This window comes from Felis catus, chromosome E2, assembly GCF_018350175.1.
Source record: "Felis catus isolate Fca126 chromosome E2, F.catus_Fca126_mat1.0, whole genome shotgun sequence".
In the NCBI taxonomy this organism is placed as follows: domain Eukaryota; kingdom Metazoa; phylum Chordata; class Mammalia; order Carnivora; family Felidae; genus Felis; species Felis catus.
The window spans coordinates 10747977-10991769 of NC_058382.1; the positions used below are offsets into that span (position 1 = coordinate 10747977).

At 54.6% G+C, this 243793-nt stretch overlaps 14 protein-coding genes and 6 long non-coding RNA genes across 41 annotated transcripts; 12 read left to right on the forward strand and 8 right to left on the reverse strand.

The window, feature by feature from the left end:
* The first annotated feature begins 9756 nt into the window (after window positions 1–9756).
* On the forward strand, window positions 9757–35494 carry NOVA2 (NOVA alternative splicing regulator 2). Of its 2 annotated transcripts, XM_023244858.2 has the most exons (4): window positions 9761–9921; window positions 19039–19182; window positions 24686–24852; window positions 34060–35494. In XM_023244858.2, exons 1-4 carry the CDS (start codon window positions 9837–9839, stop codon window positions 35140–35142), a joined length of 1479 nt encoding a protein of 492 aa, XP_023100626.2. In that variant the 5' UTR covers window positions 9761–9836; the 3' UTR covers window positions 35143–35494. The 2 variants fall into 2 exon arrangements, with proteins under 2 accessions (XP_044901880.1, XP_023100626.2); XM_045045945.1 differs by lacking the exon at window positions 19039–19182 and having other exon boundaries at window positions 9757–9921.
* Window positions 35495–35617: 123 nt separating this feature from the next.
* LOC109494762 lies at window positions 35618–41180 on the reverse strand. Its single transcript, XR_002738374.2, has 2 exons — window positions 39408–41180; window positions 35618–36370 (listed from the first exon to the last, which is right to left on the reverse strand). It is a non-coding gene; the product is annotated as an uncharacterized LOC109494762 (long non-coding RNA).
* Window positions 41181–47588: 6408 nt separating this feature from the next.
* LOC123382243 lies at window positions 47589–51259 on the forward strand. The gene is made up of 2 exons (XR_006590320.1): window positions 47589–47713; window positions 48653–51259. It is a non-coding gene; the product is annotated as an uncharacterized LOC123382243 (long non-coding RNA).
* Window positions 51260–64281: 13022 nt separating this feature from the next.
* NANOS2 (nanos C2HC-type zinc finger 2) lies at window positions 64282–65888 on the forward strand. Its single transcript, XM_045046584.1, has one exon. The coding sequence runs from the start codon at window positions 64396–64398 to the stop codon at window positions 64765–64767; it is 372 nt and encodes a 123-aa protein (XP_044902519.1). The 5' UTR covers window positions 64282–64395; the 3' UTR covers window positions 64768–65888.
* Window positions 65889–75067: 9179 nt separating this feature from the next.
* On the forward strand, window positions 75068–82938 carry LOC101080927 (Myb related transcription factor, partner of profilin). The gene is made up of 3 exons (XM_023245198.2): window positions 75068–75142; window positions 75885–76436; window positions 81616–82938. The coding sequence occupies exons 2-3, from the start codon at window positions 75938–75940 to the stop codon at window positions 82323–82325; spliced, it is 1209 nt and encodes a 402-aa protein (XP_023100966.1). The 5' UTR covers window positions 75068–75142; window positions 75885–75937; the 3' UTR covers window positions 82326–82938.
* On the reverse strand, window positions 76430–79547 carry LOC123382278. The gene is made up of 3 exons (XR_006590406.1): window positions 79408–79547; window positions 79252–79327; window positions 76430–76738 (listed from the first exon to the last, which is right to left on the reverse strand). It is a non-coding gene; the product is annotated as an uncharacterized LOC123382278 (long non-coding RNA).
* Window positions 82939–86853: 3915 nt separating the features above from the next.
* Window positions 86854–89389, forward strand: IRF2BP1 (interferon regulatory factor 2 binding protein 1). Its single transcript, XM_003997630.5, has one exon. The coding sequence runs from the start codon at window positions 87239–87241 to the stop codon at window positions 88991–88993; it is 1755 nt and encodes a 584-aa protein (XP_003997679.1). The 5' UTR covers window positions 86854–87238; the 3' UTR covers window positions 88994–89389.
* An 8177-nt stretch (window positions 89390–97566) lies between these two features.
* Window positions 97567–105373, reverse strand: FOXA3 (forkhead box A3). The gene is made up of 2 exons (XM_023245573.2): window positions 105156–105373; window positions 97567–99242 (listed from the first exon to the last, which is right to left on the reverse strand). Exons 1-2 carry the CDS (start codon window positions 105222–105224, stop codon window positions 98259–98261), a joined length of 1053 nt encoding a protein of 350 aa, XP_023101341.1. The 5' UTR covers window positions 105225–105373; the 3' UTR covers window positions 97567–98258.
* A 775-nt stretch (window positions 105374–106148) lies between these two features.
* On the forward strand, window positions 106149–141526 carry SYMPK (symplekin scaffold protein). 5 transcript variants are annotated; one of them, XM_006941097.5, is made up of 28 exons: window positions 106165–106300; window positions 109983–110105; window positions 110333–110456; window positions 110601–110666; window positions 112140–112193; window positions 112285–112358; window positions 115173–115299; window positions 115990–116239; window positions 116802–116972; window positions 118199–118438; window positions 121744–121898; window positions 124290–124440; window positions 125819–126023; window positions 126895–127045; window positions 127886–128121; window positions 129135–129216; window positions 129434–129547; window positions 130572–130719; window positions 132024–132184; window positions 133678–133786; window positions 134037–134137; window positions 134772–134862; window positions 135494–135595; window positions 139094–139281; window positions 140152–140328; window positions 140505–140600; window positions 140853–141185; window positions 141355–141526. In XM_006941097.5, exons 3-28 carry the CDS (start codon window positions 110352–110354, stop codon window positions 141487–141489), a joined length of 3822 nt encoding a protein of 1273 aa, XP_006941159.1. In that variant the 5' UTR covers window positions 106165–106300; window positions 109983–110105; window positions 110333–110351; the 3' UTR covers window positions 141490–141526. The 5 variants fall into 5 exon arrangements, with proteins under 5 accessions (XP_003997680.2, XP_006941159.1, XP_019674877.1 ...); XM_003997631.6 differs by lacking the exon at window positions 109983–110105 and having other exon boundaries at window positions 106149–106300; XM_019819318.3 differs by lacking the exons at window positions 106165–106300; window positions 109983–110105 and adding an exon at window positions 106424–106945.
* Window positions 141527–141638: 112 nt separating this feature from the next.
* On the forward strand, window positions 141639–158663 carry RSPH6A (radial spoke head 6 homolog A). Of its 4 annotated transcripts, none has more exons than XM_003997672.5 (6): window positions 141639–142571; window positions 145880–146114; window positions 150773–151537; window positions 152806–152950; window positions 153680–153797; window positions 158249–158663. In XM_003997672.5, exons 1-6 carry the CDS (start codon window positions 141904–141906, stop codon window positions 158484–158486), a joined length of 2169 nt encoding a protein of 722 aa, XP_003997721.1. In that variant the 5' UTR covers window positions 141639–141903; the 3' UTR covers window positions 158487–158663. The 4 variants fall into 4 exon arrangements, with proteins under 4 accessions (XP_003997721.1, XP_044901517.1, XP_023101708.2 ...); XM_045045582.1 differs by lacking the exon at window positions 158249–158663 and adding an exon at window positions 158037–158196; XM_023245940.2 differs by lacking the exon at window positions 158249–158663 and adding an exon at window positions 156978–157161.
* Window positions 158664–160592: 1929 nt separating this feature from the next.
* On the forward strand, window positions 160593–167507 carry DMWD (DM1 locus, WD repeat containing). Of its 2 annotated transcripts, XM_023245914.2 has the most exons (5): window positions 160593–161099; window positions 162377–162559; window positions 164398–165678; window positions 166543–166617; window positions 166961–167507. In XM_023245914.2, exons 1-5 carry the CDS (start codon window positions 160659–160661, stop codon window positions 167006–167008), a joined length of 2028 nt encoding a protein of 675 aa, XP_023101682.2. In that variant the 5' UTR covers window positions 160593–160658; the 3' UTR covers window positions 167009–167507. The 2 variants fall into 2 exon arrangements, with proteins under 2 accessions (XP_023101682.2, XP_023101683.2); XM_023245915.2 differs by lacking the exon at window positions 166543–166617.
* A 1162-nt stretch (window positions 167508–168669) lies between these two features.
* Window positions 168670–179229, forward strand: DMPK (DM1 protein kinase). Of its 6 annotated transcripts, none has more exons than XM_023245911.2 (15): window positions 168670–169011; window positions 171267–171358; window positions 171661–171744; window positions 171834–171929; window positions 172485–172633; window positions 172998–173091; window positions 173381–173587; window positions 173672–173920; window positions 174655–174740; window positions 176292–176403; window positions 177057–177232; window positions 177328–177425; window positions 177589–177635; window positions 177928–178017; window positions 178361–179229. In XM_023245911.2, exons 1-15 carry the CDS (start codon window positions 168852–168854, stop codon window positions 178511–178513), a joined length of 1893 nt encoding a protein of 630 aa, XP_023101679.1. In that variant the 5' UTR covers window positions 168670–168851; the 3' UTR covers window positions 178514–179229. The 6 variants fall into 6 exon arrangements, with proteins under 6 accessions (XP_023101679.1, XP_023101678.1, XP_023101680.1 ...); XM_023245910.2 differs by having other exon boundaries at window positions 177932–178017; XM_023245909.2 differs by having other exon boundaries at window positions 168671–169011; window positions 173672–173935.
* Window positions 174326–180275, reverse strand: LOC111558105. Of its 4 annotated transcripts, none has more exons than XR_006590808.1 (3): window positions 180138–180275; window positions 176354–179875; window positions 174326–174972 (listed from the first exon to the last, which is right to left on the reverse strand). It is a non-coding gene; the product is annotated as an uncharacterized LOC111558105 (long non-coding RNA). The 4 variants fall into 4 exon arrangements; XR_006590806.1 differs by lacking the exon at window positions 174326–174972 and adding an exon at window positions 175311–175755; XR_006590807.1 differs by lacking the exon at window positions 174326–174972 and adding an exon at window positions 175311–175846.
* Window positions 180088–184162, forward strand: SIX5 (SIX homeobox 5). Its single transcript, XM_023245907.2, has 3 exons — window positions 180088–180926; window positions 181888–182702; window positions 182846–184162. The coding sequence occupies exons 1-3, from the start codon at window positions 180130–180132 to the stop codon at window positions 183463–183465; spliced, it is 2232 nt and encodes a 743-aa protein (XP_023101675.1). The 5' UTR covers window positions 180088–180129; the 3' UTR covers window positions 183466–184162.
* Window positions 184163–184453: 291 nt separating this feature from the next.
* On the reverse strand, window positions 184454–205109 carry MEIOSIN (meiosis initiator). 4 transcript variants are annotated; one of them, XM_045047175.1, is made up of 15 exons: window positions 204597–205106; window positions 203416–203486; window positions 202579–202669; window positions 197280–197370; window positions 194177–194288; window positions 192533–192667; window positions 190991–191236; window positions 190150–190258; window positions 189176–189276; window positions 188563–188718; window positions 187949–188022; window positions 186941–187105; window positions 186606–186865; window positions 185711–185800; window positions 184454–185120 (listed from the first exon to the last, which is right to left on the reverse strand). In XM_045047175.1, the coding sequence occupies exons 4-15, from the start codon at window positions 197313–197315 to the stop codon at window positions 184955–184957; spliced, it is 1650 nt and encodes a 549-aa protein (XP_044903110.1). In that variant the 5' UTR covers window positions 197316–197370; window positions 202579–202669; window positions 203416–203486; window positions 204597–205106; the 3' UTR covers window positions 184454–184954. The 4 variants fall into 4 exon arrangements, with proteins under 4 accessions (XP_044903110.1, XP_044903109.1, XP_019674888.1 ...); XM_045047174.1 differs by lacking the exon at window positions 202579–202669 and having other exon boundaries at window positions 204621–205107; XM_019819329.3 differs by lacking the exon at window positions 202579–202669.
* A 1473-nt stretch (window positions 205110–206582) lies between these two features.
* Window positions 206583–224241, forward strand: FBXO46 (F-box protein 46). Of its 2 annotated transcripts, XM_045047172.1 has the most exons (3): window positions 206583–206718; window positions 219309–221125; window positions 223269–224241. In XM_045047172.1, the coding sequence occupies exons 2-3, from the start codon at window positions 219391–219393 to the stop codon at window positions 223355–223357; spliced, it is 1824 nt and encodes a 607-aa protein (XP_044903107.1). In that variant the 5' UTR covers window positions 206583–206718; window positions 219309–219390; the 3' UTR covers window positions 223358–224241. The 2 variants fall into 2 exon arrangements, with proteins under 2 accessions (XP_044903107.1, XP_006941162.1); XM_006941100.5 differs by lacking the exon at window positions 223269–224241 and having other exon boundaries at window positions 219309–221836.
* LOC123382438 lies at window positions 215504–216926 on the reverse strand. The gene is made up of 2 exons (XR_006590809.1): window positions 216478–216926; window positions 215504–215911 (listed from the first exon to the last, which is right to left on the reverse strand). It is a non-coding gene; the product is annotated as an uncharacterized LOC123382438 (long non-coding RNA).
* LOC123382439 lies at window positions 218311–219309 on the reverse strand. Its single transcript, XR_006590810.1, has 2 exons — window positions 219175–219309; window positions 218311–218961 (listed from the first exon to the last, which is right to left on the reverse strand). It is a non-coding gene; the product is annotated as an uncharacterized LOC123382439 (long non-coding RNA).
* A 2276-nt stretch (window positions 224242–226517) lies between the features above and the next one.
* QPCTL (glutaminyl-peptide cyclotransferase like) lies at window positions 226518–236009 on the reverse strand. Its single transcript, XM_003997633.6, has 7 exons — window positions 235286–236009; window positions 234649–234792; window positions 233606–233887; window positions 231875–232027; window positions 231689–231788; window positions 231071–231187; window positions 226518–227251 (listed from the first exon to the last, which is right to left on the reverse strand). Exons 1-7 carry the CDS (start codon window positions 235787–235789, stop codon window positions 227106–227108), a joined length of 1446 nt encoding a protein of 481 aa, XP_003997682.4. The 5' UTR covers window positions 235790–236009; the 3' UTR covers window positions 226518–227105.
* Window positions 236010–236159: 150 nt separating this feature from the next.
* On the forward strand, window positions 236160–242866 carry SNRPD2 (small nuclear ribonucleoprotein D2 polypeptide). Its single transcript, XM_003997635.6, has 3 exons — window positions 236160–236305; window positions 238270–238449; window positions 242613–242866. Coding segments are annotated over exons 1-3 (357 nt in total). The 5' UTR covers window positions 236160–236303; the 3' UTR covers window positions 242788–242866.
* Window positions 242867–243793: the final 927 nt, after the last annotated feature.

A 243793-nucleotide genomic window follows, 5' to 3' on the forward strand; every position in this document is an offset into this window, starting at 1 on the left:
AGGAAGGAAATCATGAGTGTGGAGAGTCTTGAGAGCCAAGGGAAGAAGATAAACCTAGAAAGAGAGTGACTATCAGTGAGAGGGCTCTAGTGACATGAGGGCCGGTCACTGGACTATTGGATTGAGCCACATGGAGGTCACCAAGTAATCAACTCAAAAGTTGATTCGGCCAAGTGGTGAAGCCGAACCCTGGTTGGGTGATTCAAGAAGGACTGAGGAGGGTCGCCTGGGTGGCTCAGTCGGTGAAGCGTCCGACTTCAGCTCAGGTCACGATCTCGCGGTCCGTGAGTTCGAGCCCCGTGTCGGGCTCTGGGCTGATGGCTCGGAGCCTGGAGCCTGTTTCCGATTCTGTGTCTCCCTCTCTCTCTGCCCCTCCCCCGTTCATGCTCTGTCTCTCTCTGTCTCAAAAATAAATAAACGTTAAAAAAATTAAAAAAAAAAAGAAGGACTGAGGAAAGGAATAGAATAGGAGACATTAGTACAGATCCCTCCGTTTCTCTCTCCCTCTCTCTCTCCCTCTCTCTCTCTCTCTTCCTCTTTTTAGGGTTTGCCGTAAAACTGTAAAGAGCAGAGAACGTTGGATCTGTAGCTACAAAGCATATTTGTGTTAAGACATGTTTTATGACATCAAGAACGATCTAGAAGAGAGAGGAGTGCCTGACAGACAGGGGAGAATCGCTTGATTTATGTCCCTGAGTAGATGGAAGAGATGGGATCTAGTGCACACTAGCAGCGTTTCCATAGTTACCAGGAGGGAAGGCAGAGAATGGGGTCTCAGGTGCAGGTAGGACATAGATGTCCTGGGAGCCTTCCAATGGCTCCTCTTCTCTTCATGAGATTGGAGCCCGGTCAAGGGTGAGAATGGGGAGTGGGGCAAGGGGAGAGGTTCAAGGGGGAGGTGAATGGACATGAGGAAGGCATCCAGGCCACGATCAGCATGGAGCCTACCTCGGGGCTCCATCCCATGACCCTGGGATCATGACCTGAGCCGGAATCAAGAGTGGAACGCTCAACCGACTGAGCCACCCAGGTGCCCCTTAACATGATTTTTTTTTTTAACGTGAGGTTCTATAATTATTATGCTTATGATAAAGAGATAAATCCATTATCAGATTTGCTAAGGCCATCAGCAAACATACCCTAAGCCACCCCTGCATTGTCCCGTCAGGTGATTACGGCTGATTAATATAGAACAGTCATGAAGCCATGGCTGCTTCTGCTCTATGCCTCCTGAGAGGCGGCGAGGGGGTTCATGAACCTGTCGGCCTGGGTTTGAAGCCCAGCTCCGCTTCTTAAAGTCTATCTCTCCATGTCTCGGCTTTCTCATCTGTCAAATGGGGAAAAGAGCAGCTGTGCCTCATAGTGTTTTTTTGTTACATATGAAGCACCTACCACAGTGCCTGCCGTGGAAGGAAACAGAATAAACCATGGCCATTATCGTATCATCGAACCCTCCTAATCTAGGAGAGAGGTAGGTACTACAATGATCCCTTTTTTACTTAAAGTGACAGAAACTAAAGTTTTAAAGTGTTAGTATTCAAGGGGTGCCTGGGGGGGCGGTCGGTTTAAGCATCCAACTTGGGCTCAGGTCACGATCTCGCGGTTGGGAGTTCGAGCCCCACGTGGGGCTCTGTACTGACAGCTCGGAGCCCGGAGCCTGCTTCGGATTCTGGGTCTCCCTCTCTCTCTGCCCCTCCCCTGCTTGTGCTCTGTCTCTCTCTGTGTCTCAAAAATGAATAAACATTAAAAAAAAATAAAGTGTATTCAAAGCCTTACACACACACACACACACACACGAATGCACATGCGCCTGCACACACGCATACGGCTGTACGTGTTTGTAGTAATTCTAGGTGCAAATGAAGACTTAAGAAGCCCAGAGAAGCTACACTGATCTACATAAGTACGTAAAGCAATATTTTCACAGCCACTAGATTAGCCAAAATTAGGTGATCTGAGAACATCGAGTTCCAGAGAAGTATCTGGAAGAATGGGTCAGCTGGCATTGATGGTAGCAATATAAACAGGTGTGTGTGTCCTTTCTGGAGAGCAATCTGGAATACTCCGAGAAATTAAATACGAGGATGCCTGGCACCCTCCTCTCTCCACTCTCCGACAGGCCTGTGCATGAGGTCTGCAGGAGGATGCAAATTGCGTGTGGTGTAGAAGCAAAGAATTGGAGGGAAGTTTATGCCCATCACCGGGTCTTGAGAAGTGGAATGTGGAATGAGTAGTGAGGAACCCCCACAGCAATACAAAAGAGAGAGAAGCAATCATCATGCTGTGCTTAGTCAATGCCCGCTGCTAAATGCTTTAAGATGTCAGCTGGCAATGGCCCGGTGAGAAAGGTGCCCTTTTGGAACCACCCCCATTCTACCTGGAGAGGCTGTGGACCAGAGAGGTTAAGACACTTGCCCGAGGGCATCCAGCTAGTGAGCCGTCCGGGCCTGGGATTTTAAACTCAGGCGGCCTCTCCAGAATCCTCCTGTGACTCTCTCTTCAGGAGCTAGAAATCGACATAGCCACACAGAGAGCTCTCCAAAAGCACAATGAGAGAAAGAGAAGGAGGTTTGGGGCTAGCTGACATTTTTGCGAATTTAATTTTTTTTTTCAACATTTATTTATTTTTGGGACAGAGAGAGACAGAGCATGAACGGGGGAGGGGCAGAGAGAGAGGGAGACACAGAATCGGAAACAGGCTCCAGGCTCCGAGCCATCAGCCCAGAGCCCGACGCGGGGCTCGAACTCACGGACCGCGAGATCGTGACCTGGCTGAAGTCGGACGCTTAACCGACTGCGCCACCCAGGCGCCCCAACATTTTTGCGAATTTAAAACGCACACAAAGAAACTGACTGTAAGGATACACGCGAATCTGAATCAAAGAACAGAAGAGGGGCGCCTGGGGGGCGCAGTCGGTTAGTTAAGCGCCCGACTCCGGCTCAGGTCACGATCTCCTGGTTCAGGAGTTCCAGCCCCGCGTCGGGCTCTGTGCCGACAGTTCGGATGGGGTGGGGGCGGGGCAGGGAGGCAGAAGAAAGGGGGAAATGACTAATATGCAATTCAACCAAAGATGATGGCATAGAATCGGCTCACGTCTGTGCCCTTGTGGTTCCAAGGTAGGGAAGCATCGAGATTCCCCGGGAGGGGAGAATTCAGGGGAGGGGGGGGGGGGGTATGTACCCTGGAGAAAGTTGGTCGAGAGAAGAGGGGCAAGTGAGAAAGAGAAGCAAGGTGATAAAAGTTGGTAAGAGCAGCAAGGCTGTCAGGGTTCAAATTCCAACTCAACCCCAAGTGACTTGACCTCCCCGTGCCTTTGTTTCCTGTCTTTTTTTTTTTTAATGCCCCACATGGGGCTTGAACTGACGACCCCAAGGTCAAGAGTCACAAACTCTACGGACTGAGCCAACCAGGCACCCTTCTCTCCCTAATATTTGTAAAACCACACCCTTGGGAGAGAGAACATAGAAAGCCCCTTCATTCCCTACAAACCTAAGGCAAGAAATCTGTATCGCTCCTCGATGCTCTTACGGAAATGCCACTTGTCTTTCTCTTGGACACCACACGGTCTATAATCCGACTTGGCTTTTAAAAGGCCGGAAAGGGGGCCACGGTGAAAGCGGGGAGCCCAGGAAGAGGCTCCTATGGGAGTCCAGCGGGGAGCCCTTGGGGGGGGCCTGCACCTCGGGGGTGTTGACCTTGACAGACGTGGCGGGCGAGGTGGGGTCAGATTTAGAATCTTGGGTTTGCTGCTGGCTTGGATGTAGGTGTGAGGGACAGAGAGGGTGGCAAGGGCGAATGCAAGGTTTTTGGCCTGAGCAACAGGGAGAGTTTGGAATTTATCCCGGAGGCAGTCAAAATCATAGGAAGATGTTGAGGCTGGCGTGGGGGAGGGGACTGGGTCAGATGCCATGATCACCAAGGAAGCAGCCAGACTGGGAACACAGGCCTGGGAGACAGGCCACGGGGATGGATTGTAGCCCTGGCTCAGCCCCCAACTCACTGTGGGCTCCTGGGCAGGATAAAACTGTTCTCTGGACCTCCGTTTCTCCGTCCTACAAAGAGCCTGCTAGGAATAAAAGATCCCTAAAGGCCCCCCTCGGGGCAAGTAATTTTGGTCCAAGATTCTCTGACTCGAATATTCTCAGGATCAGATAAATACACAATCGTTAGTCAAGGTCAAACCTCTTCTTTTGAATCCTCCTTCCCAGAGCCCCACTGGACAGGACGCAGAATTTCTCGGGTCTGGGAACGAGGGGGATAATATCAGTGAGAACGGCGGGTGGTATTTGTTGAGCACACATTCTGTGCCAAGGGCTGTCCACGCTCCATCACACTGAGACCGGACAGCAGGAGTGAGAGGTGGGTGCTTTGCTGTCAGCCCCACGTGCCAATGGGGAAGCTGAGGCTCCGAAGAGGTGAAATGATTTGCCGGAAGCCACGCAGAAGCACCAGGATTCCAGCGATGTCTCCCCAACCTGCGTTACTGTCACCCCGGGGCCAGCCAGCCACCAACACCTCTCACCCAGATGTTCGCAATCACCTCCTCACGGGGCCACTTACCTCTACCCGCCCTCCGGCCCCCCCTCCCCCGGCCCCGACACCGACACCACGTTGCCAGAAGGATCTGTGGTAAAACCTGAGTCAGCCCGAGCCCTTCCTCTGCTCAAAACTCTCCCAGGATTGCCAGCGCACTCAGAGTCAAAGTTAAGTCTTGACGGTGGCCCTCAAGGCCCCACACGGGCTGCTTCCTGCCTAACTGGCCTCATTCCTCCCGTCCTCCCCTCCCCCTGCTCTGCTGTAGCTTCCCTGGGCTCCTCTTTCTTCCTCCAACAAGCCAGGTGCGCTCCTGCCTCAGGGCCTTTGCACCTGCTCTTCCCTCTGCCTGGACCTCTCTTCCCCCAGAGACCCATATGACTGACTCCCTCGCCTCCTCTTCCTTCAGGTCTCTGCTCAAGTGCCACCTCCTCAGTGAGGCTTTCCCTGCCCACTATTTTTAAGCCCAAAGCCCTACTCTCACCCCCCACCGCTTGCACCCCAACCCCTCATCCCCCTTGCCTGATGTATTTTTCCTCACAGCTCTTATCATCTAACATACTGTATGTTTTACTTCTTTGGCTCGTTTATCGTCTATCTCCCTAGAATGTGAGCTCATGGGATTTGTGTCTATTTTGTTCACTGCTGTATCTCCAGTGCCCAGGACGGTGCCCAACACACAGCACATGCTCAATAAGAATTTTGTCAAATGGATAAATAAGGATCCGTCTTCAAGGTTGACGCTAACTGTACACTGGGTACGTGTGGTTATGCCGGTATGGCCATAACCACCATGCGTTCGATACGTTGGGTTGACTCTTCGTGTCTTGGCTTCCGATCCCATCTCTCCGTCTCTCCCGTCCCTGCTGGGGTCCGGGCAAAGAGCCCCTCCTCCTTGGAGTCTGTTCTGGCTCCATGCCAGCCCCCGGGTTGGCCCCTTCTCCGTTGCCTCTTTGATGCCCATGTCACTCCCCTGGGGAAAATCCCCCAGCGATCCCAGGATTCCACCTCGTAACCGCCACGCTGGGGTTTTTCACACTGTTGGTCACGACCGGTTAGTGGACTGTGAAATCAACCGACATTTTTCAATAGAAAAGAACAGATCGGAGTCTGTGCCCATAGGGTAGACGTAATATACCCTAAGGTATAGGGGAAGTGTGAGTCTGTGAAACTTTTGTTTCGTGTTCTATGCATCGGGTGATGACCTAAGTGTATTTCTTACCCTGGGTCAAAACAGTTTGCCAAACCCTGCACCAAACAGTCCTGACTCGTAAATCCCATGTACAGACTGGATGGACAATATGAATATCAGCTCAGACTTCTCTCTTCACTGGCTGGGACCCATGCCAAGTGGTTTCACCTACTTCCGTTCTTGGACTCCTGGCCGCAGCCTGAGCACCGCTGTGATTCCCAGTTGACAGAAGATGAGACTGAGGCTCAGACTGGAGAAAGCCCATGCCTGAGAGCTGGGAAGAAGGCCCAACCTCCCTCCTCAGACTACCTGCTACCTGGTTTGCCCAGTCCCTCCCAATCTGCTCTGCACCTACGTGGAGCACTCAGGTTCGCCCGCCCATCCTCAACGCCCCAGGTTCAAGGTGCCTCATGGATCTTCCCAAACCTCAGCCGGCGGTACCGTTTGAACTCCCCCTTTGCAGGCTAGAAAACTGAGGCTAGCCAGCCTTCCCAGGAATCCGCCATCCCATCACCCTTCCCCAAACTTCTTTAGAAGCAGGAGAGAGAAAGGGCTGAGGCCACGTCTTTGACTGCCCGGGGTTCAAATCTCGCGCCTCAAAACTGTGTGATTTCAGGCAGCCTCTCTGAGCCTCAGTTTCCTTTCCTGCAAAACTGGAATAATAACAGTGCCTACCCATAAGGCCATGCTTAAGCCTTAAATAAGTTGGAACACATGCAAAGTTCTTAGATCAGCCGCCACACCCCTCTGTCGGGCATCTTCCCAACAGCCCTATGCAATTAGATTACTATTTGCCCCCCAACATTGTTGCAGAGAAGGGGAGGCCCTTGCCTGAGTTCATACGGCTAGGAAATGGGAGAGTAAGAATTCGGAGGCGGGTCTGGCTGGGCTGTGAGCCACGGAGTCACAACAGCCCTGGGGATAGTGGTTCGACAGCAACAGCAGGAACGGCATTTTCCAAATTAAGGAACGTGGTGGGACACGGAGAAGGTAAGGACACGCCCAAGTCACGCAGCGTGTAAATGTCAGAACCAAGATGCAAACCCAGGCTTGTGTGTGTTTCCGGGGGCAGGCTGACCTTTGCCCCAGGAGCCCCTCCATAACGTTCTGGCGGAGCGGAAGGAAAAAGTGCGGGGAGGGGTGCCCTCGCCTCAGCTCGGTCTAGAGGATTGTATGCTTAGCGCCAGCCCCTACCCACCCTAAGCTGGCTGCTCCCCCGAAGGCCCTGGCGTGGAGATACTGGGGTGGCATGGATGATGGCGGAGAGGGTGTAGCGGCCCCCTCCTCTGGCCTCAGATCGGGGCCCTGCAATCCCCCAGGATTTGGTGCTTGGAAAGCTGACGTTAGGTTGCTATGGCAATGGGTTTGGGGCGGTTGCCATAGCAGCAGAACTAGCCTGGGTTTAAAAATATCTAGGAGGAGGTTTGTGTTTGTGAGTGTGAGTGCGTGACCAACCGTGCTGTCGTGTGTGTCCAAATGGGAGGCCTTGGGGGGGGTGTGTGGAGCTGGGGCTGCAGGCATGACTTGGGGGGGGGGAGTGACCAGCACCCCAGATGCCGTGTGTGCTGTGCCTGTCACACTGAGTGACCTGTGAGGTCCTATGCATTTTGTGCGTTAGACGATGGGAGCCATGTATCTAAATGTGTGTGATTATCCAATTTGCATGGGAGACGGGATTAGGTCTGTTTGTCAGTCTGTGTATCACATGTCGCTAACATGTATGCCTTATGTAACATAGGCTGTTTAGGTCTTACGGCTTTGATCATGTACTTGTAACTTCTCAGGGTGTGTGTGGCCAAGTGTGGACTTATTTTGGCTTCGAATCTGTGCACCTGGGACATACTCGGATATCAGATGTGTGTCTATCTATTTTTGCATGAAACCCTGTGATGTATATGGTCCACATGACTGGATGTCCATTATGCATTATGGGTGTGTGTGTGTGTGTGTGTGTGTGTGTGTACCTATCCCCATGAGTCTTCTTCATACATCAGTGTCCCCGTGTGAAACCGTTGAGTATACACCTGTGTGTCTGCAGGAGCGCCTGTGTGACTGTGGGTGTCCTGGGGATGTGGAACTTCACGCCAGACTCCGTGGATGTTGGGATATGTACCTGTGCGGTGTGAGTATGTGTGCATCGAAGGGTCTAAGGTGTGGATCTTGGCCTGACCCCAGTGTCTCCCTGAATCTCTCTTGCCTCTTCCTTGTCTCCATAGCAACCAGCTCCTCAGCTCCCTCCCGGAAGATGGAGGGGGGAGGATCCAGACTGCAGTGGACCACAACCCCCTCGAATCCCCCTTGGCTCCAGGGACAATGGGGGGGGGAGGGGACAGATGGGAGGCCACTTCATCCTCCCCAGGCCATCTGCTACCCTCCCCATCCTGGGGACCTGAGAGCATGGCATGGCAGGGGCAGGAGTGGATGGAGCAGAGGGAGCCCCCCCCCGCTGCCATAATTACCCCCCCACCCAGACCCCCTCTGAGCCCAATCTTGCCTCTGACTGACCTGAGAAGAATCCTTGGAGACAAGGAATTCAGGGAGAAGAAAATTCAGAAAACTGAGTTTGTATCAGAGACCATTGAATATTAGCAATGATCCACTCCAAGGAAGGGTCCCCTACCTCTAACGCCTTCGGATTCTGAAATTAAGCTTGTCCTGCACTCAAATCCCAGTTTTCCCTCTGTCTGTCTACCTGTGTGTCCGTGGACTGAGTCACATTCCACGCTCCTGGGTCTCCACTTTGTTGTCTGAAAATCAGGTTTGCTTAAGGAAGTGAATAGTGGTGCTTACTCTACGAGGGCCAAGACTGTTTTGTTCCCTGTTGTATCCCAGGGTTTGGGACAGTGCCTGACACTTAGTAGGTGGTTCGTAAGTGCTGCTGATTGAACTGAGCACCAACTGATTGCAGCAAGCGCTACATGCTTAACACAGGTATTCATTGAACTCGATCTCCGCAGCCCTTGCAGAATCCTATGTTGATTCTTCAAGGGATGGATGAAAGATGTGAAGGGGAACGTCCCAGGTGTCAGAGGTGGGTGACACGCGAAGCGAGATTTCTTATCTGGACCAAGTGATGTCAAATCTCTTGGTCAGTTTCCTCCTCTGTAAAATGGGGATAATTGGAGTACCTGACTGAGTCGGTTGCTCTGGGGATCAAACGTAGTAAGGTTTGTGTAGCGCTCACTTAGAACCGGACCTGGCACACAGTAAGTGCTCAATAAACGTACATCACCCGTGACTGGTGGGGAAGGTGTGGCTGAGCCCAGGGTCCTCATTGTAGCCTGGGGGAGCCTGGTCCCTCTCCCAGCTGCGGAAAGGGGCGTGGTCACGCCCAGGGGGCGTGGCCCAGGCTTCAAGGACAGACCAATGGGGGCGCCGAAGGGCGCGGCCCTGACCGGCATGGGCGTGGCTTTGAGCGGGTGGGAGGGGCCAGGCCGCTGTGGGAGCCTCCGGGAAGAAGATGCTCGGGCCAGCAGCCACCGCCAGCCCTGCCGCCGCTGCCGCCCGCACCCGCCGCCCCCCGGGTCCCCACTAGCGGCTGCCTCCGCCTCCTACCTCCGGTCCCGCTCCTCCGGCCCCCCCGCCCCGAGTAGGGTCTGGGGGGCTCGGCCCTCCGGCCGGGGGAGCAAAGAGGGGGGTCCCGACCCCCCAGTGGCGCGGCCGGTCCCTGGCCCCGGTGATCTTGAGAGAGACCCCACCCCTCAGTTCTCTCTGGGCCCTATCGGGGACTCCCCCTTGCCCTCCCGTCCGGCTCACACCCGCTCTCCAGGCTCTGTCAGCCCCCCAGAACCAGCTCCCTCCCTTCTTCCCTCTCCGGGGTTCCCCCTCCCCCATCCCTCCGCCGCCGCCCCCTCCCCCTCCCACATCCCCTTCCCTCCCCCTCCCCCACCCCCGTCCCCCGCCCCCCCCCCCCCGACCATGAGGATGATGGCCGCCGGCGCGGTGCACGGCCTCTTCACGGCCTCCGCGGCCCCGCAGCCGCCGCCGCCCCCGCCGCCGCCGCCGCCGCAACCCCAGCCTCCCCAGCAGCCGTCGCCGCCGCCACAGCAGCCGCCGCCGCCGCCGCCGCAGCCGCCGCAGCAGCAGCAGCCGCCGCCCCAGGCCCCCCCCATGGAGCCCGAGGCCCCGGATTCCCGCAAGAGGCCCCTCGAAACGCCCCCCGAGGTGGTCTGCACCAAGCGCAGCAACACGGGAGGTGAGAAAGGGTTGCGGCTCGGTGTGGGGGAGCGGGCAGGGGGCCTCGTCTTTCTCCATCCTCCTCCCCCCTCCGTGGCAGGTGCAAGGGCTCTGGGGAGGGGAAGGGCGCCCCTCCCTAGCCCCGGGAGCTGAGAGGGGCGTTGGGGAGGGGGCCGGACCCCCTCCCCCTCTCGCCGCTGCCCCGGGCTGAGAGCTTTGTCTGCGATGAAAAGGGGTGGGGGGGGGAGGGGGTGGTAAGTGTCCTTGGGGGGCGCAAAGGATGGGGGGCGTGGGTCTCTCCGGGCGGGTGTCTCTGTGTCCTTGAGGGGTGTGTGATGTGACCCTTTCGGGGCAGGGGTGTTCCCGGGCTGGCGTGTCCTGGCAGGGGGGAGGGGAAGGAGTAGAGGAGGCCTGTGGACCCGGAGCTTCCCGGCCTCCCTCCCTGGGGATGTCCTGAGCAAGGGTTGTCCCAGAGGGAGGCATGAGTGGGCCATGGGTGGGATCGTGCGTGGGGACAAGCTGGGTGGGTGTGTTGGGTGAAATGGGGGAATGGGTGGGTGTGTAAACCCAGGTGGGAGAACGTGTGGCTGGGACAGGTGTGTGTGTGTTTGTGTGTAAGAGGCAGGGTGAGATGAGGGGCTGGGCTCTGTGTCTGAGGCTCTCAGAGGGGTAAGTGTGGCAAGGGAAAGTGTGTGCCTGTCACCCTGGAGGGGGCTGTGGCCTTGTGACACATGAGTGAGAGGGTGTGTGTGACATGCAAGGGGGCGTGTGGGGGAAGCTGAATGGGCCAGCTTTGGGTGTGAGCCACGAGAGGCCGTGTGGATCCAGGAAGGCAGTTCCTTGTGTGTGACACAGGCGTGTCTGGGGTGGGGTGGGACCAGGAGAAGCTGGTGAGGGTATGTGACAAGAAAAGGGTGTGGGCGTGACTCCAAAGAGGCTGGGGCTGGGTGTGACACATGGAGGTGTGCAACGGTGACATCAGAGGGGGCGTGTGCGACAAGGGAAGGTGGGCGTATGACGGGAGAGGTTGGGGCTCCGTGGGTGAACTGCACGAGGGTGTGTAACAAGGGGAGGGAAGGATGGGTGCCTGTGTGACAGGGAACAGGGAACGTGTATAGATGACACCCAAGGGCTATGCAAAGGGAAGGGGTATGTGCGCGTGTGCGTGTGTGTGTGTGTGTGTGTGTATGTAGCTGTCACAAAGGGCGGGTGTTTGTGTGAAATGGTTGAGTGTGTAACACCAGGAATGTGAGAGTGATCTGTGTGTGAGAGAGAGACAAGGGATTGTGTGTGTGTGTATGTGTGTGTGTGTGATGTCTGAGTGTTTGACAACACAGAAGGAGTGTGCGTGGAGGACAGACGGGAGGGCCCCTCACTGTGTGTGTGACCCGAGGAGGTAGGTGTACCAGAGAATAAAAGGCAAGCTGGTAACTCTAGGGGTGCGACTCTGTGGCCAGGGACTCAGGAAGGAGGTGGGGAGTCTCGGAGACCCCAGAGCCCAGCCTATTAGCTCCCTGGATGGAGGGAGACCCCAGAGCAGCCAAGCCCCTCCCCGCGGTCACCTTGGCCAAAATCTGCTTCCTCTGGCCTTTTCCTCCGGACGGGAGAGGGATGGCCTGGGGCAGAGTGCACTCCCCACCCCCCTCCACCCGGTGGGTGGGGTGGGGGCCTCCCGCCTCCTCCCCTCCGTTCTCTTCCCTCCCACTCCAGCCCCCTCCCACTCCCGTCGCGGTGGGACAGGAATCGGGGACCCCCTGGCTGCCTGTGGGGGGGGGGGGTGTCCGGCAGAAACCGAAGGAAAGGGAAGTTGGGGGAGGGGTGAGAGGGAATTTCCTGTCCTTCTTCCTGCTCCCCCACCCCCCAGCACACACATGAATGTGTCCCAGCCAACTTCCTTCCCTCCTTCCTGCCGCGGGCCATTCCCAGTCCCGGGGAGAGCCGGACCTGCAGCCCAGCCCTGCCCCTGCTTGAGAAAAGGGGTCTCGTCCTTCTCTGGAAGGGACTGAGGTCCTCCAAAGCTGCCTGACGGTGGTGACGCTGTGCCAAGGACGGTCAGGCCCAAGTACTCGGCACCTACTGCCAGTCGGGCTCTGAGATATGGGTTAATTTCCCAATACAGCCCTCTGGGGGAGACGACCGGAGCTGCTTTTTCACAAGAGGAAAACAGCCTCGGCGAAACGAAGCCACTTGCCCCAAGTCACACAGCTCAGGAGTTGGTGGCCCTGGGATCTATCCAGCGCTGGGCTGCCTGGCTCCAAAGCCCGCGTGCTTAACCACCGTGCACCCGGCCTCCCTCAGCAGCGGGGAGACTGGGAGGAGCCCTTAGGGACCCTCTCCTCCAGACTCTGCCACCTCCCCTCCCGTGGACCCGCGGGGAAACTGAGGCCCGGAGCTGCAGAGGGACGGTCCTCCGTTGACGCTCAGGGGGCAGCGTTGGGCAAGGATGCGGGACTCCCACCTCAACGTTGAGGGCTTCTTGCAATAATACTGTCCCGACGCGGGGCGGGGCGGGGGGGGGGGATGCCGGGTCACCCTCACGTCCCTTCTGAGCCTCAGGCTCACCATCTGGCAAGTGGGGAGATCCCAATAACCGCACCGATTAATAGTAATAACGACGACCGTTATCATTGCTTGCTGCTTCAGAGACAGCATTTCATGTAATTCTCCCAACACTCTGTGATGTAATAATTAATAATGCATTATAATAATGGCTAACATCTATGGTCTGCAGTGCGCCAGGAAGTATTATGGAAAATGCTTGGCACGGACCCGATCATTAATCCTTATAATTCTGTTATGTTACCCTTCTCACAGATGACAAACCGAGGCACAGAGAGGTTAAGTAATGTGCCCGAGGTCGGTCAGCTAACAAGAGGCAGAGTTGGGGTTTGAACCCGGGAGACGGGCTCCGTTCTGTGGCCAGACACGAGAGTGAACCCCGTTTTCAGGCGAGGAAGCCGAGGCTCAGAGGGGTGAGGGAGTTTTCTGGGGTGTCACAGCAGGTCGTGGCAGACGGGGTGGGGGGGGGGCAGATTGAGCTCCTGCCCGCAGCGCCAGGCGGCCCATTCTTGGGGGCTCCTAGGAGGGGTAGCGGCTGTTACCTTTGGTGTCTGTGCCCTGTGACTGACAGAGGCCACTGGGAGGGGGACAGGCTGTCCAAGCACAGGAGGACTTGGGTGAAGAGGCGGAATGGGAACTCCAGGGGGAACCCATCAGAGACACAAGGGACTGCAGTCTGGTGGGACAATAACAAAGAGTGTCACCTGCCTCCCCCCCCCCCCCAGGTGCAGATGGGACTCTTTATTTACTTGTTTTTAATGTTTATTTTATTTTATTTTTTGTGAGAGAGAGAGAGAGAGAGAGAGAGAGAGAGAGAGAGAGAGAAACGGAGCAGGAGTGGGGTAGGGGCAGAGAGAGAGAGAGAGAGAGACAGACTCCGAAGCAGGCTCCAGGCTCTGAGCTGTCAGCACAGAGCCCGAGGTGGGGCTTGAATCCGCTAACCGCGAGATCACGACCTGAGCCGAGGTCGGCCGCTTAACCCACTGAGCCACCCAGGCGCCCCCAGATGGGACCCTTAAAGTGCCATTAGAATAGCAGACTGCTGACTGTATTCCCATCTCTGTCACCCCCATACGTACAGAAACAGCCACTCTCCCCCACATGCAGGCGCGCGCGCTCACCCCAGACTAGCTTAAGGCAGCGGCGTGTTGCTCCCAGCATCCCTCACTGTGTAACATCAAGACAATGTCACCAAGGGTCAAGAGCGAGACCTTACCCCGGGGGGGGGGGGGGGGGGGGGCTCGTCGCCTCACTGCCACGTGCTTGGTGTGGGACCCTCAAGCAAGTTATTCCGCGCCTCCGGGTCTCAGTCTCCGCATCTGGAAAGTGGGGGCCGCGGAGATCTGCCCCTGTGCCCCTCCCGGGGCTGTCGGAGTAGGTTCAATGAGATTGTCTCCGTGAAGCACTCGGCAAAAGGCCTGGCAGATGGGAGGCCTGGCGTTGCTATTGCTATTAGGGTAGGGCCGCCGCAGCCTCCGCGACATCGCACCCAGCCACCCTTCTCTCACCCAGAGCCCGCATCGCCCCTTCGGCCTCTCGTCCCTTGGAAGCACGCGCCACGCCCCGGTTGGACTGCATTTCTCCCACGCACGGGCACCCCCGACGTCCACAGAGAGACTTCTTCATACGCCTGACGTCCCAGCCCTCCTGGGGGGGCGCCACTGTCCCCCCGCACCCCGCCATGGCTTGCCTTTCACCAACAACACCCCCCCACACACTCCCACGACAATACCAACCTCACACCCCAGCCACCTCGGAGCTCCGTGGGGCACACCGACCCTCCCCAAGGAGGTCCCCTCCCCAACCTCCCCACCCAGAGCAGGTACCCCGAGCGCCGACACCCCAACGGCCGGTCCTCCCCAGACGTGCTGTGTCTGAAAACACCTCTACAACATACACCCCTTCAGGTCTGCCTTTGTCATTAATGACCCCCCCTTTATTATTTTTTTTTAATTTTTTTTCAACGTTTATTTATTTTTTGGGACAGAGAGAGACAGAGCATGAACGGGGGAGGGGCAGAGAGAGAGGGAGACACAGATTCGGAAACAGGCTCCAGGCTCTGAGCCATCAGCCCAGAGCCTGATGCGGGGCTCGAACTCACGGACCGCGAGATCGTGACCTGGCTGAAGTCGGACGCTTAACCGACTGCGCCACTCAGGCGCCCCCCCCTTTATTATTTTTTAATGACACCCCCACCCTCCACGTAAAGCCACCTCTCAGGGTCAACTCTCTGACAATAAAAAGGGCCACCCTTACCACGGCACCCCCAATCTCTTGGGCAGGTAAACATTATGGAAGGGGAGAGGGGTATTCTTTGCCTTTTGGAAGACTCCAGAAGCATGTCTGAGGACGGTGGGCACCAAAGTTAGGGGGAGACTAGAAGGAGGAAGACAGCCCCTTCCCAAGGGGTGAGTGCTTGACATTGTGTAGTGGGAGGAAACCATCGGGAGAGGGGAAGTTGGCATCTCGACTGCTTCGGTCCCCATCGTGGCTAAAGGGAGCTTCCTGAGTCCCAAGGGAAGCGCCAAGAGGGGGGGGTGGAGGTAGGTGGGTGCAGAGTCTGGGGGTTCAGACTCTGCTTCGGTAGAAGGAAGAACTTTTCCACAGGAAGAGCCTTGGTTGTTCGGACTGGGTGGGAGCATGTGAAGTCTGGGGGCTCTGGGTTCAGCGGAGGGTCCGTGTCTCTCCTGGCTGCAAGGCAGGCCGGGAGATCGCGGCCTGGCTCTTTCCTGGGGGAGGCGGGGGTCACATGGGAGGGAGGGGTGCCCCCGAATGAGAGGGATGTGCAGAAGATTCCGAAGAGGAGCAGAGTGGTCTGTTGGCCACACTGGGGACTCCTGCCCTGAGTTCTGCAGGCGGGAGGTCCCAATGGTCACTCTCCACAGGAGACGGGCCTGAGGTCGGTCTGATACGGGCACCCCACCCCCCACCCCTGCCCAGAGCACCCATAAGATGGTTTCAGGCGGTCCACGGACCAACTTTTTTTTTTTTTTCCTTTTACCCTTGTATGTGTCTATGATATGCTTCGTGGGGGTGGGTGGGACGTAACCCGCCTTCAAACCCTGATTATGAGCAGTGATGTTCAAATGTCCTCTTGAAATAGATGCGTTTAAATGTTCAAAGGGAGCGGACTTGAGGGAAATGGACCGTGGGTCTTGTTCCGTGCTGTGTCACCAGCACCTAAAACGAGGCCTGGCACAGAGTGGGTGCCCAGGAAGGATTTGTTGGAGGAAGGGAGGGGAGGGGAAGGAGAGAAGGCAGTCGAGGGAGGGAGTCAGAGATGCTGGGCGGGAGAAGGGCCGCGGGGGGGGGGGTGGCGGGGGGGGGGGGCGGCTGGCTTCCATCAGTGAGAGCTCCTTCCTCCTCCAAGAAACAGAGAAAGGCCTGGGGCAGCCCCTACGGGGCACGTGATGAAGGAAGTGGGGTCTCCCCTTCCTCCGGTTGCCCCACAAAAACCTCAGACCTTAGGGGCTCATCTCCCCGTTTGGGCCAGACGCTGTGAGAACTCTACTTGTGTTCCTGACATCAGCATCGCTAGCGATCGGGATGGAGGTAATGACAGCTAAGGTTTCTCAAGGGCTCTACGTGCCCGAGACCATCCTAAGTGGCTTATGATTTATCATTTAACGAGTTGCCGTAGCCCTATGAGGTCGTGCTCTCATGTCCCCATCCTATCAGTGAGAAAACTGAGGCCCGGAGAGGTGAGGCGGCTCGCCCAAGGCCACGCGGCCTGTCAGTGGCAAAATTCACACTCTGTCTAGGGCTGTTTCTGCGGCTTCAAAGGGAGATTCCTGGGGAAGTGTGAGACAGAGGGAACAGAAAACGAGGTGTGTGTGTGGGGGGGGTAATCAGTTTTCTTCAGAACAGATGAATACCTTCCATCTTTAAGAGGGGAGTTTGCGGAGGGTGGGGGGCGCCTGGGTGGCTCAGTCAGGTAAGCGTCCGACTTCGGGCTCAGGTCGTGATCTCGCGGTTTGTGAGTTCGAGCCCCGCGTCGGGCTCTGTGCTGACGGCTCAGAGCCTGGAGCCTGCTTTGGCTCCTCCCGGGGGTGGAGAGCTGGCCCCCCCATCTCTGTGGCAGGTTTAGGGGCGGCGTCAGGCAAGGGGCCACCTCTGTGAGCCCAGAGAAGAAAGCGAATTCAGGAGGGGGGGGGGGTCAGGATGATCGATGGGAAGGCGCTCTGGGGGACTAATTACCTAATAGGTTTAATGGTCTGATGAGGCAAGTTTAAGAGGATTGCCTTGGGCTCAGGGCTACCCCTTCATTCTGGACCCTCTCGCCATGCCTGCAAAGCCACATCCAGCCCCTATACCCCCATCTTAACGCATCGGGGAGTTCAGAACCTTCCGTCTTAAGGGATCAAGCAGAGATGGGCAGGGCTCCCAGCCCCCCACCCTGCCCCCACTTTTTTACCAGAACAGTTTCTCTTTTCTACTCTGTGTGTTGGAGTTTCATGTGAGACATTGAAAATAGGTTTCCTTTGGTTAAAAGAAAAAAATTTAAAAACCACCGGAGGATGGTTTGAGACCTTAAGCTTTGGAAGCAGAATGGCCTGGGCCCTCCCTTCCTTTCCCCCGGGTTTATTGCATGCCTACTATGTGCCAGGCACCACATGAGTCCCTGGGACACGAGGGTGAGCTCCAGTGACATGACCCACAATGGACCTTCTGTGATACATTGCTCTGAAGGCATAAGACAGGGAGGAGGGATCCACTCGTCCTCTGGGTTCCAGGAAAGCTTCCAAGAAGAAGCAATATTTGAGTGAGGGCCTGAAGGACAAGAGGAATTCGCTGTGGAAGGGGAGTTCCAAGCAAAGCGAATGTGCAAAGGCCCTGAGGTAGGGTGGGGGGGGGCGGCGGAGGGAACGTTTGAGGAGCAAAGTTATGTCTGATGGTCTGATGCACATCGTGGAAGATGAGGACGTGATGCTAGAAAGAAATGCAGGGCCAAATCACAGAGGATCTTATACTGAGAAGTCTCCAGAATGCCCACCCTATGAGAACTTAGGGGCAACAGTTTGGTCAGAAGGTAGGAGAGGTTAGGCATGTGCCTTGAGTGCATTCACAAAGTGCCTTACACATGACCGAGAAGATTGGTCCATAAAAAAGAATGGCCACGGTCCCACAGTGGCCACTGGCACCACCTGTAGGTCTTGGAGACTGTCCTTGAGTGTGTCGGTCTTAGCTAGCAGGACCGGAAGGTGCTAAGCAAGTGAGGGCCAAGAAGGAAGCAGGATTGCGTTGGACCCTCAAGCCAGTGGCTGTCTTGGTGCCCTTGAGCAGCTGACCTTGGGCTGGTGCCTTCACTGTCTCTGTGCCTCAGTTTCCTCCTACGTAAAAATGGAGCTCATTACGCCCACCTCATTGGGAGTTGTAGGGAATGGTTGAGGTCAGGCTTGCGAAGCACAGTGCCGGGTCCCTATTGAGTGTTGAGAACATCTCTGGAGCCCAGCCCTCCTCCCCACACCCCTCAGTGGTTCCACCAGTCCGATCGCCATTACTCCTGCCTCATGAGCATCAGAGGGATCTTCTTGAAACTTAAGTCAGACCCCATCCCTCCTCTGCTCAGAGCCTTCCCATGCTTCCCATCTCACTGGGAGTAAAAACCAAAGACCTCACCGTGGTCCACAAAGTTCTACAGCCCACCACTACCACCACCCCTCCCGGCCCTCCCCTCCCTCCGTTCTCCCCCTCTCTTCCTCAGCCCCACCGACACCGGCTGCCTCGCTTTCCCTCGGACAACTCAGGCACGATCCCACCCCGGGGCCTTTGCACTTGCTCCCCCAGAGAGCCACATGGTTCCCTTCCCACCTCCACAGCCTGGAGGCAGCGTATCCCAATGGTCGCCAGGTTGGGTTCAGATCTCAGCACTGCCACCTACTAGCTATGTGATCTGGGGCCATCATGTTACCTTTGTTTCCTCGTCTGTAACATGGGCTTTCAAAAAGTACGTCTTTCCTGGCACCAGTGTGGAAATTCAAAGAACCGGTATGCGTACAGTAGTTGGAACAGAGTTTAGCATGTCCTGGGTTCTGCAGAAGGGTCTGTTAAACAGAGAATGCCACGTTCTTGGGGAGGGCTTTCCCGGCTACCGGATCTGACCCTGCAGTTCTCCCTGCAACCCCTATCTCCTTTTCCTGCCCCTTTTTGTCTCCTTGGTGCTTACCACCATCCAACATAAAACATACTGTCTGTCTCCCCCCCCCCCCCCCCTTCTAGAAGAATGTAGCTGTGTGAGCTCTTGGCTGAATCGCCCAAACTCTTTCGGTCTTATTTGCCTCATTGGCTTGCGAAATCAGGGAGTTTGCTTCCCTCAGGGCTGTTTGGCTAAAACAGTGCCAAGCGGGCGGTAACAGGTGCTCGGGAACTATTTGTGGGATGAATGAATGAGTGAGTGAGTGAGTGAATGAGTGAGTGAACATCATTATTTGTGTTATCTTCCCCACTGCTATTCTCATGATCATGGCCCCTGTGTGTTCCTGGGATGCCGGTGGTTTCCTGGGCCCACAACCATACCGGAGATGAAGACCCCTTCCCCTGACTCCCTCACTCCCCCCTCCTCCGTGTGCCCCTGCAGAGGAAGGCGAATACTTCCTGAAGGTGCTGATCCCCAGCTACGCAGCAGGCTCCATCATTGGCAAGGGCGGGCAGACCATCGTACAGCTGCAGAAGGAGACAGGAGCTACCATCAAGCTCTCTAAGTCCAAAGACTTCTATCCGGGTGAGCCCTGGCCCAGGACTCTGCCCTAGGCCTCCTGTCCTCCCACCTGGGTCCTGGATAAGCGGCAAGAGCTGCCCTTGGGGCAGTAAGAGTGATGGGGGGCCTCCCCCTCCTAAGGGGACAGAGCTGCTCTCAGCCCCAGGGGCCAGGCCTGAGCAGATGGGGGTGGGGGCAGGGCAAGACAATGGGCCTGCTGCATATTCATGAGCTCATTTGCATGGTGTGCTCGCAGATGTGCCCCTTCCCACACACCTGCCCCTTTGGGTCAGTTGGAGTTGCTGGAGGGGGGTGGGCAGGGAGGCAGGTGTCAGGGTGGCCCTTGGGGCGTGGCGGGGGGGCAGCCATCCGTGTTGCACACCCCCGCCGCTTCTTTGCCCCCACTCTCCCCCTGTGGATTTCTCTGTTACCCCATCTTGCCCAGTCCGGGCCGCCCTGGTTTTCTCTGTGTCATTCTTCCTATGTCCTGCTCATTCTGTTTCTGACTTTCCCAGTCTCTTGTTCCCTGAGTCTCCATCCCCATCCGCCCTCTGTCCGCCTCCTCCGGCTCTTCTTTCTGCTTCTATCTCTCTGATTCTGTTGGGCCCCCCCCACCTCTCGTTCCCATCGGTCGGTCAGTCTCTGCTCTTCCTCTTCTCTCCCTCCCTCCTCTTTCCCCCTCTTCCTGCCTTCCCACCCCTCTCCCCAACTTTTCCTTTCCCTCCACCTCTCGTGGTCTCACGTTTTTCTTTCTCTTGCTCCTTAACTCTCTCCGGCCAGCCGTGCACTCAACCAGTATTTCTTCGGTAGCACCCCTCAACGGGGTCACTGCCGGATTGCCCCTCGTTCCTCCCTGCCTCTGCTCACCCGTCTCTCCTTTTAGGTTTCCTTCTCAGTCTCAGCCCCCTTCATGGTTTTCCTTTCCTTTCTCCAAACCCAGCGTCTTTTCTGCCTGTCTTCCAGCTCGCTCTCTCCCACGACCATAACATTTTCAAGGCCCCTCCACTCCCTCTAATCCTCCTGCGTCTGTCGCCCCCCACATCTCTCCCTCCCAAGACCAATGCCTGAGCTTCGACATCCAGGAATCCAGGGAAGGCCCCCAGAATTGCATCTTTGGTCCAGAGCTGGCTCTAGTTCATCCTTAATCCCCTTGGATTTTTTAGGTCAAACACCAGAGCTGTAGCCCAGGGTCAGGGCACATTCATATTCTCTCTTTCTCTCTCTCTCTCTCTCTCTCTCTCTCTCTCTCTCTGTCTCTCCCTCCTCCCTCCTCCACCCGCCCTGCCTCCCATCTCACTAAGCAGCTTTGGCAAGAGGTTTAGAGAACAGTCCAGGGAACCAGGCACACACACACACACACACACGCACACACACACACACACTCGCCGCTTTCCTCTTCCACCCTGGCCCAGTTTCCCCTGCACCCCCCTAGGCCCACAAGATGCGGATAAGAACCTGTACTTGGGGCATTTATCCGAGGACACTTGGTTCCTTACTCCTGGATCACATTGTGTGACATGAGACACATCATCTCCTCCCATCTCAGTGACACAGCCCACAGGCCAGGCAGCTGAGATCCCCCAGAGGATGGGACGGTCGTTGGCTCTCTTGGACCAAATACCATTCACACAGGCAGCGTGAGCCAGCAACTCCCCCCAGCCCCAGGACATGCGGCCAGCGCACACACACACACACACACACACACACCCCATTCCTGACAGGGAACTTCTAGATCGCCTGGCACGTGCCGGCTCTTGACTCAGAGGTACAGGACACAGCCCTCTAATCCTAGTCCTGCCCCTAGGACTTCCCACGAACCACAGGAACACGAGAAATGAGAATGCTACTGCTTGAGACCATCAGCTTATTTCCCTCTGCTCCTGGCTAACCCCCTTTCATTAATTTATTCACCCCACATCTGCTGGACACCTACTGTATCGACAGCGATGAGGACACAGCAGTGACTGAGATGTCCCGCCCTTTCCCTCACAGATCTCACAGCATAGGGGGGAAGACAGGCGGAACACCTTCAATGACCCAGCATGGTCAGGGCTAAGACGGGGAAGGCCAGAGGGTGGTGGCAGCCCAGCCAGGGCACCTGACCCAGCCTAGAAAGGTCAGGGAGGGCTTCCTGGAGGAGGGGCCCAGGACAATAAGTAAGAGTGAGCTAGATAAAAGCAGGGAAGAGCACTCCAGGAAGATGAACTGGCATGTTCAAAGACCGGAGGGGTAGTTGGTTCATTGTGACTGAAGCATCCAGAACAGATGACAAATGACAATGGTAACATCCAAAGGGGCCTCTAGGCCTTATGGGTTCACACACGATCACACAGACAGATGGACACACACACACACACACAGACTGCACTTGTGTTTACTACGTGAAACAAAACCCCACCTTTAACCCCAGGGGAGGGGCAGAACACAAAGGGTGTCCCCTCCTTGGTACAGGAAACTCCAAGCCCCAGACTCCATCCTTCAGATCATATGTGGAGAAACTGAGACCCAGAAAGCAGGTGCCCGCCCAAAGCCACACAGACTTCTGTACATCCACTCAGACACCCTAGAGTGATTCTAAACTCCTTCTGATCTTGAGCATTTGCCCAAAACTCTGTCCCCAGAAAAAAAAGCACAGACACACACACTTTAAAAAAAATTATTGATTTATAAAATAGTTGCCTTAAAGTGCAAAATCTTAAGTACTTAGTAAATCCACACACATTCTTTTTTACTATGAAAAATACAAAAGCAAAAATGTAACCATTTTATGCCTTTCCCCCAACACACACACACACACACACACACACACACACTCTCCACACACTCCATATTTAGCACAGGGTGTCTCAGTGGTTAAAAGCCCAGTCTCTAAAGCCAGACACCTGCATTCAAAACCCTGAACTTCCACTACTGGCTGAGTGAACTTGGACAAATCCCAAACCTTCTCTGTGCCTCAGTGTCCTTAGCAGTAAATCAAGAATCATCGTGCTGCCTACCTCATCCTTTAAGTGCACGAATATATACCGAGTGCTCAGATCGGTGCCTAATACTTGGTATTTTGTAAGCACCAGCTGTCATTACTGGACGCTCTTTCAGGGGTTAACCGAACCCCTTCCCCCACAAAGCCCTTGCGGACCCCAGTTAAGAATGACAAAGAGCGGGAAGTCACAGACTCCTGAGCTGGAAGGGAGCCACGCAGAAATGGAGAGAGGAGCCACTTTAGCCAGGCTGTCCCTAGGGCCACCTCGCCCCCCTCCCCCCAGTTCCCACCCTGACCCACACCCTTTCCTATTTATACCCAGACGGAGGCAGCCTGCACGCTGACTCACCCTTGGCTCAGACCAATCCATTGTTCTGGGGTTGGGGGGAATAAGAGTGAGTAACGGCGGCCCAAAGGATATGGGGGATGTCAAGTACACAAGTGACCCAAGACAGTGATACCCAGATGCATGGAGAGACTGCCAGATGCCAGGCTGAGACATGGCAAGGGAGGGGTCAGAGTGGAAACACCATCGTGCTGCACTAGAACGCCCACAGGACGCCAGACACTCACCCCCCGATGTCCCAGACGCCCGGGCACACGAAGCCCGGCACACACTCAAGACCTTCTACAAACCCAGCGAGCTAATGGTCCTGCCGGCAGAGCCCCACCCCGGGAGAGAGACAGATACCGGTTCCACACACGAAACGTGCCTGGCTCCCCCGGGCACTCATACAATTGTCACACGGACCAGTCATTGTAGAGTCACCTTTGCCCAGTTGTAATGTCTACACCAAAACACATACTCAGACAGATCAGTCCTCTCCAGTCTCACATACTGACACTTGAGTCTGCCTGGCACTCTCCCTCTTTCTCTCTCTCGTATACACATTCACGTACACACCGGTCATAGTCCCGTCTGTCTGTCTCCCGTACGAAGGCTCATGCACACACACACACACACACACACACACACCACACAAATCATACAAATAGCCTTTTTTAAAAAATGTTTTATTTATTTTTGAAAGAGAGAGAGAAAGACAGCACAAGTGGGGAGGGGCAGAGGGAGAGGGAGACACAGAATCCGAAGCAGGCTCCAGGCTCCAAGCTGTCAGCACAGAGCCCGGTGCGGGACTCGAACCCACGGGCCTTGAGATCATGAGCTGAGCCACCCGGGTGCCCCTAGCCTTTGAACACCTAGAGGTTGTCTCTTTCTTGCCAACACTCCCACTGACATCCAGTCTCAAAGTGATACACACTCATCACACAGCCTCAATGCTGCTTCATGAGATTCTTTGTTTCTGTGTCTCAAACTCTCATGTTCTACCAGCCCGGTTCTCACCAATAGTATACATACCCTTGAACTTCACAGTGACATCCAAGTCTTTCCCCTGCATAACAGTGCACATATCTTTACTGGATTCACTATGTCACGCTGTCTCTCCCACTCTTTCTCTTACACACATACACAGATAAAGATAATTTAGCCAGTCCTGCCCAAGTATACACATGCATGTATGCGTGCGCACACACACACACACACACACACACACACACACACACCACTCACTCAAACAGCCTAACAGATATATTCACACTGGTTAGAGTATCACCCAGAGTCTCTGTCCCACACACATATATCCCAACACCACCCAGAGTTGGCTTCTCTTCTCCTAGCTGCCTCCCCACCTCTGATACACACACACACACACACACACACACACACACACACACGCACACACACAATAAGCATGCCTAGATTAGAACCACAGCCAATATCTAGGCGATCTCCAGCAAAGGCATCCACCCCACCCTCCTTTCTCCATCCCTGAGTTCCTGCCCTTCCACAAGTTGCCTCCTCTCTCCCCTGTCCACACCCTTGCCCTCCCCCACCCTTCAGCCCTCCATCTGGTGGGTCCAAGCAGGCACTCAGGCCTCTCTTCTGCCTCCCCCATCCCCCAGCCCTTCCCCATCCTCTCCAAAAGCCCAGAGGCCTTCGCTGCAGGCTTTCAGGGGTTGCCACGGCAACGGGGCTTCGTCCCTCGTCCCCCTGGGGGTGGGCTGAGGACCCGGCCAGCCAGACCGATAAGGGGGTTCCAGTTACTGTGGCAACCGTTGCAGGCCTGAGCTCTCTCCGCTTCTGGGGGGGGGGGTGGTTGGAGGGAGGGAGTGAATGGTTGCCAGAGCAACCGGGAGCCGGCAAGGACTGGGAAGAGGCAGCTGAGCCCTGTCTCCCCTGCCCAGGGCTGCTGTGGGCATCGCAAAGCACTTAAGCATCATCCTTCCATCCCCCTGGGGTTGTTTTGGGGGAGGGACACGAAGTACAGATTATGAAACAGGCATTCCACTCACTTTCCCAGCCACCCATCATGGCCTGAGAACCCTGGATGCCAGCTTCCCCGGGCTTACTTGCCATGTGATCTGGGCCCAGTCAGGTTCACTTTCTGGACCTAGGTTTTCTCTTTCCATTAAGTGGGACCTGTCTCCCAGGAATTTTCCTATTCCTGTCTGATGAGTGTGCCCTCTCTCTCCCTTGCTCAACAGGAACCACAGAGCGAGTATGCCTGGTACAGGGCACAGCAGAGGCCTTGAATGCTGTGCACAGCTTTATTGCTGAGAAGGTCCGAGAAATCCCACAAGCAATGACCAAGCCTGAGGTGGTCAACATCCTTCAGCCCCAAACCACGATGAACCCCGACAGAGCCAAGCAGGTCAGCAGGGGCAAAGGCTGGGTTTCTGTAAAACCGGTGAGGTTCGGAGAAGACACTTCTCCCATACCACTGGGTTACTGTGGAAGTTTAATGGGGTAACGCCGATAAGAGGTTTGTCAATCAAATGCATGGTAGTAGTTAGTTAGTCCTATTATTAGGGAATCAGCCTAGGGACTCCAAACCTCTTGGAGTGGGCTTGATTCAGAGAGAGAGTGAAAGTTTGGGAGAATTTGGCCCAGACAGCCCCCCCCCCTCCAACTTATCCCTCCTTCCTGGGATTCTCTAGACCCTCTCTTTCCTTCCACCTCATCCCATTGTCTCCCAGAGCAACCTGCCTCCCACTTCCTGTTCTCACCGGAAGTGGCTTCAGTGACAGCCCGTCCTCATCCAGAAGAGTTTAGAAATGACTTCATACTCCCTCTCTCCATGAATTCTTGTATGAGAGTAGCCACCATTTTGGAGAAGTGGTATTTCGCTAGCGAGAGAGAAGGCACGTCCCTCTCCTACACAGCGCTCTCTAGGAGGGATGAAAGGAGGAGGGCCGTTCCTCTTGGTTGCCTCAGTTACTGGGAAGCGGTGGCGTAGGGGCGTGGCAGCGAGGGGACCAATCACTCTCCCAGCCTCTCTGGTTGCCATGACCACGGCGCTCACCGGGCAGGTGGGCTTGTGGCAGGGGCCCTGGAAGCGTGGCCCCGAATGGGTAGGAGGCGGAGGGGAAGGGAACTGCGCGCACTCCTGCTTTTCTCTCCCTTTCCCCGCTCCCGTATACTTGCGCAGACGAGGCAAAGGGGAGAGAGTCCCTGGCAGGAAGACAGGCCACTTGTGAGGGTTCCTTAACGTCTGCCTAGAAGCAAAGACAAGAGACAGACCCTCGGTAAAGGAATCTGGAATTCTTGGGAATTCTTGTTGCCCTGAGATGGGAGAAACCACGGACCTGAGTTCCCCCAAGCTCCTGGGAAAACGGTGGGCGGAAAACCCTGGAAGAATGCTGCCTAGCGGATCGTTCCCAAAAAAGACTTCGGGCTTGGGGGTTTGGAGCGCGGCTGCTGTCCTTGGTGCTGAAGCGTCTCTGCCCGGTCTCTCCCGATTCCCTTCCCACGGGCAGGCCACAGTTTACACACAGTTTACGGGGTCGCAAGGATATTGCCTCTTCCCTCTGCCTTGGTGGCGGCCTCAAAGGGCTCCAAGTTCACGAAGAGTTTGCACATGTTGCAGAGAAATGGGGTCAGCACCATCTGCGCCTGATCCTTCCACCCCACCCCCTAATCCACAGGAATTCAGAGGTAGTGGAATCGAAAGGTTATAGAACCAGGATATTTCCTCCCCTTACTTAGTACTGGGGGGCTTCAAAGAATGAAAGAGTTGAGACTGAAGGCTCAGGCTCTGGAGTCAGATGTTGAGTTGAATCTTACTCTGATAATGTACTTCTTACCTGTGCGACCTTGAACAAGTGACTTGATTTCTCCATGCCTCAAATTTTCTCATCTGCAAAATGAGATTCACTAGGGTACCTACTGAAGGGCAGTGATTAGTGTTCCCTGGTTTTTAAAAAAGCACATAGCATGTATGCCTAATACATAGAAAGTTCTCAAAAAATGTTAGCTGCTGTTATTATGGGATTTTTAGGTCGGGAGATGGGTCTACTCTCTTTCCACATTGGACTTGCTGTGTTACTCTGGGTCCCTTTCCCTTCTGTAAGCCTCAGTTTCCTTTCTTTACAGTGTGGAAGCTGGGCCAAATCAGGGATTATAAATTGAAATGCCTCCAAGATTCAGCAAGGGAACATAAAGAATTGAGGACTCTGGCCTCATCAGAGAGATATAATGCCCTAAACGGGGCAGATGCTACTCAGCTCCACTTAATTCTTGCCTTTTGGGAATGTAGACAAAGTGTGGCCACATCTTCCACATTTTTCAAAAGAAGCCAGAAATATTTGAAATCGACTGATTTTTAAAGGTTGGCTCAGTCTTAAAAACACTATGTATGGGGCACCTGGGTGGCTCAGTCGGTTAAGCATCTGACTCTTGATCTCAGCTCAATTCTCGATCTCAGGGTCGCTGAGTTCAAGCCCCACACTGGGCTCCACACTGGGCATGGAGCCTACTTAAAAACAAAACAAAACAACTATGTGGCTGTGGGCTGCCTATGGCCCGAGGACCATCAGTTTGCCACCTCTGGACTACACCAGTGGTTCTCAGCCCTGGCTGATATCTTATCCTCTAGGTAGCATAGAATGCAGATTCCTGGGTCCCAGCCCAGAGCCACTGAATCAGAATTTCTGGGGTGAAGACTTGGGACTCTGAACACAGATTCTGGACTGGGATCAGATCCTGGCTCTATTACTTATTATCTGTGTGACCTCGAGCAAGTTATTTAACCTCTCTTGCCTCTGTTTTCCAATCCATAAAATGTGATAATAGTACCTAACCTATTCTTGTAGGATGGTTATAGAAATTAAGTAAATTACTATACAGAAGTGTTTACAGAAGTGTCTGGCCTATGGAAGCACTGTTAGCTCCTGCTATTATTATCATCATCATCATCATCATTATTATCATTATTACTATTTGAAAATTTCCACAGACTTGCAAATCATGGAGACAGATGGTCTTTCAGGTCTTTCTGGGCCTAAAACTCCTACAGTTCTATGGCTCTGTGATTTCAAGATTCTAGACATACATTATTCTAAAACTCTACTGTTCTAACATCCTGGCACTCCAGGAGTCTATGAAACTGCACCTTGCGATCTCTCTAAGATGCTATGGTTCTACCACCTGACCCTATCATGAAGACAGCTACCATTTTCTGAGGGCTTCCCATGTGGCTGGCATTCCCATCACTGAATATTCCCAATAGTCATACTATAGTAGCTATAGTAGCTGTGGTTGTGTCCGTGCTGGAGATAAGGAAACTGAGGCACAGAGAGGTGAAGGCATTTGCTCTTGCCATGTTTTGGTGAACAATTACGTCATCCTTTTGCCCTCTGAAGTGCTGTATCATACTAAATACCTCTTTACTCTTAGGTCTGGTTTTGTGCATTCTGTTCTATCTGCTTGACTTGTCTGACATTTTTCTGATGATATATATTTTTTTTAATAATGGCTGTGTTGAGATATAATTCGCATGCTGTAAAGTTCACATCTTAACGTATACAATTTATTGGTTGTTCAGTATACTCACAAAGCTGTGCGTCGATCACCTAATGTAATTCCAAAACGTCTTCACCACTCCAAAAAGAAGACTCATACCCCTTGGCAGTCACAGCCATTTCCTAGCCCCACTCCCTGTCCCTTCCAACCACTAACCTACTTTTGGTGTCTATGGATTTGCCTATTCTGGATGTTTTATATAAATTGAATGATATAATATGTGGCCTTTGGTGTCTGGCTTCTTTCCCGTAGCCTCATGTTTTCAAGATTAATCCGTATTGTAGGGGCGCCTGGGTGGCTCAGTCGGTTAAGCGTCCGACTTCGGCTCAGGTCATGATCTCACGGTCTGTGAGTTCGAGCCCCGTGTGGGGCTCTGTGCTGACAGCTCGGAGCCTGGAGCCTGCTTCCGGTTCTGTGTCTCCCTCTCTCTCTGACCCTCCCCTGTTCATGCTCTGTCTCTCTCTGTCTCAAAAATAAATAAATATTAAAAAAAATTTAAACAAAAAGATTAATCCGTATTGTAACATAGACCAAAACTTTCTTGTTTTTTATGGCCAAATAATACTTCACTCGATGGAGAGACCACATTTTGTTTGTCTATCAGTTGATAGTCCTTTGGGTTGTTTCTACTTTTCAGCTATCATGAATAATGCTGCTAGGAACATGTGTGGGCATAGTTTTCCGTTCTTTGGGGTATATACATATGAATGGAATTGGGTCAGATGATATGTTTAACTTTTTGAAGAACTGTTAGACCATTTTTAAAGTGACTGTACCACAGATGTGAGATGTAAATCCAGGTCTGCCCATGGGGGTAACAACCATTTCCTGAGTAGCTACTATGAGCACATATTAACTGGATGCTTCACATGGCACCTAACTTAGCACATAGCAGGTGCTCAGAAAATGCTGCTGGTTTGAAGAAACGGATGATGATATGCCCATAAGAGCCAAGCAGAAACATAACTAAGGGGCAGTAGTTCCTTACTCAAGCTCATCATCCCATGAATGATCTCAGGCCTCACACAAATTATGTGGAGGAGGAATGAATAGCCCCATTTTACAGACGAGAAAACGGAGTCTCAAAGAGGGTGTGTCCCTTGCCCAGCATTAGTGGTAGAGCCAGGATTTTGAACCCAAGATCACCAATCTATAAAAACTAGGGTGCTTCCCATTCTACAAATCAGAATTTCCAATTAATCTAGAAAACTCATATCAGGCTGAGTTTTCTCCCTCCCTGCCTACACACACACACCACCAGGTGAGATACACCTGGCCTCCTCCATCCAGTTCCATTGCTGCTTGGTCCCATGGACACATTATTGTTCCTTCTTCCATCCATCCATCCATCCACACACTTTTTGCTGTATGAGTACCAGGCATTCCCCGAGGCCCCAAGAACCCAGTAGTCAACAATCCAGACAAAAATCTCTACCCTTGTGGATCTTACATTCTTTCTTGGGGACACCAAAAACCAGAAAATGAATAAAATAAGCAGAGAGTGAAAAGTGCTATGAAGAAAAATAAAGCAGAAAAGAGGAGGAAAGAGCACTGGGGCATTTTTTTCTCCTTTTTATTTTGAAAATGTTTAAAAGTAACACAGTGAACTCTCTACACACTGCACTTACATTCACCAATTGTTAACATCTGCTTTACCTCTTCACACACACACACACACACACACACACACACACACACTGCTTGGTTTTATTTGTGTGTTTGTTGGGTTGTTTCTTTATTTTTGCTGATCCACTTGAGAATAAGTATAAACCTCATGACTCTTCACCCCTACATTCTTCAGCATGCGTCTCCCAAGACTAAGGGCGTGTCCTATATTGTTATGTTACTATTATCACACCTACAAAAGCTAACACCAATTCCATACTTTAAGTTAATAAAAAGTTTATATTCACATTGTCCCCAAATATCTTTTATATCTATAAAGTATTTTTCTTAAAAAAAAAATTTTTTTTAAGGTTTGTTTTTGAAAGAGAGAGAGAGATAGCGCCAGCAGGGGAGGGGCAGAGAGAGGGAGACACAGAATCCGAAGCAGGCTCCAGGCTCTGAGCTGTCAGCACAGGGCCCAATGCGGAGCTTGAACCCTTGAACCGAGAGATCATGACCTGAGCTGAAGTTGGACGCTTAACCGACTGAGCCACCCAGGCACCCCTATAAAGTGTTTTTCTATCCAAGAATATTCATGCATTGCATTGGGTTGTTATGCCTCATTACCCTCTTTTTAATCTAGAATAGCCTAATATATATTAGACTATATATTTTAGTCTATATATTATATAGACTATATACTTATAAATATAGTCTAATATATGTGACTATATATTTATATATTATGTAGTATATATAAATATATACTATATATAAATATATGCTATATATTTATATATAAATATATATATAGTGTGTATATATATGCACTATATACACTCAGTATATATAATATATATATAATATAAAGATTTTTAAAAGTAATCTCTACACCCAATGAGCGGCTCAAAATTGCAACCCTGAGATCAAGACTCACTGTCTACAGACTGAGCCAGCCAGACACCTCATCTACTATGTATTTTGAAGGTAGAGGCAACAGGATTGCTGATTGGGTGTTGAGTGGGAGAGAAAGAGAAGACTCCTAAGTCTTGAGCCTGAGAAGTGAAAGAGTGCAGTTTCCACATACTGACATGAGGAAGACCATGGTAGAAACACATTCGAGAAGATGAAGAGTTTCACTTCGGACTTCTAAGTCTGAGGTGTCCATTCTACATGATACTAGCGATGTGAGGTTAGCAGTTGGATACCAGTCTGGAGGTGTTTGTATAGGGACATAAAATAAGCAAAATAAACAAGCCTTGATAATTGGGGTGGTAAGGTCCCTCGAAGGAGGTGCATTTGTGCAAAAACCTGGATGATGAGAGAGGTGAGTCTTCTTTTCTGGGAAGGAACATCCTAAGTAAGGGAACAGCAGGTGCAAAGGCCCTGAGTCTGGACCAAGCTTGCAAGTTGGAGGAACAGCAGGGAGTCTAGTAGCCTGCGCAGGGGTCAGCAAGAGGGAGCGAGGGAAGAGTTGAAGTCAGATCCCACAGAGCAGAGCAAGGAGAGAAGAGGTTCTCAGTTTTGTCAAAGCCCACGCCCTCTTTCTCCTGCAAATATTTTTTCCCACCCCACTTAACTCTGAAGTTATATACACACACATACACACGCTCATTGTGACACATGAGAAAATGCATATAATGTCAATATATTACATATCCAAATCTGTAATATTTTTAACAGCTGTATTGAGATATTCATTCGCATCCGTACAGTTCACCCATGTAGAGTGCGCAGTTCGAAGTTTTTGGTATATGCAGAATTGTGCATCCGTGCCCACAATCAATTCTAGAACATTTCATTTCCTCAAAAAGAAATCTTGATCCCCTTAGCTATCACTCCTCAATCCCCACAGCTCAGCAGCACCACCACCCCCACTCCAGGCCTAAGCCACCACTAATCTACTTTCTGTCTCTATAGATTTCCCTGCTCTGAACATCCATATAAATGGAATCATACAATATGTGGTCTTTTGTGTCTGGCTTCGTTTCACACAGCGTGTTTTCTAGGTTCATCCATGTTGTAGCCTGGATCAGTACTTGGTCCATTTAAGTTGATTGCCAAAGAATATTCCATTGTACGGATGTACGTTTGCTTTATCCCATAAGACTTTTTTACATGAGAAATGAAAGGAAGGCGATTTGTTATAAAATGAGATGGATTTTAACATGTAAATGTTCAGCCAGGACCCCAGTAGAAGTAATGAAATAGTCACCTGCCCACACCTCACACAGCCTGAGCGAAAGAGACAGTGACAAACACAGGGATCCAGGGTGTAGCATCGGAGACGTAAATAATATATGTGGCGTTACTACTGTTGTCATGTTTTATTTTTAAATGACGAACGACTCTCGGTGAAATTCAGAACAAAACAAGGTACGATCTTCCCTTCATTTACTGATTGGTTGCATTCCTGGAAATTTCAGTAGATCTTAAAACCATTGGGGGGAAACAAAATTAGGTACTTACATGGATCATGGGGCTCAGGTTTGGGCTCTGAGATTTATAAACAGACTTTTTACCGAGATGAATGTCCGGGGAGGCATTTGATATCCATATAGGGGTCACCTGGGTGGCTCAGTCAAGTAAGCGTCCGACTTCGGCTCAGGTCATGATCTCACAGTTTGTGAGTTTGGGCCCCGCATCGGGCTCTGTGCTGATGGCTCAGAGCCTGGAGCCTGCTTCGGATTCTCTGTCCCGGTCTCTCTGCGCCCCTTCCCTCCTCATGCTCTGTCTCTCTCTCTCTCACACACAAAAATAAATAAACATTAAAAAATTTTTTTAAGAAAAATAAAAGCCACGGGGACCTGGACGGTTCATCCTTGTGAAGAACTGACTCTCACATTCTGGGGTGCAAATACCCAAGGCCCTGCCCACTGAATGCCTGTATCTGCTTCCAGTCACCATGACAACCAAAACCGCTCCCACAAATGTCCCAAACACCCCCCAGGGGCTGGCTCAGGGGCAGAGAGGAGACACAGGGGTGACAGCGTCAGGGGGTGGAACCCACAGGTCTGACAGGACACGGGGAAGACTGAGAAAGAGGAATTTAGGTGTGGAAATGCTCTCGGATATGTGAAAGGATAATTTGGGCATTGAAATCTCTCCGCTGGAATTCAGACTGATCGGATTTGCAGCGGCAAAGGACCGGCTGCTCTGCACCCCTGTGGGGGACCACTGTTATTTAAGCGATCGATTTTCTCCCTGCCTTCGCCGGTGTAAGGTCTTGTTATCTTCATTCTACACCTAGGACAACGGTATTAGACTGCTAGGGCTGCCCTGACAAAGCGCCACCGGGTGGTTTAAGCAACAGAAGAAATTCATTCGCTCCCAGTTCCCGAGACTGAAGTCTGCGATCTGGGGCAGTGTTGGTTTCTTCGGAGGCTTCTCTCCTTGGCCTGCCGGCGGTCGTCCTCTCTCTGTGTGTTCTCATGCGGTCTTCCCTCTGTGCTGTGCGTGCCTGTGTCCTAATCCCCTCTTCTTCTAAGGACGCCAGTCCTATTGAATCAGGACCCACCCCGGTAGCCTCACTTAACCTTAGTTGCTTCCTGAAAGACTCTGTCTCCAGGGGCACCTGGGTGGCTCAGTAGGTTGAGGTCGGAATTCGGCTCAGGTCATGATCTCACAGTTTGTGAGTTCCAGCCCTGCGTCAGGGCTGTGTGCCGACGGCTCAGAGCCTTGAACCTGCTTCAGATTCTGTGTCTCCTTCTCTCTCTAACCCCACCCCCACCCCCACCCTGCCCTCTCTCTCTCAAAAGTAAACATTAAAAAAAAATCAAAAATAAAAGACCCTCTCTCCAAATACAGCCCTATTCCGAGGCACTGGGGATCATGTGAATGGTGGGCACAACAATTTGGCTGGTAACAAAAAGAGGTTAAGGGAGGCGACCTTGACATAGGGCAGGAAACACCATGGAGCAGGAATCCGTGAGTCTGGATTTCAGCTCCTTTGCTATCTGGGTTACCTTGGGGCAAGTCCCTTGGTCTCTTAGGCCTCAAGTGGCTCATCTGTAAAATGAGACTTAATGAGTCCTTTTCTGGGGCTGGGAGTCAGAGTGTTCAATGAGCTAGAAGGCTAGGGCACCAATGCGAGTGGGGAACAGCGTCCTGGAGGGGGCCCACTGGGTCAGCCATTAGGCCTTTAAGGTGCGGGATGGAAGAGAGGTCCCAGGGGCCCCAGAGGCATGGGACAGGGTGGCTGAGCACCTACTGAGGGGACTTGAAGTATTGGCTCTTTTTATTTATTTATTTATTTTTTAAACCAACCTAGATGGAAGCATTTCACTTTTTAACCCATAGGACCCTGGGGTGCATTTCAAGGGGCACACCGGGCCTGGTTTGGGGCACTTGAGAGCAGGGGGCGAGAATGACTTAAGACGGCCAGCCCCAGACTGATTTACTGTTCAGTCTCCACCCACCATCCTAAAGACCCTCCCTCTCCCTCCACACGCAGGCCAAGCTGATCGTCCCCAACAGCACCGCGGGCCTGATCATCGGCAAGGGGGGCGCGACAGTGAAAGCCGTGATGGAACAGTCGGGTGCCTGGGTGCAGCTGTCCCAGAAGCCAGAGGGCATCAACCTTCAGGAGCGCGTGGTGACAGTCAGCGGCGAACCGGAGCAGGTGCACAAGGCCGTGAGCGCCATCGTGCAGAAGGTACAGGAAGACCCCCAGAGCAGCAGCTGCCTCAACATCAGCTACGCCAACGTGGCTGGCCCCGTGGCCAACTCCAACCCCACCGGCTCACCGTACGCCAGCCCCGCTGATGTGCTGCCCGCCGCCGCCGCCGCCTCGGCCGCCGCCGCCTCCGGCCTGCTGGGCCCCGCGGGGCTGGCGGGCGTGGGCGCCTTTCCGGCCGCCCTGCCCGCCTTCTCAGGCACCGACCTGCTGGCCATCAGCACGGCGCTAAACACGCTGGCCAGTTACGGCTACAACACCAACTCCCTCGGCCTGGGCCTCAACTCGGCCGCAGCCTCCGGGGTCCTGGCCGCCGTGGCCGCCGGTGCCAACCCCGCCGCCGCCGCCGCGGCCAACCTCCTGGCGTCCTACGCGGGGGAGGCCGGGGCCGGGCCGGCCGGAGGGGCCGCCCCGCCTCCACCCCCGCCCCCCGGAGCCCTGGGGTCCTTCGCCTTGGCCGCAGCCGCCAACGGCTACCTCGGGGCCGGGGCGGGCGGCGGGGCGGGCGGCGGGGGCGGCCCGCTGGTGGCCGCCGCAGCTGCGGCAGGGGCCGCCGGGGGCTTCCTGACGGCCGAGAAGTTGGCGGCCGAGAGTGCCAAGGAGCTGGTGGAGATTGCGGTGCCTGAGAACCTGGTGGGGGCCATCCTGGGCAAAGGGGGCAAGACGTTGGTGGAGTACCAGGAGCTGACGGGCGCCCGCATCCAGATCTCCAAGAAGGGGGAGTTCCTGCCAGGCACGCGGAACCGGCGGGTCACCATCACGGGCAGCCCTGCGGCCACGCAAGCCGCTCAATACCTCATCAGCCAGCGGGTCACCTACGAGCAGGGAGTGAGGGCCTCAAACCCCCAGAAAGTGGGATGAGGCCTGTGGTGTCTGCTCCCACCCTCCTTCCTGTCCCTTCTCCTCCTCTTCCTTCTCCTCCCCCTCCCCCACACCCCCAACTCCTGACCTCAGCTCGGTGTAGTCCTGCTCCTCCTGCTCCTCGTGGGATGGGGCTGGGGTAGGCCTGACTGCACCCCCCCCTTCTGGTAGTCATAGGCAGGATTGAGTGCTGGCTGGGGATGGGGCCCAGAAGCTCCCTCCCCAGCCCTGAACTGACCCCTCCTTCCCTCCCTATGCTTGACTGGGCCTGACCCTCCTCTCCCAGGGCCCAGGTCTGTGTGATATCTGTATATATTGCATTTTGTTGATTTTAATAGAAAACAAAGCGTTATTTTCTCTTTCTTTCCCTCCTTTTTTTTTTCTTTTTATTTTCCTTTTCTTCTACTTTTTTGTTTTGTTTTTTTTGTTTGTTTGTTTTGGTTTGTTTTGGTTTGGTTTTTTGGTAAGGATTTCCGCCCCCCCCCCCTCACCTTTAGAAGTTTTTGTTTCCATATGGGAGGAGGGGAGGGAGCCTCTGGGCCACCTAGAATGAGGGGCCTCCCCAAAACAACACCCCACCTCTCCTGCTTTCGGTTCCAGATCTGAAGGAAGGGATGGGAGTAGAGGTAGCCGAGGAATCTGAGCTGAAATGGGGTATTCGGAGCAGGGACCCCAGAGTTCCCAGATCTTCTCAGCGGCTCTACCCCTCTTGGAATTGCCCCTTCTAGGTGGGACTGTTCACTGTTCTGTTGTCAGGTTGTTATGGTGGGGGAACGGTGTGCAGTGCCTGCTGGGAATGAGGCCGGCTCTGGGATTGGTCCAGTCCTGTGGGCATGACTCTTGCGACGGGCTGGAACAACTTCCGGTGGCATCTTCGGTGGTTTTACTTAGAGTGATGGGAATGAAGGTCTCTGTTGGGATGTCACTGAGTCAAGTACTTTCTGGGGTGCTTCTGGCACTCCTTATGATGTCACGGGAAGCAGCTCCCCAGAGGTCACTTCCTGTGATGACAGAAGAGACAGGTACTTCCTATGATGTCTCAGTGAGCCGTCCTTGAAGGCTACTTCAGGGATATCATGGGGGCAAGTACTTCCTGTGGGATCTCCAGGGTATTTCCCGTGACGTCACTGGGATGGAGCATGCACTTCCTGTACTGGGCCATGGCCAGTCGCTGACACTCCTTCTCCACTCGCACCCCTCTTTGGTGGGTCGTGGCCCGGGGGTCTTCCTAGGAGGAGAATGAGGGGTGGGACTTGGATCTTATCTGGAGGACTCTAAGGAAAAAGACCCAGTATTGTCAGGGTCACCTCTATCCGAACACGCCAAGTCTGTGAACCCACCTGGCAGCGAGGGGTGGGAGATGGAGCTGGTGAAAACTGCTGTTAAAGACCCCCATTCCCACCCCGCCTCTTGTGTGCATGCTCGTGTCCGCGTGGCTTTGTTCCATTGAGTCTGGTGAGCCAAACGTGTGGTGGCTCTGTCGGGCCATCATGACCCCAGTGTAGAGTTCAGTGAGCCACGGCCGGGTCCCTTGAGCTGGAATGCTCCGTGTGGTCTGAGAGCTTAGATTGGCTTGTGGTTTCCAGCACGCTGGAGTGCTTTAGCAGTATCGGAGGGATCCGAGTGTCTTGGTGCTCTCTCACCACGGGCCCTGAGGCGCTAGAATGTTCTTTCTGATGGAGTCTGCCAAGCCAGGCAGCCCGGAGAGATGGTTTGGGAGTGGCTTCCCTGAGCACTGCGGCTGTGGTCTGCTCTAAGGCCTTGTTGGCGGGCTGAGATTTCAGGGCCTGACAACGCTATGGACTTAGAATAGCTGAGACCCACCTCTACCCTCGCCCATCTCCCCCTTTCCCTTGGAGACCACCTCCGCTCCCTCCAACCCAAAGCAGGGCCCCCAGTGCCCTGGTTCCATCATCAGCATCTCTGGGGGAGGGGCACCCATGCCCATCCTCTCCCCCATTTGTTCCCCTCCTAGGTCTTCCAGACCCTTCTCTGTCCCATGGCTTTGGGGGAATCAGGCCTCCTCGTCTCTCTCCCGCACGAGAGAAGAAAAGCCAGAGACAATTCCCACCCCTAAAGCCTGGGAGACCCCTGCCCCTCGCTAGAGAGCCACCCCCAAATCAAAATGTGAAAATCCCTAGAAAGCAATAGCCTTCAAGGTACCTTGCACTGAATTTCCCACCCCGCCCCTTCCACCTAATGGGAGGCTGTAGCTTGGGCACTAGGGTGACTTTTTTCCATGCCCTCTTCATCTCCAGGGTGGGGGGCAGGCCCCATTTCCCCATCCCCCACCTCCCATCGCTGCTGCCCCCACCCCTAGTCTCCAGACTGAACCCAGATGGAGATTCCAGTGCCAAACCAATTCTTGATGTAACTTTGTACATATCTTCTGCAGGGGGCGGGGGCGGGGGGGGGGGGCTCTTGGGGTTGGAGGTGGAGGTGGCCCTGTGGGCCACTGCTCCCCTCCACCTCTCAAAAGACCCTACAGTATTTCGCACTATCTCCACCCATAGTGGGTATTGCAGTGTCTAGCTGGAATATCCCCCTACGGCCCCCCAGGCCCCCATGAGGAGGGGAAGGAGCCAGGGAGAGGTAAAACTCGGTCTGGGAGTGGGGAGGTGGGATTTGAAAGCGCTAATTTGCATATCATTTGCATCCTCAGCTGCCCTGGTTTGTCAGATGCTTTCTATAGCCCCTTTCAAGGGGGTCCGGGTCCCAATCAGCAGGACCCAGTAGTCCTGTCACACAGACACGTCTCTGGAGGCTGGGCCTCCCGAAAAACGTCCCCCTGGGGTATGTGTGTGACAACCCTCTCCCTATTCACATTTCTCGGGGACCCCCCTACCCCACCAGCCAGGGGTATCTGAAAGGTAGTTTGCTAGCTCAGTGAGCTAGTTCACTCACCAGATTGGTGAGTGGAGAGCCACACACCTTTCTCCATTTTTACCCTAGGAAACCCCCTCCACCATCCTCCCCAACCCTTGAAAGTCTCTTTGCATTCTGACCTCAATCTTTCGTGCTGCAGTGTGTCCAGAGGGGACACAGATGTGGGGTCAGGGATGGGGATCATTGAAAAACCCACCGCCTCTTTTTTTTTCTCCTCTTCCCTGTCAGCCAATCAGATCTCAGAGACTCTGAGTGGCCTCCTTGCACCCTGCTCTTCAGCACCCAGTAGGTGCTTAATAAGTGTTTGCTGCATTAAACTGTCTCCCTGTAACTCCCCATTCGCCCTCCAGCTCCCAACATCCTCCCCCAGAACTTCCCTCTCTCTTTCTTGGGCTCCCTATGGCTTTCTACCTTTTTCTCCTTGTGGCTCCCATCACTACCTGTCCTGTCTCTATCTTTGTCTAAATCTGTCTTTTGCCCTCTTCTCAACCCTCTCAAATCTCTCCCCTCCCCCATTCCCCCAGCAATTTAAAAAAAAAAAAAAAAGTGCCAAACTTCCTTAGAACTGAGCCGCTCTGGGGGGAGGGAACCTCAGATAGAGAGGAGAGAAATGGAGCCATCTCACTTTGAGGAGGTCCCTAAGAGGCATTGAAAAAGTCTGTGGACACTTAGCTAAATTGGGTCCCCCTTCCTCACCCCTCCCACCCTGAGTTTTTCTTAGAATCTTTGTAAGAAAAAAAAAAAAAAAAAAAAAGAAAGAAAAAAAAAAAAAAACTCCCTCTCAGCTAACCCCTAACCTTTTGGATCCCCCAAATTCCACCAGCCGGGGAGAACCCCACTTTGCCTCCTTCAGGCAATTCTGTAGAAATTGGGGAGGAGGGGACAAGCTCAACCCCTCTTCTGTTGGCCTCGAGGGACGGGTGCCAGCTGGATTCCAGAGAAGGACCTCAAAGCACTTAACGAGAAGGGGTTCAACGTGCCAAATTCACCTCCTTCATCCCCCGTCTCAGGGGCCTCTGAGCCAACCTGCCCCAGCCACCTTCTTCCGCCCTGTCCCAACCATCTCTGCATGGGCAAGGAGGCTTCACTGCAATAATTATTAGGGGATCAGAAGGTGAAGATCGTGTGCCACCTTTATCTGCCCTAGCCTGCCCCGGACCTGTAGGTGGGAATTATGGGTATCCCAAGCGGAGTTTGGTAAGAGTCAGACTTAGAGACCGTTGGGGACCTAGACTTGGAAGAACATGGCACCACTTTTCGGAGTGGTATTTCTTCTCCCCTTCTTAACCCCCAAGTCCCGCACTCTCCCCTCTTTCCGTTTCTCTTGCCTACTTCTCCACCCCCCACCCTCCTTACTTCGTTTCTGATTGGTGGCCTACCGTTTGGAAAGTGAGGGGATTCCCCCGCATTGATGGTCGCTGTGGCAAGACCGGGACTCGAGGTCGTGATACGCGGAGCCGTGGGGAAAAAGTATTAACTAAGAGCGGCGACGAGGCTGGCTATTGGGGGCGTCCAGGCTGCTGATTGGGTGCCCACCTCTCGCGACAGCCCGGCAGGCCTTCGCTGTTGGCCACGCCCCTGCCCCGCGCCGACTTTGAAACTCCGAGGCCGGCTATCGCGAAAGCCTGAACCGGATGTCACGATGGGGAGGACGGGATCGCGATGCCCAAGTTGGGGCACCGAGGGCCGGGGACCCAAGTTTACGGCTCTCGTGGAGTCGCGACACCCAGCCCTGCTATCTGATCCCTCTACACTGCAGTCAGCTGTCTGGACGCCGTGGTGGAGGGGTTTCTCTCGGTGGCGCCGCGGCTGGTGTGTGTCAGGTCCGTCTCAGTGGCCCCTGCCAGTCGCGTTGGGGATTGCTGGGTGGCAGGGAGGGAGATGGGGTACATCTCTGGGGGGGGGGGGTTTGCTGTTTTTTAACCCCTTCTCAGCCAGTCCAGGACATTCTTGTCTCTCAGAGATAAGTGGGGGGACCGCCTAATCCCCCTCCCGCACACCTTTCCTCCTCCCTACCCCACCCCCCCAAAACCACCAACCTCTCATATTCTAAGTGACTCCATCACCACCGGCCACCGGGACCTGCGGCCTCATTGCTCCAGCCCGCCCCACTCGACCGTCAGACTCGCTCATCGAACTCTTTTTGATTAACCCTTTCTGTGTTCATCCCACGGAAAACTGTGTGTCCGGCGAGGGGGAGGGGGGAGGCGAGGGGCAGCAGCTACCTTTCCTCCATCTCCTCCCACCGCCCATGCCTCCCCACCCGCACCCCATCCCATGGCCTACCCCATCCCTCACCTTAGGGTCCTCCCCGCCCTGGGGAGAGTGACCCTTTATAAATATCTCTGCTGTTTGGCTTTGTCCCTTTCAAAGGCGGGGCCAGGGGCGTGGCCTCCTGCACGCGGAGCGCTGACTCCGGCCCCAGTCTTATCTGTGCCCTCCCCCCACACTCCCCACCCCTTCATTGTAAATAGTCACTTTTGTACTGGGTTTGAGCCAGGGGACGTGGGGAGTCATTTTTTTTCTTTGTGTTGACATCTCAGGCCCCTGGAGGCATGGCCCACATTCCGGTTACATTTGGGAGAATCCCAAGGTGGGTCCTCTCACCTGCCCCCAGTGCCGAGGATTTCAAGATATCAGTATTACTCCCAGAGGAATGCGGTGCACCGATCCCCTCCACGGGGAGGTGGGAGAGGCGTGGCAAAGGTGTAGTCTGACGGGATGTCTCGGTTGTCCCCATCTATGAAATGGGTTGGTCCTCCAGGTTCCCTGGGGAGCCTCGGTGAGATAATGGTGGAGTTAGCATCTCTCTTTGCCCCTTTCTCTGTTTGGGACAGACAGGGTAGGAGAGTGGAGGCGAGGGGATGACTGTCTATGGAGAACAGACCGCTAAATCCTTACTGGGGACCTTAAGCTAGCTTCTCCCACGCCTGTTCTCGCTCTTGGACAATGGGGGGATTGGAGGACCTGTGAGGTCCCTTGGGTATCCCCAATCCTTACATTAAAGGCCCAAGCCCAAAGCTGGCCGCTGCCTGCTGTCCCACATTCCCACATTCCATGTCTTGGGCCCAGACCATCCGCCATGTGGCCATGCCTCCAGTGCCTCCATTCAACCCCCTCTAACTGATTCCTTCCATCCTCTGCGACCAGAGAAGCCGCCCACCTCCCCACCTCCCCCCCCCCACCACCTCCAGAAGCTCCTGGCTGGGGCCCACTGCCCTCTCCCCTCCCCCTCCCCACATTGCCATGCCTGGGCCACGCCCACCCCCCCACCCACCACCCCCAGTGTCCGTCGTGTGACCTAGTGCACCATGTATTAGCTTCCATGGCCCCCACCCCGGCCCCCACCACACCCCTCCCCCCCTCCCTCGGCGACTTCACCTTTTTTTGCCGCGATAAACGCCATCTCAGCATCTGTGTCTAATGTTGTCTTTTTTGCTTGACATCACACACTCCTTCTTAACCCATCCCCTTCCCTCTCCCTCCTCCCCACACCTCCACCCTCATCCTAAATTCTTTCCCCCTTTCCCTCGAGGGCTCTGGGTATCCAGGGGAGGGGGTGGGGGGACCCCTGAGGATGGGCTCAGGAGGGGGAAAGAGGGGAGGGGTGGATTATTCTCTCTGGACTGGGCCAGCACCCAGAGCAAATGTGTCAGAGGGGAGCCAGCATCCAGGTTTAGGTTGGGGGGGGGGGCTCAGTGTCCAATCTGGAGGGTCGACGCCACTACCTGCACCACATATAGTCAGCAAGACGGCGACCAAAGACGCTCCTGGACCCAAGTCCACACGCACAGCATTGCAAACGCACAGCCCCGAGCAGAGTCAGGATAGCCTGGGGTTACGGTTTTGGAGTCAGGTAAGATCTGGATTCAGATCCCAGTGCTGCTATGTAACCCTGGGCCCTTGCCCCTCAGAACCTCCATCTCCCTATGTATGAAACGGAGACGTTTTTAATGTTATTTCTACGGTCGATACTAGGATTCAATACACCATCCGCTTAAAAAAAAAAAAAAATACTGAGCACGTACAATCTATAAGGCACCATTCTGGGTGCTGGAGATAAAGCGGTTAACAAAACAGACCCAGATAGCTCTGCCTTCATGGAGCATAGATTCTCCTGGAAATCTGGAGATTCTTCCTTAGCACAGAACCTGGCATGCGGGACTAACACCAATTCAGAGGTTGCAAACCATCGGCCAGCAGGCCTGTCTGGTGCACACGCAATCTCGTTGGGCCCGAACAGCGGTTTGTGTGAATTTGGTGCCAGCATTTAAACCTTGGCAGACTTCCGAAAATGTGGGTGGCAGGACCCTCCTGAGGCATCAGATGCGCCATCTCTGGTGATAGCCACGTGGCCAGAATTGGCTGGAGTGGGCCAGTCACTACCCCTCATCCAGGGCAGGCAGCATCCGCCCCTCCCCCACCCTACACTCTGTTTTTGTGTCCCCTGCCTGGCCCCTGGACACATTTGAGTTTGCAACCCCTGTGGTAAACGTTTAATACCAAGCCCCTTACATTTTGGAGGTGTCAGAGATGGCTGGGCAGGTGATGATGTGCCGAGCACGAGGAAGAATGGCATTGGAGTTGGAGAGACAGGTTTAGGGTGAGGCCAGACGGGCTGGTTCCGGTGTGACCGGGGCGCCTGGCTTCCTCTCTCTGGGTCTCAGTCTCCACGTATGGAAAATACCCTACAAAGGTGTACTTACCTTCTGGAATATTCCAGAAGGATTCCACGGGCGCATCACCCCATCAGTACCTGACACAGAAGAGATGCTCAGCACATGGTCGTCACTTGTAGAGACCCCTCCAACTGAAAAATAACAATAAAAGGATTCTAGGGAAGAACAGAAACCGAGAGAGGGGGGTAGGAGGAAGGAAACTGAGGCGAGGACAAAGTGAGAAAGCAAGTAGCAGACGTGGAGAAGAGTCCTCAGCTGCTCGGGGTGTGGTTTTTTTTTTTTTTTCATTCATTCAGTCAACCATCCATTCATTCATTTGTTCCGCAGACATTTATTGAGCACCTGCTATGTTCTCAGGCCTAGGGACATGGCAACGGCCCTGACAGGTCACTGTTCTCGTGTTGCCAGCCCCAAAGCCACATCCGCACCTCTTAGCACACAGTCGATGCTCAAAAGTCTACCATTCCTGGCCCCACAGGCACATCTGGTCCTGGTCTGTGGCCCACAAGTATTGCCTGGTATTCAGAAATATTGCCTAGCCAGGCCATTTTCTGGAAAAGTCGAGGACTTTTCCACCAGGAAGCTGGTAACTTCGAAGGGATTTGAGGGAGAGGGTGGAGTGTGGTCTCTAGTCTGCTGTGTGACTTTGGGAATCTCTCTGACCTCTCTGACCCAGGAGGTGGAAAGGAGAGGAGACGAGGTCAGGATGTAGGTGAGTAATGGGGGATTCCTGACTCCCTCAAAGCCTCCAAACCTTCTCCTCTGGAGGGGGGGGCGGATTTTAGGGGTGCAGGGTGGCCTCAATGAGAAGACAGATGAAGAAAAAAGAAGGAGTTTCCTGGAGGAGGGAGATGGCCCCTGAGGCAGGGCTGGCAGGGGAGGAAGGAGGGAAGAGCGGGGCCTGGGTCCGGGGATGGGGGTCTCCGGAGTGGCTCTGAGCGAGCACATCAGAGCAAGGTCATTTGGAGAGAACAGAGAAGGTAGAGGTGGACCGGCAGAGAGGGAGAGACAAGCAGAAACACGAAACAGACAAGAGACAGAAACAAGACAGGGATGGGGATACGGTTGCCAGATGTAGCATATAAAAATACAGTATGTCCGGTGACCTTTGAATTTCAGATTAAAAAAAAAAATTTCCGTAAGGATAAATATGTCCCGTGCAATGCTGGAGCTATACTTACACTAAATATTAGCTGTCGCTTATCTAAAATCCAAAGGCAGCTGGGCATCCTGGATTTTATCCGGCAACCTTAAAAGGAAGAGAACACAGAGGTCTGAGGGGCATCAGTGACGCCAGGACAACTAGTCAGAGGAGTCAGGTCGTCTGGGTCCAGTTTCTGGAATCCTAAAGCCGGTGTGCTTGGCTCAGCGCCCCCCTCTCTCCCCGGGTCCCCTTCTCTCTGCCCCTGGGGCTCCCTCTCTCTGCGTCAGTCTCCCCAGCTCTCTGCCTCTCAGACCCCTCTCTTTTCCCTCTCCTGCAGACAGTCTCTCTGTTCCCTCCATTCCTCTTCCCCCTCCAGTCTTGCTCTACCCTCAGGCATCTGCCTCAGACATCAAAGGTGATTGACCCACCAGGTCACCCTTCCCCAAGTTAAGTGGGCTTCGGGGCAAGTGACAGGCAGGTGGGGAGTGCATTCAGGGACGCTACTGTTTTCCTCAGTCAGGGCTGTTGACGCCTGGGGCTGGGAGGGGGAAGAGACAGTCTACTGGAAAAACTCTCCATCAGCAGGCCAGGCCTTGGGGAGTCTGGCAAGTACAGACCTCCCCAGGGTCCCCCTCCATCCTCCTATCCCCAACTGTGACTTAGTCTTTCTAAAGTGTCCTCTCCACCAAAACGCCCCGTTGCAGCATTCTGGAGAGAGCTCGGCCACATGGTTTCTGGCCCCCTTGCCCTTGCCTCTGTCTCTCTCTCTGCCTCAGTTTACCTTCAGTACCTCTCGGGTGTCTGTCTCATCACATCTGCCTCCTTCCATCGCTCTTTTTCTCCCCCCCCCCACCTCTTTTTTTTTTTTTTTTTTTTTTTTTTAACTTCATCTCCTTGTATCCCTCCAGGGCTCTGCCTCTCTGCTGGCTTCCGCTGGGGGCGGGGGGGGGGGGGATCTCTGCGTACCTCTCTGAATCACTTTCTGTTTCCGCCCGCCTCCGCATCTCCTCCCTGTGTACCCATTATCGCTGAGTGGCAGCGAACAGAATCCACTCCGGCCAGTGTAAACTTATTAGGGGACACAGAGCCTGTATGAAGAAACTCTCCAGGCTGAGCCTTCAAGGCACTTCCAAATCTACCCTCCAGAAATAGCCGCCCAGGAACTGCTGGTCCTCCTGCAAGATCAGGAAGCCAGCCGCTGGGCTCCGCAAGGGCACCAGCCCTGGGAGCCGGTGGAGGCAGGGGCGGCGGCCTCGCGGCTACCTCCCTCCCCGCAGACTTTAGTTAGAAATTCAAGCTTCCCGCGGAGGCATCTGATTGGTGGACCCTAAACCTACTTCCGGAACGGCCAACCACAAGGTATTCTGGGAAGTGTAGTTTTTGGGGTTTTTTTGGGCTTGCCAGTCTGCGGTCGCAGGAAAGCGCTGCGGAAGACTGGGACAGACGCTACGCGGAAGAGATGTTGGGGGGACCCGTTTTCTCCCCATTACCGCACGCCCTCTTTCTCTGTCCACCTCTCTTTCTATGTGCATGTGTTTCCCGCCTTCCGTCTTTCAGTTTGTCTCTATTTTCCTCTTTTTTGCCTCTTTTCCACCGGCCAGTCGTATTTCAGTCCTTCCACCTCTATGGCCTTCTCTGTCTTCTTTCTTCGCCACTGGCCGTGCCAAGCCCCACTGCGTTCCTGCCTCATCCCCACCTTTATCCCCAGTTCCAGCTCCAGTGTTGAGCAGTCTCCCTCCTGGCCCTCACCCCATTCTCAGCTGGACTGGAAGCTGAGAGTTCTAAAGCAGGGAATATATGGATGTCCCTGGTTCCAGGAACAAGCTAGGAAGAGAACCCAGGCTCTGACCTTACTCAGCTGCTCTCCCTGCAGGTGGGCAACGTGAACCACAAGTTGGGTGAGTTCCTGGCCAGGGCTGAAGTGGCCACAGAGGTTTAGGGACAGAGCTAGACCCTCTGTTGGCCAGATATAATTGAACACTCTTGGCAGCTGTGGCCACGGCCACCTGCTCCCATCTGCACTATTCTTTCTCTGACCCAGTCATCCCAGAACCACCGGGAAATGGAGCTGCATCTTTCTCAGGAAGCACATGGTCATTCAAAAGGTATTAAGTGTCTACTATATGCCAGGCACTGTTCTAGACATTGAGTAACAAAAAGAGACAATTCTTCCTATCCTGGGGACCTTATACATTATGGCGGGCGGGGGGGGGGGGGCGGAGATGGACAATAAACAAGATAAATAAGTAAATCACACAGTACACTAGGTGATAATACACATCATAAAGAAACATGAAGCAGAGAAGGGAAACTGAGAATTCTGGGAGAAAGAGGCATTGCAATTTTCAATAAGGTGAATGGTGAGACTTTACTGGAAATATGACATGTGAGTACATACCCGAAAGACGTGGCGGTGGGCATGTGGGTACCTGGGGAAACAGCATTCCAGGCAGAGAAAACAGCAAGTGCAAAGGGCCTAGGGTGGAATGTCCCTGGAGTATGTGTGGAATAGCAAGGAGGCCAGTGTGGCTGGAACAGAGTGAACAAGGAAAGGGTGGGAGGAAATGGGGTCAGAAAAGAGAGAAAAGGGGCCATATTATTTAGGATCTTGGGGGCTAGTGTAGGACTTCTACTTTTCCTCCCAGTGAGATAAAAGCCATGGGAGGTTTCTGAGCAGACTGATGTGAGCCGACTCAGGTTTTAACAAGATCCCTTTGGGGGGGGGGGGTGGCTGGAGAGTAAACAAGGAGCCTAGGGAGAGGGTGACTGAAGTGATCCAGGAAGAAGATGATGGTGACTGAACCAGATGGTGACTGTGGAGGCAGAAAGGAGTAGTCAAACACTGATAGAACATGAAGGTAGCACTGTTAGCATTGACTGGCAGACTGGATGTGGGGAGTGAAAGAGAAACAAAAGTCAGGGATGACTCCAACTTACATGAAACTCTTAGCGCCGGAGTTTGGTTCCAATTAAGATTAGAAATTCAGAATCAGGCTAAGGCTAAGCTTAAGGATCAGTAGCAATCAGTATTGGTGGAGTTTGGTTTGGGGTTGAAGACAGGGTTAAGATTCAGGGTACAGGATGGGGCACCTGGGTGGCTCAGTCGGTTGATTTGACTGACTCTTGATTTCAGCTTAAGTCAAGATCCCAGGGTCGTGGGATGAAGCCCTGAGTAGGGCTCTGTGCTGGGCATGAAGCCTGCTTAAGATTCTCTCTCTCTCTCTCTCTCTTCTCTCTCTCTCTCTCTCTCTCTCTCTCTCATTGAAAAAAAAAATTCAGGTAAAGGTGACAACCAGCCTAGTGTTTGGGTTATGGCTATGGTTGGGGTTAGGGCTGAGTACACAGGACCTGGGTAAAGACTGGGTATAGAGTTAAGACAGCTAGAATCAAAATCAAGGCTAGGATTGTAGCTAAAATCAGGGCTGGATCTGGATCTAGGGCTGGATTGGGACTGACACAGAGATCAAGGTCAGCGTGAATCTCTGCTTAGGACCAGGTTAAGGTTCAGACTTGTGATATAAGTGGGTCATAATCATCAGACTTACTTAAGAGTAGCATCAGGGCCAAGGTCATTAGAGAGAGAATTAGGCCAAGACAGTGTTGGGTTCAAGGACAGATTCAAGTTTGGTTTATACCAGAAACAGAGCTAGGGATTTACCTGAGGTCAGAGTCAGGTTAGGTCAAAGGTAGAATTGAGACTAAGATTGGGGTAAGATTACCTTTAAATGTTCACTCAGCTTTCGGCAGGATGTGAGTTGGGTCCTAATATGAGAAGACATTGTCCTACCATTGGAGATGGATATGTGAATTGAAGATTCAGGAATTTTAATGTTGGGGTCTTGTCAGCTTTCTGTATGAGAAGGTAGGTTGGGCATGGTAGGTAGTAAGGTAACTTTAGCTGCTGTAACAAATAAACCCTGACATCTCAATGGCTTAGGACAACAGCAGGTTAGCTCCTGCTCACACAACAGTACAATGTGGGCTCAAAGTAGATGTCCATTTATAGGCTCCACCATCACCAATGCGTGCTGCCCAAGGAAGGGGAAGGGGAAGGTGGAGAAGCCTTCCTAACTTCTTTCTGTCACCTCTGCTAATCTTCTGTCTGCGAACACTAATCACTTGCCCCTTACCAGTGATACAGAAGAGGACCCTGGGAGGAGTAGAGTGGGGAGATTGATGGGGAGAAATATGCATGGACAGTCTTCAGCCCTGGTGTTGGAGGGCTGAGAAGGGGCATGGCCAAAAATCCAGGTAGATGGCAGAGACTGAGAAGGCAGAGAAACTCAGTGTCGGAGAGAAACAGACAGAGACCCCAGAGAGGAGGGGAGAAGTCAGAGAGAGGGACAAGAGACGCAGAGAAAGGACAGAGACACACAAGAGAGGGAGAGCCAGAGAGATGGGGGATAGAAACCCAGAGAGAGCAGGACGGACGTATCATGAGGGGGTGAGTAGAGACCCAGAGAAAGAGAAAAAGAGAAGCGAAAATACAGAAATCCAGGGAAGGTGGCTGGGGGCAGACCCCAGAAGCCCCCTCCTCACCTTCCCTGGATCTACCTTTCACTCCTCTCTTCACTCAGCGATGAATGACCCCCCACTCTGGGTCCTTCCCAGTGATACCGATATGTAGTTCATTTGTTGATTTTAGTAAATGAACTGTCATTTCCCTTTCTTTCCTTTCCTTTCCTTTTTTTTTTTTTTTAAAGTTTTGCATCTTAGAGGCAGGAGGGAGTCTGCCCAATTCTGACCGCCCCCCTTTAAAAACAAAACAAAACAATCATAACGCTTTCCTCTCTTGCTATAGATTCCAGAGATTGGGTGGAACTTTGAGGATGAAGGTAGAAAACAAGCGGCCTTTGGTGAGGGGTATCCCCACATCACCCCAGGTGCCTTTGGCTCTATTCTCCCCACCGGAAGATTGATCCCTGGAGACGTTTTTCAAATACAGATCACTTGCGGACCAAGAGGGGGTGGGCAGAGGTCTCTGGGTCGGCTTCTGCCTACCCCGCGAGGCCCAGAGATTCATGTGTCCGTAGGGCAAGATGTACTTCGCCAACCTCCCATGGCAAGACCTTTTTGCGGGCAAATAAAGTCTCCAGGACCCACACCCTTCCACAATCTAGTGACTGCTCCAGGCCAGGTGCTAGAAGGGGGGCGGTGCTGGAGTCGGTGGGGGAGAAGGCGTGGCTAGAGCGGGAAGAGAGGGAGGCGTGGTGTGCTGTGGGAGGACTTCGGCACACCCAGCCGTGGAATTGACAGATGGGCGTGGCTTAACGGCCTCACGCCTGGGATTGGAGGGCTGAGGCGTGACCACATAATGTTGGGCGTGGCTAAGGAAAGCAGGCTTCCGGGAGAGGGAAGGTAGCTGTCGCTGTTTAGCCCTGGGATTGGAGGGCTGGGGAGAGGGCGTGGTTCCGGAACCCGGGCCTGCGCGGGCGTCTGAGAGTGGATGCCAGGGTTAACCTTGTAACTAGCCCTGGGGACAGAAGATGCGGAAAGTATCGACGCAGGTCCTCCAAGCGCTCAGGAGTACACGGGTTGGCAAACATAACACCCAGAGGAGGCACAGTGAAGTTGATGGAATGTCACCCAGCAGACACTGTGGAATGACGCACTAGATCGGATAGGCTGCCCTTGAGGAGCCCCTTGCCACGGGCTGGGTGACCCCCGACATGCTCCATCTCCTTGAATCCTCCCTCACAAAGCCTTATGAGGTGGAAGCTGTGATTGCCTCCATTCTACAGACAAGGAAAAGGAGACACAGAGACGCTAAGTAATTTGCCCGAAATAGTCCAGCTAGTGAGCCGTGAGCAAGAGTTGAAGCCATGCCACCTTCCCGAGCCTATGCTCTCATTTACTAAAGCTCAAATACTCCCACGGACCCCAGGAGCAGACACAAGGTAACAAGCAACAAACGCACACAACGCACACCCTGACTGGATCCTCTCCCCGTGCCCACCTTGCCAGCTGTGGAACTCCACAACCCAGCCTCCCCGCCTCCCAAGCCTGGGGTCCTCACCTGACCCAGCAATGACAATCCTTGCTTTATTTACCCAGCTTTCTTGGCGCGGCTGGGGTCCAATAACCAAAGTTGCTAGCCACTGAGCCTGAGACCCTTGGAAAGACCTAGCATGGATTTCAGAGTGTCTTTGCCCCCTAAGCTTGAGTTAACTTGGAGGGAGTCCTGGCCTAATAGCTAAGAAGAGACTCCGGGTTTGTCACCCTTCCTTTGTCATTGGCTACCTGTGGGATCATGGAAAAGGCAGCCCTCTCTCGTTCTCTCTTTCCCATCTATACCATGGGGGATCATCAAGGACCTTCCATCTTGGATTGTGGCAAAGACTGTGCTATCCGTTTATAAAGTACTTAGAACACAGCCTGACACAGACTAAGGGCTCTGTAGGTGCTAGTTATTAGATGTGAGTCTCCACTTCTCTGTCCAAGGGGTGCGACAAACCAGATAGTCTGAACCTGAGCATTCATTGAACCCCCGAAATTGCACACAAAATTGCATGTGTTTACATACAACTTTTATTAGGTTCCCCAGTGGGTCCCCAAAATGGTAAAAGAAGTCCACAGGAAGGCACAAAAAGATGTCTTTCTCTATAGCAAGGGACCCCCCATCACATCACCCTGTCCTGACACCAGGCTTCCCCTGTAAAATCCACACTACCCATCCCGGTCTGCAGCGTCCCACTCCACTGGCCAACCCATCAGCCTGACCTCGAGGGGACTCGGATTCAGCCTTGCTGGCTCTCCTTGCCACCCCACCCCCCACCCCCCATCCCTGGCCCTCTCTCTGCTCATCAAACACACCAAATTCTGTCTGGCCTCAGGGACTTTTTACATTTGCTTTTCCTCTTCTTTCCAACTCAGCTTCCTACCTAAAATAGCCACACAACTCACCTCACCCCTCCCCAGAGTCTCTCACGAATAGCCCCTTTTAGCGCCTAACGCTCTTCATTCATTGCTTCCAACATGACTTTATAAAGCGGACGTGTCAGGTGCTCTTTCAGGCAACAGACACAGCAGTAAACAAGACAAAGTCGCTGCCTTCGCGGGGGGGGGGCTGACCCTCTGAACCTCTTAACTGTTTATTTGCTGGTCTATTGTCTTCCTCCACCACCCCACCCCCAAATAAAATGTTTACTCCCTGAGAACCAGAAGCAATCCTGTCTCCTGCTCTCTAACACACTTTTTTTTAAATGTTAAAATGTATCCTAAACAGGATCTGCATACAGTCTCCACGTGTGTCCCAGACATTCCTTGGTAATTACAAAGGGGGGAAGGTATTTATACAGTGGTGAGATCATCCGTCTCATCTGACTCTGTACTGACACCGTGGGAACCTGCTTGGGAGTCTCTCTCTGCCCCCCCCCCCACTTGCATTCTCTCTCTTGCTCTCTCTCTCTCTCAAAAATAATAAACAGACTTTAAAAATATCTGTATACATATGCTTGAATTTCAAATTTGAACGTGCGAAGTTTGAACGCTTGAAATTTGAATGTTTGATAGTATTAAGAAATTATGATTAATATTTAGACATCCTATTGTGTGGCTGTACGTCAAAAACAATCGTATTTAGAGCCGCATACTCTAGTGTGAGTGGTCGAAATGATCTCATGGCTGGGATTTATTTGAAATAATCTAGCAGATGCAAGAACCATGTGGCAGTAACAGCGGAGCCTGGGTGACAGGTATGTGAGGCTTCAGTAAACCATTTGTGTACGTATGAACCTGCTCAGGCTGAGATAACAAAACTCCCTAGACTGGGTAGATTAGATCACATACATCTATTTTCTCCTAGTTCTGCAAGTCCAAGAACAGGGTTCTCGCCGGGTCCTCACACAGACTTCCCTTCGTGCTGGTGGAGAGGGAGAAAGAAACAGAGAGTGCGCGCTGGTGTTCCTTCCTCTCTAAGGACACCGCTTTCAACAGATTGGGGTCCCACTCTTATGTTCTCCCTTAACCGTAATCACCTCCCCCAAGACCCCATCTCCAAATACCATCCCCCTGATGGTTAGGGCTTCACCATATGAGCAGGACGGGAAGGGAACCACAGTTCAGTCCATAACAGCGTGTGTTTGAAATTTTCCATGATAAGTTCTTCAGGAGAATTCTCAAATGCCAGTGTGCATCAGAATCGCCCAGAGTGCTGGTTTAAAATGCGGCTACTTGGGGGGGGGGGGGGGGAGTGCCTGGCTAGCGCAGCTGGTAGAGCGTGTGTGTGACTCTTGATTTCAGGGTCGTGAGTTCCATCCCTATGTTGGGTGTGGAGCCTACTTAAAAACATAAAATGAAATCTAAAGTGCAGCTAGAGACTCCTCCTCAGAAACATCTGATTCTCTGGTGTGGGGCCCAGAGGCTGCACGTTTAACGAGCTCCCCAAGCTCTTCTGATGACCCTTGGACCATCATCACCCTACTACACTCCCAACCTTGGAAAAATAGTGCCAAGTACAGAAATCCAGGAGTTAGGGTGCAACGCAGTCCCTCTGAGTGCAAGGTCAGTGGACTCTGGGGAGTGAGTCCCAGCCATGCTTCATGTAAACCTCCACTGTTAATTCAAACACATTCCAGCCATCCTGTCATTTCATGCATATATTCCAGGAGGTATCTTTAAAAACAAGGGCTTTTTAGAGGCACCTGGCTGGTTCACTCAGAAGAGCATACGACTCTTGGTCTTGAGGTCATGAGTTCAAGGCCCACGTTGGGTGTAGAGATTACTGAAATAAATTAAAATATATATATATATATATATATATATATATATATATATATAAGGGCGTTTAAAAACATCACTAAAATACAATTATCACATCTATTTTTAAAATTTTTTAAAAATGTTTATTCTCTAGATAAAGAGACAGAGTGAGAGTGGGGGAGGGGCAGAGAGCGAGAGACAAAGAATCCCGAGCAGGCTCCAGACTGAGCTGTCAGCGCAGAACCTGACATGGGGCTCGAACTCACAAACCACAAGATCATGACCTGAGCCAAAGTCGGACGTTTCACTGACTGAACCACCCAGGCGCCCCACACCTAAATTTTTTTTTAGAATAATTCCTAACATCACTTAAAACTCCTATGTCACCCAGTGTGTTTGAACATATGAGAGGAGTTTTTACTCTTATGGTGAGGATTCCATGGTGGGAAATGAAGCCAACAACAACAGATGGCAATTATTCAATCTCATGAAAACAAAAAGTTATCAGAGAAAATAAATGTAATCATAGCACACTATAAGGCTCAGCTGGGGACAGGACTTTACTTAGTCATAATAATACAGACATGAATATTGATCTAATAATAAATCGCAAAGCGATTCTACAGTGAGAAAGGAGAAGGGAGGTGAAGTCAATAGATAATGTGAAATAGAAACATAAGAAGTAGAGATTTAAACATGTTATCCAGAATCCTGGAAGTAAAATACCAAAAGAAACAGTTACAAGATTTCAAAGTGGTGGGGCGCCTGGGTGGCTCAGTCAGTTAAGCTTCTGACTTAGGCTCGGGTCTTGATCTCTCGGTTTGTGACTTCGAGCCCTGCCTGGGGCTCTGTGCTGACCGCTCAGAGCCTGGAGCCTGCTTCGGATTCTGTGTCTCCCTCTCTCTCTGCCCCTCCCTTGCTCACACTCTGTCTCTCTCTCTCAAAAAAGGTTTCAAAGTGGTTTGATAAGAATAAAAATTAAATAAATTTTTTAAAAAAGAATTGACATTAAATGCACGAGGGGTCCTTATCATGCAGTGTCCATAGTCTCAGAAGGGTGGCGGTCCTTGGGCCATAGGGTTTTGTGTTTGTGTATGTTTTGTTCAAAGAAGTGGGGTGCTGGGGTGGTGCCTGGGTGGCTCAGTCAGTTAAACAACATACTCTTGGTTTCTGCTCAGATCATGATCTCATGGTAGTGAGATCAAGCCCTGAGTCAGGCTCCACACCCAGCCTGGGTCTGGAATCTGCTTGGGATTCTCTCTCTCCCTGTCTCTCTGTCCCTTCCCCCACCCCATGCACACACGCCTCTCTCTCTCTCTCTCTCTCTCTCTCTCTCTCTCTCTCTCAAAGATAAATAAACTTAAAAAAGAAAAAGAAGCAGGTGCTGGACTCTGGAGGTTCTCTGAGATGAGGCAGTGGGGGGGAAGGTGGAGGCAGAGCCACTAGGATTTATAAAGAGCCTAGCACAAGTTCAGGGAGCTCTCACCACCCCCCCACCCCCCCACCCCCACTGCCAAAGGAAACTCAGGACCCCCCAGGGAAAGCCAGACTATTGTCCCCAAAGGAAACAGAGGGCACGTTCCATTGGAGTTGTTTCAGCAGCTGAGGAGGCTATTTACAAAGGTATAGCCAACCCCCAAGAGGACGGTGCAATATCCTGGGTCAGGTAACCTTGGGGAGCCGTGACCACCCCAGGCTGGGAGCTGTGAGGAGGGGGAATGCGACCAGGACCCAGAGATAGGGAAGGGTCTTCGAGGGGCTCGGGCAAGAGCTGATGCCTTGACCTGTCTCTCCCTTCAATTCCTTCCTTGTCTTGGAGGGAGAGGGGAGGCAGGCATTGGCCGAACCCGACGGGAAGGGGAAGCGGGATCCCATTGATGCACCCGGATCAGAGGTGGGAGAAGAAGGGCAGAAGTGGATCCGACAGGGGCAAATGGAAATTGACCACAGCAGGGGACAGACCAGTGAGTCAGATTCTGCGCGCGACTGAAAGGGAGGATGGTGACAGCCAGGCCCTTGGCTACCGGGAACCTCCCCCCTGCCTCCCCTTACAGACGCCCGGATCTCTTCCCCGGTCCTCTCCAAGTGTTTCTCCTCACCACCCGCGTTCCTCCTCCTTCAGAAATGCTTCCCTGGTGAGGAAGGTGGTTCCTGGAAATAGCGAAGGAGCCACACTGGACCAGAGAATACAAATGAGTCATCAGCATGAGAAAAGACACTCACCTTAGGGACCTTGGACAAGGGAATGAAACCAGTAACGATCTTTAGAAAAGATTGCAACCTGGAGAAGTTGTGGTCTGGCCATCGTCTGAAAGCCAATATGTTGGAAAGTTTAGGTTTTTTTTTGCTTCCGGTAATGGCAGGTTGAGTTATTTGCCTCAAGGGAAACGCTGGCAAGTATAATGTTTAAATCTCAGAAGCCCCGAGGAGAAAACAGTTTAACACTTTGTTACAACACCAATCAGGCAATTACCACATGACCCAGCAAGTTACATTCTGGGCAGCTTCCCGGAGAAATGAAAATATACATTCCTACGGGCAACTGGTACATGAATGGTCATGCATGGCAGCTTTGTACAGATGGTCAAAAATCAAAACCGATTCAGATGCCTTTCAGTAGGCGAACAGTTTTGAAGGCACCGGGGTTCGCCCATGCCCCGGACCACAACTCAGCAACAAGACGGAACAAACCATTGGCACATTCAACAACGTGGATGAATTTCCAGAGAATTACGCTGTGTGAAAAAAGCCAATCTCTCGGGGCGCCTGGGTGGCTCAGTCGGTTAAGCGGCCGACTTTGGCTCAGGTCATGATCTCACGGTTCGTGGGTTCGAGCCCCGCGTCGGGCTCTGTGCTGACAGCTCGGAGCCTGGAGCCTGCTTCCGATCCTGTGTCTCCCTCTCTCTCTCTGCCCCTCCCTCGCTCGTGCTCTGTCTCTTTCTCTCTCAAAAAGAAAGAAAAACATTAAAAAAAAAACCTGCATAGAACTAAACGCTCACACACACACACAGATGAATTCAACGAAATGCAAACTCCAGATAAGATCAGCAGATTGTATAAACATCTACATCGCAGTTGTGGTATTACATTATGGCTTTGTAAAATATTATTAATCAGGCAAACTGAGTTAACAGCGTGAAGGATTTCTATTATTTCTTACGACTGAAGGTGACCCCACAGTTTATCTCAAAATAGAAAGTTTTATTAACAGCATTCACAAGATGAAAACACAGACGGGATATCAACCTACTAGAGTTTGCAGTAGAAACAGAAATGCGGGAAGAATTTACAGAAGGTGTTGTAACCTAAGGGTGTTTTCCTAGAGGACACAGTTGGGTTTCCTATCGTGGCCCCCCAGGGTCAAAGGCCCATTGCCTGGCCAAGACAGGAAGTAGACTGGAAGGCACCCCCACATTAACCTGAGACCCCAAAGTGCTTTTCCGAGTTAGGGCAAAAGCCAGATCTAAACCTGTCCCTGCCCCGACTCCAGGAGCAACCGCCTTGACACAGCAGAAGAGGAGAATGACATTTTCAAAAGTCCTTTACAGAGGTGCCTGGGTGGCTCCGTCAGCTAAGTGTCCGGATTGATCTCAGCTCAGGTCCTGATCTCAGGGTTCCTGGGATCAAGCCCCACATCGGGCGCTGGGCTGACAGCACAGAACCTACTTGGGGTTCTCTGTCTCCCTCTCTCCCTGCCCCCCCCACCCCGCTCAAAATCAATAAATATTTTAAAAACCTTTTAAGTTTATTTATTTATTTTGAGAGAGAGAAAGGGAGAAAGCACCAGCAGGGGAGGACCAGAGAGAGAAAGTGAGAATTCCAAGCAGTCTCCGTACTGCTCAGAGGCCAATACAGGGGCTCGAACCCACGAACGGAGAGATGGTGACCCGAGCTGAAGTCAGACGCTCAACGGACTGAGCCACCCAGGCGCCCCTCAAAATAAATAAGCAGTTTTTTAAAAATCCCTTAGAAGTTGTGACCTCAGAATGACTCAGGGACAGGGATGCCTGGCTGGCTCAGTTGGAAAAGCATGTGACTCTTGGTCTCAGGGTCATGAGTTTGAATCCCACGTGAGATAGAGAGACTAAATAAATACACCTTAAAAAAAAAATGACTCAGGAACAGATTGAAACCCCTGGGACAGAGATCTGGGTGAGCCAAGGAACATCAAGGCAGAACTGGGTCTAAGGTGGCTCTGATTGGAGGTGTTGCCCCAGAGCCCAGCCAAAGCAAACACAGCCTCCGGTGGTGGCACATCCGTGTTGGGACTAGGGGAAATCCCACAAATCAGTAATCATCAGTCAGAAATAATCAGGTCACAAGGAAATACTACAACATCAAGAGCCAAGAGAACAGAACAGGTGAACTCAGGCTACAGGTTCCAGAATGATTAGACACTGATTTTAAAAGTTATGCTTACCATGTTGGAATAAGGGCACGCACGCTTGAGAATATCTGCCAATAATTAGGAAACGATCGAAAGTGACACTGTTTTCTGAAAGAGAACCAAAAAACCAGAAATGAAAAAGAGGAGCAATGAAATTTAAAAACCAACAGGTGTGGGGCGCCTGGGTGGTTCAGTTGGTTGAGCATCTGACTTCAGCTCAGGTCATGATCTCACGGTCCGTGAGTTCGAGCCCCGCGTTGGGCTCTGTGCTGACAGCTCAGAGCCCGGAACCTGTTTCAGATTGTGTGTCTCCCTCTCCCTCTGCCCCTCCCCTCCCCTCCAAAATAAACATTAAAAAAAAATTTTTTTAATAAAATTAAATAAATAAAAATCAACAGGTGTGTGTCACAGCAGGATGGGTAAAGCAGAAGAGAAAGCAAACGAAATTATCCAAGACATAGCACCAAGAGAGGGGGAAAACAGAAAACACAGAGAAAGAGAGAGGTTGATAGATAATACAGGGAAAAGGTCTAACACGCACACTTACTTCCAATCCTAGGAGAGAAGAGGGAGGATAGGGCGGAAGTAGTGTCTGTAGAATAGTTGAAAATTGTCCAGAACTGATCAAAGACATCAGATCACAACTTGAAGAAGCCAGCGAATCCAAAACAAGACAAACACGAATACACACGTTGAAAACTCAGAGTAGAAAGTTAAAAGCTTCCGGGTCAGGGGGGTGGGGGGAGGGGCAGGCTGGGGTGGGGTGGGGGGCGTAGATTACTTTCAGCAGAAGGCTGTTAAACTAGACGTGACTCTTGGACAGCACCAGCGGAAGTCACCAGAACGTGACATGAAATCTCCAATGTGATAAAAGGCTATAACTTCAAATGTAAAATTTCACAACCTGCACAAGCAACTCCTAAAGGCTTAACATTTTAAATTTTGCACCCGTAAAAGGCACTCCTGGTTTTGGGGGCGTCTGGCTGGGTCAGTCAGAAGGGCACGCGACTCTTGATCTTGGGGTGGTGAGTTCAAGCCCTATGTTGGGTATCGCGACTATTTAAATTAATAAATAAAAACTTGAAAAAAAAGAGGGTAGGTTTTACTAGTTTTGTGGGGCCATCATGACAAAATACTACTGACTGAGGGACTTAACAGAAACTTATTTTGGAGGCCACAAGCCCAAAATTACGGTCTGCGGGTTTCCACACCTGAGGCTTCTCCCTGTGGCTTGCACATGGCCACCAGTGAGAACACAGTGTCCTCATATGGTCTCTCCTCTGTGTACCCATGTGTCTTGGGTCTCTTTTTTTTTCTAATCTTTTAAAAATTATTTATTTCTGAGACAGAGACGGAGCATGAGCGGGGGAGGGGCAGAGAGAGAGGGAGACACAGAATAGGAAGCAGACCCCAGGCTCCGAGCCGTCAGCACAGAGCCCGGCGCGGGGCTCAAACTCACGGACCGTGAGATCATGGCCTGAGCCGAAGTTGGACGCTCAACCGACTGAGCCACCCAGGCGCCCCTCTTGTGTCTCTTTCTATGTCCTCATCTCTTCTTCTTCTAGGACATCAGTCATATTGGGTTAAGGCCCATCCTAGCAACCTGATTTTCACTGGATCACCTCTTTAAAGGCCCTATCTCCTGATACAGTCACGTTCTGAAGTCACATAGTGAGAGTCAGACTCAGCGTCAGTCACATACTGAGAGTCAGGGCTTCAATATATGAATTTCGAGGGAACACAAATCCGTCCATAACCTAGGTAACCTAAAAAAGATTTTCAGACTACAAAATGAGTTCATGAGAGATGAGAGATGAGAGTTCATCACCACCAGACCATCATTAGGGAAAATTATGAAGGATATACTTTGGGCAGAATGCAACATCATCCCAGAGAGAAGGTCTGAGAATGTAAAAAAAATAAAAAAATAAAAAAAAAATAGTAATGTTGGGGTGCCTACTGGCTCAGTGAGTGGAGCATGATCTTGGGGTTGTGCGTTTGAGCCCCGTATTGGGTGGGGAGATTACTTAAAAACAGAATCTTAACTGAACTAAAAATAGCAGACAACAGTAATTCATACACTGGGAACAAATGAAGGCAAGGTAAAGTGTTCTCAGGTCCTTGTTTTATCCAGAAGCGGACGAAAGCGTAAATAGTGATTTCAATAGGTTAACTATGCATTTGTAATTTCCGGGATGCCCAGTGAAGGAACAGAAACGGGGCACCTGCGTGGCTCAGTTGCCTTCTGCTCAGAACCCCACCCTCCCACTCTCCCTCTCAATCCACCCAAACCATGATGTCCCTTGAATACCTCCGTCATGCCCTGACCTCAGGGCCTTTGCACCGGCTGCTCCCTCTGAGACATTCTTCCCCCACGTATCTCTAAGGCTCCCTCTCTCACCCCCTTTAAGTCTCTTCTCTAATGTTACCTCCTCCAAAAGATCTTCCCTGGCCGTTCTCCACCTGTATCCCACACCTTTTATTTTTTTTTTCTCTATAGCACATAGTCTTACCCAATACACTATCTATCATCTGTCTATCTTATTTGTTTGTTACCTATAGAAAATTCCAGCTCCATGAAGGCAGGGGATTTCTGGATATTTTGCTCATCGCTGTATCTTTAGCAACTAGAACCGTGCCAGACACACATCAAATGATCAGTAAATGTTTGTTGAATGAATGAGCAAATATTCTCCCCATCTCTCTGGGCCCCCACTGTCTACATGCCTCAGCATAGCACTCCTCAGTAAATCTTTAGTGAGAGAGATTAAGCATAATGGCCAAAGGTCACTATGTACCTGTGCTAATGACTTTACCTGCGTTCTCAGCTGTCATCCTCAAAAACAGCCCCAGGCGCCCCTGGGTGGCTCAGTCCGTTAAGCAATCGGCCAGCAAGCGATTTCGGTTCAGGTCATGATCTCACGGTTCGTGAGTTCGAGCCCCCACGTCAGGCTCTGTGCTGACAGTTCAGAGCTTAGAGCCTGCTTTGGATTCTGTGTCTCCCTCGCTCCCTGCCTCCTCACCACTCGTGCTCTCTGTCTCAAATGCAAATAAACATTAAAAACGTAAAAAAAAAAAAAAAAACCCAGTCCCATAGTAGGGGGTCTGCAATGGTCTCCCTTTTTGTTAAACAGGGGAGACAGAAGTCCAGAGAGGTGACATGACTCCCTCAAAAGCACACAGCTGTGAGTGGCAATGCCCAGATTTTACCCAGGCATTCTGGCTGCAGTGACCACACTCCCAATCACCAGGCGACATCACGTATTTTTCTTTTATACATATGTAAAAAAAAATTTTTTTTTAGCATTTATTTATTTTTGAGAGACAGAGAGACAAAGCATGAGCAGGGGAAGAGCAGAGAAAAAGGAAGACGAGAAAGAGGGAGACAGAGAATCGGAAGCAGGCTCCAGGCTCGGAGCTGTCAGCACAGAGCCCAACGCGGGGCTCAAACTCAGAACCGCGAGATCATGACCTGAGCCGAAGTCGGACGCTTAACTGACTGAGCCACGCAGGCATCCCCGTAGCATATTGTTCTTATGTTCTGTCTCCTGTCTCCATCTTTCTCTCCAAGAGTCTCTCTTTAACTTCCCTTGTGTTGGTCTCTGCACAAGTACACCCCTCGGGTCCCTCTGGGAATCCCTGCTGCCTCTCTCTGTGTGTCTCCCCCACTTTCTCGGGGTCCCCCTCCTCCTGACTCACGCGTGCCCCGCCCCGTCCTTCTCTGAACTTCCCAGGAGCTGTTTTCCCACCAGGCACCAGGTTGAGGGGGAAACTCACGAGTAAACAGGGCAGCCTTGGAGTCTGGTCCACTGAGAGTGGAGTGGCCATGGTGGGAGTGGAGGCTGGGATCGAGTAAACACCATGGCTGATGAATTTCTCATCAGTATCATCTCTGACATTCCCTCAATACACAGCTCTGACCACTCCCATGGAAGAAGGCTTGTCTGAAGAGGGATGTCCTTCAATTACTGATCCAGTAAAACACCACTGGGAGGGGGAGGCAGGGTAGCCATGTGCTAATAACAGTGTCCTAGAAAAAAAACGACCCTGGGGGCGGGGCGGGGCGGGAGGGGGGAATAATAAGGTAAAAAAAAAAAAAAAGACTCGAAAGCAAGGGAATCTGAGAGTCTCCAAATGGTAGGTGCTATTATTGAGGGGAGTTCATGGAACCTCCAAACCCCCACTTCTCCATAGTCAACCTCACACATGCAGCGGATACCATGGCTGCCGGGACTGGCACCGTGTCCCTACGTCTCCATCCTGCAACGCACAGGGACTCCTATACCTGCTGGCGCGAAAGCTCCCAGCTGTGACTTTGTGGAAAGCACTTAGCACAGAGACCCCCACACTCGTCCTGGTCCCTCCCTCCAGGAGCCTTGTTCTTCCACATGGCAGATTCTGGTCTCTTCCGCCTCAAGAGGGTCCATCGATGGCCGGCAGGTCTCTTGTGTTCTCCCTGTGAAAACCTATGTGGCTCAGCTACCCCCAACCTTCCCAGTTTTCCACCGCAGAATGCAGAATGTCCCTACACCCGGGAAGTCCCTTTTCTGCTCCTCTCCTAACCACTTTTGCAGACTTTCAGGGGAGTGGGTGGATGTCCTGAGTTCAGCTCCAGCCCCCACCCCATAGTATCCATATAACCTTGGACAAGCCCCTCGGCCCCTCTGAGCCTCCCACTGCTTATCTGTAAAATGGGGCTGCCTTATAGGGTCTGGGGAGGATTCAAGAACACACGTAGCCCATCATGCTGACCCAAAGGAGATGCTCCGTAAATGAGTGCCCTTAAAATCATTGCCTTCTCTGTGTCTTAATTATCCTAGCTAACGTTTTTGGTTGGTTGGTTGTTTTTTTAGAGAGTGAGAGACAGTGCGAGTGCTGGGGAGAGGGAGAGGGAGAATCGGAAGGAGGCTCCACACCCAGCGAGAAGCCCTCCGTGGAGCCAGACACGACAGGGGCAGGTGGCAGAACCATACGCGGAACCTGATGTGGGGCTCAATCTCACGAACAAGAGTCAGATGCCAACCTGACTCAGCCACCCAGGCAGCTCCCTAGCTAACATTTAATAAACATATCCAGGGGCGCCTGGGTGGCTCAGTCAGTTAAGCCTCCGACTCCGGCTCGGGTCGCGATCTCTTCAGGTCATGAGTTCGAGCCCCGCGTCGGGCTCTGTGTGGACAGCTCGCAGCCTGGAGCCGGCTTCAGATTCTATCTCCCTCTCTCTCTCTCTCTCTCTCTCTCTCTGCTCCTCCCCCCCCCCAGCCCTCTGACTGTCTCTCTCTTTCTCAAAAATAAAAATGAACATTTAAAAAATGGCATCTTTCGATAAATAAAGAAATAAAACCCATCTCATCAGGCGGATACTAGCATCTCTGTGTAGACGTCCATGAATGAGACAGGAATAAACTGTGTGTTGTCTGGACAGTTGCCACCATTAGGCTGGGTGGTGGGGCTTCTAGAAATAGTGAACAACTCTAGAAAACAATACACGCGGTAATTGCGTTCCAAGAAGAGTCAGTGTATCTGAAAATATCGTGAAAGTGCTGGCGTTTGTACGCAAAACACAGCTAGGTTCTAGGCTTAGATCATCATAAATGGCTTTTTCTACACATGTGGGTGTCCAATAACACACTGGACAGTTAAATGGGGCCCAAAACAGGTCTTGGTCATGTGGATTGTTGAGCTATCCGGCATTCTCTGCTCACTAATCCCAGTCACACTTCCTTTTTTTTTTTTTTTTTAACGTTTACTTATTTTTGAGAGAGAGAAAGAGACAGAGTACGAGCACGGGAGGGGCCGAGAGAGAGGGAGACACAGAATCCGAAGCAGGCTCCGGGCTCCGAGCTGTCAGCACAGAGCCCGACGCGGGGCTCGAACTCACAAACTTCGAGATCGTAGCCTGAGCCGAAGCCAGACGCCTAACCGACTGAGCCACCCAGGCGCCCCTCCAGTCACTCTTCCAATCGCTGTGACAAACCCAAAGAGCCCCCAACCATTTCCAAAACATCCCCTAAAAGCGATCCATAGTCCGATGGCTTCTAGCCACCTCTGCACGCTGGGCTGGCTTATCTTGGGATACTCGCTCTGTCCCTATCCCTCTTGCTGTCCCCAAATTTTAGGCTTCCATAGCTTGCGTTCCTCTTTCTGGAAGATTCTTCTCTGTGGTTTCAGCTTCTAGGTCACTTCCCTCAGCCCCGCCTCCCTTGGAGCACCCTCGCTATATGTAAGCGGGTATTTTGGGTCTACTGTTTTCTCATTTGCTGGCTGTCCCCCCAGTGGACTGGCAGCTCGTGAAACGGGCACTAGGTAGCCGTCACTGCTGAGTTTCCGGCATCCAAAACAAGGAGCCTCGGTGACTCTGCACTGAGTGGTCAAGGCAACAAATGGAGATGGTTAGTGGAGGAAGAATTCCCCGAGGTGACGTGGGCAGGAGGCAAAGGCTTTTCCTGGCCCCCAAGTTCAGGTAGGATTTGTGACAACGCACAGGGCCATGACGGGGCATTCTAAGTAAGGCTGTGCCATGCCAAGGTCCTCTGCCTGCTGCTTCTAAGATCAATTCCCAGTATTTCTAGAGTCACATGGGGCGTGAATTCTAGTTATGCCATTTCCCTACTGTGTGACCTTGAGTACCTCCCTTAACCTCTCTGAGCCCCCATCCTCCTCTATAAAATGCAAGTGACAACCACCTCCTTGAGTGGCTATGAGGCTCAAAACCTGTTTATAGATGTCACTTATAAAACACTGTGGTGTGCACTCAAAAAACATGTATTGAATATATGCTTCCCAGGTCCAGACGTGATGCAAAAATTAGCTTTTAACCCAAAAGAGCTAGGAGGAGTGCTTGCTTTGGGGTCCCGAAGACCTGGGTAAGAGCCCCAGCTCGGTCACTTGCAGGCTCTGTGACTCTGGGCCGGTGAGTTTCCCCCTCTGAGCTTCAGGTAACTCATCTATCACAGGGGGCCCATGACCGCAGTGAGAAGGAGATCAGATCGCGCAGGGAACTGTGCAGCATAGCGTGTGGTCCGTGGTAAGGGGCGGTTATTATAATCAGGAACGGGTCTGGAGTAAATGGAGGACCCCGGCCCGGGAGTAAAGGAGGAGGGGGGTGAGAGGGGCATTTGTGGACACGGAGCTTTATTGAATGGATAGAGAAACTGAGGCCAGGGGAAAGGAAGGGCCTTTCTGGAAGTCTCGAGGCACCCTGGAGGCAGAGCAAGGACCAGAGACCAGGGAAAGGGCCTCCTTCCTGATCTCTGTGGGGGATTACAGTCAGATGGAGTCGTGGGTAAGGAGTGGGCCCTTTAAATCCTAAGCTCCACCTTTGCTTAGAAGGGTCTTTGGGGGGAGTATAAAAGGGGGTGCAGTTCCTCTCTGCTCCGTAAAAGCACCTGCTGCTTCTTCCCCCTGGTCCCCGCGGCCCTGGCCTCTCTCTAGCCACGCGTCACCTCTGCCGGAGAGCCATGCAGCTGCCTCCCTTCGACATGTGGAAGGACTACTTCAACCTGAGCCAGGTGGTGTTGGCGCTGATCCAGAGTGGGGCGCAGAGGCCAGAGGCCCCAGGGACCGGGGAGCCGAGACCTGGGCCCCCGCTGGAGCAGCCTCAGGGTCCGGGAGGGCCCGGGGCCAGCGGAGGCCTGGCCACCTTGTGCAATTTCTGCAAGCACAATGGGGAATCGCGTCACGTCTACTCGTCACACCAGCTGAAGACCCCAGACGGTGTGGTGATGTGCCCCATCCTGCGGCATTACGTGTGTCCCCTGTGCGGGGCCACCGGCGGCCAGGCACACACGCTCAAGTACTGCCCACTCAACGGTGGCCAGCAGTCTCTCTAACCGCCGCAGCGGGCGCAACTCGGCCGGCCGCAAGGTCAAGCGCTGAGGACTATGAGGTGCCCGCCCCCCAACCCCTCCTGGTTCAGTTCCTGCCAAGTCCCTGGACCCTCCCCCTGACTCCCCCAGCCCTCTGGAACTCCTGGCCCCCCAGAAGGACATCCCTGCTGGATCCTGAAACAACAGAGGCTGTTAGGGGGCCAAGCCAGCCCTGCCCCTGGGACCTCTCGGCCACGGGGGTTCTGTCCTGGGGGTGTCTGTGGATTCTTGGTGCGGCAGGACCGCTGCCCCTTGGGACCGCACGGCCTCGTGGCCCTTTGTGCACCACAGTTCATGGATCTTTACTCCTCCTGGGGCTGCTGGTGACGCTAGCCCTGCCCCCCTCGACTTCTCAGCCCTCTGGTTCCATTCCTCGTGGGTTCTTGCATCCATGGACCTAGGGGACACCGTGTGCTCTCCCAGGCCAGCCCTCAGAATCTGGAGAGAGTGAACAAGACTGGTTTGGACACTCCCCCCCCCCCCGCAAGAACTTTCCAGATGGGATTCTGACTCGAGACCAGCCTTGTCCACCTTCTTCAGCCACCTGTAGAGCCACCGGTGCCTCATGGACCTCCCTGGACTGTTCCTTCCCTGGCCCAGCAGCCCATCCATCATCAGGAGCTGGGGGAGGGAGGGGACACAGGGGGGGCACCCTGTCTTCGAAGGCTTATCTGGGAGTGGAGAGCCTTGTGGTGTGCTGACACCTTTCACACCCCCCCCCACCTTCTTGTTCATTCCATTTCACAGCACTCAACCCCCACCTGCAAATCACCAATGGGTGTTTTCCCCCAGCCCGAGGGCGTCTCTCCACTGCCTCCCACCCTTCAAATCCTGCTAGTTTGCTAAATGTCTTTTTTTTTCTCCTGTTTTTTTTTCATCCTCCAACACTTAAGTCAACAAGCTCCCTGAGAAGCATGGGGTTTTAGTGCCCAGAAGGGAAAGGCAGGTGCCTAGATTTTATGTTAGGGGCGAAGTAAAGAAAGAGCCCAGGTCAGGTTTTTAAGTTGCGTGGTTTTTGGCTCCTGGCTGGGGCCCTGGGGGGTTGAGCTCTAGCGAATAAAGAGCGTTTCTGGTTGTCTTTGAAATCACTGTTTGTCTTCTCACTGGAGGCTGGGGGAGGGAACCACATCTGCCCCCAACGCAGGGAGGAAGAGCAGGAGGGGGTCCTGGGTTCCTCTCAGGAGACGTGTCCTCCCTCATGTCCTCTGACACAGGTCACCTATGGACTAGTCCCCACGTCCTGGCCTCCACCTTAACCCCAGATTCCCTTTCTTCGTCCTTCCTGGGGCTCTGTCCAGGGGTCCCTCTCCCGCCCCTCTAAACCACGGGTCTAAAAGGACCAACTTTGATGGTAGCTCTTAAACTTTGGGCTCCCAGACCCCCTTCGGAGAGGTGACAGAAAGTATGGTCCCTGCCCCTTAGAAAGGCACGTAGGCACAAAACATTGCCTGTAACATCAGGTCTCCTTTTATTCCACACGTTCACAGATATTTATTGATCACCTGCTTTGTGCCAGGCACCTTTCTAGGGGGTGTAGCAGTAACCAACGCAGACAACACTCCTGCCCTCATGCACCTGACTTTCTGGGGGGGGTGGTGCACTGACGATTAATCAACAAATATCTCATGAAATGTCGGGTGGATGATGAGCGCTCCGCTGGGAAAGAAGGCAGGGGAAGGGAGAGACTGTTTCCTACAGGGCGGTCAGGAAAGGCTTCTCTGTGAAAGTGACATTTGAGCAAAACCCAAATGAAGGGGCGCCTGGGGGGCTCCGCCGGTTAAGCGTCCGACTTCAGCTCAGGTCTGATCTCACGGTTCACAGGTTCGAGCCCCCGCTGCGCAGAGCCCTCTTCCGATCCTCTGTCCCCCTCTCTCTCCGCCCCTCCCCCGCTTGCATGCGCGCGCGCGCGCGCGCGCGCGCGCTCTCTCTCTCTCTCTCTCAAAAACAAACATTACCTGAGCTGAAGTCGGACCCTTCACCAACCGACCCACCCAGGCACCCCTGCCACTCCCCCCCCCCCCATTTGTATTCTGCATGTATCTGTGTCTGGACATAATCTACTCTAGTTCCATTGACGGCTGATTTCTTCCCTCATTGAACCTTCCCCATTTTTATATTGTTACATTGTCTTAGCTTAATTTTAGTTGGGTTTTCTCCTCCATGCATTTAAATGATTCCCAACCGGTTCCCAGACGTCGGCTATGATTCCGGGGAGTTACGCTGAAAACCGAAGGTGTTCCTTTCCACCCGGGGGCCCGGCAGAATGGCTCCCACAAAGAAGGGTAGCGAGAAGGGCCCTTCTGCCATCAAGGAGGTGGGGTCCAGAGAACACAGCAACATTCACAAGCGCATTCATGGAGTGGGTTTCAAGAAGGGAGCCCCTCTGGCACTCGAGGAGATCTGGACATTCGCCACGGGGGAGATGGAAACTCCAGATGACGCCAAGGCTCAACAAAGCTGTCTGGGCCAAAGGAAGAAGGAACGTTCCATCCTGTATCGGTGTGTGGCTGTCCAGAATACACAGCGAGGATGAAGATTCACCAGACCAGCTCTCTACGTTGGTTACCTATGCACCTGTCACCGCTCACAAAAAATCTCCAGACAGTTAATGTGGAGGAGAATTAGTCGCTGACTGTCAAATAAAGGTATAAAACTGAAAAAAAAATTAAAAATAACAATAAATTGAAAATAATAATAAAGAAAAGATATTTGGGTTTTTTTTTTAATTTTTTTAACGTTTTATTTATTTTTGAAACAGGGAGAAACAGCATGAACAGGAGAGGGTCAGAGAGAGGGAGACACAGAATCCAAAACAGGCTCCAGGCTCTGAGCTGTCAGCACAGAGCCCGACGCGGGGCTCGAACTCACGGACCGAGAGATCATGACCTGAGCCGAAGTCGGACGCTTAACCAACTGAGCCACCCAGGCGCCCCTAAAGAAAAGAGATTTGTAAAAAAAAAAAAAAAAAAAAAAAAAAAAGTCAAGGGAGCAATGTACCTTGACCTCCACCTTCCGGCACCTCACCCCGGTAGAGGGCCCCGTGCATCTCTGCGGGTACAGCCTTGTTGTGATCTCCACACCAGATTTAGACCCAGCTCCCCACTTAGCCCAGACTCTCAATGGGTCACGGCATCCTGGCTGCCTCCCCTAGATGCCCAGGGGAAGGGGACGGCTGGGTGACACGCGGGTGTCTGGGGCAAGTCCCGGTTGGAGGTAATGGGGTCCGTGAGGACATAATGAGTATAAGGTGCTCCAAGGGTGTTATGGGTTGAGTTTTGTCCCCCCACCACCCCCAAAAAAGATGTGTTGACATCCTAACCCTCAGCATTTCAGAATGTGACTTTCTCTGGAAACGCACGGTCGTCAGAGATGTAATGGGTTCAGATGAGGTCCTACTGGAGTAGGGTGGGGGGCCTTAATCCAACATGACCGGTGTCCTTATAAGAAGAGGAAAGAGGGGCGCCTGGCTGGCTCAGTCCGCAGGGCATGCAACTCTTGATCTCGGGGTTGTGAGTTCGAGCCCCAGGTTGGGTGTTAGAGATTGCTTAAAAGATCAAATAGAATTTTAGAAAGGAAAAGGAAAGAGAGGTGCACACAGGGAGGACAGAGGCGGAGATTGGAGTAGTCCTGCCACAAGCCAAGGAAGGACCCGGGGCTGCCGGAAGCTCCAAGAGGCGAGGAAGGATCCTCCCCAGTGACTGCGGCACTACCGACAGCGTGGCTTCAGGATTTCTTGCTCCCAGAACTTGGAGAATACATTTGTGTTGTTTTAGGCCACCCAGTTAGTGGTATTGTTATGGGTGCCCTCGAAAACTGAGGCGTCCCTAAGAAACGAATACACCGGGCATCCAGGGGAGGCATCCAGAATGTTCTTGGTGCCAGGGGAGTCTGGGTTGAGAGGGGAGCTGGGTCTAAATCAGCTCTCACGAGAAGGCTGGAGACAGGGAGCCATGGACAGCAGCGAGGCATACAGAGCTCTGCAGGTGTGGGTACATCGAGGCAGGCTCAAGAGGCCTGGCATCCCCCAGCACCTCCCCCATCCCCCACGAACACAGAGACAAGGCAGCTGGGCAGATGCACAAACACACAAGGCAGCCCCCTGGGCTCAGAGCAGGCAGACAAGGGGCAGGGTGGGCTGGGAGAGCATCTGGAAAGTTCTGCTCAGGGGCCTTGTGCGCCCACTCTGTGCCTGCTAGAGCACAGCAGAGGAGGAGACAAGAGGCTGCACTCCATGCAGAAGTGCAAATGCTTAGAAGTGACCCCCTCCCTCCAGCACCACGCTGGGCTTAGGAGGGGCGGTTCTACACCCACTTAGAGCCAGGGAAGGAAAGTCAGGTGCACCCAAGATGGTTCTAGAACCCCACAGAGTTCCCATTGCCCCCTGAAGCGTACGAGCCTCAGGCCGAATTCCCTGAACCTCAGTTTCCCGCTGTGCGCATGGGTGCCTACCATTTTGGGGGTCTCGGAAATTGAATTTGTGCCCCGGTGGGGGTCTAGGGGTCCCCCGGTGAGGTGTGACTATAGGTTAAAGCTGATTTTTTGTTTTGGGGGGTGGGCAGGAGAAGGAGAGAGAGAGGGAACGAGAGAGAATCCCAAGCAGGCTCTGCACGCCCAGCACAGAGCCTGACACGGGGCTCGAACTCACGATCCGTGAGATCGTGACCTGAGCCGAAGTCAGATGCTCAACCGACTGAGCCACCCCGGTGCCCTCCTTCCTGTTTTTTTTTTTTTTTTTTAAGGTCCTCACTGTTCCTTGAATGCTCTAGGAACTCTCATGCCTCAGGGCCTTTGCACTTACCCTTCCCCCTACTTGGATTGCCCTTGCTCCAGATAGCCACACATTTTGTTCCTTGCCTCCTGCAGTCCTTGGCTCGTACATCACCTCCTCTGTGAGGTCTTCTCACCCTCTCACTCCTGATGTTTCTTTTTTTTTTTTTTTTAAGTTTATTTAGTTTGAGAGAGAGAGAGAGAAAGAGAGAGCATGAGCAGGGGAGGGGAAGAGAGAGAGAGAGGGAGAGAGAGAGAATCCCAAGCAGGCTCCATGCTCAGTGTGGAGCCCAGTGAGGGGCTCGAACTCACAAATCGTGAGATCATGACCTGAGCCGAGATCGAGTCGGGCGCTTAACTGACCGAGCCACCCAGGGGCCCCGCTCCTGATCTTTCTTACCCTGTTCTATTCCTCTTTCCTCCTCAACACCGACCAGCATCTAACAGGGTTTACCACTTACTTATTGATGACGTCTGTGGTTAAGATGGTCAGTTTGATGTATCCCCTTGATGAGGCTATAGTCCCCAGTTATTGAAACGCTAATCCTGATGTTGCCACAGAAGGCATTTTGTAGATGCGATTAAAGTCTATATTTAGTTCACTTTAAGTAAGGAAGATTATCCTGGATAATCGGGGTGGGCCTGATCCAATTAGTTGAAAGGTTTAGAGAGCAGAAACTTCCTCTCTCGAATTCAGTGCCTTTCACTTTTTTACTACAAACCACAATGAGAAATTCATTTCACGTCTTTTTTTTTTTCAATGTTTATTTATTTTTGAGACAGAGAGAGACAGAGCATGAACGGGGGAGGGGCAGAGAGAGAGGGAGACACAGAACCTGAAACAGGCTCCAGGCTCTGAGCTGTCAGCACAGGGTCCGACGCGAGGCTCGAATCCACAGACCACGAGATCATGACCTGAGTCATCCAGGCGCCCCCTGAGATGTGTCTTAAGAACATCTGAAAATACCTAACAAACCAGAGTTCCTCCAAGCAATACTTACCCCACACAGCACATTCGGATATTTGGTTTCTCCAATGCTTGTGGCAACCCATTAAATATTTTTCAGGATCCACAGTTTAGAAAACATGCCTTAGAAAGGCTTCCCTGGGGTGCCTGGGTGGCTCAGTCAGTTGAGCGGCCGACTACTGGTTTGGGCTCAGGTCATGATCTCGCAGTTTGTGAGTTCGAGCCCCGAATCGAACTCCACGCTCACAGCTTGGAGCCTGCTTTGGAACTTCTGTCTCCTTCTCTCTGTCCCTCCCCGACTCGTGCTCCTGCGCTCTCTCTCTCTCTCTCAAAAATAAAGAAATGTTTAAGAAGGAAAGAAAGAGAGAGGAAGGAAGGAAGGAAGGAAGGAAGGAAGGAAGGAAGGAAGGAAGGAGGGAGGGAGGGAGGGAGGGAGGGAGGGAGGGAGGAAGGAAGGAAGGAAGGAAGGAAGAAGGGAGGGAGGGAGGGAGGGAGGGAGGAAGGAAGGAAGGAAGGAAGGAAGGAAGGAAGGAAGGAAGGAAGGAAGGAAGGAAGGAAGGAAGGAAGGTAAAGAAAAGCTTCTCTGTTCAACCAGCATCCCAGGGCCCTGGCTCTCTGACCTCCTACACCCACACCTACAGACCTCTATCCGCCTCACCTCTGCCCATGGTTCCTTGTCTCCGGCCTTCTCATGAGCTCCAGACCTGATGTGGATCCACAGCCCCCCCAACCCACTCTTCTCTGGTTCCACCAGCATCCTGGATGCCTCCTCTCGATGCCCGGCGTGTTAGCTTTCCTAGCACTTCCATAACAAAGTACCACGAACCAGTGACTTAAAACAAAAGGTATTCTCCTAGTTCCGGAAGCTGGAGACCCGAAATCGAGCTGGTGGCAGTGCCGCAGTCCCTCCGAAGACGCTAGGGGAGGATCCTTTCTCGCCTCTTCCTCCGGCCTCCCTGCTTCCTTCCTTGCCTCTTGGAGTTTCTGGAAGCCCCTGGCCTGCCTTGGCTTGTGGTAGGATCACTCCCATCTCTGCCTCTGTCTTCCCTCCGTGTGTCTCTTTCCTCTTCGTATAAGGACACCGGTCATGTTGGATTAAGGGTCCCTCCTACTCAAGCATGGCCTTATCTCAACTAATTACATCTCCAATGACCCTATTTCCAAAGAAGGTCTCATTCTGAAGTCATGGGGCGGTTAGGACTTTCTAGGGGGACAAAGTGGAGTGCCTTACAACCACCTTGTCCTAACTGACTCCACACCCCCGACAGGAACCTGGAGCAGAGGACCGGCTGTCACCTAGAGGGCTCCCTTCCCCTCCCCAGACTGACAGTCACACCCCCTGTACATGCTGCCTCTCAAATGTCTCCCAATTCATTTCTACCCTTCCCACCGTCCCCTGCCTAGTCTCCTCCACCTCTTTTCCTAGCTGCCTCCTGCCCCTGCCCCAGATTTCTCTGTTGAGTCTAGCCAATAGTCTTCCTCCTTCCCATAAGAGCAGGGGAGAGGGGTGTCTTTCTAAAGCACAAATCAGACCCTGTCCTTTCTTGCTCAGAGCCTGCACTGAAGTTCCTTAATGTTGCCCACAAGGCCTGGTGTGGGCTGGCCCTGAGCTCTGGACCTGATGGGGCCCATGGCGGGACCTCATATAAACCCAGCCCTGGCGAAAGTCAACGTGTTACTCACTGTGCACCTGCACCCGCCCAGAGAAGTGCGACCCGAGAAAAATTCATCTCACTTCAACCTCATAGCCGATAACCTCCAAAGATTGGGTCTATTTGTACACATTTCCCCGGCCACTCACTCACTATTTCAATGCTTTTCTCCTTTGTTGTCCCTAACCTCGGAGCCTCCCTCTCACCTCAGACCCTGCTTCCTACTCTACTGAGACAACCGAAGGAACAGAAGAGAAAATTCACATGGCCCTGACATCACCTCCTGCCTCCTGCCTGCCTCTGTGCCCTCCCCCTCCCACTGTTTTCTGTAGATGACCAACTCGCGCCCCTTGGACCACTCTCTACTTGCGCCCGCCCTGCCTAGTCAAGGCTCCAGCCACTCTCCCCTCTCTCCTCTGCACCATTAATCTCCCCTCTTGTGATTCCTCCTGAATTGGGACACACCATACTTTTACAACTCCCGTCTTAAATAAACCTCTGGAGATCCCATGCCCCCTTCCAGATATACCCCCTTTGCTGTGCTAGAAAGGATCATCTACACCGGTTCTCCCCAAACCCTCTCAACACACACATAAGCAAACCCTCTCTTGAACCCTTCCAATCAGACCACTGCCCCCACCGCATCACCAAAGTTGCCCTCTTCGAGATTACTAATGACTTCCAGATTGCTGGTCCCAATGGTCAGCTCTCAGGCTTATGGGCCTTGGGCTCTAGGCAGCACTTGGCATTGATTCCTTCCTTTGTCTTTGATTGACGCCCTTCGCTTGGCCTCCCGGACAGCAGACAGCCCTGGGTCTCCTCTCACTTTACTGATTCTTCAACCTCCTTTGCTGATGTCAGCCCCCCACCGCTGGAGTACCCCCACCTCCAGTGGAGGGACTTCCGTCTACAGCTGTTCCCTCTCTAACCTCTCCCATTCTTGGGGATTTCGATTCATGTAGTCACTGACAACGCCTAAATTTATATCTCATGACCCAACCGCTCCCCTGACGTCCAGTCTCAAACATTCCAACTGCCTACCCCACATCTGTACTCGGTTGGGTAAAGGCCACCTCAAGTTTGGGGAAACTTGAACTCTTGATCCACTTGAATCCCTGCCCATCTTCCCTTCTGGTAGCTCCAGACTTCCTGATGCGCAGACCTCAACTCCCCTCTTTCTCTCGCTTCCTGTACCCAGTTCTACTGCCCCCACCCTCCCCGCCTACCCCTCTGGCGGGAACCCCCACCCCCTCTCTCCTGAACCACCTGTCTCCTCAATTCACTGGGCACCCAGCTTCCATTCTTGCTTCTAAACTCCATTCCTCCCCGCCGCGGAGGAATCCTATTAACACCAGAGCCAGACCATGTCCTCTTCCTCTGCTCGGGGCCCTTCTGTGACTCTCACTTGGGTCAAGGCCGAAGGAAGTCCCTTACAGGGCTCGGTAAAGCCTGCACGTTCCTGGAACACGGCAGGGCACAGCCGTACTTCTGGCTGTACCCGCTCCCTCACCTCCTTCGCGTGTCTACTCAAATGTCCCCTTCTCAGGTAGGTCTCCCTTGCCAACTTAAAGTCACAGACACATACAGGCACCATACTCCCCAACCCTGTTCCGACGTCTGTGTTTTCCCCATAATATTCATCACCTCCTCACGTATGTATCATATTTGCATACTGTGTCTCCCAACTAAAATGTGATTTTAGCATTTTTTTTTACGTTTATTTATTTTTTTGTGAGACAGACAGCGAGCGGGGGAGGAGCAGAGAGAGAGGGAGACACAGAATCTGAAGCAGGCTCTGGGCTCTGAGCTGTCAGCACAGACCCGGACGCGGGGCTCCAGCCCACGAACCATGAGATCATGCATGACCTGCTTAACCGACTGAGCCACCCTGGTGCTCAGATTTTTTGTCTTTTGTATTCGCTGCACTTGGAACCGCGTAGGTGCTCAATAACTATTTGTTGAATAGATGAACGAAACGCTGTTGAATGACCTTGAGGACTCCTGCAAAGATGCAAATCAAATTTCTCAGCCCGACTTAACTCCATCACCCTTTCTTCCAGCTCATCCAACCCGTGTTCTAGATTAATTGCTGCCTCCGCGCATTTGCTTGAAGCCGTACCTGCGCCAGGATCACCCTCCCTAGGCGCCGAACTCTCCCTCTAAATTCTCGCTCCCCGCGCCATGACGTCACTGTGTGGACAGGGGCCCCCAGGCACCGTTGGAAGGTTGACGGGTTGCCATGGTTACTGCACCGCCTGGGGTGGAATATCCCCAGGGTGCCCCGCCCCCGTGGGTACGAGTCGGCTGGCAGATCCAGGGCAGCCCCGCGCCGGGGCAGGTACGAGTGGGCGGCAATCCGGTTCCCTTACGCCCCCACCCCGCCCACACCGTTGTCATGGAAACGCAGCGCATCCCTGTAGCGCCGTCTCCCTCCCCTTTCTCCTAGAGAAGGGGACCCCAGCACAGCAAGAAGGCTGGGTTCGGCTGGAAGACTGGCCGAAAAGCGAGGACGCAGCTTGTTCTCAGCGCTCTCTCTCTCCATCATTTCTCCCACTTCCTCCGAGGATTGCCACGCCTGCGCAGGGACGCAGCCCCGGGATACCAAAGCTACCTAGGAGCGAGGGGCACGCATGCGTGGACAGAGTTCCGCGCGAATGCTCTTGTGGCCTCAAGAAGCTAGGGGAACGGACGCAGCGCTAATGTTGCGCCTGCGCAGCTAAGCCCCCACGCGAGGAGGGCGGTGGAAGGCAATTCTGCGCTTGCGCCGTGGGAGGGGCGTGAAACTCTAGCGGTAAGGGCGTTGGGGGCTGACTGGCGCTAGGTGCGCCTGCGCCATGGCTCTTGGGGCGGACGGGGGCGGGGCCCAGAGGGGGACGAGAGAGGAGGGGGGAGGGAAGAGGCCGCAGAAGCCCGAGCCTTGACCGACGGGCAGGCGGGGGCTGCGGCGGCGCCGGTGAGTGACCCGCGGCCCGACTCGGTCCCCACCCTCCACGACCCTCACTCTTCATGGAGTCCCCCATCGCCTCCGTTGTCCCCTCTTACTCCTGGACCCCTTTGCCCCCAGAGATCCTCTTAATTCCTGGCAATCCCCAGAGCCCCCACAATCCCCGCAGACCCTAATCCCTAGTATTTGATAGTCCCAGCTCCTCTACTGTCCCAGGAGCCCCCAACTCCCCATTCTACCTGGACATCCCTTCTGAGGACCCCATCTCGTACCGTTCTTACAGACGTCCTATTGCCCCGGAGCCCCCAGAGCGCTCCTCTGCTCCAGATCCCCCCTTCTTGCTGCGTCTCTCCTTCAGCATCTCCTTACCCCCATGCTCCTTCGACCCCGAGACACCCCCATTCTCCCTCCATTTCGCTTTCTCCCATGCCCCCATTCTCCTCTAACTCCTGCAGGCACCCCCTCTTCTTTCGCCTTTCCTCATTTCTCTCCACCCCTCCAGACCCTCCCCCAATTTCCATCAACTCCTCGGCGTGGCACTTTGCGCCGTGCGAGGCACAAGAGGAGCGCTCAGCGGGTGTCAGCTATTATTAGGCGCTCTGAATGTCCCCCGTGGCCCGTCGCCCCCGGCCACTCTCCGCCCCAACCCCTGGCCCGGGGGGCATTGGAGGCGGTGTCTGGGCGGCCGGGGTGGGGCTGGCGGCGCGCGGACGCCGAGCCCCCGCCAGCGCCGTGCGCCCTGTGCCCGCAGCGCCGGCGCCCCCCCATGCGCCAGGCGGCCGGACGGCGGCGTCGGGGGGCGCCATGGCCTCGGCGGCGGCGGGCGAAGCGGAAGAGACCACCCGGCTGCGCAAGCCGCGCTTTTCCTTTGAGGAGAACCAGATCCTGATCCGTGAGGTGCGCGCCCACTACCCACAGCTCTACGGCGCGCAGAGCCGTCGGGTGAGCGTGGCCGAGCGGCGGCGTGTGTGGGACGGCATCGCCGCCAAGATCAACGGCATCACCAGCTGGAAGCGCACTGGCCAAGAGGTGCAGAAGCGCTGGAATGACTTCAAGCGCCGCACCAAGGAGAAGCTGGCCCGCGTGCCGCACTCCACGCAGGGCGCCGGGCCTGCCGCCGAGGACGCCTTCTCCGCGGAGGAGGAGACCATTTTTGCCATCCTGGGGCCGGGAGTGGCGGCACCGGGAGCTGGTGCGGGAGCCGAGCAGCCCTCGGTGGCCGCTTCCTCGCAGCCGTCAGCCGCAAGTGCGGGCACCCAACGCTACGTCTTGTCCGAGGACCGCAGGGAAGACCGACGGGCAGGTGAGTTGCTTCGGTGTCACCTTAGCCAGAGCAAGCCAGTCGCGAACTCAGCTGTTTGCTCGGCACGGTTCCCCAGCTCTTTACGTGGCTTGCCCAAAGTCCCGCAGCCCATGACTGTCAGCGTCATGAACGGAACCTAGAAGGCCTGGCTCCAGAGTCCACACCTGGGATTATCAGCACAGGCAGGATTTCATTAAACGTAATGTAGGGTAGTGACCAATGGAGGCTGACCGGGCTCCAGTCGTGACTTTGTCACTCAGCTGTGTCATTCTGGGTCCGTTATCGCAGGTCAGTTTCCACATCTGTAAAATGGGGATTTAAAAAAAAAAAAAAAAAGCCCCCACCTCAAAAGCATGCTGTGAAGATTGAACGAGTTAATATGCGTGAATTGCTGAGTACAGCGCTTCCTGAACCTTCCTCGTTCGCTCTTGATAGGATTACCAATGCTGCGAGGTATGAACTATTTTGCCATTTTATGTGTCAAAGCCTTGGAGAGGTTTGGTAACTTTCCCAAGGTCATGCCATGCATAGAGGAAGTGTGGAGAGCAGAGTACAAAGACATCCCACTTGGCCTTGACTCTGGCTTCGTATTTCTTCTACAGCTATTTCCCCAGCACCTCCCCTGTACTGGGCAGTGTTGGGGACACTGCGGTGAGGGAGACATCTCCAGCCCTGCCCTCCTGGGCCTGAGTTTGGGAGTCCCGAGGGGGCACCAAACCCAGGCTGGAGGTCAAGGAAGGCTTCCTGGAGGAGGAGACATCAGAAAAGCAGAGTGAGAATGAAGAGGAGCTGAGGAAGTGTTGCTGGTAGAAGAAACAGCATGTAGAGTGGCTTTGAGACAAGAAAGCTTAGCCAGTTTAGGAACTGAGAAGTTTCCAAGTTAGAGGAAGGGGAAAGTAGAAAGATTGAAGAAATTTTTTTTTTTCAACGTTTTTTTTTTTTTTTTTTTTTTTTGGGACAGAGAGAGACAGAGCATGAACGGGGGAGGGGCAGAGAGAGAGGGAGACACAGAATCAGAAACAGGCTCCAGGTTCTGAGCCATCAGCCCAGAGCCTGACGCGGGGCTCGAACTCACGGACCGCGAGACCGTGACCTGGCTGAAGTCGGATGCTTAACCGACTGCGCCACCCAGGCGCCCCTGAAGAAATGTTTTGAGATGAGGTCAGAGAGGTCAGCAGAGGCCAGACAGTGAAGAATTTTATCCAGAAGGCCATACGGAGTCACTGAAGGGTGTTTTGAGAAAGGGACGGAGGTGGATATGATCAAACAAGTTCAGGATCGTGTGGTTCAGAGAGTTTCATTCATCCACCCAAGGTCACCCAGAAACTAAGTAGTAGAATTGGGACTCAAATGCAGGTTGTGTCCAACTCACAATGCATGCACTTAACCACTGGGCTAGATTGTCTGGCAATAACAACAACAATTAATATTGACTGAGAGTTAATGGGTATGCCGGAATTAGATCACACGCAGTTTGTAAGTGAAGGTCAGAGCTTTGGACTTTATCCTCAGGGCATTTGGGAGGCGTGAAAGTGTCTTAAGCAGGGGAGAGAGAGACGCGATCACGTGGGACCCCTGTTCTCCACATGAATCTCAAACCTCATTGTTTCTGTCTGTGAAACGGCCACACTGAACCAGAGCAGAGACGGCAAACATTTTTTCGAGAGTCGTACAACTGTGTTCTTCCTGCATTAATTCAACAAATATTTATCGAGCACCTATTCTGAGGGAGGCGCTATGGCAGATGCGGGGAATGCTGTGGAGAAAAAGCCACCTTCCCTTTTCTTACGGAGCCAGCATTCCAGTTATTGGAGAAAGACACGAACAAACAACCCCAAAACAGGTCACATACCAGGAGGTGATAAGAACTAAGAAGAAAAATAAAGCATGTTAAAAGGATAGGGAGTTGGGGTGCCTGGGTGGCTCGGTCCGGTTAAGCGTCCAAATCTTGATTTCCGTTCAGGTCATGATCTCACGGTTCGCAGGTTCGGGCCCCAGGCTGGCCTCCCCGCTGACAGTGCAAAACCCTACTTGCAAGTCTGTGTCTCCCTCATTCCCTGCCCCTCCCCCCCCCAGCCCTCTCTCCCTCAAAAATAAATAAACATTAAACACACGAAAGAGGACAGTAAGTGATGGAAGGGGGTTGCTCTAGATCCTGTAGTCAAGGAGGGCTTCTCTGAGAAGGTGGAATTTGAGCAGAGACCTGAATAGAGAAGTTGCGGCAAGTAGATAATCTGAGAGAACAGCACTTGAGCCAGAGGAAGCAGTATATGCAAAGGCCCGGAGGCAGGAATGTGCTTAAAGCATCCTTGATTAGAACCTCACGCAAATTACCCACCCACTGCTTAAAATTCATAAAAGACGAACAGGCTTTGATTGAAAGACTGGAATGGGGCCTGGGGCAGCCTGAAGTGTCTGTGTTGACACTAGAGGAGAGCTCAGGATAATTTATCTCTGACCTAATATTTGAAAACAAAAAAACAAACAGTCACAGCATTGAAGATGCACTGTGCCTGGGGTGATGCAGTTAATCCCTGTGATGGCCCTCAGGGAGAGGTTCTGTTATTGGGTCACTTGGTCCTTTGCCTGCTTACACGCGTGCGCGCCCACACACACACATACACACACCTATTTTACAGGTGGGGAAATGGAGGCCCAAAGGTTGCAAATAAATGATTTTACCTGTGGCAGTGGCCCTTCCGTGACCCCTGTGGGCACGAAGTGTGGGCCATTTTCTATTCTGTTGTTCAGTAGGCTAGGAGAACAGTATCCCAGAGTGGCAACAATCCTCACACCCCTCATGAGGGAGACTTACCACTCTTGAGCCCTCAAATGCCTCTTCTCGCATTCACCAGCACGGTGATGTCTCTCTGGGCCTCAGGGCTCTGCATCTGCAAAATGGGATGATAGTGGCAGCACGTACCCCTTCCCCTCCACCCCCGCCCCCAGGAGAATGGCTGAGAGGACTCACTGAGATAACGTAGGAGGGAAGCATAGCCGCTTCGCCCAGGGCCTGGCCAGGAAAGTGTCCAACAAGCGTTAGCTCTGGTTATCATCTCTCTCCGTGCCTCCCCCACCTCCTCTGCCTGCCTGGTCCAGGGAGGCTGGACCCCCAGCATTGAAGGCTGGCGGGGATTGGCTGTTTCTGCAACAGGAGAGCAGGGAGATCCGATCTGGCCTAGGAGCAGGAAGCAGGCTTCTCTGAGGAAGGACTATCTGAACTGGCCAAGAGGCCATGCAAGGGGGATACTCTTAATAGAGGGAACCTCACGCACACTCTCCCCGAGGCAAGGAAGAGGGACCGAAAGGGGTAAGGGCTAGGGCTTTGTAGCCTTAGGGGCTGGACTGTCCCCTGTGGGTGCTGGGGAGCTGTGGGAGGGTTGCAGCAAGGACCTGGGGCCTGGGGCCCCAATCCGTGCTGACTCCTTGGAAGCCACAGTTCTTTTTTCATTAAAGAAAACATTTTGTGCTGGACATTGTTCTAGGCGCTGGGTAAACAGCAGTGAACAAAACAAAGCCCTGCCTGATGGAGCTGACATCAGGAGGAGGAGACAGACAACACACAGAGCGACCCCATGCCAGGTGGACATAAGTGCTAATAAAAGAAATCAGGTAGGGTTAGGAGAGAGAAGAGGACAGAGACGGGAAATGCTGTCCACAGAAGGTCAAGGAAGATCTTCCCAAGGAGGCCGCATTTGAGCGGAGGAGCTGAGACAGAGGGAGCCAGGCAGGTGTCTGGGGAAAGATCTTTCCAGGCCAAGGAACAGCAAATGCAAAGGCCCCGAGGCAGGAGCAGGCGTATTGTGTGTGTGGACCGACAAGAAGGCCAGTGTGGCTGGAGCCTAGTGAGTGAGATAGAGAAGGGAAGGGGTAGAGATGAGGTCAGGGAGGCACTGGAGCAAATTGTGCGGAGCCTCGAGAGCCTCAGGGACTTTGCTTTTAGTCTGAGACGTGAGAGCCCCAGGAAGCTTTTGAGCGGAGAAAGACAACATCTGACTTGTATTTGTTAAACACCTCTGTCGAGATACAATTCCCATACCGTCCCGCCACCCCTTTAAAGAGGACGGTGCGGTAGCTTTTAGCATCCTCGTGGAGTTGTGCAACCATCGCCACGATCAATCTTAGGACATTTTCGTCACCCGAAAAAGAAACCCCGCATCTCTCAGCCATCACCCCCACCTGGCCCCCCCAGCTCCGCCCAGCCCCAGGCAACCACTAATCTACTTTCTGTCTCTGGTAGATTCGCCTGTTTGGACATTTCCTATACATGGATCCTCCGATGTGTGGTCCTCTGTGGGTAGCGTAACTGACACGTATATTGTTTGGACCTCTGAGACTTTGTCGAGGAAGCAGTTGCAAAAGTCCCAAGCGGGAAATGCGGGTGGTTGGACTGGGAGGGGCTTGTGGAGGTGGATGGAAGCGGGACGTTGAAAGAGTTTGAAGGCAGAGCCAGTGACCATTGTACATGGACAGTGTCTTGGGCGAGAAACAGAGTGAACGTTGTGGCCCCCCCTCCCCCCCCCTCCGCCAGCGGCTGGAAGGATGGGGCTGTCGTCGTCAGCAGCGATGGGGGGTGGAGGAGCCGGGAGCGGGATGCGAGAGGGTCAGGAGCTCAGCTCCAGGCAGGAGAGTGTGAGGCAATACTAGACCATCGAGGGGCTGTGTGGCCGGTACAGAAACGGAGCAGAGGTTTCAGGCAGGGCCCGGAAATCTGAAAGCCTCTGTATGCAGACTCTGTCCAAGTTCATGAGCGTGAGTGAAGTCTCAGGTGACAGGAGACGCGTTCGGAAACCCAACAGGCTTGGGGTTGAGGGTTGAACTGGTACAGACCACAGCTGAGGGAGAAATCCCACCACCCGGCCAGGCCAGAGAGAGCCCGCGGAGGCGTGTGGTGGGGGGAGCGTCCAGATAGTTGGAGGAGCCTTCTAGAATGTTGGTTCTGCCTGGCTCCAGCAGGGGACCTCCAGGACCCTGTTTCCACCAAGGCTGGCGTCAGCCACCAGGTGGTCATTCGCTATATTGTTTTTCTCCCCTGTGTTCTCCTCCAAGGCACGATCCGACTTGGGTTTTGAAAACATGGCTCTGGGGCCAGGGTGGGTGGGAGGTGAAAAGGGGAAATCGAGGCACATGGTGGGGGGAGGGGGGTCACGTCACCTTACCTACATCTCTCTCTCCACAGATACACCAGCCCACAGCAAGGGGGGCTCCAGCAGCCCCGAGCAGTGGGCCCGGCCCTCCTGCAGCCCCCAGGAAGGGGGCTGCCCGCCACCCAAGGAGCGTGAGTCCCCGCCCCCTCCGGCCCTGCAGACCGTGCAGCTGCCGCGCCTGGCCTTGTCTCCTCCGCCCCCGGCCCCTCCACCGCCACCACCCCAGCCGCCTCAGCAGGTCCACGTGGCACCCTCGTCCCCCAGCCCACCACCTCCTCCACTGCCACCACCCACGCCCTCGGCCCCCGACCCCTCCCTGGACTTCCTGCGGGCCCAGCAGGAGACGGCCAACGCCATCCGGGAGCTGGCTGGCACCCTTCAGCAGGGACTGGCCAAACTGAGCGAGGCCCTCAGCGCCCTACTGCCCCTTCTGCCCGGAACCGCCGTCGACAGGCTGCCCCCGCCTCTGCCCCCGCCCCCGCCCCCGCCCCCACCCCCCAGGCCCCTCTTGCCCCCGCCTACCCCGAAAGCGGAGATCACCCCAGAGCCCGTGTCCGTGGTGGCTGCTGTGGTGGACGGAGCGGTGGTAGCAGCCAGGGGGGTGATCATCGCCCCTAGGAGCGAGGAGGCGGGGGCCCCCCGGCCTCCCCCGGCTCCCCTTCCTCCCCACGACTCACCCCCACACAAGAGGAGGAAAGGTTTCCCTACACGGAAGAGGCGGGGGCGTTGGAAATCTCCCTGAAATCTGCCGTTGGGTTCGAGCTCCTTCTGCCTGTACCTCCTCCCCACCCCCACCCCCAGCTTAGCCCAGTGGAGGAGGGCGACGCACCTTCCCCATCTCGGCTGCACCCTGGCTCCCTGCTGCGGGGGGCGCGAGCACCCCACTCCCTATACTAGTTAGTGCCTGATTCTCAGGGGGGCTTGTTGATGGGTCCCCCACCCCTTTCTCCAGTACAGCGCTGCCTGCCTGGCTGCTTCCCTGAACCCTAACTTCTAAGCCATCAATTTCACGTTATTTATTATTGCCCTTTGTGGGTTGCGGAGAGAACCTCTCGGGTCTGCACATGCGCCCCCCTTCCCTAACAGCTCCTGGTCTTGACTTGAAGAGAATTGACCCGTAGGGGCCTCCTCACCTCCCCAGTCCAGACTTTGGAGGAGGTGGGAGTCGCAAGACAAATCAGAATATGGATGACAAAGGATATAGCAGTCTGTACCCTAGGGAGAGGGGGGCAGAGTTCTCACTGGGGAGATACAGGTTGGGCCCTCTGCCTCCCACCGTCTCTGACTTCCAGAGCTCAACCCCCTCATTTCTCCCCAGTGGTGACAAGATATGAATAAACTTATTTTTAATACAATTACTTCGGGCTCTGAGACAGGCCTGGGGTTTCAGCACCTACACCTGTCCCCCTCACCACCCTCCCTCCCCCGACCCTGCCCCCATGGACCAGTGGCATCCCTTTGAAGTTGGGAGGCTGGTGATTTTTCAGCTTTTCTCTCTTTCTTTCCCTCTTTCTCTTTTTCTTTCTTTCTTTCTTTCTTTCTTTCTTTCTTTCTTTCTTTCTTTCTTTCTTTCTTTCTCTTTCTCTTTTTCTTTTCTTCCTCTTTTCTTTTTTTCTTTCTTTCTCTTTTTCTTTTCTTTCTTCCTTTCTTTTTCTTTCTTTCTTTTCTTTCTTTCTTTTCTTTCTTTTTCTTCCTCTTTTCTTTCTTTTTCTTTCTTTCTCTTTTTCTTTTCTTTCTTTCTTCCTTTCTTTTTCTTTCTTTTCTTTCTTTCTTTTTCTTTCTTTCTTTCCTTTCTCTTTTTCTTTTCTTCCTCTTTTCTTTCTTTCTTTCTTTTCTTTCTTTCTCTTTCTTTCTTTCTTTCTTTCTTTCTCTTTTTCTTCTTTCTTTCTTTTCTTTCTTTCTTTCTTCCCTTCCTTCCTTCCTTCCTTCCTTCCTTCCTTCCTTCCTTCCTTCCTTCCTTAAAGCCATCAGATCCTGTGTTCAAATCTTATTCCAACTTACTCATCCTTCCCATACCAGCCTAAGTGTCCTCTCCTCCAGGAGAGCTTTCTGGATTTCCTCCTCCAGGCCAGGATGGGTCTGCTCAGATTATCTTCCAGTGTCCTCTGTTCTCTAAATGAATACATGCGTTTCTCTGTTTCAAGCTGCCCCCCCCACACACACACCCCCACCCCCTTTTCATGAAGGCAAGAGCTGGTTTTCTTTTTTACTCCCGAACCTGCTGGAAAGCAACGTAGCCAATAACCACCACCCTGAAATCAGTCACACCCGGCTCCGTCCCTGGTGCTGCCCTGGCCAGCTGTGTGGGTCTCCCTTTTCCTCGTCTGTAAAATGGGCATAAAAATGGAGGCGTCTACATCTACATCCTATGTTCATCCTTCAGGTCTCAGCTCAAATATCGCTGCCTCAGGAAAGTCTTTTCTGGTACTCCCTCTCCCCTAGCAGTCGGGGGGGGGGGGGTAGGGAGGTGGGGAGAATGCAGTTAAATAATCATTTGAGTAAATTTAAGTGGAATGTCTGCCTCCATCACCAGGATGAGCCTTGTCAGGGCAAGGCCTGAACGTATCTCAGTCACTGCTGTGTCCTCAGCCTTGCCCAACACAGAAGAGGGTTGCATCTTTGAATTAATGAGCAGCTTAAAAAACAGTTTCCATTTATGTGTATGCTGTTCCTTTTCTGGGCCAGGCACCATGCTAAACGTTTATATGCGGGTTTTCATTTTAACTTGGAGCTATCCAATGAAGAGCAACTTCTACAGCGTCTCTGTCCTGAGAAGCGTAGGGACTTGCCCTAAACTTGCCAGGGGACAATCCCAATTCAGCCCACCTGAACTCTGGCCAGAACTCTTGACCCCCCCAGGGGTGTTTACTGAAGAATGGCTTAAACGCAATTTTAGGTGATCCCTGAATGGCCTCTTTAGTGGTTCCATACATAGTGTTAACTTACTTGATGAAAATGTAGCTAGTACATAAAAAAAACCTAGGACTGTGCCCATAATACAGACATACCTCGTTTTATTGCGCTTCGCAGATACTGCATTTTTTTTTTTAAGTTTATTTATTCGTTTTGAGAGAGAGAAAAGGAGAGAGAACACAAGCAGGGAGGACCAGATAGAAAATCCCAAGCAGGCTCCGCACTGTCCACGAAAAGCCTGATGCAGGGCTCAGACTCACCAACCATGAGGTCATGACCTGAGCTGAAATCAAGTGGGACGCTTAACTGACTGAGCCCCCCCACCCCCCGGGCGCCCCAGATACTGCATTTTTTTAGAAGTTGAAGGTTTGTGGCAACCCCGCCACAAGCAAGTGTATCAGTATCCCTTTCCCAACAGCCGCTCACTTGTATCTGTGTCACATTTTGGTAATTCTTTGACTATTTCAAATTTTCTCATTATTATTACATTTGTTACGGTGCTGTGTGATCAGGGACAAAATCTGAAAGCTCAGACGATGGTGACCATCTTTTTTGGCAATAAAGTATTTTTTAGAAGGTTTTTTTTTTTTTTTTTTTTTTTTTTTAACGTTTGTTTTTGAGAGAGTTAGAGCGTGAGCAGGGGAGGGGCAGAGATAGAGGGAGAGAAAGAATCCGAAGCAGGCTCTAAGCTGGCTGGAGCTCACCAACTGTGAGATCGTGACCCGAGTGGAAGTGGGACACTTAACCGACAGAGCCACCTAGACGCCCTAGCAATAAACGTATTTTTAAATTAAGGTATGTACCTTGTTTCTTTGGACATAATGCTGTTGCACACTTAATACGTTACAGCCTAAACTTAACTTTTAGATGCACAGGAAAAACCGGAAAGTTTGTTTGACTTGCTCTATTGTGCTACTTGCTTCGTCGCCAAGATTTGTTGTATCGTGGTAGTCTGGAGGGAGAATGCAATATTTCCGAGGTATGCCTGTATTGCTCAGGACGAGGCAAAAGTAGATGGCCTTTCTTCCCATGGGAGTCCATATAAAGAAAAGAATACAGGTGGTGAGTGAAATTGCAAAGCTGAGGCTGATGTTTGGAGAACAAAATCACAGCGGCTGTGATTGCAGCGGGCTGGGGGAGAGGAAGCAGACAGTCCGATTAGTTTGAAAACCAGTAACGAATGCAACTCTGGCCAAGTCACGTAAATACTTTTGAGCGCTTATCACGGACCCAGGCTTAGCGGACAGAAAGAGGGTGATGGGGGGTTAGGACCCGAAGACTTGCCTCTCCCTCCCCTCCCTACTCTTCCAGTCTGACTCCCACTGTTCCAGATGTTGAGAAGAAAAACCTGGGCGGGGGGGGAGTCCCCAAAGCCCGGTTGGGCCGATCAGGGAATGAGCGCTCAAGGCTGGAGAAAGGTGGTTTCCCCGGAAACAAACCCCACAACTCTTAACTCGCCATCTCTGGCCTCCGTCCCTTCCCCCAAATTAGGGAGCAGTAGAGGGTGAGGATTTCCTCAACCCAGTGCTCCGAAAAAACGTAAAGCCACCCCAAAATTGAGCCGGGGGTGGAAGACAGCGGGAATCGGGAAGGCCTGCCCCCACCTCCCATTCAGCGGAAGTGCGTCGTTTGTCCTCGCTGCAGAGCATTTTGGGAATTGTAGTGAGTGGTTGATGGGGCTGGCAGGGAGAGATACAATGTAACCCTTTGTAGACCAGAGCGCGCCGGCAGACCTGGAAGAGAGTTCGAGGGCGCTCGACCACTCTCTTTAATGGATGAGGCAACTGAGGCAGAGGCCTTGACCGAGAGGCCTTCGTTCTTCCCCTTTCTCCCGCTGTTGCCAGCCCATTCCGAGAATGGTATACAAGAGTTGAGGAAAACGAACTGCCATGCAGAACCCTCCCTCCCCCAGTTGCCAGCTTCCCGTCCCCCTACCCCGAAACCGTCCAATCAGAGCCCCTCCGCCCCGCCCCAGGAGATGCTGCCTTCCTAACCAGTCATTGGCCCACCTCTGATGGGCGGGGAACTGAGCCTCAGAAAGAGCAAGACTTTTGCCTAAAGCTGCACAGCAAGTCGGAACAGAAATTATGCGCGCGGAACCCTGTCCACTTCCTACCGTTTCTGAACCCGTGGCAGCTCTGGCCATTCATATCTCCTTTCCGCCCCCAAACCCTGTGCCGGAGCTCCGCGAAGCGCGCCGAACTCCCTGCCCCGCCGTGATGAGTGGTCGGGTTTGCGCGTCGGAGAGGCGGCGAGCCCACTCCCTCTGCCGCCGGCTGTCCCCTTTAAGAATCAGCCCCGGCGGGACTACGTTTCCCAGAAGGCTTTGCCGGCGCGTTATGTAACTTTCCCTGCGAAGCGGCCTCTGGGGCAGAAGGAGGTGGAGGCGGCGACGGCCGTTGCAACGGCGGCGGCGTCGGCGGCGGGAGCGGCGGGAGCCCGAGGCGGCGGCGCCCGCGGCCCATCGCGGGGCCCGAGCTGTGCGCCTCGGCCGGGAGCCCGGACCGGGCGGGGGCGCCGACGTGCCTCTAACAAGCTTTTCAAGGAGGCGGGAGTGAGGAAAAAGGCTTAGGGCCCAGGGGGCGGGGAAGGGGGGCCGGGCCTGGATCGGCGGGGAGGCCGAGCCGGAGGCCTGACTGTGGCTCGCGCGGTCCGGGGGACACGAATCAAACGTCGGCGGCGCGGATCGTACGTCGGCGGCGGGTGGAACGCCGGGGCTCGGCGGCGCGCGCGCGGGGGGTCATGGCGTCGGTGCAGGCGTCCCGCCGCCAGTGGTGCTACCTGTGCGACCTGCCCAAGATGCCGTGGGCCATGGTGTGGGACTTCAGCGAGGCTGTGTGTCGCGGCTGCGTGAACTTCGAGGGTGCGGATCGCATCGAGCTGCTCATCGACGCTGCCCGCCAACTCAAACGCAGCCACGTGCTCCCCGAGGGCCGCTCTCCCGGGCCCCCCGCCCTCAAGCACCCGACCACTAAGGACCTGGCTGCGGCCGCTGCACAGGGGTCCCAGTTACCGCCTCCGCAGGCCCAGCCCCAGCCGTCAGGAACAGGCGGCGGCATCTCTGGCCAGGACCGCTATGACAGGGCCACCTCGTCGGGCCGCCTCCCCCTACCCTCGCCCGCCCTGGAGTACACCCTGGGGTCCCGCTTGGCTAATGGGCTGGGCCGCGAGGAGGCCGTGGCGGAGGGGGCGCGAAGGGCCTTGCTTGGCTCTATGCCCAGCTTGGTGCCCCCCGGGCTGCTGGCAGCTGCGGTGTCTGGCCTGGGAAGCCGAGGCCTGACGCTGGCACCCGGCTTGAGTCCTGCCCGTCCAGCTTTTGGCTCCGATTTCGAGAAGGAGAAGCAGCAGAGGAATGCGGACTGTCTGGCCGAACTGAACGAGGCCATGCGTGGCCGGGCAGAGGAGTGGCACGGGCGCCCCAAAGCGGTGCGGGAACAGCTGCTGGCGCTGTCAGCCTGTGCCCCCTTCAACGTCCGCTTCAAGAAGGATCACGGGCTGGTGGGGCGGGTGTTCGCTTTTGATGCCACTGCCCGCCCGCCCGGCTACGAGTTCGAGCTGAAGCTTTTTACCGAATACCCCTGTGGTTCTGGCAACGTGTATGCGGGAGTCCTGGCCGTGGCGCGCCAGATGTTTCACGATGCTCTGCGGGAGCCGGGCAAGGCTCTAGCCTCCTCAGGCTTCAAGTACCTCGAATATGAACGGAGGCACGGCTCCGGGGAATGGCGCCAGCTGGGGGAGCTGCTGACCGACGGTGTCCGCAGCTTCCGAGAGCCAGCTCCTGCCGAGGCCCTGCCCCAGCAGTACCCAGAGGCAGCCCCTGCAGCTCTATGTGGCCCACCGCCGCGAGCCCCGTCCCGGAACCTGGCGCCCACGCCACGCCGTCGCAAGGCATCCCCTGAGCCCGAGGGTGAGGCGGCTGGGAAGATGACCACCGAGGAGCAGCAGCAGCGGCACTGGGTAGCACCCGGTGGCCCGTTCTCCGCCGACACCCCTGGTGTGCCCTCACCCATCGCCGCCCTGAAGAATGTGGCCGAGGCCCTGGGCCACTCCCCCAAGGACCCTGGCGGGGGCGGGGGCCCCGTGCGCGCTGGGGGCGCCAGCCCCGCAGCTTCCTCCGCAGCCCAGCCTGCGACCCAGCATCGTCTAGTGGCCCGCAATGGTGAAGCCGAAGTCAGCCCCACAGCTGGGGCAGAAGCGGTCAGCGGGGGTGGTAGCGGCACGGGGGCGACCCCCGGGGCACCCCTGTGCTGTACCCTGTGCCGGGAGCGGCTGGAAGACACCCACTTCGTCCAGTGCCCCTCAGTGCCCGGACACAAGTTCTGCTTTCCCTGCTCAAGGGAGTTCATCAAGGCACAGGGCCCTGCTGGGGAGGTGTACTGCCCCAGTGGGGACAAGTGTCCCCTGGTGGGCTCCTCTGTCCCCTGGGCCTTCATGCAGGGCGAGATCGCCACTATCCTTGCTGGAGACATCAAGGTTAAGAAAGAACGGGACCCCTAGGCCACCACTGCCACCAGTCTACTGCGTCCTACCCCCTTGCCACCCACCGCTGCTGCGGATAAATTATTCCCTCCCCGACCCAACCCAGTGCTACCCCCACCTGTGTACATACCCCTTCCTCATCCCGGATGGTTCCCTGGGGTAGATGCATTGAGGGTGGGGGGAGAAAGCTTGTGGCTTCTGCCCAAGGGGGTGTTTGGGGTCCCTTGGCCCCTCCAATTTCCCTCTCCCCTCCTTGGCTTGGCTTTGCTGCTGCTTATAGTCGGGGGAGAGGTGTCCCCCTCCTCCTCGAGAAGGGGCCTCCTGAAATCTCGCTCTTTATAAACAAAGCAAAAGCATTTTATTGCCCCCCCCCTCCCGCCCCCTTTTCCTCCTTCAATAAACCGAAAGATGGTTTTTTTTTTTTTTTTTTCCTTCTTGGTCCCTTAGTTGTGTGAGACGCTGCGCCCCCTTTGGGACCGAACTGATCCTGCAGGGAAAGGACGATGCGTGGTAGCCTCCAGGTGGCGCCCTCCACTCAGGCGGGCCCCTTGGCGCTTTTCAGAAGTGCTGGCCACTGGTCAAGCGTTCTAGCCATCTGCCCGTTTTCCAGATGACAGAACTGAGGCTTAGAGAGCACGGGAAGCTCCTTGCATGGGAACCAGAGCCATGCTCGGGAATTAGGTTTCTCTTCTGGTCCCGCCCCTGTATCTACCCAAGGTGTGGGGGACTAGCGCCCGCGAGGGGAGGGGGAAAGGAGAGAGGCATTGGGAGGCTTCCTAGAAGGGATGGGCAGTGAGTTCTTGCTCAGCAGGCAGAGAATTATGTTACATTGCTTAGAGGGACTGCCCTAGGAAAGAGGAAAATTACCTCCATGGGGTACACTAACAGGATCCCTGGAAACAAGGTGACTGCATCCCACCTCTGGTGGTGCCCTGAGCTGCGTTGCTCGCACCCATCTTGGGAGACCAGTCTCAACGGTGGCCATCCTAGGACACCGTGACTGGCAGGGTGAAAGGCACTCCCCCCCCCGCGGCAGCCTCTGATGTGCGCGGCCTTGTCCCGCACCTGTCCCGACGGGCTGATCATTAACCAGGACTTCCTGCTGTCTGGCGTCAAGGGGCGGGGCCTGAGCAGGCTGCGGCAAAGCAAGGGTTAAGGGGAGGGGGCTGCCCCAAGAGCCCAGCCTAGACCCCCGCGGTGTCTCTGCGACCCTGAAGTGGAGACTGCGGGAAGGGGGAATGCGGGGCGCCAAGGCCAGTGGATGGACAGAAAGATGGGGGGGGGAATTGTAGTGTGTCCTTTGACCGCACAGCACTGTCCTACAGCCCTGAAACCCCAGGTTGCCCCGGATCTCAGGAACACGGGTGTTCCACCGCCGAAATCTGGAAGACCTTAAAGTCTGGACCCATCTGCTTGGTTATCCACGTGTCCAACGCACACATCTTGCAGAGTCACATGGCCCAAATCCCAAACATTAAGGACCCTGGGACTTTGTCCTCCGCATCTGGAGGACGCTCAACTCTTAAACCGCCAGCCCTTGGGCTGAGGGGTCCCCTCCCCTCCCCCAGCCATCAGGTCTCAGGTGTTCTGTCACCCCCGGTACTGCCAGCCTGGGCCCTGGGCAGGGCTGGGAAAACCACCCCTGATTAAATATACAGGCGATAAGCCTGGGGCAAGGGAGACGCTGGATGGAGCTCCAGGCCTGGGCACCCATCCCTGGCAATCTTGTGGCCTCCCCTGCCCCAGCTCTGTAGACCCAAGCACTGGGTAGTTCCCCCTCCCCCATCCCCAGGGCAAGAGGCCTCCAGACGCCAAGGTCCCCAGTGAGGGCTAAAGAGCTATGGAGGACACCTGGTCCTTTAAGAACAGCTGGTAGGGGGGTGGGCAGGGGAGTCACCCCCAGCCTGGCTGGTGTGTGTATTCTAGATAGAGGTTGAGTTAACCATTAACGGAGCAGACGGCCTGACCTGTGTGGGTGTGGGGGGCTGAATCAGTCCCCCTTCCCCCAGTGCCAGGGTGGGGCCAGAGCGGAGGGATTCTGGATGTATTGGGGGGATCCGTGAGTAGGTGAAGAGACTTCCAGAAAGGAGGCACAGACAGACCCAGGGAAAGATGGGAGACAACAGAGGTGGAAAGGTATAGAAAAACCAGCTCACTGGAAGAGGACAGACCCAGAGGGGGACAAGAGAGCTCAAAGACCCTCTTGAGATGGAGGAAACGAGGTAAAAACAGAGGGACAGACAGACGTTCGGAAGAGAGAAATACCCAGATAGGTGCAGAGAGCCTGAGATACACAGATGAGACACCAAGAATAGAGACCTAGAAGGAGGGAGAGAGCATTTGAAAGCAGAAGAAAGGGGAGACTGTGAAATCAAGGAAAGGTTCGGGTTTAAACTAGAGAGTTAAGACATCTTGAAACTCAAGTTCTGCAAAGACAGATCGATTCTCGGCCTTCTGGCTAAGATCAAGTGAAGTTCTACGAGGCAGAGGGAGAGAACGGAGATCTGTGAAGACGAGCGAGGCTGGGTCTGTCTCGATCAGTTGGTCCCCACGACAAGGCCTGGCTCACTCCTACTCATCCCTCAGGTCTCTGCTCAGCTACCACCTCCTCCAGGAAGCCCTCCTTGGCCCCCAAGCTGTGTCAAGTACTGGCCTCTCACAGACCCTGCACTCCCCTACCCGGCCCTGCACATTCTGGATCGTCATTGGGAAATCGACTGTGGGCCCCATGAGGACAGGGTTAAAGCCGTCTCAGTCACCACTATGAACCCAGCATTGCCTAGCACAGGGCTAGTTTAAAGGACGGATCGGGAACAGCAGGGAACAGAATGCAGCCCCTACTCTCATGGAGCTGACGTTCATGTAAGAGGTACAGACAGACCCATAAAATGTGACAGCCATGGAGCAGTGAGTCCTAAGAAGAAAAAAGAAACCAGGGGAAGGGGATAGAGAGTGATGGAGGTTGCTGCCATAAAGGAGGAGGTAGAGAAGGGCTCACTGAGGAGATGACACTAAATTGAAGGAAGCGGGGGAGCAAGCCGCGGGAAATCTAGGGGGATAGCACATGCAAAGGTCCTGAGGCAGAGTCTGCTTGGTTTGTTCCAGAAGCAGCCAGGTGGCCAGGGCAGCCATGGCAAAGGGGAGAGGTAGGAGAATGAGGTCAGAGTGGGGCGCATGACTGGCTCAGTCAGTAGAGCATGTGACTCTTGATCTCGGGGTTGTAAGTTTGAGGCCCCACGTTGGGCGTAGAGATTACTTAAAAACAAGATCTTAACGGGGTGCCTGGGTGGCTCAGTTGGTTAAGCATCCAGCTGGGGCTCAGGTCATGATCTCGAGGTCTGTGAGTTCGATCCCTGTGTCGGGCTCTGTGCTGACGGCTCAGAGCCTGGAGCCTGTTTCCAATTCTGTGTCTCCATCTTGCTCTGCCCCTCCCCCACTCGTGCTCTGTCTCTCTTGCTCTCAAAAATAAATAAAACGTCAAAAAATTTTTTAATTAAAAAAATAAGATCTTAGCCAAGAAACAGAAAAAGAATGGGGTCACAGGGATAGCAGGGAAGCATCGGCCACGGTAAGGACTTTGGGTTATATTTTCATGGGAAGGGAAAGAGCGCTGAGTGAAGAGATAGCAACCGTGAGACAGTAATTGCAAAGAGTCAGCTGGGATGGACGGCATCTCATTTATCTGTGTCTGGGGCTCAACAGAGGGCCTAGTACATGTGCCCAACAACAGCGTGTGCACGAGCGAATACGCCCCAAACCAGCAGAGAAAAAGTCAGAATGACATTAGATGGATGGACAGACTCCCAGGGAGAAGCCAGGTGAGGACCCGGGGGACACCCAGGGACAACAGACACAGACAGACAGCAGCCGGCTGAGAAGTCCCATTCCTTCCCCACCCGGAAAACTTCCCTGCAGCTGGAAAAGTCCCCAGGCCCCCCTGCCCGCCTCGCCCGTGGCGTGCCCACTCACACCTCAGGCAGAGGAAGCTGGCAGGCCCCACAGGAACCTTTCTGTGCGGGAAGGGGGCGGGGGGAGTGGAGGCAGGCGGGTAGCAGGGACGAAGGGAGAGGAGTGGCGGGCGGGCAGGCAGCGGGCAGTGGCTACACAAAGGCCCCAGTGTCTGCCCCTCCTGCCCCCGGGTACAGATATAAATAATATGTACATATACCTTTATATATATACCAGCGGGCTGGGGGCGGGAGGCTGGGGGCCACGCACTTTCCCAAGGGCCCCAGGGTGACAGAAGCTGGCTCCTGTGGGGGTTGGGGGCTCAGAGACACACACAGAGAGTGGCCAAGAGCGAGAGACATGGGCTGAGAAGGACACAGTGACAGGAGGAGAGAGAAAAACGTCTCAAGTATGAAAGAGCAACAGAAGGACCGGCAGAGAGAGATACAGAGTCAGCGACCCGAGGGGCAGGGAGAGAAGGCAGACCCCAACGGAGACAGACCAGGAAAAGGGAGAAATCGACCTTCACCGAGAAAGAACAGAGAAAGATGGAGTAGAGGAAACAGTGGCAGGATGAAGACAAAGGTCATTCCAGAGAAAGGCAGAGCCACAGAGAAAGGGACAAGCCAGAGAGAGACAGACGGAGAGAGAAGACAGAGAGACAGGGCTGGGCCGAGGCTGGGGGCTTGGGAGGCTGGTGACCGTGGGTGAGGGGAGGGTCAGGGCAAGTCTCCAGTTTGGGGACAGCGCCCGTGGGGCTCTGGCGCAGCCCGGTCCGGGGCAGGCTGAGGGACAGGGAGCAGAGGTGAGGGAGGTGGCCCTTGGGTTCCGGATCTTGGTGTTTACCTGTGGCCGGGCATTGCAAACAGGCACCCAGCCTGGCCCACAGCAGGCGAGGGTGGGATGGGCTGGGCCCCAGCCCTGGCACCAGTGGGCCCGACACGCCCACCTGTGGCCTGGGTGGTGAGTAACGCGGTGACACCTGGGTAGATGGTGACACATAGGGGAACAGACATGGTGACAAACAGGGACAGATATAGGCAGACCCAGAGTGTCGGAGACATAAACAGACCCATAGGACCCAGTCACAGAGGCACACTGTTAACAGACGCAGTGACAGACACACACAGTAATGGACATCGGGATACGAGGAGGGGCAAGCACACTGTTGGGCGCGGAGGGACGATGACAAAACACAAGCAGTGACAGAGACGACAGTGACAGACAGGCACATACAACACACACTGATACGCTGACCGGAGAGACATGTCATGGGGAACACATAAGCCTGTCATGTAATGACCCTGACATGTTCACACCAAGATAGAGATGGGACACTTTACACACACACACACACACACACACACACACACACACACTTGCAATGCACCCCGACTGCTGGCTTCTGGGCATGCTTCCCTCCTCCTGGTGCAGGTTGTGGTAGGGAATGGTGGTGGTGGGGGGACTCTGAGGGACAGGTTGGGACCCCAAGTCCCCCCCCACCTTGCTGTCACCCCTCTTGTGCTCTAGGACAGCACAGCGGTGGAGGGCACTGACTCTGGGCCCGACTGCCTGGGTTCAAGGCCTAGCTCCCCCCCTACACTAACCGTGTGACCTTGGGCAGGTAGCTTCACCTCTTCCGGCCTCCGTTTCCACAAGAATAAAATGGGGGTGGGGTGGTGGGAAGGATGAGGCCATTCCATTCTGTAAGGTGCTCACACAATACCTGACCGGTGATAAGCCCCTAGGAGCCATTGTCAGGATTACTCCCTCCGTCATGGTTATCACACGCCTCCCGCCTCCCGATACAATTGGACCTCTGCCTGCAGCTGGGACCCTGCCCTGGCCCTCTTTTTCCCCAGCCGTGGGCCCCTCCCTTGGACCATGTCACCTCAGGCCTATAGGCTCTGTCCAGTTTCACCTGTCCCAGCCCAGGCTTCTCTGTGTCCCCACGGCTGTCCCTCCATCCCCAATCGCTGGCATCATCATGTCTGTCCATGCGTCCCACGTCTGACCGTGGTACTTTTCCACGCTGGACATCAGCCGGCTGTCCCTGGGGTGGGGGTCACACCTGCCCACGCCAGCCCGAGCTGGTGGCCACCAGACACCCTGACGGATGGCCCCACCCTCCCCCCCAGGACCCTACAACAACACCCGCCCCTCCGGCCACCTGAGGTCCCTACTGGGGCGGCCTGAGGCCCAAGCCTGGGGACAGGAAGCCCCAGGCCTGGCCGCCCTGAAAGCCTCTTTCAGCCTGGGCCTCCTCCCGCCACCACTGACTCCTCCTGCGGAATAATATTTGGGCTGTTGGCCGGGGGGCGGGGGCCAGATCCGGAGGCCGCCTGGGAGAAGCCAGAAACCGCAGGGCTTCCTGCCTCGGGCCGGCCGACTCCGGGAGAGACCCCCAGGCCCGAGGGAGGGGGGCAGGCGCCCGGGGAGACTGAGGGCCTTTCTCTCGGCCCCAGTTGTTTTTTCCAGGAACCAGGAGGAATTCCCCGGCCTGCCCAGGACAGCGAGGCCGGTGGGACGGCTGACTCGAGCCAGCACGGCAGGGGGCGGGGGGGGGGGGTGACACACAGCCGTGGCGGCAGGGCGGGCACCGCGACAGAAATAGAGGGCCTGGCCTGCGAGGTGGCAGGTAGGGGCAGAAACTCAGGGAGAAGGAGGAGGGAGGCCAGAGATCCAAAGGCGGGAAAGGGAAGGCCGACCCCAGAAAGGAGTCACAGTCCCCAAGAGAACGAGGGAGAGACCCAGAGCTCAGAGAGAGCAAGGGACAGAGTCAAAGCAACGGAGAGAATGAGAGAGAAAGCACAAGGCAGACCACAGAAGAGGAAGGCATCCCGAGGATGAGTAAAATTTTCAAAACAGCCAAGAGACAAAGTCCAGGGACAGGGCTAGGGACACCACGCCACAGAAAGATGACACTAAGAGACAGAAAGATGGGGGCGCCTGGGTGACTCAGTCGGTTGAGCAGTCCGACTTCGGCCCAGGTCATGATCTCGCGGTTCGTGGGTTCGAGCCCCGCGTCGGGCTCTGCGCTGACAGCTCAGAGCCTGGAGCCTGTTTCGGATTCTGGGTCTCCCTCTCTCTCTCTGCCCCTCCCCACCGCCTCTCAACAATAAATAAACGTTAAAAAAAATTTTTTTTTTAAGAGACCGAAAGATGAACACAGAGAAACCGGGGGAGACATCACACAACACATAAACAGACAGCCTTTGGTCTCTGAACGAATGCTAACGAACAAATGAATGAATGACCGGGCAAGCAAGAACCAAGAAAGGCAAACCCCAAATAAGGAAAGGACAAAAAAAAAAAAAAAAAAAAAAAAAAAACCCGAGAGCAGGCCTGGCCACCTGCTCTAGCCCGGCTGAACCATGTTGGCCCGGGGCCTTTCCTTCTGAACCTCCACTTCTCCTCCGTGAAATGAGATCCGTGCGCTCGGGACATCTGAGCGACTGACACCAGACGCAGAGCCTAGGGAAGAGACCTGGAGGAACAGAGACACCCAGAGACCCACAGCTCCCGAAGGCAGACTGAGCTCCTTCCCCCCACACGCCTGCGGCCAGAAGTGACAGGCGCGCTGCGCAAACCCAGGCGGGCGCTTGTCAACACGCAGGCAGATGCCGACTCGCAGAGGTACACGTAAGACACATAGCGACAGGCAGGCCCGCGACACGGATAGAGCCACACACAGATTCCTCGGGGCCGCGGGTTTGCACACAAACTGAGACACAGACCCGCACCTGATAAGTGTGAGACCCAGAAGGCCCCAGGGGTAGGTGTACGAAGAGAACAACACACACACAAAACGGTAAGAAATCCCAGGCCAGTGGCGCCTGGGGGTCTCAGTCGGTTTGAGCGCCCCACTCTTGATTGCGGCTCGGGTCATGATCTCACGGTTTGTGGGTTTGAGCCCCGCGTCGAGCTCTGCGCTGACAGTGTGGAGCCTGCTTGGGATTCTCTCTCTTTCTCTCTCTCTCTCTCTCTCTGTCTCCATGCCCCTCCCCCTGCCCCCCCCTCCTGTTCCCGCCTGCACTCTCTCTCAAAATAAATAAATAAACATTAAAAAAATTTAAAAAAACCCCACAAAATCAGGACACCTACAGTTAGCACCCAGGGTAAGAACAGACATGCAAACCCACACAATCGAGGGATATGAACAATACGTAACAATCAGAGGTAACAATAGGCAGACCAGAGACCTCAGTGGGCACAGTGATATCCTAGGACCAACAGAGGCCCCCCCCCTGCCCCCCCCACACGGATAAGCCCCACACACCGTGTCCTTCAATTAACGCTTTGTTTGTCCCTTCCCTTCCTCCCCAGCTTAACCCAAAATTGAGCAGCCCCCTGGGCTCCTTGGGCCCCAGAGCGAGAGGTGTGTGTCTGGGGAGTGGGGGTGGGGAGATGGCCTTGGTCACTGCAGAGCCACCTCCCCCTTCTGCCCTGGCCCCACTGCTGCGGGGGCTGCTATCTATGAGCAAACTGTCCTTGGGGTCAGGGACAGCAAAGAGCCAAAGGTCAGGTCGATGCCTCCCCCAGCCCCTCCCCCAGAGGCAGCCAGCTCCTGGGGGACAGGGAAACGACAATTCAGGTGTTCAAGCCCCACGGGGCCCGCCGGCCAAGGAAACGAGACATTCAACGAGAGGCAGAAACAGTGCCTTTAATGGTCAAACACAGCCAGTATCCCGCTTTCCAGGCAAGAACCAGATTTCAGTAGAAATTTCCCACACCCTAGCCAGTCCTTTCTGGATTCTCCTGGACCAGAGAGGGGGAATAGGCTCCCGAAAAAAAAAAAAACCAAGGAATATTCTCACCTCCATTCCTCACTCAACTCGCACCAAAGAGATGGTGATGACACGGCCAACACAGGGGCTGTGATGGCCGTCATGGTGCACGAGGGTGCACTGGTAATGTCAGCCAACCAAGATAGTGGCCATCATAGCACCCAACGGGCCAAAGAAGTTGTCATTGCAATGGTATCACCATCACATGCAAAGGGTCAGTCAAGAGGACGTCCATCACCATGTCCAAAGGGCCAACTAAAATGTCATCCAAGATGGCAGCCATCAGAGCACCCAATGGATCAACTTATAACATCGATCAATACGGCAGTCTTTGTAACACCCAGCGGGCCCACCATCATGTCGATGGCAGTCATCACAGTACCCAAAGGATAGACATGATGCCCACAGAGACAGCAGTCACCACAGTAACAGACCAGCCAAGATGTTAACTGACGGGACAAGCAAAGTGTCACCAGGTGGGTCAGGCCCCAAGGGCCAGATGGTGGGAGCTACAGCCATACCCCACCCACCACGCTCCCACGCCCCTGCTAGGATGCGTTAAGCAGAGAGCGGGAATAGACACCCTGGTAGTACACCCCAGGCTCCCCACCCTCTGCCCCATAGCCCCCAAACCCCACGTCCAGTTTAGGAGGTGCTGGTGTCTGTTCCGACATCAGGTTGTTGATGGAGAAGGGGTGGTTGAAATTGTAGGGTGCATCCAGCTTCAGCTCCCCTGGGAGCTCCAGGCCAGCGAAGTAGGGGGTGGACGAAGGGGGAGAGCCACAGTCCAGAGCCCCCACGTCTTCCCCACCCTGGGCCTCGGGCTCAGGCGGTGGAGGCTGGGGCTGGGGGGGAGAGGTGACCGTGGCAGCAGGCGTGGTGGCCGGGGCAGCCGACCCTGCACTGTTCCTGGAGGTGGACGTCCCCCCAGCCCCCTTCTTCACCTTCTCCTCCAACTTGAAGCGCTTCTGGCGGCGCAGGTAGCAGCCATTCTCAAACATGTTACCTGAGCTGGGGTGCAGGGCCCAGTAGGAGCCCTTGCCTGGCTTGTCTGGGGAGCGCGCCACCTTGACAAAGCAGTCGTTGAAAGACAGGGAGTGGCGGATGGAGTTCTGCCAGCGCTGCTGGTTCTCCCGGTAGTAAGGGAAGAGGTCCATGATCCACTGGTAGATCTCACTCAGGGTCAGCATTTTGCCCGGCGCCTGCTGGATGGCCATGGTGATGAGCGAGATGTAGGAATATGGCGGCTTGGCATGGGCCAGTGGCCTCCGGTAGCCTTTTGGCATCTCCTTCCCGTGCACCAGCCCCGGGCCCGGGCCCCCATACCCTGAGCTGCTGCCTCCACCAGTGCTGGCACCCAGGCCCGGGAAGGTGGGCCCCAGGGGTGCCGCGGGGGCTGGGGGCGCCAGGGGTCCTGAGGGCAGCGGAGAGGCAGGGAGCCCCCCGGGGGGGTAGGGAGAGCTCAGAGGGTTCAGGGTCATGTAGGAGTTGAGGGGGGCCATGGTGGGCACTGGGGTCACCGGTGAGTAGACCTGCAAGGAAAGAAGGACACAAGGGGAGAGGTCAGTGAGTTTCTACTCTGCTGGTCAGCAAAGGATCACTGGCCCCCTCTGTGCATCTATCCGTCTGTCTGCCTTGCCTTTTCTACAAAGTCCCTCCCATCCTTACCTCTCTCTGTGGATGGCTGTCTCTTGAAGTCTCTCTCTCTTCTCCGTCCTCATGCACCCCATCCCTGACCTCATCCTCCACCCACCCCCCCAGGCCCCCCCGTATACTGAAGCTCACCCTTTAAGTGGTTCTCAAAGCGTGGCCCAGGACACCCTGGAGAGTCTCCAAGACCCTTTTAGGGTGTCCATGAGGTCAAAACTATTTGCGTATAATGCTAAGATATTACTAGCCCTTTTCACTTTCTCTCATGAGTATACAGTGGAGTTTTCCAGAGGCCACGGGGCAGGGGATATCGCAACAGACCAAATGTAGGAGCAGCCACAAGAATCCAGCTGTCTCCTATTGAACCAGACGCTGAAGAGATTTGCCAAAAATATAACAGTGCCACTCCCCTCACTAAATGTTTTGAAATATAGTTACTTTATTTTATCCTCTCCTCTCCTCTCCTCTCCTCTCCTCTCCTCTCCTCTCCTCTCCTCTCCTCTCCTATTCTATTCTATTTTTTTTTTATTTTTGGGACAGAGAGAGACAGAGCATGAACGGGGGAGGGGCAGAGAGAGAGAGGGAGACACAGAATCGGAAACAGGCTCCAGGCTCTGAGCCATCATCAGCCCAGAGCCCGACGCGGGGCTCGAACTCCCGGACCGCGAGATCGTGACCTGGCTGAAGTCGGACGCTTAATCGACTGCGCCACCCAGGCGCCCCATCTATTATTTTTTTTAAGTAGGCTCCATGCCCAATGTGGGGCTTGAACTGACAATCCTAAGACTGGCCAACTGAGCCAGCCGGGTACCCCGAAATATAGTCATTCATTCATTCGTTTTGAGAGAGAGAGAGAGAGAGAGGCAAAGTGAAAGAGAGAGAGAATCTTAAGCAGGTTCCGCAATGAGCATGGAGCCCAACTCGGGGCTTGATCCCATGATCCTGGGGTCAGGACCTGCGCCAACATCAACAGTCAGAAGCTTGCCCGACCAAACCACCCAGGCACCCCCAAAGTATAGTTATTTTAACAAAAAACACAGTATGTATACTAAAAAAATATTTTATTTTTTTATTAAAAATATTTGTAATGTTTATTTTTGAAATGGAGACAGAGCGCAAGCGGGGGAGGGGCAGAAAGAGAGAGGGAGACACAGAATCCGAAGCAGGCTGCAGGCTCTGAGCTGTCAGCACAGAGCCCGATGCGGGGCTCGAACCCACGAACCGCGAGATCACGACCTGAGCTGAAGCAGACGCTTCACCGACTGAGCCACCCAGGTCCCCCTAAACAATTATTATTTTTAAACTAATTAATCCATATCTTAAAATTTTTTTCAGTTGTAATCTCAAATGCAGTAAATTTTTTTTTAGTGCAGTAACTCCTGATAGACATAATCCACATGAATGAAAACTGTTTGGGGTCCTCAATAACTTTTTAAGCGTGTAAAGAGGTCTTGAAACTGAAAAAATTGGAAACTGCTGATTTCTCCAACCATCTCACCTACCTGGGTACTCTCTATCAATCTTTTAGGTTATAGAATTACAGTGGTTATAGGTCAAAAATGTTTCAGTATCCAAAATGATAGATTTCAATCTAATGTGTGTGTGTGTGTGTGTGTGTGTGTAAAATTTGTATTTATTTTGAGAGAGATAGAGCGCCAGCAGGGACAGGGCAGAGAAAGAGGGAGAAAGGGAGAATTTCAAGCAGGCTCACTGCTGTCAGTGCAGAGCCCAACTTGGGGCTTGAACTCACAAACCGTGAGATCATGACCTGAGCCAAAATCAAGAACTGAATGCTCAACCAACTGAGCCACCCAGGCGCCCCCCCCCAACCTAATATATATTATGTAGTTACAATATATCGTCGAATCTAAGACATCCTCATTGGTAAGATGCAGCGTTGTTTCAAGTAGCAATAAAAATGGGGGAAGAAAACACGGTCAATCCCTCGACGCTACCGACTAGAAGACCCATTCCAGACTGTAAAACATTTCAGAAACGTTCAAATGGGGAAAAACACGCATCTGCACTCAATGGAATGCGGTAGACGTTGCTATGTCTCTCTAAATAACCCTCTATTCTTTCATCCATTGAACAAATATCTATTGGCCACCTACTTTGTGCCGGGCACAGCTCCAGACACTTCACGGGGAAAGGTCTCTTTTTCAACCTTTACAAAGGTACTATGGGGGAGGTGCTATTATGACACCCATCGCATAGCTGGGCAAGCTGAGGCCCAGAGAGGCAGTCCAGGGTCACACAGTAAGAAGGGGGCAGAACTGGGATTCTGCATTTAGGCAGTCTGGCTCCAGACCACCACTCGGGATCGTGCTATAGAAGCAGTGACCAAGACAGATGGCAGTGCCTCCCTTCGCAGACCTGACAGTCTAGCAGGAAGTGAACAAGATAAACAAGGAAAATGTAAAGCGGAGATTTCTCCCTTCTGGTGTGCATGTACCCTCCCATCCACCGGCTACCGTCCTCTCTCCCTCACAGCGCCGTCTGCCCTGCTCCCTCCCCACGCTGGGGTCTCCTGCGGCTCTATTTGGCTCTATTTCCTATTTCCGGGAGGAGCCACCTTTGCGGTGAGTCAGTGGGTCCTGTCTTAGACCCTGTCACTGCAAGGTCTGCAGGTCCCAAAGTCCTGAGAGAAAAGGGAATTGCCAGGGTCACTCAGAGAGTCAGAGACAGGTGGGAACCAACCCTAGTCTGAGGGCAGGTAGAGACACTCTCTCTCTCTCTCTCATGAGCTTTCAGGTAGCTCTTTTGTCTCCTGTCTCTGAATCTCCCAGCTGGCTCCATATGTATCTGTCCATCTCTTTCCCTGTCTCAGAACCTCCGTGCTCCTCCCCTCTCTCACTCCGCGTCTCCCTCCGTCTCTACTCCCCCATCTCTTCTAGCCCTGTCCCTCCCCATCTCTTTCTCGCCCCTCTCTGTTCACCTCCTTCTCCAGTCTCTCCCTCTCGCTCATCTCTCCCCAACCCCCCTGCCTTTCCCTCCTCCTAACTCTTTCCAACCCCATCTCTCTCTCCCCCACCCTCTCTCTCCCTGTCTCTCTCTATCCCGGTCCCCTGCCAGGTCTCTTGCCCTCTCCAGCACATCTTTGTATCTCTGTTCCCTCCATTCAGCATCGCCGTCTCCCCAGAAGCCTCGCAATGAAACTGGGAGTCACAGCTACCCCTCTTCCCTGCACCGGTCTCCCCACCACCACCTTGGCTGCGTCTGCCTTCTCCCCAGAATGAGGGAAGCGGGTCCTTGGGAGCTGAAGGGAGGCAGTGGACTCAGGGGCATCCACAGAGAGTTGGTAAATCCCTCTGCAACCTCCACTCCAATTCTCCAACTCCATCGGACTCCTTTGTATCATAGAGGAAGACTGACCAGGACCCCAGGGCCCTCCTTTTCTGGTCCCCACCCACCCGGAAGTCCTCCTTCGCATCTGACCTCAAGCTCTCCTGCTGCCCTAATCCACCCTGGGCTTTCCCACGCCCTAGGGCTGGGATGAACCCCCAGTGTCCGGGTGTGAGCCTGTGAACCGGATCTCCCCAGCCAGGGCGGGGCTGAGACTGGGGGGAAGCCTTCAGGGGACCTGCACCCCCATCCCAGGAGGCTGGAATTTCTTTCCTTTCATTTCCTTATTGTCTCTGAGGAAGGGTGTGACAGCGGGCAGAGGAAGGCGGTGTGAAACCAGAAGCCTAGTTTTTGGTCCCAGCCCCAGTCCAGATCCTCAAGCCGCCCCCCGACACTCGGAGAGGCTTCAGAGTTCCCATCTCTAACAGGGGGGAGCCCTCGGACCAGCCGATCTGTAAAACTGGAGTCCAGGGGGGACACCCCAGGGTGCTAACTTTCCAATTTCCTTCCAGATGGGGAGCCTGATCCGGGGTGTCAATCACCCCAGCAGGAGGGTGCTGTGCGCAAGAAGCAGTTTGGGGACCCTCTTAGTTCTTAAGACGCTGAGTGAGTGCAGATGTTTCTCTATTGTTCAGACCCAAGGGGGAGGAGGTGGCTTTGCTGGTGGCTGATCCAAAGGCTGGGGGTACCATCATCGTACCTTCCATCGTATTTCCATTTCCAGCCCCCAACATGCTAACTCTTCCAAAATATGCCCCCCAATGCTAATCCTCTCTAGACTCTCTAGACTGTCCTTGGATTTCTGACAGATTCCATACAAATTCTTAAACTTCAGACTGTGCCCCAAATGGCAACTCCTCCGTCCTTAGACCCCGCAGGGCTTACATCTTCAAGATGTGCCCCCCCCCCAACACAGATCGGCAGTTGGTTCTCTTAAATCATGTCCCCAGGCTGAACTCTCTAGGGGTTCAGCTGGGATCCCTCACTCCCTGGGAGCCTCCACGTCGGACCTGGTCTGTGCCTTCCCCACTGCACAACTGATATCTCCAGTAGGTCCCAGCTCCGTCTCTCAGCACCCCCAATCCCTTCCCTGGTCGGCCCGCCCCACCCCACGTGCACCTCACACCTCCACAGCCCCAGGACTGGCCCCTCCCGGGCACCCTGCCAAGCCCCGCAGGCCTGGGGAACCAGGAGTCCCACCCTAAGCTTCAAACCCCAGACCCAGAACTCAGGCACGGTGGGGCCCCTGGAACCTCCAGATCTCAGAATCTTTGGAGCTCTCAGCCATTCCAGCCCCACTCCGACCTGAAGCCCAAAGCCTCCTTCCAGGCTAGGAACCCAAGTGTCTGGACCCCCATAACCCTCCTACCAGGACCCCTCCCCCGTCACTTCACAATCTTGACTCTCTAGAAAGAATGAGCTAAGGGGGAGCCCTTGCAGCAACTGGAATGGGAGTTAGACTTGGGTAAGGACTTTCGGTCAGCTGAGGTGCGGGAATTAAGATACACCCCGCCCCCTACTCCAAGGGCGGCCTTGTCGAAGGTGGGACAGTAAGGACGTTGGCAATTACTGGAGATAACTGGAAGGGGGGTGGTGGTGTGAAATCTGAAACCCTCCAGCCTCCAATTAGGAGTATCCCTGCTGAGGGTCTCTGAAAACAATTAAACCACTGAAGTTCAGTCGGGAGGGGTAAGGATCAGGAATAGGGATGGAGGGTGGAGGCTGACCCCTCTCCAGCCAATGCCGTGGCTCACATCTGCTCTCAGGTTCCCAACTCTGACCCCATCTGGGCCCCCATCTATCTGAGCCCCAGCTCTCACCCACCTGTTATTACAGACTCCCCCAAACCATGTCTCGCCTCTTAACTTTGAGCACCAATCCCTATTTTCTGATTCTTAGACCGCCACCCCCATGTTTATCTCCCAGCCCCCAATTCTGACTTCTACCCCAGACCCCCCATCTTTAACTATATTCTAACCTTGAGTTCCCGCCTCAGGCTTTCCTTCATGGTGACCCCTTTCTCTCATCTCTTCGTTCCGGTCTTCCTCCCCCCACCCCACCCCCCATTCTGAACCCCATTTCCCAATCCCCCAGCTGGGTCCCCTATCCTGGACCTCGGATTCCCATCTTTGGTTTTTAAAATTTCAGTCCCTTGGATTTGGGGGTCCCCGAGCCCCAGTCTTCACGCGTAAGCTATGACCTGACCCTTGCCTAAATTTTTCTGACTCCCATTTAAGCCCTGGCTCCGGTCAGCCTAAACCGCACTCCCGTGCTTCCCCCCCCCCCCGCCCCCCCCATCCCTGACTCTTACACCTGGTCTCGGTGTCTCCAGTTCCTCCGCCCCTCAACCGCGGTTGGGGCCCCCATTTAATCCCCATCCTTGTCCTCGATTACACCCGCACCCTGATTCCTGCCCCCCGCTTCCCGCTCCGCCATCCCCGAGGACACACCTCGCCCGCCTCCGGGTAGTAGCTCCACTCGGCCAGGTCATGGGCCTCCATCTTCACAGAGCCCAGCATCCCCCGGGCCCGCGCCCCCTCCCGCCCCCGCTCCGGCCCGGGGTGGGGGGGGAAACCGAGCGCTTCAGATCTCTCAGCCGGCACGGCCCGAGTTCCGACCGGTGCCCGCCCGTCCGACCGCCCGGGGTCCCAGCCGTCCTGGGCGCCGCGGGAGGCGGCCACGCTTTATAGCTGGGACACCCCCCCCCCCCCCCCCGCTCTCGCCCGCCCCGGGCTCCCCTCCCGCCTCCCCGAGGGCCGGCGCGCTCGGGCTGGGGCGCCCCCTGCGGGATTGCGAGGAGATAGACCTCAGGCGCCGGGAGCCGCAGCCCGTGGCTGCGAAAGCTGGAGGTGGCCGAAGAGGGACGGAGCTGCAGGTGGGAGACGCTGCGGATGCTAAAGCCAAGGGCAGAACTCTGGGGCTTTTCTACTCCAGTGGGTTTCATCATCTCGACAGGAGAGGGCGAATAGCCAGAGCCCAGTATGACGGCGGCGGAGGGAAGGGGGCTCAGAGCGCAGTGGATTGCAGAGGTCCTTATGCTGCTATAAGGACCGTAAGAGGCCCTCGAACCCACATTCCCACTGGACAGACTGGATGATTGAAGCTTCCGACAGCTGGAAGTGCTCCAGCCTGTGTAAATGGTCAGGACCAACGGTGGAGGGGATCGGAGCCTCTGCTTGGGTTCCACTGGGGCGACAGACCATCTCCAGGACCTAAGAGCTTCGTCGCCCGGACTGTCCACTCGCTCTAACGCCGGCCGTCCAGGGACTCGGAACCACCGAGAACTCCATTTCCCAAAAGCCTCTACCTTCCTTTCCGTCCAGGGCCTCTGCCAAGGGACTACATTTCCCTTAAGGCACCGCGCTCAAAGGCCGGAAACGAAGGGCGCCCCAGCGTGGTCTGGCTGAGGGCGGAAGGCCGCTCGCGCAGCCGGAGGTAGGGGCGGGTTCGGGCCGCACCGTGGACTCCATTTCCCGGCGGCCCCGCGCGCGCGGCGCGTGCGCAGTGTCCCGGCGGCGAACGGAAGATGGCGACGGCGGCGTCTGCGAAGAGGCGCTGCTGAGGGGGCGCGAGGGGGACGGAGGCCGGCGCCGCGGTGAGCGGGGGGCGGCGTGGGGGCCCGGGAACGAAGGGAGGAGGGACCCCCAAGCGGCAGGGGCGCTGGCTGGGGGGTTGGGGCGCTGCGAGGAAAGGGGAGCAGTGACGTTCGGGACCCCGGTTTCTTCTCCTGCTCAGGACCCTCCCGTGGCTCCCCAGTGCCCTCAGGGCAAAGTTCCAACGTGGCCCCCAAGGCGCGTCGGCCCCGCCGGCCTCGGCTCGGCCTCTCTGCCCGCTCCTCACTTCGCACAGCTGCCCCGGCCTTCCGGTTCCTCAAACTCGCCACGGGCCTTCCCGCCTCGGGCTTTTTGCACATGCTGTCCCCCCTCTGCCCGCAACATCCTTTTACCCATTCTGCCTGGCTAACTCCCATTCATCTTTCGGGTCTCGGCACCAACGTCACTTCCTATGCGAAGCCCTCCTTTCCCGCCCTCCGTCCCGAAATCCGCCTGCTAAACGCTCTCATAGGTCCCTCTTCCTTTCCTTCATGTCACACGTGGTCTGATTTACCATTGGACCTTTATTTGTGAGGCTTTTTGATTAGGTCCTTGACCGTGAGCTCCACGGGGACGGGGAGGGACTGAGTATGTGTTGGGCATCGCCGAATTCCCAGCACGGCGCTGGTCGCACTGAAGACACCCGGGTACTGTTCGTTGAATGAATGAATGAATGCAAGATAGTCCTGGGGTTACTGCGTAAATGAGGGGAGTCGTCGTACTCCCGGGTGGGGGTATACCGGGAGGGAAAGGGGGACAATGAGCGTTGGCAGTAGCCAAAAGACTGCAAACACCCCCAGATGTTCTTTACTAGGCAGAAAGGGCTGGCAGAAAAAAAAGCTGGTTAACATCCACATAATGAAATGCTATGCAACCGTAAAAAGGAATGAGGGGCTGGGGGGGGGGGGGGGGAAGGGAAGGAAGAAGATGCCTGTACACGGATACAGAGAGGGGGCTCCAGAATATCTTAAGTGAAAACGGGTGAAATGGAAGGCAGGGCTTATTATATGCGCCCCCCCCCTTTTTTTTTTTTTTTTTACAAGAGAAAGGGAAATGTGTTTATGCCCCACGACAGCAAAGGATAAACCAAAAAGTAGAAGAGGAAGAAGGCAGGGCAAATAAGAAAAAAAAAAATAAATAGTAAATAAATAAAAAAGTGGGAGATGTCAACGCATTATTATCGCAGACAGAGTGGAAAGGTTCATCATGAAAAAGGTGTATTGTGATCTGGTAAGAGACAGCAGTCTGCTGGCTGTCAGGTGACCATGCCCCTTGTGTTGGATGAACAGACCTGGACGGGAGCAGGTGTTCCATTCAGAGAGGCAGCCCCGCGTGGTGGGGAGGAGGACAGACCCTGCGGTCCTGCCGCTGGGTCTGCCTGGGTCTGCGTTTTAGAAGCTGTGAGCCTTCGGTCAAGTGACTTTCCCTCCCTTGCCTTCCAATTTCCTCCTCTGTGAAATGGAGATTAAAAGTAATACCTGCCTCAGGGCACCTGGCTGACTCTGTCAGTGGGGCATGCAATTCTTGATCTCAGGGTGGTGAGTTCAAATCCCGCGTTGGGTGTGAAACCTGCTTTAAAAAATAAAAATAAAGGGGCGCCTGGGTGGCGTAGTCGGTTAAGCGTCCGACTTCAGCTCAGGTCACGATCTCGCGGTCCGTGAGTTCGAGCCCCGCGTCGGGCTCTGGGCCGATGGCTCAGAGCCTGGAGCCTGTTTCACATTCTGTGTCTCCCTCTCTCTCTGCCCCTCCCCCGTTCATGCTCTGTCTCTCTCTGTCTCAAAAATAACGTTGAAAAAAAATTTTTTTAAAAATAAAAATAAAAATAGTACCTGCCTCAACGAGTTGGTGCCGTGAGGTTTAAATAAGTGAATACATGTATTAGAACCGTGCCTGGCACGTGTTATTAAACGTTAGCTATTACTTTTCAGACCTTCTAGAACCAAAGGGCACGGATACTAAGTCCAGTGGTTGCTGAAGCCCTTTGGCATTCCCTCAGATGTTTACCGAGCACTTAATAGGTGCCGAGCCCTGTTCCGTGCTGAAGATCTAGAAAGTGAACGTGCACACACACACACACGTGTGCACCCCGGCTTTCATGGAGCTCATGAATATATAGTATGTTGGTGGTAATAAATGCTGTGTAGAAAAAGAGTAACACAGTTGGAGAAGGAGACGGAATTGACATGTAGATATAGGGAAGACCTGGGGCACGGAGACTAGAGGAAAGCGAGGACGGAGGTGGAAGCAGCCACTCAGAGGAGGTCTTGTAGTGAGGATGATGGCTTTGACTCTAAGCAAGATGTGGGTGTGACAGATGGCAGGGAGACAGGAAGGAGGTCTTTGGATACTCATTCATTCAGCAGACGTCTGGTGAATTACACTCCTCTTAGAAAGTGCATCTTCTTTTTGCCTTCAAAGGATCATTAACAGTCTGTGCAACATCCTCCAGGTCTTTTCAGGTGTACATAAAAATAGTAGCTATACTTATCACATGTGTTATGTTTCCTAAGTTATCTAGTCCTCAAAATGGTCCTGGGAGGGTAAACATTGTTACCACCCCTGTTCTATAGAAAAGGAAACAGACCCGGTTCGTTCTGTGTGTCCACACACAAACTTGACAAAAAGGAATCGCTCTATTCTGTGGTCTGTGGGCTGACGCAGGCATGTCGTTTTTTGATAATACGTTGAGATCCACCAGATTTATTTTACTGTTTTCTCCCACTTCCGCTTTTTGGTTTATCTTTTCAGTCTTTTTAAAGTATGTATGCGTACGTATGTTTTTCCCTTTTGTAAAAAGGGAGCAGGGGCGCCTGGGTGGCTCAGTCGGTTAAGTATCCGACTTCGGCTCAGGTCACAATCTCGCGGTCTGTGAGTTCGAGCCCCGCGTCGGGCTCTGTGCTGACAGCTCAGAGCCTGGAGCCTGCTTCAGGTTCTGTGTCTCCCTCTCTCTTTGCCCCTCCCCCACTCATGTTCTGTCTCTCTCAAAAATCAATATTAAAAAAAGGGCGGGCAGAGCATACAGTAAACATTTGCTTCCACTTTGCTTGTTTTCACTTAACATACACTGGAATCCACTGTTTATCAATGCGGAGAGATTTTCCTCACTTCCTTATACAGTTTCCTCCTTTCTTTATACAGTTGCCTAGTATTTTATTATGCGAATTTATCATGGTTTTTCAGCCACTCTCCCTGTTGGAGAATCCTTGGGATGCTAACAGTCTTTTGCTGTTGGGAATAATGCTGTAATTGATCCTTATTTCATAGTTCTGCCAAGTGTGACTTTGGGACAGATGCGCAAGTCTCGCCTCCCCCCCCCCCCCACCTTTTTAAATATAAAATGTTCATTTTGAGGAGAGGGAAAGAGCGTGAACAGGGGAGAGGCGGGCGGGGGGACAGTAGAGCCAGAGCCAGCTCTGTGCTGGCAGCAGAGAGCTGGACATGGGGTTCGAACTCAGGACCACGGTGAGATCATGACCTGAGCTGAAGTCAGATGCGTCACTGACTGAGCCACCCAGGCACCCCTTCTCCTCCCCTTTAAACAAACAAACCAAAACCCTCCAGAGTATTCCAGAAAATGGTTGAAACATTTCTTTAGGCCTTTTCTGATGTGAATACTTAGCATGTAGGACTCTGTGACTGGTGCTCCTCAGAGCTATGTTTTAGAAGACCTGCTCTCACTTCTAGTCCAGAGTACAGCCCAGATGGCAAGACGGGGCACGGAAACCAGCGAGGTGGCTGCTGTGTGTCCATTTGTTCAGTCATTCAGCAGACGTTTGTGGTCAGCCTGCTGTGTGTAAAGTGCTGGAGGTGAGGCTTGGTACTCCACAAGGTACTGCCTCTGACCTGGGAGGCATCAGTTTCTCCCAGATTGTAACCCCCAAGTCTGAGACAGACCCTGGATCGGGGAGGGACTTCAGAAGACCCAACAGGGACGAGGCAGAATGGAAAGGGGGGTTGAGCCCCTTGTGGAGTGGGGGTGAAGGTCCAGCCCATCCGCAGGGCCCTGGAGCTTGATCTCTCCTCTCCTTTTCCAGGAGATACGGGACAGCAGGCATGGCAGGCAGCAGCGGAGATAGTATCACTCGCCGGAGCGTGGCATCCCAGTTTTTCACACAAGAGGAGGGGCCGGGCATCGATGGCATGACCACCTCAGAGAGAGTGAGCACAGAGAGAAGGGCTTGGAATGGGGAGCCACAGCCCCTGTCTCGGGGCAGTCCACCCCCAGGTGACGGGGCCCAGGGGGTGCCAACGGGGCTGGGCTGGCCAGGCTGGCACCGTCACCTGCCTCTCCCCTCCGTCCAGGTGGTGGATCTCCTGAACCAGGCGGCACTGATCACCAATGACTCGAAGATCACAGTACTCAAACAGGTGAGGGGGTAGGGGGATGCTGGACGGAGCAGCGCGAGGGTAGGGGGTGGTGGGAACGTGCGCAAAACAAGATGCTGGCGTACCACCGGCGTCCACGTTTAAGCATTTAGAATGTGCTTGCTGGGGTGCTCAGTGCTTAATTCTCACAAAAGCTGAGAGGCAGGGTACTCTGGTCCCCAGTTTCTACAGAAGGCAGCAGAGTCTCAGGACTTAAAAAAAAAATGAGCCTCGGGTCAGTCTGCTGGAGCTGGCTGAACCGGGACTTGAATGCTGGGCTCCACCTCCAAACCCGCTGCTCTTCATGCTTATATTTCCTCACTGCCGGGTTTCTGTCCAGTGGGGAAGACGTGCAGGTCATCAGACAGTGGGAGCAGAGTGGGCAGGGCTGGGATGGAGGAGCCCAGCCTGCTGACCTGGCCTAGGGGTGGGGAGTCAGGGAGGGCTTTCTGGAAGAGGGGACATCAGAGCTGAGACCCGGAGGACAAGGAGAGAAGCAGGCTAAGTGAGGGAGGGAGAGTGTCTCCAGCAGAGGGCACCGTCGGTTATGCAGAGGCAAAAGAAGGCGTGAAGAATTAGATGGGAGTGGGGGCTGGATGTGGTTCAGACCGGGAGGCAGGTGAAGTTCGGGAGCCGGGGGTTTGGGTTGGCCGAATGAGAACCCTCGTTCTGCTACTTGCTCGGCGTGTGGCCTTGGGTAGCTGACTCCTCAGCAGTGGGAGCCAGGCCTGTGCTGGCCCTGGGCCTAGATGAGAGTGTCTGTGGGCAGGGCTAATTCCAAAGAGCCTGCAAGTCCAAGAGCATCAGGAGACGGGTTCTCACTGTCATAACTGGCAGTGTGAATGGGGAATAGAAACACGCAGAGTGGAGAGAATTGATGGATGGGCCTCAGGAAGGAATTCGGGCAGCACTTTCCTCTTGTCTTTAGCCCCCTTGTGTATCATGTGCTCGCTACCCACCAGGACCCTGTGCCCTGTATGATCTTCTTACTTTTTTTTTTTAATTTTTTTTTAACGTTTATTTATTATTGGGAGACAGAGAGAGAGAGAGAGACCGTGAGCAGGGAAGGGGCAGAGAGAGAGGGAGACACAGAATCTGAGGCAGGCTCCAGGCTCTGAGCTTGTCGGCACAGAGCCCTGACACGGGGCTCGAACTCACAAGCCAAGAGATCATGACCTGAGCCGAAGTCGGACGCTTACCCGACTGAGCCACCCACGCGCCCCCTGTATGATCTTCTTATTCAAGCCTCACAGGAGCCCTGTGAGTTGGCATTTCAGATCCCCGTTTTATAGAAGAGCAGACAGACTCAGGGGAAGCCAACCTGCCTGGGCTGTGGTTGGGAGTGGCAGAGCCAGGATTTGAACTGAGTTTATCTGCTGCCTCCCTCCATGCTGTGTTCTACACAATCCTATCTGTACTGACTGGCCCCTGGTTTTATACGTATGGCCCTCCTCCTCATCCCCAGTCTCCTTCCAGGTCCAGGAACTGATCATCAACAAAGATCCCACACTACTGGACAACTTCCTGGACGTGAGTGACCAACGGGAGAGAAAAGGTGTGGGTGTAGGGGGAAGGGGAAGGATCCTGGTGCAACCCCGACCCACCTTCCTGATGTTGGCAGGAGATCATCGCTTTCCAGGCGGACAAGTCCATTGAAGTGCGCAAATTTGTCATCGGCTTCATCGAGGAGGCATGGTACGGGGTGGCGCAGGGAGCCCCCGGGAGCACCCCTGGTGGAGACCGCCTCTTCAGCTCCCTGCCTGGCCCTACCCTCTGCTTCTCAGACCCATTTTCCCTCCCACGTGCACTGATTCCTCAGCAAATATTTAATAAGGTCAAAATCTTGGAGTCATTCAGGATTCCTGTACTTCTCCCACACTTCACATCTACATCATCAGTAAGGACTCTTGGCTCTACCTTCAGAATTTAAACAGTATCTAACCATTTTTCAACCACTTCCTGGGCCATTAGGCTGCTCTAAGCCACCATTACTTCCTCCCTAGATGACTTCAGGGAGGGGCCTTTCTGGTTGCCCTGCTTCCACTTTCTCTCCTGTTTAATTGAACTGAAATTCACATGACATAAAATTGACTACTTAAAAAAAATTTTTTTTGGGGGCGCCTGGGTGGCGCAGTCGGTTAAGCGTCCGACTTCAGCCAGGTCACGATTTCGCGGTCCGTGAGTTTGAGCCCCGCGTCGGGCTCTGGGCTGATGGCTCAGAGCCTGGAGCCTGTTTCTGATTCTGTGTCTCCCTCTCTCTCTGCCCCTCCCCCGTTCATGCTCTGTCTCTCTCTGTCCCAAAAATAAATAAACGTTGAAAAAAAAAAAAAACAAAACAAAACTGTTTAAAAAAAAAATTTTTTTTTAACGTTTACTTCTTTTTGAGAGAGAGAGACAGAGCGTGATCGGGAGAGGGGCAGAGAAAGAGAGAGAGGGAGACACAGACACCAAAGCGGGCTCCAGGCTCCGAGCTGTCAGCACAGAGCCCCATGCGGGAGTTGAACTCACAAACCGTGAGATCAGGACCTGAGCCGAAGTCGGACGGTTAACCGACTGAGCCGCCCAGGTGCCCCCAAATTAACTATTTTTCAGTGAACAGTTCAGTGACATTTATAGTACATTTCACCCATCTGGTTCAAACATTTTTATCCTTCCCAGAGGAAATACCATAACCATTCCCTGCTTCCTTCTTACAGCAGCCAGAGTCATCCTGTTAAAATGTCAATCAGATCTTGGCAGTCCCCTGCTGTCAGACCTCCACTGGCCCACTGTCTCACCTAGATTGAAACCCAGACTCTTCCCCCTCACGTCATCTGCTCCTGGTGGCCTCTCTGATCTTCACTCACATCCTCCAGCCCCCTCCCCCCGTTGTTCCTTAAAAAACTCTGTTCTCTCAGCTTGCTGTACCTGCAAAGGATGCTCACCTCCCCCCCCAGGCCCCGCCCCGGGAGCCACCTGGCTCGCTCCTTCACTTCCCTCTGGTCTTCCTCAGTAAGCCTTTCCTGGCCACGCCAGTCCACTGCCACACCTCTGGCATCCCCACCTGCACTGTTTTTTTATAGTGTTTTTACTAGTTGGAAATACCTTGACGCTTTTGCTTTCAAAAATGTCCACCCTGTGAGGACAGGCCTTCTCTGTGTTGTGGACCACTCTATCCCAGGGCCTGGAACAGTGTTGGCACGTAGGAGGAACTGAATACATACTGGTTGAAGAGAAATTTCACCGCAGTGGTGACCACATGGCATGCTTACTCTGCCCTGCCCTGTGTGAAAACCTCTCCTCTGTTTTCACCTGTCATCTTCGCAGCAGCCTTGGCTCTGTTATCCTCCTTTTAAGGGAACGGAAACGGAGGCTCAAAATGATAAAGTGATTTGTTCAAGCTGAGTCATTTGTTCATTCAGCATTTACTTGGTGCTTTGTGACGCAGGAAATAAAATAGCCCCTATTTAGTGACTGTTTTCTGTTTGTCAGGCACCATACTGAACGCCTTACCTAGTTACCTGCTTTGATTCTCAAAACAACACCATGGATTAGTTATTTGGCCCATTTATCTCAAGACAAAACCGTGACTCAGAGAGGTGAAGTAAGTTTCCTAAGATCACACGGCCAGTGTGTGGCGGGGCTGGGATTTTAACCCATATCTGTAATGCCATTGCCCAGATTCGTAATCGCCACCTTTTACTGGGAGAATATGTGGTAAATTTCCAGAGTTTGCAGAAAAACCGAATGTTCAGCAGGTACGTGCCAGGCATTTGTGTGAGGCTGTAGGAATACAACAGTGAGTAAGTAGAGATACTGTTTCTGCCTTGATGTAGCTGGCAGTTGAGTTTCACGTTTTTTTTTTTAAGACCGATGAGCTTAATATTTGACTTCACGTTGTAGAATGTCGTGAAAATTACATTCACGACCTGAGCTCTAGGTGTGGCCTTCCTGAAGTTTTTAGTTCATCAAACAAATAACGTATTTCATTCTCAACAGAAAATGGGGCTCCACTAGGACTGACTTTGAAAGGGTCCCCTGCTTTCAGAGGCCCCACATTGAGGTAAACAAGTTAGTAAAGAAGACCAGTGATTGCATAAAGCCAAGTGCTTCCTGGTAACGCCAGCCCGTATTTACAGATGCTTTCTCTCCTGTTCTAAGTACTTTACAAGTATTGTTGCAGTGTTCACAGCAAGCTGTGAGGTAAGTACTATCCTAGATGAGACAGTTGGCTTGGCCAGATTGACACCGTTGTCTGGCGATGCCGTGCCTTACGTGAACAGCAGAGTCCTAACAGTGAAAGAGTGGGGTTTGCAGCACTAACGTAGAGAGAAGGTTCATGGGTAGCTAAGTCTGAAGGTGCCAAGCATTGTTTGCTGACAGACAGGGCAGGTGCAGTCCCTCGCTTTGCCCCGCCTCTACTCCAGTCTCCTGACATGGATCCCAATTTCCCTTTCCTCATGGACCCCAGGCTCCCATCACATGCCCAAAGAACCAGCTTGCCCTTGCTATTTTTTCTCCATCCCCCAGCAAACGAGACATTGAGCTACTCCTGAAACTGATCGCAAACCTCAACATGCTCTTGAGGGATGAGAATGTGAATGTGGTGAAGAAGGCCATCCTCACCATGACCCAGCTCTACAAGGTGGCCCTGCAGGTAAGCGCTCCCTCCCACCGGGGGGCGTCCCGATCTGACAGGTCTCATTTATAGCCTCCTTGGTTAGACAGGGACAGCTGTGTTAAACCAGGGACGGGTCAAATTCTTTATGGGCAAGATGTGCCGTTGCTTTTTGGGAACAGACAACAAAGGGGTCTCATGTCCTAATGGTCAGGGACTCCCCATTCATCCATCCATCCATGCATTTAACAAACATTCCCTGAGGACTTCCTCTGTGACTCACAGGGGCCTCAGTGGTGCTTATGGCCTAGTGAGAGAGACCGACTTGTGTCAAAAGCATCACAGAAATTTTAATTTTAGATCTAGTAAGTTCTATAAGGAAAAGAACACACTGTGATGTGGTATTCTTTAGCGTGAACGAAATAAATGAATCCATTTGATTTCCGCTGCCATGTCGTGAGGTCAGCGTTGTTATCCCTTTGTCGTAAGATTTGAGCCTCTTCACTCCGGGTTGTTAACCGTGCGTGAACCTCATGATGGCGGAACCAGACCTGTCGTGGTCATCACTGGGCCTTGTCCCCACCATCACCTAGCACAGGGTCTGGGGCAGAGGTGTAGCTCAGTAAATGTTTTCCAGATGAATGTATGCGTCATCATTTATGGACCTCTGAGTAGTGATGGAGTTGGCGATGTCTTGTCCCCGTCCCTCTGTCCCTGTCCCTCTCGCAGTGGATGGTGAAGTCACGAGTCATCAGTGAGCTCCAGGAGGCCTGCTGGGACATGGTGTCCGCCATGGCTGGTGACATCATTCTGCTGCTGGATTCTGATAATGACGGCATCCGCACCCACGCCATCAAGTTTGTGGAGGGCCTCATTGTCACCCTGTCACCCCGCATGGCAGACTCGGAGGTGCCCCGCCGCCAGGAGCATGATATCAGCCTGGACCGCATCCCTCGTGACCACCCCTACATCCAGTACAGTGAGTGCCACCCATCAGCCCGTCCCATTTGTCAGTCACTCTACACCAACTACTTTCCTCCCCTTCCTCCGCCCCTGTTTTCTCTCTTAGTTTTTCATTTCTGGAGACAGTATAAGACGTTGGTTAAGAGCCCAGATGCTAGGGTCAAATCCTAGCTTCAACACTTATTGTATGAACTTGGGCGAGTTACTTCTCTCTGCACTTCATTTCCTTTTCCACGGGTTTGTAGTGAGGTCCCATGAGGAGGTGAGCACTTAGTAAATGCTGGCTGGTTTTAAGAGTTTTCTTAAAAGTAGGCTCCATACCCAGTGTGGGGTTTGAATTCATTACCCTGAGATGAAGAGTGGAATGCTCTACCAACTGAACCAGCCAGGCGCCCCTAAGTTTTTATGCTCATTAATAGTCCATCTCCTAGGACTCATCAGCCACTAAATTTTCTGGTCTTTTCCAGCCATTCTGAGCCATGTGTAAGGGTCTCTCCCCTTTTGGCCCCGAAGGCTGCTTTCTCCACAGGCCAGGGAGAAAGGCCCCTGCTCACTGGTTCTTTTCTCTCCCTCATTAGATGTGCTGTGGGAAGAGGGCAAGGCAGCTTTGGAGCAGTTGCTCAAGTTCATGGTGCATCCCGCCATCTCCTCCATCAACCTGACCACAGCTCTGGGCTCCCTTGCCAACATCGCCCGCCAGAGGCCCATGTTCATGTCAGAGGTGATCCAGGCCTACGAAACCCTGCATGGTAGGTTGGGCCACTGCCCTCCCACTCTCCACTGGCCAGTCTGCTCCTTCCTGAGAAAATGTGAGCCCGGTAGTGGGTCCCTGAGGGATTCATCATTCTGGTAGGTCCGGACACAGGAAGCATTCTTTAGACAGGAATCTTTGGTTGCATATGACAGAGACCTGGTTCAAAGCTGGCTTTAATATTAAGATATGTGTGGGTGAAATCACATGATGTCTGCTAAATCCTTTAAAATATTCCAGACTCTCCCGCCCCCACCAAAAAAAAAAAAAAGAAAGAAAAAAAGGGCAGGGTAGATGTCTTGGTTATTTGTTATACTCTTTTCTCTACTTTTGTGCATGTATGAAAACTGAAGTGTCTGGGGTTGAGGCGTGAATATGTACAGATCATGGATCTGTCTCCATTTCTTGGCTCTTATTTTCTCCTCGTTGGCTTTGTTCTGTGTCACTTTCCTTGGGGTAGCAAAGATGGCCCCCAATACCTCCAGGCCTCCCTTCTGTCCACTTGGCAACCCCAGGGGACAGAGTGTTTCCTTCCCAGTCATTCCATCAGAAGTCCAAGGGCTGATGCCCATTGTGCCTGATTGGCTGAGAAGACCCTGGTAACCTGTCTCTGAACCAATCACAATGCCCGAGGGATTTACATTGTTCTTACTGGCTCTGAGTCTTTTGCCCACTTGGACTGAGAATGGAGCCGGGGTGGTTCCCTCAAAGGAAAACGGGAGCACTGTTGGCTGATGAAGGAGGGAAGGATGCTGAGCAAGCAGAATTACAGGCATCCTCTTTCTCTCTAGAACAGGGAAGGTTTGCTCATGAAGGTGACTGTTAGACATTAGAGTATCATTCTGGTGGCAGGGACCGACAAGGCACTGTTGACGGCAGTTCAGTTGGGACATTGTGGAGGTGAAGTTGGTGATGATAGCCTTCCCCGGGGGAGGCATATTGGAATTTCCAGACCAGAGATGGAAGGAGATGAGACTTTATGTTTAATAGGAGAGAGGGTGAGCTTTCTTTTTGTTTTAAGGTTGACTAATCCCGATGGAGACCTCTTGAGGGTTTTAAGCATCAGCTCGTGCAGGGGGACGGCTGCACATGAGATCTGAGAGCGCAGGAACCTTCCTAGGGGGCGCCTGCAACCACTGCCCAAGCTGGGGACTCAGGAACTGAGCTTTGCAGGGCCCCATCAGCTCCGTCCACAGGACAGAGCTCCTGCTTCTTCCCTCACAGCCAACCTGCCCCCTACGCTGGCCAAATCCCAGGTGAGCAGCGTGCGCAAGAACCTCAAGCTGCACCTGCTGAGTGTCCTGAAGCACCCGGCCTCCTTGGAGTTTCAGGCCCAGATTACCACCCTGCTGGTGGACCTAGGCACACCTCAGGCTGAGATTGCCCGCAATATGCCCAGCGGCAAGGATGCCCGCAAGCGGCCCCGGGACGACTCGGATTCCACGCTCAAGAAGATGAAGTTAGGTGAGCCGAGGAGCTGAGCCAGGCCTGGCGAGAGGTGGGGGCAGGGACTGGCCACGTTTGTAGTATTCAGTTACTTACGTTCAACTGTCAGCTTTATTTATGTTGGTTAATATTACATTGTAAATTATAGCATTTAGATATGACCTAGCAAATGATATCAAAATAGAATTATTAAAGTAATTACGGGGGCGCCTGGGTGGCTCAGTCGGTTAAGCGTCCGACTTCGGCTCAGGTCATGATCTCACGGTCCGTGAGTTCGAGCCCCGCGTCGGGCTCTGTGCTGACAGCTCAGAGCCTGGAGCCTGTTTCCGATTCTGTGTCTCCCTCTCTCTGACCCTCCCCCGTTCATGCTCTGTCTCTCTCTGTCTCAAAAATAAATAAACATTAAAAAAAAAATTAATAAAAAAAAAAAAAGTACGAATTGCTTAAATCATGCAGAAGGTGAATAAACTGAAAAGTCTCCCTCTTGGTCCTCTCCCCAAAAGTAACTACTCCCTAAGTATTAACACTTAGGTTTTCTTTCAGAAATACCTCTGAGTTCTTCTTTCCTTTGTTTCCTTTATAATTGGATTTGTTTTCTGAAGTAATTTTTTTTTTTCTAAATTTTTTTTTAACATTTATTTATTATCGAGAGACAGAGAGAAATGGAGCGTGAGCAGGAGAGGGGCAGAGAGACACAGGGAGACACAGAATCTGAAGCAGGTTCCAGGATCTGAGCTGTCAGCACAGAGCCTGACATGGGGCTCGAACTCACAAACCGTGAGATCATGACCTGAGCCGAAGTCGGACGCTTAGCCGACTGAGCCACCCAGGCGCCCCTGAAGTAATTTTTTAATGGTTGTATTATTTTGTCAATGGTGTGAACCATGGCAGACTTTCTTACTATAAAACTTTTCTTTTTAAATCACCGATGTTCAGTTCTAGAACATTTATGAAAGAATTAGATTTTCTTTTTTAAAGAGGCTCCACGCCCAACATGGGATTTGAACAAGAATCAGATGCTTTACTGACTAGAGCCACCCAGGCGCCCCAAATTCCAAGCAGGCTTCACACTGTCAGCGTGCAGCCCAGTACAGAGCTTGAACTCACAAACCGTGAGATCATGACCTGAGCTGAAACCAAGAATCAGATGCATGACTGAGCCACCCAGGCGCCCCTTTTCCCCGTTGGAAATACTAAGTTGAGGGAGGTACTTGTACTGTGTACAATACATGTTCCCCTTCAAATTTTGACCCAGTGGCTTTAACATCTGTTGATGATTATTGCCTGCATCTGTTATTGCTATAATGGTTATGAGAAGATTTCCTTCTGCATTTACTAGTTGGCATTCTGTAAGGAAGAGTTTTCTTCTTCCAGCTCAGGTCATGATCTTACGGTTCGTGAGTTTGAGCCCCACGTCGGGCTCTGTGCTGACAGTATGGAGCTTGGAGCTTGCTTCGGATTCTGGGTCTCCCTCTCTCTCTACCCCTCCCTCACTCACTGTCTGTCTGTGTGTCTGTCTCTCTCTCTCTCTCTCTCTCTCTCTTTCTCTCTCTCCCAAAAATACATAACATTAACGTATCCCATACTTTTTTTGAGCATTTTTTACTTTCTGGCATAACAAGATGTTACTTACCCCAGCTTTGGAATCAGCCTTTTCTCTAAGGAGCTCTGGATTCTTTTAAGTAGGGAGTAGTTTCAGAAACTAGGATTCGAGCCCTGGGTGTGCCCATTGCTACTGGGCGCGTGGAAATTCTTGATAGCCACTGCCAGACTGTTTTCCAAAACAACTGCACCACGTACAAAACCCCCGCAGCCTGTGAATGGCAGTCACTACAGTCTTACAGCCCTGAATGTTCTATAAACCGCCTGGGTATAAACAGTATCCTGGGCTTAGATTTGCTTTCTTGCACGTGTTGGAGTCAGGCTGAGAGTCCTTTTACATTTCTTAGCCATTCGTTGGCTGTTTGCTGGTCTGTGACGTGCCTATTCTGTTTGACATTTTGTAACTGAATCGTATATACCCTTGCTGTTGGTTAACAGCAGAGTATCGGCTTTCGTTAACATGTGTTGCAAACTTTTTTAAAAGGCTGCATAACAGCGGTGCCTGGCAGTCTCAGTCAGTAGAGCTCAGTAGATGCTTGATCATAGGGTTGCCCAAGTGGGCATGGAGCCTACTTTACAAAAAAAAAAAAAAAAAAAATTGTGTGACGTGGCATCCTATTTTTGCCATAATCTACTTAAATCATTACCCCGTTAAACGTTCCAGCTTTTCCGTTTTTTATAAATACAGTTTCCAGGAACATGTTTGTACCTAAAGCTTTTTCTCTGAGACTCAAAGTACTAGTTTTGGTCCTTGAGCTGGAACCACTGTACTTGGATGAGCCAGCCTGTTCCTGATGGAGAGTGCGTGCCATTTGTCATTGTATAGTCAGTGGCGAAGTGAATTCCCTGTACGTTTTCCCTTCAGTCTGCCCGTGACCTATGTGCTTAGGGTCAATACTTAGAAGTAGGTTTGCTGGGTCGGAAAGGTGTGTACATGGCAAATTTTGGCCTTCAGTCAAATTGCCCTTCCGAAAGGCCTTACCAGTTTACCTTTCCACAGTCCACACCCCTCCTAACAACGGTCACTACCAGCCTTATTTATTTATTTATTTATTTATTTATTTATTTAGTCAGTCATATAGGCAAAAAGGCTATCTCACTAGGTGGCTTTTACATTTTCCTGATTCTTGGTGAGGTTGAGCAATATTCCAAAGACAGAGGATTTTTATGTTTTTTGTTTCTCATGTTTTTTTTTTTTTTTTTTTTTTTTTTTTTTTAACGTTTGTTTATTTTTGGGAGAGAGAGAAAGCACGAGCAGGGGAGGGGCAGAGAGAGACAGACACAGAATCCGAAGCAGGCTCCAGGCTCTGAGCTGTCAGTCAGCACAGAGCCTGACGTGGGGCTCGAACTCACAGACTTCGAGATCATGACCTGAGCCGAAGTCAGACGCCCCACTAACTGAGCCACCCGGGCATCCCCAAAGATAGAGGTTTTTCTAAACAAGCTCGGTGAAATTATTAGTTAACCTTTTCATCTTCTTGGAGTTTGGTGTGATCGGCCAGGCTGGTGTGGCTTATTCCCCTTTTTCCAGATGAGGAGAATGAGGCCTAAAGAGAGGCAGGTCATTCTGCAGGGTCCCGTGGTGCTTTGAGGTCTGTGTTCACCGCACGGCTCCTACTTGCCGAGGCTGCCTGGAGGCAGGGACCCCCGGGGCCCCCTGGGAGGAGGGAGGGCCCAGTGCTCACTCTAGCACCATCACCTCCTCTCCTTCCCTCTCCCAGAGCCCAACCTGGGGGAAGATGATGAGGACAAGGACTTGGAGCCGGGCCCATCGGGAACCTCCAAGGCCTCAGCCCAGATCTCAGGCCAGTCAGATACAGACATCACCGCCGAGTTCCTGCAGCCTTTGCTGACACCTGACAACGTGGCCAATCTGGTGAGGATGGACGGGAGCCATTTCCCACGGGGCAGGGAAGAAGGCCTTCTAGTCTTTCCCTACCCTTCCTCTCCACACTGCCCCCTCTCCCAGATGGCATGAGTCCCAGAACACCTCTGTTCTCCGTTGGGAGGGTGTGATCCCGTGGGCCCTCCCAACCTTGGATGGACCTTTCCTCTTGTCTTTACTCCTTTAGGAGGTCCCTTGTCACCACTCCCAGCAGTCCCTCTTTGGGTAGTCCGAGTCCCCATCCAAACTCATCCCCTCTCGCTCTCTCCTCTCCTTTGAACGGAGGTTGTATTAACTGGGGAGTGAACACCATGACCTGTTTGCTACGTGGCGTGGGACTGGCATTGGTGGGGCGGGATGGCCAGTGTTTTCCTTAGATTCTCGAAGATACCCTGCTGTGCACTGAAAGAACCGCTGGTTTGAGTTGCTGGGGGCGGGGTGTGTGTCTCACCTCAGTCCTCAGGCTGTAGTGGCACTGAGACCTGTCCATCGGGTGCTCCTGGACAGCACCTCTTCCCCTGCAGTCTTCCCTGCTCTCTGCCTAGAGGCTCCAGGGGGCTTAGTTGTTGGGTGCATGGAATGGAATTTTTGTCACCAGGGTAGCAAGAAGGAGTTTTCTCTCGTGCTCAGATCTCTTTGGTGAGCTCCAGGCCTGGAGACGTGTCTACGTCATGCATCGTTCTCCCCTCAGATGTTCCACAGGCCCCGCAGACTCATTATGTCAGAAGTGAACTTGCAGAATTTCTCCCTATGTTGTTCTCCAGGCCCACAGCCCTCTCTGTGTTCTTGGCCCACCAGCCTCCCAGTTCCCAACCCACAAACCTGGGAGTTAAGCTCTTTGCCTTTCCTCCAGTCCTTCCCCTTGTTCTCTCCATCCCCCAACCCCCGCCACGGGCCCCTGCATGGCCCAGGCACCACCCGCCTGCTCCCTGGCTCTGGCTCCCACTCTCCCTGTGGCAGCCAGAGACATCTTCCCGAAGTACCGGGCCTGCCGTTCCCCTGGCTCCCCTGCTCCAACCCCTGCCGTGGCTCTCCATTTCCTTCCAGATAAAATCTGAATGCAGCTTGCCTCAGGCCCTGCCTGATTATGCTTCCGTTCAGTCGGTGTACCTCATCTGTCCTCTTCACATCCTGGGAAATTTGTCCTTTTAAAATTATTGGCTGAAAGCTCTTCACAAGATTCTTTTACTTTTGTAATAACTGCCGTTTGTTAGTAATGTGCAGCGTTTTGGTTTCTAATATTGTCTTACTCTTCTTTGTATCATTCAGTCTTGCCATAGGTTTGCCTTTCAAAGAACTGGCTCTGAAGTTTTGTTTATACTCTTGTGTAACCTTTTCTGTTTTATTTCTGTTGTCTTTATTTCTTTCCTTGAATATCTTATCCCCCAGAGTTTTAAGTTAAATGCTTGGCTTATAAGTTTTCAACTGTCTTACCCCCGGCCAGCCCTCCCTGCCCCCTCCCTCCCTCCCTGCCCCCCCCCCCCCCGCCCCCACCATAAGCATTTAAGGATTTGATTTTCCAAGTACCATTTTAGCTGCATCCCACACATTTTGATTTGTAGTTGTTTTAGTATCTCTCTGTTCTAATTATTTGATTATTTCAGGTATATATTTAAACCTCTAAGCATGTAGGGATTTTCAAATTACTTTCTGTCACCAGCCCCTGACCAAAATAGACAAGCTCTCCTTAGGATATGGATTTCTTTTTAAGCCATTTTTTCACATTTGTTTTTGAGAGAGAGAGAGAGGGAGAGATCATGCGTACATGGGTGATGGGCAGAGAGAGAGGGAGATGGAGAATCCCAAGCAGGTTCTGTGCTGTCAGCGGAGAGCCTGATGTGGGGCTGGACCTCACACACCATGAGATCATGACCTGAGCTGAAATCTAGAGTGGGATGTTTAATCATCTGAGCCACCCAGGCTCCCCAATGGATTTTTGTAAAGTCCATTTCTGGTTCACAGGACACTCTTCACAGAACTTCCAGGCTCTTGGCAGGATTCTGCTGCTCCTTAGCGACCCCATGCTGTTCCTATACCCGGAATACGCACCCCCTCCCACTGTGAGATGTCACAGTATACCAGTCTGAAGCTTGCCCTCCTCTCAGATCTCAGTCTAGGTGCCACTTCCCCGGGGAGCCAAAGCTGCCCCTGGCCCTCCTGAGCACCTGGCACCCTCTTCTTGCCCCTCTCGGGCACCATGCTGCAGCATTGCTCATTTTCTGTCTGACTTACCCAGGAGTCTGAGCCCCGTGAGACCCGGCCCGGGACTGTCTTAGTCACCATCCTTTGCCCAGCCTGGGCCTGGGCCTGGGCCTGGGCCTGGAACAGGTGTTTGTCGAGTCAGTGAGTAAGGAAGGACTCCTCTCCCTGGGCATCCTGCAGGTCCTCATCAGCATGGTGTACCTGCCCGAGGCCATGCCCGCCTCCTTCCAAGCCATCTATACCCCCGTGGAGTCAGCAGGCACCGAAGCCCAGATCAAGCACCTGGCTCGGCTCATGGCCACACAGATGACGGCTGCGGGACTGGGGCCAGGTGAGTGTCACGTGGAGCTGACCTGGACAGGGCTTGGCCCCGTGGCCGCTGGCTTCTGCTTACTGGAGGAGCACCTCTTCCTGGTGGTACAAATGACGCTCATGGGAGATGTTAGGGGTAAATAATTACAAGTCCCCTAGATGCCTTGAGTGCTTGATATTTTCAGTCCCTGGGCTTTGAATCCAACAGACCTTGGTGTGAGGTCTGTGTTGAACCAGACTGCCTCAGCCACTTAATAGCTGTATGACTTTGGTCAAGTTACTTAACCTCTCTGGGATTCAGGTGTTTTCCATTTACAGTACTTTTGAGCTATAAATTATGTAGAGAGACACAACTCTGAACTGTACATCTTAGTGAATTTTCGTAAAGAGAGCACAGCAACGTAGTCACCATCCAGATAGAGATATAGACCATTTCCACCACTCTAGAACATTCCTTCTTGCTCCTACCAGTCGCACTCACGGCATCCCACTTCCTGAGATGATCACCATTTTTTTTTTTTTTAAGTTTATTTATTTGAGAGCACAAGCAGGGGAGGGGCAGAGAGAGAGGGAGAGACAGAATCCCAAGCAGGCTCCGCGCTGTCAGTGCAGAGCCTGATGTGGGGCTCGAACTCCCGACTCATGAGATCATGACCTGAGCCAAGATCAAGAGTCGGACGCTCGACCGGCTGTGCCACCCGGGTGCCCCAGATGACCACTCTTCTGATTCCTGTCTCCATAGATTAATTTTTCCTAGTCCTGAATTTCATATAAAATGGGATCATAGAGAGTCTGGGTCCTGCTCGACATAAGTTTTTGAGATGTGCCCGTGTTTTCATGTGACCCAGTGGTTTATTTGTATCGCTCAATAGTATTTGCTTCTGTGACTAGGCCATCATTTGTTTATGGGCCTGTGGCTTGTGTCCAGTTTTTGACCGCTGCAAGTGAAGCTGTACAAATGTGTGCGAGTGTTTTGGGCCGGTTGGTTGGGTTTGCGGGGGTGGTTGGGTCTTTTTTGTGTGCTTGAGTGTAGTTGGTGTGTGTAAGTGTTTTGGTATACACAGGCCCTCATTTTCCTTGAGTATATACACTAAGGGGTGGGATTCCTGGGTCATAGGTTAGGGTATGTTCGGTGTTATTAGACGGTGCCCATCAGTGTTCCACAGGGGCTGTGCCATTTGATACTCTCACCAGCAGTAAATGGCGTTTCTACTTTGAGCCTTGGTTGTATTGCCGAACGGGGATGAAAAGCATGCCTGTTCCAGAATGGCGTTTTGCAGATTCACACGACTTTCGTGTATACAAGGCTTAAAATAGAGCCCAGCACATGGGAGGTCCTTGGATGGGAGCAGGTGGGCGTGACAGTCCTGGAGCCCGTTTGCTTACCTCCCTCGCAGGTGTGGAGCAGACCAAACAGTGCAAGGAGGAGCCCAAGGAGGAAAAGGTGGTGAAGCCAGAGAGTGTCCTGATTAAGCGACGCCTGTCGGCCCAGGGCCAGGCCATCTCAGTGGTGGGCTCCCTGAGCTCCATGTCTACTCTGGAGGAGGAGGCGCCCCAGGCCAAGAGGAGGCCAGAGCCCATCATCCCTGTCACACAGCCCCGGTGAGTGCCCTGGTAGGTGCAGGTGCAGGACTGAGGGCCTGGTTCTTGGTGCGCGCGTGCACCTGTGTGTGTGCACGTGTTAGAGACAGAGACAGGTAAACTGGTGGGGCTGGAGGAGGATCTGTCTGATCCCAGAGTCAATGCCATGGCCACCAAGCCTTACCTGTCACTTTCTTTCATGTAAAAATGCCCCCTTACTTAGGTCTGAAGTTGGGATGGTAGTATCTCTCTCTGAGGATCAAGGGAGAATTAGGTGGGTTCACAGTGGTAGTTTGATCATTAAATGAGGTGACTCTTGAGGTTGGAAGTGAATTTGATAAAAAGTATTTAGCCTGATTCCTAACAGGTAGTTAAGTGCTGCTGGTGGTGGTTCTCCTCCTCATTGTTATCCCCCTTACAGACCACAAAATCCAACCAGTCCCTGCCCATCCCCAACCATGATTTGCTTCCTGGTCCTCCCTCCCAGCCCTCCCTTCCCCTCACTCCCTCCTGCAGTCACACCTGCCTCTTGAACAGCCAGGCAGGTAGGTCCCCACTGGAAGCTTCCAGCCTTGGTGCTTTCTGTTCTCTCTACCTAGAAAGCTCATCCTCCAGGTATTTGTGCGTCCTGTCCCCTTGTCTCGTTCAGATCTGCACTCCCACCTTGCCTCCTCCTATAAGCATTCCCTTTACACGCTTTACAAAGAGGAAATGGCACCCTCCTCCTTTCTCCTTCCCCTGCGCCCTGCCGTGGCTGAGTCACGGGAGAGTTAGAGGGGCGGCGCGGTGGGGGCTGGGACGGGGAGGGTGGTCTCCGTATGGCCCCTGGTGGGCCTCTGCTCCAGAAAGGCTATTTGAGTCACCGTGTCCCTGTCCCTGCTCCCCCATGTAGGCTGGCGGGCGCTGGTGGGCGCAAGAAAATCTTCCGTCTGAGCGATGTGCTCAAGCCCCTGACCGACGCCCAGGTTGAGGCTATGAAGCTGGGCGCCGTGAAGCGGATCCTCCGGGCAGAGAAGGCCGTGGCCTGCAGCGGGGCGGCCCAGGTGTGCCCCGGTCCCCCCAGCCCATTCTTCCCGGCCCTCCCCCCACCAGCTCGCCTCATATCCCGAGAAAGACACAGCCTTAGACCCAAACCTCCCTGGCTCCGGGTCCCACCTGTGCTGCCCGCCAGCCCTCCGTGCCTCGCTTCTGTCCCCCTCCTTAAGGTGGAGGTGGCGGCAGCAGCCGCACCAGTGAGGAGGAAGAAACGCACGGACGCGCACGGCTCTCGCCCAGCACAGGGTGGCTGCGCGGAGAGCCCTGCAAGTGAGGGCTGCCGCCGTGTGCTTTCTTCCTGGTGGTTAATAGTGTTGTTCCTCTCAGGTTCAGACGGACCTGGTCTAAGTGCTGATTCTGCCACTTGCTGGCGTTGTAACCTCAGCCAGGCGACTTTTTTCCCATTTCTTTAAGTTTAATTTTAAATAACCAAGAAGTATGTAAGAGTACTTTCTCTGTTAAAAACAAAAAATTTCCGGGCCATAGAGGTACCATGTCAGTCTTCCCTGGCTCCCCGACCTGCCTCCAGTCTCCCGTCCTCAGAGGTGACCATGTACAAATTAAGGGAAGCCTTTAGGATCTCTCTCTGTTTTCTTAAGTATGTAGATACTACTTTTACAAACTCAGTTTTATTCTATGATGATTGATCCCCCCACCCCCACCCCTGCCTTGTTTTTCCTCCCGCACAAATGAGACCTATGGGGGTATGAGGTTCTTCAGCTGGCCTTCCTCACTTAACACTGGGTCTGCACCGGGCATCCCTGAGCAGGAAGAATCACAAGACACGATCACAAGGTATCTGGGATCGCCCACCCGCACGCCAACACATACACCCGCTCTCCTGTCAGGTGCGCATAAAGATCCTGGCCAGTCTGGTGACACAGTTTGACTCGGGCCTGAAGGCCGAGGTCTTGTCCTTCATCCTGGAGGATGTGCGGGCCCGCCTGGACTTGGCCTTCGCTTGGCTCTACCAGGAGTACAATGCCTACCTGGCAGCTGGTGCCTCGGGCACCCTGGACAAGTACGAGGACTGCCTTATCCGCCTGCTCTCCGGCCTGCAGGAGAAGCCAGACCAGAAGGATGGGTGAGGGAGACAGCCCTGCGCTCTCCTGTGTCCTGCCTTTTCTGGTTTCTGATCACCTCCCTCTTTACCACCCAAGTCCGTGTGTCCATCCCGAGACTCCCTTGTCTCCTTACCTTCTGGAGGCACATACGAGGCAGATGCAGTGTGGGCTCTGGGGCACACTCCCCGGGCTTGTTCCCGGCTCGGCTGCTTGCCCTCTAAGTGATCGGTGTCACTCCCCCTCTGGGCCTCCATTTTCATAAATAACAGCGCCTGCCTCGTGGGCTTGTATCGCAGGTTGACCTCTCCAGCCCCGTCTCTCGCCTGAATTGCTTCTGTAGCTTCCTCCTTGTCCTCGACCTCCTGCTTATCTATCCATTCTCCACACAGCGGCCTGGGTGACATTTTATAATGTAAATACTATCTTGTTATTTACCCACTAAAACCCTCCATGATTCTCCGTTGTTCTTGGGATAAAATGCAGCCTTTTTTCTATGCCCTATGAGACCTGCGTAATCCCGTTCCTACCAACCTCTTTACCTTCTTTTTCTGCCCTCTTCCTCACGGCCCCCAAACCTTAGCTACACTGGCCTTCTGTTTCTGATCTTTGAACATGCCAAGTGCAGGGCTTAGCAGTTCCTGCTTCTGTACCTGGAATGCTATCCCCCAAGTCTTGGCATGGCTGGCTCTTTCTCCCCACCCCCACCCCCAGTGTCAAATCAGGGTCACTTCAAAGCAGCCACTTTTGGCCACCACATCTGAAAGGCAGTACCCCTCCCCACTCCCCATCATTCCCTTCCATTACTGTAGTAAATGGGTAACGTTAGAAATCCTTGTTTGACAGAGGGGAGAAACTGAGTTTCAGAGAGGTAAGTCGCCCAGCCGGCAGCTTTTGAATCCTGCTCCGTTTACCTCCAAAACTCTGTAACCAGGGGGTTGAACGAGCTGTATGTGAGGAGCAGCCCTGCCGGCTCAGCTCCAGCAGGACTGGGAAGCTTGTCTGCAGCCACTCCCCCTCCCTTCCTCTCTGGCAGGATCTTCACCAAGGTTGTGCTAGAGGCACCGCTGATCACTGAGAGCGCCCTGGAGGTGATTCGCAAGTACTGCGAGGATGAGGTGAGGACAGGCGGCAGATCTCCCTCAGCCCCTAGCACCTAGATAGATGCATGCAGGAACCCTGCGGAGGGACGGGGACCTGAAGAGAGGAGGCACATGGCCTAGACCTAGTGTCAGGGGATGCTGTGAGGGGGCAGGTCCTTTCTTGCCCAGTATTAGATCTGGAGGGAGGCAAGGGAGAAATCCCCCTTGCCGGTTTCCCTCCTTCCTGCCACAGAGTCGCACTTACCTGGGCATGTCTACTCTTCGAGACCTGATCTTCAAGCGCCCGTCCCGCCAGTTCCAGTACCTGCATGTTCTGCTAGACCTCAGCTCCCACGAGAAGGACAAGGTGATCCCCGCCACCCTGAGCTGGGCTACACTCAGCCTTTCCCGTGTCCTGAGGAACTTGCCCAGCCTCTTCCACATTCCCCCTGGAAGTCCCGTCTGGGCCTGTTGCCCTTCCTGCAGTAGTGTGTCAGTGGTGCTTAGTTTTTGATTTTTGGTGGCACGAAACCGCGTAGATACATACACGTATATACACACCCTCCCAGGAGGGGTCCATTCTCCCTCCTCACGCCACCTGTGTTGGGGAGCCCCTTTTAAGGCCTGCTGCTGTGCTGGGACCTGGTTGGGGAGCTGACAGGAGAGGAGCCGTGTGGCCTGTCAGCACGCAGGGAGGACACAGAGAGCTCTTGGAGTCGAGTGGCATTAGAGCAGCAAATGCAGCTGTGGGAGCCCTGGGGCGGGGCCTGGCCTACCTGATGGGGGACAGGCAGGGGCAGGGGCCAAGGCTTCTGGAGGAGGCAGCGGGTAAGCCAAGACCTGGAATCTAAGTAGATGGGTGTAACTGAACAGAGGAGACAAGGTGCGTGCATGCATGTGATTGAGAGGGCTCTTGACTCATCCCTGCTCTATCTAGTGTTTTCCAATTCCTTTCCTGGTGTCGTGTGTCCATTCACTCAGCAGACCCTCACTGTAGACTCTGGCTTGGCCTTTCAGTACTGCTGGGCACAGAGCAGGGCCCAAGAAGAGTCCCTGTCCTCCGGGCATTCTGGGCAGCAGGGACCTTTAGTGCCAAGTCTCAAAGCCGGGGAGAATGCTGTCACTTTTGAGGAACTAAGGAAAGCTCATTCTGGTTGGAATGTAGCAAGCAAGGCAAGAAATGGTAAAAGAGGGGGCGGGCAGGGAGATGGAGAGGTGATACAGGGCCCTGACCGGGCCAGGAAACCTCTCTCGCAAGCCGGTGAGCAGCCCGGGGCACAGGCGACTCAGGGAGCTGAGGCCTCTCTCGGTCTTGGGCTGGTTTCCCACCGGTACTTCGAGGCTCGGTACAGCGGTCTCCCCCCTCCACCGTCTTGCCCCCACTGTCTCAGGTGCGTTCCCAGGCCCTGCTGTTCATCAAGCGCATGTACGAAAAGGAGCAGCTGCGAGAGTATGTGGAGAAATTTGCCCTCAACTACCTGCAACTCCTGGTCCACCCCAACCCACCGTCTGTGCTGTTTGGAGCCGACAAGGACACAGGTTTGCCGCAGCTCATCAGACGCGTGTTGAGATCCTGCCGAACCCCAGGCTTCAGGCTGGGCCCTGGGAATAGAACCGGGTGGAAACTGAGCGCTGTCCAGCCTGCTAGGGAAGAGAGCCAGACAATAAGAGCCAGAACGAGCAGGCCCAGGGGCTGCGGGAAGAGGGGCGTCTGACCCCAGCCAGGGGTCAGGGAGAGCATCCCGGAGCAGGGAGTGGTTGGGCTGAGAGTCGGAGGACAAGGAGAGCTAGCCTGTGATGGTGCTCTGGGAAGGGCCAGACAGGTCATCACAGGCCTGTGCCTTCAGCAAAGCCCTGGGTCCCCCAGAATTACAGATGGGGAGACCCAGGCCCTTGGACCATTAAACTGGAAGGGTCAGGGGTGCCTGGGTGGATCAGTCAGTGGAGCATGAGACTCTTGATCTAGGAGTTGTGAGTTTAAGCCCCATGATGGGCGTAGAGCTTACTTAAAATTAAAAAAAAAAAAAAAAATTAAGTTTGTTTATTTTGAGAGCACAAGCATAAGTGGGGGGGGGGGCGGCGGGCAGAGAGAGGGGGAGAGAGTCCCAAGGAGGCTCTGCACTGTCTGTGCAGAGCCCGATGTGGGGCTCAATCTCATGAACCATGACATCATGATCTGAGCTGAAACCAAGAGTCAGATGCTTAACCGACTGAGCCACCCAGGTGCCCATACTTAAATTTAAAAAGTGGAAGGTTCAGGTTGTGACAGGAAGCACAGGACCTTCTGGGAGAATAGGGGCCCTGGCACAGCCCAGGTGCCCTGAGGACTTACTAGCAGAGACACTGTTGCTTGAGGCTCAGCGCATGAGATAGACAGAGGAGGTGGACAGCAGAGTTACACGCAAAGGAGTGATGTGTGCAAAGTGACTTGGGGCCCTGAGGGACTGTCAGAAGTAGGATATGGCCAGAGCCCAGGGGCAGGGGCTGCCCCAAACAGCATCCTGCGGGTAGAGCAAGGTGAGGCGCTGGGGACTTGTCCTGGGAGCGCTGAGCAGGAGGACAGGGTCGGAACTTCACTTTGGAAAGATCCCTCTGGCTCCCCGGTGGGTTGATGGTCAGAGACGAGGTGGGACTTCCGGTGCAGAGGTTTCTCAAAGGGGAGCAGTCCTGGTCCCACCCCATTTCCCTGATGATTGACTTCCTGCCCTAGAACAGTTTGCTTCCCAGGCCCACCTCCCTTCTGTGCCTGCCGCCCCCTCCCCCGCCAAGCAGGGACAGACACTGAGGGCGGGAGGTAGTTGGGAGGAGAATGGTCCCTGATCCCCGCCCCCCTGCCCTATCAGAGGTGGCAGCGCCCTGGACCGAGGAGACAGTAAAGCAGTGTCTGTACCTCTACCTGGCTCTCCTGCCTCAGAACCACAAGCTGATCCACGAACTGGCCGCCGTGTACACTGAGGCCATCGCTGACATCAAGCGGACGGTGCTGAGGGTCATCGAACAGCCGGTGAGGCCCCTGAGCTCACCAGGCTCTGCCCACTCATGGGCAGGGCCCAGCCCCACGCCCAGCCCTTCCCTTGGTATCTCCACCTCGGCGTGTGCCGGGCACTAGTGGTCGCCACTCCGGGCCGAGTGGCCCTGTAGCTTGGGGGTGGCCCACGTGCGCCAGCTGCCAGTGAAAGGACAACAGGGTAGCCCCGCAGTTACCGGCCTGGAGTTTGACAGACCTGGATTCACGTTCTGCCTCTCACTTTCCCCCTGAACAGGCTGACACCTCTTCAGTAAAATTAGCGAGGATAATTCAGTCCCCCAGGTTTGCTGCTGCAGGGATTCCGTGACCTCATGCACGCAGACATCTGTGGCACTGTTATCATTTATGAACTGGCCTTCCCCTGCCTTGCCTACGGCAGTCTTTAGTTGTCGTTACACAGTCCCCCCTGCTCCTCTCTTCCAAGCCACTCGGCCACCCACCCAAGAAGCAATTCAGAGCGTCTGTCCTTCCAATTTGCCGCTGGATTTGAAACCACTTTTTTGTATATGTCTGTCCCTGATGGGGTTTTTTTTTATTATTATGGAAAATTTCTAACATAAACAAAAGGAGGGAGTACAGTAATGCTAATTCCCAAATAGCTGCCGCTCAGATTGAGCGGTGTCCTCACCTGTAGCATGGGGATAATAGTGGTTTGCTCGGAAGAAGCGGATCCTTCTCCCTGTTTTCACGGTGAGCCCACCAGACTGTGAGCTCCTGGAGGGCAAAGACTGCTGGTTCCCGGATGATTATGAACATTTATTGGCAGAGGAAGGCGTGAGCCCTTGAAGCCGGGCCCCGCGTTCTCTGCATTCGTTGCTTCTGGAGTGGGGCGGGCTGCAGACGGAGCCCCGATCTGAGCCAGCCGCCGCGCCCGGGCACTGGCAGTCACCGATGCCTTTAAAAGCCTGCAAAGTCTTCACCAAGGAACCAGAGGGCGGGTTGGGCATTAGAGGGCGGGTTAGGTCAGAGGCGACGGGGAGAAAGGGCCGGGCCTGCTGACTAGGCAGCGGGCACTGGTGAAGGCGTGGGGGCTGCGGCAAGTCTGTGCCCTGTGAGATGGGGGTAGACGCAGCCCGGATGCTGCCGCCCTGCCCCCTCCCCACCTTCCCCACATTCTCCCCAGTTCTTCAAGGCTTCTTTTCCCCGCCAGGTTCACTGAGGTAAAATTGACGCAGAGCATTGTGTTAGCCTGAGGTATAAAATGGTGCTTTGGTGTGTTGCAAAATCTTTTTGTGTGTTGCAAAGTGATGATTACCACAGTTCAGTTAACATCAGCTCATACAGTTTTTTCTCTGGTGATGAGAACTTTTCAGATCTCTCTGTCCCCAGTTCTTGCCCCAGAGTCCTGTCGTCCCCCCAGCCACCCTGCCTCTGACGCCTGGGTCTGCCCTGAGCTCTCCTGGGCCCCCTCGCCCTCCCCACATCACCCAGCTCCTTCCCCAGCCTGCTCTCCCTCTCTCTCCCTGTAGATCCGAGGAATGGGCATGAACTCACCAGAGCTGCTCCTGCTGGTAGAAAACTGTCCCAAGGGGGCAGAGACACTGGTCACACGATGTCTGCACAGCCTCACGGACAAAGGTGCCCCCAGGACCCCCACCTTTCATCCTTTTCCTCCGTGCCCTAGACCCTCCCTACTTCCCCTTCCCAAGACCTGAGGATCAGAGCTGTGGGGTATATTGCCAAATGCATTTGAAAAACCGAGGGCCAAAGATTCCCGCTCTGAAACGTAGTTGGCCCTCCCCTCCCCTCGCACACAGCCGCCGTCATTTCACCTTCCCCTCGGTGCTCACCCCCACCCCGTCTGTGCTCCTGCTTCTTTTGCCCACAGTCCCGCCCTCCCCGGAGCTGGTGAAGCGGGTCCGGGATCTCTACCACAAGCGATTGCCAGATGTCCGCTTCCTCATCCCTGTGCTCAATGGACTGGAGAAGGTACGGAGCAGGGTGTCCCCGGATGCCCCACAGATGAAGACACGGCAGGGCAGGGATGGTGGGGAGGCAGGCACCACCAGTCAGATGCTTGTGGGCCCATCCCAGGGCTCATCAGACTAGGGGTCAGTCTCTGCTTCATCCTCTGTGACCTTTAGCAAGCCACCCCTTTCTCTGCACTTTGGTTTCCTCCTGTCAGGTGAGGATCGCAGTGACACACACACACACACACACACACACACACACACACACACACACACACACAGACTGTCTCCAGGCCTAAATGAAACTGCAGACACAGCACGTATGTGCTTCCCCTGCTTGGGTCTTACTCCTGACAGGCTGTGAGGCCCTAGCAAGCCTCAGTCGTCTCGTGTGTAAAGAGATGATGACCACACTGTCCGCTTGCAGGGGGCCTCAGGGCATGTGACACAAGGAGGGCTCAGATGGGGAGCGATGAACTGGGGCTGAGTCAGGCCCAGTGACTTGGAGACAAAGCTCAGCTCCAGGCGAGAGAGGGAGCAAGAGGAGGGAAGCGTCGGGGCATGATGAGGCCAGAGCATCTCCTCACTTCCCCAGAGTGAGCATTTGGGATGGGGGTACAATCTGACCTGCCTCCCCTGCCCTCCGCCTGCAGAAAGAAGTGATCCAGGCCCTGCCAAAGCTCATCAAACTCAACCCCATTGTGGTGAAAGAGGTCTTCAACCGCCTGCTGGGCACCCAGCACGGTAGGTGACGTCGTGGACGTGGTCAGAAAGCAATGAAGTAGAACCCCAAGATAGAGAAGCTACCCGGTGTTGAAGGATGACCTCCTCTCCCCTCACCCCCGTGGCCGGCGTGGAGGCTGTCTGGTGCACACATAACACGGAGATTTAAAACCCACACGCAAGAGCACCTGGGACCCTCAGCACGGCACTGGCAGAGTGCCGTCTGCCCTGGCGCCTCCCCACAGCGCCGTCTCGGAGCTCTGTTAGCAAGCCCACTGCCCGGCCCGGCTCGGCCTGTCCAGTGAATGCCCACGTCTGTGCTGTGCTGGGGTCCTGCCCTGCTGCGTGCACAGCCCAGGGAGGAGGGAGAGAAACTGCTGGACCACATCAGATGTTGTCTTAAGGAGGGAAGGAACCCGTCAAGGGGAGGAGAGCAAGATAAAGGCCTCCGGCTGTGAAGGAGGGCTTCCCAGAAGGGGTGGCATTTAGTCCTTCTTTCTTCCCCTGCTCCAGCCCTCTGTCCTCCCAGTCCCATCGAAGAAGAGGGCGCCTCATCCTCATTCGCCACTACCCTGGTCTGGGGAGCACAGACACAGCTCTTCACTTGGCTTCCGCGCTGTCTCCTTCCCCTTCCCGCCCCCGCCCGCTGCAGGTGAAGGGAACTCGGCCTTGTCCCCGCTGAACCCTGGAGAGCTGCTTATTGCGTTGCACAACATTGACTCGGTGAAGTGTGACATGAAGTCCATCATCAAAGGTGAGGCGCTCCCCCCATCCCCCCCCAAGTGGCCTGGCTGCTGTGGACCCAGGGAAGAACCTCAGTCACCCACATGTCCCCGCTGGAATCTGCCAAGTTGGAGATTGTGCCACCTGCAACCCCATCTCAGCTCTGGATACCCACCCTCCTCCCTTTTCCTCCCTCCTCCTGTCCTTCCTCCCTCCCTCCCTCCATCCAAGGAACTGGCTTATCTACTATGCGCTGGCACAGAGTAGCCCTCAAGAAAGGTGGGGAGCCCCTCCCTCCCCAGGCCTGGCCTGAGGAATGAAGGAAGCTGAGCCCTCGGCCGAGCAGGGGCAGAGGTGTGGCCAGCAGAGCAGATGGAGCGCACCGGGGCACTTGTTGGACGAGGAGTAGGTGCAGAGTCCGGTCTGGGCTCCTGGGCTCCGGTTGAGGCAGGAGAATGTGCCTCCAGGGCAGGGGCTTGGGGACAAGCTGGCCGGCTCACCACAATCAGCAGTTTCATAACGGCTGCTGTCACCGTTTAGTGAGCACTTACACTGAGCCCGGGCGTCCTCTGTGCCCTACGGGCCTGCCTGCCCCTGCGCACCGCCCCTTACCTGGTGAGTATGCCGACGTCCGTGTTATAGACGAGGAAATGGAGGTTCCGGAGAGATTGAGTAACTTGCTCAGGGCCACACACAGCTAAGTGGTGTAGTAGAACGTAACAGGAGCTGACGTCCAGTAGACCCGAGCTGGAATCCGGCTCTGCCAGTTCCACCTGTGCGTGCACCCTGGGTCTCGGGCCGCCTCCCTAGGAAGCCTTCTGTCCCTCAGCCCTCCTCAGCACTACCCCCGCTCCTCCCCGAGGGAGGTTTCTGGTCCACAAGCCGTGCTTTCCCACGGAGGTGGGAGCCCTTACTGTCGCCTGCTGTCCTCAGAAGACCCCTTTGACCCTTCTCCTTTAAGAACAAGGAGGGGGGTCTTCCCCTCGCCACTTAGTTTCACGTGTGGCCTAAAGTAGCTTTGTTTCCTAGCCTTCCTCAGCAAGTTCAGTCAGAATCTTTTAGATCAAGAGAGGAGCTAACGGAAATTTAAAACCCGCACCACAACTGAGGAGACACTAAGGCCTCTCGCGAAAAGGGTCTCGAAGCTGAGCATCCAGAAGTGGCCTTCTTATTTTTTTTTTTAAGTTTGTTTATTTATTTACTTACTTAAGTAATCTCCACACCCAGCGTGATGCTCAAACTCAGAACCCAGAGATGAAGAGTCGCATGCTCCTGCGACCGAGCCAGCCAGGCACCCCTAGGAGTGGCCTTTTTACACACTGTCACCCCTTTGATGTCAGGGAAGCTCTGGGCCCACTCCCAAGGACGGTACCTCACACAGTTTTGCGTACAATTTGAGGGGATTCACAGACCCCACCACCCCCATAACCCCATTCACAGACCCAGATGTAGTCCCTGGGGGAACACCTGGCTGCAGGTTGCTCCAGTGAACAGTGGCCAGGTCCCTGGAGAGATCCTCAAGGCCTAGCCTTTTTAAATTTATTTGTCTCTTTTTAAATGCTTATTTTTGAGAGAGAGAGACAGAGACCACGAGCAAGGGAGGGGTAGAGAGGGGTGGGGGACAGAGGTTCCGAAGCGGGGCCTATGCTGACAGCAGAGAGCCCGACGTGGGGCTCGAACTCACAAGCCGTGAGATCATGAACCTGAGCTGAAGTCGGTCACTTAATCAACTGAGCCCCCCAGGATAAGCATTCTTTCATGGCATTCACACCCCTTTTAAACCACCCTCTTTCTGTGGTGAGTTTTTCTATAGCTGGACCTGCCCCCGGTGGCCTGGTGCAGCAATTAAGAAAACTCACTGAGCACCTCTGCTCAGCCCTTGGCTGGGCGGTGCTGGGATGGAGACAGCCTTGGTCCTCCCTCAGGGACTCACAGTCTATCCCTGGACAATAACAACCCACAGTGAGCAGGGCTGAGACGGGGGAGCCCCAAGGGGACACCAAAACTGAAACCACAGAAGGAGGAGTAGGAGTGAGGTAGCTGAGGAGATGATGATCCCAGAGAAAGCAAGACTATTTGCAGAGGCCAAGAGATGTGCTGGCATGGTGTGGTTCTGGAACTGCAGACATGAAGCTGATTAGATCTTGTGGTTTAGGGGAAGGGGCCCGGTCAAGAGAGGTCAGACTGGAAGCATTAAGAAAACCATGCCTGGGCCCCATCCACAGAGTGTCTCATAGGCCCACAGTAGGAGATTGGGCTTGATTTCTGGGAGGCATGGGGTTCAGAGTAAGCTTTTTAAAAACCCCTTAGGCTGCTATGGAGGGTGGATTAGAGGGCTGGGTGGGAGGCCCAGGAGGAGACTGGAGCAGAGGGGGAGGGGAGGACAGGGGGTTGGTTGTGGACCCTTTCAGGCAGAGCAGGCAGGAGCCAGCCACTGCCTGGAAGGGAGGAGGAGGCGCTTTCTTGGTTTCTGGTAGGTTCACTCTGGCTTCTACACTGTCCTTCCCTTCTACACTCTCCTCTGGCCCAGATACCTGCCCTGTCCCCATCCAGTCTCCTTCCTGCCTGCATTCCTGTAATGCCTCCGTCCTCCCCCTGTTCCTTATAGGAGCCCCCTCATTCCTTATAGGCACCCACCCCTGTTCTCCATTAGCCTCTCAAGGATTGGGGGCCTCTCTTCTGGCTCAATAAAGACTTCCTGGTTGACAGACTCACATGGCAAGTGGTGTTTGGGGAAGAAGGGGTTCGGAGGCAGTTCCTGGGGTCTCCCCCTTAGCACAACGGATCAGAGCACTGCCAATCCTGATTTTGGGGTGCCACAACCCACTCCTGAGGGAACAGACCCCAAAGCCTGCCTGCCTTCATGGATGCCCATACTGTGCCCACCCTCCTTGAGCCCTTCCCCACACTGGGTCTGGAGCTGGAGAGCTCTTCGAATGCCCAGGCTTCCTCCTCTTGCTCCTTCCTCCCTTCTTCTGTGGACCGTGCCTCCCACGTGGCCCCAGGCCTGGTATCCCTCCAGCACCAGCACAAACCCTTACGCCCTGGTCAGGATGGGGAGTGGGCAGCCCCGAGGCCAGCCTGCTGGTGGAGAGCATCTCTCCTATGAGGGGGCTTATGGAAGTCAAGGCTGCCTTCCCACTCTGGTGGGGGTGGGGAGGGCAAGCCAGAATGGGCCCCCAGGCTTTGGCAACCTGTCTTTCCTGCCTCAGCCTTCCCATGGGTTGTCCCTGGAGAAAAAGGGCCAAGGTCTGCCCGCTCCGCCCACCGTGGGGCTCCCAGGAGCTGGGCATGTCTTTAACCTTGGACCAAGACCACAGGCTTTCCAAGGACCAGGCCACAGTACATCCCCTCAGGGACCTGCTGGGCGAGGAAGTCCCTCTCGCCTGGAGCTTCAGGAAGTGAAGGCTAGGTCTCCACTCAACATGGGCAGATAACGGGGCTCTGTCAGGGCGGGGGCGGGGGGGGCTCCCACCTCCCAGGGGGCAGGCGGGCAAAGAGGACAGGCCCACTTTCCGCCTCCTCGCAGCCACCAACCTGTGCTTTGCGGAGCGGAACGTGTACACGTCGGAGGTGCTGGCCGTGGTGATGCAGCAGCTGATGGAGCAGAGCCCCCTGCCCATGCTGCTCATGAGGACCGTCATCCAGTCTCTGACCATGTACCCCCGCCTGGGGGGGTTCGTCATGAACATCCTGTCCCGCCTCATCATGAAGCAGGTAACCCGCCCCTGACCACCCCAGTCCCGCAGGCAGGACACCACAGCAGGACACGCTGGAGACAGATTGGGGGCAGAACCCCAGGCTTTCCCGGCCAGCTTGCCTGCAGCCCCCCAGAGGGAGCCGGGAGGAGAGCACGCTCCAGGAGGCCCGCCAGCCCCTTTGCCCTCCCTGGCCTGGGCCAAGACGAGACAGCCCAACAGGGGGCGCTCACTCAGCTCCAGGATGGCCACTGGGTGGCAGGAGAAGTTGGCAGGCTTCACGGGGCCCGCGTCCCAGGAGAGGCGCAGTGCCCCTTGCCACTAGCTCCGCACCCGGCCAGGAGGCACACTAGAGCTGAGAGATGGGCCCGTTTTTCAAGAGAAGCTTGAAATCTGGGTGTTTAGAAATACCAAGAGGAAGTAAGGAACAAACCCCACTCATAAGCTCTCAGACGAGATCCAGCCCACAGGTTGCCACTTTGCAACATCTGGCTCACAGGTAAAATGCAGACTCAGACGACCCTGGGTTCAAATCTCGGCTCTGCCCCCTCGGTACCCACGGTACCCTGTGCCTCCGCCTCCCTGGGCCTCATCTGCCTAGCAGGGCCGGTGTTGCCCCTCAGGGCTGCTGTGGAAGTGAAATGAGATGGTGCTTGCCTGATAGGGCCACTCCCGTTTCCCTCTCCTCTTTTCCTAAGTGGCCCTCATGAGCCGCTTGGGATCAGAGAGTCACAAGGCCTTCTGGAGGGCCAGAGGTCACGGGGCGTGTAGCCCAGAGCAGTCTGTTGCCTGGTAGGGATTTGGGCCCCGTCTTGGTCAGGTCTCTCCTGGTTCGGGGGGTGGCTACCTGCACGCCCCCTCAGGACCGCTCCCTCCCTGCCCCGTCCAGGTGTGGAAGTATCCCAAGGTGTGGGAGGGCTTCATCAAGTGCTGTCAACGCACCAAGCCCCAGAGCTTCCAGGTCATCCTGCAGTTGCCACCCCAGCAGCTGGGTGCCGTCTTTGACAAGTGCCCAGAGCTCCGGGAGCCCCTGCTGGCCCACGTCCGATCCTTCACCCCCCACCAGGTACCCCAGGGTGTGGGATGGGTGGCCCCGTGGGTTCAGTCCTGGAGGAGTGGATGGGGGTGGGGAGAGGGGAGCCCTGCACTGCCACAGAGGGTCAGGGATCAGGGATCTGGGGTGTCCACTTGGGGTCTCGAGTCCGAGCACTCCGTAGAGCCCCCAACCTGCTCTTCCCCTAGCAAGCACACATCCCCAACTCCATCATGACCATCCTGGAGGCCAGTGGCAAGCAGGAGCCAGAGGCCAAGGAAGTGCCCGCGGGGCCCCTGGAAGAGGTGAGGGCCCACAGCCCCCCACTCCCCAAGCCATCAGGGCCCACCCTGTTCTCCTCACCCCAGACACCTGTCTGGGAGAGGCTCCTGCCGAAAGGGATGGGAGGTGGGGGAACAGTTGCCCCGTACTTACTCCTTGTGCCCACCCTGCCGTCTGCCTCAGGGCGCCTTCTGGCTCTTTGCCACCATCCCCTGACAGTCTGTGACCTGCCGCCCCCCTCCCCTGAGCTTCTCTTTGCCCTTCCCGACCCCCAGGACGACCTGGAGCCCCTGGCCCTGGCCCCAGCCCCAGCCCCCCGGCCCCCTCAGGACCTCATCGGCCTTCGGCTGGCCCAGGAGAAAGCCTTAAAGCGGCAGCTGGAGGAGGAACAGAAGCTGAAGCCGGGAGGAGTGGGAGCCCCCTCGTCCTCCTCCTCGTCCTCCTCTTCCTCCACCCGGCCAGGCCCTCCCCAGCCCGAGGAAACCATAGATTTCCGGGAGGAGGGGCCTGAGTGTGAGACCCCCGCCATCTTCATCAGCATGGATGACGACTCGGGGCTGACCGAGGCGGCACTCCTGGACTCTAGTCTCGAGGGGCCCCTACCGAAGGTAGGGATGACAACTTCAAGGCAGCAAGGGAAGAAAACAATCAGGGCCCCGGGGTGAAGGGTGTGTGCCAAGTGCCCAAGGTTGGGGTGGGGAGGGGAGGGTACAGCCCGAAGGAAGGCTCGGAGGTAGGATCACACTGTCCTTGACCCACTCCCCCTTCTGTCACCAGGAGGCAACAGGCGGGTTGACCTCAAAGGAGGAGCGCAGCCCCCAGACCCTCACCCCTGCCGGAGACGATACCGTGAAGACCCCCAGCCCCGCCGCCGAGGAATCCGGGGAACCCGAGACCAAGGGGAACAGCTGACGGGGCTCGGTGGGGAAGGGGAGTGGGGCAGAGAGCTCGGGGAGGGCAGGGCGGGGCCTAGCCGGCGGGGCTTTGCCTTTAAAATTAAAAAGATCGCGGGTCTGGGGCGTGGATGCTGTCTCTGGTCTCTACCTGCGTGTCAGCTGTGGGACTGCGCGGTAGCTAGTGAACGCGCCCAGCCGCTGGCTGGAGGACAGGCAGCCCCTCGCTCGTGGGGCTGCGCCTGCGCGGAAACCGGCTCCTTGGCCCCGGCGTCCCCGCGCGCCCTCCCCTGGTAACGGCCCGCCCCCTCCCTCCTTAGAAACCCGGGCGGCTGGCATAGAGGCTAGCCGGCCTGTGGCGGCAGGCGGGCGACCGGTCTAGCCTGCCTGTCTGCAAGCCTTCCTCATGGAAGTCGGCGATCCCTTTTGAACTATGGGGGACCCACCAACCGACCCTGAGCCCCCTTCCCAGCCGCCTTCAAGTCGGAGGAGTTCCCAGGTTTCCCAGCGGCGCGGTCTGGAACTCTCTCGGCCCCAGCCCGCCTTCCCCGAGGAGGCGGAGCAGATACCACTTGATCCCTCCATCCTGCAGAGCAATCGGGGGATTCTGGCCAGCCAGGCCAACCTCCAGGGCTGGTCGCTAGGGGCCAGCCCGACCCAGCAGGAGAACTTGACGATGTTCCAGGCTGAGGAGGCCCAGCTGGGTGGGGTGGAGTACCCGTCCCCGAATATGGGCTTTCCCTCCGAGCTACAGCCCCAGCTTTATCTGGAAGAAGGTGGGATCCAGGCCACCCAAAACGCCGGCCTGATGCTGCAGCAACTACGGCGGGGCCAAAGCAACCTCTTCCAGCAACTGGAGTCTGCCTACCTGGAGACCCAGCCGGACTTATTGGGCCAGTTCAACATGTACCAGAGAGATGACCTGCAATTCAGCCAGCATGAACCCTACTTGAGGGATGAGCCCACCCTCCAGTTCTCACCCTCCGAGCCGGGCTTCACGCCCTTCACTCTGGAGGTGCCCGAGCGGGAGCCTCTGGAGCTGGCCGTGCAGAACGCCAAGGCCTACCTGCTGCAGACCAGCGTCAGTTGCAGCCTCAGCCTGTGAGAAGGGGCTCCTAAGTGGGGGGGGGGGGGGGGGGGTCCTAGCAGGGAGAGGACCCAGCCAAGGCTCTGCCTCAGGCTCCCAGGTCCCTTCAGCAGACCGGGGATCACCCCTCATGGGTAACCAGGGACTGTTCCAGGGACATCTAACTCAGGCTAGGAGTCAGGGGATGGAAACGCTAACAACAGCTAGCATTTACTTACCAGGCTGCCACCATTCATACATTAACATCTAGTTCTCACAGCTGAGATTAGCACATCTACTGTCCCCGTTTTACAGAGGACGAAGCCAAGACAGAAAAATTCGGTCCCATATCCAAAGTGATAACAGCTAGGATGTGGCAGAGTACGTGTGATTTGGCTCCTGAGGCCCTATTAGCCACTAACTTGCCAAAGCCTCTTAGCTGTAGTTAGAATACACTTCTCAGTCCCCATTACGTCATCATGGAACTTACATTTTGGTGGGAGAATGGGCAATAAATATAATAAATGATAGGTAATGATGGGAGCTAAGGTGGAAAATAAGGCACGGCGAGGGGAGTTAGGGAGTGCATGTGAAATAGCATGAGGTCAAGGAAGGCCTCTGGGGAGGTGACATTTGATCAGGGACCTGAAGGAGAAGAGGGAGAGCACCTTGCAGGTGACAGAGGAAGCACATTTAAAGGCTTCAAGGCTTGCTGTGTTTGAGGAACAGCAAGGAGGCTGGTACAACTGGAACCAAGGGAGAAAGAGGGAGAGCAGGAAAGGGCCAGGTTGGAGAAGCAACAGTTCTTGCTAAAGCACAAAACTGACCCCATCTCTCCCAGACACAGGGCTTGCCACGACTCAGGAGTAAGTGCTTCCTCCTCACAAGAGCCATTCAGCCCCTGCCGCTCTCCAAACTTCATCTCTAGTCAGCTCCTGGCCTCAGATCCTAGAGTCTAGCCAGAATTAACCTCTAGCTTTTCCCAACAGTTCCCACCCTTGGAATCTTTAAGGTCCTTTATTCAAAAGACCTCTCCTTACCCTTCCCAGTTCAGTGATGGCTCTCCAGCACACCCAAGACAACTGCCAAAGGGTTTCCACCCTGCAGACAGTTAGACATACATGTTTTCTTGGAGAGAGAGACAGAGAGAAAGCACGCTCAAACATGACAGCATGGGAGAGGGGTTGAGAGGGAGAATTCCAAGCAGGCTCCACACCTAGCCTGGAGCCTGATGCGGGGCTCGATCCTCTAACACTGGGATCATGACCTGAGCTGAAATCGAGAGTCAGACGCTCAGCCAACTGAGCCACCCGGGCGCATCACAGACACACATGCTTTGAAATCAGACCAACCTGGTTTCAAATCGTGACTGTGCTACCACTGTGTGATCTCATGGCCTCAACTTTTTGGAGCCTCAGTTTCCTCACCTGGAGAGTAGGGATTGTAATTGTTCCTCAGATGTACAATTGTGGTGAGAATCCGACACTGCTCTCAAGTGCTCAGCATCGTCCCCGGCTCAGGTAGATGGAAGCCATTACAATACTGTTATCACAGTATTGTCTCACTGTGTATCAGGCGGTGTCACTGCCTCCTCTCCTCCCCTGATCCCTCCCTCTCCTTCCACTCCAGCCAACATGCCAGGCACACCCTCCACTCAAGGCCTCTGCACATCACCCCCAACCATACCACCTGCAAACCATGGCAGTTTTCCTTCTTCCTTTCCGATCCTTTTTGCCTTTCCTTTTTCATGTCATATTGCATTAGCCACGACCTCCAGTGTAGTCGTGAAAGCAGGCATCCTCGTCCCCAATCTCATAAGGAAAAAATGTTCAGTCCTTCACCATTATGTGCCATAGGTTCTCCTTTATGTGATTGTAAAAAATTACCTTCTGGGGTGCCTGGGTGGTTCAGTCAGTCCGACTCTTGATTTCAGCTCAGGTCATGATTTCACGGTTCGTGAGATCAAGTCCCTCATCAGGCTCTGTGCAGACAGCCAGAGCCTGCTTAATATTCTCTCTGTCCCTTCCCCACTCTCACTCACATGTGAGCACGTGCGCTCGCTCTCTCTCTCTCTCTCTCTCTCTCTCTCTCTCTCTGTAAATAAATAAACTTTTTTTTAAAATTACCTTCTAGGGGCATCTGGGTGGCTCAGTCAGTTAAGCACCTAACTTCAGCTCAAGTCACGACCTCATGGTTCGTGAGTTCAAGCCCTGGGTCGGGCTCTGTGCTGACAGCTCAGAGCCTGGAGCCTGCTTCACATTCTGTGTTTCCCTCTCTTTCTGCCCCTCCCCTGCTCACTCTCTGTCTCTCTCTCTCTCAAAACATAAATAAACATGAAAAAAATTAAAAATAAAATAAAATTACCTTCTGTTCCTAGTTTGGTAGGGTTTTTAAAAATCATAAACGGGTGTTGAATGTTATCAAACAACTTCTCTGCACCTACTGAGGTTATCTTACATATATTTTGAACATATTAACATGATGAGTTAATTTTTTTTTCTGTTTTTCTAATATCTTCCCAGGCTTGCATTCCTGTTATTAGCCCAGTTTAATCATGATGCATCATTTGTTGAGAGCATCTTTTTGCTGGATTGTCATTTGCTAATATTTTGCTTAGGGTTTCAGCATCTATATTTCTAAGCAAGATTGGCATGGAATTTTCCTTTCTCCTAGTTTCCTTCAGTTTTTTTTTTAATCTTTTTTTTTTAAGTTTATTTATTTTGAGAGAGAGACAGTGCACATGAGTGGAGGGAGAGACAGAGAGAGAGAGGGAGAGAGAGAGAGAGAGAGAGAGAATCCCAAGCAGGCTCTGCACCCTAAGTGGGGCTCCATCTGATGAGCCCATGAGATTGTGACCTGAGCCAAAATCGAGAATCAGACACTTAACTGAGCCACCCAGGCGCCCCTTCCTTGAGTTTTGTTGTCAAGATCATGTAAGACTCACGAGATGTCTCAGGGCCTATGCACCTGCTGTTCCCTCTGACTGAAATACTTCTCCACCCCCCCACCCCCACCCCCAGTATCTGTATGGTTTGCCTCCTCACGTCTTTCAGATCTCAGCTTAAATGTCACCTTGGTGTGACCTTCCCTGGCCTTCCTATTTAAACTTACAAGCCATCTCCTCTCCCTGCTTTGTCTCCATAGAAATTACCACCTCCTGACACACTGTATGTTTTGCACATTTGGTTCATTTCTGTCTCCATCATCAGAATGTCAGCCCCACCAGGGCAGGGACCTTTTCTGTACTGTGTCCCCAGCGCCAGGCACGGGGGCCAGGTACGCTGAGCTCACTGAGCTGAGCGAGTGATGTCTCCCACCTCCCACTCCCTCCCACGGGAGGCAGGTATGAGCACCTAGCGAACCTGCTGACCAAGATCCTGGACCAGCGGCCCGAGGACCCTTTGTCCATCCTGGAGTCGCTGAACCGCACCACGCAACGGGAGTGGTGCCACCCCAAGCTGGACACCCTGCGGGACGACCCAGAGATGCAGCCCACCTACGAGATGGCAGACAGACAGAAGGCGCTGTTCCTGCGGAGCGGCGGAGGCGAGGGCCAACAGGAAATGGAAGAGGAGGTGGTGAGAGAGGCGATGGGGAGGGGCGCGTGGCAGGAGGGGCAGTGACCTAGGCTTAGGCACAGCCGGTGCTAAGGTCCAGGGGCGAGGGGCTGCACAGTAGGACCCAGAAACCGCAAACAATTTCAGGTCAGTGTGCGAGGTGGGCCACGGGGGGTGGGGAGGGGGGGGGGCGGGAGGACCAGGTCACAGAGGGCTTTGAATGCCAGACCAAGGAGATTGGGCTTTCTCCTGAGGCCACTGGAGCACCATGGAAGGGTTTGAAGCAGAGGAAAGGCTCGTGGGCTTTGCTTTTTAGAAGACTGACTCCAGGGGCCCCTGGGTGGCTCAGTCGGTTTAAGCTGCAGACTCTTGATTTCGGCTCAGGTCACGATCTCACAGTTGTGAGATCGAGCCCCTCATCAGGCTCTGCGCTGGGTGTGGAGCCTACTTAAAATTCTCTCCCTCTCCCTCAGCTCCTCCCCCACTCGCTCTCTCCCTCTCTCTCTCAAAAAAACAAAAAACAAAAAACAAAACAAAACAAAAAAAAACCCAAAAAACAAAAAACTGACTCCGGCGGCTAAGTGGAGGTGGAGGCTGGTCTCCCTCTTGCCGTCCTTTACTCCTCCCTCCCCCAAATAATTCTGCTTTGCAGGCGTTTTCTGTGAAACTCATTGCCTCCTGGAGTCTCTCAACACTGAAGTGCCCCTTATCCCCAGACTCAGTTTCCCCTTTTCTAAGTCGACCCCTTGCTAAGAGCTCTTCAACTCCTGGCCCAGTAACATTTCACTAGCCTCAGAATATTTAATTCCACAATTCTGTTTCCAGGCTTGGACAACGGCATAAAATTCAGGTGAAGGACTCTTCCACTCGTTCAAGAAACATTTGCTGGGGACTCTATTTATGATGATTCCGACGCCTCCTAGGCCCCCGCTAAGAGCCTTGAGAGCCTTGTCTCGGCTCATCCCCCGAAACAACCCTGCAAAGCAAGCGCTACTTAATTTCTATTTGTAGAGGAAAGACTTCAGCTCGGAGGGCGGGAAGCTAGGACGTACCGGAGACAGAACCAGGAAGGCAGGACCGTGACCTCCAAGCCCGTGCTATACAGAACCTTTGCCCCATCTGCGGATGCGATTGCTCTGTGCTCACGTCCATGCTTCTGAGAGTCTGGGATTCTGGCGACGGTGGGGTGGGATGGTGAGAGACCACGGGAGCGACAGTCTGACAAAGGAATGAGCCCTTGGGTGAGCAAAGCGCAGGTGGAAATACCAATCCTCGCGCCAAGTTTTACCTGGGAATATGGTTTTAAATTTCAGATGCAGTTTCTCCTCGGGAGGCCCCACCCACTTGGAAATACACCCTTCCTTTCCACCTCCAGGTCTTACCCACGTCTAACGCAAGGCCCCGAAGGCTCCGCCTCCTTAGAACGCTTGGCTCCCAGAGGCTCCGCCCCCTTGGAGCATGAAGGCGCTTGAGGCTCCGCCCCGTTGAAATACCAACCCCCGGAGACTCCGCCCCCTGACGGGCCTGTCCCTGAAGGCCCCACCCACTTAGAATTTGGAGCTGGAATTCTTTCTGGGAGGTCTGCAAACTCGTGGCAAAATTGTGGGCGTTTGTAACCTGTGCATGTTCCTAGGAAGAGACTCAAAGAAATCAGTGATTCATCACTTTTTATATATTTCCCTGACAGGAGGTAGGGCTCTCATTCCTTTTTTTCTATTTCTCCCAAGTCGCTAGCCACGATCCCCAACAGCCACGGTGGAATAATGCATTCTTTCCCCCCATCCTCTGAAATGCCATCTCTGATTTATTTACACCTCTACGGACTCGACCTGTTTGTGGATTCTCTATCCTTCTCCTTCGCCCTGTAGATGGCTTTCTGCCCCGGAACTCACTGCGCCTCTGTTTCATAAAGCTCCTGACTACTCTCCAAGTTATAATTTCAGACTAACTTCAGTATTATTGCATCACATTCCAAAAGCTGACACTTTACTTATTTGACAACATAGACCGTGTGAGGGCAGGAAACAGACGATGTTGCAGAAGTGGAGACAAGTGACGTAAACAAGACAGAAGTTTCTCCTCACACCCAATGGTCAGGTGCAAGCAAACTAGAGATGGCAGGAGGATGCCACATGTACGTTCTCTCCCCCCAGACACGCGTTACTGGTGATAGCAGAGGATGGGGAGAGAAGCAGAGTCTGACCTGACCTTGGGGGGCAGTTTCCCACTCTTGCTGAAATTAACAGTGAGCGGGGTGGAGTGATATCACTTAAACATGGTTGGTGAGGCCACTCCATTGCCATGTGGATGGAGGGTGGGGATTCCCAGAAGGAGGGTGATGGCCATTGGCTCATGGGCCAGGCAAACACTCATCCCTTTTTTTAAAATAAAAATTTTAAGATGTTTTATTTATTTTTCAGAGAGAGAGAGAGAGAGAGAGCAGGGGAGGGGCAGAGAGAGAGGGGGGCAGAGGATCCGAAGCAGGCTCTGCGCTGACAGCACAGAGCCTGATCTGGGGCTTGAACTCCCGAATCTGAATCCGAGATCACCGAGCCACCCGGGCACCGCTCTACCCTCCTCCCTTTGTCTTCCTCCCCATCAGCGAGGTGTCTTGGAATTAAGCTTGACTCCGCTCCCCCTGAGTGGCTGGTGTCACCACCAATCAGGAAAAACAGCTTTTGCATTGCGTTTATGATGGGAAGAAAGCGCCAGAACCACTTTCAAAAGAACGATTCTCCTACTATTGAGCATTAGGGTGTGCTACATCTCGAGCTGAGGTAAAAACAAACAAACACACAAACAAAACCCCAGAATCCGAAGCAGGCGCCAGGCTCCGAGCTGTCAGCACAGAGCCCGACGCGGGGCTCGAACCCACAGACTGTGAGATCATGACCTGAGCCGAAGTCGGACGCTCAACTGACTGAGCCACCCAGGCGCCCCCTTATGAAGTATTCTTATGAAGGGTGATGTATCCCTCACCCAGACCCTTCAGAATGTGACCTTATTTGGAAGGAGGGTCATTGCCGATGTAATGAGTTATAATGAGGTCCTTCTGGAATAGGGTGAAGCCCTCGTCCATTATGCCTAGTGTCCTTACAAAAGGTGAAGTTTGGACACAAAGTCTCAGTCATCCAGCATGTGGCTCCCACACTTGCCTGTCTCACTTGCCGCCACACGCACAGAGTGGACCCGTCTTAGTCTCTTATGGCTGCTGTAACAAACTTAGTGGCTTAAGACCACATAATGTTTTACCTTATAGCTCTGGAGGTCAGAAGTCCACTTCGGATTGGGCTTTACCAGGCTGAGGTCAGGGTTGGCAGGGTTGCCCTACTGATGGAGACTCTTGAAGAGAAACCACTTCCTAGCCTTTTCCAGCTTCCAGAAGCAGCACACATTCCTTCCTCCTGGGCCCTCCTCCTCCGGAACCTTCCAGTCTCTGACTCTGATTTCTGCTTTCATCACATCTTCTCTGACCCTCCTGCCTTCCCCACTTTCACTTAGCAAGACCCTTGTGTTGACTTGGGGCCCACCCGGACCATCCAGGATGATCTCCCTGTCTCAGGATCCTTAATTTAATCACACCTGTAAGTCGCTTTTGCCGTGTCAGGTAGTCACAGGCCCAGGAATCGGGACATGGACATCTTTTGGGGGGATCATTACTCTACCTTCTATACCTCCTCTCTCTCCCTTCCGCTTTCAAATTCTGGCAAGAGAGCATGTGGTCTCCCCGATTTGGGCAATGTGTTTCCCTGGGCCAGTCATGTTGGCCAAGGGTGGGTCATGCCAGTCTCCTGAGGAAGGACCTCGTGTGTTTTGGTCTCTGCTATATCTCAATGCCTGCCTAGCCTGGGACTGGCACCCACTGGGTCTTTAATAAAGATTTCTGGACTGACTGAAAAGTATTGGGGTCAGCCTGTGGCCATGTGGCTATGGGAGTGGCTGCCTCGGTCCAAACCTCACTGTATTCTAGTCTCAGCCCTCAAATTGCTTGTTCTCACTCCCTTTCTGCCCCCACTTCTCCGTCTCTCTGCCTCTCCCCCTCTGTCTCCCTGAACCAAGTAGATGAACCAAGTAGATGAAGGAGGAGGCGGTGGGGGCAACAGTTATCACCACCATCCTCCAGCATCACTGATTCCTGGGCTCAAGGCCTGCATCTTCCCTTAATTTGTTATATGATTTGGGGTATCTGTTAGGGGTGCATTTGGCTGCAAGTAACGGAAAACATGACTAAAAGTGGCTTCTTTGCCCCATACGACAAGAAGGGAGGTAAGGTGGCTCAGTGATGCCACCAGGCACCTGGCAGTTTCCACCTTTCAACTCTACCATCATTAAGGTATGGGTACACACCATCCCATGCATTGCCTCATGGTCCCAAAATAGCTGCTGTGCCTCCAGATATCACATCCCATTGCAGGCAGAAAGAAGGGGGAAGGATGAAGGAGCAAAGGATTTTCTCCTGGTGATTTTCCTTTTCCTTTCTTTCTCCCCCCACCCCACCCCCCCTTTTCTTTTCCTTAAGGGACCTCCTCCCCAAGGACTTGCCCCTACATCCCACTGGCCTGCAGCGGTCGCATGAGCAGCTGGGTCACAGAGCAGTTTAGCTCTCCGGATTTCACAAGTCAGGCTAGGGAGCAGGGCTTCAGCCTTCTTTCCTCTGCCCTCCACCCGCCCCTCTGCAGGCTGAGACGGCGGTGCCCAACGTCATGGAGACGGCCTTCTACTTGGAACAGGCTGGCGTGGGCCTGAGCTCGGACGAGAGTTTCCGCATCTTCCTGGCCCTGAAGCAGCTGGTGGAGCAGCAGCCCATCCACACCTGCCGCTTCTGGGGCAAGATCCTGGGGCTCAGCCGCAGCTACCTGGTGGCCGAGGTGTCCTTCCGGGAGGGCGAGGAGGAGGAAGGGGAGGAGGAGGCGGAGGAGATGATGGAGGGCGGCGAGGGCATGGACGCGCCCGACGAGGAGGAGGGCGAGGAGGACGAGGAGAAGGACACGGACATTATCCCCAAGCCCATGTGGAAGCCACCGCCCGTCATCCCCAGGGAGGAGAGCCGCTCGGGCACCAACAAGTACCTGTATTTCGTGTGTACCGAGCCGGGCCGGCCGTGGACGCGGCTGCCGCACGTCACGCCCGTGCAGATCGTGCAGGCCCGCAAGATCAAGAAATTCTTCACCGGCTTCCTGGACGCGCCAGTCGTCAGCTACCCGCCCTTCCCGGGCAACGAGGCCAACTACCTGCGGGCCCAGATCGCCCGCATCTCGGCCGCCACGCACATCAGCCCGCTCGGCTTCTACCAGTTTGGGGAGGAGGAGGGCGATGAAGAGGAGGAGGGCGGCGCGGGGCGCGACTCCTACGAGGAGAACCCCGACTTTGAGGGCATCCCGGTGCTCGAGCTGGTGGACTCCACGGCCAACTGGGTGCATCACGCCCAGCACATCCTGCCGCAGGTGAGGACAGGGGACTCACCGGGGTGGGGGGGGGGGGGGAGGGGGGCGGGGAAGGGGGGCTCCAGGCAACGCTCTCAAGCGCTGGCTCTCTGCTGGACGTGCTGCGTAATATTCACTCCTCCGTTGGTTCGTTCACGCGGCAGATATGGGTTGACGATGCCCTGTAAGACACTGTTGGGGCCGGATGCATCCTGGAGTCCCGAGCTTTTCAGATTTCAGAAAGGTGACAGGGCACACATACCAGAATATTACGCAACAGCTCAGCTCAAGGAGGGGCTGGGGCACCAGCCGGTGCTCAAAGATTTCATTATTTCTTTTTTCTTTTTGTAAAAAGTTTTTTTTTTTTTTTAACGTTTATTTATTTTTGAGAGAGAGACAGAGCACGAGCAGGGGAAGGGCAGAGAGAGAGGGAGACACAGAATCCGAAGCAGGCTCCAGGCTCTGAGCTGTCAGCACAGAGCCCGATGCAGGGCTCAAACTCACTGACCGCGAGATCGTGACCTGAGCCGAAGTCGGACGCTCAACCGACTGAGCCACCCGGGCGCCCCAAGGCCTGCCTTTTCTGACCGCCTGATGTGTTGAACTCTATATTCGTGCATTCACTGGTTCAAGGAAGCCCCTGCTGTGTGCTAGGAGCTTTTATTCATTCAGTCCACAAACTTTTATTGACTCTGCCACGCCTTCTTGAATCCAAACAACTTCTTTTGGGAGTGTTGCACGACTATCATCCCCACTGCCTCGCTGAGGCAGGTGAGTCTGCTCTGTGCTGTGCACTTAGGTGCGTTCACTTAACAGACACATATCAGCTCTTCAGGGCCTCGTGTAGCCCGTCAGCAATCCAACGAGAGAACCCCTATGCTACCCCTATTTCACCGATGAGCAGAAGATCATATGGGAGGCTGAATATCAGCTCCCCGGGGCAAAAATTGGGGGCGGGGTGTCTCTCCTCTCAAGGATGTTTCCCCAGCACCTATCTGTATGTAGTAGATGCTCATTAAATATCTGACAAATGAATGAATGAATGCCCAGATGGGGGGCCACACAGCCAGCAGGTGGCAGGAGTCTCCATCTCACAACTATAGCTCTCTCTCCCCCCACCCGTGTGACTAGCCCTGCCCGTCCCCCCCCCCGCCCCGCCCATACTTGCGTCCCTGAGGACAGGGCCAGGCCCCGATGTCCTTCCTGGCCCCTCACCACCTCCCAGGGTGCAGGCGGGTTGCTGTCCCCCTGGGGGATGTGGTCTGACCTCCCCACCCACCCACCTCCAGGGCCGCTGCACTTGGGTGAACCCTTTGCAGAAGATAGAGGAGGAAGAGGAGTTAGGGGAGGAGGAAGAGAAGGCAGACGAGGGGATGGAAGGCGTGGAGCAGGAGGTCGGGCCCCCGCTGCTGACGCCGCTCTCCGAAGACGCAGGTAACAGTCCTCTTGGCCTCACGCACGCCAGCCCACCGGCCCAGGTGGGGACTGGGGAGAAAGCGGGGTTGGGGGGGGCATCTCTCTCAGCCTCAGTTGCTCCCTCATCTATAACACGGGCCTAGTGATCGTGCCTCCCTCCTGGGGTTGCAGGAACACGTCCATCTTGTGAGCCGTGTCTGGCATACGGCAGTGTTCTGGGTGGTGGGATATGATCTTTCCAGTCCCGTGTGGGTTTGGGGCAAGAGACAGAATTAGACAGGCCTTCCCCAAGAAGGCAGGACCCGAGCTGGAATTTGGAAGACTGGATGGGGATTTCCCGAGGTCAGGGTCTCAGGAGGAAGGAGAGGCCGAGAGCCGGTGAACGGGCAGAGCCCGAATTTGAACCCGGATTTCCGGGACCACAGGGCCTGTGCCGTGCCCTCTGACCCCGGTCCAAAGCCATGGCTGACCTGGAAGGGTGACCACCGAGCACGGCAGCACCTGCAAGGGAGGTGAGGCAAGTATACCCACTTCTTGGATGCGGTCACTGAGGCTCAGACTGGCGAGGTGGCTTCCTGGGGCCACACGGTGAGAAAGTGATCTGGAGCCAGCCACACTCCCTTCACGAAGCCCCTCCCTGTCTTCCTTCTTTGCGCCCTCCCCTCTTTCTCTCAGTCTCCCCTCCAGGGGGCTGCGCAGGGCTGTGGGGAGCTCTGACCTCCCCTGGTGCTCTCCACTCCCCTGCAGAAATCATGCACATGTCACCGTGGACCACCCGCCTGTCCTGCAGCCTTTGCCCACAGTACTCCGTGGCTGTCGTGCGCTCCAATCTTTGGCCAGGGGCCTATGCCTACGCCAGTGGCAAGTAGGTCTTCTCCTAGTCCCTTCCAGAAGAGGAAGCCCCTATAACCTCTTCTGAGCCAGGCTGAGGGTGGACGGGGGCAGAGAGTGGAAGGAGCCCCTTTCAAGAAGCCCCCTGGGCTGACCCCCTCACTCAGCTCCAGGACTTCCAACCAGGGCTAAAATGAGAAATCCCGGACAAAAAGTGAGAGCCCCTCAGATAAGAGAACGGAGGATCAGAGAGGGTAAGGAACTGACCCAGGGTCACACAGCGTGTGCGGGATTCAAACCTGGATCTCTGGCCCAGGCTTCTCAGCTCTATGAGTCACAGAGCCAGACAGGACTCAGGAGTCCACTTTGATGTGGCCCTGCCAGGGGCACCGTCTTCTTTCCGGGGGACCTAACTTCTTCCCTGGGCCCCCTGGCAGTTCTTCCAATTTGAAGGGTCTTGGGTCCATGGGGCAGAAGTCTTCCCTGCCAGGATCCCCCACAAGTTGCTCCCCAAAGATTTGTCACTGCTGCATATTCCCACCCACGCACACTCACCACACACTCGCCGGGCACCGAGAGGCCCTCAGTCTCTCCCACTGGGCGCGACGGAGCCTTTCTGCTTTGCCGCTTAGGGAGCGCCCTCGGCAGCCCCGCGCTGGGCGCACTTACCAACTCCGTCCACCAGATGGCAGGATAAGTTTTCCTAGATTTTTCCCTTTCCAGCTCCGTGCCCAAGGTGCACCGTTCCATCCTGTGATGAGATTTCGTGTCATCTGGCTACTTTCACCACATTCTTGGCGATTTTTTCGCCTCCAGAAACAGGGAAGAGTCTCCTTGGCTTGCTTTCGCTAGCCCCTTCTTCTGGCCGCACCCTAATTTGCCAGCAGCTTTCTTTTCTTTTTAAAGATTTTATTTATTTATTTTTTAAGTTAATTTATTTATCTTGAGAGAGACAGAGACAGCGTGAGTCAGGGAAGGGCAGAGAGAGAGAGAGAGTGGGAGAGAGAGAATCCCAAGCAAGCTCCGCACTGCCAGCACAGAGCCCCATGCAGGCGTCGAACCCATGAACCCCAAAATCATGACCTGAGCCGAAACCAAGAGTCAGATGCTTAACTCACTGAGCCGCCAGGCTCCCCTTAAAGATTTTATTTTTAAGTAATCTCAACCCCCCCAACACAGGGGTCAAACGCACAACCCCGAGATCAAGAGTCACACGCTCCACTGACTGAGCCAGGCAGGCGCCCTGCCAACATCTTTCTGAAAGCAAAAGATAGATCCAAATTGGGAACTCAACTCACCCATCCGTCCACCACTCGATCATGCATCCCTCCCACCATCCATTTGTTTTTTCTTTATAAAACCCTCTTGGGTGTCACTGTTTGCCAGATGTATGCTAGGTCCCAAGCCCTTTATTGAAAAGGCGATATGGATCCTGCCTCTGAGAGCAGGCAGAGGAAGCACAGAAATTAATAATATAGCGCCCCCCCCCCAGCCAAATAAATACCCTGTTACAAACTAAGTACCACTAGGGACAGTGCGGGGACCAATTAAAGCTCATACCTGTTGGGGCGCCTGGGTGGCTCAGTCGGTTAAGTGTCCGACTTCGGCTCAGGTCATGATCTCACGGTCTGTGAGTTCGAGCCCCACATCGGGCTCTGTGCTGACAGCTCGGAGCCTGGAGCCTGCTTCAGATTCTGTGTCTCCCTCTCTCTCTGACCCTCCCCCATTCATGCTCTCTCTCTGTCTCAAAAATAAATAAACATTAAAAAAAAAAAAGCTCATACCTGTCATCTTAAGGGGATCAAAGTGGGATTCCTGGGAAGAGCAACCTTGAGGTGAAATCTCTGGGGAAAGAGAGAAGTAAGGAGGGGGGGAGGGGGAAGCAGGTAGACCAGAGCTTCCCAGACTGTGAGTGTACACGACCCCAGGGATCTGATTCAACGTTTATTTATTTTTGGGACAGAGAGAGACAGAGCATGAACGGGGGAGGGGCAGAGAGAGAGGGAGACACAGAATCGGAAACAGGCTCCAGGCTCCGAGCCATCAGCCCAGAGCCCGACGCGGGGCTCGAACTCACGGACCGCGAGATCGTGACCTGGCTGAAGTCGGACGCTTAACCGACTGCGCCACCCAGGCGCCCCCCCAGGGATCTGATTCAAGTGAAGGTTCTGGTGACACAGGAGTGGGGTTGGGGCCTGAAGGTCTATCTTTTTATTTTTTTTAATGTTTCTATTTATTTTCGAGACAGAGAGAGAGCATGAGCAGGGGAGGGGCAGAAAGAGGGGGAAGACACAGAATCCAAAGCAGGCTCCAGGCTCTGAGCTGTCAGCACAGAGCCCGACATGGGGCTCGAACTCACGGAGTGTGAGATCATGACCTGACCTGAGCTAAAGTCAGACGCTTAACCAACTGAGCCACCCAGGCGCCCCTCTGAAGGTCTGTCTTTCTAGAGAAGCTCAACCTCCCTGGTGACGCTTCCAAGGAAGCAGTGTTTTCGAAGGTTCTAGGAAGACCTGGAGGAAAGCAAAGGTCTCAAGAACAGCAAGGCTGTGAAAATAAGGGTGAAGCCAAACAGCCTGCGGGGCAAATTCTCCATCCCTCTCTCCCCCCCCACACCCCCTGCCCCTCACTGCCTCTCTCCCTATCTCCCAGTCCCCTCTTTTTCCTCCCATTTCCTCCTCTAGTTAAAATTCTGGGAACAGGTGGGCTGGCAGGCTTGGCCCCAACCCCTTCTGTTCTTGTTTATTATCAGTCTCCTCCTTCTAGAATGCAGGCACCACAGCAGGGATTTTTGTCTAATGTGTTCACTGCTGGGTCGCCACACCCAGACCAGCACTGTCCAACGTAAAGAAAATGCGGGCCACCTGCATTACTCTACATTTTCTAGAGGAGCGCCCAGGTGGCTCAGCCAGTTAAGCATCTGACTCTTGATCTCAGCTCAGGTCTTGATCTCAGGGTCATGAGTTCAAGCTCCACATTGGACTCCGCGCTGGATGTGCGGCCTACTTAAAACAAGTAAGTAAGTAAGTAAATAAATAAATAAAATGTCCTAGAACTAGCCATGTTCAAGAGTAAAAACAGGCAAGGTTCCTTCTAATAGTTTATTTTACCCTATTATATTTTAAATGTTGTCATCGCTATGTGAAATCGGTAATGCAAAACTTAACGAGCTGTTTTACATTCTTTTTTTAAACTCTTCATACTCTGTCTTCAGAATCTGGTGTGAAGTTCACACTCACAGCACATTCCATCTGGATGCTATGTTCTCATCAGAAGTACTTGACCTTGGATTCGGGTTTCACCACATTTACAGCTGAGAAAATAGATTCAGGGACCCAAGTTGCCCCAGGCACACTTCGACATTCTCCCGTTATCCAATAACAGAACTGAATATCGGTTTTATTGTTTGCATCTGAATTCATTAAAATGAAGTAAAATCCACCCAGACGACAGCAGAACACACATTCTTTTCTTTTCTTTTTTAGCATTTATTTATTTTTGAGACACAGAGCACGAGTGGGGGAGGGGCAGAGGGAGAAGGAGACACAGAATCTGAAGCAGGCTCCAGGCTCTGAGCTGCCGGCACCCCGACGGGCTCGAACTCATGAACCATGAGGTCATGACCTGAGCCTGTCAGACACTTAACCGACTGATCCACCCAGGTGCCCCAGAACACACATTCTTTTCAAGTGCCCATGGAACTGTCTCTAGGATTAGACCATATGCTAGGCCAGGAAACAAGTGTCGATAAATTTAACCGGATTGATTATACAAAATATGTTCTCTGGCCACACTGGAGCGAAATTAGAAATCAATAACAAAGGAATTTGGGGGACTTTCGCGGATATGTAGAAATTAAACAACACACCCCCTAAGTGACCAGGGGGCCGAAGGAGAAAGCACGGGTGAACTTAGAACATCAAATACAATTAGAAACTCAGGCTTTTGGGGCGCCTGGGTGGCTCAGTCGGTTAAGCATCCAACTGCGGCTCAGGTCATGATCTCGCAGTTCACAAGTTCGAGCCCCGAGGCAGGCTCTGTGCTGACAGCTCAGAGCCTGGAGCCTGCTTCGGATCTTCCGTCCCCCTCCCTCTCTGCCCCTCCCCGGCTCCCTCTCTCTCTCTCTCTCTCTCTCTCTCTCTCTCTCTCTCTCTCTCTCTCAAAAATAAATAAAACACTAAAAAAAAAAAAAAAAAAAAAAAGGAAAGAAACTCAGGTTTTTGGTCCCACCGGCCACGTTTCAAGTGCTCAGCAGTGACATGCATTGTTGCAGGGTACAGCTCTAGACAGCCCGGCACTTAGGAGACAGATGCTCAGTAAACACTCAAGAGCACGTGAACGGAGAGACCTGGTAGGCACAGCACATTCCAGCCCACCACCCACACCTGTGCAGCCAGGCCAAGCCCTCGTGGGGTCCCACCTTCAGTGGAAGTCCAGGCTGGGGCCTTGGAGGGAGGATCTCTCAGTATCTCCCTGCCTTTCCAGGAAGTTTGAGAACATCTACATTGGCTGGGGCCACAAGTACAGTCCCGAGAACTTCAACCCACCCCTGCCGGCCCCCGTTCAGCAGGAGTACCCCAACAGCCCCGAGATCTTGGAGATGAGTGACCCCACGGTGGAGGAAGAGCAGGCCCTCAAGGCAGCCCAGGAGCAGGCCCTGGCGGCCGCAGAGGAAGAGGAAGAAGATGAGGAGGAAGACGAGGAGGAGGATCTGGATGACTGAAGGGCCCCCCCCCCAAGCCCCTTCCGCAAGCAGGTAGATAGTAGGTTTTCCCTTATACATAGTTGGTGATGGGGTGTTGTTTTTTCCCCCCACTGTCGGTTTGCTTTCTGCCCCTGGAGGGCAGGAGTAGAAGAGGGAGGTAGCTGCTCTAAAATAAAATTTCCCCATGGCACTATGGCCTAGTTTCTCATTTGTGTGTTGCATTTTCTCACTGCAGTTGTTGACATGGCCCCCAAGTCAGGGCTGTTGGGAACAGACATTGCTGCATAGGCCCTCCCATCTGTTTTGTTCATTCATCTGGCCACCAAACAACTGTTTTTTTCAATGTTTCTTTATTTATGTTGAGAGAGGGGGAAGGGCGGAGAGAGAGAAGCCCAAGCAGGCTCCACGATGTCAGCGCAGAGCCTAACGCAGGGCATGAACTCACGAACCGTGAGATCATGACCTGAGCCAAAATCAAGAGTCAGATGCTTAACTGACTGAGCCATCCAGGTGCCCCCAAACAACTATTGAAGTGCCTTCTGTCAGCCCAGCCCTGTGCTGGGGACACAGGGGGGGGGGCAAGCAGCTCCAGCTCTGCTTTCCCGGGGGCTCACTGTCTACAGGAGAGGCAGTCACATCTCTCGGCAGTGACAACCTGGATGGGGGAGCCCAGAGAACTGACCGAGCTCCTCAGCTGGCTCTCAAAGGGTCAACAACAGGGTGGGGAAGAGCATTCCAAGCAGAGGGAACAACATGTGCAAAGACCAAGGGCAAGAGAGAGTTCTATGTTGAGGTAGTTTCCCGAATCTCCATGTTTGGGACGTGGGGTGAGGAGTTAGTTGTAAGAGATGAGGTTGGAAAGAGAGGTTGGCAGGAGCAGATCACTCAGGGCTTTATTTTGCCCCAAGAACACTAGGGAGCCACAGGTGGTCTTGGAGCAAGGGAGGGCCCCAGTCATACTCATGTTTAGAAAGACCTCTCTAGATGCCAAGTGGAGTGTTGGGATGGGAGTCTGGGAGAGCAGAGACCAGGCTGCTGGGAGGGCAGGACTGGAGTGGAGGGCTTTGGACCAGGGCGATGCAGAGAAAGGGACTAGAAAAGAGGAATTCAGGTAACAGAATGCAAAAGAATTGGGGGCTAGAAGCAGGGGGGTGAAGGAAGATGATACAGATCTAGGGAGACACTGAGGTCTGCAGACTGGGTGAGTGGGGGGATGGCAGTGTGAACTCTAAGATGGGGACACAGGAGAGGAGCAGGATTTGGAGGAAGATTTCAATTTCATTGTAGGTCTTCCTGAGTGTGAGATGCCTCTGGGACATTTTGATGAGAAATCTGAGAGACCACTGAGAATGGGTCTAGGAAGATCTGTGATGGGGTCAGGGTGGCTTCAGCAGAAGTGAAGGGCACTGGCAATCAGTGGGGCGTCATGGATTACTAGTGGGTCATCGGGACACTGCGGGCATTGCGGGGATCGATGAAATTTTGGCATCAGAAGAGGGTGTTGGAGAACCAAGTGAGATTGTTAAAGATAGTGAAGTCATGGAGACATATATCGGAGGTTGGAGGGAAATGTGGAAATGTTTGGGGTTAACGTTAATCAGTAGTGGGTGGGTGTAGCCCTAGGAGTTTTATGGAGACACTGGAGATCAGCAGGATTTGGGACATCATCCAGGGTGGGGTGGAATGACTGGAGATGCTGTCGTCAGTCAGGGATTTTAAGATGTCAGTGGGAAACACTGGAGATCAGAAAGGTGTATGTTGCGAGTCTAAGAAGGCACTAGAACCACCTGGGGTCGTCTGTGAAGCGATGGGAAGGCCAGTTATGAAGGAGGCCTCCTCTTGAGGGTCCCTCCGTTGCTAGGCAAACGGTTCCCTGGGCGCCGTTGCTAGGGATTTGAGCTTTTCCACGACCCCGCCCATCTCCCGCTGGGCCCCGCCCCGCAGCCAACCACAAGTCGGCCGCTGGCACAAAGGCCACGCCCCATCTTGCGCCCCGCCCCCAGTCCCTGAACCGTTACCGGAGCGACGGCCCGAGCTCATCCCGCCTCCCGATCCTGTTGCCAATCGAAGAGGCGTCGCCCGGGTGACCACCCCACCCCTTCCGGCGCGAGCCCGCGGCTTCCGGCAGGGGCCCGGCGGCGGGCGGCGGTCCGGCAGCGGCGGGGCCCGGGCGGGAGGGGGGCGCCCAAGATGGCGGCGGGCGGCGCGGAGGGCGGCTCGGGCCCCGGCGCCGCCATGGGGGACTGCGCGGAAATCAAGTCGCAGTTCCGCACCCGCGAGGGCTTCTACAAGCTGCTCCCCGGCGATGGCGCCGCTCGCAGGTCGGGTCCGGCTTCCGCCCAGACCCCGGCGCCGCCCCAGCCGCCGCAGCCCCCGCCCGGCCCTGCCTCCTCCTCCGGCCCCGGCGCCGCGGGCTCCGCGCCGTCCCCGCCGCCCGCAGGCCCGGGGCCAGGGCCCGCGCTGCCCGCCGTGCGCCTCAGCCTCGTGCGCCTCGGGGAGCCCGACGGCGCCGGGGCCGGGGAACCGCCCGCCACGCCCGCGGGGCTGGGTGCCGGAGGAGACCGCGTCTGCTTCAACTTGGGCCGCGAGCTGTATTTCTACCCCGGCTGCTGCCGCCGCGGGAGCCAACGGGTGAGCGGCCTGCATCGTGGTGGCCTCGGTGCTGGCAGAGAGGATAGGGCCCCCTGAGGTGATCCCGAAGTGATGGGAGGGCCTCTGATTGATGTGGGGTTTGGAAATGGCATCCTAGATGTGACGGATGTCCTAGGATGCAAAGGTGCCTGGAGGTTATGCAGAATTCTAAAAGGTGGTGGCCTCTTAGCCCTTTAGCACCCTCCGAGGTGCTGGCCATCCTAGAGGTGATGGAGAATCGTGAGGTCATGTGGGATCTCCGAGTTATGCGTGGGGGGTTCTGTGCTGGTATTTTGGAGAGATTCCCAGATGGCATGGGACCCTGTGTGGTTCTGGGTGGCAGGGATCTGCAGGTGATAGGGATTCCTGAGGTGATGCAGGCTGGAAGGTGATGGAGAACCCAGGGGTATTGCAAGTCTGCAGCCATTGTGGGGGGGGGGGGGAGTCTTGAGACTTTGGGAGCCCAGAGGTGAGGATGATTGCGGAACTGATGGGGCTCTGAGAGGTCATAGGGATCCTGCAGGTGAATGGGATCTTAGGGAACACAGGTTCTGGAGACACAGGGTCCTGGAGGGAGTGAGAATCTCTGAACTGATGGAGAGCTGGGGGTGATAAGAGCCCAAGAGAACATCCTCAGGTGTGATGGTTGTCTCTAGAGAGATGTAGGTCCCAGAGGGGGATGAGGCCCGTGGAGGTTATGGTGGTCCCCAGACGTGATGGAGATCCTGGGAGCCCAGAGGTGATGAAGGACCAAAAATGTGGGGGACCATGAGGTTTAATGCGTCTGTGAACTGTGATGGAGGTCCCGAGATTTAGGGACTCCAAAGGAAACAGAATCCTGGGATGTTGGGCATTAGAGTCCTGGGGATGTGGGCGGCCCTGAGTTTGGGGAAGCTTGGATATTGAGGTGCTAAGATCCAGGAGAGTTGCTGAGGCCGTGGGGCAGGACTGGAAAGGAATGGGACTGTGGGGGTCTGCATGCTTTGATACTACGGGCAAGGGTGTCCCCTAAAGTTAGGGGGCCCAACTTTGGGGGTAAGCACCGTGGTCTCATGTGGGGTGGAGGGGGGGGGAACCTTCCTGTCTGTGTTTTTCCTTTACTGGGTCTGTGATTTGGGTCCCCCTTCCTGTCTGTGGTTGCCCACTCACCCATCCACCTACCCACTTCCCTCAGGGATTTAACCCTGCTTCCTCTTAGTGGTTTCCCCCAACCTCAACACCCTCTTCCTTCCTCTCAGTAGTAGAAGCTATTAACTGCTTTTCTCCCACTGCTCAAGTCCATTGATCTCAACAAGCCAATTGACAAGCGGATCTATAAGGGCACCCAGCCCACCTGCCATGACTTCAACCAGTTCACTGCTGCCACAGAGACCATCTCCCTGCTGGTGGGGTTCTCGGCCGGCCAGGTGCAGTACCTTGATCTCATCAAGAAGGACACCAGCAAGCTATTCAATGAAGAGGTGATTATGGGCCCCCGGGGCCTAGAGCGGCTCCCCCCTTCCCATTCACCCACCCGTACACTGTGGCCACGAGACTGCAGCTGCCTGGGAGCTGTGTAGACCTGGTGGGGTGGGGGTGGGGGGGCGGTGCAGGATATGAGAGAGAGGGGATGGGCTGACGGGTGTGTGGGCCGAGGTGACAGCTAGCGTGATAAGGACCAATAACGACAGCTGCGCCTGCTGTGCCCAAGTCCTGTGCTGCTGGGTTAGGGCTCGTGGTGCCCGTGTTGCGGAGAAGACAGCTGAGCCTAGTCAGCTGTTGGGACTCGTTTGACATCAGAATTTGGTCTCCAAATTCAAGTCCTTGCCGCACCGTTTCCTCACTGTGTGGTTTCGGGAAGGTGACACCTCCCCCCCGCCCCCCGAGCCTCAGTTTTACTCCATGGGCAGGGGCTGCTCTTGTCTTTTTTTTTTTTTTTTTTTTTTAATGTTTGTTTATTTTTGAGACCGTGCAGGCAGGGGAGGGGCAGAACGATAGGGAGAGAGAGGATCCAAAGCAGGCTCTGCGCCGACAGCAGCGAGTCCGATGTGGGGCTCGAACTCATGAACCGCCCGAGATCGTGACCTGAGCCAAAGTCAGACGCTCAACGGACTGAGCCACCCAGGCGCCCCGTCCTCTGTCTTTTTCTCTCTGTTCAGAGGAGGTGTTCCAAGTACACAGAGTGCCTGAATGGCAGAAGGGCGCGGAACGGTGAATGGATTAAAAACGCACTAGCTCGTCCATTCACAAAATAGGAGAGGCCTCCTTGCAGGGGGCAGGGGGAGGGGACGTTGAAATAAAGACCTGGAGGAGGCCGGAGAGTTATCAGGGGAAGTGTGGGAGGAGGACAGCAGAAAGGCTGAGTGGCCACAGCAGTTCTTGAGGGGAGGGTGGCGGATGGGTTCTGAGAAAGACCTGGTAGGGACCAGCCCGTGTAGGGTCTGGAGGGCCGTGGAAAAGAGAAGAGTTCGGCTGTTAGAGCCTTTCTTGACTAGGGTTCATCTCAGCCGGAGAACAAAGAAGTGATTTGATGGTTTCCGAATCTTTCCCGACAACGAGGAGCCACCTCGCTGCCTGGGGAGGAAGTTACTTCGTTGTGTAGTGCGGGTGCCCAGGGCTTCGTTCTCTCTGGAACCCTGCTTGAGCGAGGCCGCCGTGGTGTTTGGGGCTGGACGGTGCCTAGTGCTGACTTCCATTTTAACAGCCTCCGTCTGGCAACCGAGCGGCGGTGGCAGCCTGGGTGGCCAGTTAGGCCAGCGCAGGGTCGATGGCGACTGGGACCTGCGTGGTTGGAGTGGGGGTGGGGCGAGAAGAGGGCAGGTCCCGGGTGTTCTGGAAGGCCTGGATGTGGGCTGGAAGGCAGACGGGAGCAGAGGCGCGTGTGTGGCTGGCGGGCTGGTGCCGCCCCTCGCGTGTCTAGGAGATGTTGTGTGCACAGCGCTGTGCTCTGGGGCTAGGCCAGCGAACCACACAGATCGAGAGCCCTTCTTTGGGGGCTGACGTTCTGTGACTCGATCTCTTGCCTTAAGCCTGACGTGGTGAGGACTGTGGAGAGGGTTAGACAGAGGAGGATGGTTCTCTGAAAGGCAGGACCATCCCCTTGCAGAAGATGGGGCATCGTGGCTCCGTGGAGCTCCCCGTGGCTGCCTCGCAGGCCACCCTTCTTCCCCTGCGTTCCCGTGGCCTGGCGTCCATCCCTCACCCTCGGTGTGGGAGGCCACGTCCGAGGGCCTTTTCGGGGGAACCACGTTGGGGAGGAGGTCTGCCGGGAGCCGGGAGCGGATTGCCTTCTCCCAACCCCCACGGTTTCTCCTGGCAGCGGCTGATCGACAAGACCAAGGTGACCTACCTGAAGTGGCTGCCCGAATCGGAGAGCCTGTTCCTGGCCTCACACGCCAGCGGCCACCTGTACCTGTACGACGTCGGCCACCCCTGCGCCTCGGCCCCGCCGCAGTACAGCCTGCTGAAGCAGGGCGAGGGCTTCGCCGTCTATGCCGCCAAGAGCAAGGCGCCCCGCAACCCGCTGGCCAAGTGGGCGGTGGGCGAGGGCCCCCTCAACGAGTTCGCCTTCTCGCCGGATGGCCGGCACCTGGCCTGCGTCAGCCAGGACGGCTGCCTGCGCGTCTTCCACTTCGACTCCATGCTCCTGCGGGGGCTCATGAAGAGCTACTTCGGGGGCCTGCTCTGCGTGTGCTGGAGCCCGGACGGGCGCTACGTCGTGACGGGTGGCGAAGACGACCTGGTCACCGTGTGGTCCTTCGCCGAGGGCCGTGTGGTGGCCCGGGGCCACGGCCACAAGTCCTGGGTCAATGCTGTGGCCTTCGACCCCTACACCACGAGGGCCGAGGAGGCAGCCGCGGCCGGCGGTGACGGGGAGCGGAGCGGCGAGGAGGAGGAGGAGCCTGAGGCCGGGGGCCCGGGCTCGGGCGGGGGAGCCCCCCTCTCCCCGCCGCCCAAAGCCGGCCCCATCACCTACCGCTTCGGCTCGGCCGGCCAGGACACGCAGTTCTGCCTGTGGGACCTCACCGAAGACGTGCTTTACCCCCACCCGCCCCTGGCCCGCACCCGCACCCTCCCCGGCACGCCCGGCGCCACGCCGCCCGCCGCCGGCAGCTCTCGGGGCGCCGAGCCGGGCCCCGGCCCCCTGCCTCGCTCGCTGTCCCGCTCCAACAGCCTTCCGCACCCGGCGGGCAGCGGCAAGGCGGGCGGCCCGGGCGCGACCGCCGAGCCGGGCACGCCGTTCAGCATCGGCCGCTTTGCCACGCTCACGCTGCAGGAGCGGAGGGACCGGGGGTCAGAGAAAGAGCACAAGCGCTACCACAGCCTGGGCAACATCAGCCGGGGCGGCGGCGGGGGCGGCGGCGGCGGCGGCGGCGGCGGGGACAAGCCCAGCGGCCCGGCCCCGCGCAGCCGGCTGGACCCGGCCAAGGTGCTGGGCACGGCGCTGTGCCCGCGCATCCACGAGGTGCCGCTGCTCGAGCCCCTGGTGTGCAAGAAGATCGCCCAGGAGCGGCTCACGGTCCTCCTCTTCCTGGAGGACTGCATCATCACCGCCTGCCAGGAGGGCCTCATCTGTACCTGGGCCCGGCCGGGCAAGGCGGTGAGTCGCCCCACGCCAGCCTCCCCAGGGCCCAGGAAGAGGCGGGCATCGGCGGAGGGGTTGGCCACCGCCACAGCCTTTAGCCCTGTGGGATGAGGGGGAGCCAGGGAACTCTTAGTGTCCCAGAGTGAGACCCCTCAGGTCCCAGGGTGCCGGGCTTCTAGAACTCTTGGTGACGACCGAGAGAGGGTTGGGGATAAGACAGCTGGGAGTAGTGGGGACCGTGGCCAGCTATCTGAAGCGGGGAGCCAGTGGGCCCGGCATGGCCCCATCTGATCACATGTCACTCGAAGCCAGATCTCTGTTTCTACGGGACATGTGATTTGCCAGTTGTGAAACCTGGTGAATGATGCTGGTCAAATTCTCTGGGCGACCCTGAGCCCGTGGGCCCGGCTTCCGGCCTGGGTCTCAGACTCTGGACCTGAGCCCACCGCTGGAGTCACGGCCTGGGGAGTCCCAGCGTGGGTTCTGGCGCTGCTCCCTGTGACCTCGGGCAGGTCACTGCTCGTTGACCTCCATCACCTCTTAGGGAGCCTTGAAGGTGGGTGGTGGGCGGATGTGTCCACCTCCCACTGTAGCTGTGGGGTTCGGCGAGGTCCCGGTCGGGAAGGTCCCAGTAGGGGAAGCACAGACCTGGCGCCTTGTCTCTTTGGAGCTCTTGTCTCGTGGCTCAGCTTCTCGGGGATGTGGGCACAGTGCCCAGGATGCCAGGTCTGAGGGCCGAGGCTGGGTTCCCTCGAAGAGCGGTTTTAGGGTTGTGTAGGGTCTTGAATCCTTAGAACGTAATAGCACAGTCTCAGAGGCAGGGTCGTTGGGATCTGGGGAGTCCGGCAAGTCCTAAAAGAGACCCCTCTATCTCCCTAGTTCACAGACGAGGAGGCCGAGGCCCAGACAGGGGAAGGAAGTTGGCCCAGGTCACCCAGCAAGTCAGTGGTAGAGGTAGGATTGTCCCTGAGTTCTCTATCCCCCACACCCCCCAGTCAGAAAGGGCCCCATCCTCTCCCCATCCTCTCCACCCCTACCCCATCCTCTCTGCTCGGGATCACCCCGAGGACTTTAATTATTGTCTAAGAGTGCCGCCTGCCGGGACAGGGAAGCTAGCTGAGATGTAAGTTCCTGACCTAGAGCAGCGGCCTCTGTCCGGGCGGGGTCTGGGGCGGACTGAAGGGCAAGGTCAGGGCGGCAGCCGCCTTGGGGACTCTGGGCTGGCTCCCTCCCCATGGGACTGACGGGAGCCCCAGGCAGCCTCTAACCCTCCTGTCTCCCCTCTCGTCTTCCCCAGGGCCTCTCCTCCCAGCCCAGCAACTCCCCGAGCGGCACAGTGGTGTGAAACCATGGATGTCGGGGTCCCCCCTCTGTTCCCCGCCTCCTAGCCATAACCCCCCCGCCGACCTCACGGATCAACGTATGATTAACAAGACTAACCATGACGGATGGACTGCTCCAGTCCCTTGCCCTGCACAGATTAGGGGATCAGAGGGTCCCCCAGACCGGCCCAGCACTCGGGGGGACGTATTGGCCCGTGTGGCCTCAGCCCTGTCCCCACCCACTGCCAAGTACAACGACCCCTCCCTCTGAAACATCAGTGTTCGCCTCGTCCCTGTCCCCAGCATGTGACTGGTCACTCCCGGGGGAGACCCCCCCCCCACAAGCTCTGCAATGTGCCCCTCGGCCTGTGGGCAGGGCAGGGGTGGCCTACCCCTCCCCTGGCCCGCACCCTGCCCGTGCTGTTGTTTGTGCTTTTGAAGAGTGTTAAATTATGGAAGCCCCTCGGGGGCCCTCCCTGTCCCCCCGGGACCTCTTATTTATACTAAAGTTCCCTGTTTTCACGGCGTCTCTGTTCCCTTCCGGGAGGTGTGGAGGGAGTGCGTGCGCACTTTTGCTGCAGTCCTAGAATCCAGTTGCTTCGACCAAAAGGAAGAGCTAGGCCCTCCCTGCCTCTCCCCCACCCAGTCCTCTCCCTGCTCCCTTCTAATAGCCCGGAACACTGAAGGGCGGAGGGGGGCTCACTCAGTGGGGGCCACCCAGCCGGTCCAGCCCCAGGCAGGGCCCTTGGGACGGAGGAGGACGTTGCTCTGGCTCCCAAACTCTAGAAGAAAGTCCGTCCAGGACCCCCCTCAGAGCCGTTCGAGAGGGCCCAAACCGGCCCAAGTCGGATATTCCGGGGGGGCCTGTCCGGATGGGTCCTCCGGGCCGCTCCTGAGGTGCCCGGAGTGCGCATGTCTGGGCCTCCCGCCGCCTCGGGCCGGCTCACGCGGCCCAGGCGCCCAGAGCCAGCTAGAGACCGCGGTTTCCTCCGGGAGAGCTGTCCAGCCCTCCCGAGAACAGCGAGAGTCCGTCCGGCTGCTGCAGGGAGTGGTGTCTTCCCGCTCTGCCCTCCACCCCCCGAAATGTTTCTGTTTCTAATCCTAGCCCGGGCAGGAATGTGGCTGCGGGGCCAGGGTCCAAGGAGCTATTTTGGGGGCTCCTTTTTCTCCCCCAGGCTTTGGCCAGCGGGTCACCCCTGGTCCTGGCTCCTGAGGGCCTCCCTTCCCAATTCTCTCACCACCCCTTCCCCACCTCCTGCCAAAAAAAAAAAAAAAGTCAGTGTAAAGCAGAGGTCCTGAGGGCTAAATTTAAACCATCCCAAAGTCTGACTCCGTGGCTGAGTCACCCGCGAAGCTGGCCTCCTACCCCCCCCTTCCCAGGCCTCACCCCTTTCTCACCCCACCCCGATTCCTGAGCTTGAGAAGGGGGCGTTACCCGATCATTCTGAACCTCAATTGGCCCCCTCGGAATGGAATGGGACGGCTCATCTTTGGCATCTGCCACACCTGTAGCTTCCTCTGTGCTCCGCCTTTTTTTGGGGGGGGTGCATGGTGGGAGAGTTGAAATTCTTCACCCCCCCCATCTCACTCCGAAGTGTTCTGAGGGGCCCCGGGAGGAGGGAGTTGGGGGGCCTGGCTCATGAGGGGTTAAGGCTGGGAGGCGGGAGGGGGCTGGACCGAGGGGTGGGGAGAAGGGGAGGAGGCCTCAGCAGCAGAGAGAAGTGGCCAGAGAGGCCCAGGGGACAGCCAGGGACAGGCAGACATGCAGCCAGAGCCCCGAGGCCTGGACAGGGGCTGCCAGGCCCCGTGACGGGAGGACCCCGAGCCCCCGGCCCGGGGAGGGGGCCATGGTGCTGCCTGCCCGACATGTCAGCCGAGGTGCGGCTGAGGCGGCTCGAGCAGCTGGTGCTGGACCCCGGCTTCCTGGGGCTGGAGCCCCTGCTCGACCTTCTCCTGGGCGTCCACCAGGAGCTGGGCGCCTCCGACCTGGCCCAGGACAAGTATGTGGCCGACTTCTTGCAGTGGGGTGAGTGCCCGCCTGCATGGACGCCCCCGGATTGGGGGGCGGTGGGGGCAGGGCAGAGGCAGGAGATGGGGCTGGGCACGGGGGGCTGGTGGTTGGGGGCAGGATGGACGTGGGAGAGCCTCCCATTCAGGAGCCCGGAACTCGGTGCCAGGTCCCAGGGTGACCTGCCCCGTCCCCCGTGCCACCCTGGCAGGGCAGGCTGGGGTCAGCAGAGGCCGGGACAGCCAGGACTCACAACCAGGACTTGGGAGGCTGGGCTGGGCACAGCTTCCCGTGGTCCCTCTGTACCCCCTCCACAAAGTCTAGGCCTAAGGACACGCCGGGAGCCCCGTGTTTTAGGGTGCCCCCACTGAAACGGGCCCCATGGCCTTCCACCCTGGTTTCCCAGAGCGCAGGGACAGGCAGAAAGGACAGCACGGGGCAGCTGCCAGGGGCGCGGCCAACGGGCAGGTGTTTGGCTCCAGCCTCTCCAGCTGCCCCGACAGGTGCCCAGGCACTGGGAGGGTGCGGTGACTCAGGCGGGCCCCGGGGGAGAGCCAGCTCTGAGACCGGCGCCACTCAGCGCCCTTCACCCCCTGGACGGAGGAGGAACAACTTAAGGTTCTTCTGGGTGTACCCCCCCAGCCCCGTTTCACTGTGGTCTGCATGGGGAGCCCTGACTCCCCTCTAGCTACCCCCCTCCCATCACTCATTCTCCTAGCTCATGACCTCCGACCTCCCGGCTCTCCCACAAAGTCCCTTCTTGCCAGGTCTTTCCCCGGAGACAGGTCTGGAGGGAAGATGTGCCCGCCTCAGCTTCTGGCCTTGTCTGCCCGGCCCTTCCTCCACCCCAGGGCCCGGGCTCCTTGGGTTTTCTGTCTCTCTGACCCCCTGCCACTTGGTCCCCACACTGGGTTGCCCCTCCAGCGGCCTGCTCTTGGTCCGTGGGCTCCGTGTGTCTCTCTCTGCCTTCTCCCTCTTGCTCCTTTCTTGCGACCATCTCCTTCTGACCCAGGCCCCCACTCCTGTCCCTCCCATTTCACAGATAGGAAGGTGGAGACCAAAGGCCAGGCCGCTCAGCCCCTGTAGGAACTTTCTCTCCGCCTCCCCCAACCCTTAGTACCTCTGTCAGCCCTGACTTCGCAGAGCGTGAAGTGGGGCTAGCAGGGTAAACTGAGCCCTGAGCTGGGGGCAGGGGTCTGGCTCTCCCGTAAGGAGCGCTCCTTTTGTGGCCCGAGCAGCATCCTGCGGCCCCTCCCCTGCCGGGCCGCCCGGGCGGGGGAGGGGGCCTGGGTTCCTGCTGCCTTAAAAGGGCTCAACGTCTTGGCTCTCTCCTCCCTCCCCCGTTCTGGGCCCTGGCTGGTGGTTCCCTGCCTGCGGCCCACTCTCCCCGAACCTCATGGGGGGCTCCTCTCTCCCTTCCATAACGCACCCCGTCTCCCCTTATTCCCACTTGCACACGTCCCTCTCTCTGTCCTGCCTCTCAAGTCCCCAGCGTCTGCTACTTCCCGCCCTCCCTCTCCCTGTCCCAGTCTCCCCCTCCCAACCTGCCCCCTTTAACTCCTAGCTGTGGGGCCTTGGGAAGACCGCTTCACCCGCCTGGGCCCTGACTCCCCACCTGTAAGTGAGGGGTACTGAAGAAGCCCTCTTTGTGGAGTTGAGGGCAGAGAGAATACACTAGAGCCTGGGATTTGGGGGTCCACGCTGGCTTTGTGTTTCTTGCTCCTTCTCCCAGCCCCAGCCCCAGCCCCAAATCCAGTGTCTCCCAAAGTGTGGTCCAAAGCCACCTGCATCATAAACCTGGAGGTACTGGATTAAACCGAATGTTCCAGAGACAGGTGACCAGAGACAGACTGAGAATGCTGGGGTGGGCCTGTTGGGCACTCCCTCCACCAGCCCGAGTGGGGGTGGGGCCTGAAGCTCAGGGGGCCCTAAGGCCTGGGTCTCATATCTTCCCCGTCGGTCCTGCAGAGCCCGCGCTCTCCACCTGCAGCCACTAGGGCCCTCCGGCCCAATGGCCTTCCCCAAAAGGGGTTCCCAGGCATCCCACCTTTTCTGTAGGAGGGCAGTTTGGGGTGTCCCCAACCCTCACAGTGTTTTGGTGGGGAAGCCCTTGGGAGACTGACAGTCCTAGGAGAGAGAGAGAAGAGAGAACAAGGGACAGAGGAGACCGAGGATGGAGAGAGGGGCAGACTGAGGGGCAGAGGGTGGGACTTCCTCCTGTCTGGGGTGTCAGTCCCAGTTAGCCTCGGTTCTCACCTCCCCTCGCCCCCCAGTGGAGCCCATCGCCGAGAGGCTTAAGGAGGCCCGACTGCAGAGGGATGACTTCGAGATTCTGAAGGTGATCGGACGCGGGGCGTTCAGCGAGGTGAGCCGTGAGCTGTCACTGCAGCTCGGCGGAGCGGGAGACGCGACTGCTCACGCAGTGGGCGGGACGCAGGGGTTCGGGGCGGGTCCTTAGAAATTGATGAATGACTGAGTTTAGAAAAACTACACCAGAGGGGCGGGGGGCGGGACTTTGGGTCGATGGGCGTGGCGTTGGCGGTGGGGCGGGGCCACGACTGGGTTGTATCGGGGGTGGAGTCCGATCGGAGCGAGCCCGGGTGTTTCCGCCCCCCTCCCCCCCCCCCCGCGCCACCTCAGCCCCAGTCACCCCGTTTCGGCCTTCAGGTGGCGGTGGTGAAGATGAAGCAGACGGGCCAGGTGTACGCCATGAAGATCATGAATAAATGGGACATGCTGAAGAGAGGCGAGGTGAGGGCCGGGGCTGGACGTGCGGGACGCGAGGATTACCCACCCCAACTCCCGCCCTGCCCGCTTCAGCGCCCGCGGGTGCCCCGCAGGTGTCGTGCTTCCGCGAGGAGAGGGATGTGTTGGTGAACGGGGACCGGCGCTGGATCACGGAGCTGCACTTCGCTTTCCAGGACGAGAACTACCTGGTGAGCCCCGGGCCGGGGCGACTAGAGAGCTGGACCCCGACCCCGAGGCTGGCAGTTAACGAGACGGGGTCAGGCAGAGGAAGGGCTAGGCTTGGGGAGCTGCCTCTGGGTGTGGTAGGAACTGGTCTTCCTTGCCCGGGAGGGGAGATGTCACTTACGGCTCTTTTCCCGGGCGGATTCTAGTGGACTCTGCAAAAGATGCCGCCGTCGGGGGTGGGGGTGGGGCGGGGATCTCTCACCGGGACTGGGATAGCTCTCTAGTCGGTGTAGGGGCCACTGGGCAGGGGGTATCTGGGCACTGGGTGCGGGGGGGGTTCTCTGAGTTCTCTTTTTCCCTCCTTGTGTCCGGTGACATCCCGGGGGAAATTAGGGTTTTTTTTGGGGGGGGGGGAGTGTCTCTGATTTGGCCTCGGAGATCTCTTGGGCTCTCTTGGGGCTGGGGCTGCGGGGTCTCTCCCCAGGGATGGGGCATCTGTGGGAGTCTTTGTCCCGGGCTATCGGCGATCGGTGCCGAGGGGTGCTACTGACCCCCCCCCATGACACGCCCCCTGCTAGTACCTGGTCATGGAGTACTACGTGGGCGGGGACCTGCTAACGCTGCTGAGCAAGTTTGGGGAGCGGATCCCAGCCGAAATGGCGCGCTTCTACCTGGCCGAGATTGTCATGGCCATAGACTCAGTGCACCGGCTGGGCTATGTACACAGGTGGGCGCAGCAGGGGCTGAGGGGCGGGGGGCTGAGGGCGGGGCCCAGAGAGGGAAAGCAAAGTTGCACCTGGGCACGGTACCGCAAAGGTGGGGACCCAGAGGGGGCGGGCCCTGCAGAGGGACCTCCTTGGTTGGGGCCACTGGGGACAGGGCCAGAGGAGTGGGGTTCAGAATTGCAGAGTCCCCTAAGGGGCGGAAGCCGAGGAAATGGGTTCTGAGGGGGTAGGGAGTGGAGGGGCCCGGAGCTGGAGAGCATGGTCCCTAAGAGGGTGGGACCCGAGGCCGCGCTGCCTGGAGGGGTGGAACCTGCCGAGATGGATGGAGGGAGGCTCACATCCACCCCCACCCTTCCGTTTGCCCAGGGACATCAAACCCGACAACATCCTGCTGGACCGCTGTGGCCACATCCGCTTGGCCGACTTCGGGTCCTGCCTCAAGTTGAGGGCGGACGGAACGGTGCGTGGGGCGCCGCTTCGGGCACTGCGGCCACCACTGAGGAGTGGGGGCAGGTGGGGGGACAGAAGCGCAGAGTGTGGGGGCGGGGCTGAGGCGCCCAGGTAGAGGTGGGGGCCCGACCAGATTTAGAGGGGTTACAGGGAGGGGACCCACGCCTAAGTGTGTGAGCCGCTCCGGGTTAGAACAGAAAAGGGGAGGGACTAAAGCCCTCGGGGCGTGGTTAGGAGGAGGGGAGGAGCCAGAGCTGGGAGGGGCGGGGCCGAGCCCAGCTCTGGACCTTTTGGCTCAGGTGCGGTCGCTGGTGGCGGTGGGCACCCCGGACTACTTGTCCCCTGAGATCCTGCAGGCTGTGGGCGGCGGGCCCGGGCTGGGCAGCTATGGGCCCGAGTGTGACTGGTGGGCACTGGGAGTGTTCGCCTATGAAATGTTCTACGGGCAGACGCCCTTCTACGCCGACTCCACGGCTGAGACCTACGGCAAGATCGTGCACTACAAGGTGAGCACGGCCAGAGGAACCCCTCATCTCCCTTGGCACGTAACGCCAGGCCAGCATCCCCTGCCCTCCCTCTCCCTCGTGCAGGAGCACCTGTCTCTACCGCTTGCCGACGCAGGGGTCCCTGAGGAGGCCCGAGACCTCATCCAGCGGCTGCTGTGTCCTCCTGAGACGCGGCTGGGCCGGGACGGAGCAGGTGATTTCCAGAATCATCCTTTTTTCTTTGGCCTTGACTGGGACAGTCTCCGAGACAGCGTGCCCCCATTTACACCGGATTTCGAGGGTGCCACTGACACGTGCAACTTCGATGTGGTGGAAGACGGGCTCACTGCCATGGTGAGCGGGGGCGGGGTAGGTACCTGCGACCCCTGCTGGGCAGAGGGTATTCCCCCCACCCACGCCCCACCCCCATCCCTCATCCAGAGAGCTGGGGTTAGAATAGTACCCATCTCCTGGGGTCTTGAAATCATTCCTCCCCCAGAGCGCCTGCTCTGTGCCCACCCAGCGCCGGGAACCCAGCGGTGATCTGGATTCGCAGTCCAGTGGGGAACATAGACTTGTCCCCAGACAGTGATGCCCCAGAGGGAGAGTTCAAGGGTGAGACAAGGGAGGGGGGGTGTGCGGAGGGGGGCGCGGGCTCCCCACCCAGCCTGGAAAGTTTTGGAGGGTTTCCTGGAGGAGGAAGCCTCGGCTATCTGAGCTGAGACCTGGAAGGATAAGAAGTGAGGCAGGAAAACACCGTTGAGGAATCTCTCCTAGGCCATCTCTCTCTCAACTGTTGTACAAGCCACCCCAGTGCTGGGCACTGCTGGGGACCCACAGGGACCAGGCCAGCCCTGGGTCCCCGCCCTCGTCCACGTGCAGTCGGGAGAAGTATAGAATGACACTGTGGAGAGCGCCCTGAGGGAAGCAGCCGGATACAATGAAAGAAGATGAGGGAGGGGCCACTTTAGACGAGGCCCCAAGCTGGGGTGGGGTGGGGAGCTGGCATTTAAGCCAAGACTGGGAAGGGGTGAGGCACCAGCCCTGAGGAGCACAGGTCACTCCACATCTGGATTTCTCTGGTACAGGAGACGCTGTCCGACATGCGGGAAGGCATGCCCCTGGGGGTCCACCTGCCATTTGTGGGCTACTCCTACTCCTGCATGGCCCTCAGGTAAGCGCTGTTCAGGGGCTCCCAGTAGGGTTGCAAGATCAGGCTCAGAAGCGTAGCGTCTTGGGACCAAGGACTGTTAGGAGTCCGGAGTTGTAGGACCTTACGAGGTCAGACCGTAAGTACCGTGAAGTTTTAGATTCCCTTGCAAAACCTCGGAGCCACAGACTTGGGCTTCCAGAATCTTCCAGGCGTCCACTTTTAGATTGCTAGTCCAGTCACGGGACCTCAGAATCTTAGAAAATAAGAAACATAGAATTTTAAAATCAGTCTTAAAGGAATACAAACTTTTTTGAATCGCTCATATAACCATAAAGCTACTTCTTTGTTTATTTATTTTTAATTTTTTTTAAACGTTTATTTATTTTTGAGACAGAGAGAGACACACAGCATGAACGGGGGAGGGGCAGAGAGAGAGGGAGACACAGAATCGGAAGCAGGCTCCAGGCTCTGAGCCATCAGCCCAGAGCCCAACACGGGGCTCGAACTCGCAGACCGCGAGATCGTGACCTGAGCTGAAGTCGGACGCCCAACCGACTGAGCCACCCAGGCGCCCCTTGTTTGTTTATTTAAAGGAGGCTCCACACCCAATGTGGGGCTTGAACTCACGACCCCTGAGATCAAGCGTCAGATGCTCTATTGACTGAGCCAGCCAGGCGCCCCTAACCATAAAGCCTTTTAAAAACATTAATTATACAAACAATACGTCGTTTGTCACTGGTAAATTAGAAAATTCTGGCAAGGGAAAGGAGCTCCCTGGCTCACGCATGCGCACACACAAACTGGACAACTGTGAGAACATGCTGTGATCCAATCTAGTCTTGCCGAACAATGTATCAAAATGTCCCTTCTTGTCCTGAACGAAGGCCAAACATGAGCCACTGTGCGGTACTCTCCTTTCTGGGGGGAGGGGGGGGGACAGGACTCCGTTAACCCGTCTTCTCTGTTATAACCCAGATTGGATGGACAGCTGCAGCGTGGTCTCGGGGGGTGCCCAGGATCCTGGGGTCCTTGAGACCTGTTTCCAGAGAGGGAGTGCTGGGTGCGAGGGGCCATCCACTTTTATTGCAATTTCATATTCCTGGGGAGGAGGGGTCTCCCTCCAGCAGCTGGGGATGGCAGGGGGCGGGGTGCAGAGAACTAGAATCAGTCCTGGGATCCCACACCCAGTCTTGACACTGTATCTTTGGAGGTGGCCAGAGCTGGGTGGGGTCCCCCTCATTGTCCTGAAGTCCTAAGGAGAGGGGTCTGCAAAGGTCACGTGGACAGGGAGATGAGTGACCCCGCATATGGGTGTCTCGACCCCAGGTTCCCACAGAAGGTGCAGAGAGGCCAGCTCCCAGGGGCCTGAGGCCATGTGAAGGGCGGGCCTTTACTAACAAGAAGGGGACCCGTCCCATCAACCTGTCCCGCCCCCTCCTCACTCTAGGGGCCCTTCGGGGCCTGGCTGTCCCACGCCCACAGAAGAGGGAGTCCTGGCTCTAAACCCAGGGGGGTGGACAACCTCTTGAGGGGGCCTGGCTCTCCCTCCCCTCGCCCTCTTCCTCTCCCCAGGGACGAGGAGGTCCCAGGCCCCACGGCCATGGAACTGGAGGCCGAGCCATTGCCTGAGCCACCTGTGCGGGCGCCCAGCCCGGAGCCCACGGTGCTGCCACCAGAGGAAACAGTGAGTCTCTGGAGGAGAAGGTCGGTCAGGGAGAATCCGAGAAAGGCAGGGGCTTCCGGGGTCTTGTGTGCTGCCGGCCTGAAGCCCTCTGGGAGTTGGCTTGATAGAGAGAGAGAATGCAAAGTAGAGACAAAGTTACTTCAGTCAGAAATCATCCCTCTGAAGAAATAAAGGCCTTTGTGTGTGGGAGGAGGGGGCCGGCCCTTGGTCAGCAGACAGAAGCTCAAGGCAAAGGTTTATTCTTGAACCGGAAAGGAGGGTAGTTAGGGTGAATTGTTCCCGGAAGAGGGGGCTGGTGAATGAGGGGGGGGGAGACAGAGACAAACCAAACAGGGCCTTTTGGTGAGGCAGGCCTTCTCCTGAGGACGCCCAGGGACTGGAGAAGAGGGGAGGGCCATGGTCAAGTTGGGTAAGAGTTGTAGGAATAGCCCTTTGGTTCCTGTGTGGAAGGTGGGTGGGAAGGGCCCAGACTGGAGGCCGGAGACCAAGGCAGGGGCTGGGGTTAGTTAGGGAAGGAGGAGACGTGGGTCACTGCAGGAGCTGTGGGGATTCCGGAAAGATCTAGAGGACAAGGGAAGATCCCAGCCTAGAACCGGTGCCCAAGTCTTGGGCGCTGCAGGAGCGGGCAACCCTAAGCCAGGTCCCGCACGCAGGCCGAAGCGGCAGCTCCGGAGGCCGTTCCCGCGGCGGCGGCGGCGGCGGCGGTGGCGGCGGAGGCCCAGGTGACGCTGCGGGAGCTCCAGGAGGCCCTGGAGGAGGAGGTGCTTACACGGCAGAGCCTGAGCCGGGAGCTGGAGGCCATCCGCACAGCCAACCAGAGCTTCGCCAGGTCGGGGTCGGGGCGCCGGGGCTGGTCGCTACCGTCGGCAGCCCGTCTCGCCCAGGTCCGGTCCGGAAGGGCTCACGGTCTTTCCCTCCCCGCAGTCAGCTCCGTGAGGCCGAGGCCCGGAACCGAGACCTGGAGGCGCGCGTCCGGCAGCTGCAGGAGCGGATGGAGCTGCTGCAGGCCGGGGGAGACGCAGGCGAGTCCCCCCTCCGTCCCCTTTCCCGAGGGCGACGGGGGGAGGTGGGCCCGCGGCGTGTGTGGACACCTGGGGGAGGGCGAGGGGCCCAGGCTGGGGCACGCCGCGCCACCGCCCTCCTCCGTCCCTCCACGCGCCCTACGCCTCTCTCTTCTCCTTCCAGCTGTCACGGGGGTCCCCAGTCCCCGGGCCACGGATGCACCTTCCCATGTAAGACCCCTCTTTTTCCCCTGTATCAAGCCTGCTGGCCCCTCTGCAACCCCGGCCCCGTCTCCCCGTCCGGATTTAGGGATCACCCTATCTCTTTGGGGTTCCAGACGGCAGACACCCTCCACTCAGCCCCACGTCTACCAGACAGCCCTCGGTCCGGGCCTCTAACCAGATCCCATCTAGGATCTCCCTAGATTCCCTCCCCGACTCCGTTCGCTGTCTCTCGCCTCCTGCCGAGGGCGGCCGGGCCGGGCTGGGCTCCGATCGGGTCACCTGTCCCTTCTCTCTCCAGCTAGATGGCCCCCCGGCCGTGGCTCTGGGCCAATGCCCGCTGGTGGGGCCGGGCCCCATGCACCGCCGCCACCTGCTGCTCCCTGCCAGGGTACGTCCGGCTGCTCACGCCCGCCCGCCGCCGCGCCCCCTCCTCGCACCAAGCACCCCAAGCCTCCTCTGCTTAGCTGCGCCTCTGTCGAGCGGGGCCGCCGCGGGGAGGGAGGATGCGCGGGCAGCCAATCAGCTCAGGCCGCTAGGAAGCAGCCAGTGGCGAGTTCGGACGAGACTTGAAGCTTGCCCGCGGACCAACCGCAACTGCCCGCGGGGGCGGGGCGGGGCGGGGCGGGACGAGAGAGGAGTGTGAACCCACCTATAAGCGTGGGCGTGGCGAGTCCCAGGAGCCAATCGGGGGGCCGTGCCGCCAAGACCTGATCACGCCCTCTTGTCCGCAGGTCCCTAAGCCTGACCTATCGGAGGCGCGTTCCCTGCTCCTGTTCGCCGTTGCTCTGGCTGCTGCCGCCGCCTTGGGCTGCACTGGGTTGGTGGCCTGCGCCCACCATCTCGCCCCGGTCTGGCGCCACCCGGGAGCCGCCTTCGCCCCCTGAACCCTAGGACCCCAAGCTGGAGGGTTGGGTGACCTGGGCACGGCGCAGAAGCCATTCCTACCGCCTCCCCGTTCACACCGCCTCCCAGCGTGGGTCTCCGCCCGAGCTCCAGCCCTGTGATCCGGGCCCGCCCCCTGGCGGCCGGGGAGGGAGGAGCAGGGGGCTCCAGGGAGGCTTGTAACCGGGAATGCTGCAGTTGCTGCTGGGGAGAATCGCAGACCAACCACCTACTAACTCCGGCCTGGCTGAGGCCCCGCCGTGGATGGGCAAACTGCGATCTAGAGGAGACAGCAGGGCCAGGGCTCGGCCATCAGTTTTTCACCCTCCACGCGCCCCCCGCCTATCGGCTCGCAGACCACAAATCCCTGTGCATGAGGCCCTACTATCCTGGGAATGTTCTCTTCCCGCGGCGAACGTCTAGTGCGAGCCCCGCCCGCCTTCTCGAGAACCTTTTGCTTTCGCCAGCCCCGCTTTTTCGGGGACTCGCGCGCCCTCCTCACGTACGTAGCTCTCGGGGCCACAGCAGGCTCCGCCCGCCTCGGCAGTTTGGGTATTTATTGACCTGTCCTCCGACCCGCCAAGTTCCAGGACCCCAGCACCCTAATCCACGTTTTGGATGCACTGAGACCCCGACATTCCTCAGTATTTATTGTCTCTCCACACCTAGGACCCCACCCCCGATCCTCGCGAATAAAAGGCCCTCCCGTCTGCCCAAAGCTCTGGACTCCGCGGTGTCCGCTCTCTTGGCGTTGCGGGAACGAGGCTGCTCAGTGGGCCAATTGGAAGGCGAGTGGAGGCGCCCAATGGCCTGGCAAGAAGCTACAGGGCCGCCAAGCAGACGAATCCGGGCTGGGGGTGGGGGTGGGGACGCTGAAAGGCGTGGCTTCGGCATCCGGCCAATAGGAGGTGGCTAGCGAGCCGCCCGGAGGCACCGCCCCTTGCCCAGCTGTGGCCCAGCTGTGCCACCCGCAGGCCGGCAAGAAGGGGGTTGGGCCGGCTGCGCGCGCGCGCGCGGCCATCCTCCTACTACTGCGCTTGCGCGGGCCACGCGACTCTGTCCCAGCGACTAGCTCAAGAAAAGTTGCTGCAAACTTTCTAACCCGTTTCCCCCGCCCCTTCTCCCTGCCGGACCCGCCCCCCTGCGGAGCCGGGAATTCCGAGGGGCGGAGCGCGGGCCGAGATGGGGCATGGGGGGGCCTTCAGAGGACTCTGGAGACGGAGGCGTGCAGAAGCTTAGTCTCGGGGCGGAGGTGGCTTCGCGCCCTTAGCCTTCCCGGACGGCCCGTTACCTTCTCCGTTGTCCCGATGGGGAAACTGAGGCCCTCAGCCTGAGGCACACGCGGGGGGAGGAAAAAGCGCGGCCTGAGGCGGAGGGAAAACAAAAGGAGAATCACGGACAGACGGGGAGGGGGGCGGGCACACACACAGACACTGGGACAGAGACCCTAGTGGAGAGCTGGGCCTGGCACTGCTGGGGGAGACGCGGGGTCGGCGGGGGGTGGAAGATCGGGAAGCGCGAAGGGGAGGGCGGAGGGGGGGGGACGGGCGGGGGAGGGGGCTGGGGAAAGCCCGAGGGAGGAGGAGAAGGAGGGAGGAACTTCCCAAAGTTGCAAAACATGGCTACCTTGCCTGCGGAGCCGAGCGCGGGGCCGGCGGCTGGGGGGGAGGCGGTGGCGGCGGCGGCGACCGAAGAAGAGGAGGAGGAAGCGCGCCAGCTCCTGCAGACTTTGCAGGCGGCCGAGGGTGAGGCGGCGGCCGCAGCCGGGGCCGGGGCGGGCGAAGCGGCGGCGGGAGCGGAGGGCCCGGGATCCCCGGGCGTCCCCGGGTCGCCCCCCGAGGCCGCTGCCGAGCCGCCCACGGGCCTCCGCTTCTCGCCCGAGCAGGTGGCGTGCGTTTGCGAGGCGCTGCTACAGGCGGGCCACGCCGGCCGCTTGAGCCGCTTCCTGGGCGCACTGCCCCCGGCCGAGCGCCTACGTGGCAGCGATCCGGTGCTGCGCGCTCGGGCCCTGGTGGCCTTCCAGCGAGGCGAGTACGCCGAGCTCTACCGGCTGCTGGAGAGCCGCCCCTTCCCCGCCGCCCACCACGCCTTTCTGCAGGACCTCTACCTGCGCGCGCGCTACCACGAGGCCGAGCGAGCCCGCGGCCGCGCGCTGGGCGCAGTGGACAAGTACCGTCTGCGCAAGAAGTTCCCGCTGCCCAAGACCATATGGGACGGCGAGGAGACCGTCTACTGCTTCAAGGAGCGCTCCCGCGCCGCGCTTAAGGCCTGCTATCGCGGCAACCGCTACCCTACGCCGGACGAGAAGCGCCGCCTGGCCACGCTCACCGGCCTCTCGCTCACGCAGGTCAGCAACTGGTTCAAGAACCGGCGACAGCGCGATCGGACCGGGGGCGGCGGCGCGCCCTGCAAGAGGTGAGGGGAGCCGGGCGGCGCAAGTCCCGCTTTCCCGGGGACGTGCTACCTACCAACCCCCTCTCCCCCATACCCGCGCCGAGCTCCTGGGGACACCTCCTGCACACACCTTCAGGCGCTCCCCGCCCCCCAGCGCAGGGAATACGTGTGGACGAAACTGGCACACGCCCGGGGCCCTCTCCCCGACCTCACTTCTGTCGCGTAGGCTGGGAGACCTCTTCCCTCTGCTCCATTCGGAGCTCCATCCCGAATCCCATCCATGTTCTTGGCCAGGGGGAGGCAGTGAAGAAAACGGGGGGACTGCGGAAAGGGGGGCGGGCCTTTGTCCATCCATCCCGCGTGGGGGCATCTTTCACGCCCGCGGGCTGCCGGGCCTTTCCCTGACCGAGGCTCTTCCTCACCCCCACCCCGCCACCCCCCTGTGTGCCCAAACAGCGTGGTCCGTCGTCTGTCTTTGTTGTGAAACGTGAACCTTCCCCAGCTCCGGTTTCCCTGTAACCCAAGCCCTTCCCCTCCCACCCCTCGCGCCGGCCTCTCTCCCTTCTCTGACGCCCCGGGGGTGGGGGGAAGGCACCGGGAACTGAGCGGGCGGCTGCCTCTCCACTCTCCGAAGACGCTGGGCTGCTTGCAGCCTGACCCAGGGGACTTCGGGCAGCCCAGTGCTCAGCCTCTGGGGCCCCGAGGCCAAGGGGCTGGGAGAGGAGGGCCTCCTCCCTCCGATGTGGCCAGCTTCGGCTCTTACGAAGAGGTATCAGCGCTGGACTTGGAAACGCTCTGTCTCAGGGGGCCTTGGGTGGTCTGACTGAGGAGGTTTTATAACCTCCTGAAATTGGCCACAGAAGTTTGGGCCGGGGAAAGGTGGGGAGGCAGTGGTGGGCCTGTGCTCCTGCAGGGCAGCTTGCTGGCCGATGCGGAAGCTCAGGCATCGAGGACCACAACTCACGATCCTTTCTCTGGCCAGCGAGTCTGACGGGAACCCCACGACTGAGGACGAGTCCAGCCGCAGTCCCGAGGACCTGGACAGGGGCGTGGCTCCAGTGGCATCTGAGGCCCCTGCCCAGGGCTCCATATTTCTGGCGGGGGCCGCCCCTCCAGCACCGTGCCCTGCCTCCTCTTCCATCCTGGTGAATGGGAGCTTCCTGGCTGCAGGCAGCTCCCCAGCTGTGCTCCTCAATGGGAGCCCCGTCATCATCAACAGCCTGGCCCTGGGGGAGGCCTCCAGCCTGGGCCCCCTGCTGCTCACGGGGGGCAGTGGCGCTCCTCCACCACCACCGCCCCCACAGCCCAGTCCCCAGGGGGCCAGTGAGGGCAAGACCTCCCTGGTCCTGGACCCTCAGACCGGGGAGGTTCGACTAGAGGAGGCTCAGCCCGAGGCCCCGGAGACCAAGGAGGCCCAGGGGGCTGCTTCGGTGCCGGCCGGAGAAGAGGCTCCGGGGCCTCTGCCCCAAGTGGTGCCCGGCCCCCCGCCGGCCGCCACCTTTCCTCTGCCCCCGGGACCGGTGCCTTCTGTAGCTGCTCCCCAAGTGGTGCCGCTTTCCCCACCCCCTGGGTACCCCGCAGGCCTGGGCCCCACCTCCCCGCTGTTGAACTTGCCCCAGGTGGTACCCACCTCACAGGTGGTGACGCTGCCCCAGGCTGTGGGGCCACTGCAACTGTTAGCCGCGGGGCCGGGCAGTCCTGTGAAGGTGGCGGCTGCCTCGGGCCCTACCAACGTGCACCTGATAAACTCCGGCGTGGGCGTGACCGCCCTGCAGCTGCCCTCGGCTGCGGCCCCAGGTACCTCCTGCCTGGCTGGGGCCTGGGTGACGGCTGGGCTGGCCGAGAGTGCTGTCGGTGGGCTTCTGGGAGGTGGGGCAGCCTGTCCCTGGCGGTGTGTCCCAGAACCCTCCCGACGCCTGGCCCACCTCTCGTCCCCACAGGAAACTTTCTCCTGGCCAACCCCGTGTCTGGCAGCCCCATCGTGACAGGCGTGGCCGTGCAACAGGGCAAGATCATCCTCACCGCCACCTTCCCCACAAGCATGCTGGTCTCCCAGGTCCTGCCACCTGCCCCTAGCCTGGCCCTGCCCCTGAAGCCAGACGCAGCCATCTCGGTGCCCGAGGGAGCCCTCCCAGTGGCGCCCAGCCCTGCCCTCCCGGAGGTCCACGCCCTCGGCCCGCTCTCTGCACATCAGCCGCCACAGCCGCCACCCGCCCCTGCCGCCACCACTGCCGCCAGCCTGCCCTTCCCTGCGGACTCCTCCGGCCTCCTGCCGGGCTTCCCTGCGCCCCCGCCTGAAGGGCTCATGCTGTCGCCTGCAGCTATGCCCATCTGGCCGGCAGGCCTGGAACTGAGCGCAGGCACAGAAGGGCTGCTAGAAGCAGAGAAGGGGCTGGGGACGCAGGCCCCCCACACCGTGCTGAGGCTGCCGGACCCTGACCCTGAAGGACTGCTCCTGGGGTCCACGGCGGGGGGCGAAGTTGATGAGGGGCTGGAAGCCGAGACCAAGGTTCTGACCCAGCTACAGTCCGTGCCTGTGGAAGACCCCCTGGACCTGTGACCCGGCCGGGCCTCATCGCCTCTCCTGACAATGGTGCTCAAGGTCCAGGACAGCTCCAGACGAGGGGATCGCTCGGACATGACCGCTGGGAGCTGAAGATCCCACACACTACGTATCCCTGGGCCCCTTAACCTCTCCAAGCCCTGGAGGTGCCAGGGGGCTCCCCACTGCCTGCTCCTGCCCAGGGACACCGTCCTCTGGATTGGAGGCCTCCTCTGTTACAGCCCTCTCCTTGCTCTGTGTCCCCAGTATATGGGGAGATTTGGGGGTCCTGACTCCGGGGCTGTGCCCCCCTCAACCCAGTACTAGCTGTGAGCTGAAAGTCCTGCCACGTGGCTGGATTTCCAGCCCCCTTGAGCCCTCTCCCTATCACTCCCTAAAACACTATTAATAGCTCCACTGACATCCAGCGTTCCCAGAACCACTTGGAGGGTGGAGGACAGGCAGTCTGCGCCCCAGACCACCAGCCCCTCCCAGCTGGGCCCTTCCTGCTGAAAAGGGAGGCAGGTGCGGGGAGGCCTGGGTGAGGCTCCTCCAGGACTAGAGGCCGCCTGATCACGTCCAGCCCCAGACCAAAGATCCCCTCACCCCTGGGGCAACCCTGACCCCTGTGTCTAGTTTGTATCATAAATCTTTATTTTTCTAGGACATGTTATGCCTCTGTTTCAATCAAAATAAAGTTAACAGACAACTAGAACCTCCAGGGGTGTGGGTTCCCTTCTAAATTACTTGCTCAAAGGAAAAGCTGAACTCTAAAAAGCCCCACCTGAGCTTCTGGCTTTCTCACTGTTGCTCCCTGGTGGGGGGGGGGGGGGCGGGGCCCGGGGTGGGAGTTTAGCTCCGTGGTGCCCCTTGGGAAGGTGTGGGCAGGGTGTTTCTCAAACTGCAGGCCTCGGGGCCTCTAGATCCTGCAGAAGGAGCACCTCCCACCCAGCGTTGAGGAAGCCAGGGGGCCAAAGGAGCCTCCCTTGTCTTTCTTGCTGGTAACAAGGGTTCCACTTACTTTATTTTGTGGAGAACAATAAATAGTCTATAAATAGAACAGGGGAGGGAGGTGTGGGGTTAGGCAAGAATGAATGGGGTTGAAACCATTGGATTCTGGGGTGGGCAAAGGAAGGGCAGGGCGAGACCCTCCGTGTAGACTTTACCTTACTGCATTTCATTCAGGGCTTCCTCCCACCCTGCAGCTCCCAGGATATACTGGCTAGAAAGGGGGTGAGGGAAGGGCAGTGGACTGCGGGCAGGCACAGTTCAGGCCGCCCTAGTACAAGGAGGCAAACTCATAAAGCATCAGGGTCAATAAATATGTCCCCTCCCAGCCGCACAGGAACTGGCCAAGGGACCTGCTCAAGGAGGGTTGAGGCCCAGGAGGGGACGACCTCTTTGTCCTGGCTCCTCACTGCAAACCATCCATAGCTGCAGGAGCTGTGAGATGGGCGGGGGAGGGGAGGGGAGGAGAGGAGAGGCGAGGCGAGGCAGGGTTACCCTCTCAGTTGTGAGGGGGCAGCAGAGAAGCCAGATCTGGGGAAGAGCGGGCCTTCTCGGCCAGCAGCTGGTAGAAGGGCTTGGGGGTCCCCCAGTCTCCGTCCTCGCCGCTGGAGCCGTCCTGCTTCACGATCCGGTTGTGCTGGAGGCTGAACCTGCGCGCTTTGACGCTGGGGGAGAGGAGGCAGATCTGTCCTTCCTTCCCTGTTCCCCGTCCCACCTCCCCTGGCCCAGAGCCTGGCTGAGGGGGAGACGGGAGCCTTGTTTGGCCCCGTCAGGCCAACCTCTGGGCCTCCAAGTCCAGGTCTGGGCGATGGGAAGAGTCAAGGGCTCTTCGCCGGAGCCTCAGACTCCCACGAGGTGTTAAAAACCGGGCACAGGCATGTCATGTGTTTCAGGGGCCAGTGAGAAAGGGGCAGGTGACGGCTCTGATGTTAGACAGGAGAGGGTGGCAGAGAGGGGGAGGCAGGGAGGAGGCCTAGTGACGGGGAGATAAGGGTCAGCTTCCTGCCCTGAGAGGCTCCCTGCGACAACAAGGGCAGAAGGGGGTCCGCAGCCCGCTATTTGCCCTTCTAAGCTGCGAGGTAGGGCCCCTCTCTACCCATCACCCCCTAACACGTCCCGAGGCATTTGCAACACCCAACTCTTCCACCCCAGTCAGCTCCAGCCTGTCTCCGATACCATGAAGCTGGAGGCTCTGGGAAACAGAGCAGCAGTAGGGAGCAGGGCGGGCCCTCGGCTCAGGGCAGGGGCTCCTCACCAGTATGGTCTGCGCTCCTGCTGGGTCATCACCCGCCACAGTTGGGCCAGCTCCTTGGTGGCAGCCGTGGATGCGGTCCCAGGGCAGGCTCTGGGACAGGAGGGAGGAGGTCAGGAGAGGCCTTCAGGGGAGCCCGTGAAGGAGGTTTCCCTGCCCTCTCAGGGTCCTGGCTTTCCCATCCACGTTGGCCTGAAAAGCCTCAGAACACACCCTCCGGGGCTCAGTTGTCAGAAAAGGGAGTGGGACCAAATGGTTGTTGGGAAGGGGACACCGTGTCTTGGGACGTGCGGAGGACCTGGATCTGCTGGTCCAGTACCAGCACCTGGATCTTCCTGTCAGGGCACCGTCTCCCCGTTGTGGATCGGGGGGCCTCCCCCACCTCCGCTGTCAGGGCTGGGCGACTGATCTAGCAGGTGAGCCCCAAGAACTTTTGCCGGAAACATTAGAAACAAGGAGCTCTCCTCCCACCAGGTTGTTTGGTGTGACCCTGCACTGACCCCACCCTGAGTGCTGAAGGACAAAGCCAACCCAGAGGAGCCAAGTAGGAGATGGGGACAAAACTTCCAGACAGCAACGTCTGAGCCCTAGGCCCAGCGGCACCTGAAGCAATCGCGTTCTCCCCTTCTGTCAGGTTATATAAGCCAATTGTCTTTTTCTTTAAGTGTGAGTCGGGTTTCACTGCTTATAATTCGCAGGCCTTGACCAAGGCAGTGGGACCAGGTTAGATGCTGGGGGGCAGGGCGGGGGGTGGGGAGTGTGGCCCAGGAAGGGTTACTGGGTCGTTTCTGGAAGGGGCAAATGTGTCAGACAGCAGGGACGATGCACTCTGGGGGCGGGGGGTGGGTGGACAGTGCAGGTCAGGCCCCACCCAGGGCCCCAAAGGACCCCCACCCACCGGATGTACTGTTTCCGGTTCATCCTGCAGAACATGATGAAGCCATTGACACACTTTTTCTTCATCTGGGTAGGGCAGGGGGGTTTCTTGTTCTCCTTGGGCTTCGCCTGGCCCCTGCCCACCTGGCCCTTGCCCGCCCGGCCCTTCCTGGCCTTTCTCCCGGCAGAGGGCTGGGTCGTGGCCCGCCTGGTGGGGGTCCATGTGTAGTCTCTGTCCTCATCGCTGGAGGACTGCAGGCGCTCGGGGTCGGCCTCATCGTCCTGGGCAGGGGACAGGGAGGTGAGAGTGGGCCGGAGACATGGGACCGACCCCTCTGATGGCTGTCCCCCCTTCACCTCTGGCTGCCTCCACACTGACTCTTCGTCCGTGTTCTCAGAGCTGGAGCTGGACGGCGCCTTGCTGTTCTCGCTCAGAGACAGGTAGCAGTGGTCCAGTGAGACAGAGGACTGGCACAGGCTGTGGGAGTCGGGGGGGTCCTTGGGAGCCTCAGAGGGTGTCTCCTGGGGAGTGAAGGAGAAAGACGGGAGATGTGGGGGAGACCGCAGTGTCCCAGCTCAAATTTAAGACTCCCTGGTCCAAACACCTCCTGGACATGCAGGCCAATGTTCCCAAGTTCCCACAGCAGGTCAGAGAGGGGCTGGGTGGGGCTCGGGTCCTCCGGGGCAATAGCTCTCGACGCCATCAATTCAGCAGCCGTTGTGTCCTGGGCAAGGCGTAGCTTCTCTGAGCATCACGCTTGCCCACAGAATGGCGGTCACTACACGTGCCTCACAGGGCTGAGAAGCACCCAGCACAGTGCCCGGCGCTTACTAGGAGCTCCGCCAAAGGTGTCTATGCTGTGATTCAGTTACTGGCTGAGGCAGGGGGCCGCCTCCCACACGAAGGAACACTTATCTGGGGACCAGCTGGGTGAGTGGCGGGCCTTGGGGCCTGGTGTGTGTGTGGGGGGTCCTCTTTCCAGCTGAAGATTCCTGAGCTCAGTCTGCCGTTTTTAGTTTCCTCATCTGTTGAATGCGGGTCACAAGAGACCCCACCTCACTGAGCAGTCTCTTATGGGCACCTGGCAGCTTTTAGCTCTTATCCTTTGTGTCTAGTTTATTCCAAATGCCCAGCACAGAGTGGGGTGCCTGGTGGCCAGCAGTGAATGTTCAAAGGATAAGGACGGACAGACGAGGGCACAGATGGTAGATGAATCTTTGGAAAGACGAGGAGAAGGGTGAGCAGGTGGACGGTGAGTGGGTGGGGGAAGGCGGCTTAACGGTAGAGGAGACGGAGGAGTAAACGAAACAGGTGAGTGACACGTGCGGAAAGAAGGATGGACGTGTCTGTGGACAGATGCCTACCTTGTTCTGTGGCACCTCAAGCAAGCCATCGGGGAGTGGAGACTCAGGATCTAGGAACACTTCTTCAAAGAGACCTGTCAGGGAGGGAGACCAGGGCGGGGGCTGGAATGGAAATGCCTCCCTCGCAGGGCCGGCCGGAGAGCCTCAGTGGCCTTCTCTAGATTTCTGTTCTGGGATCTCCTGTCCCAGGTCCAAATCCAGCTCACAGGCCAGCTCCCCTGGGGCGCCTCCAACCTGAGCCGAGTGAGTGGGTCCCCACCGCAGGCTCCTGGAGCCTTCTCCTCACCACACTGGCCTGGGCCGCTTCCCCACGAGGCTGTGGGCTTCTCGAGGCAGGGCCTGGGTGGGATTCACCCCTGGGGACCCAGTTCTGCCGAGCACAGGGCAGCACACTTGGTGGGCATCACTGTATGTTTTCTTTCTTTCTTTTTTTTCTTTCAAGTAGGCTTCGACACCCAGCGTGGAGCCCAATGTGGGGCCTGAACTCCCAACCCTGAGATCAGGACCTGAGCTGAGATCAAAAGCCAGACACTTCACCAGCTGAGCCACCCAGGCGGCCCTCACTGAATGTTTTCTGAATGAACCAAGCGTCAGATCTAGCCCTGGGCTCTCACCTTGCATCAGGTACTCAGTACCGTCCTCCAGGATCTGTTCTGGCAGTGTGTTTCCTGGGGAGCTGAAGAGGGAGGGGCTGAGCCCAAGGATCTCACTCGGGTGGCCTGTCACAGCCCAGCTGTTAACCTGGGGAGGCCCCAAGGCCAGCGAGCTCCCTGAAAAGGAAACATCAGGCTTGAGGATGTGTCAGCCCCGACACAGCAGCTGGCTTTGAGGAGGTGGTGCTGGGCACTGGGAAAGGTGACTCTGTCAATTGCTCATTTGGAGCGCTTGGGAGAGGAAATTAAGAGACAAGATGCCCGGCACGATGCTGTGGATGGCCAAATCCAAAACCATCAATATCTGGTGTGCCAAATATGATAGATTGATTGTAGCTCCCCGGAGCTCTGTGTTAAGAAAGATTCTGAGGCAGTCTCTGGGCTCAACAGAAAGAATGATGGTTGATCACTAATGTCTGCCATAGCAACCGATGGCTCAGTGATAGCAGGTAAGCTTACGTGGCCCTGCCCGCAGCAGCAGTCCTGGTCTCCTCCCTGCCAGTAAGCCTCAGGAGGAAACGACCAAGGAAGTCCCCCACACTAGCCTACAGGGAGGACAGACAGATCCAGTCACCATGGGGGCTGCCCTCTGGGGTCCAGGCAGGAAGCCAAGGGTCAGCATCTGGGGACTCCTTGTCCACTTCCTCGCTGGAATCGTAGAACACCATCTTCTGTCTGCAAGAGGTAGAATTCAAGAGGCAGACCCGGAGCCCTGGGCTGGGAGCTGCATGTGACCTGGGGCGAGCCGTTTCTCCCTGGGGCGTCTTGGTGTCACCCACTGTGATTGAAGATGGGGGTCGCTTTGTGCTGGCTGCTGGGGGGGGTGGGTGGGGCGGGGTGGGCCGGAAGCTTTATCGGCTGAGGCGCCTGCCCTCAAGGGGCTTCAGATTGTGAGGAGAGGCAGGTGTCATGGGGTGCTGGTGACACAGGGGGCAGGGCTGTGATGGGTGGCATTCCAGGAGGACAGAGAGGGTGGACAAGGCAGGAGGGAGGACCACACTGAGGTCAGCCGAAAGGGTGGAGGCTTTCTAGGGGGATGAGGGAAACAGGCTTGCCGGGAAGAGGGATCAGAGGGTGAAAAGCCCAGAGGCGGCAGGAGTGTGGCTCCTGTGGAGTGGCAAATATTTCGTGGTGTTAAGGGTAAGATTCATGGGTGAGGGGCAACAGAGAGGGCTGGCAAGATGAACCAGGGCCAGGGAAGTTCTATTTGGGCTCTTCCCCATGGGCACTGAGGGAGGCCTTAAAGCCATGAGCTGATGTGACCACAGTGTGTGGTTAGAGAAGTCAGTCAGGCAACTAGGGAGGACGGGCTGGAAGGGGTGAGACAGGAGGCAGGGAGGCTGGCGAGGGGCTGCAGCCCTGGTCTGGCAGACCGGAAGCAGGGCCCTCCTTGGAGCCTCAGCCGCCTGCACCAAGCTAGGCCCACAGAGGTACTCTCTCCACAGATACCAGCGAGGATGTAAATCAACCTCGCTTCTCACTGCCCCTCAGCCATTCCAGACCACACACCTCAGCCTCCCCCACTCAGAGCCCTTGGGGTTCCCTTACCTGGGACAGGGCTGTGTCCTGTTGAGAAAATGGATCCCCTCGGCCCCTTGTTGGGCCTTGAAGGCAAGGTAGGGCCCATTACCCTGGGCACTGACTCTGCAACAGCAGCCTACGGGGGCAAGTCGGGATGCTTACTCCTGTGACTGGAACACCTCCTGGGACTCACAGACACAGGGATGCAGAGGTGCCGGGGCCTGCTACAGCCTCTCCCGCCCAGATCCTAGCAAGACCTCAGGCTGCGGGGCCTCTGCGTGAGGCTCCAGGACAACCCAAATGACCCCTGGGTTTCTGGAACCCTACCTCTTTCTCAGAAGCTGGAAGGGAGCTAAAATCCTGAAGTGGAATAGTGTCGATGAAAATGATGATAGCAAAGACAAGGACAGAGGGCTTACCGACCGTGCCAGCGAGGTTTTAGACATTTTACGTGGTAGTCGGCAGCCCTGGGCTGAAAGGCGCCATTTTTACAAGCCTTTCACAGTTAAGTGAACAGAGGGGATAGAACAGCTCAGGGCCTTGCCTTCCAAGCACCCCTTTCTCGCCTGGCTCCCTGCTGGGTGTGTGTCTGCAACTTTTCAACCTGGCACACGGACCAGAGTCACGAGAGCGACTGCCTGCCCTCCCCCAGTTCTGTGACCCACAGCCTCACATGAGGGCCACACTGAGGCTGTCCCCCCACAACAGAGCCTGAGAAGAAAAGAGAACAGGGAAAGAGGCCTGAGACAGCGTCTCTCTTGTGCACCATGGAGTCCCCAGCTACTGGGACCGGACTCAGGACATTGCTGGTACCTGACAAGCAGTGTATAAATAACCGGCTAAGATAACAGTGAGGAAGGAGACCAACTTGAGATGTCACAGTGGATGCTGTTCTCAGCCATGTCCAGCAACGTCAGCCGGGACCTTCCTCCCTTTCTGTCATCTTGAGGCAGGGCTGATGCAGCTTTGGGGTGACTGCTGGAGGTGGTGCATCTTGAAGGAGTGGTGGTCCTCCCCACATTTCCTCCTTGCTGGTCTGGGGATGGGGTTACCCACTTCTCGGGCTTGTCCAGGGCCAGGCAGCGGCGAGGCTTCTGGGCCCGGGTCTGGCGTTCTGGGGGAGCAGAGAGACAGGCGTCAGAGGGGGCCAGGATATGGCTCAGATGGGGGGCTATCTTTTCTCTGGGTTCCACAACCTATTCAAAGCTTTGCCCAGGTAAGCCTGGGCCTCAGTTGGAGATCAGCTCAACGTAGGCTCCCTTCCCCTGCCCACACGTTAGAATCATCTTGTGAGCTCTGAAAAAATACTGATGCCCAGGTTCCACCCCAGACCACTGGAACTTGACTTTCAGGGTATGAGGCACAGAGATAGGCATTTTTTTTAAGTTTATTTATTTACTTCAAGAGAGAGAGAAAGCACGAGTGAGGGAGGGGCAGAGAGAGAGAATCCCAACCAGGCTCTGCACTGTCAACACAGAGCCTGATGTGGGGATCAAACTCACGAACCAGGAGATCATGACCTGAGCCAAAACTAAGAGTCTGACCTTTAACTGACTGAGCCACCCAGGAGCCCCAGGGACAGGCATTGTGTTTTTTTTTTCTTTTTTTCTTTTTTTTTTTTTGAGAGAGAGAGAGGGCACAAGTAAGTGAGTGGTGGAGAGAGAGAGAGGGAAAGCTAGAGCGAGAATCCTATGAGGGGAAGAGAGAGAGAAGGGGGCTCACCTGAAGCGGGGCACGAGCTCACCCAAAGTAGGGCTTGAACTCACAAACTGTGAGATCATGACCTGAGCTGAAGTTAGATGCTTAACCAACTGAGCCACCCAGGTGCCCCAGGGATAACCATTTTTAAAAGTACCCTGGATGATTCAATTAGATACGCAGCCAAGACTGGAAATCATCATTTAGGTACAAGTCCCATTTTAAAAACATGTAAACTGAGGCATGTGGAGGGGAAGGGACACACAGCGAGTCAGTAGCAAGGCTGAGGCCAGCCCTAGGATGCTTGCTTTCCTCACGTGGGTTTTTCCATCACCCCGCGCTCCCTGATGTCCAGGCCCAGGATGCATGACTGGGTGTAAAAGACTACGTGCTAACAGCAGCTTCCACTCACTGAGCGCTGACCATGTGCCTCTCCACTCAGCATTGCTCGAAGGGTGTGTACACAGGCTCATCCTTAACACCACCCAGTGGCAGGTACTACAATTTCCAGACCAGAAATTGTAGGAAGCTGAGGCTCAGAGGAGGAAAGTAACCGCTCCAGGGGCTGGGAGTTGAACCAGGTGGGTCTGTCTCACTGTAAAGCCCGGTCAAGGGCTCTGGGTTGCTGCCTGGGCCTCCCCGGAGTAAGAACGGCTCTGGGGAGGGAGCTCTGCTCCCAGTGACCTGGCTTCCTGTCTAGCCTCACTTGTACCTGACGATCCGGTCAGTTTCTTCTTCCGAGGTTTCCGGCAGCCTCCCTGAAGACGGGACTTCCTCCAGTGTGGGGAGCGCGAAGGGGTGGAGCGTCTCAGCTTTGCTGGGCCCACGGCCGGGTTCCGAGCCAGCCCTGCACAGGATGGAGAAAGAGTCAGGTTGGATCGCCCCAACCAGCTGACTTTACAAGTGTGGAAACTGAGCTCCTGGGAAGAGATCGGATGGATGGGTGTGAGGCTGCACATCCAGGCAGTAGAGGTACAGGGCGAAAAGTCAGGTGTCCCCAGGGCCATCCTGGGCCTCTGCCAAGAGGGAAGACGGGCTCAGCGCTTCCCAAATGCTTCCCCATAGGCCCCATCCCCAACCAATGCCTCCTCCTACCTTCCTCAGGGCACTGAAGACTCTGCTGCCCACCCTGGCTTGCCTGGGGCCTATCAGGCCTCTCAACTGTCCTTTGTTAGCACCTCCCAAATGTACCACTTCTGTCTACAGCCTTACCCTCAGTGCTAGATAGGTCTGTCCAGTGATCCTGTCCAGATCACTCCTAAAGGCCTCTTCGCTGACCTCCCTAACTCCAGTTTCTCACTTAATACCCAATCCCACACACTAGATGTCAGGCTCGTCTTCCAAAAAAAAAAAAAAAAAAAAAATCTGATCCTGGCTTCCCCTGGCTCAAAGCCCTTCAGGGTCTTGGACCCTCACCTCACCTCCTCTCACTGTGGCCCGTGGATTTTTTATGCCGGAAACAAGGACGGCACCCGGCACACGTAGCACTAGACAACCGGCTTGTTCCAGGCACCGTGTGACACTTTCTATGTGTATTAACTCATTTAAGCCTCATGACGAACACGGGAAGGAAGTACAGGTGACCCCTGAACAAGCAGGGTTAGGGGCGCCCATCCCCCTGCGCTGTGGAACATCCACATCTAATTTGGACTCTCCAGAAACTTCACTACTAATAGCCTATTGCCGACCAGAAGCCTGACCAATAACATAAACAGTTGATTCACATATATTTTGCATATTATATGTGTTATCTACTGACCTCTTACCACAAAGTGAACTAGAGAAAAGAAAATGTTAAAAAACCGTAAGGAAGAGAAAATACATTTACAGTTCCGTACGATATTTCTCCCGAAGTGCCTGTGTAGAGGTGAGTCCGTGCGGTTCAAACCCATGTTAGTCCAGGCTCAACTGTACTACTATCGGCTTCATTTTGCAGCCGTGGAAACTGAGGCATTGAGAGGTTAAGGTCCCGAGACCTGTGTCTGCGTCAGGATCCGGTTCAAGAACCTTGCGCGTCATCTTGATGTTACGCGGTCCCTCCAAGCGTGCCCGCTGCTGGCCTGTCCCAGACCTTCCACAGGTGTCTCCTCATACACGCCCACTGCTGCTTCTGCCTGGTGGGGTCCCCCTGCCCCTATCCTCCAAGGCCCAGTTGCAAGGCCCCTCCCCGCCACAGTCTTCCCAGATGCCCCTAAGTTCACAGCATCACACACATCTCTCTGTCTCTGTCCCCTCTGCCAGGCTCTGAGAGGCCGGAGGGCCTGGACTCATCTAAGTCACTCGCTCGGTGCCCCCGACGGCAGCACAGCTCTTGGTCTGTGGCAGGCATTGGGAAATGGGGACTGAACTTACTTACCCCCAAGTCTGCCTTCCCCATTGGCGGTGTGGAATTTGAGCAAGGCCTTGGCCACATCGATGTTTTTCTGGAGGTACTGAATGTAGTGCAGGACGTGCAGGAGAATCTCCTTCTGCCCTCAAAAGAAAGACAAGGCTGAGCACAAGAGTGGGGTCCCACGACAGTGTGAGGCTACTGGGGACCAGAGACAGAAAGGCTCTGGGACCGCGTTCCCCACCCCAACAATTCCTCCACTGGCAGAGGTGCTCCTATTCTGCTGTTTAGTCCTTGCTGCCGCTCAGGGAGACTTCTGTTACAGCTAAGGAAACTGAGGCTCAGGGTGCTAACGCTAAGGCGAAAGAGAGGAAGTGGCAGTGCTGGGATCTGAACTCGGGTCTGCCTGCCTCCTGGCCCAGTTTTTCAACACACACCATCTGGCTTTCCACCCCTGACCCTTCGCATATGCTGTATTCTCTACCTGCAAAGCCCCCCGCCCCCCTCCCCACAGACCCCTGCTCTGGCTTCTCCACCTTTGAGCCTTACTTAGCACAGTGGTCTCCCCTTCCAGAAACTTTCCACCTCCCTGACCCCTCTCACCCAGGCTGGGTCAGATGTCCCTCCTCAGCATTCTTGTAATACCCTGGGCCTGTTTTGTAATTACCTGTTTATGCGTTATTTTCTCTCATTGACCTTGAACTAGTTGAGGGTAGAGATTGCAGCTAAGCGGTTCCTGTATCCCTTACTCACAGAATAAAGAGGTAGCTTAGCCAGTGTTCGCTGAAGATTGACCTCCCCCGTAGCACTGAGCATGATGCCTTCTGCCCAGCAGGCATCAGCCAGCCAGCCAGCCACCAAGTACTGACTCAGTTGGTATTGGAGACACGAAGCTCGAACAGACTACTACCCACTGAGGGCTAGGTATGTAGGGGTGAACCAACACACTTCTGTTTACCTCCCTGGAATTTATAATCTAGGGAGGGCAGTGGGCCTTAATAAACTCAGAAATGATGCAAAATTACCAACCGTGTGATAAGCATTATGAATAAGAGTGTAACAAGAGATTCTGAAAGTGGACTTGAGTGTCTGAAAAAGCATTTAAACGGAGACCTGAAGAATGACAGGGGTTAGCCTGGGGAAGAGGAGAGGGAAGAATGCCAGCAAGTATTTCTTGGATTGAACTGGATCCCTAGAATAACAACAAAACCATTAGCAGTAATCTTCCAAACCCTAGATCAGGAAACACGATCCCACAAAGGGAAATGTGTGAAACCATTCCAGAAGATATAATACCGATGGTCGCTGAAATGATCTGACCTGATCCACGGAAGGAAGCTGTAATCTAACTAAGGAATATGTGTGACACAGGCAGGAGACTATTACTTTGGAACGACCTGGACCCCATGTGCCACTTCCTGGCTGGGTATTGGGAGCAGGCCACGTTACCTCTTTGTGCCTCAGTTTTCTCATCTGTGCAGTGGGAATGAGGATATTCACATAGGCTCAGAGGATCATCGTTAGGACTGAATAAACTAGTGTGTGTGAAACTGCCCAGCACAGAGCCTGATACACTTTGGGTGAGAACACTTTCATCAGGTTCTCAAAGGATTAAGTGAGGACCTTTTCTAACTCCGAGAACCGAACTGTGGGTTTCTCAAGATCATGTATGGTATCTCCAACACCAGGCTTGGCACACGATTGGCACTCACTAAGCTAAAATGTTTATGAACTATAAAGTAATATAAAATGTTTTTTATTACTGGTATAATTTTTTAGTGTTTATTTCTGAGAGAGAGAGAGAGAGAGAGAGAGAGAGAGAGAGAGAGGGGGAGGGGCAGAGAGCAAGAGACACACAGAATCCAAGGCAGGCTCCAGGCTCTGAGCTGTCAGCACAGAGCCTGACGGGCTCGAACTCACAAACCGTGAGATCATGACCTAAGCTGAAGTTGGATGCTCAACCGACTGAGCCACCCAGGCGCCCCATACTGGTATTGTTTTTATGCAGAAGGCAATTGGGCATCACCTCAGGCTCCAAGACCAAAGGCTCAGTGATCAATACTTCAGGAAGGTTAGTATGGGGGCTACCAGCAGAGGTTCAAATCCCGGAGACCTTCTGAAGGGAAGATAGATGGTCCTGTAACATTCTCAACTCAGGGAATTCACGCACTCATTCGTCTACTCGTTCTTTCATTCAACACCTATGGAGCACTGAATGACAGAACCGTTGAGGAGGTGAGCCTTTGGAATGCCACACACCTGACTCTCTCTTTCTGCTATTAACCAGCTGTGTCCTCGACCCCTCTGTGCTTCAGAGGGGTGAGTTCCGCCAATGGGGAACTCATGTTGGGAACTCTGTGAGTTCCCAGAGGATGGGTCCCAAGTTTCTTTGCCTACCCTTGTTGAGACTAGAACAGCTTCTGACATCCAACCGTCTTTCCATAACCAGCTGATGAATGAACGAATGACAGGATGGAATGAGAAGAACTAGAGCGAGAAAGCATCACACCAGGCCTTCCAGATCTTTGAGTCCCTTATTAAGTTGCCCCCAGTGGCGGGAGCAAGGTGTCAGCTCAGCACTGCATACTTTTATTGAGGAGCCACTGCGGACGCCCAGAGAGGCCTTATCTATCTCTACCTCGGGGAGAAGATGCCCACAGGACACAAAACAAGGGACTCACAGAGAGGGAACCGACACTTGTTCATGGCTATTATGTCATTTTGGCCTCACAGTATTGCTGGGTAGTAGATGTTATTGTTTCTTGTTTTACAGCTGAGAGGCATGATGCTGGAGAGGCTGACAAGCTGAGCGCCCGGCCCAGAGTCCTATCGTTTGGGGGCTGAAGGGCTCAAACCCATGGCTGTTTGAGTCCCAAAGTGATGACCTTTACCAGGCTCCTTGCCGATTTTCCCCTCCCAGGTTCCCCTGCGTCTTTTGCAAAAACAGACACCCCCACCCCTGCCACCACCACCACCCGTCTTCTGGTCATGGGATCACAGAAATGCCCCATCGAGGGCGCCGTCCCTGAAAGGGCCTGTCGAGGGGTCCCAGCATGAGGGAGGCTAAGCTGGTTACGGATATTTTCAGATCTGCCTCCCGCGTCCGCCTCCCCTCCCTCGGTCCCCATACCTTGGTGAGCTTCTTGGTACCCTTCTTCAGGGCCATGGGTAGCAGCAATGCCAGCTCCTGCAGTTTGCTGGTGTGGTTTTTCCTTTGCCTCCTGTTTTGGGCCAAGAGCCGGTTTGGGTTAGGACAGCCAAAATGGAAATTGGCCCCTGACCCCCAAACCACTGGTCTCAGTGTTCTCCTTCTCAGAGAAGCTCCCCGCCCCTGACACCCCAGACAGAATCCTCATCCCCTCGGTCATCAAATCTCACCCGTTCCCCTTGCAATCCCTTCTCTCCACCCCCAGCCCCTGGCCTGGTCCACATGTTGACATTCCCCTAGCTCTCCCGGCCTCCTGTCTGGCCTCCTCCAGCCCATACTGTCTCCTAGAGTCAGGGTGATCTTTCTGAAAACCAGATCTGCCCACGGTTTTCTCATCTGTGCAGTGGGAATGAGGAGATCCATTCAGGCTCAGAGGATCATCAAAAGGACTGAGTAAATCAGTGTGTGTGAAGCCGCCCAGCACAGAGCCCGATATGTTACTTGACTAATAAGTGCTTCAAATCTCTCAAGGCCATCCTATTATTAAAGGTCAAGTTTAAACTCTGAACACAGCTTTTATAATGCCCCTCAAGGTCTGGCTCTGCTGACCATCCTGGTCTCATCTCTTACTTTCTTTGGTTCTCTCCCATCAAGTGACTCTAACTCCACAGGACAGGTGGGATACCTCTGCTAAGGTCCCTCAGCCCCATCCATGCTCACGCACTTCTCTGGGCCCTGCTCTGAGCTGAGAGCTGGTGGAGGGGGGAACCACTCTATCTCTAGCATCTAGAACAGGGTCTGGCACGTCGTGGGAACTCGCCACATCTCTGCTAGATAAATAAATAAGGGCATGGCAGAAGCTGACTCCTGGGGGGATGCAGAACTTCCAGGATCTAATCCCTGAATCCATAATTCATCATATATCCCTGTATACACACCTCCACCCCAATCTTGACAGATGGAGACACAAAGACAATGGAGCCTCTCTCCCAAATTACACACCATTGCCACCACTCCCATGACTCCTTTTGAATGCCCAGATCCCCCCCGTTTCCACCCATCTTTGTCTCACCTTCCTTGGGGCTCAGTTCAATTGCCACCTGCCCCAGGCAGCCCCTGGCGACCACCCTTGCCTTCCTCCCTTGCTCTGAATGGCCACAGCACTTTGTCACCTGCAGCATGGCCACGCCCAAAACACTCCCTTGATTACAGCCAGATGTTTAGTTCCTACTCACACATCCACAAACTAACACCCCCTCCTTTTCAGGCCCTGCGCTGGACACCACGGAAGGTGAGAGAAATCATGGTCATTGCCCTCGAGGAGATGGGGGAGTAGTGTGGGACACACACTTATCTCCCTAACCAAACTCTGGAGCTCTAAAAGAATCTTTCTCACTCATTCACTTAGCAATTACTGATTGGGCACCTACTATGTGCCAGGAATGGTGATAGGCGATAGGGATAAACATATATAAACAAAGGGACGCCTGGGTGGCTCAGTTCGTTAAGCATCTGACTGCAGCTCAGGTCATGATCTCATGGTTCGTGGGTTCAAGCCCCACATCGGGACCTATGTTGACAGTGCAGAGCCTGCTTGGGATTCTCTCTCTCTGCCCCTCTCCTGCTCTCTCTCTCTCTCTCTCTCTCAAAATAAGTAAGCTTTATTTAAAAAGTATAAAAAACAAAATACAGCTCCTTCTAGAGCCCACAGTACACTCAGGGATAAAGGGATTAATCAAATTGTCACACAAACAAACATAAAATTCCAATTGGGACCAGAAACAGCTATAAAACTTACTGGGAAGGGGAGCCTTGCAGATGAAAATGTGGGGCCCCTTTTTCAAAAATTAAGAATTTCTAGATGGTGAGAGCAGAGCATCAAACCAAGAATCAGGCTCTGCCAAGCACAGGGCCCTGTAACTGCATGAGTTGCACACCCATGAAGTTGGCCCTGATGGAGACAAAGACACCTGCTTGGTGTTAGGAGAACTTGTAACAGGTGTCTTTGATCTAATCTGAGGTTTTTCCCTGAGGAAGTAAACCTGGCCAGAACCTGTGCTGAAGGATGAGTGGAGATGTATAGGTGAAGAGAGAACAAGAACATTTCAGATAGAGGGAACATGTGCAAAGGCCCTGTGGCACGAGGAAGCATGGAGAACTCAAAGGAAGTAAAGCTGCCAGTGTCCTGGCCCACAGAAAGCAAGGGGTCTTGTGGGGTGACACAAGGCTGGAGAAGATAGGGGCCAGATGAGGCGGGGTCTCAGAGGCTCATGGTACAGAAGAGTTTTGCCCTTATCTGAAGACCAACAGGAAGCCATAAAAGGGCCTTACACAGGGGATGATATCATTAGTGTACCCTCTCAAAACTGCTATGAATACAGAAGACTATGCATATTAGTCAACTGAATGGAGGAATAAGAGAAAAACAAATCTCTGGTCTCAAGTTACTTCCTGGTAGAAACCACAACTTTGAGGGGCTAGGGTGTTAGCGTTCTATCCTTGGAGGAAAGAAAACTGGGTTAGGCTGACCTCTAAAGTCCTGTTGGGCCCTGATATTTACTTTTTGCATACCACTTTCCTTCTGTTCTAGAAGAGCCCCTGGAAGCCCCAGCGAGAAGCAAGGAAGGAAAGCAAGGAAGAAAAAAGTGTCCAGGCCTATTTAAGTTCAAGGTGTTATTTGACCATGTCTGGGAAAAAGAGTTTCATTTCAACTGTATGTAGTCCCTGGGTGTTTACTCGGGGTTTTGCAAAGCACCGAGAGAGAGCCTTCTGTGTGCAAACACAGAAGTTCCAGGAAAAAAATTTAGAGGGAGAAAAAGGATGACTAGGCATCACAAAATCTTGGCATCTCGTGGGCAGTAGTCCTGAATAGGTGTAACCTGGGGTCTGCCCCCAGGGGCCTCTGGGCTCCAGGCACTTCCTCCCATGGCTGCCTCTTTCCTTACTGGATGGTTCGGGTTTCAGACAAACTCTTTCCTCATAGTGTCTATAATTTTCACCCGCTAATTCCAGCTCTGCCCTCTGGGGCTTCAGGAACAGGCCAGCTGCAGCCACATGGGTCCTTTTTTCCGTTTCTCTAAACCGCCAAGTTTCTCTCTGCCTTAGGGCTTTTACTATTCCTCCACCTGGAATGTTCTTTTGCCCTAATTGTTGTATGGCTGGTGTGTTCAGAACCTAGCTTAAATATGACCCCCTCAGAGAGGCCTTTTCTGACCAACTGATCGAACTAAACACATTCTTTGTCACCTCCCCATATCATTTATCAGAACCTGAAATCTTTCTTTATTATAAATAACACAGGGCAGGGATTTTGGTCTTTTTTATTAATTGTTATATCCCACCCTGACTTATCCATTAGGTACAGTAAGTACAGTACATAAATTCTGGTGCCGCTTTTAAGAGCTCATGAAAATATTTTCTTTTTTCTTTTGAGATTTTGTTTTTAAGTAATTTCTACACCCAATATAGGGCTTGAGCTCACAACCCTGAGTTCAAAAGTTGTGTGCTCCCCTGAGTGAGCCAGTCAAGCACCTTAAAAATGTTTTAATTTCTTTTAAAATCGATACTGATGTTGTTGTAAACTATAATTTAAAATATGTTTTGGGGGGCGCCTGGGTGGCTCAGTCGGTTAAGCATCCAACTTTGACTCAGGTCATGATCTCTCAGTCTGTAAGTTTGAGACCCGTGTCAGGCTCTGTGTTGACAGCTCAGAGCCTGGAGCCTGCTTTGAATTCTGTGTTTCCTTCTCTCTCTCAAAAGTAAATAAAACATTAAAAAAATTTTAAGGGGCGCCTGGGTGGCTCAGTCGGTTGAGTGTCCGACTTCGGCTCAGGTCATGATCTCACGGTCCGTGAGTTCGAGCGCTGTGTTGGGCTCTGTGCTGACAGCTTGGAGCCTGGAGCCTGCTTTGGATTCCGTGTCTCCCTTTCTCTCTTCCCCTCCTCCACTCGTGCTCCATGTCTCTCTCAAAAATACATAAACATTGAATAAAAAAAAGTTTTAATACAAAACTTCTTAAAAATTAAAAAAATTTTAAATACATTTTTAATGGAGGAAGGGGTTCAAGAAGGCAAATGGCCTAGGGCCCATGAAAGTCATGTGTTGCCCTGACTACATCCCAGCTCCTAGAATAATGACCAGCACTAAGTGTTCAACAAAAAATTACTGAATTTATGGATGTTCCTTCTGTCTTGTGATGGCCTCAGCCTTTGAAATGTCAAATGACTCTATTTCTTGGGTTTCCTCTTCCCTGAGCTAATCAGGCTAAACCCTCCCTAGTTCTTTTATTTTACGGGAGCTGGAAGAGCCAGTCCAAATATCTCGTATTAGATATAGGAAAACTAAGGCCCAGATCCTAATGTGCAGACATTTAAGAGTAAGAGCTGCCCCAAAGTGGGACAAAGCAGGGGGCAGTGCCCGAAGGCAGCATAATAGTTCGTTATAAGCTCCAGCTTTTGAATAAGACAGATCTAGATGGAAATCCCAGCTCTGTCACTTGCTGTGTGACTCTGGAAAAATTTTTGATCTCTCTGAGGCTGTTTTAAACTAATTTATAAAATGGAGGTGGCTAGAAAGTTTTATCTTGTCTGGAGGGTGTTGAGCATAACACCTGGCACATTGATCGTGCTCACAAAATGTTCGAGATAGAAGGTGAACGGTCATTTGTCAGAATTTTCTAGGGAGAAAGGATGCTGAAGGAGGGGGTGGAAGGTTGACAAACCTGTTGGTTTTGGTTGATGAACATTTAATCCCCCTTGTCTGGTAATAATTTCCTTTGGAACCACCCCTCCCCCACTCTCAGTCTATGTGGCCCAGAAAGGTCAAACCCAACCTCCCCCTCCACTGGGCAGCATAGAACTAAGGTCCAGCTAAGAAGAGTCACAGTGATTGGTTCGGGATTGGGGTCCTAACCCAGCTTTGGCCAATCGGAATCAAGGGTCCTGGAAAGAGACTCCCTGCTGGGGTTGTCAGTCTGGCAGGATGTGGTTCTGGAGCTTCTGGAAGCCATCTTGCCCTCACAAAGAGAGAGCCTGCTTAAGAAGGGAGCCAACAGAGGGCAACAGCAGAGCCAAGCGAGGCAGGTTCCTTGCCTGGACCCAGCCAAGCCGGATGCCCCTGAATTTTTTGTTTAAAGGACCCAATGAGGAACCAATGACCCTTTTATGCTTAAACTGGTTTCAGCAGGTTTCCCGTTAATTGCAACTGAGAGTCTTTATTAATACAATGACCAACACCCTCCCCCCATCTAGAAAGGGGGAAAAGGGAATACATTGTTGGTGACCTCTGGGATTCCAGGAGGAATGGGCAGCAGGAAAGGCATTCTTCATTTTCTTCATAGTGCTCCTTCTGAGCACAGAACCTAAGTCAAGAACCTGAACAAAGCAGATGCTGAATTTTAGAGTTAATAAATGAATGGAGAGATGGATGGACAGTAAGTCATTTGGGGAGACAATGGGGATAAGATGAGCTGTGGCTCTCTTTGCTTTAGCCAGGCTTTGGAGGGAAGGAGAAACCGACCCAACCCTCAATCTGCTGTGAACATCCCCTCTATGAGATTCCTGGCCCTTGATAGGTGTTTGCCGGATGAATGCATACAGGAAAAAAAGAAAGGGAGGAGGGCGTTTAAGAAACTCAGAAGGTCATGGGGCGCCTGGGTGGCGCAGTCGGTTAAGCGTCCGACTTCAGCCAGGTCACGATCTCGCGGTCTGTGAGTTCGAGCCCCACGTCGGGCTCTGGGCTGATGGCTCAGAGCCTGGAGCCTGTTTCCGATTCTGTGTCTCCCTCTCTCTCTGCCCCTCCCCCGTTCATGCTCTGTCTCTCTCTGTCCCAAAAATAAATAAACGTTGAAAAAAAAAAAAAAAAAAGAAACTCAGAAGGTCAAAGCCTGCAAGGGTCTCAGAGATGATCTTCGGCAACCACCTCAGAGTTCTTTCATCTTGAAAATGGCGGTAACATTCGCCCATACTCCCTTCTGCAGTTGTAAGGATTAAAGAATAGCATACAAACAAAGGGCTTAGGGGAGAGTCTGACAAACAGTAAACGCTCAGTAAACATTATTGTTATTATTCAACGAGAGTGGCCGAAGCTGCAAGGGAGATGGACAGGGTAGAGCCCTTACCTCTCACTGGGACCCAGGGGACGGGCTCTGGGCCATTCAGGGGAACACAAGTGTGTACTGGAATGCCACATCTGCAAAGAGGGAAAAAAGAAAGAATTATTAGTGACCTCTGGGATCCCAGGAGGAATGGCTAGCAAGGTGGGTAGCCTTCATTTTCCCCAAGTTGTTCCTTTGAGCACTCAGACAGCCCAAGGGTCCCCGACCCCCACAAATATGGGCCCAGAGACCAAAGTCAAACCCCTGAACTCTCAACCGAAGTCCCTGCGTCCCAAACTGTAAATTTGGGCCAAGTTGTGATCTGTACCTAAAACTAAAAACACATTCCCACACTTTAACTTCAGAACTTCTGTCTTAATAGTGACACGTCACACGGCCAGGCCTGCGACCTGGCTTGAGCTCTCTAAAACGGTGAGGTTAAGATGCAAAAACCATGACTTGGAACTCTCAAAGTGAAGATCTAAAACCCCCAAAGATGCCCTCCCAAACCTAAAAACCCTCAACAGTAACACTGAGATACTCTAGACCCCCGAACTGGCTACTTCTGATCTCCAAATACGACCCCAGTCCCAGTCCAGTTGAGATCACAGACCACAAACCTTAACAGAGAACCCAAACCCTAAACTAAGAAACCCACGCCCCCAGAGCAAACCAGAGTCTCCCACGGTGACGTTGGATCCAAACACAAAGACCTCCAGACCCCAGAACTATCCTTTCAGACCTTCAAATTGTGACCCCCCCAACCCTACAATCGAGATCTCACAGGTGAGTCCCCAAACTGACGCCCCGTACTCAGCGTGGGGACTCCAGGCCCCGAAAGTTAAGCCTCAAAGTCCCAAATGGTGACTTCAGCCCCGAAATCTCATACCTCCTACTCCACACTGGGATGCTAGATCCCTAAATCCAATGCAAGGCTTCAAACCTCCCATATCAGGCCCCGGGGCCCCCAAGTGGTACCCCGGAACTCAAAATCTCCCCAGGATCTCCCGATCCCAACGGGAAAGCTCCCAGTCACAAAGCCCCCACACCTCCAGACTCCAATACTAGTTACTCCCACATACAAAGCCGGAGGTCCCAGGTCCCGGATCCCTATCCGACAGCCCCGACACTCTTCAGGGTCTTCAGTATCTCAAACCTGAGCCTGGACCCCCAAACCTCGGCCCAACTTCAAACCCAACACCCACCCTGCTCTGTGGCCCCTGGCCTGCCTTGCTCCGAGCACCCGGGCACGTCCGCCTTCCTGTCCCCCTGCACCTCCGGGAGGGAGGCCACGACCACAGAGTGCAGCTCCTGAGCGGACCCCAGGCTCCCCACTTCTGGAGGGCGAGTTCGCCTCGGCCTCCAGCACCCGCCTCAGGACGTGCAAAATGGCGCGAGGCCCCCCCTTGTGGTTTCACGCCAGCTCCACGCTCAGGAGCCTGATCGGGCAGCGCCCGGAGCGCCTCCTGGGAGGCGGGCTGCGCCCGCGAGCCTCAGGCCGGCCTCGGCCACCGCGCTCCCCACCCGGGCGTGGGGTGGCCGCGAACCCCCTTAGCTCGAGGCTCCCGGGCGAGGCCCGTGGAGGGGAGCAAAAGCGAGCTCCTGAGGCCAGGCCACGCCCCCGCCGGTTCCCGCCAAGGCGTGCGGGGCACGAGACTGCAGAGGCGAAACGGCAGGGTGCGAGGGGCCGTGCGCAAGCGCGCCTGGGGACGGGCCCCGTCTTCCAGCGCCCGCGGGAGCTTCGCCTCGCGCCTCCAGACAAGGCTCCTGCCGGTGCGCGCCAAAGGGCCAACCAATCAGCGCTCAGTCAGCTGCCCGCCTCCCCGCCCCCGTCTGGCCTCGCCCCCCTCCGCTGATTCCTGAGGTCCAGGACCCCGGGATCCCGAGGAGGCGGAGTCTCCCCAACTGCCGACTCTCAGGAACAGAGAAGGATCTGGCCAGGGTCCTTTCCGGCCTTCATTCCACCTTTTGCCTTCGACGCATAGCTGAGGGAGGCCTGCTCGGTGCCAAGGATCGTGCTGGAGGCTGGGGATTTCGCTGCGGTCCTCCCCGCGCAGTCGGGAAGCTCACAGCCCTGGAGACTCTAGTGAAGCAGTGGCTGCGTTAAAGAGCCATAAATTGAGAAAAGATGCAAAGAGGAGGGTCGTTGGAATTGGCCTTCGGGAGCAGGTCCCCTCGCGAAGGTGTATGCTCCTTGATAGAGCAAACTGTCTTTTAGAAAGCTCTTTCTGATGGCCCGTGAGGATGGACTGGAAAAGACAGCTTAAGGGAAAGTGATCTAACGACCAAGAGGAGACTTGGAGACCCTGGCGTCCAACACATTTCAGTTCAAATCACTTTCTTGCTGTATTGCCATGGAGAAGGGTTTTAATTTCTTTTTGCCTTAACTTTCACGAAGTTGGAATACTACTTGGGTTGTCTGGGGGCGCCTGGTTGGCCCAGTCGGTGAAGCGTCCGACCTCAGCTCAGGTCAAGATCTCCTGGTCTGAGAGTTAGTTCCAGCCTGCGTTGGGCTCTGTGTGGACAGCTCAGAGCCTGGAGCCTGCTTCCGATTGTGTACCTCCCTCTGTCTCGGCCCCTTCCCCGCTTGCGCGCGCGCTCTCTCTCTCTCTCTCTCTCTCTCTCAAAAATAAATAAACATTAAAAAAAAAAATACTTGGGTTGTCTGCAGGGTGTCTGGCATATGGTTAGTATGCAATACATATTTACACAAGGCTTATTTACACTGTTCTGGGCGCTTGAAGGAGATACAAAGGTGCCTGCCCTCGTGGAGCTTCTATGATGTTGACTAGTTCCTAGTTCGTGGGGCTTTCCTCCCTTCTAACACTTAATGTTATCATTTGTAAATTAGGAGGTGGTGGTAAGAAAATCAGGAGGTGGTGGTGGCGATGGAAAAAATGTCTGAGAAAGTAGAGGGCACTGTTTATTATGTTAATTAGTATAACTAAACGTGCTCTTCCCCCGCTCTCCACCCCTCACAAACGTCTCTTGGCAATTTGCTCAATTTCTTCCAAAGGGCCCCGGGCCAAAATGGAGGAGCCTGGACTCCATCTCCCAGAGCGCCTGGCGGGGAGCTCTCTGCGCCTGCGCCGCAAAGTGCCCTCTCCGCCTCCTGGGAGTTAGAGTCGAGCTTCTCCCCAGCCCGCCCAGTTTGCTTCCTTTCTCCACCTCCAAGCTTGATCACGCTGCCTTCTGGGAGGTGTAGTCCGTGGCCACTCGGACTCCAATTCCCAGCGGGCTTCGGGGCGGGAACCCGGAAGGGGAGGCTGGAGAGGAGCGAGTGGGGGAAACCCGCGTAGCCGAGAAGAGCTGCGGCGCGGAGAGATGGTGAGAACCCCGAGCGGGGGCTGGGGACGCTGGAAAGCTGGGGCGGAGGTTCGGGGCCGGTGGCGAGAAGGAAGGGGCAGTGGCTAAAGAAGAGGCTGGACGAGGAGAGATCGCTTTGGGGAGGGGTTTGGGAGAAACGGGAGCCGGAGGGAGTAGTAGAAGAATGGGGGCTGGGGAGGGGTCTTGGAGGTGGGGAGGGAGTCGAGCCTTGGGATTGATTGTAAGGGAGCTCCGAGCTGGGGAAGGGAGTCCCGAGTTGGAGAAGGGGCTGGGCGTCCCGACAGAGGCCCTGAAGGGAGCAATTTCGAGGGGGAGTAGCCTGGGGGATGCGGAGAGGCATGGGAGTCAGGGCTAGATGAATGAGGGGGTCTGTAGGCTCCGAGGGAGAAGCCAGCTGTGGCTGCGGTGGGTTGGGGCCTCTAGATCGGACTGGGGGCAGGAGGGCAAGCTGAGGTGGTGGAAGGAGAGAAATCAATGGTAGAGTGATGTGTTGGTTAGGCTACCGTACTGGGAATGGGTGGAGAGCATGAGATTAGGCGCCTGGATGTAACGATAGTTTGCCTAGACCAGCCGGAGACTCCCAAGATACTGGACAGTCACAGAACTAGGATAAGACGGCCAGAAAGGGCCACAGAGAGAACCTTTTGCACTCGCGTTTCTCCAGTGGGATCTCGAAAAGTGTAGTGGTTGATGTGTACTGGCGGTCCAGCCTTCAGATCTCATTCGGTCACTCCTCGGTGACCTGAACAAGTCTCCCTTCTCTGAAACTTGGTATCTGAGTTGTGGGAACAACTTGCCACTGAGAAGAGGGAGGGCCTCTTAAGATTGTTACCCTCTCTTGCAATAAGTCCCCAGTCTCAGAGCTGTTGGTGGGAAGTTCCCCACCCCAGGAATGTGACTGGGTCACAGGTGCTGATGGATTCCCTCCTTATCAGTCCAACCCCGGAGGCAGTTTCTCAAAACCTGGCACTGCTCTGGGCATATCCCGGCTAAGAAGCATGCCATGCCCGGGCTCTCCTCAGTGGATTACAGCTGACATTTATGGTTTAGGAAGTGCCTGGCCCTTCTCTTAGCTCTTGGTGCATATTAACTCATTTAATTCTGGCAACACCCCTAAGGTGTAGGTGCTGTTACTATTTCCATTCTACAGAAAGGAAGCAGAGGCACAGAGAACTTAAGCAACTTTCCTAATGTCATCCAGCATTGCATGGTAGGCTCAGGATTCCAAGCTAGGCATACTGGCCCAGAATCTGCTTTCACCGCTGCAATTCAGTCCCTTTGCCTTGTACTGAAACGCCAAGAGTAGGGCAGAGACTCGAGAACAGAGGCAGTCTTCAGTTTGAATTGTGGTTCTGGCATTTGCTGGGTGACCTTGGGCAAGTCTTTTGACTTCTCCTTAACTAGGAAATGGGATCGGTAACCCTAGGAAGGTTAGAGGATCCAGGGAGGTCAGCACGTAAAGTTCTTGGAGTAAGTGCTCAATACACATGAGTTAGCATTTTTTGAGCGGGAGCGGGAAACAGACTCGAGAGAGAAAGTGGAAGACAGCGACCAGTGAGGGAGACATCAGCCAGTCTGCCTCCTTTTCGTTCTCTCACAGATTTCCCCCTTATCTCACCCTTCTGGTGTCCCACCCACTACCCGTAGGCTCCCATGTTCAAGGGCGACTCCCCAAGGGGGGTTTGCTCAGAGACTCAATCTGTCCCCATTCCCATCGCCAGCCAAATATAAATAATTCACTTCCCAATGCCCAGCCTGGCCCAGCTCCAGGTATCTCAGTGAATAGGAAATATTTCCAACAACTGTGTTTTCTTACCCCAACCTTTGGGTCATTCCAGCCTCCCCCGGGGCAGTTAGGTAACTTTGTAATTCATCTTGAAACAGTTTGGTTCATTTGTTGTGAGGCTTCCTGAGTTTATCACATAAGTTTTCTGACTCTGATGGGAAAGTTTATGCTGAAAAGCACTGGCCTCAGGTACACCGGGGTACAAAGCCCTTCCTCTGCGCTGTGTGTCCTTGGCCAAGTTGCATTCCCCCTCTGGCCCTCGAGTTTTCTTGTGTAACCTGGGGCCACATTCCAAGCACGGGGCTCTTGTAAGGAGATGAGAAGGTAACGTATATAAAATGTTTAGTGAATACGAAGTATGAGGTGTTTTTATGATTTTTATTCTTTCGAGAAAGAAACTATTGAGCATACGCTTTGGAACCAGAATGCTCAGATTTGAATCCTGGCCCCATCACACACTAGCTGTGTGACTCTGGGCAAGTCACTTAACCCCTCTGGACCTCGGTTTCCTCTTCCAGAAAATGGGGGTTCCTTCCTTGAGTAGTTCACAGTGTTGATGGAGCACCTCCTATGTGTAGACTGACACCTTGCCCCTGGGGAGCTTGCTGTTGTCACAGCATTGGTGACATTCGTGCTCATTTTTCGGGTTTGGGATTTCTCTTACTGATTCATTTGCAGCCCCTCGTGCTAGCTTTGCCTGCTGTCCTTGCTTTCAGGGGTCTTTAACCCTTTGTCTTCAGCTCTCAGTGAGTTATCTGAAAACTTATTGCTTTGGGGGTAAAGCGTGCCAGCCTCTCACTTGTCCCTGTGCGTGTATGTCACATCTGGGGTCCCCTGGGGTAAGGTGACACTTTGCTCCCCCTTTCCTTTATTTGTCCGTCTTGGGAAATGTGCCTGCCTTCCAAGTCATTTTGCCTTTTCTTAAAATCTTAAGTGTGTTTTTCAGCCTGCGCCTGTCCGAAGCTTACTCATACAATGATATTTTTACCATTTCTTTTCTTTTCTTTTTTTTTAAAGTAGGCTTCATGCCCAGCATGGAGCCCAATGCAGGGCTTGAACTCACGGTCCTATGATCAACACCTGAGCTCAACACCTGAGCCGGGGCGCCTGGGTGGCTCAGTCGGTTAAGCATCTGACTTCAGTTCAGGTCAAGATCTCGCGGTCCGTGAGTTCGAGCCCCATGTCAGGCTCTGTGCTGACAGCTCGGAGCCTGGAGCCTGCTTCGGATTCTTTGTCTCCCTCTCCCTCTCCCCCTGCCCCTCCCCCGCCTCAAAAATAAAATAAACACTAAAAAAAAAAAATTAAAGACCTGAGCCGAGATCATGAATTGGAAGCTTAACTGACTGAGCCACCCAGCTGCCCCTATTTTTACCAGTTCTAATGGTATATTTCTAGTAGCTCTGGTAATGCTGTATTATTCCTAAAAGTACAAGTTTTCCTGGCTTGTCACCTGCTCCATGATGCCATTCTAACCCCTCGATTAAGATCATAACCCTCACTATGGGGCTCCCGGGTGGCTCAGTTAGTTAAGCATCTGACTCTTGATTTTGACTCTTGATTTTGGCTCGGGTCATGATCTCATAGTTTGTGAGATCTGACGGCACAGAGCCTGCTTGGGATTCTCTCTCTCCTCTCTCTGCCCCTCCCCGGCTCACGTTCTCTCCCCTCCTCTCTCCCTCAAAAATAAATAAACTTAACAACAACAAAAAAAGATCATAATTTCCACTTCCACTCCCAGTCCTCCTACTCGCCGTATTTGTTTCCCCATAGCGCTTGCCACCTTGGAACTTAACTTACTCTATTTTTACTGTTACTGCCTCCAATTAGTATGTGAGCCCCAGGAAGGCGAGGATTTTTATCTCTTTTTCCCTGCATATCCCCAGTGCCCGGAACAAGCGGCTGGCACACAGTACCTGCTCTGTAAATATCTGTTTCATTAATAGGGGAGACCCAGTACACGACAGGAACAAAGGAATGTCCATATTTTGGTTACTATGAGGGACTAGGGTCAGTTTCACTTCAGAGTTCTTAAATAAAGAGGGACGGAGTCTTTGGTTCGGCCAGTGATTTCCAAACTGTTAGGTAGTCTCACGTTCTCTTAATAATCCCAGAGCCTGGGGGCGCCTGGGTGGCTCCGTGGGTTAAGTGTCTGACTTCGGTGAAGTGTCTTGACTTCCGCTCAGGTCATCATCCCGTGGTGTGTTCCTGAGTTCGAGCCCTGCACTGGGCTCTGTGCTGACAGCTCAGAGCCTGGAGCCTGTCTCCCTCTGTCTCTGCCCCTCCCCCACTTGTTCTCTCTCTCTCTCTCTCTCTCTCTGTCTCTGTCTCTGTCTCTCTCTCTCTCTCTCTCTGTCTCAAAAATAAACAAACATAGGGGCGCCTGGGTGGCGCAGTCGGTTAAGCGTCCGACTTCAGCCAGGTCACGATCTCGCGGTCCGTGGGTTCGAGCCCCGCGTCGGGCTCTGGGCTGATGGCTCAGAGCCTGGAGCCTGTTTCCGATTCTGTGTCTCCCTCTCTCTCTGCTCCTCCCCCGTTCATGCTCTGTCTCTCTCTGTCCCAAAAATAAATAAACGTTGAAAAAAAAATTAAAAAAAAAATAAACAAACATAAAAAAAATAATAATCCCAGGGGCACCTGGGTGGCTCAGTCGGTTAAGTGTCTGACTTTGGCTCAGGTCAGGATCTCACTGTTCATGAGTTCAAGCCCCGCATCAGGCTCTGTGCTGATGGCTCAGATCCTGGAGCCTGCTTCAGATTCTGCGTGTGTGTGTGTGTCTCTCTCTGCCCCTCCCTGCTCATGCTCTGACTCTCTGTCTCTCAAAAATAAATAAACATTGAAAAAAAAATTTTTTTTAATAAACATTGAAAAAAATAATAATCCCAGAGACTGAACACTGAGCCTCTCCTTGGTGCCTAGCTGACACTGAGCCCTGTACCAAGGTTGATCTCAGTGAATCATCAACCAGCCCGTGGGTGGGTATTGTTATTATCTGCATTTTACAGCGGAGGAAACTGAGGCACCGAGGGTTAAGCACCCTGCCTATGGGCACATAGGGAAAAGTGGGAAAGCTGGGGTGTCTGCAGGCCCTGCCTGGATTCTTTCTGCATCTTGAATCTCTAGATCCTGAGGATTTGGATGATTCCTATCACTAGGGAGCTGTTGGGAAGGAAAATTTGAGAGGGAGGCAGAGCCCAGCAGACCCTGAGGCCAAAAAGCCGAGAAAGGGGCCTGGATGAATCAAGGTTGTGGACCGAATGGTGGCAGGAGTGGGGGTGGAGAGGGTGGGGGACAGAAGCAGCAGGACCAGGAACAGAGCTCTGGTAAGAAGCCACCGATTCCTGCGGGACGGTGGACCAGTGCATTCCCTGAGCACCTGCTCTGTGCCCAGCCCTGTGCTGCCGTGACCCTGACAGCCCTATCCCTGGGATGGAGGCGCCCCGAGGGCGGGGGTTGGTGGGGACATCACCGTGAGTCAGAGTGAGGGGGCCCAGGCATCCACTTTTTGTTGCCTTTCTCCTTTCTTTGCTTTCTCCTGCTGTAGTTGACATTGTCTCCAACTTCTTAAGATGTGCACTTAGCTTGCGAATTGTTAGCCTTCCTCCTTTCTTTGTGCATTGATGGGAACGGGTTCTCCCTAGACCTCCTGCACCGCGCTGTCCTCCCAGGCTGTCCCTTTACCTTCATGTGGGGATTCCTTTTGCCTCGCTTCCGGGGCTACGCTTAGTTCTTTGATCCGATAGCTCCCTTTTTCTTCGTTCACTGTTTTCATATTGGAGAAGCAAATCCTCCGGTAGCTTCCTGAGAAGGGTTCCCGGACAGGTATTTTTGCTTTTGCAGACTTGCGCCTCTCACAGAAAGGTTTTCAGCAGGGGAGTGATGTGGTCTGATTTCTGTTTGGAGCAGTCTCTCTGGCTACCGTGGAAAGGATAGAGCCAGAAGAGCTAAACTAGGCCAGTTGAGCCAAGTGCGGAGGCTGGAGCATCTGTGCCTTCGAGGAGAGGTCCCAGCCTTCCAGAAACCCACAGGGTGGAGGGGAGATGGGCCCTCACCCAGGTCATTGTCATTCCGCAGTGACAGGTGACAGGTGCTGCCAGAGGAGGCCTCAGGAGGAAGAGATCCTGAATAGCTTGGGAGGGCACTCCCGAATAATTCCTGGAGGAGGTGCTGGGGGCAGGCTTTCCCCACGGGGGCTTGTCTGGAACCAGCCAGCTTTTCCCAAGAGGTCCCCAGTAGCCCAAGGGAAGAAGGGCAGTGTGGCAGGGTTAGGAGTTTGTTCCAACAAATATGCGTCGCATATCTCTGATGTGTTAGGGCATTGCCTCTCCAATTTAAACGTGCATACGAATCCCCAAGAGAGTTTGTCAAAGGGCACATTCCGACTCAGCAGGTGTAGGGCAGAGCCCGAGACTATGAGACTACGTTCCCTTTTTTTTTTTTTTTCATTTTTTATTGTATTTACTTATTCTTTTAAGTTTATTTATTTTGAGAGAGAGAGCAGGGGAGGGGAAGAGAGAGAGGGAGAGAGAGAGAGAGAGAGAGAGAGAGAGAGAGAGAGAGAGAGAGACTCCCAAGCAGGCTCCTCACTGTCAAGCACAGAGCTCGACCTGGGGCTCAAACTCACAAACTGTAAGATCATGACCTGAGCCGAAATCAAGAGTCAGAGGCTTAAAGCTTAACCGACTGAACCACTCGGGTGCCCCAAGACTACATTGCTAACACACTCCCAGGGGCCACTGTTCCAGGGAGAACGGTCTGAGTCGCCAAGTGCTCAGTGCTGTTCTAAAAGCTGGGGATCTAGCAGTGAAGTAAAGTGGACGAAACCACCAGTCCTGCGGGAGCTTGCGTTTTAGTGAGGGGAGACCGACAAACTTTATAGACAAAGTTTATAGTATATTAGATAGTGATATGTGCTAAGGAAAAAAGCAAATCGGGGGCCCCTGGATGGCTCCGTCGGTTGAGCATCCGACTCTTGATTTCAGCTCAGGCCATGATCGCAGGATCATGAGATCGAGCCCCCCCATGGGGCTCTGTACTGAGCTTGGAGTCTGCTTAGGATTCTCAGTCCCTCTCCCTTTGCCCCTCTCCCCTGCTTACATGCGCTCGCGCTCTCTCTTCTCTCTCTCTCTCTTTCTCAAAAAAAAAAAAAAAAAAATCGGGAAGGGAAAGGAGGATGTATGTGGCTGTTGCTGGGGGGACTGCAGTTTTTGAGGACGGAGTAACTTGATCCACACAAAGTGCTGCTCGGTGAATAAAGCTGCTGGTACTTCGTGAACTCCTTTCACAAAGCTGTGTCTGAGGGCAATTACTTCGCCCTTCTGTGCCTCCACTTCCTTGAAACGAGGTCAGAAATGGCGAGGTGATGTGAGAATGAAGTGAGTTAATATCCGTAAAACGCTCCGAGCCAAGCCTGGCAACCAGCGAGTGCTCGAGGGTGAACCGCCGTCGTTGATCGACATTTTCTCTCCTGATACATTCATGTGGGTCACGACTGTTTATTTGGACGTCTGCCCCCTTTCTCATGAGCTCCTCGTGGTGAGCTCAGTGTCATCTCTGTGTCCCCAGCGCCCAACTCCAAGCCAGCACACAGGAGGGCCTCTGAATGTCAGCTAGGGGATTCTCCAACTGTTGGGATCTTTCCACCACGGGTGTTGATGGTGTGGTTCAGTTCCTTACTAATTTCATCTGTCCAGCCCGTCTCTTCTGGGGAGATGCTTTGCGGTTTCCCACCACAATTGTGGAGTGGCCAGACTGTTTGCCGTCCTGTTTTCTGGCTTTATATATTTTGACGCCAGCGTGTTATTAGCATGGATCGGGAACGTTCGTCTATGATGGGTCGGTTTGTTTTGTTACCAACTTTGTGTGTACCGATACCTCTTGCTTTTGTCAGATGCTGCTATTTCTTTTTTCTTTCTTTTTTTCTTTAAACGTTTTAAGGTTTGTTTATCTATTTTGAGAGCGAATGCACGTGGGCTTGCGCTTTCAGGGTTGCACAAGCGGAGGAGCGGGGGAGGGGCAGAGAGAGAGAATCGCAAGCAGGCTCCCTGCCGTGGGACTTGAACCCATAAACCACGAGATCGCGAGATCATGACCTGAGCCGCAAGCAGGAGTCCATTGCTTCACCGACTGAGCCACCCAGGGGCCCCGCCGTTTTTTTTTAAACGGTATTGGCACTCTTCTACTTGTCTCTTGGTTCGTATTTGTCTGGTCTTTTTCTTTTCTTTTCTTTTCTTTTCAACTTTCAGTCTTCTGGGTCACGATGTTTTACAGTATTGGACCTTCATGGAGCATTCTCTGAAAGCTGACCTCGGGTAGGGCCATGTGGAGGGTTCAGTGTGTGGGAAGTTAGAAAATTCTGCCCCAGTGACCTCGGACACAGACAGAATCTGGCTGTGAAACAGAGTCTACACTGCCAGGCCTCGTAAAGTTTAAGACAGGGAGCTGCAGGGGAGGTCCATCCATTCAGTCTCAACGCTGGGCAGTGCTGCTGGGGACACCGTAATGACCATGACTGCTCTGGCCCTTCTGGGTTCACTGTCCAGCAGAAGAGACAAATCCATCTGTAGAGACAGTGATGACTCAGCATGGGCAGGGCTGGGACTCGTCCGAGATCCTTCTCTGGGCAGGTGGGAGGTTTCCCCGGAAGGGAGCTCAGGCAAGCCCTCCCTGTTACATTTACATTTGAGCAAAGCAAATGGATTAAAGGACTGAGCCACGTGGAGATCTGGAGGGAGAGCATTCCAGTTAGTGGGAAGAACCAATGCAAAGACCATGGAAGGGAAGAGTTCGGTGACTTTGAGGAGTCACAGCAAGGCGCCCGAGGGGGGGAGCGCAGAGGGGGAGTCTGATCCAGGCTCGGAGATTCGCTTCTTAGAGAAAGGAATGGCGGAGCTAGTACCCCAGAGAATATATAGCAAAGCAATGGGGCACAGCGTTCTAGAATCAGATTCCCTGGATTCCTATCCCTGCTCCCACTCGCACCAGTTCTGCGTAGGCCACCTGTCTGGCTTCTGTTTCTTTATTCTTACACTGGAGAGGATAATAGTTTCTACTGAGGGTCAGACAGGGTTGCAAGTACTCAAACCACTCTCTATGCCAGATCTGGTGCCCTCCGGGGTCCACTGGGGGTGTGGAGGAGTGAGGAGGGGTGAGGTTGGACTTGTAGGGTACCGGGGCTTTTTCCCAAGGGCACCAGGGAGTCATTCATGGTAGGTTTTGTACAGGGTAGTGACAGGGTCAGGTTTGTGCTTGAAGATCCTTCTGGCTGTGATGTGCAGGATTGGTGGAAGCAGGCACGGCTGGGGCAGGGTGGTGGAAGGACAGACAGGTGACACTTGGACAGATGGCTGCAGTGGAGTCACTTTGGATATCTCTTCAATCAGCCTGGCTTTGTAAGGATCTAGGTGAGCCCTGTTTAGTAGAAACATAAAGCGAGCCGTATGGGTAATTTAAAATCTTCTAGTAGCCACATTTTTTAAAAAGTCAAAAGAAAGAGATGAAGTTAATTTTAAGTAATTTATTTAAATTATATCCTAAGTATTATCATTTTAACAGGTAACTAATATTTAAAAAGCATTATTGAAAGTATTTAATATTCTTTCCTTGTACTAAGTCTGAGTCAGATTTGGGGCGCCTGGTTGCAAAGGCTGAATGGAGAGGTCCATTTGGACACACAGCTTGAGCCTTGAATGCCAAGCCCAGAGGCTTTTAGACTCAGTGCCGCGACAGAGGTGGGGAAGGCGGGTGGGGAGGCATCGCAGAGTTCTGCCATTTGTTTTTCAAGGATGATGTGATCCCGCTGCCCAGCTGCCCAGTTTCCCCCACTGGAAATCTCGGTCTCCAGGGTTCCCAACCAAACCTGGGCACTCAGATCTTTCTGCCCGGTTCCTTCTGCCCTCAATCCTGAAGCTGCCCGGCCCTTTAAATCTCAACTGTCAATCGGGGCTCCTGTTTAGAGGGAAAGCCGTGTAATGTACCTATCCCTGAATACCGTGGCCTCTGTCCTGGCCTTGATCCTCCGTTTTAGCAAGAAGTTGGGAATTGTTCCACGCTCTCTTACACTCCGCTGTTTCCACACCCCCTTCACCTCTCGCCTACTCCTCCCTCTTTCGAAGTTAGGCCCCTTCGCCAAGCCATTCCTTATATGGGCATGGCCCCGAACGGCAGCCGCTCATTGGCTGGGGGCGTCACGCGCGCGTCTGTCAACAAAGGGGCGGAGAGAAAGTAGTCGCGCGCCACCACGCGACGTCCGGAGAGAAGGAGTGAGGGGGCGGGCCCTCGTCTCTTGCGCGCGCATGCGTATGTGCTGCCTCCCTCTCCCGCCGCAGGGGGGCGGGGCTCGAGGGTGAGGGCCCTTTGGGGGCGTGTCTAGGTTTCGGGGGTCGTCCGAATGGGGGGACAGTTCAAAATTTGGGGCTCCCTTCGCAGTTAATTGTTATTTGGGGGCTTGAGAAAGTGTTTGCGTGGGTGTGGGGGATACTTGGGGTTCCCTTGAGCTTAGGGGGAGCCTTGGGGTTTGGGTTTGGGTTCGTTCGTAATGTGGAAGTTTCGGTTGTATTGTAGGGGTCTCCTTTGTGGTTTGAGATGTCTGGTGGGTTTGCGATTTGAGGAGCTCACGGAGAGACTTAGGAACAAAATAAAGAATCCAGGGGTACCGATGCTGGAGCCAGAATGCCTGGGCTTTCGCCGCCTCAACTTCTTCCTACCTGTCTGACCCTCGATTTGGGGTTAAACCTTTCTGTGTCTCATCTGGACACAGGAACTAATTAATACGCTAACCTGCTTCATCGGGACCGAGGAGGATTAGCAGGAATTGTTAGAACAGTATCTAATAAGCTCCAGCGAACACGCAATAAGCACATGTCAGTTGTGAGGATTCTTTGGGAGCATTTGGGGGTTTGGGGGACTTTGAAAAATATAAGGTTTGGGATTAGTCTTATGTGTTAGGGAGCTTTTATGTTTTAGGTTGTTTTTTGTTTTTTTTTTTTTTCAGTCGAAGGGCTTGTGTGGAATTAGGAAATACATGTAGAGGTTTAGGAAGTATTTGAAGGGGAGTATAGGATTTCAGGAGACTCCTCTTTTGGGGGTATCTGTGAGGTTGGGAAATCACTGTGAATATCGGAGTCCTTGGTAGACATGGGATTTGCGAGGGGTTCCTTGAGATTGGAGCCTTCTGTGCTGGAGGGGATATTTATAGGTTTAGGAATTTAAATTAGGTTTGGAGAGAGTCTGGATATTTGGGGGAAGGCATATATTCTGAAGATAAGGGTAGGGTCTGAATGGAGGATTTCAGAGGGTAGCCAAGTTGTAGAGTGATCTGTAGAGCATCTATAGAAAATGGCTTTTGCTATGTTTGTGTGTCTATTCCTGAGCATTTGGATGTATTGATGAATGGTAGACTTCGTCCTCTATAGGTTTTAGGGGTTGTATGGTGATTCTTGTTTGAAACAAAGAACTGGGATTTCAGCAGGGGTTGTAAGTATTTGAGGGGAAGGTGGGATCATGGATTATGAGGGATAAGTATTTTTAGGATTAGGACTCTCTTTGTGACTGGTGTCTGTGGGTGTTTGGAGGCTGTCTGGATTTTGAATGCTGTCCACAGGACCACGAAATGATGGAATTTTTAGTGGTGTCTGTGGAATTGCCTGAATTTAGAATTCGGGACCCCTGGAATAGTCTGTAGTGCAGGGGTCAGCTGACTTTTTCTATAAAGGGCCAGATAATGAGTATTTTAGACTTTGCAAGGCCGTATGTCCTCTGTTGCAACTCTTCTGCCATTGTAGTATGCAAGCAGCCATAGGTAGATGAGCATGTTTCAGTAAAACTTTATTTGCAGAGACAGGCAATGGGCTGTAGTTTGCTGACCCCTGGTCTATGGGCACGTGGGAGGTTGGAGGTTTGGAGAGTATTTTGGTTTCAAGATGCCTGGAGGGAGATGGGCCCAGGGAACGATTGAGACGGAGGGATGTGCTGCCTGGTGGTCCTGCAGTGCAAAGCGGTCACGTCAGACTCAGTGGCAGAATTGTCTCCAGAGTGGGTCATGCACAAAGTCGTCGCAAAATAAAACGGTCGTCATTAAGAGAGCCCTGAATTGAAAAGTCCTGAAACCAAGTTTGAGGGCCTGGTGTTACGCCAAGTAAACCCTTCCCCACTCAGTTGACCTGTGTCCACCAGAGCAGGCCTTCTTATCCCAGAGGTCTGTGGCTGTGCCTAACGGAACTAATCACCTGCACGGTCTTGTGCGAGTGTGTGCGTTCTTTCTGGGCGAGGACACACAGCTTTGAGGGTGTCTCAGGGAGCCCCACGACTTGAACAAAGTGAAGAGCCGATTTCTTAAGGGCCTGGCTGGCTGTGACCTTGGATTTTCTCCCCCTGCCCAGCCTACCTCATTCCTTCCTCCGTGGGCTCAAGTAGCCGTAGCTGTGGGTAGGGCTGGGAATTCTTGTCTTTTGAGGAACTGGCTGTTGGGTGAGCAAGGAGACAAAGGAGGACCTGTCAGTTGCTGCTTTCACTAGAGTCCAGGGTTATGGTAGCAGGAGACCTCTGGATCGTGAGTGAGGGCAGTCGGGCCACGGAGTACGACCTGCATGGTTGCGACAGGCTGCCGGCTCTGGTTACCTTCTGGGTGTTTAAAGACCGGCTCTCATCCCCTCTGCAGCCCTCCCTTTGCTCACCTGTGCAGCGGGGCAGGAGTAGAGTTCTCAGTGGTCTAAGTTGGTCTGTCCCCTCAGAAGAGGTTGAGGCCGGGGTGGTAGGAGGAGGGCAAGCTATTCCCCCACCTCCCCAACCTCCTCTTCCCTGTCTCCAGGTGGCCTGCGGAGCCTCCCCTGACCATCCAGGCAGGTCCTGAAATGCGGTGAACCCCGGCCTGTCTGCTACCGTTTCCCAGGATGGACCGCAGCGGCCTCCTGCCCTTCCAGCTCTGGTGCCCCCGGCCCTTTGGCACCTACTCCCAGAACCAGCCGCGCCCGCCTGCCGCGGCCCTCAAGCCATCAGCCTGCCCAGAGCCGGGCAGCGGGGCCGAGCCAGACCACGGGCCTGCCCACTCAGAGAACACCCCGCCCACCTTGGCCACGGAGGCCCCTGCCTCCCAGCCTGCCCCGCTCCTCTCCGCAGCAGCTGCTGGCGATGAGGGGCGAGTCCTGCTGGACACGTGGTACGTGATCAAGCCCGGGAATACAAAGGAGAAGGTGGCCTTCTTTGTGGCCCACCAGTGTGGTGGGGGCAGCCGGGCCAGCTCCATGAAGGTCAAGGGGCACTGGGGCAGTGACAGCTCCAAGGCCAAGCGGAGGAGGCGCTGTCTTGAGCCTACTAAGGCTCCACCGGACCCAGGGGGCCGAGAGGGGCCCCCTGCCACTGAAGGGGCCCCGGCCTCAGCTGGTGAGGATGTAGACCTGCTCTCTGTGGCCGAGATGGTGGCCCTGGTGGAACAGCGGGCCGCCCTGGCCCTGCAGAACTACCCACGCCCCGGCACCCCGGCGCCTGTGGTCTTCGTGTCGGCTGAGCAGGGTGGGCCTGCCAAAGGGCTGGGGTCCGAGCGGAGGTCTGGTGGCGGGGACTGTAGCCGCGTAGCTGAGGCAGTGGCCCACTTTGAGGCCCAGCGGGACAGCCCTCCAGCCAAAGGCCTCCGCAAAGAGGAGCGGCCTGGGCCCGGCCCAGGGGAGGTGCGCATCGCCTTTCGTATCTCCAACGGCCGAGAGCCCCGGGCGCCCGACGGCAGCTTGCCCAACGGGAGCAGCGGCCGGCCCGGTTGTGCCTACCCTGGCAGCCCAGGCCCCGGGGCCCGAGCCAAGGACAAGATCACCTGTGACCTGTACCAGCTCATCAGCCCCTCTCGGGATGCCCTGCCCAGCAATGTGGAGTTCCTTCTGGCTCGGGCGGATGAAGCCAGCGAGGGGGAGAGCCCGGTCCCTGCCAGGCCTGAGGACACTCCCCCGGCGCCCCCTCCACCCCCTGCCCGGGACTGCGGCGCGTCAGGCTTCCACGTGGACGTGGTAGTGACGGGTGTGGTGGACGAGTGCATCTTCTTTGGCAAGGATGGCACCAAGAATGTGAAAGAGGAGACGGTGTGCCTGACGGTCAGCCCCGAGGAGCCGCCCCCACCGGGCCAGCTCTTCTTCCTCCAGTCCCGGGGTCCGGACGGGCCCCCCGAGCCGCCCCCAGCCGACTCCCCCACCACCGCGCCAGGCCCGGACGACGCTGAGGGGACAGCGGACACCTCCCTGTGCCGCCTGTATCGGCACGTGTCGCACGACTTCCTGGAGATCCGCTTCAAGATCCAGCGGCTGCTGGAGCCGCGGCAGTACATGCTGCTGCTGCCCGAGCACGTGCTGGTGAAGATCTTCAGCTTCCTGCCCACGCGGGCCCTGGCGGCCCTCAAGTGCACCTGCCACCACTTCAAGGGCATCATTGAGGCGTTCGGTGTGCGGGCCACAGACTCGCGCTGGAGCCGCGACCCCCTGTATCGCGATGACCCTTGCAAGCAGTGCCGCAAGAGATACGAGAAGGGTGACGTGTCGCTCTGCCGCTGGCACCCGAAGCCCTACCACCACGACCTGCCTTACGGACGTTCCTACTGGATGTGCTGCCGCCGAGCGGACCGCGAGACGCCTGGCTGCCGCCTGGGTCTGCACGATAACAACTGGGTGCTGCCCTGCAACGGGCCGGGCGGGGGCCGGGCCGGCCGGGAGGAAGGGAGGTGAAGCCGGGGGAGGGGTGGGGGGAGAGCCCACCGTGCCCACCCCTCCCCCTGCCCCCTGGGAGCCCAGGGCCAGGACTGGGCGGTGTTGATCCCCTTCCAGAACCGAGATGGGGTTCAGGGGGATGATTGAGAAGGCACTCCGACCGACCCGACCCCTATTGGTTTTCTACTCTTCAGACCCAGGGCCCGTGGACCCCTCGAGCAGGGTGGTTTTTATCAGCATCTCAGTTTCTTCTCCGTTCAGCCCCAACACCCTCCTTGCCACTCCACACCCCAGGGACCCACCAGCAGGGAGCAGACGGCAGCTAATTTTGGTACTACTTAAGGGTTCCCCCATTCTGGCCCCCTTCTGCTGCACCCCCCGCCCCCATCCCATGCCAGCCAGTTCTTTGTCTCTGGAGCTGTGTTCTCCCAAGAGGCTGCAGCATGCAAAGCCAGTATCTCTCCTGACCTGCCACACCAGGGCTCACCTCCTCTTTAGGAATTGGGGGCCATCAGATCACAGATCGGATGTGGCACTTTTCACGGCAACCTGCCATTTCTAGACGTTTTCCCCATTAAAACAATAAAAAAAAAAAAAAAAATCACTGTTTTCTTCTTAACCTAAAGCTACCAGTCTCTTCGCTTCCCCTAAAGAAGAGAAAATAAAGCTGAAATATAAAAATTCCCCATCTCCCATTATTTAAACTATTGCCATCGCTTCTCTACCCCCCCCCCAAAAAAAAAAAGCTGTGAAGCCCTTTGCCTCGCTCTTGACAGCGTGGGGGGCCGGTGGGCAGGGACTGTGGGTTTGAATTTCCGGATTGTTTTTCCTTCCATTCTGGGTACTTGTTCAGGCATTGGGGTCTCTCCAGCCCCAGCCACGTGAGTTTCTTTAGAATCCTTTGGTCACCTGAGACCTTGATTTTTCAGGCAGTTTGGTCTGGGGTATTCTCGTTTGTTCTGTTTGGGGTTTTTTGTGTTTTTTTTTTTTTTTTTTTTTTTTTGGTTTTGGATTTTCATCCTTGTGGTTCTGGAAGCTTCTGGTGTGTGGCATCTGACCAGTTTTGAATTGGTCCTTTCTATAAAATCAATATTTATAAGGCTGGGCCCGGACTGGTTTGTGTGTTGTTTAGGGAGGGGGGTTGGAGAGAGGAGGGAGCCCTGGGCCACTGCATGGTGAGCTGGAAAAGACTGAGAAAAGAATCGTCAGCCAAGTCCCTTAGCTTGAGATTGTTTTTGACTCTCCTTCGTCTGTGTCCATTTGGATTCAAAAATCTCAACGTTATTAGTAGCCTAGACAAGATAGTTTTTATTTCTTTAGAGATCCAGGATGGGCAGGTACGGTGGCCCTGAAGTCATCGGGAACCCAGGCTGCTTCCGGCTCACTATTCTTTGGCTGTGGCCCCCATCCTCATGGTCTAAGATGGCTGCTAGAACTCCAGCCATCGTTATTTTGCAGGAAGAGAAGACTCCTTCCTCCCAGAACTACTGCACCATACAACATTTCGTTAGTCACAGCTTAAGCCACATGGAAGGGCTGCAAGGGAGACTGGGAAATGTTGTGCCTTAGCTGGTACATCATGCCCAACAACAAAAAAAAACTATTTTACTAAAGACTCCTGTGTTTCCCATAATTGAAGCTTTAAAATCCTCACTTACTAAATAAGAAGAGGAATTAAGTCATTGAAACAATTCAAGTATAAAGGAAGAGAGAAGAATGGATATTGAGAGCCAATTAACAGTCTCTGACATTCTCATCAGGGTATAAAAATGACCAGAGAGACTAGGATACATCACGGTCGTTATTTAATACTTAGATTTTGGAATCAAAGAGAGCTGGGTTTGAGTCTCGGCTTGGCTTTGTGGGCCAGTTTTCTGGAGGGAGAAACCACATTATTTGGATTCTTCTGCTGAAAAGAGGTAGTTAAAAAATCGTAAAAGCATCAAATAGCCAATATAATACAGTTAAAGGACACATCACGCCAGAAATTTAAGGGAAAGGTACATGGGGCATGGAAGCTACTTTTGCTCTGAGGGCATTTGCTTATGCCAACAAACTTGAGTTTCCTATTTGTAATCTTGTAGGGACAAGCAGACAGAAGTCAAGGCCAAGCCTGCCCAAGGTGGGAAATCTCACAGGAGCTGGGATCCCACCAAACTACAAGCTCCAGTAAGGATGACCCAGAAGACTGCAGAGAAGATGTTCTAAACACTGAGGGGAGGGGCGCCTGGGTGGCTCTGTCAGTGAAGCACCCGACTTTGGCTCAGGTCATGACCTCACGGTTCGTGAGTTCAAGCCCCGTGTTAGGCTCTGTGCTGACAGCTCAGAGCCTGGAACCTGTTTGAGATTCTGTGTCTCTCTCTCTCAAAAATAAACATTAAAAAAAATTTTTTTTTTTAAATAACACTGAGGGGAGCACAAGACCAAAGGAGAGAAAAAAGTGGACCCCAAGAATTCATGGACACAGGCTGGCCCTTGGCTCAGGTTTGTGGCCCAGGTTTGTATCATCTGTGTTGCAGGGTACTTCTTAGCTGAGACGTCTGGCAGAAACAAACATAAATCCTCTGGGGTAAGGAACTGTCATCTAGAATGCCCGCAAGTGATTTTTCAGACAATGACTAGTAGACGGTCACAGACAACAGCAGAAGCAGACTCACAAAGGCTTCACAGGGTGAACCGGTCAGGCACAGGTTAGAATACAGGTATCCCCCCCCCTTCCCGAAAGTTCAAGTTAATTCGCCTCGCCTTTACACAAGACCTACATTAGTACAGTAACGGCTCTTTTCATAAAAGTGAAAATCTTCAGATCTCTTTCCTTTAGTGAAAATAGGTACCAGTGTAGGTCTTTTTGTAAAAGTGGTGGGACATGAACTTTTGGAAAGCAGGGGATACTCTTTGTGGCTTATAGGTTTCATAGGATTGCTCTATACAAGAGCTTGGAAATCTGGGGGGTGGGGAGTGGGCGGAAAGAAGCCACAGGAGCGCCTGGGTGGCTTAGTTGGTTAAGCGTCCAACTAAGCTCATGTCCCGATCTCACGGCTAGTGAGTTCGAGCCCCACACTGGGCTCTGTGTTGACAGCTCACAGCCTGGAGCCTGCTTCGGATTCTGTGTCTCCCTCTCTCTCTGCCCCTCCTCCACTCATGTGTATGCGTGCTCTCTCTCTCTCTCTCAAAAATAAACATTTTTAAAAAGGGGGGGTGGGGGAGAAGGGAAAATGGGTGATGGGCATTGAGGAGGGCACTTGCTGGGATGAGCACTGGGTGTTGTATGTAAGCGATGAACCACAGGAATCTACCCCAAAAACCAAGAGCACGCTTTACACACTGTATGTTAGCCAATTTGACAACAGATTATATTAGTAACAATAACAGGAAAAAAAAAAAAGAGCCACAGACTCAATAACCCAAAGTAAAAACTCAATGGCTGGGCTAAACAGCACATAAGACATGACTGAAAAAAGATTTGTTGAACTAGAGCTAGGTCTGAAAGTAGCACAGAGACAAAAAAGAGACACACACAAAAATATGAAAGAATGTCATGGAAAATACAATGTCTAACATATTCAGTTGACCTTCTAGAATCAGAAGAGACAATGGTACAAAGATAATATTTAAAGACAGGATGGTTGGCGAATCCTAGACTGATGAATGACACCAACAAGCCCAAATAATTATAAGCAGAGCGAATTAAAAAAAAAGTGCCCCTAGACACGTTGCGTGAAAGTGTCCGGCTACATGAACTATAGCCATTGATTTCTCTGAAGCTGTTTGTTCAAGTGCAAAATGAGAATACTGACCCTTCTTTGAAAGATCGATGTGTGAGTCATCGGCACCTGGATTGCTCAACAGGTGTACTTCAGATAAACCTAGCGGCCCCTCCAGAGTTGTAAAACCAGAAAGCCCCTAGTTTGGGGGACAAGTGGGAGCTGCGGAAGACACCTGGCCAAGCATCAGCAGCCTCATCTGTGAAATGGGGCTAAGGATCCCTGTCCCCAATTCAGGGGTGAAATGTGCATCAGGCCTCCCTGCCCGGTGCCTGGTACTCAGTACACCCCACTGGGAGGTCTTGCAGGAGACGTAGAGAGCCCGGGGTGTGTAACTGAACACACGGCTCCCCATCTCTAACACCGAGGTGATGGTCTCCCCTCCCTTGGGGATGGCAGTGACGCTAAGGGGAGATGAAACCCTCTCGAGTGCTTGGCACTGTGGGTAACACACAAGAAATGAACAAACAGGAGCCGTGCCTGTGGCTTGAGATCCAGGCCACCCTGGCTGTTGATAGAAGACACAGAACTTCCATTTCTAAACTCGACTAGTGCCATGTCCACCTGTAAGAGGCCACCAGTGTCCCCCCCAACCCCGCTCTAACTTGCAGTTAATTATGCGGCAGGAGGAGCTACTTTTTGTCAACCATCTGTTGGGCCGGCACAGGTGATTTCTGGGAGATGAGACATGGGGTTAAGAGTGCAGTCGTGGGTGAGAACGTGGGCTCTGTAAACAACGGGGTATCAGTCTCAGCCCTAGCCACTTCCTTTGCAAAATGAGAACCGAAATTGTACCTACCTCAGGACTTGGGCGGGGACTCCATGAGCCAATCTGTGTCAAGTGCTCATGGCGCCTGGCACACAGCAGGTGCCAGATGAAGATCAGCTACTGTGGAAAACCACGAACGAGGACCTATTTCTCCTCTCTCATTTGATATCCTGGGTTTCAGCCTGTGAGTTTTCTGGAGTCTTCTCCAGCCCCGCGCTGGCTCGGAAGGCCAGTGCTCACCTTCACTACGTAACTGCCTGCCGGGACTCCATCAAAGTCACAAAACCAGCAGGCACAGAGCCCGGCAGAGGAACGCACCTTAAGGACAGTGTGTCTCCCCCAGCTTTATGGGGGATGGGAAGGCTTCCTTGGGTGCTCATTGCAAAGTCCCAGCCCCTCTCTGGAGTTCTGATTCAGCAAGTTTGGGTGGTGGTTGTGGGGCGGGGGGGGGGGGGGACGGGAGGAGCCTGGGATTCTGAATTTTTTAATAAGCACTCCAGTTGAGCATGAATATTAGGTAGGGTTGGGAAATACGTCCTCCCTTGGAGTTGCAGTGACCCCCACCTTCTCACACTCCCACACCCACAACAGAAAGACAAAGGATGGTTTGGTAGACCTGGTGGGCAGTGAATCGAGGTCCGTCTTATTCCCTCCACGGACACACTCAAACTTGTCAAAACCGAGTGTTTCCCAATGTGACTTCTGAGGTACCCTAGTTCCACGAGCCTTGCAATTAAGGGGTTCCACGCTGAAATAGTTTGGGGGAAACAACACTGCACTCTGTCTTACTCTTGCAAATGTCACGTTGTGCAATGAAGAAACTCCTTTAATGTCTCATCCCGCGTCTCTGATCCCCCTTTCTCATGCAACACCTAGTCATGCTAATTCTGCAGAATACGTTCCCCAGAAACACTGGTTTATTGCCCTTGGGTCTGGCAGACTCCAGTCCCCAAATATCGGCTTCTGTCTCCTCTGTTCCTGTTTACAAGCACGTCCCCTGTCGACCCCCCATGGCAATCCACTGACATCGTAAGAACATAAGCCACGGAGGATTCATTTGGTGGGGTGGTGCTGCTGGTCCAGATGCCTGGCCAAGGTCTGCTGACTCCAACCAAACAGCATGTGGTGCCTGTGAACCTTCAAACCAAGTGCTTCAGGACAGGGTCCGAGCTCTCATGCCTTTGGCTCTCGCCCCCACAGTGGCCTCGTCCCTTCCGTGTCTTTGAAGAGTGACAGCTTGAGACCATCAAAGGAAAGAGGATCTTCCGATCCTGGCATAAATAGAGCGGAAGAAAGGATCAGGCAGCCTGGCTTGAGCTCTGTTGGCTCCGGGTGCCCTTGGGACGTCCCAGCTGGACCCTTCTCCTTCAGAGTCCGCCAAGGGGGGGCTAGAGCCCCAGATACTCAGCCAGGAACACGGCGAGGATGCGGCTCAGGTTGTGCACCGTGGGGGGGTGCAGGTTGGCCTCCGAGTCGCCAGGCGTGTGCCAGACAGAGGGGAAGGGCATGGAGATGAGGTGGAGTACTGGGACCCCTGTAGGAGAGAGGGGAGGCTTGGTGAGGCCGACGGCCGACCCAGGAGCCCAGACCCAGGCCCCGGCAAAGTGGTCTCACCCCCCCCCCCCCCCAGAAGATACTGAGTCCTGGCCCTTGAAGAACCCTGAACGACGATTTTATGCACGTGAGGGCAACGTGTTCGTTTGAAAAAACACATCTGGTGTATCTATTGTTCTCAGACACACATTAGAGAAACTGAATAGTTAATGGATTAGGCAAAGACCAGAAGAAGGGAAAGAGGGCCTTTGAGTTTCCTTACCAGGTAGACTATTAGGCTGTTTTTCTGTTCTTTAAAAAAAAAATTTTGGGGCGCCTGGGTGGCGCAGTCGGTTAAGCGTCCAACTTCAGCCAGGTCACGATCTTGCGGTCCGTGAGTTCAAGCCCCGCGTCAGGCTCTGGGCTGATGGCTCAGAGCCTGGAGCCTGTTTCCGATTCTGTGTCTCCCTCTCTCTCTGACCCTCCCCCATTCATGCTCTGTCTCTCTCTGTCCCAAAAATAAATAAAAACATTGGAAAAAAAAAAATTAAAAAAAAAATTTTGTTTAAAGCAATCTCTAGGCACGCCTGGGTGGCTCAGTCGGTTAAGCATCTGACTTCGGCCTGGGTCACAATCTTGAGGTTCGTGGGTTTGAGCCCCACATCGGGCTCTGTGCTGATGGCTCAGAGCCTGGAGCCTGCTTTGGATTCTGTATCTCTCTCTCTTTCTCTGCCCCTCCCTCGCTCACGTTTTGTCTCTGTCTCTCTCTCAAAAATAAATAAATATGAAAAAAAAAAAATTAAAGCAATCTCTAACACCCAGTGTGGGGCTCCAATTCACAACCCCAAGATCAGGAGTCAGATGCTCTATCTACTGAGCTAGTCAGGTGCCCTTAGCTTGTCCTTTATCATACATGTTCTATTCTAGGCCCTACACTGAGGCCATACACATCCCCACACACCATTTTATCCCTGCAATAATCCTTTAGAGTAATCCTATATTTACCCCTATTTCATAGACGAGGACACCCAGGCACAGAGGCAGGCACAGTGATTTGCCTAAGCTCCCGCCTCTAGTAAACCTGCACAGCAGTAATTGGAACCCAGGACACCTGTCTCCTAAGTCTGTTTTCCTAATCCCTGCACTGCGATGAGTTCCTGTCCTCAGAACACTTTCTTCTGTGTTTGTCAGTATCTGTCAATATCCACTAGCCTCTGTGTTTGTCAATATCTGTCCCCCCCCCCCCACTAGACAGGACCCAGGCAGATTATTGTCCATCACTGTATCCCTGACACCTGGCCCAGTACTGCAGTGGGAAATAGTCACTGAATGAATCAATAAAGAAGGCTCTGGAGGGGCACCTGCGTGGCTCAGTCGGTTAAGGGTCTGACTCTTGGTTTTGGCTCAGGTTTGTGAGTTTGAGCCCCGCATCAGGCTCTGTGCTAACAGTGCAGATTCTCTCTCTCCCTCTCTCTCTGCCCCTCCCATGCTCATGCTCTCTCTCTCCAAAAGTAAATAAGTAAACTTAAAAAAAAAAATCATTAAAACGGACTTCAAGCTGTATCACAAAGCTGGAGTCATCAAAACAGTATAATACTAGCACAAAAACAGACACTCAGATCAATGGAACAGAATAGAGAACCCAGAAATGGACCCACAAATGTATGGCCAACTAATCTTTGACAAAGCAGGAAATATCCAATGGAATAAAGACACTCTCTTTAGCAAATGGTGCTGGGAAAACTGGACAGCGACATGCAGAAGAATGAACCTGGACCACTTTCTTACACCAGACACAAAAATAAACTCAAAATGGATGAAAGACCTCAATGTAAGACAGGATGCCATCAAAATCCTCGAGGAGAAAGCAGGCAAAACCCTCTTTGACCTTGGCCGCAGCAACTTCTTACTCAACACGTCTCTGGAGGCAAGGGAAACCAAAGCAAAAATGAACTATTGGGACCTCATCAAAATAAAAAGCTTCTGCACAGCGAAGGAAACAATCAGCAAAACTAAAAGGCAACCGATGGAATAGGAGAAGATATTTGCAAGCGACATATCAGTGAAAGCCAAAATCTATAAAGAACTTATCAAACTCAACACCCCAAAAACAAATAATCCAGTGAAGAAATGGGCCAAAGACATGAATAGACACTGAAGACATCCAGATGGCCAACCGACACACGAAAAAATGCTCCACATCACTCATCATCAGGGAAAGACAAGTCAAAACCACAATGAGATACCACCTCACACCTGTCAGAATGGCTAACATTAACAACTCAGGCAACAACAGATGTTGGCAAGGACGGGGAGAAAGAGGACCTCTTTTGCAGTGCTGGTGAGAATGCAAACTAGTGCAGCCACTCAGGAAAACAGTATGGAGGTTCCTCAAAAAATTAAAAATAGAACTACCCTAGGACCCAGCAATTGCACTACTAGGCATTTATCCACGGGATACAGGTGTGCTGTTTCGAAGGGACACATGCACCCCATGTTTATAGCAGCTCTATCCACCATAGCCAAAGTATGGAAAGAGCCCAAATGGCCATCGACGGATGAATGGATAAAGAAGATGTGGTATATAGATACAATGGAGTATCACTCGGCAATCAAAAAGAATGAAATCTTGCCATTTGCAACTACGTGGATGGAACTGGAGGGTATCATGCTAAGCGAAATTAGTCAGAGAAAGACAAATATCATATGACTTCACTCCTATGAGGACTTCAAGATATACAACAGATGAACATAAGGGAAGGGAAACAAAAATAATCTAAAAACAGGAAAGGGGACAAAACATAAGAGACTCTTAAATATGGACAACAAACAGAGGGTTACTGGAGGGGTGTGGGAGGCAGGATGGGCTAAATGGGGAAGGGGCATTAAGGAATCTACTCCTGAAATCATTGTTGCACTTGTATGATAACCAACTCGAATGTAAATTAAAAAAATAAATAAATAAAATAAATAAAAATGAAAAAAAATAAATAAAAGGTGCCCTAGAATCAGAAAAAAAAAAAGATTAAAAAAAAAGGCACTGTAAGGAATGCATATTTGTTCAATGAGTAAATTATAGAGCAAAAATTTAAAAAGCAGTTGTTAATACTCACTATATGCCAAGCACTGCATACGAAGGCATTTTATATACCTACTCTTGTTCAATCCTCCCTACCCTGTGAGTATGAATATACACATACAGGTGTGTTTGTATGTATATGTCACTTCGTTTTCTAGAAGAAACATAGGCAAGAGGCTCAGAGAGGCTGGGTAATCTGCCTCGGGTCAACCCATGGGAAGTGGCAGAACCCAAGCCTGTCCAGTTCTAAAAACCTAGGTTCTGAACCCCTCTAGCAGATGTCTGCAGCCCTGGCTGTGCCTCAGGGTCATCTGGGAGTCTTGCAGAAATAATTCAGAGACCCGAGACTGTGGTTCAGTAGGCCAGAAATGAATGCAACTGGGCATTTCTCGAAGTTCCTTGGGTGATTCTGCTGGGCTGTCAGGGCCTGGAAAGACAGGCTTGGGCTGGAATCCACATGAGGCACCAACAAGAGTAGCTAACATTTTCTTGAACGCTTATTATGTGCCATCACCATGCAAGTAGCATCTTTACACGTATTAGCTCAGTCGGTTCCCTCCACAGCTCTGAGACAGGGGTTGCTAGTGACCCCATTTTACAGATGAGAAAGTCGAGGCACGAAGATGTTAAACAACTTGCCACCAGTCCCCAGCCCTGGGAGTGGGCCAGGGCCAGGTCCCATATGTGCTTTCCTTGGACCCCCGCCCCTCCCCAACCCTCACTCCGCCCTACAGCACCTACCTCTGCGGAGGAAGGGGATGTGGTCATCTTCCACAGAGCCAGGGGGCTCCCCGGGCTGGAAGTACATCACCTCCTGGGGATGAGACTGCAGCAGGTTCAAGCGGTGCAGACGCTTCTCTGGAGGTGGTGGCATTAGAGAGTAAGAGCCAGCCCCTCAGGGTCAGAGGTTCTGCTCACAAATCAGAGCAGGGCAGGAGGCCTGGACAAAGCACTGATCATCCCGACAAGAATGTAGCTACCCCTTCCTGAAGGCTCACTGTGTACCCGGTCTATTTATTCCCTCTGAGCCTCAGAGGCAGATACCCCTCCTATTGTCAGTTTCGTGCCCATTTTACAGATAGGAAATTGAGGCTCAGAGAGACGAAGCCATTTGCCCAGGTTCCCACAGCCTGTAAGAGGCAGAACCAGAATTCAAACCTGGGGCTATTTGACCCCAGGGCCCCTGTTTGTAGTCACTGCACTTGATTGCTGTGGGATCTTTGTGCGTTTCTGCCCTAGTGCCTTAGAGGCTAGGGAGGTAGAGGGCAGGCTGGATGACCCCTTAGAGACAGGTGCCTGACTCGGCTGGCCGTCCCTCCCACATCCCAGGCTGGCGCCTGCCTCCGCCTACACCCTTACCTATGCTCCTCAGCCGATGGAACCAGCGGGCCGTGTGAGGAAAGTGACTGTAGAAGTTTGGATTGGGGGCGCCCAGGAGATCAAGAAGCACAAAGAGCTCCTAGAGAGAGAGGCCAGGTGGGATGTGGCCAACCTTGCACGGCCCTCTCCCTCCCTCGCCGGAACCCAGTGGGGCCCTGGTCTTACGATAGCCTGGATCCTGGTGGGGCCTGGGCTGTGGGGTGCAGACTCCATGAGCTGGGCCAGGTGCCGGGAGCCATAAAGGGAGTCCTTGGGTCCCCACTCCTTCAGTGCCTCCTCGCCATCCAAAAAGAGCAGCTGCAGAGTCACCGGGGCTTCCTGTGGGAGCTGGTGGTCAGGGCCTGGACCCATCCACATTCCCTGCCCTCTTGCACAGCTGAGCAGGGAAAACTAGGTCTCCTCCCTCCTAGAAGGTGGTGGCCGGAAGTACAGACTCTGAGCCAGACTGCCTGGGTTCAAATCCTGGCTCGGCCACTTCGTAGCTGAGCAGTTATGGGTAAGTGACTTCTCACAGCATCAGATGGCAAAATGGGGTTAATAACAAGTCTCATCACACAGTAGGATTCAAATTCGGGTCCTGGCGTAGTGTCTGGCATATAGTAACTAAAAAGGGTCAGCTCTGATTGTCAGTGTTATTTCTTAGGCTCATTTAGCAAAAGAGACCCACACGCGAGTAAGTGTACAAACAATGAAATACACTTGGGACAAATGCTTCCAAGAATTACAGCATTCTCGGGGCACCTGGGTGGCTCAGTCGGACTTCGGCTCAGGTCATGATCTCACGCTTCGTGGGTTTGAGCCCCGCGTCAGGCTCTGCACTGACAGCTCGGAGCCGGGAGCCTGCTTCGCATTCTGTGTCTCCCTCTCTCTTGCCCTTCCCCTGCTCACACTCTATCTCTCTCTCAAAAATAAATAAACATTAAAAAAAGAAGAACTATAGGGTTCTAAAAGAGCATAGGAAGGGAGTCGGGGATAAACTCGCCTGGGAAGCACGTCAGGTCTCCTGGGAAGAGACATTTGCACCGAGATGAGTGGGAGCTGGCCTGGCAGAATGGAGCAGAGGGAAGAGTGTCCCCAGGCAAGGAAGCAACATGGATGAGGGCTGGGGCCAGAGCCAGAGAGCTTGGTGAAAAGGCCCGGGGGGATTAGCAAGGGCCTTGTTACAAGGATCTTGGGCCTTGTTACAAGGGGTTGAGCCAAGGAAGGGGTCTGAGCAGGGGAGGAGCATGAGGAGATTTGTGGTTTCATTCATTTATTCATCCCACACATTTCCACCGACATCCTAATTTATGCCGGGTAATCATCTGGGTGCAGGGAATACAGCAGAAAACCAAGGCAGCCAAATCCCTGCCTGTGTGGAGCTTATTCTAATTGGGGAGACAGACAGACAAAGCGCCATAAAGCCTGGATGGTGACGGGGGGGGGGGCTCTTTCAGGGTGGTTGGGAAACCATCTCAGAGGGGGTGACATTGGAGGACACTTGGAGGAAAGGCAGGAGCCAGCCGGGAAGGTATCTGTGAAAAGCACATTCTAGGCAGAGCAAAGAGCAAGTGCAAACGCCCTCAGATGGGAGGGACTCTGGGAACTCTCCAGAATCTGAGGAACAGGGAGGAGGTGGTGGCTAGAGCACAGTGAGGAGGGACAGGGGTGAGAGATGGGAATGGAGAGGTGACAGGGCACACCTCATGGGCCTCTGTAAGGACTCTGGCTCAGGCTTGCAATGAGGTGGGAGCCCTGGGGAGGGTTTCGGGCAGAGGAGGGACAGGATCTGACATTCAGGGGGTGAAAAGATCCCTGTGGCTATGTGTGTGGAGTGGAAGCAGGAAGACAAGTCCAGGCAGGGGAGGCTGGTGGCTTGGACCAGGGTAGAGGCAGCCCGGGCCCCCCACTCCTCACCTGCTCCTTGGCTCTACTCAACTCCCTGTCCAGGGCCTGGGCCAGCTCCAGCAGCAGGGCGCAAGGCACGGCCGAATCCGTGGCCCCCACAAAGGGAGCCGACCCAGATGGGAAGAGCTTGGAGTCGTAATGGCAGGCAAGGGTGAGGTGACGGGCAGCCCCTGGGTCCAGCGTGGCCACCACGTTGCCAAAGTCCAGTGGCCCCAGGGGTGTCGAGGCCGTGAAGGGGTCCAGTTCCACATGCCAGCCTGCCGTCAGGGTCCGTAGGGTAGTCTCCAGGAACTAGTGGCAGGAGAGAGGTGGGAGGGTGGGTGGGGACTGGGGAGGAGGTCGGGAGAAGGGCCATGTGACCTGAGCCATGCAGAGCGCTTGGGCTGACTCATGATCCCCACTTCTGTTTAAGTCATTCCCTTGACACACTTTCGCTGAGTCCCTACTGAGTGTGTGTAGTGACCCTGCCTCTTCAAGACTAATCCCAGCTCACTCTTCCAATAGCACTCACTGAGTGCCACGCCTCATTCTAGGAGCCTTATGGGGATAGGACTGTCGATGGCTCGCTCCATTTCATAGATGAGGAAACTAAGGCACAGAGAGGTTAAGACACTAGTCCAAGGTCACACTCCAAGTGGCTGAGGTCGGATATGAACTCGAGGAGTAGGGATTCAAACGACTCTGGATGCCCCAAAGGGAGGCAATACAAAGATGTGGTTGTGCCAGCTCTGGAGCCAACCTGAAACTTGGTATATCATTTATGAGCTGGGCAAAATGCTTAACTGCTCTGGGCCTCAGTTTCCCCATTTGCATAGTGAGGCTCACATTGTTACGCACCTCATGAAACAGTTGTCTAGCACATAGTAAGCTTTGGGGAGCAGTACAGAAGGCAGTACAGCCTGGTGGTTACTAAAGTGGGACTCTAGATTCAGATTATCCCCAGTCAGAGCCCCGGCTCTGCGTCTTAGTTGCTCGAGGGATCTTGGGCAGAATGCCTAGTTCTTATTCCCTGGCAGGCTGCCAGGTCAGGGCTTGGAGGTGGGGCCCCTTACCTTTCTGACTTGGAGATTGCCGGGGCTGCCCGGGGTCCGCACAACCAGCAGGGGGCGCAGGTAAGTGTTCCAGAGACGGTGTGGGTCCAGTTGCCCCACCACCCTCCGCAGCCGGGCTTCAGGGAGGCTTCCGATCAACCGGCCCTTGGGAGGGGGGTAAGATAGGGAAGAGAAGTGCAGAGCATGAGAACAACCCCCATACCGACCCTACCCCGGAGGCCACCTCCCAAAAGAACCCCGGTTCTTCCTAATTCGGGCCTCCAGCATCGGAGGTTTCCAGGATAAATCCTAGATAGACTCAGAAAAGGTCCCTCTAAAATCATCCGGTCCCTCTAAATCCATCAGATTACCCACCCCAATCCTGATTGGGAAATCGAGGCCGAGAGAGGGGAAAGGACTCTTCCAAATGGCTGACTTTCAGATTGGAACCCAGAACTCCCAGTCTTACTACTTCCAGACTCTTCCTCTGAGGGAGAACCACCTATTACAGAACAAGCCCGATAGCAACGGGCATGCGCTCTATTGACGGAGACCGCAGCACCTGCGGCTACCGCCGTACGATACAGACACGTCCACCTGAGACCTCACGGAAGCGCAGGCGGGGTTAAGGGGTACCCGTGTCCCTGCCCAGCCTCACCCGCAGCTCCCGGCCCCGCGGCAGCTCCTCAGTCTGGCGGTGCCAGCCGCTCCAGATGGTGTAGAACGCCGAGGCCACGGCCAGGGACAGCAGAAGCAGAGGCAAGAAGTGCGCCCGCGGTAGCAGGCGGCGCTTGGGCGGTGAGGGTGGCTCCAAGAGGCCACGTTCCCCCAGCCGTAGCCGGGGCCGCCCGCGGCCCCCGGAAGGCATGGCAGCTTCGCCCTGAAACCGGTCCGGGACCGCGGATAGTTTAGGCCCAGCCAAATCCCACCCCATGGAATCACCGGACCAATGAACAAGAAGAGCGACTACACCATCCCACCCTTTCTCTACGGGTGAAGCCAATGCGGACTCTCGTTCTGAGAGCACGCCTTCCTGTCTCCCTAGGGCTTTGGGGGTTGGTCCCCTGAGGGTTGCACAACCCAAAAGGGAGCGCGAAAGGCATAGGCTCCACCTCAGCGGAAGAAGGGAAACCAATGAGAAATGTTTGATCATGGAAAACATTCGACCTAGGCGCAGGTCCACGCCCCTCGTGTATGAAGGCAAAGGATTGGTTACTCGGAGTCGGAAAGCTCAATAGACCCGAAAAGGACCGTCCCTAATGGAAAAGGGGCGGTGTCCATCCCTGAAGCGAGGAGCCGATTGGCTTCGCGGAGGCCGCGCCCCCGGAGGCAGGGCCGGCGGGCATTTGGAATGGCGTGTCCTTTCCCTCCTTCAGCCTGTGCCACTCTACAACGAAGTGATTTGAGTCGGCCCCGTTTCTTCTCTCCATTCTCGTGAATATCTGCCCCGTACGGTCCTAAAAGACCTGGAACCACTACGCGAGGCTTCTACTCCACCTCCGCGCAGGCCTGGCGCGGATCGCTATGGCAACAGGCCACGCCCCCCTGGTTGGGATTGCGCAGGCGCCAACGGAAGTGGACCAAGGGAAACGGAAGTCCCTTCTGTAGCTCTAGCTTCAGAGGCGGGAGCAACGCGGACTAGACGGCGCTGAACTGAGAGCGCAGCCGCTACCACCATGTGAGGCCGGGCTAGGCTTTGGCGGCGGGAGTGGGGTTGAGGGCGTAAATGTGGCCGCTTATCAGTGATGGGCAGAGGCGGGACGGAGGCAGATTTTAGGGGTAAAGTACGCACCTTTCCACCGATGAGATTGAGGGCGGGCGTGGGGCCCTTGATGGAGCCTAAGTTCGGAAGAGAAGGTAGCTTTGTCAGATAATAGGCTAGGAGCTTTCCCAGAGAATTAATCTTATTGAAATAGATTTTAAGGGGAAGAACCTGCGAAAGGGGAGTGCGGAGTTTTAGAAATAACGGTTTGTGGGGCGCCTGGGTGGCGCAGTCGGTTAAGCGTCCGACTTCAGCCAGGTCACGATCTCGCGGTCCGTGAGTTCGAGCCCCGCGTCAGGCTCTGGGCTGACGGCTCGGAGCCTGGAGCCTGTTAACGATTCTGTGTCTCCCTCTCTCTCTGCCCCTCCCCCGTTCATGCTCTGCCTCTCTCTGTCCCAAAAATAAATAAACGTTGAAAAAAACAAAAAAAATGTAAAAAAAAAAAAAAAGAAAGAACGGTTTGAGGCATGGGACTTAGGCGGACAACTAGAGCTGGAAACGGTTGGCTTTTCACCTGTTTCGTGACTTTTTCGACTAACGAGTCGCCGCAATGATTTCCCTTGTTTATTTATTCGTTCGTCAATTCTTGAGTGCTCATGTATCAGACACTGCTTTAGACACGTGGGATAGATATATCAATGAGTAGCACTCTCCACCCCGCAAGGGGGAAAAAAAAACAAACCTGCTGCGGCTTATGGGGTGGGCAGAGGCAGGCAATAAATACACTGATAATAAACATGTAAAGCATATGGCATGTTAGGTGACCAGAGCTGTGAGTAAAGAAACAATAGAGCGGGGTAAAAAGAATGGGGAATGCCAGTTTGGAGAGAGATTAACTTCATAAGTGCAGAAGGACACATTGAGAGGGCAACACTTGAGCAAAGACCTGAAGACAGAACCACAGAGATAACCTGGGGAGGCATCCAGTCTGACGGAAAACAAATAGGAAGGCCAAAGGTGAAAGTTTGCCTAATACCTTAAAGGACCACCTAGGAGGCCCCTGGTTGGAACAGAGGTATGGGGGGAGATGCAGGACATTGTAAAAAAAAAAAAAAAAAAAAAAACAGTTGGATTTTACTTTTTACAGAGATGGGAGCCATGGGAGGGTTTTGAAGAGTGCGATGATATAACTTAGGTTTTGATACAACATCCGGGACTGCTCTGGAGAACAGACTGTCCGGGAGCATGGGTGGAAGCAGAGAGACAAGTAAGGCTCTGAGGAGCGAGATGGCGGAGGTTTAGGCCATGGTTAGAAATGGCGACATTCTGGATGTATTTTATTTTATTTTTTATTTATTTATTTTTTTAATTTTTTTTTTTCAACGTTTATTCATTTTTGGGACAGAGAGAGACAGAGCATGAACGGGGGAGGGGCAGAGAGAGAGGCAGACACAGAATCGGAAACAGGCTCCAGGCTCCGAGCCATCAGCCCAGAGCCCGACGCAGGGCTCGAACTCACGGACCGCGAGATCGTGACCTGGCTGAAGTCGGACGCTCAACCGACTGCGCCACCCAGGCGCCCCCCTGGATGTATTTTAGAAGCAGATGGCAGGGTTTGCCCACAGATTGAATGGCGGGTGTGAGAGAGAAGAGTCAAGTTGATACCAGAGTTTTTGCTCAAGGAACTAGAAGGATGGAGACAGGGAAGACTCTGGATAGAGTAAGTGGGGGCGGTTGGGAGATCTGGAGCTCAACCGACGGTGCGTAAGGTTGGAAATGTCTATTAAGCATCTGAGCTGTGATGCCAAGCGAGAGGGGCTGAGCAGGAGGGTGGGCGTGTTAGGGGAAGGTTGAGGAGACGCTGAGTGCAAGGCCATGTGGCCACCCGTGCTCCAGCTCTGGGCCCTCTTCACCTACCGCTTCCATACTTGCCCCCTCAGGAGCCTCCTCAACAAGCCCAAGAGTGAGATGACCCCCGAGGAGCTGCAGAAGCGGGAGGAGGAAGAGTTTAACACGGGTCCGCTCTCTGTGCTCACGCAGTCGGTCAAGAACAACACCCAAGTGCTCATCAACTGCCGCAACAACAAGAAGCTCCTGGGCCGCGTGAAGGCCTTCGATAGGTGAGCGCCTGGCTCTCGGAAGGGGTTCCGTCCAGGCCTGCAGGGGCGGCCCCAGCTCCAGTCTGAGGAGCCCAGACACAAGGTTTTCAGAGTCCTGGGGCATAAGCCTCTTCAGACCTCGAGGTGTGCAGTACAGTAGTTAACGGGCATGTACTTGGGAGCCGGTCTTCCTGGGTTTGCGTCCCAGCTCTGCCTCTTAGCAGCCGCGACACCTTCGGCAACTCACTTTCTCTCTTCCGTACAGTGGCAGTAATTCTGGTGGTTGCAAAGATTCCGTGACTTGATACACGCGGCATCTAATCAGGTCATTAGAAGTACAGCATCTGGTGGGGCGCCTGGGTGGCTCAGTCAGTTGAGCCTCTGACTTCGGCTCAGGTCATGATCTCGCGGTCCGTGAGTTCGAGCCCCGCATCGGGCTCTGTGCTGACAGCTCGGAGCTCGGAGCCTGCTTCTAATACTGTGTTTCCTGCACCCACTGGTGCTCTGTCTCTGTCTCTCTCTCTCAAAAATAAATACACATTTAAAAAAAGATTAAAAGAAGGACAGCATCTAGCACACAGGAAGCTCTTAATCAGTGTTTGCGGCTATGACATGGAGTGTCTAACATCAAGTACCCATGCTTGGGACTTTTTTAGGCTCCAGAGACACAGCAGCGACTAAAGCAAAGTACAGGATAGCTCCTGTACTCAGAGAGCTTGTGCTGTAGGTAGGGAAGCCGACGGCAAGCACATGAATAAGGTGTCATGAGAAAAGTAAAGCCAGGTACGAGTATGGAATGCTGGGAAGGGGGTGCCATCCGAGATGGTGACGTGAGAGGCCCCATAGGAAGAGGCAGTGGTGAACACCCGAATAAAATAAAGGAACAAGCTAGGATCTGAGAGTTTCAGCCAGAGGGAACAGCAAGTGATTTTTTCCTCTCTGAGCCTCAGTTTCTTCTCCAGGAGATTGAGACCGAGACCGAGACCAGGAAGTGCCGAGCCCAAGGAGGCAGGTAGACCTGGCCTTGAACACAGGCTCTGCCACTTCTAAAATGTCATCCCACTGTGCGCAGTGTCCTGCTCTGGAAGCCGGAGATGACACTCGTGTTTACCTCCCGGGGGTAACAATGAGGATTGCTGGGTCAGTGCTCAGAAAGTGCTCAGAAGAGGCCGGGGCGCTTGATAAGCGCTCAGTAGGTGGTGGTTCGTTTCTATGTAGGATATGTATTTTATTATATGTTTTTTATGTATGATATAGATCAGCCTCCCACCCTAGTATGTATCCTGCCACGTGACTCACACACACACCCGGGGGCTCCTTCATGGTGTTTGCCGACAGCTTTATTGAGGTCTCATTGGCATGTCGTCGTTATCATGAATTTAGTTGTTTGTTTTTTTTTTTTTTAACTTTTTTAACGTTTATTTATTTTTGAGACAGAGAGAGACAGAGCATGAACGGGGGAGGGTCAGAGAGAGGGAGACACAGAATCTGAAACAGGCTCCAGGCTCCAAGCGCTCAGCTCAGAGCCCGACGCGGGGCTCAAACTCACGGACCGTGAGATCATGACCTGAGCCGAAGCCGGCCGCTCAACCGACTGAGCCACCCAGGCGCCCCAAATTTAGTTGTTTTTAAGATAGAATCTTCCACGTGCTCTTCTGCGTCTTGTTTTTCACACATATCCGTGGTCTGAGAACATCACTGCAGGTCAGCGAAGGCATTCTTTTTTTTTTTTTTTTTTTTTTTTAATGTTTATTTATTTTTGAGAGAGAGAGTGTGAGCAGGGGAGCAGCAGAGAGAGAGGGAGACAAAGAATTGGAAGCCTGCCTTCCCCAGGAAGCCCTCCGTGGCAAATTCCTCGGGTCTCCTTACGTGTTCTCATGCAGACAGACAGAGGAGGGTGCTTTTTCTTTATTTTTAAATCACTGCTGGAGCACCTGGGTGGCTCAGTCGGTTAAGCCTCTGACTCCTGATTTCGGCTCAGGTCATGATCTCGCGGTCCGTGGGATCGAGCCCTGTGTCGGGCTGTGCGCTGACAATGCGGAGCCTGCTTGGGATTCTCTCTCTGTCTTTCTCTCTCTCTCTGCCCCTCTTGCCTGCCCCTCCCCTTCAAAAAAAAAAATAAACAAACTTTAAAAAATAAATCCGTGCCAATGGCCTACCACGCAGTTTTAGACCTCGGCTTTTTCACTTAACGGTATATCTCAGGAATGTTTCCATGTTGGTACACTACTTTTTTTTTTTTTTTTTTTCAAGTGCTAATGTGTTCACATCATTCCAAAAACAGTAATAGCGCTCCAGTGGCAAGTTTCCATCTAGCTTGTCCCCAGTCCACCTAGGTCACCTTAGTGCTCCCAGTCTCTGAGCTTCTTCCAGGATTCTGCATTGTACAATGCCAAGCGGGTGGTATATGTGCTTCTACCCTCTTTCTTCCCTTCAGAAGATCACTTTCCTTGGGGCGCCTGGGTGGCGCAGTCGGTTAAGCATTCGACTTCAGCCAGGTCACGATCTCGCGGTCCGTGAGTTCGAGCCCCGCGTCAGGCTCTGAACTGATGGCTCGGAGCCTGGAGCCTGTTTCCGATTCTGTGTCTCCCTCTCTCTCTGCCCCTCCCCCGTTCATGCTCTGTCTCTCTCTGTCCCAAAAATAAATAAACGTTGAAAAAAAAAAAAAAAGATCACTTTCCATGCACACTTGGCCTTTTTCACTCAGCAGTCCCTCCTGGATATCACTCTATAGCAAGGCACAGAGTTTCCCCTGCTCCACCTCTTCTTCTTCTTCTTCTTCTTCTTCTTCTTCTTTAATTAATTAACGTTTATTTATTTTTGAGAGAGAGAGAGAGCGAGTGCGTGCAAGCAGGGGAGGGGTAGAGAGAGAGGGAGACACAAAATCCAAAGCAGGCTCCAGGCTCCACGCTGTCAGCACAGAGCCTGACACGGGGCTCAAACTCATGGACCGAGAGATCGTGACCTGAACCGGTCAGACTCTCAACCAACCAGAGCCACCCAGGCGCCCCTTTAATTTTTTTTTTTTTTAATGTTTATTTTTGAGAGAGAGAGGAGACAGCAGGGGAGCGGCAGGGAGAGAGGGAGACACAGAATCGGAAGCAGGCTCCGGGCCCCAAGGTGTCAGCACAGAGCCCAACGTGGGGCTCGAACTCACGAACCGTGAGATCATGACCCGAGCCGTAGTCGGCCGCTTACCCCACTGAGCCACCCAGGCGCCCCTGCTTCCCCACTCTTCTTAACGATTTTCTTTTCTTGTTAGCACTTGGTCACATTTCCTCATATCCTTCTATCCCTTCACCCGGCTTGAATTGTTCTTAGCAGTTAACATAACCTGAGAGCACATCCGGTCCCTTTGTTTACTCGCTTGGCATCCTTCTGCCCTCACTGGGACGCAGGCCCCGTCAGGGCGGGGATATCGTCTGTTTCATTCACTGCCATGTTCATGGCAAGTGTTTGTTGAGGGAGCTAATCCAAACTGTCCTCACCCGTGTCCCCCTGGCACCCTGAGCAGGACTACAGTGGAGGCGTCATGCACACCATAGGCCCCTGCGGCCTCTGTTTCTCTAAAGAGAAGCAGCATCCCTGCTGGTGCCTTTAGACACACTTGGAGTTCAGAAGAAACACAGGCAGACCCATTTTGCTTGCCTTTATCCTGGGCCAGTCCCTTATCGTAAGTCTTGACAGGAATAAGAATACTGTATTGATTTTTTTTTTTTTAATTATTTATAGAAAGAGAGAGGGGAGGGGCAGAGAGAGAGAGAGAGAGAGAGAGAGAGAGAGAGAGAGAGAGAGAATATCCCAAGCAGGCTCCACGTTCAGCACAGAGCCCGATGCGGGACTTGATCCCATGACCCGGGGATCATGACATGAGCCGAAATCAAGAGGAGGGCGCTGAACTGACTGAGCCACCACGCAGGAGCCCTCTGTCTTGATTCATTTCATCGAGACGCCGTACGAGGGAGGTGTTGCAAATGGCTCCATTTTAGGGAGGAGGACACTGAGGCACGGAGGGGTGAAGTTCATTGCCCAAGCCTCAACCTGAGGACTTGTAGAGGTGGCGTGGGAGCCCCAGCTGTCCTGGCCCCGGGCCCGCACCTTCTCCCATGCGGCGCTGCTGGAAGAGGATGGGCGGAAGGCTCCCACCTCACTCCTGGTGCCTCCCCACCCCCTGCCCCCACCAGGCACTGCAACATGGTGCTGGAGAATGTGAAGGAGATGTGGACCGAGGTCCCCAAGAGCGGCAAGGGCAAGAAGAAGTCCAAGCCAGTCAACAAGGACCGCTACATCTCCAAGATGTTCCTGCGCGGGGACTCCGTCATCGTGGTCCTGCGGAACCCGCTCATCGCCGGCAAGTAGGGGCCTCGTCCCCGCTGTCACCCTGCGAAGACCTGCCCTCTGTAACGGGAATAATAAAGTCCTGTGTTTTTCTTAGTGACATCTGTCTGTTCCCAGAGCCTTGTGAGCGGGGCAGACTCGGGAGGGAGGCAGCTGGGCGTGGGGCCGGCCGCTGGAGTCGGGACCTCTCTGAGCAGGTGAAGGGGTCCCGTCTCTGCCCCTTCCAGGCCTCGCTTTTCCCGTCTGTGAAACGAACAGGTTGGATACAGAGAGCTCGTTTTTCCGTCTTCATCTTTTCTAGCTGTTCTTGTCGCCGCATCTGGCTCTTCGCTTCCTCTACCCCTCTCTCAGTAAGTTGGGGTCTAACTCAGGATGTCTTTCAGTCTTTTTTTCCGTTTGTTCAGTCAGGAAACAGTCCCCCAAGTGCCTCCCCTGTGCCAGGCCTGTGTTGCCATGCTGGGGACCCAGCAGTACCCAGGAGAGCCCCGACCTGCCCTCCCCGAGGGGAGGAGAAGGTACTGTTGTAGCAGTCGGTACCCAAATATTGATAGCGACCGCAGCTGACACCTGCCAAACTGTTAGGGTGCCAGGCCCCGGCCCCTGTGCTGCTCAGCCTTCCTGTCCGCCGCTGTGAGCAGGCGCTGTTAATTCTGGCCTCCAGTTTCCAGAGGAGGGACCTGAGAGGTACAGAGAGGTGAGCACTTCCCCGGAGGTACCCAGCCAGCCGGGAAGCCGGGAAGCTGTCATTCAAACCCACCCTGCTCCAGAGCCTGGGGCTCAACCCTGAGCTCTGCTGCTCTGAATTACAACTTAATTGCCCTCGGGTGAAATTCTCTGACAAACCTAGGGCGATAGAGGTGGGAAGGCAGGGTGGGAGGCTCACTTATTGTGGGGAGGGGGATAAGGAAGATCCCTGTCTTGCGGTGATGCGCACATGTTGTGCTCTCCCCCACCTGTGTCTCTGTTCTGTCTCTGCCTGCGTCTTTCACTCCGTTCTCCAGATGGGAGCAAACGCTCGGTCGGTCAG

Excerpts from the sequence above, each read along its gene's own strand:
- SYMPK (XM_003997631.6), top strand. The coding sequence starts at position 110,352 with ATGGCAGGCAGCAGCGGAGATAGTATCACTCGCCGGAGCGTGGCATCC. Across the intron at positions 116,240-116,801 it reads CCACCCCTACATCCAGTACA|ATGTGCTGTGGGAAGAGGGC; the intron begins GTGAGTGCCACC and ends CTCCCTCATTAG. Across the intron at positions 129,217-129,433 it reads GCAAGTACTGCGAGGATGAG|AGTCGCACTTACCTGGGCAT; the intron begins GTGAGGACAGGC and ends TTCCTGCCACAG.
- LOC101080927 (XM_023245198.2), top strand. The coding sequence starts at position 75,938 with ATGGCCTCGGCGGCGGCGGGCGAAGCGGAAGAGACCACCCGGCTGCGC. Across the intron at positions 76,437-81,615 it reads CAGGGAAGACCGACGGGCAG|ATACACCAGCCCACAGCAAG; the intron begins GTGAGTTGCTTC and ends CTCTCTCCACAG.
- FBXO46 (XM_045047172.1), top strand. The coding sequence starts at position 219,391 with ATGGACCGCAGCGGCCTCCTGCCCTTCCAGCTCTGGTGCCCCCGGCCC. Across the intron at positions 221,126-223,268 it reads GACGCCTGGCTGCCGCCTGG|GGACAAGCAGACAGAAGTCA; the intron begins GTCTGCACGATA and ends GTAATCTTGTAG.
- MEIOSIN (XM_045047174.1), bottom strand. The coding sequence starts at position 203,486 with ATGTGGCATTCCAGTACACACTTGTGTTCCCCTGAATGGCCCAGAGCC. Across the intron at positions 188,023-188,562 it reads TACTGAGTACCTGATGCAAG|GTCTCTTTGAAGAAGTGTTC; the intron begins GTGAGAGCCCAG and ends CCTCCCTGACAG. Across the intron at positions 187,106-187,948 it reads TTGAGGTGCCACAGAACAAG|GAGACACCCTCTGAGGCTCC; the intron begins GTAGGCATCTGT and ends TTCACTCCCCAG.
- NANOS2 (XM_045046584.1), top strand. The coding sequence starts at position 64,396 with ATGCAGCTGCCTCCCTTCGACATGTGGAAGGACTACTTCAACCTGAGC.
- NOVA2 (XM_023244858.2), top strand. The coding sequence starts at position 9,837 with ATGGAGCCCGAGGCCCCGGATTCCCGCAAGAGGCCCCTCGAAACGCCC. Across the intron at positions 9,922-19,038 it reads CAAGCGCAGCAACACGGGAG|AGGAAGGCGAATACTTCCTG; the intron begins GTGAGAAAGGGT and ends GTGCCCCTGCAG. Across the intron at positions 24,853-34,059 it reads ACCCCGACAGAGCCAAGCAG|GCCAAGCTGATCGTCCCCAA; the intron begins GTCAGCAGGGGC and ends CTCCACACGCAG.
- RSPH6A (XM_003997672.5), top strand. The coding sequence starts at position 141,904 with ATGGGGGACCCACCAACCGACCCTGAGCCCCCTTCCCAGCCGCCTTCA. Across the intron at positions 142,572-145,879 it reads GTCAGTTGCAGCCTCAGCCT|GTATGAGCACCTAGCGAACC; the intron begins GTGAGAAGGGGC and ends CACGGGAGGCAG. Across the intron at positions 153,798-158,248 it reads TATGCCTACGCCAGTGGCAA|GAAGTTTGAGAACATCTACA; the intron begins GTAGGTCTTCTC and ends CTGCCTTTCCAG.
- QPCTL (XM_003997633.6), bottom strand. The coding sequence starts at position 235,789 with ATGTTTTCCATGATCAAACATTTCTCATTGGTTTCCCTTCTTCCGCTG. Across the intron at positions 234,793-235,285 it reads CGCGGGGCCGGGAGCTGCGG|GGCCGGTTGATCGGAAGCCT; the intron begins GTGAGGCTGGGC and ends CCCCCTCCCAAG. Across the intron at positions 231,789-231,874 it reads CCACCAGGATCCAGGCTATC|GAGCTCTTTGTGCTTCTTGA; the intron begins GTAAGACCAGGG and ends CTCTCTCTCTAG.
- DMWD (XM_023245914.2), top strand. The coding sequence starts at position 160,659 with ATGGCGGCGGGCGGCGCGGAGGGCGGCTCGGGCCCCGGCGCCGCCATG. Across the intron at positions 161,100-162,376 it reads GCCGCCGCGGGAGCCAACGG|TCCATTGATCTCAACAAGCC; the intron begins GTGAGCGGCCTG and ends CCACTGCTCAAG. Across the intron at positions 166,618-166,960 it reads CCAGCAAGTCAGTGGTAGAG|GGCCTCTCCTCCCAGCCCAG; the intron begins GTAGGATTGTCC and ends CGTCTTCCCCAG.
- SIX5 (XM_023245907.2), top strand. The coding sequence starts at position 180,130 with ATGGCTACCTTGCCTGCGGAGCCGAGCGCGGGGCCGGCGGCTGGGGGG. Across the intron at positions 180,927-181,887 it reads GGCGGCGCGCCCTGCAAGAG|CGAGTCTGACGGGAACCCCA; the intron begins GTGAGGGGAGCC and ends TTCTCTGGCCAG. Across the intron at positions 182,703-182,845 it reads GCCCTCGGCTGCGGCCCCAG|GAAACTTTCTCCTGGCCAAC; the intron begins GTACCTCCTGCC and ends TCGTCCCCACAG.
- SNRPD2 (XM_003997635.6), top strand. Across the intron at positions 238,450-242,612 it reads CGCGTGAAGGCCTTCGATAG|GCACTGCAACATGGTGCTGG; the intron begins GTGAGCGCCTGG and ends TGCCCCCACCAG.
- FOXA3 (XM_023245573.2), bottom strand. The coding sequence starts at position 105,224 with ATGCTGGGCTCTGTGAAGATGGAGGCCCATGACCTGGCCGAGTGGAGC. Across the intron at positions 99,243-105,155 it reads ACTACCCGGAGGCGGGCGAG|GTCTACTCACCGGTGACCCC; the intron begins GTGTGTCCTCGG and ends CTTTCCTTGCAG.
- DMPK (XM_023245908.2), top strand. The coding sequence starts at position 168,852 with ATGTCAGCCGAGGTGCGGCTGAGGCGGCTCGAGCAGCTGGTGCTGGAC. Across the intron at positions 177,636-177,931 it reads CCACGGATGCACCTTCCCAT|ATGGCCCCCCGGCCGTGGCT; the intron begins GTAAGACCCCTC and ends CTCTCCAGCTAG. Across the intron at positions 178,018-178,360 it reads ACCTGCTGCTCCCTGCCAGG|GTCCCTAAGCCTGACCTATC; the intron begins GTACGTCCGGCT and ends TCTTGTCCGCAG.
- IRF2BP1 (XM_003997630.5), top strand. The coding sequence starts at position 87,239 with ATGGCGTCGGTGCAGGCGTCCCGCCGCCAGTGGTGCTACCTGTGCGAC.